The sequence below is a fragment of the Castor canadensis genome, chromosome 7 (assembly GCF_047511655.1).
Source record: "Castor canadensis chromosome 7, mCasCan1.hap1v2, whole genome shotgun sequence".
NCBI classification, from domain to species: domain Eukaryota; kingdom Metazoa; phylum Chordata; class Mammalia; order Rodentia; family Castoridae; genus Castor; species Castor canadensis.
In genome coordinates this window covers 135,352,889-135,641,246 of record NC_133392.1, presented here as the reverse complement: position 1 = coordinate 135,641,246, position 288,358 = coordinate 135,352,889, and the positions used below count along the sequence as shown (strand labels likewise).

Below are 288,358 nucleotides of genomic sequence, written 5' to 3'. Positions count from 1 at the left end.
ATTATTTTTTTGGAGAGGGTCTGGTGTTTTTTGTCTGGGGCCAGCCTCAGATTGAGAACTTCCTATCTATGACTCCCTTGTAGCTGGGATTACAGATGTGAGTGACCATGCCCAGTTTGTTGGTTGAAATAGGGATCTCATTAACTCTTTGGGCTGGCCTTGAACTGAGATCCTCCCAATTTCTGCCTCCTGAGTTGGGATTAGAGGTATGTAGTACCACTGTGCCCAGCCTCCAATGTGCTTTAGAGCAAGAGTCTGCTAGGCAGAGGGAACAGCAGATGAAAGGGCCTAAGGTGGAATGGTAGGAGTATTGATGTGTGTGTAGGGGGGTGGGCTGGGGGGCAGTGAGCTCAGAACATTCAAGTTGGAGAGCAAAAGCCTGACTGGAGGAGAGTGGGTGTTGGGAACATGGCATAGGACAGAACAGCAAGGCAGACCCAGGCTACTTCTTCCAGGGTCTGACCAGCACAGGGAGCTTGGGGTTTATCCTAACTAGTGGACATTTGACTGAGGATGGAAGTGGAAGAGAGGCAACCTCTGCTTTATGTTTTGAAATAATCACTTTGGTTTCATGAGTGTAACAGATGCCACCAGCAAAATCCAAACTTGCTGGAGTTTTCCAGCTGCCCTCACACACAGACTGTCTGGAATACCCAATGCCTACTGTCTGTCCTGGTGCCATGCTGGTCAGATAGAATGCATTATGTCCAAGGTAGTTTTAGATACACATGGTTTCAAAGTAATGTCATTATACACACACACGTGCCTCCTGAGCATTCCTTTATGAGACAAGTGGCCAAGAGCCAATCTTATCCAAGGGATACAGGAGCCTCAGTAAAATTGGCACTGTTACAGACCATTCTGAGTCCATCAGTTGCAAAACCTGCTCCTAATAAATTGAGTACGGAGGGAAGTTAAATGCAGGCGCCTTGGAAGCAAGTGCCCATTGGCGCAAAGGGATATTAACAGATTGGCATTTGAGTGTTGATACTTCCCAAGGTTTGGGCAGCATCCTAATTCAACACATGGTTTGGTGTGACAACATTAAGTGTGATATGTTGCAACGGAGATGAGTGTGTCATTTGTAAAAGAGAGTAGAAGAGCTGGCTAGAGTTCAGAAAGGAAGAGGGGAATAAAAATTTAGAGACACGTATTAGAACGATAGGAAAGAGCTTAGAAACCTTGAAGTTACATCAGAAAGAAGAGCATGAATTTGAAACTCTAACATTCTGCATCCTCCCTGAGATAACCCAGGTAGCCTCTGGGCCTGTGCATCTGGCCCAGGGGTCATGACGTAAACAAGCAGTCCCACTGACCATGGATTAGTCCTTTTAATCACTTTGCACAAGGAAGCAGGTGCTCCCTGAGGGACAAGCTGCACTGGATCTTGGCATGGAGATGTCTTGGTGTTGGAAGGCAATGATGTTTTCAAAGATGGCTGCAGGAAGTTGGAATGTGTACACAGAGGCCAGCCCAGAGAGACCCCCTGCCCTTCCCCCGTGCGAATGACCAGGCAGGGACATATGAGCACAAAAATCAGTAATCGTGAGCAAGTGGCACCAACTAAGTCTGTAAGGAGCTTGAGTCCAAAAGGCTACTGATGAGTGGAAGAGGTATGCTAGGGAAGCTGGAAATGATGCCAGCTGTTTTCACTATGGTTTAATGTGGAATATTGCTCAAGTCACACGAACAGAGGAGGCACACACCTAAATGGTGGACAGCCATCCTGTTCTCATATCCAAGGTTTTATTGACTTGCTATGACTGCCTGCTTAGAGGATGAAATGCATGCAGAATGGAATTACTCCTTAGGACGTTTGCTGGGTTGTGCCCAGTGATCCAGTGAGCTGCAAGACTCCTTAGCACACATTCAGATCCCCAAAACCCAGAGACTGTTGTTACAAACTTTTGGATGACAGGTTCACATGGGCCTTTGCCCAGATAGGCCTTTGCCACCCAGGAAAGGATTCTGTCACACCCAAGAGCAATCACGACATTTTGAGAAAAGGGGAAGCATGGGGTGGTATTGTTCTGGGGACAAAACAACCCAACATCCCAGGGCCACATTTAACTGACAGATCCTGTGTTTGTGTATATTTACAGGGTTTTTTTTAAAAACTGTGCATATGTATATTGACAGGTATTTTTTTTTTAAAAAAGTAAATTATTGCAAAATTTAAAATTAGAGAGATTTTAACATTTAATCCTGATTTTTAGCTTCTTTTGAGAAAATGAGAAACTCTTTACAGGAGGCAGGAGTTGCCGGTTCATAGACAGCCTGCCACTCCAGTTAACCCCAATCCCCACTACTCCCAGTTGTCCCATTTAAAGGATCTTTACAGAGCTCTTGAGCTCTGTAGGCATTTGAATTTTTTTTTCCGGTACTGGGGCTTGAACGCAGGGCCTCATGCTTGCTAGGCAGGCACTCTACCACTTGAGCCAGCTCCGCCTCTTTATTTTGTGTTGGGTTTTTTGAGATAGGGTCTCATGAACTATTTGCCCAGGTTGGCTTTGAACCACAATCCTCCTGATCTCTGCCTCCTGAGTAGCTAGGATTACAGATGTGAGCCACGAGTGCCTGGCTGCATTTGAATTTTTGACTCCTTCTGATGATACCAACTGAAGACAGAAGTGTAAAGAACTCCTATCATCCTTGTACAACTTAGAAAACAGGGGCCCAGAGGGCTCAACTAAATGGCCTGAGGTCACAGGCTTTGAGAGGAATGCTAGTTGATCATCCTACCATCCATTCTCCTTCCTTATAACGACCAGACCTTATTTTGTTTGGTCTGCCAACCTGCCCACATAAGAGTTCATTTCCCAGCCTCTTTGCAGTGGCCAAGTGATCAAGTTCTTGCTAATGATATGCAGGCAACAGTGTTACAAGGACCACTTTAAAAAGTATCCTTAAAAATGAAGGGGCAAGTCCTTTTGACTTCTTTTCCTCATTCTTTATGCCTGGAATGCATAAAGTCTGGAGCTCCTTCAGCCATATTGGACCATGAAGAGACCTTGAAGATAGAAGCCATGCATGTCAGAAGTAAAAGACAGGAAGTGGATCTTCTGATGAATGAGTAAATCCATAATACCAGTCTTGACTCACAGTCTACTAGACTACTCTTATGATAGTTAAGGACTGTAAGTGTTTAAGTCAGCTCTTAATTTCTGTAATGGATATAGTCTTGAGGCCAGAATTCGCACTCAGTCTGCCTATGTCCACCAGGGCCTAGGCTCCTACTTATTCCTCTGCCTGGCTTCCTATTCAGTACGGCAATAGCAGCTAATCCCACATTTCTCTGTTGCCAGAAGCTGGTGCAACACCTCCCCTCCTTACCTACTGGCATTGCAGGAATAAGTGGACCATGTGTGCACTGACTAATGAGCAAGTGGCAGTCTTCCAGTTCTATACAAATGACAAAATCAACCCAAACATGGACAATTTGGGAGTTCCTTGGTAAGGGGACTGCAGTTACATATGCCACCTAACTATAAAAACAGCTGGGCTCAGTGGCTCACATCTATAATCCCAGCTACTCAGGAAATGGAGATCAGGTTTGAGGCCAGGCTGGGGGGGCAGGTAGTGTCACAGACTTAACCAGTAAAATCTGGGAGTGGTGATGTGTGCCTGTCATCCTGGCTGTGTAGGAAGTGTAAATAATAGAGGATCCTGGTCCAGGACAACCCAGGCATAAAAGCAAGATCCTATTTGAAAAATAAAAGCAAAAAGGACTAGGGGTGTGGCTCAGGTGGTAGAGCACCACCTAGGGAGCACAATGCGCTGAGTTAAAACCTCAATACTGCTTCTCCCCACCCCCAAAAGAGTACAGTAGCCTCTGAGATTCCTTCCTGGGCTGTACTCCAAATGACAGAAACAATGACTGCAACAATGACCAAAGGAAAAGGGTCTTCAGGCAGACCCCAACAGTCTGCTAAGGCTATCGCCAGCTGCTACCCTATTTCAGCTCATGTTCCTGTAGTGACAAGTACCCTTTTAGTTCAAAGTAATGGTTCTTTCTTATTTAAGTGGTTGGGATTATTAATTTTGTTTTTTGGCACAAGAAAAACCCACATGGGCAGATATTGAGATATCTCAGGGGGCAATGAGTAGATGCAGCCTTCTGGCTAGAAAATTCTCAGGGTTTGTGCTCAACTGTCTCCAATCTTAAAAAACAATGATGATGATCAAATTTCTTTCTTTTGCTTCCTCTTCTTCCAAGTGTGATGTAAGCTCCTTCTCCCATTGGCCACCACTCTTATAGCTCATCCCAGTGCTCTGCTCCATCTTCACTACTCCCTGGGCACTGCCCTGGTTAAAGTCATCAGCCTCATCTGTCCCCCCTCTCTTCCTCTTGCCTTGTCTTCCTTTCTTCTCTCACTGTGCACTGTCCCCAGGCCTTCTCCAGGTCCCTGGATTTATCTAACACTTAATGGTAATGGCTGTTTTAGGGCAATTTTCTCCAAAACAGACACTAAGATGGAGATGTGTTGACAGGAAGACTACTGGGGTAGGGGAGGCTTCGTGGGATCAATACTCAAAGGGGATAAAGAGCCAGGGTTGTTGTGGGGAGGAGTTCACTCAATGCAAGACCACAGAGGCTGCAGCCGATCCCATGGGGCCCTGGGGACCTGGAATAATTCTTCAGAGTGGATGCCTGGGCCCCTGCAGCACAAGTCACTGGGTGGCTCTGCCCCTGGGGAGCCAGCGCCACATTGGGTGAGGGAGGCAATTTTTAAGAATGGTCCAGCACTCCACATTCCCTGCAGCTGGGGAAATGAGTGCTTTGCTTCTGATGGGAGATGTGGGAAGTCCCATAGCATCCAAACGCAATTCCAAGTCTTCATGTATAGTCCTGACCGTTTTCTGAGCAAGTACCATGCTTATGTGTCCAACCACTGCCTCCGGTCCTCACCAGTATGGCTACAGTTCTCTAACACAGTCTGCTGTTTGCACCATGGCTCTGTGACCCTGCTATGCCTAGAATGTGCCCCCAGTGTCTGTACTCGCCAATGCCACCCTGTTTCCTGAGGGTGTACTCTGTGCCGGACACTGTGCTAGGACTTGGGCTGCTTGCCAGGGCTTTCTGGAAGCCAGCTCTTGGATGTGGAATCGACTTGTTGGGTTCAGGGACGCTCATCTGGCAGCCCCAAGACAGAGGGCAGGTTGGGCAACACAGAGTCCACCAGGACTCACTCATCCACTCTGAAAGTTCTAAGCAGTCACCAAGCAGTCGTATGAGGGGAGGAGCTAGACCCAGGGGGATGGTGGGGGATGAGGGCCTGGGGAACAGGGGTGGGGGTACATATTTCAGACCAGTTGTGTGTAGGACTTGGGGAAAGTAGAACAGGTTTTCTTACCCCAGGCAACCCCTGTGGGCTCCTCCCTTCTCCTGCTGCAGGAAAGGACCTCCACCACCCCCCCCCCACCGATGGATCAGGTGAGCTGGAATCACACACAGACCCTGTGATAACCCATGTTCAGAACCTCTGACTCCCCAGCAGCATGTGTGACACCACATCTGGACTCCCCACATATTCACATATAACGGACATCCACACAGCTTAATACATCTCCATGGCCTTGTGTCCACAGGCATGACTCCCACCTGCCCGTGCCCACACAGGCGGGTGCCCACTCCCTCTGCCCCATACACGTGCAAGGACACTCACGAGCATCCTCGTGCCTGGGCACCTGTGCATCCCCATTTGGAAAGCTTGAGTGACAGCTGTTAAAATGCATCATTGTAGCATCCACTGAATTGGTCACTGCTTCAGGGCAGGAAGAATTGTGGCTGGGCTTTTGTCAGTCTCTGGAGGGGAGAGGTGAGCCTTTAGGCTCTTCTCTTTTTGGGGCCAGCTTCCTGAAGTGCTGTGAAAAACTACTCCTTCCCTTCCTTCTCCAGGGACCAAGCTGCTCTCTAAATACCAACGCAGGCAAGTGGAGATTTAAAAAGGTCATTACCAAGTCTCCAGAGGGTGGTATTTAGTTGGGGAAGTGGCTCCTGGAGGAGAAGCCTCAGATCTCAGCAGGAAGCCTTTGTTTCCAGCCACATTTGCCACCTGGATCCCTGTGGCTGAAGAAGGGGAGGTGGGGAGGAACAGCAAGCAGGAGGCTCCATCCTTCAAGGCACAGTTGCCCTTGACAGAGCTGGGCAGCATGCATCCCCAGGCCAGGAGTGGGGCTCTTTGGGATCCAGCTGGCTCTGAATGGGAAGGAGCAGCAGCCCTATAGCTGGCAGTCTTGTGGGGAAAGCGGCTCAAGGGAGCTCCCTAACTTTTTCTGGGGAACAGGTGGGAGGAGTCAGATCTTCAGTTGCCTAGCAGGGGCTTCTGGGACAGGACAGCAATTTCTTCCTTAGGGGACACTCCTTCCCTCTTTCAGTCATTTGCAACTAAGGCTAAAAAACAAACAAATAAAAAACAGAAAAAGAAGAAATGATTACTTAACAGCTTGACATTCCGATTCCTCTTGGGGTCTTTGCTTAGGGAAATGCATTGCTAAGCTGCCTGGGCAGCAAGGAGCATCCTGGGCTCAAGATGCTGGCAGGAGCCCAGGCAGTGAGCACAACAAATTGGCTAAACTGTTCTGCATGAGAAAATGGGAGGAATTAGTTCTTCTCCTGAAAGGAGGGGAGAGAAGCAGAGGGCAAGAGGGGGATGGGTGTGCTGGGTCTTTTCATCTGTCCTTCCAGTCCAGACCCCTCCCTTGGCCACAGTCCTGGGCCTCATGATTGACCTCCACAAACATCCCAGGCCTCAAGGGGCTCCTCTGCCTCCGACTTCTGGCCACTGGGCACACAGACTAGGAAATAGGAGGGCAGAAGGAGAAAGAAGGGTTGGGAACGTCCCCTTGGCTCCCTCTCTGCTTGGCCATATAGGTCCTAGGTCCTGTTTGGAGGCTGGGGTGCTGGGATGGCTTTACTAGAGAAGAGGTGAACCCTGGGGTACCATCTACTTCTAGCCTGGGATTGCTATAAAGAGAGGAGAAGGACTGGATGGGTGCATGATGAGGGAGGCATGTTTGGGCATGTGCTGGGGGAAGGGCCACATACAAGAGGCTCATCACCCTGAAGTGGGACCTTCTATGTAAGGTCCCACTGCCTGTGACTAGCTGCTCCTTCTTACTGTTTAGGACAAGTGGCTTTCGTTCTTGGCCTACCTTCACCTGCCAGGAGAGAGGAGATGGGGACAGTGTGGGGGAGAAGGAGGCCTATAGGAACTGTGACTTACTTTTCTGGCTCCTGTAAGACAGTGAATGAGAGGTGCCTTTTAGGATCCATCTCTCCCTGCCCTCCCCCCAACTCATGACACATAATGCAATCAGATGACATTTAAGTATTCATGTCATAAGACAGCATGCAGATGCAAGTGTGAGACTGGTGGGCTGGGGGATTGGTGGGGGTAGATCCACATGCTGCATTTTATGGAGTCACAGGATCTCAGAGTGAGAAAGTTCTTTTGAGATCACTTAGTTGGACCCTTAACTGTGGCAGGACTTTCTGACATCCTTGAGGCTCTTTGGGGTCCAGCTGGCTCTGAATGGGAAGGAGCAATAGCCCTACAGTTGGCAATCTTGTGGGGAAAGCAATCCTTGGGGATCCTTTCTTACACAAAGCTAACATTTCTATCACTCCTCCTGTGGTCCTAGCTTTGAACCCTGGGACCACTGAGGACTAGGCCTCTCCAGATGACCCTTGACAGTCATCAGAGAGCCCCAGCAAGTGACTGTGTCTTCCTAGCTCCAGGCTAAGAACCCCACACTCCCCCTGCCCTTGCTCAGACTTTTCTTAAGGTGCTGTCAAAGCAAACTCAAAAGGGAGGTGGTAGAGAACTTGAACCTGCAAGTTAGTGCTGGTCTTGGGGGACTGAGCTCCCTGAACTGCCACCACACTAGGCAGTGGGGAAAATCTGGCTTTCTGAGGAAGCAGGGAGGGAGCCAGGTGGGAGGGAGATAACATTAGTTTGGGAATCAGGAGGTGTATCCAGGCTCTGATACAGCCTGGATACATCTGGCTGTGTGATTGGGAGGAAGTCACTTCACTTCTCTGACCCGCAGTTTCTTCATCAGTAATGCAGGGACAGACACCTCCTGTACAGGACTTCATGAGGATTAATGAGCTGGGAGGTCATGTACCTTGGCTAGAAGGGACACAAAGTTGGCTCATGGGTTCTCTGGGCCACCTTTTGGGGTAGAGGGAGGAAAGGGCTGGGGCTTGGAACCTTGCAGGTTCCGGATGGCAGATAGGCTCAGTGGCTGGTGTGAAGGACAGCAGAGGATGGCTTCACTACCAGTGATGGGACCGAAGCACTGCTATACCTGCTCATGGTGGGGCAGTGCTTCCTGAGTGGGTGCAGCAGACCAAACTGTGTGGAGTGGAATGGATGGAGCAAAACCCTGAGCTAGGGGGTGCCATTTTGCAACTCTAGTAGCTTTGTAACTTTGGGCAAAAGTCCTAACTTAGTTTCCTCATCTGAAAGTTACAGGGGGTAAAAGGTAGCCAGATCCTTCTGGGAGGCATTCTGAAGATCAGGGAGGGATTAGCTGAGTTTAGCAGGAATGGACCTGAATAGGTGGGCCTCTCAGAATACCAGGATGCGTGGAGTCATAGGCACTCCCGAGGGCCATGTGAGGCTGTTGGGGCTGAGGAGGGTGTCAGCAGGGCACTGGCCTGTCGGATCAAGCATTATCCCTCCCAACCTCAGGGCAGCAGAAGGAGAGGAGCCTGACTCATGCTTTTAGACTCAGGGAAGGGCAGGACAATGAGGTCATAGTTCATAGCCCGTCATAGTTCCCACTCCAGATCCCAACTGAGGCTCTTGGTCTAGACTCCTTGACTAATGGGGAGCTCACCACCCCGCAAAGCAGTCCATGACTGTCTAGAGGCTCTGATGGGGATTCTCCCTCAAGTTAGAGTGAGTTCTCCTTTCTCCATGGTTCCATTGGCTTTCTTGGCCAAGGCTTGAGAAGGTTTAAGAAGCTTCTACCTTTGGGATTGCAGAAAGCAGTCACACAACAGTAGCAAACAAACTGAATGAGGGAAGAACTTTTGCCTAGCTCAAGCTGCCTTTCTGTCCCTGCTCAGTCATCTTCCTTGTACTCAGTGATGACTGCAAACCTTCACTACTGCCTAAGCTCCCTTCCTGTCTCAGTCTTTTGAGGCGGAGGCCCGGCCTCTTCCTCCCTCTTCTTGGGACTGAGGCTCCCTCAGCTACCTAGGCTACCACACTTATCCATGCCTGTCCCCATTCTCCCATCCTCCCTCCCCCTTCAGACAAGCAGCTGTTCCTCTTCCTGTTTGGTCACTCTCTCTGGGATCCTTGACCCTCTTTCATGAGACCCTTCTCTATGAAGACTGCCTCACTCGTATATCACAGCCTCTACCTCCACTGCTGTTCCTCTTTAGCCAAGACACATACTGAAAATGCTTTCATTGTTAAAAAAAAAAAAGCCAACAAACAAGTAAACAATACCATCCCCCCAGACCCACCATCTCCTTTGGCTGTGAAGCTGAGTGTCTTGAACAATAGTCATTGTCCACACCCCTCATCTCCCACACCTGTGTAGTTGATCTTCTGCTCCCACTAGACCTTTCCAAGATCATTGGTGACATCCCTGATGCCAGGCCCAATGGACAACCATAGTCCTCTTGCCTGACTTTCTGCAGCCTTTAGATTGGTGATCACACCCACCATTTTGAACATACCTTTGACTTTGAAGGTACTACTGTCTCCTGGATTTCTGCCCAACTCCTGGCCCCAGCTTCTGATCCTCTCTTTCTCAAAGAAAAGGCTCCTCAGCATTGTTGCACTTGGTCTTCTTTTTCAATGGGCTAGGCCATCCATTGAGTGGTCTTCATTGCCATTTATATGCTGAGGACTCTTGAATCTGTCTCTCTGGCCTGGGCCTCTCCCCTGAGCACCAGACCCATGTGCCCAATTGTCCACTGGACATCTCTACTTAGCTGCCTCTCAATTTCACCATGACCATGAAGCGCATCTTCCCCTGCAGTTCTCTGTGTCAGGGAATGTTATTTCCAATAATTATCACCCAGTCCAAAGATCCGTAACTCCCTTTTTGACACCTTCATCTCTCTTGCCCTGTCCTCCTATGCAGTTGGTGGGTCTCTCCTACACGCTCAAATCTGCCCTTCCCTTCTGCTGTGAGTGCCAGTGCTCTGGTTTATGGCTGTGCTTTCTCTTACCTATACCACTGACACAGCTTCTACTGGTATCCCGGCCTCTATCCAGTCTTCTGATCCAACTAGGCCAGAAGTGCTTGGTACCAGGAATTTAGGTGAACTCTTTGCAGAGGTCATTAGGACAGGCCTCTGGTCCACCCACCCTAGGATCCGGGCTGCACCTGGGACAGATCTGGACTTCTGGTTCCTTGCGAATGGAGGCCTGGCCTTGGAATAAGCAGTACATGCATGCATGTGTGTGTGCACTGTATGGTATCGTGTTGTGCATATGCATGTGTGTGTGTGTTTGCACGTCTCGGAGACAAGGCGATGATCAAGGAGAGGCTCCTATCCCCATCATCCCCAGAGATGTTTCCCAAGAGCCTGTCTCCTGCGGTTGCCCACCCACGTGGGAGAACAAAGCTTTCCAGCTGACTGCTGCCTGTGTTAGCTGAGACAAGGGTTGTACATCTCAATTTTTACCACATGAAAATGAAATCAAGAATGTGAGAATAGACCCCGAAGAGACAACTGTGAGGAGATGAATACTTCTTTGGTGTAGAGACCCCCTCATCCCCTCTGCACCTCCCAGAAGCGTCATCTCTGTGGAGATATCAGCACTCTCTCTTTTGGGGCCTTCAAAGAGGATGGCACTTACGTTCTAAAATACAGGGAGAGTTAAACGCAGGACAGCAACAGTGGCAAGAAAAGCAGCTCGGAAATGGGAAATGCGTGGTGTGCTGCCAGCTCTTGGCCCCGCCTGCACAGTCCTGCCTTGACTGGACTGAAGATATTTCCCTCTCAATTAGGAAAGAGCCGCAGCTTCACGCCTGCATGGGAGGTGGCAGCGCTGGAATTAGCACCAGGGAGGGGAGGTGACAGAGGCAACAAATATCTCAGTCTCTGCCTGGCCCAAAGGAACATTCTGATTTCCCTTTGGGTCTTGCCCTCCCACCCTCTCTTCCACTTATTTATTCAATAAACTTGAACTTGAGCTGCTTCCTACTCAGTGCCAGGCTCTGTGGAAAATCTGAGGTCACAGAGGGATAAAGCAAAGTCCCAGCCCTGAGGAGCTGAGCCACTAGTCAGAGATGGATGAGAAAATAGATAAACTTAGAAGCCAGCTAGGCATTTTCTGCCTCCGAAGATCCAGGTCAAGTTGATTGACACCCCCACTTAACTGACTGTGCCAGAAGGTCTCCCAAGATTCCTGCAAGGTCCTGAAGGGCCTCCCACATATCTGGGATAGGAGCATCTTGGAGTTTGACTACCTGGGTTCAAATCCCAGCTCGTCCCCTGTCTTAGAGCCATCACAGCACTCGCCTACTGGGTGCCTGCATTTCCACATCCTTCGCAGGTAGATAACAATAGTCCCTGCTTTGCGGGGTTGTGAGAGTGAAATGAGCTTGTTCCTGTGTAGTGTTTAGAGCAGGGCCTGCACATGATACGCTGTGAAAGATTAGTCCTTGTTCTCATTGTCATTTGGAGCTCTGAGCTCCTGCCTGCATTGAATTAATTCCATTTATGCATCTTCTTACCCCCTGCTGGTGTTGCCAGTTTCACCTGGAGTCAGCCCAGATATGGACCTCAATCCTTTCCTTTATGCTCCATTAAAAAACATCAGCCTCACCCCTAAAACAAAGCATGGCTAGGCACACAAAGTCTCTGCAGGTAGCAGACATTTCCAAAGGATGGGAGAAGAAGGGATTTATAGATTGCAAAACACCAGCAGTGTAAAAGCCCATCTTTGATATATATCTATTCCTAAAAGCCCCTCAACCATTCCCACCACCTGAGCTTCTTCCTCCTGTTACATTGTTTTATTCTTTTTCTCCTTTGCTCCCTCCCTCTCTCCTCCTACCTCCTAATTTCCACTTGTTTCTCGTGCAAGCAGTTTAGCAATTCCTTTTGCTTCCTTGTCTCTTGTCAAATCGTATCCTCCGGATGTACCTCCCCCCAGAGCCTTATCAAGGTGTTTTCCTATACAAAGACACTTGCTTCCTTAAGAGGAATTTGAATGTCAGACGTTGTATCGGTCAGGATCCAGCCAGGAAAAGAGAAGGCTCTCTAAACCTTCAGGACAGAAGGGACTTCATGCAGGGGATCGGGCGCAGATGGTAGAAGGGTGGAGAAGCCGAACATTAGGACTATCCAGAGAATGATGTATTGAAATACGTTCATGCTGGTGAGGAGCTGCTGTCCCAGGCCCCCAAGTGCTTCCTTCATCCCTCCTTTCTCCCCATCTCCACGATCTGGTAACCGAAAGGCCTGTCATAGCACGGAGCCTCCAGCATCTGCCTCAGGGTCTTTCTCTCTGCTAAATACTTGGACTGTCACCCCAGTCTGGATGGAAGGGCACAGTACTGGAAGCATAAAGGTAGCAGAACCAGATGGGGTAGCCTGCGAGAACAGATGGGATGCAGTAAGTGTAGGGGCAGGGAGGTCCTTAGAAGGCACTGTGGCCACCTTTCCATGAAACAATGTGATCCTTTGTCCTGCTTTGCTTCTGGGCAGGTGGTACTCACTCCCCACCCAGGATGAAATCTGGGTGGACGTTGGATCTGTCTTTTTACAGATGGAGAAAGTGGGGCCAATGAGACAGAGGTTTGCCTGCTCACGGTCACAGAACGACTGAGGATTAGAGCTGGTAGGAGAGGTGTGCAGAGCCTAGTGGAGGAAGGCAGCAGAAACTAATGAGTTCTCCACAGGACACAACAAAGCTGGAGGAGGCCTTGGAGCACAACAAAGGGAAGCCACAACTGAGCAGTCAAGGACATAGCAGCCCGCTTCTGTGGCAGAGGGGGTTAGAGGTAATTAACGGTGGTGAGCAGCATTGGCAGGGCGGCAGTGGGGAAGGAGCCACCCCTCAAGCAAAACAACTCTTAAGGAGGGCCAGGCTCCTAGCCTGTTGACCTCAGCTAATTTGCTAAATGTGCAGCACGCTACAAGGAAAGGATGTCACACAGATGAAACAGCCAGCCCTTCTTGAGTCAGTCCTGGTCCATCTGGTTCTTGTCAAAAAGTAACAGAAATGAACACCAGGTAGCATAAGCAAAAAGGCATTGATCAGAAGTCTTTGAGGTTGCCCCACACTCTGGAGGAGACATCAGGACAGATCTTGGGCACAGGCAAGAGCTGAGATGGTGGTGGTGGTGGTGGGAGGGGGGGCAGGTGAGCACAATATGGTCTCCAGGTTGGCACAGTTTGGGCAGCTGCTACCAAGATCGACCTCCCACCAGGCCCTCTGCCATGGATCCCCTCCAAGAGTCCCATGGTAGGGGAGCTGAGGTCTTAATGCTCCTTCTCTAGCTGTGTTGGGCTCAGGTGAGTCACCTGGAATTTCCTCTCTGCTAGACAATAGTTGGAAGCAGAGCAACCTCTCACCTTCGCCCCCCAAATCAGGGTGATATTTTTGAAATGGATCTTAGGGAATTGGTCCCTGATGAATACTTATGGACTGGGGGCTTTGGGTTCCTTGGATCCTCTCCTCCATCCCACACTCCTGTCCTGGTCCCTGAGTACTCTCCTTGTTCCCTCGGGCTCTTCCAGAGACAGTTTTTCATTTAAGCTGCTGTGATGTCTGCTCAATCATCTCTCTCCACTTTCCTTTGGCAGCTTGTTGCTTTCACTCTGAAGGCAGGACATATTTAAAAGGAAAACTTTAAATTAAGTTTGGACGAGTCAAAATGAAAGAAAACAAACCCTCACCATTATTGCAGGTAAGAAGAAGGCTCTGGCTGCAGGGAGGAAGGTCAGAAAAAACTTCCTTCCTGCCTGATTTCCCAACCACCCACCACCCATGTCTCCAGCTCCCTGGGGACAAGATAGGTCCTCACATAGGTTCAGAAGGCTGGTTTATAGGCTCTGTAGGGTGAAGGGAGTGCAGTTCCCTGTTTAAGGGTGATAAATTCTCTAGCAGGTATCCTAAGCCTCTCTTTTCAGGGAGGGGCAGTGGGCAGTGGGAAGGAAGGGATGCAGAAGGGAGGGAGGGAAGAAAGAGGAAAAGAGGGAGGAAGGAGGAAAAGAGAGAGGAAGGATGGATGGAGGGAAGTTAGCCAGCTCAGCTCACACCTGTAAACTGCTAACCTGGAGGTCCTGGGAGGAGAGTGGCTCTCCTGAGTTGGCCTCAGCACTAGACTGAAGGTCTCCTGGGTGAGGGAGTCTCTCTTGAGGCCCTCACGTGTGCTCGGCCCTGTCCTTGGTGCTGCTGAAATAAGACCCAGGTTGTGTGGCTCCCTCCATTGCTTCTTCTGCTCTCCACCTCTTCCCAGGGTGGTCTCGGCTGGACACTTACCCGTCACTGTGCTGGGATAGGGAGCCTCACCTTGCAGAGATAGAGCTTCAAGTCTTCTTTCTCTTTTTCCCTCCCTACCTCTAGTTTCAGACTCTTGGGAATGCAGAGCTCTTGTGCTCATATCTGCTGAGTGTCTCTGAGCATCTTATGAGGCAGGGCAGGTTGGACTGCCCCTCCCGCAGGTGGTCTTCTTCCTCAGGACAACGAGAGGTAGATGGGTAAGCTGGTTCTGCCTCAGGTGTTGGAGCAATTGTTCCTTCCCTTTTTTCCCCTTGCCTGTGGTGAGATTTAGGGGGCACAGATTCAGAATGCAGATGTGGAGGAAGGTGCCAAAGAAGCTGTTGGCTTCTTTGCTCTTAGTCTAAGGTCTGCTCAGGGTGTGGGCTGGGCCTCCTGAGCCCTTCATGGTCCTGCTCAGGCTCTCAGACAGCATCTGGAGCCTGGGGCTGAAGCCTCATGCTTGGGGGAGCCTGTCTGTGTCCCCTCTTGTCCAGCCTGGCTCCTGAGGATTCAGAGGTTCTGTCACTTGTCTGAAACATGAGATCCTGCTGCACTTACTGGGAGTCAGGTTCAATACTGTAAGTGCCACTGACAGTATCTCTCTTATTTTTTATTGTAGTAAAATATACATAATACAAAGTTTACCATTTAGCCATTTTTAAGTGTAGCACTTAAATTCAGTAGCAATAAGCACATTCACACAATTGTATAACCATCGTTACTATTGAGTTCCACAAGATTTTATCACTTCATCCCTTAAGTAGGTACTTCCTATTTCCTCTTCCCTCCCACCACAGTCATCACTGGCATGCTGTCTGTGTCAATGGATTTGCCCATTATGGATTTTTTTACAGGAAAGGAATCAGGCAATATGTGACATTTTGTGCCTGACTTCTTTTATTTAGCTTAATGAGGGTCATCCAGGGGGTAGAATATAGCATTGCTTCACTCCTTTTTAATGCCTGAATGATATTCTGTTGCATGGATACAACACATTTTGTTTATCTGTTAACCAGTTGTGGGCATTCGGGTTGTTTATACCTTTGGGCTATTGTGAATAGTGCTACTATGAACATTAGGTACAAGATTTTGTTTGAACACTTGCATTCCATTCTTTTGGGTTTGGGGGTAGAATTGTTTGGTTATATGGTGACTCTATGTATCACTTTTTGAGGGGCTGTTTAATATCCACACCATTTTACATTCCCACCAGCATTGTTTGATGGCTCAGATTTCTCCATATTCTTGTTTTTTGTTGTTTTGCTGTTTTGAGATGGGGTTTTACTAAGTAATGCAGGCTGGCCTCAAACACATGATCCTCCGACCTCAACCTTTCAGGTGAGTGCTAGGATTATAGATATGTGCCACCAAACTCTAATCAGCCATTATTTTCAGTTTAAAAAATTGTTAGTGCCATCTTAGTGGGTATGAAGTACCTTGTAGCTATTCCCCCCCCCCTGCAATAACCGCATGAACTAAGCACTTTTATTACTCCCATTTTACAGGTGATATAATGGAGATGAGAAGATTGGACAAGATACAATACATGGAAGAAGGTACAAACTATAGCATTTTCACCTCCAGAAGCACTGCTAGTTTTCTGTATATTCTTGAGACAGAAGTGGAGCACAGCTCTTTTGTGCAGGTACGTGAGGCTTCCTCTAAGTAATGCAAATATAAGGCCAGCAGGCAAACTTCCTAAGAGGCAGCAAGTGTGTGTTTATTCATGCAGGCACAATGCAAGAGCTGGTACCCTGAATGCTCAGGGGGTGTTGGCAGGGTTCCTACCTGTTGCATGGATGGAGAGGTTCCCACTGGGCAGACTGGACTGGGCTTTAACAGGCAGAACCAATCTTTTGATAATGCAGAAAGGATGAGGGTTGAGACCTCAAGATGGAGTCACTCACCACTCCTATTAAGATGGTGGGCACTTAAATAATTGGAAACATACTAACAGGTGTGTCTGCATTTGTACTTGCTGAGCTGGGACATACTTACAGGCATGTTAAGTACTTACAGTGCTTGGCACACAGAAGATATGAAACCAGACGAAGCTAGTTAGAAGACCTACGGGACCGATGGGAAAGGTAAGGCAGAGCATGTCTTGGGATTGTAACTCAGATTTTCCCCTATTGCAGGCCTATGGATTCTTGTAATTTGAATAAAAAAACTTGGGGATATTGAGAGCACTTCTTTGACATCTCCCCACCCCAAGAGAGGCATACAAGCTGCCAACCTGGTCCTGTTTCCTTCTTCTGGGGGAGTAGGGGGCTTCTTTCTCTCCTGTTGCACCTCTGTGGCTCAAATGGGAACTGCCAATCACAATATTCACCTTTCTGCTCACTAAGAAGGCACATGACCAGGTCCAGCCAATCAGGAGCTTTCTCTGAGATTATTAAATTGGGAATAAGGGGGAAGGGTCAATCCTTCTCTGAATCCCACGTTTTAGGGGAAGCAGAGATGAATAAAAGAGTGGGGGAGGGTTTAGGGAACATTCAGGCTCCTGGCTCTGAGCACTTCTGCAGTCCAGGTACTTCCCACGCTATTTCAAGTTGTGATTCTAGAACTTGGAAGTCCTGACTAAGCCCTGCTACTAGGTGATTCCAGATTGGTTGACCATGGGTTTGGCTGGATGTGGTAGAGGTGTGTGTGTGTGTGTGTGTGTGTGTGTGTGTATTGGGGGATGATGGTTCTTGCTGAGGGGGACGGGGCCCAGCATGAGAGGGATGGCAGAGACATCAGGAGAAATGGCAGTGGTGGGGAAGAACAGCAGCACCTGGCAGAAGAAGCAGAGATCTGGGCATGGGTGAGAGGACTCATGCCACCAGCTTGAGCAGACTTTTTGAGAAATCTATCATACAATAATCAAGGCATCCTAGCATTCTTTTTATTTCCACCTGACTTTTAATATTTTAGGCACTTTCCCTTAAAATTACATACGATTTGAGAATGTGATTTTTAAATGACCATATGTTAAATTCCAGCACAGGAAATTTAACATAATCTATTTAACAAACCCCCTACTCTTGAGTATTGTAAATATTCTTTTCTTGCTTTATCATTATTTTTGTTTTATTACATATCATGCTGCTAGGAACCTCCTTGGAAATAAATCTCCATGTACATCTCTAATTGTCTCCATAGGAGAAATTGTTGTAAATGGAATTGTCTCATCAAACGGTATGGATATTTTCAAGCTTTTGATCCATCTAAATAAACTGTCTTATAGAATGGTTGTGACAAGTTACACTCCCACCACAGAACATAAGAGTTGTTTTTCCTCTCTGAACCTTTGGCAGCCCTAAGTACTACAGCTTTTTAAAAAGCTTATCTAAAATGACAGTTGAAATATATGTCTTGCTGTTTTAATTTTAATTTTTTTATTATTAGGGATGCTGAAATTTTTTATATGTTTATTGCCTATATGTGGTTTTCTGTCATAATTTTTTTACTTACATCTTTTGCTAATTTTTGTAATGGATTTCAGATTTTCTTACTGATTTTTTAGTTATTCATCTTGCCTGCCATATAGGTTACAAACACTATTTCCTAGTTTGCTGTTTGATTTTTAATTTTGTTCATGATATTTTTATCTATATAATGGTTAAATTTTTATGTCTTTAGACTTGTCATGTTTTTTTCTTTGTGCTTTCTCTATTATAAAAAATAAATAAGTAAAACCAGGCATGGAAATACCTCCCTCACTCCAAAGGCAGAGAAATAATCAACCATATTTTCTCCCAGTTCTGCTATAATGTAGTAGTCTGAACTCCCCTATGTATCCTGAATTTCCTCACCTCATGTTGATGAAGGAGAGGTAAGGATCTAACTCCCCTCCTCCAAATGGTCAATTGTTTGCCCCAACACGGTGTGTTAAATAATCCATTCTCTTACTACTCATTGGAAAGGGTACCACTCATTTGAAAGTTTATCTTGTCACCTGCTAAATTGGGTGTTTTTTTTTTTTTTTTAACAGTACTGGGGCTTGAACTCAGGGCCTACACCATCAGCCCTTTTTTGTAATGGGGTTTTTCTATATAGAGTCTGGGGAACTTTTTGCCCGGGTTGGCTTTGAATCACTATCCTCCTGATCTCTGCCTCCTGAGTAGCTAGGATTGTAAGTGTGAGCCACCGGCGCCTGGTTTGTTTTCATTTTTAATGGTGCTGACAACTGAACCCAGAGATTTTTACATGCTAGGCAAGTGCTGTACCATGGAGCTACACCCCTAGTCTCTCACTGGACTGTTTTAAGACTGGGATCTGTATCTGGGCTTTCAGATAGGTTCCTCTGGTCTCCAGTCATCCCTTTGTATTCATAGACTTTGCATTGTGGATTCAAGAAACCGTGGATTGAAAATATTTGAAAAAACAATTACATCTGTACTGAAACACGTACAGAATTTTTCTTGTTACTAATCCCTAAGCAATACAGTGTAACGACTGCTTATGTAGCATTACTATTGCATTAAGAATTATACAAGATCTGGAAATGATTCAGAGTATATGAGAGGATGTGCCTAGCTTATATGGAACTACTGTGCCATTTAATAATATAATGGACTTAAGCATCTGGATATTTTGGGGTCTTGGAGCCAATCCCCCTGCACATACTGAAAAACAACTGCATTACTATGTTGGAAGAGAACATGAGTTGTGTATTTTTTAGCCTAAGCCAAGGGTCTTTGGTTTTCAGTAGGGCAATTTATTTAATCCAGGGCTGTTTGTCGCAAAATTGATCATGTAGTTTTGCATTCTTATCCATTTTCATGCTTTTTTCTTTTCCATGCTTCCTTTTGTCTGTCTTACTCACTGCTGTATCTGCATTATCCGGAGCCTGGCAAAGAGTAGCCTGGCAATAAATGCTTATGACAAAGGTATATGTGAACTTAGAACAAGATAAAGGTGGCTACTTAAATAAGCAAAGAAAGGATAAATAACATTGAGTCAACTGGGTAGCCATTCCAAAAATAAACAAACTTAGATTCTTACCTCCTGTTACACACTAATCCAAATTTCAGATGCATTAAAAACTCAATCAATGAAAGAAAAAATAGAAAGATATCACAGCAAGATGACAAGATTCTCTTATCTAAAGATACCAAATGCAAAAGTCATGAAAGAAAATATTAATTAGTCTGTCTATATCCAAATTTAATTTTTTTGGGGGGTGGTGGTACGGATACTGGAGTTTGAACTCAAGGCTTCATGCTTGCTAGGCAGGTGCTCTACCACTTGAGCCACTCTACCAGCCCCCAATTTAAAAATTTTTGTAAGGACAAAAGATGTCATAAACCAAGCCAAATAAAACAATAGACAAAAATACTTGCTATATATAATAGACAATAATCAGAACAAGTAAGGTCCCAGAAATCTAAAAGAATATTAAAACAAGGTCAGTGTAAAACAGGGCGAAATGTCTGAATTGGCAAGTCACAGAGGGGAAAATGGTCAAAAATACATGAAACGTTTTGATAATCAGGGTCATAAAAACTAAAGTGACAATGAGATCATTGTCATTCATTTGTTCAGAAACTACCAAGTGGTGGGATGGCTAGGATAGGAAAAGAGTCCTCTCACACACATTAGAGGACACTATTGAAGGCACTTGGACAGAATCCATTAAAATAAAATAAGAAAATACGCATGCTGCCTTCTGACCCAGCAATTGCATTCCTTGGTATTTACCCTCCAAAAAAAAAAAAAAGAAAAAAAAAAAGGCAGCTGTAAAGATCAAATAATTGAAAAGAACTTTATTACTGATCTGTAGAGGATTGATGAAATAAACCACAGACTAACCACAACAAGGGTTCTTAGTGTATTTGTGCCACAAACTTAACTGGCAGCCTGGTGAAGCTCTGGATTCCTTCACAGAATAATATTTTTAGTGCATAAAGTAAGACAGAGGACTATAAAAAGAGCTAATTAACACAATTATCAAATATTTTAAAAATATGATATAATGATATGTGTAGTTTTATTAACACATTTAACTTAAAGATCTAGTGGCAGGTCTATTAAAACTGAGAATTTGAAGTTGAGTGGGAGCAATATTTTGGGATACCTGTAATAACTAACTTGGTATGAAAGTATCTATGATTTCTGCTGATGACAAGGTGCAAATTCTACTCTTGTTTGATGCCTACTGTATTAGTTTCCTACTGCTGCTGTAACAAATTACCCAGACTTAGTTTTTGGAGGCTAGAAGTCCAAAATCAGTTCCAATGGGCTAAACACCAAGGTGATGGGAGACTGCTCCTTTTGGAGGTTCTAGGAAGATAATATATTTCCTTGTTTCCCATGGCCCCATATCACTTTGAGTCTCTGCCTGCCTGTCTACATCTTCTTCACCGACTCTGACTCTCTTGCCTCCTTCTATAAGGACCCGGCGATTACACTGGGCCCACAAGGATGATCCAGGATAATTTCTCCATTAAGACTCTTGATTTGCCGGCCACTGGTGAGTCACGCCTGTAATCCTAGCTACTCAGGAGACAGAGATCAGGAAGATCACATTTCAAAGCAAGCCTTGGCAAATAGTTTGTGAGACTCTATCTGGAAAAAGCCCATCACAAAAACAGGGCTGGTGGAGTGGCTCAAGGTACAGGCTGTCTTTGGAGGCCATTTCCCTGCCAACTTACTCCTATATTCATAAATAAAGGAAAGGCTAAGTTTCAGTTTGAGTTCAAAACTCTAAAGATTCAGAACTTTCCCCCTCAATTTCGTAGATTTTCTATGAACTCCACCTATGAACCCTGGACCTACGGTATTGATTTGTATAAAAATTGCCATCCAGAAAGGTATGACCAATTTATATTCTTTTCAATGGATATAAAAGTGTCAATTTCCCTCTGGTTGTTACCTATACCAGGTTTTATTGCTTTTTTAAAAAATGAAAGTTATAAAGAAGGAAGGAAGGAAGGAAGGAAGAAAAGAAATAAATCTCTTAGGCAATTTGAAAGGGGGAAAACATATAATTAAGAATTTGACTATCGAGACGTTATAAGAACTTTTGATCTCAAAATTTGCTTGAAATTTGCATATGATTTTTCTATCTTTATGACTCTGAGCAGAGGTCGGCAAACTTTTTATAAATGACCAGATGATAGATATTGTATGCTTTTCAGGCTGTTTGGTCTCTGTTGCAGCTACTGAATTTTGCCATCATAGTGTGAGAGAGCCATAAACAATGTTTGCTCACACAAATGAGTGGGGCTGTGTCCCAATAGAACTTTATTTACAAAAGCATGTGGTGAGTCTGATCTGGTCTACAAGTCATTGTTTGTCAACCCCCATTGCAGAGCAGTGCTATGTATTAAACATACAATGCAAAGCACATATGTAATTTAAAATTTCCTAGACCCACATTAAAAAAGTAAAACAAAACAGATGAAAGAAATATATTTGGTTGGATTCGACATAGCCAGAATATTGTCATTTGAACATGTAATCAACGTAAAGATCACTGAGATACTTGGCTGTGCTCCTACGGTGGCCTATAGCCACATCTGGCACTCAGCTGGATTGACTGTGGCGTTCTGTGTTCAGTGTTCTTCAGTTCATACAGCTGCATCGCACGCGCTCGTTAGCCCTGTCAGGACAGTGGCTGCCGAGTAGGACAGTTCCTTTGCAGGAAACAATTTTGTTTTTCTGTTAAAAAATTAACTTTAGGGCGCGGAGTATACTCAATGGTTAGAGCACTTGCTTGGCACGGGTAAAGTCCTGGGTTCAATTTCCAGCACCTTCTCCTCCCCCGAAGATTAAACTAGGATATTTTTAGGCCTTAATGCTTTTCAATATTTTTGTCTACTATTTAGCAATTCCTTTTAAAGTGTTATATTTTTTCTATTATATCTTTGATTATTGCTTTTGTTCTATTCTTGCATGTGTTTGTAGTCTCAGTTATCTCTTCCTTACCCCTCTTTCTTTCATTATGGTATGTGTGGTACTGGGGATTAAACCCAGGGCCTTGCACAGGCTAGGCAAGTGCTCTACCATTTGAGTTATGCTCCCAGCCCTTTTGTCTGTATTTTGTTGTAAGGAAGAGTCTTGGCACTACCTTTGCCCTGGCTGGCCTCCAACTCTTGGTTCTCCTGCCTCCACTTCCTGAGTTGCTGGGATTATAGATGTTTGCCATCATCTACAGTTTTTTCATTGTCTTTCTACTTTGCATTCTGAGGCAACTTCGTTTTTTGGCAGTGCTGGAATTTGAACTCAGAATCTTATGCTTGGCAGGCAGGTGCTGTAGCCCTTGAGCCACTCTGCCAGCCCTTTCTGCATTAGTTATTTTTGAGGTAGGGTCTTGCCTTATAACTGGGCTGGCCTCGGCTGTGATCCTTCCATTTGTGCTTCTTTGTATAGCTGGGATAATAGGCATGTACCACCATGCCCAGCCATTGGTTAAGATGGGGTCTTGCTGGCCTTAAACCCTTTATCCTCCTGATCTCTCCCAAGTAGCTAGGATTATAGTCTTGAGTCACTTGCGCCTGGCCCTGAGACAACTTTTAAAGTTTATCCTGTACATTACTAATTCTATTTTTCTGCACTATGTCTTTTTTAGTCTTTACAGGCTAGTAATGAGTATTATGGATATTTCCTTCTTGAGTCCTCTTCTTTATCATCACCTACCTCTCAGCCCGTAAGTTCCTTTACGTGTAAACCATTTTTCTTTTTTGGCAGTACTGGGGCTTGAATTCATGGTCTCATGCTTGCTAAACAGGCACTCTACCCCCAGAGCCACTCCACCAGCACTAAAACTTTTGTTTTATCACTTACTTTCTTTCCATTTAAAATTCAATTTGTTGAACATAAAAATAAGCTTATTTCCTTAACCCTCTTTTAAAACCTTAAAATATGATTTTTATTTTATTTTATTTATTTATTTTTTGGCGGTACAGGATTTGAACTCAGGGCTTCATGCTTGCTAGGCAGGCACTCTACCACTTGAGCCACTGCATCAGCCAAAATATGATCTTTACATTGTGTAGAGTATTAGTCAGTTACTGTCACAATAATGCTGTGTAACAAACCACCCAAAACAACAATAAATTCTATTCTCATTGTTACAAGACCATGTCTCATTCTGGTGGTCACCTGGGACATGCCGTTCTTATGGCAGAAGTCAAAGCTCCCTGACAGACAAGAAGAAACATTCCATGATACTGAAGGCTGAGGCTCAAAATTCATAGGCCGCTTCCGCCTGAATACCATTGGCCAGAGCCAGTCATGTGACCAAACTCAAAATCAATTGGGTGGAGTTTTATCTCTTTGTCCTGAATCATTTATTTTAAAGAGACGATTTATAAAACCATTGTGATATATTACTGCATACTACTAAGAATTCGACAATATAAAACCACATGCTGGTGAGGATTCAGAGAGAGTGGAACTCTCATACAATGCTGGTAAGAATGCAAACTGGTACAGCCTCTTGGATTAATAGTGCAGCAGACTTTTGTAAAATTAAATTACATCTACATTATGACCCAGCAATTCTACCCCCTTCCAAGAGAAGTGAAAAGTTATCCTAAGTGAAAGAAACCAGATTCAAAAATCCACATATTGTTTTACTCTATTTATATGACATTCTAGAAAAGGAATGACTGGGACACAGAACGAGTGAGTCAATTAAAAACTGATACAAAACAAAAGGTAGGGCCTTTCTAAGAATACCTTTTGTTTCCTGTAGTAAATTGTTTTTGTAGAAGGCTCTTCTCCTTAGTATATGACCATTGATTTATATTACAGTATATTTCACAGGCTGTGTGGTTACATTTTTCTCACTCCAGTTTTGATTGAAAAGAATTTCTATGTAAACTTGGTGTTTAACCATAATTAAAGAGGGTGACTTCTCCTTGGTCCTACTTGGATCTACCTAGTTACTGTTTTTCTATCTGATTTCAGACAAGAAAATGAGTGATCCATATTGTCCTTCATGGTTAGGCCTGGGCATCTCACCTCTAACAGGCTATACTGGTGCCAGGATGAATGCCCAGGGGGAATCATGTGAAATGTCAGGGGAGCAGGTCTGAACCTCAGGGAATGCAGTTGAAGAAAGGAAGTATGGTGTCTTTCATGAGCCTGAAGAAGGAACTCTACTCTGGAAAAAGTGGGCCCAGGACAAAGACCTCCAGGGGCTGAGCTCCAGACACTGAGCTTGGTAACCACTGAGCCTGAGGAAGTTGCAGGGACTGAAGAGACAGGACTGAAGGGACAATTCCATCCCAAAGAAGCTAGGAGTGTGGTAAAGGCGGGAGGGTGGGCTGCTATCTGGCTTGCCAGCCCCAGGGGCCCCATTCTGCCAACTTCTTCTCTAATTAAAACCCTCCTTGTCCTCCCCCAACAGCCCCAGCTCAGGTCCCCAGGAGGCAGAGTGCACGTGAATAATTAGCAGATTTATGGCCGAGAAGCCTGCATACTTCTGCAGAGATGAGCTCCCCAAAGGAAGCTGATGGGTTTGGCTTGTGCCCTTGGCTTCCTCCCCTTGTTTCTGAAATTATCTCTGGGCAATCAGTGACTTCCTTCCACCCCACAGTCTATTCTGGGCAGGCAGGCAGCCTGCTGGTTACCTTGGGCCAACCTTTGGGGAGGGTGCCATAGGGCCGTGGCAGCACCAAGGCGTGGTCAGGGCTACAGCAGGGCAGGTGCAGCCTGCTTGCCTTCCCTTGCATTCCATGTACTCTCCTTGGATCAAGCTTCTGGCTTGGTCTGGCTGGTGTGTGATCTTGGGGAAAGGCCCTTCTCCCAGGCCTCAGTTTTCCGTCCTTACTTGTCGTGGGAAGTCACTAGTCCTGGGACAGAAATAAGGACTAGGGTGGTAGATGCTGAGTCCTGGACTAAGGGAGAGGGAGTCAACTTCTTCCTCTGGCCTGGGTTAGTGGGACCTGAACTGGGCTGAGCTGGTCTGTGCTTTGTGGAGCAGACAGAAGGCAGGCTGGACAATGTCCACGAAGGAACATGTTCATACGTGTGCTGTAGGTCAGAGAGGCTACACCTGGGGTGCTTGGTGGTTACCCTTTTGAGCTTCCCGTCTGCTTCTCTCCAGCCTTCGATAATTTTGCTAAACATCAGGGCCTGGTCTTAGGTGTGCTGGGGAGACTTAATGAAATCACCTCCTCTCTCTTTGGGATGGAGGGGTAAAGGGAAGGACGGGTCTTGTTTTTCTGAAGCTCTCTTGGTGGTCTCCATGGCCTGGAGGGACCCTGCACATCTTCCCCTCCACAGCAGAGAGGGAGATGAGGTGTGTGGCCATTCAGGGAGGGGTCAGGAGGACTGTGGTGATATATTTGTGGCAAACGACAGACAGTACACTCAGGCATTTTGAGCTGGTCTGGGTTCTTGTGAGGGAAGATGGTAGTAGGCAGTCCAATTTACTGTAATTAAAAAATTCCTGGAAATGTGGCCTCCTTTTGCAGTACCCATGGAGAAGGAGGGACATTTTGGTGACAGAGATTAGGGGAAAGTCCATGAGAAAGGTGCCGTGAAGTGCTGAGGAAGGAGTACCCTGGAAGGAGTGCTCTTTCTCTCTGGGGGAAGAAAGGCTTCTAGAGTGGTTTGAGTGGCTTTCAGAGGGCACGCCATCTTTGTGCACAGACCTTTGTCTGCTTCTCAGCTATTTCTTTAGGACAAATTTGTAGAAGGAAATTTCTGTGCCAGAGGAACAGGCAGCTGTTAACATCCTTTTGGCTGTAGTGATACAAACCCCTCAAATTGGCTTAGCAAAGCTAGACAAGTGAGAGTGGACTTTGATGGCTCTCCTACAGTGGGAAAGTCCAGGAGCTGGGTCACCTCTGTCATGGTGGGCTCCAGGACTCAACCAATGTCATTGGGGTCACCCTCTCTGCTTTGTCTCTCCACTCGGCTTTCCTTGGGTGAGTCAATTTCCAGGCAGGCTCTCCCTGCTTGAGCCCTTGGGAGCTCCAGGTTTATGTCCTGCCTGGCTTAGCCCAAAATGGGAATCTCTAGGGCTAGGGGTGCGGCTCAAGTGGCCTAGCATGTATGAGGCCCTGGGTTCCATCCCCAGTACTGGGATGGGGTAGGGGCTGGGGTGGGCGGGGAAACTTGCTTTTTCTGATGCAGACTGTTTAAGTCCTGGGCTGAGTTTTGTTGGAGCAGCTTGGGCCCTGACTCAGACACCAAGGCTGGGACATGCAGCGCCCCTCTTACTTCCTCCTGGAATGTAAAGAACGGGTCCTCCCAACCCTACAGACTGAGTGAGAAAAGGGGACTTCCCAAGGACAAGTCAGGATCCTGCTACCAAAAGATGATGCTCAGCAAATCCCACAGAGGTCCACTGTGAGCAGGGCCGTTTTTAACCTTCAGGATACGTAACCACTGTGTGTGTGTGCGTGTGTGTGTGTTGTGTATGTGGTGGGGGAGGTGCCTCACACATGCTGGGCAAGCACTCGGTCACTTGAACTATACCTCCAGCCTTTTGTAGTTTGCTATTTTTTGCTTGTATTTTGTTTTCAAGACAGGGACTAACCACTAACTTTCCTAGGGCTGTCCTCACACTCAAGAGCGTCCTGTCTTCACCACCCACCACATTTTATCCTCAGCAGTCACTCAATGGCTGTGGAGAAAGCCGGAAAGAATCATGTATCTGTGTAGACAGATAGTGCCAGGAGCTGCTAGGAGCCTGGGATGCAGAGTGAGCTCGCAGGTCAGGCCTCAGCCAGGCCCAGGGGATGAGACTGAGCTCCACGGTGATTGCGATTGCATCAGAAAGCTTCTGTTCTGCATGGGGGAATGCATGTGCAGACAGAGCAGACCACCAGTCAGCAGGTCACAGTAAAGAGGACCAGTGCTTAGGTGGGCGGGGGAGGTGAGTCTTGCAGGGAAGACTGCCTAGAAAGGAGGTGGGGCTTTCAGTCAGGAAGGGTGCTGGCACAGCCAGGAGGAGCCTGGAGGTGGGTGTTCTAGACAGGAGACAGCCCCAGGGAGAGGAAAATTGTTAGTAACTCCCAAAGGATGAATGTACAGCTGCAGGGTCTCCATGGGAATGGGTAGTAGGGTGGGATGGAGGGGTTGTTTAGGGATAGTAATGGGGAGAGAGTGCCCTGCTGAGGGGCTTAGGCTTGATCTGGGGCCATGGGAAGCCAGCAGATGCTCTGAGTAAGAGCGTGGCCCACTCAGGTGTTGTGGTCAGGTAGCTGGGGCAGTTCAGGTAAAAGCCTGCACCTAGGTAGACCAGGTGACCTGTGGAAGGTGAGAGGTGATCCAGGGCCACACCCCCCTGCCTTTCTGCCCCTACTTCCCCTCCTTCCTCAGTCTGTCTTTCCTTTCCCTCTCTCCCTATCTTCCTCCCCTCGATTCCCTCTTCCCTTTGTCTCCTTGGAGGATGGGAGCTGCCTTCCCAGAAATAGAAGTTTATGGGGAAGTTTATCCTTGGCACAAGAGACATCCGCCTCACTCCAGAAAACCCAGGGTAAAATAAATCTAATTAAATCTGTTACTGTTCACAGAGACTAGTTTTGTGGGCAATTGACCTGTTTTATTTATTATGTAAACCATCATGAAAACCAAGCTCCATATTATTTATGCTAATGGAGGGAATAGGTAATAAATCCCACAAGAGGATGTGGGCAGACCAGATGGTACTGGTGGCACTTTGATGGCTAGTGCTGGAGAAGCCTCATGCCAGACATCACTCCCAACCCCAGGAGAAGGGCTAGGAGGTGCTGGGCGGGGGTGGGGTGGAGTCTAGGGGGCAGCCTCACTCTCAGCAAATTGCAAAATGCTAATAAGAAGAGGGGAGCTTTCTGGGTCATCTCCATCTTCTTCTCAGAGGAAGCTCCAATCTGTGTTATGTCCCTTGGAGTGATGGGAATGAAATTGGTGTGCCTCCCATGTGCCACGTCCAGGCAGCACTGCCATCTACATGATGACATTGGATTTCCATGACAACCATGAGAAGTAGATCTGCTCTGCCCCCAGTTTACAGATGAGAAAAAGAAGCAATGTCAGTTCTGGGGTTTGAACTTGGGTGTGTAAGCCTCAGGTCCTTTCAGGGTGCCAGAGCCTGAGATAAGACAGATCTGGGAAGGAAGGAAGGGCATGGACCAGGAGGGGAGAGAGGAAGAGAGAAGGAGGATAGAGCAAGAGCAAGGTGCAGCAGTGAGGGGTGAATGGAGATTGGAAGGGAGAAAGGGAGAGAGTAGAAAGAAAGAGGAGAGAATGGGAGGGAAAAGAAGGGAGGAGGAGAGGGTGGGATGGCACCTTCCCTGCCTTCCAGCAGCTAGATCTTCAGGGGAAATGAGAGTTAGGCAAGAGCAGAGACCATCACGTGCAGGTGGTAGCTGCTTCTAGCTATAACAACAGCTGCCTCTTAAGAGAAACTGAAAAACAGGGAGTTTATTTACTGATGAAGGCTGAGTGCATCATCTTCCATTTAAAAAAGGAGGAATGAAACACAATTCAGGAGGCCACATAGAAGAATCTGAGTTTGCAGTAGCATTGCAAGTAAACAGAGTTGGCTACCAGCCTGCAACTGCCTTCCCCAGCCTGTTCTGCCTCCTGCCGGCAGCACCATGCAGAAACTGCTGTGTGCTTAGGTGTGCCAGGTGCAAACTCTTGTTTGTCATAGGCTGAGGGGACCAAAGAGGAATTTGATCCCAAAGTGGTTTGATATATTTTCCAAACAGATCAGGCACAGTTAGAGAAATGTGTAGAGGAGAAAATTAGATAGAGGAAGCATTTGGAACTACAGATGTGGCCATGGAAAGGGTCCTGACTTGCTCAAGTGTTCTCAGGGACAGCCCTACCCCCTCCAGTGTTGTTGATGAGGACAGAATAGGGCAGGGCATGTGCCAGCATGGTGCCTGGCATAGAGGAGGTGTCGACTTAGGTCAGGCTCCCAGGGAGGCACATTTTGTGACAGGGATCCCAGAAAGCTAATTGCAGGGAGTACAGGGAGGGGAGGGAGAGAATAAGTAGGTCTTGGGAGAGAAAGAAGTTCAATGGTGATGTGGTTGCAACAAAAGCCTTAGCCTACAGGAATACTGGATTTGGGATGCACCTGCAGTAGGGTGACCAAGTGACTCATTTGCCCAGTCCCAGGGGATCTCTGGGATGCAGGACTTCTGGTGCCAAGACTGGAAAGGTCCCAGACAAACTGAGATGGATTGGTCATCCTACTCTGCAGAGTCAACCTGCCTGGGGCAAAGGGACTGGATCTTTATATCTCACCAGGTGTGAGAAGCCTGAAGGAGGGGGCTTAGCCTTGTGCAAGATGACTTTCTTTGACTGAGGGCAATTCCTGGAGAGGGACTCATCTGTGAGCTAGCTGTCAGTTGCCAATACTCCTGGCAGCTGGGGGAAGGAGTGTCTTGTCTGAAGTTGGGACCAGGGCAGCACAACACAGTGTCTACTCCAGTTGCTTGGTAATGTGAGTTCTTTCCCCATTGCTGTGATGCAGCCTGGGATGTAATAGAGAGATTCCCAAAGGTGTCACAGCTAGCATTTGCTGCACCATTTTTGTTTTTGTAGTTCTGGGTATCAGACCTGGGGCCTTGCATATGCTAGGTAAGTTCTCTACCACTGAGCCAGACCCAGCCCAGCTGCACCACCTTTTCAAAGCATAGGGAAATCTCCCTCAGACCCTCATCTCGTCTTGTTCAAAGAGTGACATCTTGTACCTCTTCCTCAACAGAGAGCCATGGGGTCTGTCCCCCAGGGTACCAGGGGGTCCCCATTACAGGCACAGCCTAGAGGAAACACCATCTTGAGTCAGTGGGACTCAAGAGTTTTCAGCAGATCTTTTTTTTTTTTTTTTTCCTTTAGTCTGGAAATCCCAGATTATCCTCACTCCTGGCAATTAAAAGTTATAACACATAACACAAATAATAACAGCTGAAATAATATGCAGAGCTCTTGCTAAGAGCTTTACATGGAATCAGTCACTCTGACCTTCTAGCTGTCCTATGGTATGGGTCTAGGTATCCCTATTTTACCAGTGAAGAAACTGAAGGCCAGTGTAGGAGGGCAGAACCTGTGCTCTTGCTCATTGTACAAATGACACCACCAGATGGAGGCTGCCAGGACAATCCAAACTTATAGTTGGTTCTGCTGGTCATTTCGTCCTTAATTCTCTCATAATGATAACAGTATTGGGAATAGTATGTACAAGTTATCAGGTTCCAACTCTGTGCTAGACATTGTGCTGACCGCTGCAACTTCACCACTTTCATTATCATCATTGTGTAAATGATCCTCACTTACCCTATGTCTCAAAACTGCTGGGTTGTTATACATCAGACAAAGGACTGATAACCAGAATATACAGGGAACTTAAAAAACTAAATTCTCCCAAAACTAATGAACCAATAAAGAAATGGGAATGTGAACTAAACAGAACTTTCTCAAAAGAAGAAATTCAAATGGCCAGAAAACAGATGAAAAAATGCTCACCATCTCTAGCAATAAAGGAAATGCAAATTAAAACCACACTAAGATTCCACCTCACCCCTGTTAGAATAGCCATCATCAGCAACACCACCAACAGGTGTTGGTGAGGATGCGGGGAAAAAGGAACCCTCTTACACTGTTGGTGGGAATGTAGACTAGTACAACCACTCTGGAAAAAAATTTGGAAGCTACTTAAAAAGCTAGACATCGATCTACCATTTGATCCAGTAATACCACTCTTGGGGATATACCCAAAAGACTGTGACTCCAGAGGCACCTGCACACCCATGTTTATTGCAGCACTATTCACAATAGCCAAGTTATGGAAACAGCCAAGATGCCCCGCCACTGATGAATGGATTAAGAAAATGTGGTATCTATACACAATGGAATTCTATGCAGCCATGAAGAACGAAATGTTATCATTCGCTGGTAAATGGATGGAATTGGAGAACATCATTTTGAGTGAGGTTAGCCTGGTCCAAAAGACCAAAAATTGTATGTTCTCCCTCATATGTGGACATTAGATCAAGGGTAAACACAACAAGGGGATTGGACTATGAGCACATGATAAAAGCGAGAGCACACAAGGAAGGGGTGAGGATAGGTAAGAAACCTAAAAAATTAGCTAGCATTTGTTGCCTTCAACACAGAGAAACTAAAGCAGATACCTTAAAAGCAACTGAGGCCAATAGGAAAAGGGGACCAGGAACTAGAGAAAAGGTTAGATCAAAAAGAATTAACCTAGAAGGTAACACACACACACAGGAAATCAATGTGAGTCAATGCCCTGTATAGCTATCCTTATCTCAACCAGCAAAAACCCTTGTTCCTTCCTATTATTGCTTATACTCTCTCTATAACAAAATTAGAAATAAGGGCAAAATAGTTTCTGCTCGGTATTGAGGTGGGGAGAAGGAGGGGGCGGAGTGGGTGGTAAGGGAGGGGGTGGGGGCAGGGGGGAGAAATGACCCAAGCCTTGTATGCACATATGAATAAAAAAAGAAAAAGGAAAAAAAAAACTGCTGGGTTGTACTGGATACTTACTGTTGGGTAACAAACTCTCACAAACTTAGTGACTTAAAACAACCATCCCCCCTTTTTAAAAGTCATGTATCACTATTCTGTGAGTGAGGAATCCAGGCAGGGTAATTCTTCTTCTCCAATAACATTGGCTGGGGTTCTTCAGTGAGATTCAGCTGATGTCTGAAGTGATCTGAAGGGTTCAAGGGGAGGATGGAGGGCAGCGAGGTCCCTCTTCTTCTTTTTGTAGTCTCAAGGCATCCGAGTCAGGCAGTTGGACCTCTCCTGTGCAACTCAAGTCTCTTAAGAGCAAGATTCCAGGGAGCAGTAAGTAAGAGCTGCCAGTCTCTTAAGGCCTGAGTGGAGACAGGGAGACAGGTACAGAATCACTTCTATTGTGTTCTATTGGTCAGAGGCGTCACACAGAACATGCCAATTCAAGGGGGAAGAACACAGACTCTACCTCCTAATGGGAGTCGAAGAGTTCACCTCCATCTTAAATCAACCACAGGACCAAGTCCATGTATCCTGAAAGCCCTGTGTTTAACTGGCTGCCTGCATGCCTCTCTCCCTTCCTCTTAGAGCTTTCTTCTTTTCCATGTGATTCCCTTTCATTTCAGAGGATCCACAACCAACAGAAATTCCTCCACCTAGTCTTAGACCCCCGAGAGTGGTTGGCAGGGCAGAAGCATCTGGCTACCTGAGCCTATCTCCCTAACAGCTTCCACTCTTCTCCCCTCCTCTCTTGTCTTCCATGCATGGATTCTGGGCCTCCAGCCTGCGTGGCAGCTCTGACCCATCATGTGGGCCCTGGCAGACCCAGGGCCAGCACCATGGGTCAGAAGAGAAACCTGTAAGTGAGTGCTAGTACTGGACAGGTGGTAGACAGAGTCAGCCTGGGCAGGTAGATGAACACAAACATCCACTCAGACATAGACAGGCAGACATACATGGACACGAACACCACAGAAATACACAGATACACACAGGTACACAGACCTGCAGACACAATTCACACTGGCCCATCAATACCCAAGGACACACAGACACAGGTATAGAGAAACAGACACACAGATGCAAACAACACAGACACACAACACAGGAATGCAGTTTAAATCAGCACACAGTCATAAACAGCACAGACACATAGACAGACACTCAGACTCACAGACCCAGATAGACATAAATACACAGACACATACACCTGGACACAAATAGATACCCAAAGAAACAGACACAGATGTAGACAATGCACTCACAAAACACACAGAGACACCTAAGCACTAGGGGCCACAGTGAAATTGGAAACAGGGCAGATGAGTGCCCAGGAAGGGCCAAGGACTCCTCGAGGCTTGTATGTGAGCAGGAACTGGAATAGAATGGTGGACGGTGTCATAGTGGCATGGGAGTTCCACAGGGAGAGAGCCAGTAGGGAGAGCATCAAATATAGGACAGGACTGAGGGCTGAGGGGTAAGGCTGGGGTGGTGGGAGCTGGGGTTCCAGGTGCAGAGATGCAGGATAGCCTGGCCTTTTGGGACACAATAAGGACTTGGAAATGATTGGATTTTTGCAGTGAGAAGCCATTGAGGGCATCTAAGCAGGGGGTGGCATGATCTGGGTCACATTTCTTCAGGCGCCCCCTGGCTGCCATTTGGAGAATGGGTTGTTGGTGGGGAAGAGCTTGGAAGCAGGGAAGCATGCCAGCAGTCCAGAATAGTGTTTGGGGCAAGGACACCTCCGCAGTAGGGGGTGTGGGGGTGGGGAGGCTGATTCTGGCTATTGTTTCCAGGTAGAGCCAGCAGAGTTTGCCAAGGAATTCGATGTGGGAGGAGACAGGAAGCAGGTAATGGTTTTGGCTGAGCAGCTGGGTGATGCTTAGTGAGACATGGAGGACTTGAGGAGATGGGTTTGGGAGGAAGCCCAAGAGTTTCACACAGGTAGCATAAAATTTGGGATGCCTCTCAGTCAATGGGAATGTCCAGTAGGCAGATGCACAGTCGAGTTGCAGATTCAGAGATGGAACTGGTCTGGTTACACGCATCCTTCGTTCATAGGAGGCACTTAACACCATGTCCTTGGATGGGATGACCAAGGACAGAACATGGAAAGAGCAGAGGGGAAGTCCCAGGCCACACCCTAGAGATCGTCTCCACTTGCTTCTGGGACATCAGTCACTCTCACTGTTTCCTCAGCTGTTTTAAAGGTTAGGAGTGGAGGGCTGGGTTAGTTTTCTAGAGGTGTGGTAACAAAACACTACAAGCAAGTGGCTAAAACAGCAGAAGCTTACCCTCTTACAGTTCTAGAGACACCCAAAGTTAAGGTGCCTGCAGAGCCTCATGCCTTCAAGAAGGTGCAGGGGAGACTCAGTGCTTGCCCGGTTAGCTTCTGGGACTCCAGGACAGGAGTACATCATGGAATCAGGAGGGTGTAAAAAGAAAGCCTGCAGAGAGGGTTGCTGATCAGGCTGGACTGGGTGGGTAAAGGACCAGGTGAAGCTGGGGGCTCCCTCTTTCTGTAAGAAAATGCACCTCAAATCCTTCCCTAACACGTGAGAGTGCTACCCACCTTCACTAGCCAAGGTGCCAAATGCTAACCCTGGTCTGGGCACTGATAAGCTGCTGTTTAAATAGTCAGAGATTAGTTTTCAAATTGACAAATAAAGCCCATCTGGAGTGCTTGGAGCCGTCTCCTCCAGGGCCTGGCTGAGCAAACCCAGTTTAATTAGCCCTGGTGCTCAGCCCATAGGGTGGAGGACCGGGGGAGGGGATGGCCTTCTTCCAACTCAGCTGCTGGCCTCTCCAATGCAAGTGGGATGGCCCCTGTCTGTCTGTCCATCTGCCTCAGCTCTTGCTCCCAAGGCTTAAAGGACAGGAGTGGGGGTCTCGCTCTGCCTCCTCTCCAAGAAGGATAGCTCTGAGCCCTGTCTTCCACTGCTTTTCTGTGCTGCAAAGAAGTTCCTTCACAGCCTCACATTACCACTGGTGTGGGCACATGGCACTCCATCCATCCATCCATCCATCCATCCATCCATCCATCCATGCCTCCGTCAAGTAAGTGTTGAGCACTACTCTTGGCTGGGTACTAGTCCGGCACAAAGGAAGCAAAGGTCCCTCCAGAGCTTTTGGTCTGGGGTAAGCAACAGATATTGGTGAAATAATCATACAAGTGGATATTTGACCACAGACTGTGGGATGTGCTCAGAAAAATGTGCAGTGTGGGGCGAGTGGGGAGGCTTGATACGGTTGGCAGATGTAGGAGCACAAGTAGTCAGAGGAGGCTCCCAAGAAACTGACATTTGAGCTGAGATTTTAAGGTGGATGGGGAGTCAGTCAGGTGAGTTTGAGCATACTTGTGCATTTGTGTGTGTATACGAGTGTGCAGGTGTGATAGTCCAAGCAGAGGAAACACATTGTGTAGCCTGGAGGTGAGGGAAAACAGCACCTGTGCACTCAGAGGGAGGCCAGCATATCAAACTGGGCATTGTGTGAGGCTGTGCCAGGGCTGGAGGGAGATGGAGCCTTTTTGGCTTCTAGTCCAGCTCAGTTTGAGTCCTGAAAGCAATGGAAGCCCTGAGGGCTTGGGCAGAGCTTGGGTATCAGATTTCCATTTTTAAAAGATCAGACTGCTGCAGTGTGGAGAGGAGACTTTTGTCTGACAGGAATGCCGCTCCCCAACCGCTCCCAGGAGCACTTCCGTCCTCAGGGCTCCTGCCTTTCCCACGTCAGGGGATTCCATGGGACTGGTCTCTATCTTCCCAGCACCCATTATTGTTCTGATTAAATGTGTATTGGATGAATGACTGAGTGAATGAATGAATAGCATCTTGGTTCATAGGATATCTCCATGATGAGTAAAGACAGTTCTGACCCAGCTGGGGCCTCAGATTTACCTGCTTCTTCCTCCCTACCCTCACGGACCCTGCGCAGCCATCTGTTATCTACCCAGCCCCTGGAGCCAGTGATGTGCTGGTAAGCACTTAACAGACAGCTCTCCAGAAGGGGAAATGCCTGCTTTGTGGTATTTGCTGATTTGGTAAAACTGCTCACGTGGCCCATTTGAAACTACATCCAAGAACACAGTTGGGCGAGAATATGCATAGTCATTGCTTGAGAGCTGTATGAGCCATTTCTAGCCTTCCACTACGCCCAAATGCTCTACCATAACCAGAACCAGAACTGGGGCTCATAGGGCAGTCAGGACCATGCTTGGCCTTGGGCTGCTGCTGGCTGAGAGAAGCAGCACAGTGTCATGACCAGAACCCAGACTTCGGAGCTGGCCATATGGGTTTGAGGCCTGGCTCCACTACTTAATAGCTGAGACTCTGGCAGGTCACCTGACTTCCCTGTGCCTCAGGGTCCTCACCTGTGCAGTAGGGATAGAAATGGTGGTAACTCCCTGCTGGCGGGGCAGGAAGGTGGCATCAGTTTCTGCTTATAAAGCAATGAAAGGTGTGTAGCACACGTAGTGGTTAAGTGTCTCATAAGCTTTGGTACTGCTTTCAATATGGAGCCCTCCTCTCTATCCACCCTTCCTGGCCAGGCAGCCCCCAAATGGCCTTTGGACATCTGTCACCAAGCCCAGTTCCCTTCCCACCCCTGAGCCCAGGCAGCAATTCTGGGGCCTTTCCTTTGGTGTTTAGAAGGGACCCTCTTGAACTCTTAGGCACCCTCCTGTCTGTGGGGTACATACTGACAGTGGCTGGAGCAATCCCTCCTTGCTGTGCCCAGATCTGGATCCCATGACTAGACCTTTATAGGGAGAGTCTCGGGAACCCCAAAAGCTGCCAAAATTCTAATAACTCAAATTCTGTTAGGAGACCAGGGGTGCGCACCAAGGTATAATTCAGGAATATTAAGCCAGAGTGACTTAAAAATGCTTGATTTCATGAGATGGAAGTCCTTAAAAAACACTGGGAAATCCCAGCCATGCCCTAGGGCACAAACAAGAAAGCAATCCCAAGGAAATGTCTTCATGTGTTTCATATTCTGAGTAATCACAGGGAGAAAAGGACTGGGATGTTAAAAAAAAATTCAAAGGGAGAAAATTCAAAAATGGGGCAATTGTATCTATTAATTTTCTTTTTCTTCTCTAGATTTGGAAAAGGCAGACTATGGGAAGGTCTTGGCAAGGAACAGATGGCCTACTCTGGCATTTGTAAAGGCATGGACCAGGTGTAGGAGAGGCATAGAGGTGTTGGGGTGGTAGCGCTGCAGCCACCCCTAGGCTCCAATAGGTAGTTTCCAGGATGTGGGCAGTTGCCTAACTTACCAAAGTGCACACACACTGTGGCCAGAGTCTCCCTCGATATCCTGAACTGGAACATAGGACAATGCTTGACAGGACTGGGGGCCAGGGCACCTTTTGGGTTGCCTTGCCCTTGAAACCCTGCCTGTTCCCCAATGTTTTCTGTAAGTCCCAGTGCTCAAGTCCCAGGAAGGTGGCTGGGGCTCATGGGAAGGATGTCTCAAGTGCGAATCTCTGCAAAGTCTCCCAGGTTCCAGCCTAACCTGGATGCACAAGACCCATGGGACAGCCACTCTGCCAGCCTTCCGGACACAGATGAGATTTGGCACATGGACTGAGAAGGTGGCAGTTGGCATAACAGTCACTGCAGGCTGGGTGGGGGCCAAGGCTCCCTGACGGGTTTGCTTTCTGCCTGGTGATTACCCATTACCTCCCGTCAGTGCTTGATAAACTGTTATCATGGAATTATCCACTGCAGGCTCTGCATCAGTATGAAATCCATTACTGTCCGTCAAGCCCTGTGGCTAATGGGAAAAACCCAGCAGCTGCCCGGTCTGCCAGGCGGGGCTCGGACAGATCCGCTATCTGTCTATTACTTCAGCAATCACACCTCGTAATGGAATCTTGGATGGGAAATGACAAGAAGACCTAGGACATGTCATTGTGATGGGCAGCCAGTGGGCGGGGCTGCCTGTCTGGCTCTGGAGTGTGGAGTGGAGCAGGGAGGTGGCCCAAGGTGACCCCAATGCTAGCCCCATCAGTTACATGGAAGACCCTCGGTTGTGGGCTATGAGCAGATGCCCAGGACAGAGCCAGACAAACATGTTAGTGAATGGAAGGATGGATGGATATATGGACAGACAGACAAATGGATGGATGGATGAATGGATGGATGAGTGGATGGATGGATGGACACATGGACAGACAGAAGGGAGGTGGGCACATAGGTGGATGAATGGATAGATGGAGCCCTTGGCCATATCCCAACATGGGGGCTGAGCCCCACTCTGTTCTTAGTGGCCCTTTCCTGGCTGAGGCCTCCCGTATCCACATGCAGGGATCAGCTATCTTGGCAGGCTGGTGCAAGTTGGAGTCAGGCAGAGCTGCATTTGAAGCCCAGCTCTCTAGCAACCGGAACTTATGTGACTCTCAGCCTCTGGAAAAAGGGGCAATACCAGAATAGTAGCACTTGGCTGAATATTCTGATGTGCTGGGCAGCCAGGAAGGCATTCCTCATCTTGACCCTTCTTGTTCAGAGCATACAGTAGCATGTATTTATCAAATGCATTGGTTTGGGAACCAGTCTGGGTTAAGTCCTGACCATAGGGCATGTTGAAACCTGACCATGGGCTAAGAGCTTCTTTCCAGTACTCTTCCCAAGCTTCATCTGTGAAATGGACTAATAGTAAGTACCTTGTAGTATAGGAGGAGGGATTCTATGAGGTACCTTTACTTCTCTGACTTCATTTCCAATCCTCTTCCCTGCTCACTCTGCTCTAGCCACACTGAGCTCCTCACTGTTCCCTAAACATGCCCCCTCAGGGTCTTTGCACTTACTTTTCTCTTTACCTGCACTGACCTTCCCCAGATGTTCACATATTTGACTCCTTCAGCTGATACAGATCTTTGTTACAGGTCACTATCTCTGCAAGCCCTTCCCAGTCACCTTCCCTTACACCTTCCATCCTGCCTCCCTGTTGTACCCCACTGAGCACTTACCACCTATATGTTTACCTGCCCTTCCCTCTAGAATGGAAGCTTCCTGAGGGCAGGGAGTTTTGCCACTTTGGTTTGCTGTTGTTTCCCCAGCAATCTCTCTTTCAAAGTATGTGCTCACTAAATATAAACATGGATGGGTGGATGACTGAATGGTACGTGTACATACACACAGTCCACAGGGAGGTATTAGAACTGCTGCCTTCTTGGTGGCCCTTCTTTTATCATGTGTCTTCCTAATTTGATATTACCTTCTTGCACATCCTTGACCCTAGTCCCAGCCACTAGCCTCCCCCCTGGTTTGAACAGAGCAGCCCAGTGCCACCTTTGCTTCCTCTTCCTGCCCTTGTGGTATATCAGCAGCAGCACAGCAGAGTAGATTTCCTTCCTTCCTTCCTTCCTTCCTTCTATCCTTCCTTCCTTCCTTCCATCCTTGCCCAGGATGGCCCAGAATTGAGATCCTCCCAATCGCAGGCTCCCAAGTATGTAGGGATATAGGTGTGAACCACTGGCGCCCAACTCAGAGTGAATTTCTTAAAGGGTGAATCGAGACCTATTTTCCTTCCCGGATTAGAAACCTCTGGCTGGTTCCCATTGCAACTTCCAGCCCTGTCAGGTCCTTTGAGCGTCAGCATGGAACCTTTGCAAGCTTTCTCCTCCCATGTCCTTGTTGCTCCTCTACCCTGCCAGCTGCCTCCTGCTCAGGTCTGCTTTCCCCCTGTGCTCTCTGTCTAGAATGCTCTCCCCCAGATCCCTACATGCCTGGCTCCTTCCCATCAGTGGGGCTTCTGAGCAGGAGAACCTTCCCTGGGTACTCAGTGCTAGCTTTCTCTCCCAGGTAAGTTGATTTTCTTTTCTTCATGGACTTAGCACTAACCGGAATGGTTTTGTCTGCTTTTTGAATTGTCTCTCCCCCACAAGACACAAGTTCTTCAGGGAGGGGAGCTGATTTCATCTGGTTGAGTGCTAGAACCTAGTGCCTAATAAAATTCTGATTTATGGAAAGAGAGAATCAGTAAAAGGAATGGAGGAAGGAAGAAAGAGGGAAGGAAGAATGGAGGGAGGGAGAAAAGGGAGGAAGGAAAGAAGGGAGAGAGGAAGAAAGAAGGAGGAAGAGAGGAGGGAGGGAATAAAGAGGAAGGAAGATTTCAGGTCAGGATGACTTTGGCTCACCCTACATTCCGTCACCATTCTGGGGGTCTCAGTGGCCATGTGCCTAGCCTGCCCAGAACCCCGCCAAGCCTCTCAGTCCCCGAACGTCTCCATGTTGGCCTCCCGTGCCTCACCTTGGGCCTTCTCATCATTCAGACATGTTAAGTGTAGTAAGCCAGGTTCGGAAACACAAAGGCTATATGTTTTCTCTTATATGTGGAAGAAAGATTAACATATACACAAAACAAACATGATCTTATACAAACTCAGATGCAGATCATGTTTGTAACAGTGGAACTACTCCATGGAACTCGGGGGAGGAGGGAAAGGAAACGAGAATGCTAGAGCATCAACAATATCGAAATGCATTACATCTGTATAGGTTGAGGACATAACAATATGTATTGAAAAATATTGAATAATGAGGGGTGGGAGGGAAGGGGGAAGGGAGAGGAACGGAAGGTGTTGAACTGACCAAAGTAAAGTATACTCACAGTGGGGATATGTCAAGAACCCCCTTTGAACTTTGACTTAGGAATTGGTAATGAAAGACAGGACTGTAAAATAGGTACAGTGTGTGTGTGTGGGGGGGGTACTTGTGGGAGGGAGAGGATGAGTGGAGGAGATGAAGGTGAGGGAAGGTGGTTGATGGACTTCATATACTTACACAAAATAGAACGATGAAACCTCTTGCAATTGCTTTAAGTGGGGCAGAGAGGGGGTCAAGAGAGATGGTGGAGACGATGTAACCAATGTACAATGTAAGCCAATTTGGAATTGCTGCAATGAACTCTCCTCTACACTGAATATATCCTAAGAAAAATGAAGAAAAAAACCCTGAGGCAGGTTTGCAATCTTAGCTGCCCACCCACCTCTGTCTGCACCGCCCATCCTTTTAAGCGTCCTTTTTTCCATGTCTCAGTGAAAGTACTTAGCTGTATGATTCTGGGAGGGTCACCTAATCACTTTGAACCCCATTTCCTTACCCTATAATGGGTCAGATGATACCAGCCTTGCAGGGTGGCTTTGGGACTGTGTGTGTTAATGTGCACAGAGAGCTTCACCTGGTGCTTGGCGCTCAGTAAGTGATCCTAGGTAGTGGCTCTCCATTGTCTTTCCTCACCCCCTCCCACTGCCTCTCCTTTTCCACTCAGCCTGTAGCCCTGGAGCTTATCACCTGATCACCCGTTCCCCTGTACACTTTCCTCCTTGCTAGGGTCTCACCTGCCCATGGATCCCAGCCCTGTGTGGATTCCTTCAAGTCCTCTACCCCTTTCCCGCAGTGGGGAAATCCCAGCCCTATGTGGAGTCCTCCTAGTCCTCCACCCCTTTCCCCCAGTGGCTCCACTGCCTGGGCAAGACCACCCATCACACTTGCAGCACCCTCCATGTGTGGTCCTGGGCCTCAGTGGGGCCACAGGAGTAAGCACTAAGCCCTGTGCACAGTTAGTTCAATTCCAGGTCCCCTCACTGTGCTCCGTGGTCCCTATCCCAGGCCTGCCTTTCTGTCTCCTGACTAGGTTACTGTGAGCATAGGAAGCCACCTTTTATGTGGTCTTCCCCTTCTGTGACTTCTCTGTGGTGACAAGCTTCTCCTGAGTCCCTTTCAATAATACCCTGTCTTTAGCTGCCCAGCTTGCCCCTACATTTCATCCTGTGATTTTAGGTAGCCCCCAGAACTGTTGCCCTATCTCATCTGTCTTCAGTCCCAGCAAAGCCAAAATGTTAGGACAGTTTTTACATAGTGAGCCTCCTCCACCAGACCTCCACTTCTGCCTTCCCACACTTGCCTCACCCTTACTTGCCCCACCTGTCCCTTCCTGGGCCTCATGCTCAGCCTAGGCTCATCTCCTGGCAGTGGGACTGCTCCTCTCACTTGCTGTCCAGCTTCCTGTCCTAGGCCACCCTGTGCAGTCCATACTGAGTGGTTGTCTGCTTTCTAGTCTGTGTCTGCCACTAAGTTGACCCCCTCAAAAAACATATTCCCACCTCCCTCGACATTCTGTGTGCCTGTGGCCCCCATACCATATTTTCACACACACACACACACACACACACACACACACACACACCTGAGTATATGAGATGTTAATGGAACATTCTTGAGCATGGGTACATGGGGACACTCTCCCCTTCCCATGTGATGAGCAGAAAGAGTTGAGTTAGGCCTGGTAGCTCAGGGGCTGAGTGAGCTGTGTCCTATGGGAGAAAGAGGCCTGACTTGGCCCAGGGGCTGGGAAGCACAAAGCTGCCAAGCTGGGTTGGTTGGCTGAGGAACCAGCCAAATGCAGGACATCTCCACAGTGGCAGGACCTGACCTACTTTGGGAAGGCGGGGAGGGTGTGGCTTATCTGGGATAGCTGTTGGGACTTGGGAGCAGGATCCAGCCACGTAGGTGTAAGGAGTATAGTTGGGCAGGAGGGCACAGGCCTGAGGAGGAGCACACAAGTGCATTCTTGCTAGGAAACTGAGGCTGGGGCAGGACCAGGCCACAGGGCAGAAGCAGGAGCTCGTGCCTACTGAGCACTTTACATGGATGACCTCAGTGGGTCCTCAGTTGTGAGGCTTGGCTGTTATCATCTCCATTTCACAAATAAGGAAATGGAGACCAAAGAAGGGTAAGTGGAGTGAAGAACAGAGGAGGTCAGGTAGGAGACCTGGCTCCAGAACCTGAGCACCTGCCTGCATCCACTCCTGCAGCACACACACACACACACACACACACACACACACACACACACACACACACCCCTAAACTCATACCCTCGCAAGCCTGCCCAGCCATGAGCCTCTGGACTCTAACCCTATCTTCCTGTGCATTCCCTGGAATGCCAAGGTGGGTTAGTCATGGAAGGGGAGAGGAGAACCAGTGGTGGGTGGGGAAGGGCTGGGTAGAAGCTAAGCAGTCTATTGGCTTGGCCAGGCCCTGAGGAGACTCCCAAACCCAATTAGCAGTTTTATCAAAGACAATTGGATTAGAGGCATCTGCTGTGAATGTTGACTTGGCTCTAGCCGGGGGAGTTGATTCCTTCTTCAAATATGTGCTCGCGCCCCTCTCTGCCAGCCCACCCTTAGAAGCACACCATTGCTGGCTCTTTCCTCCCACCTCACTGAACAACTCCTCTACTGCCCAAACAACCCCTTGCCTCCCCGCCCCCGGAACAGCACCTTGACTCCTGGCTCCTACCCAGGAGATGGGGCTCTCAGTAGATCCCTGGCTGAACCAACCAGTGTGGCAAGGCTGGCTTCCCTCTCTTCACTGTGCCAACCCCACCTCCCCGCCCTGTCCACTATCCTATGGAGACTTCACAGCCTCCTGCTCCCTGCAGGGAAGGTACTGGACACAGTCTGTGAACTGATCTCCTCTGGGCTTTGCATTTTCTGTTCCTTCTGCCTGGCATGCTTTCCCTGTTCTTGGCCTGGCTGGCACCTTCTTACCCTCCTGGTCTATGCTCAAATGTCCACCTTTTCAGAGACACTTTCCCAGACCATCTAGCCCAAGGGGCCTTCCCAAGATGACTCACCCTGTGTGTGTCTTATCTCAGTGAAATTACCTTGCTTAGCACCATTGGATAAGTAAATGAGCCCCTTAGCAACACTTTAATATTGCTGTCATATTGTTCCCATTTTACTAACTGGGAAACAGAGACACAGAGAGGTGAAGCAACTTTCCACGATCACACAGCAGGTTGTTGTGATTAGCTGGTCATGAACTGAAGGCTAATTAATGGAAATCTCCTGCTCTTTCCTTATCAACCTAGAGCCTCTTCTTAATGAACATAGGGTCCTGGGGAGACTGGGATCCACAGCCCCTGTATACACAATCTTGTTTACACACAGCATATACTTCACTGTCCCAGGAGTGGCTCAGCCTCTGTACCTACACAGCTGAGTCAGTCTACTGGCCCAGGAACAGGCTGTGTGTCCTCTGATCTCCAGCCTGGGGGCCAGGAGGCTTCCCTGCATCCAGCAACAGTATATTCCCACCTGCTGCAGATATTAATTTGGGGGTTTATAGAAAAATCCATATGGTGTGAGTTATCCAGAGCGGCGGTCACAGGGAGAGGCGCAAAATCAATAATGAGAGATGGTACTGTTTCACCGCTTCTGTAAACGGGGCTACTGGGCCAAGCAGGGTAGGTGCTGGCAGTGAACGTCAGTAGGCTTTCCTGCTCTGCACTGCTAGGGCCTCGCTACAAGCCCTGGGGAGGCTGTTCCAGCACCTGCTGGGGCTGATTTGTATTCTCCGTGGGCACTGTCAAAGGGCTTGGTAAATATTTATTAACACTTCTCTGCAGGCGAGGATGCCTTCTTGGCTGTGACTCCTCGGGCATCAGAGTGGAGTGGAGCTGCTGCTCACGCCTGCAGCTTGCCTTTGCTGGGTAGTCAGGGGCTCAGCTGCCCAAGAATGAGGTGCCCGTCAGAGTGGCACAGACTTCAACATCAGGGAGGCATGCAAGGGTTTGTAAGGGACAGAAGACTGTGGCTGGACAGATGCCTGTGTGAAGTTCCCGCCCCACCCTGTGGTTTCCTCCCCTCTCACAGCTGGGCCACTGAACTTCATTTGGAGCTCAAGGCCACACCCATCTTGGCCAGGTCAAGGCACTGGAGCAAGGCTGTCCCCATAGAAATAGGGTGTGAACCACAAAAGCAAGCCACAAATGTCATTTAAAAATTTTTCCAGTGGTCCCATTGAAAAAGGTGAAATCAAATTTAATAACATCTTTTACATCATTTCAAAATTGCTCTAGTCACCTTTTTTTTCACTACAACTAATACCTGCAATAGTCCACTTATAAAGCGAGAAGGTTTATTTTGGCTCGTAGGTTTGAAGGTTTTGGTCCATGGTCTGATGATCCTGTTGGCTGTAGGCCTGTGGCGAGATAGCATGGCATACGGAGGAGTATGTGGAGGAGCAAAACTGCTCACCTTACAGCCAGGAAGTGAAAGAGAGAGGAAGAGAGCAGAGTCTCACAATCCCATTTGAGGGCACATCCTCAGTGACCCAAAGACCTCCCATGAGGCCCCACCTCTTAAAGGTTCTGCCACCTCCCAAAAGCATCATGCTGGGGACCATGCATGACACATGCTCTGGGGGCCGTTTAAGACTTCAAACTAAGCAAATATGTCATAGAAATGAACTTATTGAGTCATTTCACATTCTTTTTCTTTGCCAAATCTTTGGGACTGGGTGTGTATTTCAAGTGCGTGGCAGTCACCTGTGGTCGTGTTGGATAGCAGGGACTGGCTGGTGGCATGGCAGTGTTAACCACCCTGGATTTCCTGTTCTCCTGGGCACAGGGCAGCATTGTGCTTGCCCAGGGCCTGAATGCAGGGACAATCACAGGACTTGCTCTGGCTAGTGAAGTAGCAGGGGAGGTGACACATGAAGCTTTAGGAGCCAGTGTGTGACTCACTCTACTGTCATTTCCTCTGTCTTGGTGACCAGCAGAGATCCAGACAGGGGCTGCTCAGTCAGCCATAGCTGACTTCTCAGAGGGAGAAGCTGGGGACCTATGGAGAGGCTGTAGCATGAGGAAAAAAGCAGGTGTTTGGTGTTCCAGGCTGCTGAGGCCTTTGGGCTGTTTGCCATTGCTTGCTGGTGTAGAGGGCTGGCTGAATAGAAGACCATCTGCCTGTCATTCAGCAATCTGAATGGTGCCTCCTAGAGGCAGGCCCTGGGGATCCCTAGGAGAAACAGCTGGATAGGGACCCTGCCCACATGTTCCTTCCGTTCTAGTGGGGTCACAGACATCAGGCATGTGTCTGGTCAGAATCGTGATGAGTCATCTGAAGGAGCATGTGAGGGCTCTTTGGAGTCCACACTGAGGACAGTGATGATCAGGTGGGTGGAGTGTTGAGCGAAGGACACCAGTGCTGTGGGAACAGTGGGTGAGGTCCCTGAAGTGGAAGCGTATCAGGAGAACTCTAGTCCCCTGACTTCATGTTCCTAGGCAGAAGGGTCCACTCCAGGGAGAGAAGCCTTGTCCCTTCTGTCCCCCTGTACTCTCACCCCTTCCTGTGGGGTTAGGAGAAACTCACCTGTTTGGGCGAGTCACGTATTTAGAAGACTGAACTTAATCAGTTCAGCCCCTTTCCCTCTCACCCAGGAGCCTGGGTTTGAGCACAGATAGCAGAAGAGGCTGTTGTGTAGCCTTTCCCCAAGCCTCCATGGCTGTGGTGAAGACTGTGGCCGGCCCAGTGTCAGGGGTAGTGGAGATGAGGATGGGTAGCAAGGTTCAGATTATGTGGGTGAGGGGTTTTAAAGCATGATAGATTGGTAGTTTTAGACATCCTTCTGGAAGGAGGGTGGGCTGGAGTCAGGGGTGGAATCAGAACAGCTAGGAGGATGTGGCTGGCAGGGTCCTGGTGATAGGGGTGGCCTGGATGGGGAAGGCTGGGGGATGGATAGGGGAGGCAGAGTCTGAGAGTGGTTAGGAGGACTTGGTAGAGGACTAGGTGTGGGGTAAGGCACCTCTTTCCTCTCTAGATGTCCAGAAAACCCAGGGCCTTTTTATATGCCTTACCCTGGGCCTGGGCACCCTTCTGAGGACCTGGGCTGGCCTTGTTCTTTGGGAAGCCTCAGCACCCTCCTAACACAGCTGCCAGGCAGCCACTCTGATGGAGTACAAGTGGCAAAGGGACCAGCTCTTTGCCACTCTGGAGCTGGGTCAAGTATCATGTGTGCAGCATGAGTGTCAGGATATCCTGGACATCTGTCTCTACCATCTGGTAGAGTGTCTGCTTGGCAAGCCTAAGGTCCTGTGTTCAAACCCCAGTACTACCAAAATAATAATAATAATAAAAGGAAATGGATCATTTTTTTAAAGTCAAGGCTTTTTGCAAAATTCTTGGCTTCGGACCCAGTGTCCAATGGGCACTGCCTGTGACTTTGTCACCCAGGACACCCCACACTGAACACGGAGGACAACTGGATCATATCACACATGTGTAGGCAAAATGAAAAAGTGCTTGAATCTGGAAGTGGCCAGGTAGCGAGGTTAAACATACCCCTCTGTCAATCAGGCACCAGTCTTCCATTCACTGCCATGTAACCTTGAACCAGGCACCTAAACAAGTGTGGGGTAAGGGCTTGGGAGTCACACAGACCTGGGGCTGGGGTCTGACTTCCCCATTTACTGTGTGATTTTAGGAAAATCATTTAATTTCCCCTCTTGATAGTAAGAGTAACGAGTTCTTTCTCCAGGAACCTCAGCATACATCTTTTGGTGCTGGGTATGCTACATGATGGGTGGTGACCTTTCCCTGCCGGTGTCACATGGATCAGGTGGACTGAGGTTACCCAGTGGCACAGGGTGAGGATAACTCTAGGAGCCCTGGGAATGATTGTCTTCCCTTCCCCCATCCTTTTTCTTCATCCCCCTGTTTGTTTCTTTCACAAACCCACCCCACCACCCACCACTGAGTCCCAAATGTATTCCCTGGACCACGTTCAACACCCTGTTCAGTGTTTTGGGCAGATTTCATGCCAACACAACTTAGCATTTTGACACCACCAGATCGTGCCTCTTTATTTCGCTGCTGCATTGTGGGGTTTTCTCATAGAGTGTTTACTGGGTATGTAAAATATAATCACAGCTTTATGAATATGAACTAGATTATTTTAATGATTGCAGGTAATTTAAAACTTAAGGGCAATCACATTTCCAAGCCATCTCATGGTGATTTAGAAACACGAGTGAGCGCTTCTGAACAGCCGTGGTCTCTCACGCCTGCCCCCAGCAGCATCCCTGCTCCAGCCCGTGTTACACAGATCTGATTATTGTAATTGATGACATTAGGAATAAGGAATCCGCACTGAATAATACAGGCGCCTGTCATGCCACAGCGGTTTTATTCATTGTCAGAGAAGTTCATAAAGTTGAAAGGAAGCATCTTATGTGGACTGCAACAGCACAAAGCAGCTTTCAGTCCTTTTATAATTTGTAAATAAAATGATTGATTCCAGGGGCCCACTTTAACTGACAATTGAAATCAGCCCTGTGCACTCCTTCCCTGCCCTGGTAGTTACACTTTGTCATCCATCCTTGGGCAGGAAACCCCTGCCCTGCTCTCTACAGCATCCAGAGGGTCCTGCGTGTCTTTTGTCCCTGGCCACAGCCTTCTACTCCACTCTTCTTCCATGGGGTTCTCTCTCCTTGGGAGACCCTCTCCTCAGTCTGGCTCAGAGCCAATGCCTTTGGCTATGATTGCCGATAACAGATCCCAGGGGCTTGCATTCTTCTTTCTTGAAACCCAGGTCCTCTTTTTAGGGGGCAACTGTGATCTCTGTAGGTTTTTACTTTGTATTTTATAACTGAACATCATAACCATCACTTATTGAATGTTGCAGTGGACAGATGTGGCATTTACCTGCCCATGGATTACCTAATAAAATGCCTTGCAGCAACTCCTGGTGTGGATTTCAGCATTCCCATTTTGCAGACAAGACACTAAGGCTCAGACAGGATAAACTACTTGCTAGGAAAGCACATTTTACTTAGTGGTAAGGTCAAGATTCAGACCCAGATTTGTGTGGCTCAAAATGTCTACAGAGTCACTTTTCTGCTAAGAAGCATGGAAGACTAGAATGAGGTGTGCATTCAGGAACATGGGGTGGAGGGGTGTAGACTGGGAATTTGGAGGCCTTCCTGGATAATGGTTTTTGTCTGAGTGTGGGGAGGTAGGTTTTAGATAGTGGATTGGAGATTTGTGCAGAGATTGGAATTCTGAAACATGGAGGGTGAGCGGAGGGGGGGCTGCCCAACAGGAGCATTAGAGGGAATCCAGGTGAGGGGTACCTAGGAGTGAGGACGGATTCCTGGCCACAGGGAGTGTGATGTCCTTCAGCCTCTCTTGGTGGCCACAAAGGGAGAGAGGTGGGGAGGAGGTGTTCGGCCGCCTCATGGTCCTTCCCCTGAGAGGGACAGAGAATAAGTAATGCAGGGACAGCCCACTGACTTTAGGGGGCCACACCCAGGCTTCCCTACACCCCCATCTCTCACTTCTGGGTCCATCCAGAGTGCTCCTGGAGGGCAACTGCAGATCCCCAGCTCAGGGACACAGTTAAGGTAGGATGATTTTCCTCTCATTCCTGCTAATTTGCTGCTTCTGTTTAAGCTCATAAAAAGTTTCCGAGCAAAACCATTCCGGCCTGAGTTCCTGCTGGAACCCGGCTGAGCTGCTGTAATTAAGTTTTGATTAGCCGGCTATAAATTCCCTTTTGGAAGCTAGCTTTGCCCTTGGAGGGCCTTGGCAGAGTGTTTGGGCACATGGGTCCCCAAATGTGGGTGGAGTTTCCCAGCCTCAGTGTTCCATGAATATCATCAGGGATGCAGCTGGGGTCCATTCTGCTCATTCTGCTGAGATGGGACCAGCAGGGAAAAGACCCAGGCCGTCTCTCCCGTCTCCCAGGTGTGGGCCAATGACGGGCACCGGTTCTGGGCTTGGAGGAAGCCCCTCTGGAGAGCCCTTCCTGGCCTCTGTTTATGACTCCAAACAATAGGCCTTGGCCAAATATATTTTTCTACCATCACAAGCTTGTTGCAAAGTCGGTTTTATAGATGCACTAAACCTGCCTTTTAAATTATCGTCAAGTGTAATAAAACAGCAGAAAATCGTCAATTTTCCTGAGAATGTGAGTAAAGTGAAAGTTACTTACATGTCGGCGTGGGAGCCATGGTCCAGCTGTGTCTATAATCGGAATTAAGCCCTGTAAGCTTTGGGGGTGGGTGGGGACGGGAACAGCTGTTTTCTGGTGGAGCAGCAAGACTTGGATTTTATTTGCAGGAAGTAAGGCCAGAACCATGGGCAAGTGGTCCCTGCCTGGGAGATGGAGAACAGAGGGCCTGTGTGTCTGTGGACCACCCAGGGACTAACAGGAGGGAATGAGGGCTCAGAGTGCTCCCACCAAAGTCCCTCCTCCCACTCCCTCCCCCAACCTTACAATTTTTAGTCTAAGATGGCCTGGTTCTATGTAGTGGGAACAGGTGGTAGTGTTTTGTAAATGTTTAGTAACTGGCTCTCAGAAAAAAAAAAAAGGCTGCTGTGTTGCCAGGTTCTATGGCGTAAATACTTGGAATTTCAAAGCACCAATGTTGACATCACTGAGCACAGAATTGGAAGGGACACAGAACCACACCTGTTATATGGTTATTTCCACTTTCCACATTCCATAGACATACATAACCCCAAGAGCACGGATGATCGTAAAATATAGCAAAATAATTAAGACATGATGGCTTTTGAGCTTTTATTACCTTTGTTTCTAATATAATTTATTTAACTGTAAGTTAATATAATTTAATTTTTAATCATGGCTGTGTTCAACGGCTGCTTGAAAATTCTTGGAAAATTGAACAATCAATTCTCATGGATTGCTCTGAGCCCACTCCTGAGACCCCTGGGGTGGGTCTGAGAATGCGTGCTAGACGGTAAGTCTCCGAAGGCAGAACCTTGTCCTTGGGGCTCAGTGTGGGGTCATTCCCACCCAATTCAATGCTCGGCACTCTGTAAATGTGTCTGGAATTTATGAGTAATGGGCAGGGAATGTCCCTTGCAATCTGTATTCCAGTGGCAAGACTGATTCAATGCCAGCAGCTCTGCCCTCCTGTGTCCTGGTGCTGCCAGGGACCCTACCAAGTCATTCTGGACAAGGGAAGGGAAGGGAAAGGAGGGAGGAGAGGAGAAGGACAGAGGGACAGAAATAGATGTGGAATGACTAACACCTTGATTTTAGTCCTATGAAGCTGATTTTGAACTTCTGCCTTCCAGAATTGTTTAGAGGAACACCTCCCAAGTCATTAAAATTTGGGTTGTTTGTAATTCACTCCATTTGTGGTACTGTGTCACACAGCAATAGGAAGCTAATATACCTCCTGAGACACACCCAGCCCCTCCTACCCTCTTACCTGGGCTCTGACCTGCCAGGGCCCACCTCTAGTACCTGACCTCCAGGGGTCCCATCCAGATCCTCACTTCCAACTCTACCTCCAAGCCTGACTTGGTTCCCCTGAAACTCACTTTCTGCCTCTCATCTCCCGAAGTTCACTTCCAAACCCTGACCTGCCACTGATGACCTCCAACTTCTTCCCCTCAGCATCAGGTCATCAGAGGCTAACCTCCAGCCTCTTATTCCTTGAGCATACCTGGGACCTCACTCCCTTAGGCCTTCCACAGGCATCTGAGGTCCAGGATGGGCAGAACCTTGTGTATGATGGGCTCATTGTCCCTTCTCTGAGGATGCAGAGAGGGGGCAGGCAACTTTGGGGTGGCCTGATGTTCTGGGGTTTCCTATAGTGCAGTATCTATACCACACTATATCAGAGCAAGTGGTTGGTGAGGGAACATTTGCTATTAACATGAACCAGGAGGAAAGAATTGACTTTTTGACTATATCCTTCAATGAATCCCACCAAGTGGTAATAAATATTGGACTGAATTGACCTGAGTAACCCACTACTAACCAAAGCTGTGTATATTGACACCTTATGGGTCTGACACTCGAGTAACATTTTTTCATCCAATTCTCATAGCTTCCTCTTGTGTTTCAGGAGGGGAAACTGAGGTTCCGAGAGGCCATGGGTGATGATAGAGCCATGATTTGAACCAAATACTATGGTTCTATGCCTATTCTGTGTTGTTGTTTTGTTCTGAGACAGGGTCTCACACTACCTTCACCTGGACTGGTCTGGAACTTGAGATTCTCCTGCCTCAGTCTCCCTAGTGCTGGGATTGCAGGCAGGTACCATCACACCCAGCCTCACTCTTTCTTGATCACTTTCTCAACTATTCCTACTACTCAAGCCACAGTTTCCCCAGCTGTGGAACTGGGTAATGGCAGCACCAACCTAAAAGACTGGTACAGGACTACCTACAGAATTTCTCTGATGCTCTGGAAGTGCCAGTGGCTTAGAGGCCCCAGCCAGGTGCCTCTGGGTCCTCAGGGACTCTGTGACTCTGGCCTGGAATGAGCTCCTCCCAGATAGCAACCAGTTTTCATCTATCACCTCCTCCAGTTTCCTTTAAAGGACTGCTCTGTGGTTGGACACTACTTCTCACACGATACCATTTGTCTGGGAGCTTGTGGAGCAGGGCCACTTGCAGAAGGAGAAATGGTCCACGTGTCTCGCCCTGACAGCTCCCTGGGCATTCTTGCTGCCTCTGCACATCTAATAAATGTTTTTTAAGTGACAGATGCATCTTATGTCTCTCCTATGCCAACAGGGTGGTGGGACACCTCACTGCTAACACTCATGACCTCCCTCTGACCATAGGTCAACACTCATGGCCACATGAGTCCTGGGAAATGCAAAGGATCTTGTGATGGGGACGAGCGAGGAGGCCCTGCTGACAGATGGCATCTGTGGATATGAAAAGATACTACTTTGCCAAAACTTCCCCTGTCCTCATCCCAATAGAGGCTTTGCATTGCTTATACTCCTCACATTGTATCCTTAGGGTGCTTAGCTCCAGAAGGCCCTTATTAGAATGCAAATACATTATGAGACATCAGCAGGACTGGCTCCTTAGGATCTTTCTGGACTAGGAACCTCAGAGTCCCCCAGAAGGAGGAGCTGAAATAGGGGTCAGAGCACGGGATGGTCAGGTCGGCCACTGACCTCCTATCAGTTGGGTGACCTTTGGCTAGGGTCTTAATACCTGCCATGCCCAAGATGGAGCTACTGATGGGATCCACTGAAAAAGAGTGTTGAGAGGACATGGTCACCACAGTGCTTGCCTCCTGGTAGGGACCACAGACAGGGAGTTCTCTGAGCCCCTGAGGCCCCTGGAGAGATCTGGCTGCTTGTGGTCCAGGGCACCCATGCTCTCTCAAGCCTGCCAGAATTCCTTCAGCCCAGGACAGGATGAACTCTATGTTCCTGCTCATTTCCTTGGCTCTAACCTCAGCTCAGACCAACAGTTCCCAAGGGCACACCAGCCACCCATTTTTCCAGTCATCTTCTGAACTGGCAGGCTATATCCTCATCCTCTTGCCTAGATCATTCTGGCCTCTGCTTTGCTTGTCCCCAGTTCAGCTCAAGCCTGCCCCTACCTCCTTGCCCGTCTTGCTCATCAGTCCCTGACTTGCTGCAGGGCATTGGCATTTCCTAGTGCCTATACCTCCCACCTGGGCCCCAGGGATGAGGAACTCCCGTTCTACTACCTGATGCTCGGAGTTACTGGCTGCTGACTTTCTTAGATGAGATTTTGAGCATCAAAGCTAGAAAGAGCTCCAGGGACCTTCAGGCTCAGCCCTGTCACTGGTCAGAGGCCTCTGAGGAAGGATTTCCTATAGTCCTGCAAAGTGCAGGCCACTGAGCCTGGTTTCCTTGCTTCCTCTGGTTACAGAGCAGAAGATACTGTTCCGGGTTGACAGGGAGGACACATGAGGGGAACATATAACCCCAGGAGGAATTCCCATTGAATCAGGGGACCCTGACTCTTCAAGAACTATGTTTTCAGCAACCTGCTTTCTTGGTGGTCCAAGGAAGAGGTTCTGCCTTCATTATCCAGCTCGCCTCCAAGGAAATAAAATATTGCACTCCTTCGACATGGCTCTTGTGCTATTTTGCTTTTACAATCGTTCCCTTTTAAATGCATTTAGTTTTAAGCTCTTCAAATCCTGTTTAAGTACATGGGGATAAGCCTTCCATGAATAAAGCAATAAATAGAGAAATGGGAAGAGTTGCATGCTTCTTCCCAGCTCTGCCCCTCTCTCTCCCTGAAGCTAGCACCAAACGACACCACAGCCTCACAGCAGCTCAGGGCCAGTCCTCCCACCCCCCACAGTCAGAGCTCACCACCAGGGCACATGGCTCAGTGTCTGCCCATGAAACCTGTCTGCTGGGTCAGCCCAAGGTCATGGATAGATTCCAAGTGCCCCTAACCCAGACCTTAGTCTCCATTTCTTGGAGCCTCATTTGGTTACTGTTCTTGGTTTTCTAGAAACAGAACCTGTGATGGGGCTTGGGTGCCAGAAGTGAATTGAAGGAATGCTCTCAGGAGAAGAGAGTGGGTGAGAGACGTAAGGTAGGGTCAGAGCTAAGCAAGGGTGAGGTTTCAGTAGGATTTTATCTTCAGCTGACCCCATTATTGGGCTCTGGAGCACAGAAAGACCACATAGATGGTCTCATCTTAAGGAAAGGGGGCGGCCTATAACCATGTCATAGGCCACGGGCTAAGCCTCCCATAGGGAGGTGGACAAAGTTGCCTGAGGTAGGGGGCAGCTGGGAGCCATGACCAACCAACACTTGAAACACTTGCAACCTACTTGGCTCACTATAGTAGCTTGACACTTCCTAAAGGTGCCTCTGTGTCATTCTTCCCAGGCTTACCCACTTGGGCCAAACAAAATAGCTGCACATTTCATACATGCTTCACTGCCTTGTCACAAGGCAAAGGTTCTATACTGAGGAGACTCAGAGAGGGTGAACAACTGGTCCAAAGTTGCACAGCTCTCAGGTGGTAGAAGTAGGATTCAAGTCTAATTTCTAAAGCCTGTAAGGATACTGTTCTGGTGCCTGTGCTTGTTAGCCCTGCCCGACTCCATTTTCAGGAGCCCTCACGGTCTCCTGCCCAACTTTTCTGTTCTACACTTTCACCTATGGGCTGCTGGCTCGAGCATACACACCATTCTCAGCCACAGAGCTTCCCCTTTCTGGTTCTGCCCGGTACACCATGCAGCTCTGCATATTTGCCAGGGGTTGCAAATACCTGACTTGTCCACAGATGACATCTTGCTGGGGAGAGGTCTTTGCTAATACCACCCCTCCCCAATGCCTATCCTCCTGCAGACATCAGATATTTGTCCCTGACACCCAGCAGCTGCACTGCAATAGGATGCTGGAGGCTGGAATGCTGGAATGTCACCAAATTGATGACAGCTTTTTAGTCAGAGGAAAGGGACCAGACAGGGGGCTTCAGAAATAGCTCCTCCTCTGCACAGAGCCATTGCCCCTGCTGTAGCATGGGCTACAGCTGGGGACAGTGGTGGCTTGCATTTCCTCTGTGTGCTTTGGGGGGGACACAGGCAGAGATGAAGGGGGGAACATGGAAACCTCCAGCAGGATGTGAGCTGGCTCTTGGTCTCAAGAAACATAGTGAGTATAGTGCCAAAAAGAGCCAAGGCCACTGGTGCTCAATAGCCAGCCTCTTCTCCCTCCTGGGTATATGGGGATACACTCTTATTCCCGCCTACAGTCAGCTCTGGCCTCTGAGGTGTAAGTGGAAGGAAGGACTGTCACCTCTAGGTTGAGGCATGAAGAAACACATGATTCCTTAGTCCATTTATCTCTCAACCTAGGTGATTACAGAGAAGGCCTTCCCTTGAGATGGTAGAGTCACAAGATCAACTCTGTCTTCAAAGTCAGCCTCCATTGCTGGTTTTCGCCATGAAGGACAAAGGATGAACTGTGCATGAGAAATATCGCTGGGTTAAGCCACTGAAATGCTGGGGTCAGCATAGCCTACCCTATCCCGACTAAGTCAGCTGCTGTTTGCTGACCACCTATTACATGCCAGGTACAGTTGACTCTCCACCTCACTGGTTTATCCACCAACGATGGACTGAAGATATTAGAAAAAAGTAGTATTTGTACCGAACACATAAACCATTTTTCTTTTTCATTGTTCTCTAGACATTAAAGTATAGCAACTATTTACATATTGTCTTAGGTATTTCAAGTAATCTTGAGATGGCTTAAAGTGTGTGAGATGAGGGCATTGGTCTGTGCAATGCTGTACCACTTTACAGAAGGACTTGAATATCTACCTGCAGATTTCAGTGTCTTTGGGAAGTCTTGGAAGGCATGACTCACAGAGCTGAGGGATGGCTGCATTGTGCTTAAATACTTCCATGTATCATCTCATTAAATTCTTGCAACAACCCTTCCAGGCTGGACCTATTATTAACTGTGTTTTACAGATGAGGAGACTGAGGCTTAGAGGGATAAAGTACCTTCCACAAGTTGTCATACACCTAGCAGGTGGTGGAGCTGGAATACAAGGCCAAGTCTGTCTGATTTTAGAGCCGTTGTTCTTAACACATGAATTCCAAAGAAGTCCCTTGGTTTTTCTGCTCTGTTTGGGCATCAGGCACCCAGGCTTGGCAGGTTGCAGAGGAGCAGGGGAAAGCTTCCCCTGGAGTGTCCCAGACATTCATAGAGTCCCTGAGCTGTGATTCAGCCAATGAGTGGGCATCAGTCGAGGGCCACAGGCACATCGGTCTCTGCTCTGTGGAGTTCCCGGCCTGGTCTGGTAGAGGGACAGAATGAACAAAGGTGTGGAGGTTGGACTGAGAGGTGTGTGTGTGTGTGTGTGTGTGTGCATACGTGCATTTGTGAATGAGGGAAGGATGGAGTGGAACTTCAAGAAGGCCAGCCTGGCTGGAGGGGACAGAGGGTGATGAGGAGGGAAGAATGTATTTATGAAACAAAGAGATCAAATATGACCCCCTGCTGCTTCTAAGGAGAAGTGAGCGTGTTGGGCTCAGTGGGGGCGATGGTCTCCCCTCACCTATCCAAAAGCCTCCCCCCCAAAACACTGATCAGCACCATCCTTCCCAGAAGGCCCCCACCCCTGGCCTTCCATTTATGAGCTAGAAGTCTGCATCAGGGTCCTGAAATCTCTCCCTGTTTCCGAGCTAAAGACGGGGCTATCCGTGCAGATCTTGGACACAGAGCGATGAGTTCCCCTGTGGACTGAGGTCCTCGCCACGTGACAGGGCCTAACTGCCTGCCTAGAAGACAATGAGCCTTTTGGCTTTTGCAAAGCCGAGTCCTGAGCTGGGCAAAAGACAGCATGTAGGCTTGAAAGAGGCAGAGAGATACGAGTTCAAATCCAGCTTTTATCACTTCTCCAGAGTGACCTTGAGCAAGTCTCAATTATCATTTCTTCATCTGATAAATAAAAACAATCACATTTCCCTCAAAAGCCATGTGTGAGGACTGCCTGGCCCATGGTAAGTTCTTCTCCCTCCCTTCCCACCCTTTTGTGAATGTTCCTTCAACATCCCCTGGGTGACAGAGGGTAGCCTCCGGTCCTCTGGGGCTGGGAAACTCTCCTTGGCCCCTTCTCTGGAGCCAAGGAAGGAGGCTTGCTTAAAAGGGACACCAGGACCAGCTATGGGTGGCCCTGCCTTCATCCGGAAAAGAAGGAACCACTTGAACATAAAGCTCCCCCAGCCTCTCCCAGCATCACATCCCTGGAGGGAGTTTGCAGGCCGAGTAATGTATGGCTCCATTTTTAGATGTTGCCGAATTCCATTTGCCGGAGATCTGTGTTTTATTGCCGTATCAGTGTTTCTAAATTGCACTATATTTTCTTAGCTTGATGGGAATTTACAGCACCCAGATTGGAGCAAAATTGGGCTCTCCCTGAGGCTCGGAAATCACTGGGGTCGATTGCTATGGCTTCTGCCTCCCTCTCTGAGTGTTTCTGCTAATTATTCATATTAAGAAGGAACCTGAGTCTGAGAAGGGAGGTTTGGGAGGCCCACTTGGGGAGACATCCATCAGAGCTGGGAGTCTGGTTACGCCCCACAGGGATTTAGGCCACCAAGGAGGAGGTGGGAGGGCCGGTTTGTGGGGTGCTCAGACAGAGACGGATTCCAGGTTGGAGAGCATGGGGAGGCCCAGTCAGCAGCCAGCCTTGTGCCTGGCATTTCCCAGGGAATACTAGACGTTAGGTTGCCAACCCCAGTAAGGGGAGCAGTAATGCTGCTCATTTAGTGCTTCAAGTGCATCCATGTCTTCCTGACTCCCCTGTGAGGAAACAAAGCCAGAGAGTACCAACCCCATTTTACAGAGGAGGAAACTGAAGATCTAGGGGAATTAAGTCACATGGTAGAGCTGAGATTACAACTGGAACTGTCTGACTCCAAGCTGAAGCTTGCTTTCTTCACACACGTGGTGGATGACAATCTCCTGGGTTTCCACGCTGGAGACTGGGAAGGGCTGCTCTCATTTAAAAAGCATTATATGAAAGGGGCCAGGCATCCTGGCACTGAACCCTCCTAGAGGTGGGCATTAGCCCATTTTCTAGGACAGTGTCAGGACGCTACATTGTTTTCACAAGGTTGGATAGTAACTCCTGAGTGGCAAAGCTGAGATTTAGCCCGAGGAATATCTGATTTCAAAACCTGACCTGAGCTACCATACTCCAATGTTGCTGGTCACACCAGCTCATCCAATTTCTGCTGATGTAGGAACAAGTTGCCCAGCTATGGGTGGAGGTCCAGCGCATTCTGGAAGTCAGATGGAACCATCTGGGACTGACATCCAGCAGGCTGCAGGTTTGCACAGGGAAGGCTGGGTGCTTGGGCAGCACCTTCATTGAAATGTCACCATTTCCCTGGTTTCAGCCTTCCAAGATGACACAGTACCATCCAAGGCATTGGACAGAGAGATGAGAGGGTCCTGAGGACCCAGATGAGGACTACAAGAAGTTCTGGCCCATCCCTCTGGCAGGTCCAGACAGTTTATCTCACTTGGCAGTCCTCCTCTGTCTAAAAGCACATTCGACGTTTTGTGCAATAAAGTTAATGGACTTCTCCATCTTAGAGCAGCTGAATTCTCTTGGAGCAGATGCTGAGGGTTATGGATGTTCTAATTAGGAAGCTGCCTTTGGCACTGAGGGAGGGAGAGGAGGCTTGTGATGCGTTCTGTATGCCCTGCAAAGACCCCCTGCCAAACCTCTGTCCCTGAGTTTGCCAGGGCAGATAGGCTGCAGCTGAGCAAGGAGGAGGCGTTTCCTTCTTTACCCATCTTCCACTTCCTTTCCATCCCCAATGGTCTTCCTCATTCAGCTGGAAGTGACCAGGAAAACCAGGTGGGATGGTCATAACCTCCTAAGTCTGAGAAACCACATATGGGGTTTAGTATTGTGATCAAATAAAACTTACAACCAAATTAATCGGACACATTTATTGATGTACATAATTGTTATTTGACTGCACTGCAATTAGGCATAAATGGTAGGTCGTTCTTGTGAGTGACTGTAATTAGTAATTCTCGTTTTTTGGCCCAATCAAATTTGGATTTTTTTCCCCCTATCAGCATAGAAGTCCCCTCTGGTATCTTTAAACAGCAATTGCTATTGACTGTTTTCTGATCCATTCCTTTTTTCATTCATTTTCTCATTACCAACTCTATGAAACAGAGGCCTCAGGCTGGAAGTCTCATTCTGCTGCTGACTGGGCGTTTGTGAGTGAGCCTCAGTTTCTACATCTGCAACATGGCAATGACATCCCCTAGCTCATAGGGTTATGGTGAGAATCTTGAGAGCTGAGGAAGCAGGGAGCTAGGTGCAGTGCCAGGCCTGGAGTTGTTACTAAACTAGCAAGAGCCCAGCACTAAACACTCTGAAGCTTTCAGATAGGAGGGTGATTCTGAGTGCAGAATCACTGCAGAGGGGACTTGTCCCTTCGTCCCTTGCAGGGGCTGGATGTTGGGCTCATGCAACAGGGCGCAGAGCCAATGACCTCGTCCTTACTCACAGGTGAGTGGGACAGGGAAACTTTGCACATCTTTAGTCTCACCACCAGTCAACTCCTAGGAAATGGGGATTTGGATCTGACCTCCTGGCAGAGGAAAGCATCACTCCCCTGCCACCAAGTCACTGTGCTTAGAAGGCTGTCATGAGATACTTGGCTCTGCTCCCATCAAAAAGGAAGTGCTCTTAGAGTTTAGAGAATTCTCAGTTAGCTGAGGCTGAGTTAGGGAGAGGTGGGTGCTATGGTTTAGAAGTGGTTGAAGTTGCCCCCAAAGGTTCCTATGGTGGGAGCTTGGTTTTCAGTGGTGACGTTGGGAGGCAGGTCCTAGACGGAGATCCTCAGGTCGGTTGGGGACACTCCGCTGGGAAGGCATTAAGAGAGTTCTTGAGAGAGGATTGTTGTAAAAGCTTGGGCCCTCCCAGCTGTCTGCTTCCTGGTTCCACATGTGATGACTTGCTCCCACCCTCACTCCTGACCATGTCATCTGCCATGATGCGATGTGCCCTTGCCAGAACTGAGTGGATATAGCCACCATACTGCTGGATCTCCAGAAAGTGAGCTTAATAAACTTCTTTTCTTATAACGTCACCCTGGCTTGGGCATTCTGTAATGGTAATGAAAAGCTGACTAATACAGAGGGGAAGCTTTTCTTCACAGCAAACTTAAATAAGGACTTCAGCTCTTGCGTATATGCTTTGTTGACATACCTTGCACTAGGGGAAAATGGCCCAAGAGCCAATCTCTGCTCTTCTGGCAGAGATTATGGGGACTGTCCGTGAAACCAGAGCTCCAGAAAGGCTGGGCAGGGGACCTGGAGCCTAAGCTGTGATGAGGTCCAGAAAGTGGTGAGACATTTTTGGCTTCTTGAGCTGGAGAGGCCGAGAATGCTGGGTTGTGCTCTTCCCTGAACCTATTCTGTAAGTTATTTGGTATCTCTGAGTCTCAGTTTCTTCATCTGTAAAATGGGTCACAGGAGATACTATCAGTGTTTTGCACACATCTCTTGCCCCTACCACTTCCATGCAAGTCACCCACCCAACCTCCCACTGCCTGAAGTTTTGTCCTGGTCCAGAGCCCGCCTCACCCACTTGTAGCATGCCACAAATACTCAGGATTGACCACCTTTGGGGATCAGCCTTAAACCAAAGATTGCCAGGACTTGGTGTATACATACCCAGCTCACTCACTCCCTGGATGGGAACTCTTGAGTTGCAAGGTCTATGCTGGCTCCCAGAGTTCCCTATAAGGCAAGGCTCACAGTTGTCCTCACAGATAGCTGGCTTGGGCTGCAACCTTTACTGGCTGCCTTCCCTTTGGCATCTTACATCCCTACTCCCTCCTTCACCTTGTATTCAAGTCCTTGTTTCAGGGGACTCTTCTTGGGGGAGGATATAAGAATATAATATGGGAACTTTCTCCTAGCATAATGGGGCCTGATGTAGATTAAATATATAATACATTTTGTTTCCCTTATGTCCTGTTGGGTAGTGGCAGCTCAGCCTTAAAGGGGCTCCAGCTATTGGGGAATTGGGGACAGAGACCTGAGCCACACTGGGCCTTTGAAGGAAGGGCCAGAACACTCCTGGGACAGAGGCAGGAGCTCCTGACTTGTCCGGAGGAAAGCCAAATGTCCCAGGCTGGGGCTACTGCTCCGGAAGTCATCTCCATGGGGCCTCCCCATCCTGGATTCTGTCTGGAGTCCCAGGCATGCAATAAATCCCTTCGGTGGAGCTGGTCCCAGCATGGGCCACCCTGCAGAAAGGCTTCATCAGCAGCTTCATTTGCATAAGATAATGAAATAGCAGTAAAAATAGTAAAAGAAAAAATGGCCTGGCAACTTTGTTTCCATAATGACAGATGCTTCTTAAATACTCAGCTTCTGTTTCCCAAGGAAGTGCCATCAAGGTCCCAGGGGAGTCATCGACCCTGGCCCCGACAGGTTCTCAGCATAGCAGCCTGCAGCCCCTGAGTCACCCTGCCCTGCCCTCCTCTCCTTGGCTTGCTCTGGGCAGGAAGCAGCAGATAGAAGGAAGAAAGGGAGCTTGATTGCGGAGCCAAAAAGAGCCCTCAAATAAGAAGCCTAATGCCTCACACTTAATGTGCTTTCACAGGAACCTTTTGTAGTTCTCACGTGAGGGCGCTGAGGCAGCCAATGGGCATCCCCATGGCACAGTGAGGAAACTAAAGCTTGTGAGTTGTCTAGCTCGCCTGCTTAAATCCAAGTAGTGGAGGGGCCCTGAAATGCGTTTCCTATTCGGAATCCCTGTTTTCTTTCCTGGTTACCACTGCGATGGTTGGAGAGAGGGCAGGTTCGTGGCCTAGAAGGTGGTGGTGGCAGGAGTCAGCTCAGTGGTTCTCATATCTCTGTGTTGTGAGTGGGGTAAGATGACCAAGAGCAAAGGAAAAAGGGTTCCTCTGGGATGTGACTTCCCTGGACCTAGAGGCCACAAAAGAACAAACCAGAATTTGCTTCAGGCCTGTTGTGTTCAATCACCTCCAAGCCACCAGGGCTCTGCAGTGACCATCTTGGATAAAGAGAATGATGACGTTGATGGATAAAAACCTTGGTTAGGTTGGGACAGAGGTGGGGGTAGGGTGGCTTGCCCTGTTCTTCCAACCTTCTCTCTCAGTATTCTGGATGGAGCCTTAACTTCCTGATTCATTGAGGGAGGCCTTGGCCATGACTTCAAAGGGTCTTTGCTTGGGCAAACTGTGGTCAGCCTTCTGAATCTTCTATAAGACCTACCACTGTGCCTCCTTGTAACCTCAGTTTTATCAAAGAGCCCTGCTAAGTCAGTTTAGCAGGAACCCCTACCCTTGATATCTGATCATCTTTGAGATCTCATTCTCTACCACTCCCCAGGGGCTGTCCCATCACCCTGGCCTGTCTTTAGTCAGCTTAGCCAGAATCCCCTTCACCCCTGATGTGTCCCTTTAGTCATTGTCCATCATTGACTCCTCTCCCTCCCCACTCCTTAGGGACAAGTTCCCACTTTCCTCTGCTGTATTCAGAGTTGAACCTCATTGCAAGATCCCATTGCAGTGGTCCCTCCATCTGTTGGTTGCAGTGGTCCTGTATAAGGCCTTTCTTACTGTGCTTTAACAAGTGTTATTGAATGAATAATTTAAAAAACGAAACAGCTACACAGTGGGGAAAATGGGAACTGAGCCGAGGCTCAGGGTACAGGTTGGTCTTTGCTCATGCAAGATAACCAAGAGGAGTTACCCACTGCCAAGGACTGTGTCCATAGAAGGCACCAAGCAGGATACCTGTGAGGCACATCTCCCAGGCTCCATGCTGGATCCACTCCTGGGGCTCCCTGGAGCTGGGACTGAGAACATGTGTGTTCAGGCAGAACCTGCGAACCCTCCAGAGTGACTCCACCTGTGTCTTTTTCTTCCTACCTGTGGAATCGTCGGTCTAATTTGGGAGGTAGTGCAGGTTGAACTTCCAGAAATTTTGGGATTTATGTGGGACCCAGACCTTTGAACCAAAAAGCCTGCTATTTGGCTCTCTTTGGTTTCTGATTAATTCCGAGTCTGGGCTAGTCCAACCCTTGGCATATTGGGAGGAACCCAATGATTCTTTACTTTCCTTCCATAGTCATAGCTAACATTGGCCAAGCTGGACTACATGCCAGCATGTACAATGTCATTCAGTCCCTGTGACGGTCCTCTGAGATGGGTTTTTGTCTCTCCATTCTGAAGCTTGATGAAGACACAGAGCAACAGGCAGAGCTAGAAAGTGACTTGGTCTCTTACTTACTTACTTAAGTAAGTTAAGTCCCTTAACTTACTGCTGAAGGAAGATGTGCATCAGCCCTAGCAGAGGCCCTGGGTGGTCTTGAATCCTGAGGGATCTGGGGTGTCTCCTCCAGCATAGATACCTGGGGCTGGGGGAGACAGAAGAAGAACAGTATGGAGAAGGAGACCCAATTTATAAGTATTTCAGAAGGTTAAAGGTGGGGGGTCCAGGTTTGTGCTGCTTCTGAATGGGATGGGTGGGGCCTGTGACTTATGAGCTGGAAGCAGGAGGGTCTCCTGAAGCCCAGGCTACATTAACTGCCCCGGTTCTACAGCCTGGTTGTTGGACCAGCAGCCCTAGTGGGTTTGTGGGAAGTGTAGACTCTCAGGCCCATCCTAGACTGACCCAAACCTTCATTTGACCCACATCTTCAGGGCTTTGTTCGGTTCTGAAGTTTCAGGTGTGTGGTCTGGAGTCACTGGCAGATACAATGCCTTCTGTGAGAACCTCTCCACCAGTTCTCTGACAAATGGTGGGTAGACATTTTGGAATTGGGAGATTTTCACTGTAGGTGGTTGCTGTTGAACCCTGGAGCTGGGAGAACTTGAACCAAGATGGGGATGACCATTTCTTATTACGAGGGGGTGGGGGTAGGAGAAAGAGAAGAGAAGAGAGAGAGAGAAAGAGAGAGAGAGAGAGAGAGAGAGAGAGAGAGAGAGAGAGCGCTTCACTGCTGTGTCAGACCCCTTACAGTGAAGTCCAGTTTTCTCCAGTGAGCTTGAGCAGGTCTCTGTCCCTTGCCATAGCAATTGTTGACTGTGGAGCATTCTTGAATGTTTTGTTCATAGAAGCCCCTCTGCAGCAGAACTAGAAGCCAAGGTGTGTCTGGTTCCTGAAGACAGGAGGAGCACACAGGGCATTGGCCAGGGAGAGATGGAGATAGGTGGCTGTGCTCACAATAGCTGAGCAGGGTCAACCACAATACTGACTACCCCTGTGCAGCCAGTGGGCAGTGGGGGTTGCTGGATCTGAATGCTTGTAGTATGAGCTGCATGTCCTTCCCTGGGAAAGAAGCACAGAGAGTCCCCTCGTAGAAGGGAGCAGCTCTTAGGTAGGGGTAAGGGAGAGGCCAGACCTGACATCCCAGACAGAGAACTCTGTTCTGGGAGTGCCAGCTAGGTGCAGAGGAATTCTGAGAAGCAGAAATAGAGGTTTCTCAGACAGGCTTGGGGACCGTGTAGGTTCTGTTTTCTCCCAGCCCAATCCAGAGGCCAGCAGGGTAAGGTCAGTATCCTAGAGAGGGCTGAATATCACAGATGGGCTTTTGAGGCAGGCTGTGAGTTTCCATGGCAGGGGGTGGGGTGGGGAGAGTCACCATTTTAACCTCAGAGCGAACTCAGCACTCAGTAGGTCCTACTTCCCTCTTCTCTTCTTCCTTCCTTCTCCTCTTCCTCCTCTGTCTTCTTCTCTCTCCCCTTCCTTATCCCTCTCAACCTCCCTTGCTTCCTTCCCATGCCCCCAGCCCTTTTTTGCTTTAGTTATTTTTGGAATAGGGTCTCAGGTTTAAGCTAGGATTCGTACACAAAATATTTAATTAAGTATGTCAACAATGAATAAATGAGTCAATAGATGGATGGAAGGATGCTCTATCTATACCCTCACTCCACCATGGCCTCATTTCTACTGGGTCTCTGCCTTATTTCTTGTTCATCTTATCCTACTCCCTGTTGGACTTGAACTCTACCTTGAATCCCAGTGTGCTTGCCATCAGGACCTCTGCCTCCCCAGAGGCCTTTCCCTGCTTCCTACCTGGCTTGGACCCAAAGCCTCTTCCTGGGCCATGGCTCTGTGCCCGTGTAGACCCCTGGGTCTTGGCCTTCTTGCCATTCTGCAGAGATCGCTGGAACCTTGGCTTGTTTTACCTGGCCCTTGTCAAATGACAGAATAGAAGACACATATTTTAGGAGGCCTGCTAATACACTCAGTATTCTTTGGAATTCTCCAGCTTTCTCAACCCACGTAAAGGGTCCTGCAGACCACAGCTGACCCAAACTGCTGTAATCATAGCCACTCTCCTGGGAGTCAGAACTGGGGCACAGGGCCTTTGCCAATGAAGAGTTTGAGTGTGGGTTGGGTGGGGATCTGAAGAGAGAATGTGTTCAAAGAGTTTAGCACAAAGCCTGCCATGTGGAAGTGCTTAATAAATAGTAGTCTTGGGTGGTTTTTTTGTTTTGGCAGTACTGGGGGTTTGAACTCAGGGCCTCACACTTACTGGGTGGGTGTTCTACTACTTGTGCCACTCTACCAGCCCTTTTAGCATTGGCTTTTTTTGAAATAGGATCTTTCTTTAAGCCTGAGCTGGCTTGGACTTCAATCCTCCTATTTATGCTTCCCCTTGTAGGAACAAGGGGAACCCTAACAGGTATGTGCCAGCATGCCCAGACATTGGTTGAGATGGGGTTTTGTGAACATTTTGCCAAGGCTGAGTTAGAATGGTGATCTTCCTGATCTCTGTTTCCCAAGTAGCTGGGATTACAGAGGTTTGAGCCACCATACCTTGTCTTAGAAGCTATTTTTTGATGGTGTTGCAGAGCAGCATGGAGGCTTCTGGGTGGAAATTAGTCTCTACTGAGTGAACCTGTTTGTGTGAGACTGGGAGGCAGAGGTGTTGCTGAGGTTACCTTCCTGCTCCCTTTGGGGCTGCTTCTATCATGGGAGCATAAGTTTTTCTGGCAGCATCTCTCCACTAACCACCTCCAACTTCCTGAGTGATGAGAAGCAATTATGATGGGGGGGTTGGTGCTGGTGGTGATGGCTGTGGCTTCTTAATCTAGACCTATGGAAGCCTGGGTTGCAACTCTGGGGTGTATTTGTCCCTCACAGCTCTTGGGCAAGGCTTAGAGAGGAGGTTTTTCCCTGGTGGGTCAGTTCTGTATGGTCCTGAAAGCCATTCCTGGAAGCTCATGCTGGCCTTACTCTCATCTCTTCCACTGGTGGTGTAAACCCCTGTATTCAATTCTTCCTGCTTAAAACACCCTGCCTTGAACTCTGATCAATATGTAGTTTCCAAAAGGTAAGCAACTCAGAGCATTCTTGTTTCCAGTTTGAAAAGCTCAGATAAGATCTGACCAGCTAAGCTAGAATGAGCTCTACTAATCGCACCAACTGTGACCAAAGGAACAGGGTCATTTAAGGTCACAGCAGCTCCCAAGGGATCTGTGAGGATGAAGATGAGCTGGGAAGGGATGTGCCCAAGAGAGGGGAAGACAGAGGTCAGACAGTTTCAAGGTCAGACACTATAGCTTCAGTGTCTGAAATGGAACCAGGAGTCTGGGCTGAGGCCATCTACCTGCCCGTGACACTGTCATCCTGGGGGAAACTAGCCAAAGTGAAATGCCTAGCCTCTGGTTCTATGGCAGATGAGAAACAGAAAATACATCTCACAGGGAGCCTGTTTTATAGAAACATTTCTTTATTTAAAATTTAAAACCATATTACTTCATACAGCAAACTGTGCACTTTGATATATCACAGTGTCTTAAAAAGGAAAATAATCAGATTTGTTTGGAAATTTATTTACATCAGCCTAGAATGATTGGCAAGTAACACAGTTACTATGAAACCCAAATTGTTACAAAATGTTTACAAAAAACTATATTCATAGAAATTCTGCATGTCCACAAAGGGCATCCCCTGAATGGCCCAGAGACCAGTGTATGGGAACCATGTTGAATGGGAGTGTGTGTGTGGGGGTGTCCAGGCACTCTGGTCTGGGTGGTGAGACAGCCCAGGGCTCTTGGAGGCCCATAGTACTGTCTGGGGGCTCAGCCCAGGGGCTGGAAACTGAGGTCCCCTATCATGGAGACCCAGCCAGGAAATCAGCCCAAGCAGAGGTGGGCTGGGGTTTCGGAGCACAGTGGCATGAGGGTTCCTGGAGCCCTTGGTCCCTGTGGAGCCAGGACAGGACCCTCTTCAGGGGCTGGATTCAGATGCTCTTGGTCAGGGTCCCAGAGGCAGACCCAGAGTTAAGTGCAGATGGCCTGATGCCTGGAGCTGAAGCAGAAGGCAGGCTGTGGAACACACGGAAGCAATGCTTAGTCCAGATTTCTTTCCTGCACGCTTCAGAGATGCTCCGACTCATGAAAGGGCTAAATGACTAGAACTGCAGGGAACAGACAGAGCCAGGAGAGGAAGAGACACAGGTCTGAGGTCTACTGGGGGCTCTCTGCCATGCTAGAGGATACAGCAGGGAAGAAGGACAGACAGATGGCATCTGGCTGAGCCAGGACAGGAACTGCTTTCTTGCCTCTCATCTTTCACCTCTCTGGCTCCTTGGTGGCTCCCTGACACCCAGATCAAATGGAGCTGGGAAGGGTATCTGAGGTGGGGCAAACTCTTGGCTGGCATTTTACTGACTCTATAACTGCTTTCTCTTGAGGCCTCAGAGTTTCAATCTGTAAAACAGACAAACTGTGGGGTGAGTTAAAACCTTCTTTTCTAGAAGGCAGGGGAGTGAGAGCAGGATGCATAACTAGGGCCCTAGGATGTTGTATGGGTATCTGGCAATGCCCTCCAGCCATTCTCTTCAGAAAGCATTTCACCCAGCTATGTGCTGTGAGTGCCTTTGAGTGGAATGAGAATCTGAGGCCTTTGCCATCTAGAATCCCTGCCTTCTAGGACATTACAGGTGGAGCCTGACCCCTGCCTGGGGACTGGTCAGGCAGTGATGAAAGCAGGCTGGGGATGACCCACTCTTCTCAGAAATTTGTTCCCTACTAATTGCCTTGGGATTAGACAGTGATGTTGGCACAGGGCCAAGTACTTTCCAGAGAGGCCCACCTGTCTTGCCTCAGACTGGCTTCCAGATGGAGATGAGGTCTCTGCCCCCACCCCTAGGCCCACTTACCAGCCCCACATGGTTTTGTGTTCTCTGTCAGAGCATTGATGGATGCAGGCCCTGCCCCATCCCCAGGGCTCTGCAACCTCCATCCTGGATCTTGCTGTGGCAGCCCCCATCTCTTACCAGGTCTCCACCCATACTGGCTGGGTTCTGTACACTCTGTGTGCAGACGTGCAGGGAAAGGGTGTATACACAGGGGCTATGGGTCATATATACACTGTGCATATATATATATATATACAGAATATATATATATTTTACATTCATATATATATTGTACAGAACATTAACCTTCTACCTAAAGCAGTTCTGTGACTTTGTGTACCACCTCGGCTCTGAAATGTTAACTCTAGGGCAAATCCAGGATTGAAGTGAGAGCTTGATCCAAACCAGCCTGGGGACAGGGGTAGGGTTCTCCCACAGTGGCAAGAAGCTGGGCCTGTTCCAGATGTGTGCCCCCCGCCCCCAACCTGGGACTCCCACATATGTCTACTTCAGAGACCTGTCCACAGAGTTGGGCCTGTTTCTTGCATCTGTCCACAGGGCTGGGCCAGTCCCAGATGTTGAATCCATATAGCTGTCCACACCACTGGGCTCTTTCCAGATAGTTATCTATGCATTGCAGATGTGGACCAGCCTGTTTTCAGATGCTCATGCAGACAGCAGGGAATGGCTTAGGAAGGAGTCAACTTCATGCTGAGTGATGAAGCATTAGCGGCACCCTGCCCCAGCCCTCCCTGGAACGAAGGCAGGAGGGGCTTCTGGTCCTTCAGTGAATGTGTGCCTGGGTTTGATTTCTGTGTTCACATTCCTAGAGTTTCAGGAGGATGGTATAGTGTCTAACCTGCTTGGATCCCTACCCCATCCTGGGTCAGGGTTGGCACTTCCTGTGCTAGGCCGTAGGGCTGGAGCCCGGATGTGTTCTTCCAGCTGGGAGAGTCTTTGCCCGGGGGCTGATGACCCTCCTATGCCTTCAAGATTCAGAGTTCAGCTCATTGGCCAAGTGGTCATTTTTCCTCTGTGAGACACTGGCAGAGTGGGGTCATCTGAACACTGATGGAGCTCTCAGGGATTTTTATCTGGCCACAGCAGAGAAACCAGCAGCAGGTCAAAGGAGAGAGAGGAGGCTCACTGTCCAAAAACCCCAGGGACTTGGAAAGTGTGGTCTCTTTACTGCTGTCCCTCAGTTTGGCCAGTGTGAACAGGTGGAGGGCAGGACCTGGCATTTTGAGGGGTGGGCATTCTTCCGTTTGTGTGAGAGCTGAGGGGGACAGCCAGGCACTTGCTCGGGCATGTTCCATTTTCTGCTTCATCCAAACCAGCATTTATGCTTCCCATTGCTCCTCAGTGTCTCTGCGCACATGCACACACACACATGGGTGCACACCCATGCCCCATCCCAGCCCAGCAGCACCCCTCCATGGGCAGACCTCCACTTTAATGACATATGATCTGTGTCACGGGGAACACCTCCCACCCAGTCCCCTCCCTCCTGCCTCACTGGTGGAGTATCACCTTACAAGCACTCTGGGAGAGACACAACTCAGATAGGCAGGGTGGGCTCCACTGTGCTTGGCATTGGCTGGTCTCTAAGACAAACACAGGACATTGGCCAGAGGGTGAACATTAGCCTCACCTCTGAACATAAGGCTGGAGCGGGAGGGATCAAGCAGCATGCCATCCCTATTCCCCTGCAAAAGCCTAAGCACCATTCCAGTATTTTCCTAGTTGAATAGTACCTCCATTTATCCACTGTTTTTCATTCTTTTTATAAAAATTTTCCTAACCCACGCTACTTCTTTTTCCTCCTCCCATCACATTCTGCATATGTGCATAGACTCAGAAGAACATGACACATTCACAGTGTCATGCACAAAAGCACACGTGTGTGTGACATGAACGTGATGTGGGCGTGTGCTATGATAGTACTGGACGATGTAAGACAGTGGTTAATGACTGTGGTTGGTGAGAGCAAACTGGCAAACACTTTCATTAGAATCCCGTTATTAGGGATAAAAAAAAATCCCATAAAATTCCCTCCAAACAGAACATTCTGCATCCAGGGAAGGAGTTACCAGCCATGAGCCCCAGAAGGGCTTAAACACCGTCCCCCACCCCCTGGCTATCTCCCTCTGCACTGGCCCAATACAACTTCAGGAAATCTATGACAAATGATCCCTCTCACAAGAGTGTGGACAGACTTGATGCCCTGCCTTCTTGATTGTCTGTCTCTACTCCCGCTGTGATTTGGAACACGTGTGCATCTGAACACACGTGGGCATGAGCACACACACATACACTCACAAACTCCAACTCCATACAGCTCCTCTTACACAACATGCATTGGCCTGTGCAACACTACAGTCTGGTTCTATCCTCCCTTGCTCTCTGTTGGCACACAAGCCTACACCCATGTGCACACACATTCACACGTGGACCCCTTGATGACATGGCTTCTCCTTTTACATGTATTTGGCTATGCTACAGGTTTTAGCCTGCCCTCTATCCTCTGCCACACACACTTGTGCACGCATGCATACACATATGTGTACTCACCAGAGCCCCGTCACATGGCTTCTCCTGTTTTTACATAGACGGGGCTCTGTTGCTGGTCCAGATATGCCTCCCTTGTCCCCAGTTCACTCACATGTACACACACACACACACACACACACACACACACACATCAGGTCCCAAAAGAGTTCCTTATTATTGCATGTCCTGGACCATGTCCATATCTGTCCTGTACTCCCAGCTCTCCAAACTCACACAAACAGACAAGTACACACCCGCACACCCCCCATCTTCTGACAGCATGGCTTGTCCTATCATTCTCTGTATTGGGCTCTGTGGTACGTCTAGTCCTCTTCTCCCTCCTCCAGTATAGACAGCCAGTCAGAACTGCTGTGATTGCCGGAAGCAGTGACTTGGGTCCTGCAGCTCACGGTGTGAAGGAGGGACTGGATTTAGCACATGTGCACAACGGGTCTCCTGCTTTGCTAGAGGGGATCCATCACTCCTGTTGAGAAGGCCCTTGAGATCAAAAGGTAGCTCTTTCTGAGCCAGGCTCCCCAGCAGCACCAGGAGAGAAGGGGAGGGAATGGCTGGTGTCCCCTTGTTCTCTGTCCAGAATTTCCAGCCCTGCCCCCTGGTCAGAGACTAGCCTCCACCCTTGGCTGCAGGAGGCCTGCTGGCTCCATCACGCTCTTTAAGGACACTTTGTGCCTAACCCTTCATGTCTCATTCTTTTCTAAGAGTTTCAAAGTCCCAGACCTCCCAAAGTCCCATCCATCAAAGCAAGATGGAACCCATGGTCATCTGGTCCACCCCCCTCATTGGTCCCCTACTGGATGCTTCTCCTCTTCCTCAAGCCTCATAAGGCTGCAGCTGCTCTGGACAAGAGACAAGGGGGCCATGTGGCATTGTGTCTCTGTGTTGGGTCTTTGGTTAATTTTCCAGGAGACAGCTTCTCCCTTCCTACTCTTGGGACCTCTGCAACTATGAAATTCTGCCCCTAAAAGCTTTCTTTTTCTTGGGAGCATCTTTAGGGTTGATGAGTCCAGGAGTTCTTTGGGTCCTCTCTGGATTTTCCCACCTATCCCAATGTTAACCTGTGCAGTAAGACAATGGTCCCTCTTAAGGAGGGGTGACTTTCACTTCAATCAAGGCTATTCTTCTCTTTCCAGGATGACAGGGAGGCCCAGTTCAACTGGGCAAGAATGGGGAGTTGCTGATGAGTAGATAGCAAAGAGTTCAGGCTCCCACATGCTAACAGGGTTCAGAAAACAGCTTGTTAACCAGCAAAGTAAGGTCCATTGGCTCAAGGACCTGTGAGATTTTCTGGGAATCCATTGTTCCTCTGCTGGACATCCAATATCAGCTGAATCTTTGGGCATCCTTTGTGAGAGGTTTAGTGGATTTTTCTCTCCTCTGGCCAGAAAGTGGAGAAGAGTTTTCTGTGGTCACTACCCCACTTATATTCCTGGAGACTTTCTAGAGGAGTGGTAGCCAAGGGACATTGTCCATAAGAATCCAAAATGGCAGCTTCTATCTGTATGTGCTCTTCTTTCTCATAACCAAGCTCCTCTTTCCTGCTTTGCCTTCAGCTTTGCCAAGGGGTGGTTATGGGTGGAGCCAAGTCCAGAAGACCAGGACCATGTGAACAGCCCCTGGGGACTGAAGTCTTCCTTTCACTCAGGCGTATGGGTTGGCTATTCCTTGGCTCACACTGATGTTCACACTATAACATCTTTAAGGCGCCCAAGGTTTGTGTCTCCAGTTTAATGGTTAAGTCCTAGGAGGCCTTGGCTCTTGGGGAAGGAGTGGCAATATAAAAGTTGCCTCTCATTTTCTGTGGCCTCTGCAGGGCCGTGGCAGAAACAACTGACTGTGGAGGAGAGAGGAGTGGGGGTGAGTTTGGCCTGAGAGAGGCATGTGCTTCCTTTGGCCTTGGCTGTCTTGGCTGGCAGCTTTAGAAACCCATAGAAGAGACAAGAAGAGAATGACGCCCAAGCAGCTGGCCTGGGGGCCTGCTGGTTTTCTGGTAGGTAAGGGCAGAGGGTTTCTGGGTCAACATGCAGACAGCAGCTCTGTTCCCAAACCCAGTGTGGGTTGGGGATATTCCTTCTGATCTCCTTTACATTCCTCTGCCTTGTGCCAGGCCTACAGTCCCCACCCTACCTGTGCCTAGGGGAACACAGGGGCTAGCGATGTGCTGCAGGTCATGCTGTCCTTGCCTGGAAGCCGGCGGTCATTGAATGTGTGCATGTTGATGACGGCATCAGTCTTGACCATCATGGGAGGCTGTGGCTTGTGCTTAACCCGACGCTGGCAGGTGAGAGAGAAACGGATCTCGTCGGCCACGGTGCTGCAGAAGGAACGCTGGGACAGAAGAAGAGGCACACGCGTGAAGCCTGTTTCTACAGCTCTGGCTGGTTCCTCCTCTTCCTCCAGAGCCCATGGTATGACCGCCCATCCTTCTTACACCCTCAACCCACCTGTCCCTCTGCCTCCTGAAAGATGATCCAAAGCATTCTCATTTGGAGACTAAAGTAGTTGAGGCAGGTAGTATCAGCTTATCCCCTTAAAGTCTGAGGCACTCTGGTTCACCTCCCCTAGCCTTTAAGGGCAAGAACCAGCTGCGTTCACTCCCACAAGCTCAACCCCCAACACTAGGCCTGGCCCAGAAGCACGTGATGAATGTATGGGTAGGTTTTGTTCTGAAAGGGGCAGAATCACTTCCTCTCACTCAGGAAAGACCAGCACATGTTTGTATAGGTGGGCAATTGGGAGGTAGGTGCCTGCAGAGTTGGTGGCATGGCTGCTTTCTGGCCTGGGTCCCTGCAGGTAGCCCAAGAGGCACGGCAAGAGTACAGGTTGTCCCAAGTATCTGATGGTGGTGGCTTCTAGGAGGCCAACCACCAGAGGTTGCCCTGCACTTATATGGAGTGCATTAGGGGATACTGATGCCCCAACTTGCCCAGGGAGGCCAGGACATTAGCACCAGGGCTAGCTGTGGGGGCATAGGAGAACGGAGCCTAGCTTTGAATTCTGGCTCTGCCTCTTGCCAGCTGTGACCTCTCCCAGTCTCCTCTTCCTTTTCTACTACATACAGACTGTCACCCATCTTCAACCTGCCTTTCTTCATTCTGAAAATATCTACCGAGATTCTACTGTGTGCCAGGTACTTTTCTAGGTGTGAGACATCTCGCATGAAGACAGATATGGTCTCAGCCTGAAGGGAACTCTGATCTAACAATGGGATAGAAACAGATTAACAAACATGTGAACAAATAAACAATTCAGATAGTGGTAACTATTATTAATAAGGCAGTGAAATGGGATAGAGAAGGGCTAGGATTGGGGACGAGTAGGGAAGGCTACTTGAAGAGGTGGCATGTGAGCTGAAACATGAATGATCTGATGGTGCAAGGAATATGGGACAGGACATGCAATGTCCCTGAAGAAGACACATGCATGGTTATGGACTAAGAAGGCCAGTGTGTGTGGAGCAGAGGAAGGAAGGGGAGGACGGAAAGGAGGAGATCCAAGAGGTGGGCCAGGACCGAGTCCTGTAGGCTTTTGGGTGGAATTGGAGCTGAATCTAATCTTAATGGGAATTCCTAAAGAATTTGGTTGTTCATTGGGTTATTAGTCATATTTTAGCAACTATTTGACTAAACTTAATCACAATGCCTCCTACAGCATTACTGTTTTTATACATCCACTTGTCTGCACCCAGTTTTTCTAATCCTATCTTCTGCATCTTACATGAATTTTATAGCCATGTCTGGCCCCCACTTTTTGTTATCTGTATCTGCATATTTATTTGTCATATTGCTACAAAGGCTGTCTTCTAAACTACAACAACAATAAAAAGAATTTGGTTGTTACTGTTTTTTGTTTTGTGGCATTGAGGATTGCATTCAGGCCCTCACACATTCTAGGCAAGCATTCTTACCACTTGAGCCATACCCCTAGCTCTTTTTGTTTGTATTTTTTGCTTTTTAGATACTTTTGTTAACTTTGCCTGGACTAGCCTAGAACCTGCAATCCTCCAGTCTCTACCTTCTGAGTAGCTGGGATTACAGTTGTGCACTTCCAGGCCCAGCTTGTTATTCTTTTTTGATGCACCATAATTTTGGAATCATCCCTTATTACTGGACATTTAGGTGTGTCCCCATTTTTTCATGCTATAATTAACACTTCAACAAACATCCTTGTACATAAAACTATACATATCCTTCACCACTGCCATTGGGTGCATTTCTAGAAATAGAAATTGGTCAGTCTTAAAGACTGAACATCCGTGTAGTTGCTTTCCAGAAATGTACCTGTTCAGCCTCCTCTCAGCTATAGGGGAAGGGGTCTCCTCACACCCATGTGAACTTCAACACCCAGTATTATCTCCCCCCACCTCTTTGCTGACTTTGCTCTTCATAAACGATTCCATTTCATTTGTGATAGATATATCATCTGCCTGTTGTAATGAACCCTGCACATGTGGTCTTCCTGCAGTCTCCTGCCACAATGGACCTGAATCCCTTTGAACTGTTCCGGGATTGGCGATTCCCTAGCCTAGAGGCTGTCAGCTCAGGTGCGTGTTTAAATCACCTCATAGGTTTTCTAAAAATGCCAGTGCCAGGCTTTACCACGGGCCAATTAAAACAGAGTGTCTGGGAGTGAGGCCAGGGCATTAGCACTTAAAACTCTCTCCCTGTGGTTCTAATTCGCTTCAGGGACCCAGAACTACTGCCCAACCATGCTTGAATTAATCAGGCTGGTAGAGCCTAGTTCTACTGTCGGCATGCTTAGGCCAGCCCTTGTAACTTTTCTTTTCTAAACTTTTGATTATGGAAATTTCCAAGTAATATGCAAAAGTAGAGAGAACAGTGTAATGAACTCCTATGCCACCATCACCCAGCTCTAACATTTACCCTGGGGGATTTTATGAAAGGAATGGATATGGTTTGAATTAAGTTTATAACAGGACACTGGCTGCTATATGCCTTGTGGTTGGCAGTAAGGAAGTGTGGAGGCTGGGAGGCCTGTTTGGAGGCTGTAGCATAGTCCAGGCCAGAGGCAATGGCACTTTGGCATAGCCAAGTGGTGGGGAAACCTGTTCAATCAGGACAGAGGTACAGACAGCTGGACTTCCTGGAGGACTGGATGCAGGGTGGCTGCTGTGAAGTGCGGTGACACACACAGGAGGATAAAACCAGCACCAATCCTGTCTCCTCTCCTCCCCTTCCTGCAGCCCAGCTGGGGGCTCACCTGCTCTCGCTCTGCTGTCTTCCGGAGCTTGTATACAAACTCGCCCATGGCTACCAGCACAGACAGGACCAGGCCAGCCGCCAGGACGATAAAGATGCCACCGATCTTCTGGATGCCCAGTGCGCTGGCCTCCTTGTTTTCCTCCTCGGGACACCCGCTGCCCCGCCACCACTTCTCCTTCATGATGTGCAGCTTGTCCTCCTCCTGCAGCTGCAAGATGGCTATGGTAATCTTGTCCCGATATGGGGAGCCTGGTGAGGGGAGAGGGGACCCCTGACTGTTAGTGGCATCAGAGCCAGACCACTGCTGTCTCTCTTAGTCAGCTCATAAGAAGGAGGGCCTCCCTTCTGAGGCTCCTCTTTAGACCTATGTAGGTATCTGGATGGGAGGTCTCACTCACTGAGTCCTGCTCCCTATGGGCCCTGGAAGACCCTGTGAATGTGGGCTGCATCAGCAGGGGTAGGTGAGGGAAGGGAACTGACACCCCCATGTTGTTTATCCCAGCTCTCACTCCTAGATCAGCCAGGGCTGACCTCATCAGGTACGTGGCTCCATCCCTCTGCTCTGGGCTGAGGAAATGTCACCTATGTAGGTTCAGTACAATGAGCCAGGGGACCTTGTGCATGAATGTGTGGGTTTCTCCATTTCCCATCCACACCCACTGCCCTCCCACCTGTGCCCTCACTCACCCATGGGTGTGCCAATGCCATAGCCCTTGGAGTCGATGAGGCCCCCAATCTGGGTGAGGTTGCAGTTCCTTTGGGTGACATACTCAATGGTGGTGGACTCCATGAGCAGTGCGTAGTCCGCCGTCAGTGTCCGCTGGATACCCTCCTCGTTGTTCTTCACCAGCGCCGAGGGCTTGCTGCTCATGAAGGCCCACATCTTCTCAAACGTGGAGATCTTGGATTTCTGGGGCAGCGAGGGAGAGGGTGAGGCACACGCAGTTACTGAGCTCCCTGGGGACCTGGCTGTGCACCCCTGCTCCACAGGACTTGTCTTACTGAACTCTGCTGATACTCTTCAGGGTAAGGGAGTGCTACTCATGGCTCAGATGTGGAAACTGAGGCTCTGGGAGGAAAGGTGCCAAAGCTCTCAGCTGGGGACTTATAAAGCTGAAATTCAGACTCTAGCCCACTTTCTGGAAACCCTGGTCCTTTGCCATGGCCCAAGTGGTCTTCAGACTGATTTTTTAAAAGTCAAATTTTCTGTAACATTTATTAGACAATTAGCACATAGAGGCCTTGTTCTAAGTGCCTCACCTCACTAACCCATTGATTCTTCACAGAATTGATCAACAAGATGCAGGTCACAGTATTAACCCCATTTTACAGATGGAGAAGTTGAGACACAGTTAAGTAACCTGACTAAGGTTACTCAGATTTGAAATGGCAGAACCCTCAGAAGCCCAAGTCCATGCTCCTAAACACTCTGCAGCACTGCCTCCCAGGAACCAGTGTGTGTGTGGGAGTGCTGATGAGCACAAAGCTTAGTGCACGTGGGCCCCCTTCTTCTATGTCAAACAAAGCAGCATCCCTTTGTTCTATGTGTCAGGGGAAGACTGAAGCATGGGTTCTCCTTCAGCACTGAGAGAGAGGCAGAGGGGGGGAAGTGTTAGGGTGTTCAGAGCAGGTGATCTTCGAATTCCTGAGGCTGCTACAGAGCCTGGATGCTTTGCACAGTAGAGCCACATCCCTAAGACCAGGCCTGGTGGGCGGGCAACTGTACCCACCCTGGTGAGACTCAGAGAGGACACTGGGGTCGAGAGAGAGGAAGGCCAGGGCTAAGCGTCCTTACCACTGGGTAACACTGGTGCAAAGCATTCATGAAATGTCTTGGGAACTTAGTGCGTGCCAGCTACCTGCTGTCAGCAGGGGACACCCTGCCCCAGTTGGTCCCATGGGAGCAGGTAGCTCTGTAGCCCCCGTTGTATTGGCTGTTTCCAAGTCTGGCTGTGACTTTCTGTGATGTCAGCCTGTCTGACTGGCACCCAGCCCAGCTCTGGTGCATGTGACAGCATGGGTGTGTTCCCACAGGCTGGCACAAACCTGGGGGATGGGCAAGGGATGGGGAAGAAGCCAGACCTGCCAAGAGGGGGCAGGGAGCCTGTAAAGAATGCAGACTTTCTTCTCTTCAGGTGCTTCCTGGCTCTGACAAGAGATGAGTCCTCTGAAACTGGTTCTTGGAGACCTTAGCACTGCTGGGGGAGGAAGCCATGAGGACAGGAGGGAGCCTTAAAGCAGCAGATAGAACCCTTTGGAGTTCCATCTAAGATGGGATCAGCTGAGCACCAGTGATACCTCTTTTGGGTACAGGGCATGGGACAGTCACTCACCTGCCTGGAAATTCACTTGTTCCAAAGTCGAAGGCATGATGGGCTTAGATGCCTGGAGGCCTTCCTAGTCCTCAGCCTCTCCTGCTCGCAGCTACTCCTGCTCCACAGTGCATCTTCCTCTGCACCCACCTCCCAGCCTTTTGTGCTGTGCCACCAACTACTCTTCTGCCTCAGCTCTTCCCCAAGAACTCGGCCACCAGTTCCTCTTTCTTAAACGATCTTCCTTGTTTCCAGCTTTTCTGATGGCCCAGATGTTTCTTATCTTCCAGATAATTTCTGATAAGCAGAGTCTTTGGCCCCTTCTGTTCCTTTCTCTGCATACTTACTCTCCAGTTTCTAATGATGAGCTCCATTTCCTGGTAGTCATGCCCCACGTAGTCCTCTCCTGAGTGTGGGCTGAACCTACTCACTTGCTTTTAACTGCCCCCAGAAGTGATGGAACGTCACTTCTAAGATAAGTTACAAGAGACTGTGACTTCATCTTGCTTGTGCTCCCTCTGGCTCTTTTCTCCCGAATGAAGCACTGCCATGTTGTGAATTGTCCCTGTGGCAAGGAATGGAGGGCAGTGCCTGGCCACTAGTCAGTAAAGAACTAAATCCCTAAACCTGGGAGGAGCGGAGTCCTGCCCCCAGTCCTGTGAGTTAGAACCCATGCCTTGAAATGCCTGCAGTACTAACCAACAGCCTGCTTGTAGCCTTAGGACTCAGCTAAGTTCTGCTGCATTCCAGACCCACAAACTATGAGATAACAAGTGCTGTTTTAAGACACTAAGGTTTGGGTAATTTGCTGTACAGCAGTAGGTAACTAATACACTCTCTCACCTACATACTCTCATGAGCTATTTTTTGTTCCCGCTTTTTTCAGATAATTTTAATTCCAACTATTCCTATAATCAAATTATCCAGGTCCAACTAACTCTACTCTGCCAGATACACATGCTCGCCAGATTCCCTAACACTCTGGTTATTGTGACATAAATGCTGTTCCCCCTTCAATGACTCCAGCTCCTTAGCTGCTTTCCATTTCTGTCTCTTCTGCTTTCCAAATTCCCCTCTTCTACCAGATATGGGAACCAGGGGTTCCCACATGAGGCCATCAGGACTCTCCTTACATCTCTTAATGAATTCACCCATTAATCCATACCTCCCTCCCTCCCCTCATTCATCTGGTCATGTTCCACCCACATACTAGCTACACATTAGTTCATTCAACTGACTATCTGACTACTCATCTTGTCTCTTTATCCATCCATACTTCCTCATCTATCCATCACCCACCCATCTACTCTTTCTCCTTCTCACCTACCTTACCCACTCTCCTATGTAACCAGCCAGCCATAACTATTAAGTCTTGGCAAAAGTAACCAAGGAACCACTCAGGGAGCCTGCCTGCCACATGCCCCACTCCTGCCTCAGAAAGGGATTAGAATATCTCCTCTTTCTCCACTACGCCGCCCCCTCATTCCTCCTACACAGGCCTGTTTGACACCAGCAGAAACACACACTATCAGGAGGAGGCTGGAATTTCAGTTGTGGTTAAAGGTGGTGTTGAGGCAGATGGTCTTTGAGGACAGACACATGGAAGCCACCAGTAGGTAAATGAACTGAATGAGGAAGATGGGAAAGGACACCAGAAAGTATGGGCCATTTAAGACGGGAGGTGACACCAGGCAGAAGATGGCTGTGACACAGGTTTCAAGGATTCCACTTTCTCACTCCGGTCCCCCAAATTCACTGCCTCCATGGCCTTTTGGCAGAAGGGTTTGCAACCTGCTTTCTTAGCGTGGCCTTGCACTGTCTTTGTCCTAGATCTCGGGCTCAGTTATCTACTCATGGTTTATGCTCCACAGTAGGTCCTCTGCTTGAGCAGTTTCATGGGGCACAACCGTGAAAAGCCCCCTCTGTGGTGGAGAGAAATAAAGCCAGGGTCCCAACCCCATCTGGGTGGGCCTGGGTATGTCACTGACCTGAGCTGCAGTCACCTCCCCAGGGAACAGAGTCCCACATACCTATGGCTCCTGTGTCATCCTGCATATCCCAGCTCTTATGGGAACCTTAATAAGGATTACTGTGGGGCCAGTCAACCAAATCAATTAATGGAATCATTTGGAGCAGCCAATACAGGGCGATCTGCCAGGATGGAGATGCTTTTTTTATCAGGAAAATTGGCAAGAAAGTAAGTTCAGGCTCACGACTTTCCATTCCAGCCTCCTCAAAGAAGTAAATTGATTTTCCCCAACTGAAGATGCTTAATCTTGAGAATTTAACATTTCTGTACAAAAGAATGTGTCCATATATATATATATATATATGTATTTCAAAGGGAACTGAATCACAGCTGCGATGTGATTCCATGTGAGACCTTGGGTAGTTTCCATACTGGAAAGGCGGCCTTTCCCCAAATTAATTAGCTTGCTTATCCCTGAATGTGGAGTCTTTGGGCTTATCAGATCCATGTCCTCTAGTCATTAATCATTTCTCTTGGGCTATTTCCATGGGGACCAGGAGGCTTCTCTGTGTCCTCTGTCTCTGACCACTGTTATAGCTTCAGGAGCAATACCCACATGTGCCCCTGAGGCTTGCCTGTGAGGGGCTGCAGCTGACCCCTGCACGGGTCTGGAGGTGAGGACTGCAAGTGGTGGGGAGGAGTGGAGGTAGTGGAGGGGTTATGTCCACTGCGTGGACTCTGGTGTAACACTAACCTGGGTTCAAATGCCAGCTCCTTCTGTGTCCACAGACAAATGATATCACATCTCAAATGGAGGTATTAAGAATGCCTTGCACATAGGGTTATTGTGAGCTTTCAGTGAGGAAAAACTTGGGGAGTGTTTATGAACACCAGGGTCTGATCCCTGAGGCTTCATATGTGGCTGGTGTCATTACTTCTCTTTTAAGACTCCTTAATTTTCCTTAAAGCTCAATTTCCCCCATCTAGAAAAGGGGGGTAATAATCTTCATAGTGCAGAGAGATTACGGAGAGTAAATTATGCAATACTTAGGGGTAGAAATGGATATGGTGACAGGACCAGGCTGAGGATGGGAAACGGCTAAGGAAGGCTAGGTGGGATTCTGCAAGCTGGAGCCAGAACGTCGCCTCAGAGTTGCTTTGCAGGAGCGCTAGCTCAGTGGTGCCAGATCATTTTTAAGAAGCTGGATATGTGAATTTTTTAAATGAACAAAAGCCTCCAAATTTCAAAATGTTGACAACCAATTTTAAAAAATATCTCTACATAAAAAAGCAATGGGTGGTCCCCCAGAATCATGTCTATGGGGTGGACAGGCCTGTGTATCACCAGTTTCCAAAAATAAACAATAAAGATGGTTAACGCTGATTGCATGTGTACTTTGTGCCAGGGCCTGGTCTAAGCTGTATGCATGAATTCCCCACTTAGTCATCTCAGTAACTCCATAAGGTTGAGGACTATTTTTACACCCAGCTCACAGATGAGAAAACTAAGGCACAGGAAGGTCCTCAGTGACTTCGTAGATTTCAATAACTTCCTCATCCTCACTGGCCCTTGCCCTGAACCTGCAGCTGCTCTATTGCCTGCTTCCTCTGGATCTCTTCCATTTTTAGGACCCCCAAGCTTTAGCTCTGTGCAGAGGCAGGACCTGATAACAGGAAGAACCAATGTCCCCACAGAGCCAAGTAGATCTATTCCAGAGGTACCCAGAAGGAGATGAAGTCTCCAGGTGCTGCTTCGGGGCCCCTCTCTGATGTGCTCTGTTAACTCATCTGCCTTTGGAGGGAATTCTGAGGCAGGAGAAGCCCTGGTACTAGGACAGCCACTGTAATGTACAGCAGCTCATTGAGTCCTCTTGAGAATTGTATGGTGGGAATCTGTCCAAGTTGAGGCTACGAGAAGTGAAGTGTCTTGGCCAAGGTCACCCAGCAGAGACATCACCCAAGACTCAAATCCTGGTCCATTTGACTGTAACACCACTGCTATTTGACTGCACCAGTCTGCAGCCCTGTTGCCTGGTCCCTGCATGCTGGTCCTCCTACTTTGCCTCGCTGCAAGGCAGAGCTAAGAGCATGGGGGAGGTCAGCAGACTGGTCTGGATAACCTGGCAGGTGAAAGAGGGGAGCAGCCACCTGAGCCCCCAGCTCAGGGAAAAGTCTGCTGTGCATCTGGGGGGCAGGAGGCTGGCAGGACGGCCTCTCCAAGTTGTGCAAGGTGGAGGTCTGGGGAGCCTGGAATTCAAGGCCCCCAGCTCCCACTCCTTTCCCCAGCTGCCCCTCTGTGCTGAGCTCCCCAGCCCCACCACCCAAAGAGGGCAGAACTCCTACAGAAGTTGTCTTTCACATTCTCTCCCTTCAAAGCTGTCCAGCCTCCTACAAAGAGCTTACTTTCCCCCATATTCTTCTTTACATACTGCCTACATATTTTTACAGCCAAACAGTGCCTTTCAAAGGCCTTCTTTTTCATCTCCTAATTAATTTTTATCTTCTAAGACGGAGGGAGGACAACATAGGAGATGCTGTTTGTGATGTCTGCTGCTCTCTGACAACTTTCCAAACTAAATGTCTTTTGGAGTGATGAGGCTGCCTCTATCCACACATTTCCCTGCAGGCTGCAGGCTGGGGCCAAGGACCTGGAGGCTCTGACAGCCTGATATCTTGCTTCCTGATGTTGTCATCTTTGGACAGAAATGGGTTTGCTACCTTGTGTTCCAGTCTCATTCAAGTGCGGGTGGTGTTTTATGACTGTTCACAACCTAGCTAGGACTATGCTAACCACAGAAATGAACTTTACCTGTCTTGCACTTTGGGACATTCATGGGATGCCGCCTGCTTGGTCTGGATCCTCAACATTACTTTTTACATTTGTTCGTCTTGTTTCCTGCCATCTCTTAATGCCATCCTTTAAGTCAACAGCAGCGGGTATTAATTATTTGAGTGACCGCAATGTGCTAGGACTGTGCTGGGGCTCAGCTGACTGGCTTCACTCTTCCCCAAGTGGGACTTCTGAGGACTATGATGGGGTCCTTAGAGAAGCAACATGGCCTTAGTGATAAAGAGCATAGAATGCCTGAGTTCAAATCTCAGTTCTGCACCTCACTACCTGAGTGTTGTTAGGCAAGTCAGCCAGCCTCTCTGAGCCATGCTTTATCACGGAGATGATAATAATTTACCTCCTAGGGCTGCTCTGAGGATGATATGAGTGGATACAGGTAAAGTGCCTAGAGAGATGCCCGGTACATAGCAAATGCTCAGAAAGTATTGCTATTATCATTGACTATGCCAATGACTCCCAGAGCTTTGGGCTACTTCTTGAGCTGAATCCTTACCATATAAGTGCCAGCCTTACCGTATATACTCAGGGCAGGGGAGAGGACCATCCCTCCAGGAGAAGACCCAGAGAGCATGTGGGAGAAGGCACTGTGTGTGCAGACAGAATACCTGACCTCATGCCTGACTCCACCACTGATTTACTACGGGATTGTTAACAAAGCATCCAGTTTCTCTGGGTCTCCTTTTCTCTAGGTTAAACTCTAGGTCTCCTTCCAGCCCTAACTTGCAGATGTTCTGTGATGACAAGGAGACTGCAACCTGGCTCTGGAGACACATGACTAGGAAGTCCAATCTAGAAGGGATGGAGCCAGGGGAGGAGGTAGGTTTGTGTAGACACCAGGTGGGCACTGTGCTTCTAGCTCAGCCTCTCAGCATGAGTTGCTGTGTCCATGATCGGGATCCTCCCCACCTACACAACAGTCCCACCCCTTCTGCTGCCAGTGACAGGAAGGCTGGGTAAGGGAGCTTCGCAAGGGTTGAGGGGGAGACAATGTGGCCAGTCACGGAGAGGATTAATTGGCCATCCGGAAAGCACAACAGTGGAGCTGGTTATGCAGCAGGAGGTGCAGTTACTGTTTTTCCCAACGGGTTCTTGAGCCCCAGAGTCCCAGCTGGGTGTCAGCATCTGTGCCCCTCCTCTGTCCTCCTCACTGTGCTGTTTGCAGGGAAGGTGGGCTAGGGTGGAGTGGGCTGTGGGAGGTGCTGCTTGATGCTGAAGACAGAGGCTCAGTGGGGAGCTGGGCCTGGGCTCTGGGAAGCCAATCTGAGCATCTCAGCGCAGAGGGAGGTGAGGGCATCCAATCAGCCACAATGAGCCTGCATTGGGCTTATTTATGCTGCTTCCCTTTGATCGGGAGCCCTGCTTAGAGACGGGCTCATGTGTAATGCATGAGAGAGGCTCTGGCACAGTCAAAGGGCTGGGCCACAACCCGGGGATAGGCAAAGAGCAGGCACACATGCACACACTCAGAGGCACACATGCATGCATAGGATCACACATACATACATACACACACATACATGCACAGGCCATCACATACAGATAAGCACACATACACAAAGGTCACTGCATACACACATCCCCCTTCACACTTATTTCAGTGCACCCATGGAGACAGTCAAGCAGACAGACACACATATGTTCTCTGCAACTATATACACGTAGACATTTTGGCACACACCTCAGTATATTCATAGCATATACATATCCACATGCCCAGATCAGACATACATCACACATATACTCACCAGTACACACACACATAGATGCACACTCATGTCCAAGCAGATGTATATATACGCCTACAGGCAGACTAGGCTCTTGTGCATAGGTACATGTGTGCATACACATATACGCAATGCACATTTACATGTATCATCTACTGCTGTGTATACACATGCAGCCATGCATGTGCACACATACTGTCATACTTGCTTATACTCATGAACACACAGAGTCCTAATATGTCTTTGACCATGCTTTTATCCTTCCCTCGCTCTGAACACACACCTGCGACCTCTTAGGTAGGTGGCATTTGCAGCTCGCTGGTGGCAGGAGCCACACCCACATGGGAGCCTCTTTCCTCCTTTCTCTTCTAACCTGCTTCCAATCTCAAGGAGGGACATAGGGGCTGTGTGGGGAGAGTGCTAGGGGCTGCCCACTGAGTGGAAGGATTTCCCACCCAACCTCTTGTCTCCACTCAGGCCTCACTGGAGCTCAATCCATTTCTCAGAGTCTTGGCATGGAAGGAAGCAAGGGCTGGGGAATAGGGACCCAGGGCTCAGAGAAAAGGGAAAGACTCAGGTTTCCAGACTTACTGAGAGCAGTTGATTAATACATGAATGAACAGACCTGCAGCTGCAGAAATCCCAGTCCTGATCACTTCTGAGATGTAATTAGAGCATTGGTTCTCAAAGTATGTTCCTGACCTCGCAGCACCAGCTTTCCCTGGGAACTTGTTAGAAATGCTCATTCTTGTCCCCATTCCAGATCTCCTGAGGGTGGGGTCAGTACTTTATGAATGCATACTCAAGACCTAGCACTGCTGGCTTAGATCACAGGCTTTGGGGAATGGCAGACTTGGGTCAGGGTCTTGCTCCTCCAGTTGTGAATCCCTAGATGAGCTGCTTAACTGCTCTGAGCCTCAGTTTCCACACATGTAAAATGGAAATAATTATAGTACCAACCTTACAAGACTAGTCATGATGGTTAAATGAAGCCAAGCATTGAGCACAGAGCCTTGCCCACTGTTGAGTGCTCAGTACTGGCAGCTATTGTTAGTATTACTGTAATTTCTGTACAAGTACCATCGCTAACTGATTGAGCCACCAGAGCTCATATTACTGTAATTTCTGGAAGCACAGTGATACCTACCAGTTCTTAGGTCAGCCAGAATGTCCTTGGCCCTCAGTAGAAGATGAAAACCACTGAGAGACTGACCTTGCTTTGCAGGACACCCATTGGAACAGTCACATGGGGAGGTGATAGGGATTCTATCCGAAGACATATCATTCCGAGAGTATGACATGTTGAACGACACTCGAGGAAGGAAAGTTCTTTCCCATCTTCAGGGATATGTCTCCTGTTGCCTTCTCAGTGGTGGAGAGCTCCTCCAACCTAGGCCAGCCTCTGAGAGACGGCCCTAGGATCCCAAGCCAAGATCAGAGGCTTGTCCGTGTCAAGGCCACTCTTCTTCTCTCTCTCCTTCTTCCACTCCCTTTTTCTGTCTGTCTTCTAATGATGTACAGTGCTTGTCCCAGGTAGAGAAACGTCTGGGATTTGAGACCAACCTCCATGGCTCATATCACCACAGCTCCCCAAAGTCAGCTGATCTCCAAACAGGTAGGGGCTGAGTCCTGGGGTTTCTGGCCTACGGGCTCTGAGCAGTGAAGGAAGATGGACATTCCCTTTTCCCTCTTTCCTCTTCTGCTCAGTAAAGGGTCAGGGGAGGGTCAGTTTGGAGTGCTGCAATGCGAAAGAGAGAGCCTTACCTTGAAGAAGGTCATGGTAGCCCCATCCTTGACAGCCCCATACTCAATTTTGGTTTGCTTGGCCAGGTCGTCAGCAGAGTCAATGGGTGATTCCATGCGCTCCACGGTCAGAAAGGCAGCCAGATTGGCCGTGTAGGAGGAGATGATGATGAGCGTGAAAAACCACCAGATACCACCAATGATGCGAGTGGACAGAGCTTTGGGCATGAGTTCAGATCCTGGGAAGAGGGAAGAGATAGGCGGTGCCTTACAATGTGCCAACCAGGGCTGCTCCAGTCCCCTGGGCCATGGATGCCACCGCCACTCATAAAAGCTGAGATGCTTTCCCTAGACCAGCAGTTCTCAGAAGTGTGGTCCAGCAGCATCACCTGGAAACTTGTTACATAGGCGAATTCTTGTGCTGCACTCCAGGACCTGCTGAATCAGTAATTTGCGTGTGGTGGGGGGAGGGGGGAGGGAGATAGGACCAGGAATCCGTGTTTAATCAGCCCTCCACGTGATTCTGATCCACACTGAAATTTAAGAATTACTGTTCTGAAACAACACATACATATGCACAACGTTTCACAAGGTCATCAGCCCCTCAGATGCCTAACCATGGTCACCATGTGGGAGTTGAACCCCTGAGTTCTTGAGTGCATCCTGCTCCCAATTCTCTGTGTGATCATATGCCAGATCCTTCCCCTCTCTGGGACTCTTCCAAGCATGGAGAACTGTCCTTCCTCTGTCCCAGCCTTGCAGAAATGCTGCAATGCCACAATGGTATAATTTCAGGAGAAATTGGTTGGAAATAGGAGTAGTATACAAATATAAGATTGCTAAGCGGTGCTTGGCAGGAGGAGAAAAATCAACATTTTTGGAAGCTCTTTGCTGAAATATATCACTTTTCCTCCCCAACCTTGGGTGTGGAGCACAATTCAGATGAAACCTTCTGACTGAAGTAATTAACTAGGCAGCTTTCAAGAGATTTAAATAGCAAGTGACTCCTGAACTTTCCAGAATATTTGGACCTGAAATCTGAAAAGCGTCTGCTTTTGATATGGATGATTTTTTTTTCTCAAAGAAATCACTCAAGGGAGAGTTTTTCAAATACATAACTATTTTTTCCTCCTAATCAAAACCATACAGGGAATGCACTGGGCTTTGAATAGCAGCAGGCAGCAAAAAAAGGAGTTATTACTGCAATGAGGGGCTTCCAGGTCTTTCTCAACTGTCACTGAACAAAGATGATGGGCAAAGAAGCAAGGTGAGGCTTCGGGACACTTGTTAATAGCGAGGACAGATGGAGGCACTTCCCTTGAAAGCCTCCTATCACTTCCCAGCTGCTGGAGCCCAGGAGGCTGCTCAGCTCTCACTCCCAGTCTTCCCAGGTTGCTGCACACTAAGGCTCTCAGCTGCCTCCCCAAAGGGAGAGTGGCTTCTTCCAGTTGTTTGCTTGGGGAGCAGTGCCAGGTGGCTTGGACTCCTACCCAGGTTCAAGCCCTGGTCCTGTCTCTGCATAGCTGAGAGGTCTCTTGGGTATGGGACAGATCTACTTCTTCCTCTTCTGCCTCATTTAAGTGCCCAGCACAGGGTGTGGCATGTGGTGAGTACTCAAGAAAATAGTCATTCATTCATCTGGCATTTGCTGATAGGTGTCTCCTGGGGACCAAGGTTTGTGCTGGGTCTTGAGAACACACAGAAGGGTGAAGGACAAGGAAATTTTCTTTGTCCCCTGAAGCCCTTCCTCCCCTGCCTCCTAGTTGGGTCCCTCATTGGGACTCTAACACAGGCAGAGACTTGGCTGTCTCTCGTTCCCTGGGACAAGAAGCTCTGGACCTGGGACTCCACAGGCAGAGATGTGAGCCCAGGGCTCCTGGCCAGTGGGCTAAGTGAGGGGCTGTTCTCCCGGGGGGTCTTCCCACACAGCCCTCCCCTTGTGACTGTTCTCTAGCCCCTTGGAGAGCCTGCATCTCAGGCTTTGTGGTCAGGGCAGTTGCTCTGCTTCCTAGATACTCAAGCAGCTGCAGATGCGGTGAATGGGTCAGCCTCACGGGCAGGGTCAGGGACAGCACGTGGTCCCTCCTTCCAGGGCGTCAGAGAATTGTGTCCTGTGAATCCCATCTCTGATGCACTTGGGTGGAAGGCCTCAGCAGGCCCCTCCTACTCCCAGGCAGTCACAGAGTCCTGACTATGCTTAGTCCTCCTATGCCCTCCACCCTCACGGCCATGGTCCTGGTTCAAGTTCATCATCTCCTTCCTACACAAACTCTCACCCAGTCTCCCTGGTTCTAGTGTCCCCCGCCCATAGCCTGACTTTGCTCAGCTCCATTTTACAGTGGAGAGGCCACTGGGGTCAGCCTAGCCAGCAGGGTGTTCTATGTCTACCTCTGTTGTAGTGGAGGTGCTGGGGGAGTGTCCTATTTGCCACAGGTCAAGGTGGCTTATCTGCTTCAGATCATGAGCTGGTTCCAGTCAGAGCAGTGGTACATGGTGGGGACCTGGGGTGAGGATACACTGGGGTATCCTGATGGGTTAGCAGAATCGGAGGCCTCCCCCCACGGTAGGCTGGATCTGCTGATCCAGAGAGAAGATGCCCTCCCCAGCAGAGGAGGTGGACAGGGAGGGCACACACCTTGCTGCATCAGGGAGCCCATTCCGAACCAGAAGCTGTTGAGTAGAGTGAAGTTGTTCTCCACCACCTCGGAGCCAGGGTTACAGGGATGAGCATCATACCATTCGTAAGGGCTGAACCTGCCGGGCAGAAAGAGGCAGTAAGACCAAGCTGTGGGGTTAGCGAGCTCCATGTGGAGTGCTGACCACTCTAGCATCCTCGTCGTTCTGCTGGGGAGGCAGGCAAGGGTCAGTCAGGGCCATTTTTCGTCTTGTTCTTTACTATTTCTGCCTTTTTAAGAGGTCCAAAGTACCTCTTAAAATTAAAAGTATGCATGTCCTTCCCCTAGCAATTCCATAACTCATTATCTGTCCTAGAAAAACATTTATACACCAGTGTAGAGTGAAGTATATGAGGGTGTTTATCAAATCGGTGTTTGCCATAGCAAAAACCTGGAAACAACCTGAATGTCCTTCAATAAAGACACAGTTAAATAAACCATGCAGCAACTGTACTTTGAAATATCACGAGACTGTTAAAAGAGACCAGGATACTTTTAGATGTTACTGATGGGTAAAGGTCTCCAACACATGATATCTGGTTAAAAGAAAGGGATAAAAAATAAGAACAATACGAAATATATATATAAATACATACATTATATATATAATATATACATATATATATTATGTATTTAATGGGTTCTAGAAGACATAACTGTATGACTCTTCATGGATATTTGTAGGTGAATGTGTACTCAAGGGTCTGGAAGTTTCCATATATAAGAAATATCAGTGTTTTACCTCTGAAGAGGGAGGAAGAATGACAGAGGGAACTTTAGGGAAGCCCGTTGCTTTATTTGCATTACGGGAATTTTAAAAAATGAGAACATGCTTTCAAATTTCTTGTATAATTGAAAAGCCAAATGGAAAAAAATATTAAAAGATACTCTTTATGAAATATTCAAACAGTGCAGAAGGAACAAATGAGAGAATACGAGCAGCCTCACATCCTAACCCTTGGAGAGAACAATGTGGGATGTAATTTTCCAGATTTTTTTCTTTGAATATACAAATACATATATGACAGGGAAAAGTTGTTATTTAAAGTCCCCACCCCCACCCCTGCCTTCTAAGGAAGAGGACTCCTGACTGCTGGAGGGAGTCTTGGATGACTGTGTAAGTTCCGGGTGAAGAGATGGAAGTTTGAAGATGCTGCAGCTGGGAGGAGAGTGATGTGAGGATGACAGGATGGAAAGAGACAAGTCAGAGAATTTTATTCTGGTTTTTAGTGTGGTGCTCTTTAAGTGTGATGTTGTGACATCCTGTTTCCATCTCTCTTTGAAAAGAGTGAGTACATTATATACTGATCACCAGTGTTCTTGGGAGAATTTGTTCTCACAAAGCAGGAAGACACCTCAGTCAGGAGATTCCAAAGAGAGGCTTCAAACCAAGTTTAAGATTTTCAGAAACAGCCATGAACTTAGAGACTCTAAAATTCACAAGGAAGAGATGGAGGATCAGGAGAGCAGGAATGAGAGGCTGTTCTGAGAGCAGGTTTTGGAAAAAGACTTTGGAGAGCTTGGTCCCCACAGTCAAGAGCTACCTGCTGACAGGGTGCTGGTGTGGGGCTCTATAACTGAACATATGCACCTGGGGAGTCTGGAGGGTGGGGACAGGAGGGTAGGGGCTGGGCAGGTATGTTTGCAAGATGGACAGTTCTGTGCCATGCTTGAGCTGCCTCAGGGTGGGCCTGGGGATCTGCCCACCCTTTGCAGACTCCACCTCTTGGGGATGTGGGCAGCTGTGTCCAGGTCTCCAGCAGCAGCACAGAGAGGTCCAAAGGGCACAGACCAGGGGAGGGGGGCAGAGGACTGCATCTATACTGCAGATGTGCTGTGGTGGATCCTGATAGTATTATCAAAAATTGATTACTGGCCACACAGAAAAAAACAGATGTCACATAAAAATCTGGGTTTCACTCTAAAAATCCTGAGCATTGTGACAGGCTCTGCAACTCTGCCCAGAGCAGTCTGCTGGTACTGAGCAGTGGCCGTCCCCTTTAGCCAACTGGGTGCTCTCCAGTTTGCTTCCATCCCCACCACTCCTGCTGCCCATCAGTCAGTCTGCTTCTTTCCCTAATACCACTTGTGTGGCCCTAGCCTTTGGTTTAAAATGGGACAGGTCTGGCTCAACTCTGCCAAGCGAAGGCTTTTGGATTCTGAGCAATGGCCTAACCTCTCTGAGCCTCAGTTTCTGCTTCTGTAAAGTGGGGATAGTTAAACAGTCTCTCTAACCTCTCTGAGCCTCAGTTTCTGCTTCTGTAAAGTGGGGATAGTTAAACAGGACTGTTGCAAGGATTTGACAAGTGTGAGTCATGTTGTGTGGGTGGTGTTCCACAAGGTGACAACCATACTATGATGTTCTTCTTGGCTCTGCAGGTGTCCCATGTCATTCCAGCTAACTTAGAAACCACCCCTCTTCCTGAAAGTCTCCCCAAACTAGCTGTGGGAAGAGGGCTCCTGCTTTCCTAGCCAGGAGGGACAGAATGGAACATAGGCCTGGCTGCAGCTGATGGAAGGCCACATATGCAAGGGGGAAAGGATGGCTATGCATCAAACAGACAGAACTAAAGCTGCAAATGCTCACGTCTCCAAGGGGCAGGCCACTGAGAGGCCAGATGGAGCTGCTAAAATTATGGTGAAAGTGCTGGAGAGTGCCTCCTGGCTTTCAAAGGCTTGTTAGACCATTAGAGACAAGAGGCATAATGAAGGCCTCTCTGTGGCAGGCTCAGCTGCCGGCAGGGCTGGCTGGGCAGGGTGGCCGGGCCTCTGCAGCACGTGGACTGCTGGCAGCAAAGGATTGGGAAGCAGGGTAATTTTGTCTCTCACATCCTTTCCTTTGGTCTCTCTCTGTGTGGGAGGAGGGAGTGAATAGAGCAGAATTGTGGGGAAGGCTTTCAAAGACGGCTCTGGAGAAAAAAAAGGCCGAAACACCAAGCCCTTGGATCTCAAATTGCCTCTCCAGAGAAGTCTCTCTTTGCACCTTGTTAGGATTTAGAGAGAAAAAGAACCGGGGCAGGGGCTACGCTGGGACCTGGAGGGAGGGGGCAGAGGGCCAGCTGGGAGAGGTAGGGGAGCTTGGCCATGTAGCCAATGGCTTGGGGCAGGGGCAGAGCAGTGCCCAGAGGTGTGGATAGGAGATAAAACACTTGGTGACCTAAGTTCAAGTGCCAATTATGTCACTTACTGCTTTTATGACCTTTTTGAGCCTTGGGTGTCCCCCTTTCAGGGAGACTGTGAGAATTAAATAAGGTAACGTCTGTAGGGTGCAGATCACAGGACTCAGCAAACACCAGCAGCTCACTAGGGCTAAATCTGTCCCTTAGTGACCTCCTCCCACTACCCACTAGCAAGAATGCACTGTCAATTTCATGTGAACAACCAAATGTGTAAACATGTGACAGACAGTTGGGTATGTGTCCAGGTTTCTGCATGTGGCCTGTGTGTGAGTTTGAAGGCCATGGTTCCCTGTGCTGTTGTGCATTGTCTAGGTGCAACCTGTTTTTCCAGGCTTTGGAATGTATCTGGGTCTGCTGTACCTGGTGCCTGGCCTGGTAGCTGGTGCTACAGTTTTGGGCAATGATAACCTCTTCCAGCCTGTTCCCGAAACATGCAAATGCCACGTCTCAAAGTCGTGAGCACAGACCAGAGGGAGGACCAGGTGATTCAAGCCTGTGCCTGGGTAACTGAGCCCCAGAGAGGGAGAAGGTAGCAGGCACAGTAGTGGCCTGAGCCTTGGTCCTGCTGCATCATCAAGGGCTGAGGATGTGAGGCTTGTCTGGCTCCCTAAACCTTTAGGTTTGGGTTCGAGCTCTGGTCAAAGTGTTGCCTTTACCTGGCAATGACGAAGAGAACACAGCTGACCCCCAGGTAGGCGAGGAGTACGTACATCCAGATGTCTGGGGACAGGGGGTTGAGAAAGGAGAAGACGCTAGGGTTGGTGCCATTGGGCTTGCGGTAGAGGATGCTCACGCCAAGTGTCATGAAGGGCTTGGAGAAGTCGATGGCCTTCTCACGGACATGGGTGATGGTCAGGGGAGCCACAGCCAGATCTGCCTTCTGCAATGAGAGAAGACAGGTAGGCAATGAGCAGAGCCTCAGTTGAGCGCCCTTCTTGGAGGAGTGCAGAAGAGCAAGTGAGGCGCCTTTACTTGCCTGAACCCAAGATCACTTAACCACTCTTCAGTTTCAACACTTACCAACCATTTTCTAGGCTGGGTCATGCCCAGGGTGCAGGGAGACAAGAATGAATTGAACTTGACCTTTGTTCTCCAAGAGCTCATGGCCTTGAGCAACCCATGTGGTCGCTTCTCAAGATGGTGCTATATCAAATGAAGACAGTTCAGCAACCTACAGACACTTAAAAATGTCGTGATGAAGATACAGGATCCACAATCACCTTTATTTAAATCTGCTTTCCTCTTGTCCATTTCTCACCTGCTTCACCCCATCTGTTTAGTCTATATGTCCTAAAACCCACCCAACAGTGACTTAGACAAAGACCGTACCTTCCTCGAAGTGTATGACACTGAACAGGCAGGTTCATAGCCTTATCAGCAGGGGATAATGCAGGGGCAAGTAAGACTAAGGATGCTTTGTGTTAGCAAAGTTTACTCCATTACTCCATCATAGTTTTTTCTTTTTTTTTGGTACTGAGGTTTGAATATAAGGCCAGCACTGAGCCACACCCCAGTCGTTTTTGCTTTGTTATTTTTCATATAAGGTCTTTGCTTTTTTGCCTGGGTCAGCCTGGGACCGCAATCTTCCTACTATTCCTCTCGAGTAGCTGTGATGACAGGTGTGTACCACCACACTCAGGATGATTGCTGAGATGGGGGTCTCCCTAACTTTTTGCCCAGGCTGACCTCGAATTGAGATCCTCCTGATTTCTACCTCCTGAGTAGCCAGGTGTGAGCCACTGTACCCAGACTCCATCATAGTTTTAATGAAGAGAACAATTAAAGTTCTATTTCTTTTGTCTGAGTTTATCCTGATTTAAAATCAAAACTCCTCTTTCCCATCCTGTCTTCCCACTGCTGTTCTCCTACCTGAGGCCCCATTAAGTCACTTCCTGTTTCCCATATCCCCTTCTTCACCTCCATGCTTGGCCCACCATTTCCTGTTTAGAATGCCCTCTCCAGTTGTCTAATGCTTACCACTTCCCATATTACTTTGCATATGCTGCCTCTTCTAGAAATCCTCCCTGACAACCTCCTGTTCTAAACTCCTATTCTAAAGGTCCTGTGGGAAGACGCACACCTGCTTGATGCGTGTGGCAGTATGTACTCCCAAATACACATACTGCCTGTATCTCATCTGCTTATTTGCCTGTGGATTCCTCAGCACGGATGGGGCTGGAGCTGGTCCACTGCTTCCTGTTCATTCTCAAGCCCCCTTTCAGCCTCTGGAATATTTGTCAATAGTGCTTCCTTCAGAGAGGCTACCCCTCTGGCTCCTGTGGGTATTTATATCTCAAAGTATGAGCCAAGTTATTGCTTCCCTTCATTAAAAGAGGCAGGAAAGATGGGAGGGAAGGGTCTTAAAGACAGCAATAAAGACACTTTGCCAAGAGAGGGGCTTCCTCTTAACCTCCCTTCCAAGGCAATGTTTCTAGGCCACCATCCACTGGGCAGGCAAAACCCCATCCATCTATCCATCCATCCATCCACTGTTTTATGAGATCCACCAGGCACCAGGGATACAGAGATGACTCTAACAGATACGGTTTCTGTGGCACTTACAGTACAGTAGGGGAAGGGGAGATGGACATTAATTGAATTGTTTAGCAAATGGTAACTGTTTATGCTAGCTCTGACTCCTCTTATCTCAGATCAGGAACTAGCATTCCAGTAGAGATCAAACTTCAAGGAAGGAAGGGCTGGTATGGGTTGAACCGCAGCTTCTAGACAGCTCTGTGGGCACCCCAGGCTGGAAGCACTTCCAATGTTGCTCACCCCAGTGCTTCTCCTAATGGCAGCCTCCAGACCCCATCACGGATACTCAGAGCCCAAGGATTTGGTGAACTTCAGAACCCTGGAAAAATAGGGAGGAGGAGCCCATGACAAAGGATCATTATATGGACCTTCCTTTTAGAAATTTCTGAGTATGTGAATTGGAATTTGCCTGACTTTGAAGGCAGAGGAAGGAGAAACAGGGCAGCTGCTGTAGCCCCAGATCCTGAGGCTCTCTCAGTTCAGAGTATGGAAAAGGAAAGTCTAAGGGAGACAGAACATCAGGAAAGGTGCAGAGTGGCTAATGTGCATTTATTCAAGATCTACTGAGCACAGACCCTGGTCTGGGCTGAGATACAGCAGTGAGCAAGAGACATGGAGTTCCTGGGGAAGGCAGGAGCTGAGGCAAGTAACCTGAAAGGTCTCTTTTAGTCCTGATGTTCTAGGACACGCTATAACATTGACACAACAGGGATGTAGTGAGACTTTGATTCTAGAACCTGGCTTTCCCTAGCTCTGTCTCTTCAAAGTACATTGTGTTGGGAGGCTCTGTTCTGACTCTAAAGTCATTATCATCATTCAGAATGCACTTGGAACTGGAAGTGGTTTGTTGGGCAGAACCTCCAAGTCAGTGGCAGAGAATCTTCCTTGGACTTTTGATAGCAAGTTGGATGATATCAAGGTGATGCTATTCCACTAGAATGTTCCAGGGGCTGGTGAGAAAGCCAGATGCAGGGCGCTGGGGCTTCTGTTCCCCCAGACCTTCTCAAGGCCTTCAGAATCTCCCGGTCATTCTTCCTGCTTTCTAGCTCTAATAGGGTTGAGAGACAGAGGTGTCCACGATGTTCTGTGCCTATGGCAGCAAGATAATTGGCCGGTGTGACCTTCACTAGGAGTGTGGATGTGTTTTCTCCTCTGGGCTTCAGGAAAGCTGGCATTCTCCACTTCATTTTCTAGTTTAGGCTGAAAATACTATATTTCACCATTGGTAACAACTTCCCTGAAAAAGGCATTATTTTGCCCAACTTCCCTTGAAAGATGGGAACAGATGTCAAGTCTTGCTGTTTCAGTTCATTACTCAGAATGAAAAGCCCAGTCTTGGCGGCTCTTCCTACTCACACAAGTTTCTTCCAGGGTGATTTGTGAAATCACAGGCTGTCAGAGCTGAGCGAAAGACCTTTGGGAACATCTATTCCAACCTCACATTTTTTTTTTATGGAGGGAAACTGAGGTTTGGGGGAGCTTCTTGGTCTTCACACTCACATTTAAAGAAATCATGTCCTTGAACAAAACCAACCCTCTGACCTGTCCCATACTTTCATTGGTCTTATAGGTGATTTCTTGGCCTCTCCTTTTCTGCCAAGGACCTTTCATCTTCTATGCCTCTGGACCAGACAGAATGCCTTCCCAAGACATTATTTCACCCCCATAAGCAGCTTTCCACTTACCAAGAATCTGCTGGGATGTACCTGACTCCAGCCCCTCTCACTCTCCTCCATCCTTGCGTGGAGCCATTGGCCTCATCTGCTGTGCCATAGCCCAGATTCCATCAAGAATTACTTTCTCAAGGTCTGGGAGTATAGTTCAATGGTGAAGCACTTGTCTAGCATGCATGAAGTCCTGGGTTCAATCCCCAGTATGACAAAAAACATTATAAAGGGAATTACTTACCTAGCTCTAGCTCTGTATTTTAGCTCTTAGTATCCAGTTACCTTGGCTACTGGTTGGACCCTGGTTTATACCCCAGAATGAAATGTGGGCTACCTCTTACTGGGTTATAAGAATGGATAGAAAATGTGGTATCTATACACAATGGAATTTTATGCAGCCATGAAGAAGAACGAAATGTTATCATTCGCTGGTAAATGGATGGAACTGGAGAACATCATTCTGAGTGAGGTTAGCCTGGCCCAAAAGACCAAAAATCGTATGTTCTCCCTCATATGTGGACATTAGATCAAGGGCAAACACAACAAGGGGATTGGACTATGAGCACATGATAAAAGCGAGAGCACACAAGGGAGGGGTGAGGATAGGTAAGACACCTAAAAAACTAGCTAGCATTTGTTGCCCTTAATGCAGAGAAACTAAAGCAGATACCTTAAAGCAACTGAGGCCAATAGGAAAAGGGGAACAGGTACTAGAGAAAAGGTTAGATAAAAAAGAATTAACCTAGAAGGTAACACCCACGCACAGGAAATCAATGTGAGTCAATGCCCTGTATAGCTATCCTTATCTCAACCAGCAAAAACCCTTGTTCCTTCCTATTATTGCTTATACTCTCTCTACAACAAAATTAGAGATAAGGGCAAAATAGTTTCTGCTGGGTATTGAGGGGGGGGGAGCGGGAGGGGGTGGAGTGGTTGGTAAGGGAGGGGGTGGGGGCAGGGGGGAGAAATGAACCAAGCCTTGTATGCACATATGAATAATAAAAGAAAAATGAAAAAAAAAAAAGAATGGATGGGGATCATGGTCTTCATTACGGCAACTTGTCACTGATCAGCCTTCTTTTGGGACAAGGTATCCTCTTTAAAGGCTAACATCTACACCCTGAACTCTAGCTTATCGGTGTCCTATTGACAGTTGCCTTTTCTATTATCAATGATCTCCACAGATGCCTCATCTCTACATTCTGCCTCTTGGTTGGAGTCCTCCAGGATGTCTGCCTGCCCAGACTGGGACCTGTTATAGTTCAAATGTAAGAACTGCTATCACTAAAAACTGCTATTACTAATGGATGCTTCCTATATGTCAAGCATCAAGAAACGTGTTCCATATTGGAGGGTTGCCTCATGCAGTCCTGCCCAGAGTCCCATGAAGCTATAAACATCATCACCACATTCCAGGATATAGTGGCTCAGTCAGGCCAGGAGGGTTTCTCGAGCTGGTGAAAGGTCAAGCCAATACTTGGACTCAATTCACTGTGACCTCAAAACCCAACATTTAATCCTTGTGTAATGGGCTGAATTATGTCTGGCCCCAATTATATTAAAATCCTAGCTGCTGGTACCGGTGAATGTGACCTTATTTGGAATAGGGTTTTGTAGATGTTGTCAAGTTAAGATGAAGTCGGAATGAATTAGGGTGGGCTCCCAATCCAACAGCTACTTGTAAGAAGAAAGGATAGACAGATACGCACAGATGATGATGCAGGCAGAGACTAGAATTATGCAGATACAAGCCAAGGACCACCAAGGACTGCTGGCCACACCAGAAGCAGAGTGAGAGGCAGGGAGCATATCCTCCTCCAGAGGCTCCACAAGGAACTAACCCTGCTGTCGCCTTGATTTCTTATCTCCAGAACTGTAAGAATAAATTTCTGCTGTTTTAAGATATCAGATTATTTGTTACGACAACCCTAGGAAATAAATACACTTGCCACTTAGATCCTGTGCTCCTGCACAAGGTTTGCCCAGTCCTATTCTGAGTCCAAGGCTGCCTTCCCAGAGACTTGAATGTCACTCTGGTTCCTGACTGAAGCTTCCACTGGGGGCTCCCCAGCATACCCTTCACATTGCTTAATGGGACCTGGGAGTCCTATGGCCTTCCAGATCCCTCTGCTGACTCCAAAGTGCCCCTCTAACCCAGCTTCACTCCTGCCAGCCAGAAAAGGTTTGTCCTAGATCCCTGGGATCTATCCTCTGGCTCCCAGTCCACATCTTTGGGATAGTGTGTTAGAGTTTAGCTATGAAGCATCCCCCAAAAGGCTTGCATGGTGATGACTTGGTCCCCAGTTGGCGGATTCAATCATTGAGAGGTGATTGAGCCATGAGGGATCTATCTTTATCAATGAATTAATCTATTGATGGATTCATAATGTTTTTCTTTTTAACATATATTAATTGTACAAAATAATGGGCTTTGTTATGCTATTTTCATGCAATATTGTGTTAAGTCTATGAGAACTTGACATAAGCATAGTTGTGCTCAATGATCTACAGGCTGAGTTTGGCATGGCCCCAGCGGCAGAAGAGGGGAAAGGCAAAATGCAGCACAGCTGCTTTTCCTAAATTGTTTACATTCAGAGAAAGAAGTAGGAAGGCAGGTTTCTCTTACTACAGTGTCAGGAGCCTCCCTGAGAACTGTTGCTCCACCCCCTTGTTTATAAAAGACTGAAGAAGGATAGGGGAATTGATTGATGGGGATTTTGATTGGCTGGCTGAGGGCTACTTGTGAGGCTGCCCCTGCTGCTGCTGCTGCTGGCTGATGTGTGTCTCCACCAGAGCAACTTTCTGCACCGAAAACTTTATACATAGGCTTTAGAAAAGCTACGCTAAAGAAAAGCTAAAGAGAACATGGGACAGTGCAAGTCTGAGGGTCAAGACTTTAAGAGAGATTAAAGAAAACATGGGACAGTGAGAGTCTAAGGAAAGAGACTTTAAAGAATAAAAAAGAAGCAAGGTTTTAAAGAATAGTAAAGAAGTAAGGCCTTAAAGAACAGAGAAGGAAAGAAGAGAAGTAAAAGAAGAGTTAATAGAGAAAAGAAGTAACGAGGCTGTTGTGCATCTCCATCCAAGTGCCCAACACACCTGACCCAAACTTTGTGCATGTCTGTCTTCCCTTCTGCATCTCCAGTTGCCCCCAGTTACGTTGGGAGACCAAGAGCTTGTGAGAAAGCTCTCGAGACAATATATATAATGTAATTTGATCATAAGCACCTCCCTTTCTTGTCCCTCCTCCTCTTCCTCTTCCCAAATAGTCCCCTTTCTACTTTCATGTCTTTTTTAAAATCCAGATTCTGCACACGAGAGAACAGATTCTATTAAGAATTACTGGCATTATTGGGAGGTGTGGCCTGGTTGGTGGAAGTAGGCCAATGGAGGAATGCCTTTGAAGGGTATTTTGTCCTTGGCCTCTTACTGTCTCTCTGCTTTCCAGCTGCTAGAAAACAAGCAGTCTCCTCTGCCACAGACTCTTGCCTCCATGATGTTCTTTCTGCCTCACCACAGGCCTACAGCAATGGAACCATTGCTGGACTGAAATCTCTGAAACCACGAGCCAAATGAAATCTTTCCTCCTTTAAACTGTTTCTTTTAGGTGTCACAGTGACAAAACACTTGGTTAACACGTGGGGCATTTGTGGAATTCACCTTCTACTCTTTTCTGCAAGTGGTATTTCTCCAGCTCAACTCTTTCCCTCTGCACTTAAGGAAACATTGTGCCTCTTTGAAGGGCTCTGGAGAAACCATCATTCTGAGCCACCCACACATCAGAACCGAGGGGAAACAGGTGTGAGTAAATTTCTAAGTGTCAACTGACAGGTCAGCTTCTAACGGCCTGTGATTCACCTGTCAGTTTCCTGAGCTGATGGCAGTCTCCCTGGCTGACAGAGCAATGATGTATGTGTCGTTCCCAGACCAGGGGAACAGCCCTATTTCTGAGTCCCAGCAGGCTCCATCCAATGCCTCTGACTGTCAGGAAGGATGGCAGATCTCCCCTGCTTCATAGCCACTGGGGACCTGGGATGGATGTACCATGGGTTCCATCTCCCATTCTACAAGGTCTGTCCCCTAACTCTATAGGTCCCTGGCAGTGACATCAGCTCAGACAGGGCAGGATCTGCCCTTATAGATCCTAAGGGGGTGGGGCAGTGAGCATCTTCCCCATATTGGGTTAGGTCTCAGTTATATATTCCCACAGCCCCTGCACTGCTTCTTGAATTTTTATTTCCAAGTCATTGTTTAATATCTGCCAGTTCCTCTGCCAGTACATAAACTCCAGAACGGCAGCGTTTAAGTTTGTTTCCCTTACTGATGTACTTCTTGGGATCAGCACAAAATCTGACATCAAGTGGAGGCACAATAAGGTTTTATTGGGAAAATGAACATCTGAATGTCCCCCAGGGTGCTGCTCTGGTCTTCTCCCAGCCTAATGGACTAAGCTCTGGTCTCAGTTTTCCTGCCCATTCTCCCGGAAGCCACACTGACCCTGACATGCCCTGAGTCTTCCTCCGCCTGTGCCCTAGACCTGATGGGCCAACCCAGTCTTTGCTACCCTCTTCCTTCTGACCTACCAATGGATCTGCAGCATTGACAACCCTCACCTACTCCTGGTGACCCTCCTCAGCTCCACAGGTCTCCCCAGTCACTGTCCTGGGCAGTCTGACTGTCAGTCTTTGTAGTCTTATCTGTTTTCCCTGCCTCCAGCTTGCCCTGCTTCAGGATTCTGTCCTATCCCTCAGTGACCACCTAGCCTAGGCCTAGGGTTGGGGGAGAATGTTTGGATAGATCTTCCTTGGCTTTGCAAACATGGCTTGGAACAAATGCATGCAGACCAGATCCAATGTCTGGTCCCTGGTTGGGAGGAAGATGGGACACAGTGGAACAACAGGGGTATGTCTTTGACACTGTTCTTCCCATCACATCTAGAGGTTAGGAGATCAGAGTCCACAGCCCCACAGACATGAGTGATGTGGGATGGAACTTACCAAGTTCATGCCCTCCTTATCCAACCCAAATTACCATCTTCTGCCACCTGTCAGGGAAACAGAAATGACCTGATGCCCTCCCTGGATCTCTCTGACAGCTGCTGGCCAAGGAGACAGGATATAACCATTCCCTGCTTCTCCCAAGTCCCTAAGACCTTCCTCCAGGGTGTCCTGGAATGGATCACTGAAACTCCCCAGTGCTGTCTGATCCACAGGACCTGCTAGGAGCCAGGGAAGCTCTTCTACCTAGTCACAATCCTCATTTGCTACACTTACCTTGGCTGAATATTCATACTCACTCATATGCTCATAGATTATTGCCTGTTTCCTCTGCTAGAAGCAAGAGGAGGCTTGGGGAGGGATTTGCCTGCTTTATTCACCCCTGTATCCACAGCACCCAGTGTGGGGCCTGGCTTAGTAGATTTATTGACTACATTGACCAATGTGAACACTGAAGGTTTCAAAGAGGTCACCCAGCAAGCCCTGCAGGAAAGACACACTGAAGGTTTCAGGGGTACACTGAGTTATAAGTGGTATTTACTGGTAACTCCTCAGTCAGCTGCAAATCTTGACAATGAGCATTGTAGCCACTGATAACCTCAGAACAGTCCACATACATCTGAACTGACGGGGGAACTGGTATTGGAAGGTGCCTTAGTGTTAACTGGTAGTCCTATACCAGTGGTGCATGTGCAGACCTCCTGAGCTGATAATGGATGCCCAACAGTGAGAAAGGACAGGTGTGCTTCTCCCAGGCCTGGAGGGCTACACTGCGCCTGTCTTTAGGATGTCTCTGTGGGTTTTCTCTGCTTTGAGACATATTAGAAGGGATGCACCATAGCACTGCCATTCCTAAAAAGAATCCTTTTTCCTACTCCTTGCGTGTCTACAGGGTGGTATCTGCCTAAGGTTGCCCAGCACAATGTAGCTACTGTCACAAGCCTCTATGCATCCAGCTGCGGCCTTGGCCAGGCCCCAACCAAGGAGTGATGTCAGCAACCTTGGTGCTGAGACCTTACACATGCCAGGCGGGCACCCTATACATACCGGATGCCTCTTCCTCATCCTTCAAGTCACAGTTTAAGAGTCACTTCCTCAGGCAAGCCTGAGTCACTGTCCTCTGTTTTAGTTCCCCAAACCCTTTATCCTTCCCTTCACAGCACCAGCCAGTGTCGTAATGAAATTTCACTTGTCTGAGTCACTGTTTGTTTCTGAAGGGCAAGGACCATGTTTGCGTCGGTTATACTACATCCATAGCCTCTGGGTTGGGCACACTGTGGGTTGGTATTGGGCTCAGACCCATCTCACGTCCCAGTTCAGACCACCCTCTGGTCCTGGCCACTCTCATGCAGGTACAATCTGATAGCATCCTGCCTACTGTCCATCTAGGCACTGAGATCTCACCTCCAACCCCAATGTACACTGCTGCAGGGTCCACCAAGCCCAAGCCAGGAAGCATGGGAGTTGAGGGCAGTGAATAAACATGCCCCCCGTCTCCTCTTTCCCCATGAGATGGTCTTAACATACCTTGTAAGGTTTCCTTGGACACAGAGTCACAGATTGAGCCATTGGTCATGCTCCCGAATTGGCTTCCCTTGCTCCACCCTTCCTGGCGTTTCCCTCCCTGGTAAGTCTTGTCCTCGACCTCTCTCTTCCCCTTCTCCTCCATCCCCGACCACCAATGTGCCAATGTCAACCCTGCCTTCCTGTCTTCTTACTTCCCTCCTTTTCCACTGCAACACTCCAAGTTAAACCACCACACTCCCCCCACCCAGGTCTGAGGCATGCCTCTAGACAGGCTTCTGTTTGGCCTAACAGCACAGTGTTCCTCAAGTGCTAAGCCGATGTCACCCCCTAACTCCATATCTTTCAGTTGTGTCCCATAGCTCTAAGGATTAAAATCAAATAACTCAATTTAGCACACAATACTCTCAAGGCTTGTTTCTTTTCCCCGTCTCCAGCAGCAGCCCTCCTCTTGGCTGCAGCTTCTCCACCCTTGCAGCTCTGCCTCCATACTCTTCAAGCAGGCTTCTGGGTATTTGGTGCCACGACACAGAAGCTCTGGTGGCAGGTAGGAGATACCAGTGTCAGAAAAGGCCAATGTCTCAAGTAAAGGACAGGGTGGTACTTTGGTGTGTGCTCCAGTTCCTTTTTGATCAACGAGAGTTAAGGTTCAGCCAGGGAAGGTCTAGGTCCTGGACCCCTAAATCTTCACATCTGCCCTGGTCTAGCAGAATGACTATGGCTAAATGCGCCATCTCTGCCACTGCTACCATGTTCAAGCATGGACACACTTTATGCAGGGGGCTGCCCTTAGAGCAAACTGTGCTGGGTAGGACAGCTCTCGTGTAGGAGCACTTACTGAGCTCCAGGTGCTCTGCTGAGGATTTTCCAGTCTTATGTCCTTAGATCTTCCCATGGACCTGGGCCACTGGCTCTTTTATTAGCCCCATTTTGCAGATGTGGGAAAGGAAGCCAGAGAGGTTGGATACCTTTGCCACTGCCAGTTGAAATGTGCCAGACCTAGAACTTGAGTCCCTCCATTCTATTGGATTCCAGAGTCATCAGAAGACCTGGGTGTAATTCAAGGCAGGAAGATGAGTAGAAGTCATCTGAGTGGGGAAACCAGAGGAGGCAGGCAGCAGCAATGGAGAGAGGAGAGATGAGGGGATGGATGTGGTAATCACTGTTCTGTCTAATCACTTTTATTACTTCCAAGGTTCCAGGTAACTAGGGGAAGGTGCATTTGTCAACAGGAAGGAGATGCATCCTCCAGGTGTCTGTCTCTTTGCACAACCCTGGCTCCTTGGAAGGACTTGTACCATGGACAGTGACCAGCAGAGCATCAGGGAAGGACGTTTTAAGTCCTGCTGGGCATAGGCTCCACCCAGGGGCTCCAAACGGGCCTCAGGGGGCAGATGCTTACAAAGGTGGGCATTCATCATTTTGACGCTTACGTTCAGATCCCTAATAAGGAAGTAATATTGCCAAGTCTTTACCATGTTCTCTGTGAGTTAGTGAGAAGACTAATTATCTGACGACACTAATAAATGGTTCTGATATTATTAAAAACGGCACCAAGCTAGGATTAATAGGCTCATCAATTGTAGGGAATCAGATTTAACAAGGTCCCCTGCATGTCCCATCAGGGTTCATGGCCTTGATGGATACTGGGCCTCCCAAAGTGCAGCCTAGTTGTATGGAGGCTGTGGACAAGGCTCCCCTGCTTCTCCAGCTGAGGGGCGGCTCATGAGGGTCTGCTGCCTGGCTTTCTCATCATATCCCTTTAAAAATGGCTCTTCAAAGCTCCCAGGCCACTGGAGATGCTGTGGGTGGCAGGACCAGGTCTGCCTGCTCACTTCTGCATGTGGACTGTGCTCTCCATGTGATCTCCCTTCCTCCCCAGCCCTGCTCACCTCTGCAAATGCCAGGATCGGAATGCACCCAGAGCCCCAGATGCCAAGCCCCACTCACAGGTGCAGGGAAGCGGGTAAGATGAGGTGCCGCTGGGGCCTGCTGGCTCATTTCCATAATAATTATGGTTATTACTAATAATGGGTGACAACACCACTCCCTTTCATTTATACTGAGCTCTACAACCCAGAAGCCCCTTCTCCACCTGGTGTCTCCTCTGAGTCTCACAGCAGGCAGGGAAGAGTGCAGCAGGTTACCATCATTCTCACAGCTGAGGCAAGAAACTGACTCTGGAGGCAAAGGAACTTCTTGCCCCCCACCCCTCCAACCCTGCCTCTACTGAATAATTGGATGGATAAAAATAAAAATAATTGTAGCAAGTACTGAGGCTGTGCTGAGTAGAAAATGCACATATGTTAACTTAGCCTTCACAGTAATCTTGTGAGGTAGGTCCCATTCATCTGATTCCCCTTTCACAGGTGAGGAAACTGAGGCACAGAAAGGTTAAGATACTGTCCAGGGACACACAGTAACTCTGGCAGAGTAGACAACTAACCCTGCCCAAGTTCAGGCTCTTTAGCATTGGCCTCTCCTACTAGGGGTTGCAAAGACTGTTGCATGAGCCAGCTCTGCCCTGGCTCCTGGGGTAGGGTGTACTCTCTGGAGAATAGCCCAGGGCTCACTGAGGCAACAGAGCTTCCAAAGAATCTACCGATTTACATACAGCCCCACACTCACAAGCTGGAGCCTTACTCTCTCTCTCTCTCTGCATCTGTACAATGGGCATTACTGACAGCCCCTTGCTGCAGTGAGCTGTTCTCAAGATGAGAGAGAAGAGGACTCTACAAGGTTCAGCATGGATCAGATCCCTGCTTTCCTTTACTTCAGACAGAATTTCTTTTGGATGGACATTTCTTCTGTCCCACTGAGAACACGAAGCTGTAAGGCAGGTATTGTTAATTCCATGAGCCTGAACAATGGCCCCTTGTTTTATTAGTAAACCTATCTTAGAGGCTGTAGTCGTTGCTAATTACTCCTCTGGTGGAAATGTAGCTCAGGGAGGCTGATGAACTTACAAACTAACTGAGTCACACATTTATTAGGTGGGAAAGCCAGCACTGCACCCCAAGTCTATTGAGCCACAGCTAGGCTTCCAAGAGCTAAGATGTTCATTGATAGCACCTCACAAGCCACCTAGTTACTGGGCTGGCTCTGGCCCTGCACCCTGCACCCCTGTTATAGCACTCCTGAGGGAAGGGGGATTAGCATGCCCATTTCGCAAGGGAAGGAGCTGCTCACAGAGGTTGGGTGATTGCCCCTGCCTCTGTAGCTAATAAAGAATTATTCTCCAACTCAGAGCTCCCATTCCTCCCCTGCTATGGTGGCCTAGCCTGTGGCTTCTGTTTGTCTTCTTTCCAATGTCCCACAAGCCCCAGACTCCTCCCACTGGTCTGCTCTCTCTCCCCTAGAGGGCTTTGGACCCTGTTCCCCAAGTTCTCTCCCCATGTCAGGTGGAGTGAGAGGCTTCTCTCAGGCCTCAGCCCATTCCATGGACCATGTCTCCCTCACTGACCCCAAAGCTACAAGGCAATGTTGGGTCTGTGTCTGTGCCTCGGAGTTGGTGGATATTTTGTCTTGGCACTTTGCCCACATGGATGGGATATTCTTCCATAGCTCTTAAAGCATCAGAGGACCTGAGAAGTTTCAGGAATCCTCCAGAATGAGATCACCAAAGACGCTGTGGGCCTGGCTCCATATCAGAAGGGCCATTTATGCATATCTGCATGGAGGGGGTGTCTGGGAGGTGGAGAGCCTGAGCAGGGCCCAGGAGAAGTGGGGTACACTTCTTCATATAGATCCTCACAGGTCCCCAGCTCCTATGGCCCTCACCTGCTGGAATGCCCAGCCGTGATTTGCAAAGGGACCTCACTTGGCTTCCCTGGGTCCTCCCCCTTCCCCCCATCACTTGCTCCAGTTGCAGCTTACGTGGTCAATGAGTTCCTTGACCATGCCGTTCCACTGGCCCTTGTCGTCCTGTGCCCCGTACTTGCCGTCCTCCACCAGCCGGATCTCATAGGAGAAGCCCAGGATGTGTGAAAGTTCCTTGAGCAGGTCGACGCAGTAGCCTTCAAAGCGATCATTCCCATACAGAGTCCTGTCAGACTTCCGGAACATGACAAAGGGCTCCTCCTGCAGGGACACATGGGAAAGGGGAGATAGGCTGAGTGGGTGGGGTAGAGGGAGGTGTGGACTAAAACCTCTGCTTTTGTTTTTGTAAAAAAAACACTTGGGGTGGCTCAGATGAATGGCCTTTAAGTTAGGAGAAGGAAAGTGCATTTCTTGGGAGCCAATTTGGTGGCCCTACAGATGAAAATCTCCTGGCAGCCTTTGGTACAAGATGGGGCTCAGTAGGTAGTTATGGACCTAGTTGCCCAGTGTCACAGAGATAACAAGTGGTGGGATAGGGATTTGAACTCAAGACTACCTGATTCCAAAGCACAGGTTCTCTCTGTGGCACCCATGACTTGGGCCAGGATCCTTAGAGTGTGGTCTTCGGACCAGCTACACCAGCATCACCTGAGAACTTGCTCAAAATGCACATTCTTAGGGTTCATCTCAGACCTAATAAACCAGGGAGTCTGAGTAGGGCCCAGAAATCTGTGTTCATGTAGCTCTTCTGAGAATCCCAATGTCTGCTTGAGGTGGAAGATGCTGCTATAGAAATTCCTTCTCAGGTGTCTCCCTCAGCTTTTCCTCAACACCTGGTTAACAGGTTAGAGCTACACACTACTGATTCCATTCTCTTCCAAGGGCTCCCTCAGTCCCCTGCCTAGGATCTTCTAGGTAAATGCTGGCTGGTAACAGTGATGGCTTCTTTTGTAAGGGGCTTGCTCCCAGGGGAGAGGAAGTCCTCAGGAATGTGGCTTGTGGAGTGAGAGACCCTGACACATACCATGCCCCTCCAGATGATGGACAGCCACTGAAGGCCTTGCAGTAGGCTCAACTCTGTCTGACTTCTCATGTGGAAACACACCCCTGGCAGCCCAGAAAAAAACAACTGGGAGAAGAGGTAGAAAGCGGTGGGAAGAACTGGCTTGAGATACACAGAGGGAGGGACTGTGGGCTCTGATGTGGCCAGATCCAGACCCACAGCATAGCCCCAGATCCCCATCAACAGGCAAAGTCCATCCACCCAGAGTCACTTACAAATCCCCATGCTGAGGTCAATGGAGGAATTGCTGAATTTTCCAGAAAACATTTGTTCAGTTCCTCCTGTACACCAGGCACCAGTTTAGACTCTTGTCGTGGGTTGTTTGATTTAAGTCTTACTAGCTTGCAAGATAGGTGACATCATCCCCATTGGATGGATAAGGAAACTGAGACACAGAGAGGTCCGTACGTTGCCCAACATCACACAGGAGTTGACTACAGTTTGATGGGGTCTAGTTCCCATCCTGCCCAATCAGTCAGTTTCCTGGCCCTGTTTTCTTTTCTATTCCCTTGGTCACACATTCCTGACTTCAACTGTTTTTCTAGGTTCCAGAGCTGCCATCCCCGTCCCTGCTTCTGGTACCTCTAGACCTCCTCTGATTCACCTGGGCCTCCTTCCTCAGCCCCTTAGCCCATTCCTGCCTGGAGCTCCTCTGCCCCTTTATGCCACTTCCCAGAGCATTCCCAAACCCACCATGGTACCCACATGTGTTAGACACCTGGAGCCTCTAACTGAGAGGTGGCTGCCAATCTGACATAATGCATGTACTGGGAGGCTTGTGTCCACAGGCTCACAGTAAGGCATGCACCTACTTATGGAGATGTCTCATCCTCTCCACTGGTGAGGCCCTTCTCTTGACCTCCAGGGCCCTTGGGGTGGGGTGGCCTGTGATAACCCTCATCAGTAGTGAGGTGTCCCAACAGCAGTGTCCCAACAGCAGCCTCTAGCCAGGCTTCTGCTGGGACAGGTGGGGTCAGTCCTCTGGCCCTGGTTCCACTGCAATGCTACCTCTCAACATCCCACCCCATCTATGGCTGATCCACTCTAGCTTTCAGGAGTCCTTTGAGGTGCTCCCGAGCAGCAGTCAGAGAGTATCTGAGAAAACCACTTCTCAGTCAAATTGGGTAGGAGGCTGGACCAGTTGGTTAGTCACCATGCTAGATAGGTCTCAGTGTCTCTCATGCCCAGCCGCCAACCAAGTAAGCAGATCAACAAGGTGCAAACGAGTCCAGGTGGAAACTGGGGCAGGGGCTAAGATGGCCTGGAAGAAGGGGAACTTGACCTTGTCCATGCACACCTTCATGCAATTCAGTCTCTGGGCAGATGCTGCCCTGCACCCTGGCCAGGGCCTGGAGATCAAGGCCGGGCTGGCATTTTAGTCCAGACTCATGCTGTAGGTTGATGCTCTTATGCAGCGAGCAAGCTGAGCCACTGGATGTTGGCCCTGACGTTATTTAGCAAAAGGAAAAATTAGAGAGAAGATATTCTCTTTCCCAAGGGAACCACCAACACACATAGATCGACTCCCACCTCCTTCTGTAAAGTGTGGTTAACAAGATAATATGTTATGCGTAATAACCTAAGGGTTATTGTGAGGATAAAGTGAATCAACCTACGGAAAACACTTAGTGCCTGGCAAATGCTAGCTGCCAATATTATTATTATTATTTGTTATTATCATTATTAATATCATTATTGCCATCTTCTCCTTCTTGTGCTGATTGACCTGTTACTGCTGTGATCTTTCCTGCCTAGAGACCACGCCCAATGTCACCAAAGGGTAAAAAAGCATGGTTGGCAGCAGAAAACCATTTTGGAAAGTTCCCTGAGATAGCTCACTTCCTGACCTCCCTCTCCACGCCCCTCCCTGGCCTTATCCTCTAAAATTAGCACTTAATTTGTGAAGCCACCTCAGCCCCAGAATCTATACATCTCCATATAAATACGGTGCCTTCGGAGCAGCTGGAAAATGCCATTAATTTCGGGAAGTGCTTTGCGGATGGCATACATATTTAACAGCCAAAGCCCAGAGCGTTAAAATGGTGCTCGCCTTAGTAATGTGTTTCCAGACCTGCAACATTTCCTAGGGGGTAATTCTGAACTCCGCCAACTACTTATTCATGGACTATTTCACAATTTATTACTGGAAATGTCCAGACAGCCAATTCACAAGCTCTCTCGGCTGCTAATCGATTGCTCAGTGAAGGTGCCCTCAATTTCATAACTTCACGCTCTCCTATTGCTCTGGGAGAACAGCCGTAGGACCAGGGGTAATATTTCTCTTCAACAAGTCACAGAAAACAGGGGTCCAGAAAAATAACCTTTTCCGACTTTCTGTCACCAGGGCTCTTGGTCTGGTTTCTCTATCATCACTTAGAGCAATGTGAAAGCCAGGCATAGTGCTAAGCTTCTTCCAGCAACAGAACCATGGAGCCACTCCCAAGACCAGCCACCTGACAGCTGCATCTCCAGTTGACTTGGGCAACGTCAGCCCATATCCACACACGCACATACGCCTGTGTACACACAGTGCCACTGACACAAATGGCCCACGTGTTCAGATGCTCTGTCTGCATGGCCCTGCCCAAACACACAGGCCAAGGACCCTGGACCTCAGGCCTTGGCTTCTGCCTGGTAGAACAGAACACAGCATTAGGAGTTCTGCTATCCCTGTGGGAGGGGCTCAGAATGGTCTCTGGCCTGGGAGGTCTCCCAGCCCACATTCTGGCCTTGGCTTTTCCCCTCTCCTGCTGCTGAATGCTGGGGTCCCGACTCCCTGGCAGTTGAGTCTATGTGGGTCACGATGTGCATTCGGTACAAATGCACCATTGGTGCGTATGCATACGCCATGCGTAGCTGATCCCCCACCCACACGCGTACCGACTGCTGCTCACATCTGCAGCCAAAAGAACCTTGAACCTTCAAAAGCAGGGCCCCAGGAGCAAGACGGGTGTGCTTTCTCGGTGTGTGAGCTGAGGTTTGGCAGATGAATTTTTCATGAGCTTGTGGAAGAGCAGAACCAGAACAGAGGCTGGGCTGGCAGGGAGGGTGGGGAGGGCAGGCTTCCAGGCTTCTGCCGAGGTTTAAGCTCAGGAATGAGGAAGGCTGTCTTGTACTGAGGTCAGAGAGGGTGGGGTCAGGCCCCTGTCTGTCTATCTGTCTAGGGCAAGATACCCTTAGCTCCTTACCCTAGGGTTCCAGACAGAGTAGAATAGGAGGCAGGTTTGGGGCAGCCCACACAGACCTGCAGCTGTCTGCCATGTCCAGATCCCAAGGAAAAGAAAGAGGGGGAAACCCCCCTCTCACTAGGGTCTTGCCTCCAAGCCCTGTTCCCTGAGGGCAGAACAGTTTGATGTTCTTGTTCTATACCTTGCTACCTGCCTGTCACTCAAAGTACTGTTGCCCTGACAACGCACTTGCAGCCAGGCAGGGCCTGTGCTCTCAGCAGGAGGTGCTGGCCCTGTATTCAGGCTGCCAAGCATGGGGCTGGGTTTTCAGCCAGGGCATTTGGACAGGGGCCAGGCTGGGCAACTACCTAGGACCTGCCCAGCTGTCCCAAATAGCCTATCCCTGAGAGCGTGCCCCAGGGCTTTAGACGTGCAGCCCATGCCAAGCCTGTTGGGCTTCTTCCACAAGAACATCCAGAGCAAATCTCGGTTTGGAGGCTGTAGGTTTGTCCCTGATGGGAATGGGCGTCTTGCTCCTGGGAGATCGCAAAGACATTTTCGGCTGGACAAAGCATATAAAGGCTGTGTGTCCATCATCCAGAGGCGAAACTGCCCCTCCACTCCCCTGCCTCCAGGAAAGACTGGGTTTTTCTCACTGCCCCTGCATGGAGAAGTAGAGCTGATCCTGGTGATTGCTGGGCAGTGGGGATGGAGAGAGCTGAATCATAATTCTCCCAGCCCCCCACCGATGACTCTCTGATACTCATGATAGGTTACAGTGGTCTGTGTTCCCATCTGTGGGCAGGACGACATCCCCTTCAAGTGAGTCAGCAGCCATATTAGAGGTCAAGGCAATGGACCCAGGGATGGGAAATCACTGTGATGTCATGGCCAGGGGCTCAGTGTGGCCGAGGAAGGGGATAAAGTAGTGGCTCATCTGGAGTTTTATGACTCAGGAGGAGACTAGAGCTAGGAGAGGCTCCTAAGGGGAGGCAGAAAACCCTAATGCCTTCAGAGGCCAGCTCTATGGGTGCTGTGGGATGGCAGGGTGAGCAAAGAAGCAATCAAATATATTAGGGAATGGTGGGGTCTGGAGTAGGGCAGGGAATGCTCACTGGACCTGAAAGATATTCGAATGCAAAGTCAAAGTTAATAACAAAATGCACCTTGTGCTAGGGATCATCACTGTGACCACGGTCACTTCTTGGTGAAGTTCACAGACGCAGAGGTTTTCTCCAGAACTCTGTGTGTTGTGTTCAACCTGAGCTCACCAGGGATAGCCACAAATAACAGTAACAGCTATCATTTGCACTCACTCTGTGCCATTTACACTTATTAATCATTCATCCTCTCAACTCTTGAAGAAGTAGACACAATTATTACCAATCTCCACTTTTCAGAGAAGCCATGGGCACAGAGCAGGTAAGCAGTGTCTCAGGGTCACACAGTAAGCCAATGGTGAAGCCAGGACAGACGTCTGTGTTCTTAGCCATTGCTTAGTGCCGCTGTATCCCAGCCACCCTGCAGGTCCCAGAGCTTCTGGGTCCTGTCTGCCCCAGTGCCTTGAGGCTGAGGGGCAGTGGGACAGATGGAGCCATGTCCAGGCTATGAGCCAAGAGGGGCTTCTCTCCCTCCCCTTCCCCTGGGGTACTTGGGAGCTAGCCAACACTGGGGGTGGGCTCTCCAGCGATGGAGTGAACCCAGTGGGTCTGGGACCTTTGCAAGAAGCTGTGAGTATTGGTGAAGAAACTGCAAAGACTGGCGGGTCAAAAGCATGAGGTGTCTGCCCGACTCTGTCTCTGCTCATCTAGAAAAAAATCTTTGTGCTTTGGCAGAGGGTTTACGCCCTTGAAATCGGGCTGCTTCCATATCAATAAAATTTACCCCTGTAGACTTTCAAGGTGGCTGCATTTTGCATCCTTTTGGTGTATTATCCTTAGCTTACCTCTTCCTATTTAGTATATTGTTTTGTGGCCGAATCACCTTTGCTCATTTAATCATCTCTCCTCCTAATCTCTTAAATCATACTAGTTTTACCTTTTTTTAATCTTGCCTTGCAAAAAAGTGTTTTATTTATATCTCTCATTTTATGCAGCTCTGCTTTTAATCTTTTACCACCTTTTTATTATTTTATTTTTACCCTTTTATATTTTAGCTTTGTCACACTTTTATCCTTTTTCTTTTTGACATTTTGGTTTAACATTTTTTGCCTTGACTAGTCAGAGCTGTAAATTATTTAATTTTTCATCTTTCTTAATATCTTTCCTTTTTATCTCATTCCTTACCTTCATTGTCTGTTCATTATTTTCTCTTAACCTTTCTATTTTGCTCTCCTTTTATCTTTTCTATTTTTATCCACATCCATATTCCTGTAATTGCTCCTCAGGATCACTCACGTCCCTTTGCTGTTTTTATTTGTTTATTTTTATCTCGCACATTTTTACATTACGAGTTTTCTCCTGTTCCTGTTGCAATCTCTTGACTTACTTACTGATTTCAGCAGCTTGATTTTTATGTTTGTCTAGTTAACAAAAAGTGGATCCACAAAGGCCAGCAAGGACGTGTAGCTTTCAGAAGGTTCCAGTTGGGGGTTTTGCCCTAAAGAGAGTGGCTGGTGTCTCCTCAGATCCATCCATCAATCCCATTTGTCTGTCCAGAATCACCATCAGATTTCTGTCACCTTTAGTGGAGCTCTCTCAGTGGTCACACCCAGGGAACTGGGGTTGAGACCTATGGACTGGAACTCTCCCCAGAAATGGACAGTGCCCGATGTCTAATGTTTCCCGGGATTTTTGGAAGAATCGGGTGTTTTCCAATTACTTTCCTACCTGTTCTGTGGTGCCCAGTAACCAGCCACATACAGAGTGAGTTAAACTAGAAGAGAGGACACAGGACCATCCAGTAGGGCCTGGCCATGCTGCCTCTGCTGGGAAGCAAGTGGGAGCTACCCTTGTCTGTGCACCATGGAAGGAGCCCTGCTGGGCTGACCAACCTCTGACCATAATAGCCTTCCCTAATCCCATACCACCTGAGCTCTCTTTTGTGTAAAGGAACAAGTTCTGCATGTGGCCTTACAAACTGATTTTCTGTATTTTAAGGAGAAGTTGACTAGGACCAGAATTGTCCTCAAAGGGTCTTAGGTGAAGTTCTATTGAGCTGTGACTGGGCTGCTTCTCTCCAAGATAGCCTGGCCTGGGCCCCCAGAGTCTGTGACTCTGAGACAGTCTGTCTTGAGCCTTTGTGTATCCCCGTGATGCTCCAAGAGGCACTGACTCATGAGGAAAATGACAGTAGGAGGAGGTCAGCAGCCTGTACTCCTGCCCACTCCTGAGCTGCAATGGGTCAGGAGAAAGAGGTCCTGAAGAAGGAAGAGGAGGAGGGAGGAGTGAGAAAGGCAAACAAGGAAAGAGATAGGATTCTACTCTACTCAGGCCAAGTGGTGGTATCCACTGGCTCTGGGGACACAGCCCTACAGGGTGGCATGTGTTAGGCTTCTAGCTCTCTGGGGGCTCTCATATGTGGCCACAGTGCCTACCATAGCTGTGATTTGAGGTAAGGGCCTTTGCCCTGGGAGCTGAGGTGGGAGAGGAGCCCCTAGTCCTGTTGCAATGGGCAATCAAGCACCTACCTTCCTACAACTTCCATTGTGGTCCTACTCAGACATCAGGGGCTCAAGGAGTGGGTGGGGTGAGAGGCATGAATACGGGTCTTCTCCTGCCGCATGAGCAGAGGTACTGGGTTCCAGCTGCCCTCGAAGAGCTTTCCCAGTCACCCTAGAAGTTACCACCTACCTGTAGTCCCTTTGATGCCATCTCCTTGTCTCCCAGGAGTCTCTTTAAAGGCTCTTAGGATGTGACAGGTGCAGGGATGGAGGGGTCTCTCCAACTCAGATGGCCAGCCCACCCCAGATCAGAGAGCCCTTCCTGCAGGGGCTGCAGGCTCTTACCAGCACTGTGGTAACGATGAGTGACCTGTTTGTCAGAGAGTCTGTCACATTAGGGCCTCGGCCTTTGGCAACCTCGGTGATGTTGAGCCCATCGCCAGGGCTCCACACCCCAACCTGGATGAACAGACAGACAGAAGACAGACACTGAGTCCTCAGTCTACTCTTCCTTTCTCCATATTAACAAAGCCATTTCCTTCCAGTCATCACTGACATTGTCATTGCCTCCTTATTTTGAGTGAACTGTTCTGATTATAACCCTGCTGCCCCCGACCTCCTTCAGGGAGGCTCCCAAGGTGCTGACTCTCCTGAATTCTGCCCCCTTCCCTTACTGGCAACCTCATCTTAGCTGAAGAGGTAGATAAGAAATGCAGAGGCAGCTCTGGCGAACACCAGGGAAAGCAGCTGGGGGCAGAGCTGATACCTAGTAGGGGTTGGGGGTAGATCAGGGGTCCTGATCCAGGGCCAAGTTCTGCCTGGGGACACCTCCTAGGAAGACCCTGGGCACCCAGCTTCTCACTTATTGGATCTTGGCACCAGGGCCAACACCAGGAGCAGATGCCTCCCAAGGCCCAGGAGAGCCTAGAAAAAGGGAGCTGTGCCCCCCGACCTGTGTGGATTGAGTAAAAGAGGAGCTGTGTGCATGGAGGCTGGGCAGGAGGCTGGTCTTTGAAGCTGTTTTTTTTTTGGGGGGGGTGGTATCATAAAGAGGGTGAACTAAACTCTCCTTGGATGCTGCTGGGCTTGAAAATAGTTTGCTTTGTGGTTTTACTTCTAAAGTTGGCAGATACCCTGGCCACAGAGGCAAAATCTCTCCCTGCAGCGTCCTTATTGACATCAGGTCTAAGGCTGGAGGAAAGGAAAGGTCAAGTTTACAAATCATCCTAAAGCCCCAGGCTTCTTGAAGGTCCATTTTGACCCAGCTCTGCCCTGCTGTTCCCCATCTCGGTCCCTCTCAAGGGAAGGTTTCAGCATGCCCACTCTGTCCTTGGCCCATTTGAGGGGTACTCAGGAAACTTAATCAATTAAACAGAGAGGCTGAAGGCAAACATCCCATTCAGAGGGCTGTGCAAAGCAGATAGCAGAGAGATATGTAATTATGCTTGGGTAATTCTGCCTTAATCCTCCCAAAGCCACTGGCTGGTGCTAGCTGGATTAGCTATGACCCAGCTTAGCAAACAGAGGTAATGATATGACAGGCAGAGTGGCTGGAGCTCAGCATGCTCTCAAGGCAAGATCTCTGCCTACTCAGACCACCAGAGTCACACAGAGAAGTTACAGGAGACAGTATCAAAGAGGCTCTTTCCTTAAGTGGGCCAAGCTCAGTGCTAAAGTGTTGAGTTGAGTGCTGGGTTCAGGAGGTACTCAGTAAACATTTGTCCAGAGGTGCATGACCTCTCACCTCAGCAAGCTCTACTGAGCTCCAACTGCATGTCCTGCTGGACACCAGGTGCTACAGGCATGAAAGAATAATTAGCACCAAGGAGGTTCTTTGCTCATAATCATTGGGTATTGTGACCAGGAGCCTCTGGTGGGCACTCTGCAGGCTAACTTAGGTCCAAGGATAATAGTTTTTCTTGAATATTTCCTATGGTCAAGTTGTACCAGTGCCTGGAGGGCTGTTGGGCCCAGATGGAAAGAATGCTCTGGTGATCAATTAGTGATGCCTGCCACAGACACAGGAGTGGAGAGTTGTGACATGTGTTCCATCTAACTGCCATCCCTAGAATTTTGGCTATCCCCAGAGATGGGGAGCTCAGAGAACAAAATTTAGACAGCTACTAGAGTTAATTCTGTATCCACTGTTGTGCTGTGGAGAAAAAAGGCGATTCACCACCACTGTGGGAGGAGAAGTGGAACCTGGAGGGTTGCTTGATGAGAACTCATGGAGTTTGGATCAGCTATCCTTGAGGATCTCAGAAATGGAGCACAGTCCCATACTTAGGGGACTGATGTGACATGTGGCATAGAATGGTGAGGATTCCCTGACCATGTGTCCCTTACACTGTGACCCCTGTGAGTCAGAAAGCTCAGGTGTGAATGGAGGAACCATGCCACAGTCTCACTAAGGCCAGTGCTGTGAGCCAAGCAGGGCAAGGTTCATGCCTAATGGACAGAGGTCACATTCTACAGCTAGGGCACAGCATGGGCATGGAGAGGTGCAGGAAGGTGGGAGTGTGACTGGCTTATGGGGTGTTTCAGGAGCAGCAGAGACTGGACCAAGGAGGCCAGCAGAGGAATTTCTCAAAGAGTCTTAAACACCCAAGTGAGGGGCTGAAGCTTAGTGTCTGACATGGGGAGCCATGAGCAGTTTGGGAGTCGAGCAAGGCTGTGCTTGGGGAAGCCCCATTTATTTGCACATTCGGGATGGCTGAAAGGCTCAAGAGTGAGATGGGGAAGTCAGGACAGGGTGTTAAAATAATCCACAGCAGAAGCTGAGCCAGGGCATGCAGACAGCAGAGAAAAGGAGTTGACAGTGATGCCCAGTGGCATTGGAGGAGCTCCCTTTAGTCGCCTGGCCTCTGCTCTCTGCATCTCATATGCGCTATCTCTCGGGGCTGAGGAGGTGCTCAGGTGGCTCCCAGGGACCAAATGCTGTGGGACAGGTGTGGCTTAGTCCCTGGCTCCCAGGTCCCAGGGGACACTAGAATGGGGCCCTTGTTAAAATTCTCCTTCTAGGCCCAGCAGCCTGACTTTAACAGAACATGCTGAAGGTTCCCGGTGGGTAGAATGGGCCTTAGTAAAAACATTTCTGTGTTCACTAGATGGAAGGCCCCAGCTCCAGGCAGACTTGCTTTCCTTGTCCAAACTCAGAGGCCTAAGAAGCAGGAGTGGAGGAGCTCAGATTCCACATTTTCAACCTTTCTCCAAGGGTGAGAATAATTTCCTGTTCCCAGACAAGAAATGGGAGTCTAGACAAGCAATCTTTCTATTTGCTTAAATGCCTCCAGTGACAGTGAGCTCACTACTCCCTCTGGGGGTTAGAAAGTTTCTCTTACCCAAGGACATATCTGTCCCTCTGCCCCATGTCAGCCCTGTAGGGACTGAGAGACAGACTGTCTGCCCCATGAGCCTCTCACTACGTTTTGTGGTTTAAGTATCCCTGATGGGCCTTGCTCACAAAGTGATGATTTAGGTATCTGCTGTGGCCAGACCACTGGACTTGGCAGCCCTCAGTGTGACCAGGACCTCTGGGTCACTGCTGGGCCCATAGATCTGCAAAGGCCACATTGAGTCATGTTGCCTTCTTCCTCTGATCTTCTGCTCAGGGCCCTTATGACGCCCCTGCCTGGCTGCCTGGTCTCCCTCTGCGCTCACACACCTTTTCCAGGCCATCCTCCTTCAGGCTGATGATGTCCAGGTCAAAATCCGTCCGCAAGCCACTGGTTTTGTTGAAAACAATCCGTCCAGTTAATCCTTCCCACTGAGCCTGCAAAGGGGAGAGGGCAGAGTGGCAGCTCCTCGGGCTCATAAATCATCATTCGGTACAACTGTACAATGCTTCATTTTAATTACTCCTTGCACTGATACTGTTCCCCCAAGACCATGATTAATTAATGATCACCTCCATCATTGCTCGGGCTGCGGCGCGAGCCAGCGATTTCCATAAATTCTATTATGCTCTTTAGCCAGCTTTACATTTGCACCTTCTCATGTACAACATCGATCTTGGATGCACTCAAATGAGCCCCTGCCTCGAAGCCATGGGAAGGGGGAGCCTGTGTCAGATCCCCGGAGAGGGGCAGGGAGGCAGGCTGGTAAAGCTGGGGCAGGCAAGAGCTTCAGAAAAGCAGGAATGCCAAAAGGACTAGGTGGCTCTGGATTTAAAACTAGGTACTTGGAGCACTCTTCAGAGAGGCAGGGAGATAGGGAAGGTCCTTTCCACCCTGTAAGTCCGGGATGGAGAAGTTCAGAACTTCAGCCACAATTAGCTGTGACCTTGGGTATTCCATTTTACCTCTCTGCCTCAGTTTCCTCAACTATAAAAGGGAACAAATAGTAGTACCCATCTTACCCAAATGCTGTGAGGGAGCAATAAGGCATGGAAAATACTGACAACACTGTCTGCACAACACGAGTCTTGGATAAATGGCAGCTTCTGTTATTTTTTTTTTTATTGTCATTAGCATCATTAACATAGAGAGAGGCAAGTGGAACTCTGGGCAGACCAAACAGAGGAAGTGCCATGTTTGAGGCCAGGGTGGGCCAAACTGGCCGCTGCTCATGTTTGTAAATGGATGATTAGTGCACAGCCTGCTCACATGTTTACATGTTTACGGACTGTCTTGATATCCACCCCTTTACAGAAGGTTTGTCAACTTCATCTAGACTGTATCTTCCCTGTGTGTCCAGAGTTTTTACTATACAAGACACATTCTCGTTGTTCATGTCACATGATCTACTCAGCGGCCCCGGGAGGTGGCCAGGTAAGGATCATGATTCCCATTTTACAGACTCCGAAGCAGGCCTGGGAGCTGAGGTGTTGGAAGCCATCCAAGCTCACACAGTGCTCAAGAGGCAAAGCCAAGCTAGAACTTTGGTCCCAGGGCCCCACCCCTCTGTCTGGATCCTTGTTCTTCCTTTTCTTCCTCCAGAGACTTAGGATGGTGGCTGATTAATAGTTAAACACCCAAACTTCTGAGGCTGGGAGAAGAACAAACCTCACATGTTCTGGAGTCCTGGGGAGCAAAGGTGGGCCTGGGAGCAAAAGGAGAGAGCCAACCTGAGGGCCCACGCAGGTGGGCTGGGTGAATGGGTAGAGGAGGAGGGAGGCATCCAGAGAAGATGTGTGGGGCAGCAAAGATCTGAATGTTGAAAAGCTGAGACACTGAGTTTCTGTTCACATTGGGGTCAGGTTCCCTACAGATCCTGGTGGGATGTGCCCCAGCACCCATGCACACACAAGTTCACAGATTCCTGGAGGCTTATCTACAGATCCCATCTCAAGCTCTTGGGCAGCCCCGAGGCCCTGTAAAACCTTCCAGATAAAAGGGTAGATGGATAAATGGGTACCTTAACTCAGGCTGAGGAGCAACACCTTGGAGGGGGCCGGGGGCTATAAAACAAAAGGAGAATGGGTGCTTTGCATAAGTCAGCTCAGCTCTCTGCATTGCTGGAACAAGTTACCACTCCACAGGTGCTGAGTGGGGGCTCAGCACAATGTCTGTGTGTGCAATATCAGGACTAAGTGGTGTGGGTTGTCATTTCTCCTTTGTGGCTTCCACCCGTGGCTCCCTGAGATTAGGACTTGACTTTGGATAGAAGGGAGGAGGAAGCTGACCCAGAAGCTCTTATTCTCCCCATATGAGCCCACTGATTTCCCATTGTGATCCTGCCAGGTGATCACAATGGCCCCATTTCACCCATCTGGATACTGAGGCTCAAAGAGAGACTGCACACTGCAGGTCCCAAGTATCAATGGGGCACAGCAGATTCTCTCAGTGCAGTAGCACAGCTGGATGGCTTGGGGCCACCAGCCACCTAGGGAGGGAACTAGAGCCAAGACCTGAACTGCTCCCTCACAAGGACTAGGAGGTGGCAACTGCCAGGAGAGGGGACTGACACCAGGGAAGTCCAGTAACTGGGAAAGTCCACAGCAAGTCCAAGAAGTTAAGAGCCAAGTAGACAGAGATTAAATGATGCCATCAGAGAAGGTGAAAGCCTTTGTTTATGACTTCACAGGGAGGCTCAGCTTCCCTCAGGCTGGCTCCCCAATCCTCTGCCTTCCCTCTCTCTGCAGAACCCCCCCCCACCACCTCAGGCTATCTGCTGGCCCCAGGGGGAATCACAGCAGGCGCCTTGGAACCTGTGCTCCCTCCTCCAGAGAAGGCCTTCCTCCCTGTCAGCTACAGAGGAATGAAATGCCAGCAGGTATGGCCTGTCTGTGGGCGGGTGGGCAGGGGCAGGGCAGGGAGCCACTGGCAGCTCCTCCCCATGACATTTCCCAGCCTGCCCGCCCCCTCCAGCCGCAGCTCAGGACTTGCTAAATGAAAGATGCTTCACGCGCTCTGAACTCCGGCCTGGTATTTTCCAGCTCCTCTCGGAAATGCCAAGTCTTTAAAATGATTTACTGTCACGCAGTCAGATGGGGAGATGGGGGAACTTGGAAATGGACCGAGGGAAGACTGTGTGCTAGGCTCCACAGAGCACCTGGGTTCTGGTCACAGCCAACTGTGGACTGCGGGCAAGGCATATGGTTGCTCCAGGCCTCGGTCCCCCTGGTCCTAATGAAGACACTGGCAGGCAGTGACGAATTTGCTCCTCTTGGGGAGTCATGGCTGAGCGTCTCACATTCCAAGGGGTAAAGGGTGTATAGGGTGGGAGTCCCTGAAGCAATGTGACATGAAGACCCTCCAGCTGAAACCCACTGCCAAACAGGAAGCCAGAGTGACAGCAGTGCCAATGATGGAAAAGCAGGAAGGGCTGCCAAGCTGTTCAACACCTGCTGTGCCCACTGCTGTCCTGCCTGCACCCTAGATCCCACATCTTCCTTAACTCTCATGCAACCCTGTGAGATGCATGCCAGGATCTCCACTGTAGAGGGAGACTCTGAGGCACAGAGAGGTTCAGTAGCTTGGACAAGGACACAAAGCTAGAAAGTGGCTAAGCATCCAAGCCACTATTGTCCGGCTCCTAAGGCCCCCAAATTTCCCTGTGGGGTCAGAGGAGGGTTAGGGAAGGGCTGTGGCTGGGTCACAGAGACCCTCTGCCGGAGGCCTGCCAAGGATGGAGGGGCAGGGATCTGGAAATTGGGTCTCAGCATTTCACAAGAGCAAGTGATGGTCACCAGTCAGCCCTGCTGAGGCCACTGGATGATGGGCTTTGGACACTGGGCTTCCTTGGCATCTGTGATGGGCTGGGTGAGAAGGGACTGTCATAATCCTCTTACACCACAGCATCTGTTGATGCTGGAGCCCCTTCCAGAGGACAGAACTAGAGCCAAGGCTTGAACTGCTCCCACAGGGACTAGAAGGTGACATCTGCTAGATTAGGTATCTGACACCAGGGACATCCAGTAACTTCTCTGCAGCCACACAGCTGGGGAAAGGGAGACATGTTCCAAAGACCTGATCTAATACTGCTCTGCTTTGTGGGTGGAGTTGCTGTCAGTCTTGTCTCAAAGCAGTAACTGTGAACGTGGGACCTCAGGAAAGCTGCCTGTCCCGAGTTGAGACACTTTCCTTTGCAATACCTGGTTACATCTACAATGCACTGATTCCACGGGTGCCATCTCCCTCCCTCTCAGGCTGTGAGCTCTGCATGTGGGGCTGGTCTAGCATCCCACAGCCAATAGCTGCTGGGTGCTCGAAAGAACTCCCAAGGCAGACTCTTCCCTTCTGGTTCCTGTGCTGTCATCTATCCAGAGTGGGCATCTATCCAGAGTCCTCCTGGAGGCTTCCCCTAACTGCCTGTGGTATTGCTCTGGACAGGGCTCCCTCTGGTTCAGGGTAACTCTGATTAGATCCCTTCCTCTATGGCTTTCTCTCAACTGCTGTTTGTTGGAATTTGACTCTGGCCAGGCCCTGGGCCACATAGTTTTTCACTCTGTCTTCCCAACAATCCTTTGAGGCAGGTGCTATTACAATCCTAAACTGAGGACCACAGAGTTTGTCACCTCACCCATGTCACACAGCCAGCTGTGATGGTGACAGGCCTTAGCTTCCCCTATCTGTGAAATGGGAACATTGAATGCTGCCATCAGCCCAAAGATTACAAGGATGGTGATGGATAGAGAATCCTTTGAAGTGAAAAGAGAAACTGTGTTCCGAGGCCATCCTTTGGGAGCAGGACAGACTATGCTGCCTGCTTCCTCTGAAGTTAGCTCTGTGGTGGGACCTCCCAGTTGCCAGGGAAGCTGACTGATGGGCCCAAGATGCCAGCATAAGTTTGTGGGGTTGACTGATTTACTGAGCCTCCTCCCTGCGCTAAGCACTTTCCATGCAGTGCCTTATTTGGTCTGTAGAGTATCCCCATGAGGTGGACATGCTCCAGATGCTCATTTTCCAGATGAGGTGCCTGAGGCTTAGCAAGGTTCTCTGGTTTTCTCCAGGTCACACAGCCAGCAAGCAGAGACTCTCATCTGTTGTACTTTGAGGCCCACCCTATAGCCTGCCCACAATACTGACCACTCCGGGAGCACTTGCCATGAGCCAAGGACTCAGGCCACTCAATCAACTATAAGATTGATCCCCTCAAGCCCATTTCACTGGAGGAAACTGAGGCCCAGAGATGTGAGCAAAATGCCCAAGTTCATGTGGAATAGAAATCAGTACGGCTGATTCCAAAGCCTGAACCTCCCATGGTGCCCATCTAATGTCTAAGGCTTGACCCAGTGCCATGAGAGCATCTGCAGCTCTGGGGAGCTCTGGTGGGACAGGAGGACTCACTCACCTCCTTGATGAAGTTCATGAAGCGTCCGCCAAAGCGCCAGGCCTTGTGCCGATGGCACTGCAGGGAGTTCACGGTCATCTGGGGCGCCCTCTGGTAGCACACGGACACGATGTGGACAGCATCATACAGCAGGGCTGCGTCAGTCTGCAGGGAGGGCCCAGGGCCTGTCTGAGAGCAGCCCCTGAGTTCTCAGCATACCTTGTCCTGTCTCCCTCCAACTCCCACTACAAGTTCAAGGTATCTCAGTGAGGGGAAAGGCCCTGAGGCCCAGGGCAACCCTGTCCCAGACCTGGGGACTCTGTTGGTGTGCAGGCACCTCCAGTGCCACCCTCTGCAGCTCAGGCCTTTTCCTGTCCCACCCATTACCTAGCCCAACCACACTTTCTTCTTTCCTGGCCTTCATACCTGCAGTTACAGCCTAAGTCCCCAAGGTCAAGGACCTCTGATCCTTATCCCAGAACTCTGTGACCAGTTGTTTCCAGCCTGTACCCCCGCCAGATGGGGTCCTTGTGTGTGAGACTACGTCTGATTCACCTTTCCCCTCTAGCCTGGGGTCTTGGACATAAGGGATTTCTGCTAGACTTAAGAAGAAAAGTAGGGAGGGGAGGAAATGGAAGAAAGGAAAGGAGGTTGAAGGAAAGATGAAGGGAGAAAGAAGGGAAGGAAGAAGGGAGGGAGGGTGGAAGGAACAAAGGGGGAGCCCCTAGGATCCTGCTGTCCTGCTGCCCACTGTACCATCATCACTCCGTCCAATAGGCCAGACTCTGCCCGAGGAGCTGCCTGTAACCTCTCCATGGACCACTTCTCCACAATGGCCGAGACGTGGGGGTTGTCCACATTGAGGATGCGGAACCCGGTCAGGTTCACCCCCGAGTAGCGGTAGGGCTCGAGGTCTAGTGCGTAGAGATCCTGGAGAGAGAGAGGACTGTGTAAATTAAGGGGTGGCCACTGCTGTGAGCTCCCCCTTCCCCACCTCCCCAATCAGGCCACCTCAGGGCCTGAGCTGCAGCTCCCTGCAGAGGCGCTAGGAGGTGACTTGAACACAACAGCAGCAATGTATTGGACTTGGAATCCCTTTGGAACTAAGGTCTGTTAGGTACTGATCCCACATCCCACCTGGGGCCTCAGCCTGTTTCCTCATCTGCAAAATGGAGATCACTTCTCTTTACAGGCTCCTGTGGAACAGTTCACATGAGATGCCAGCCTCATGCATCAAACAATGGGGAGGATCCTTTCCTCTCACTTTGGGAGACAAAGGGCAATGGTTCTGAGCATATCCAAGTTATCTGAAGTGAGGCTGAAGGGACAGAGTATTTTCTTCCCTAAAGAGGGGATAAAGAGGGGACTCAAGAAGTATACCACTGCTCTGTTCCCTCCCTTCCCCCTCTACTTCACAGCCTTCTAGGAGCAGCAGGCCAGTGAATGGTCAGCTGTCTGTCTGTGTCCAGGTCATGTCCAGCCTGGTCAGTGGGCAGTCCCTAGCTGATGATCCAGAACAGGGTGTTAAGACAAACCAGGCTTAGCCTATTCTGTAGCTCCAGCTCAGGGGATGGGGGATTGGTGAGGGAAGAAGCCCAAGAGAAAGGGCATCAGAGAAACCAGTTTTCCCTGAGCTGAGAAGAGATGGTGGTGGAGAAGGGGTGGGCAGTAGAAGAGCAAAGCAGAGCTCTGCTGGTTAAAAATGCCCCCAAGGCTAGAAACAGGCAAAATGGGAGCAGCATGATCTTTCTATAGGACAAGCTTGCCCAGGGTTCCTACTTCCCCAGAATGCACCTGGGTTAGACTCTCAATCAGCCACTCCATAAAGGCCCTCCTGTAGATTTGTGTCCCACAGAAAAGAAATCCCCAATGCTGTGATTTTATTGCTTTACAGATTAATCCATTTCATAGCTAACCTAGAAGTCTTATTATACAGTCCCCCCTCCTCACCTGAAATAGCTCCACCATGGGACTGGTTCCTCCCATCTTTGAGAGATGCTCAATCTACATTTGCATGAGACTTGTTTTGTTTCTTTGTTTTTGTTTTTTGAGACAGAGTTTGGCTATGTAGCCCAGGCTGGCCTAGAACTCACAAATCTGCCTAAGCCTCCCAAGACTCATGTTTTTGACTTTCTGAAATATATACTTTGATAATCTAGACTGACCCCAAGCCACAAGTGGGGAAACTGAGTCTGAAGTTCATTGATCCCTCATCCACTGTCTGTACTTTCCCACTCTTCCCTCACTGAGCTGCTTTACATCCTGGCCCCAGATCCCCTACTCAGTTACTCCATCTTGTGTTTGGAAGATGACTGGAGACCTGTTGGGCCATACTTATGCCTCATGGCTACTACCATGGTGACAGCCAGCCCCACCACAGTGCCAGTCTGGGATGAATCAAAAATGGCTCCTGCAAAGATGGTGCTACAGGCCGGAGTCTATCGAGCAGACCTTCCACACTACTGGCTTCCCGCAGTCTTTGAGATGCTCCTACTCCGTGCTAAATTCTGCATGCACCCCCTCCCCCAAAGGGCCCCCTCCTGGAAGGCACTGTGTTGATTTTTTTTCTTTGAAGGTTTGCAGAGTAGCAGAGAGGCTTAGAGTGAACTAAAGCCCAGGCAAGAAAGCCTAGTCCTAACCTTGCCCAAACAAATATAGCTTTCCAAATCCATGGGCTCTGCATCTGTGGATTCAACCAATCACGGCTCAAAAATTAAAAAAAATCACATCTATAGTGACCATGCAGACATTCTTCCCTTCTCTCTATTCCATAAACAATATAGTATAACAACTATTTACACAGCACATACATAGCACTGGTATTACAAGTAATCTAGAAATGACTTAAAGGACATGGAGGATGTAGTTTAAATGCAAATACTATCCACTTTTATACAAGGGACTTGAGCATCTGCAAATTTTGGTACCCAAGGAGGTCCTAAAACCAACCACCCCCCCCCCCGACACCCCTGGATTCCCAGGGATGACCGCGCAGCCCTGATTCTAGGCCAGGGTTTGGGAAGGGGATAAGGCTGCATGAGAACAGGAAGAGGCAAGGTCTTCAGCAGGGGGGGAGGGAGGGGACGTCTCCACTGAGATGCCCAGAGGGTTTCTAAACTGCCCCAGTCTCGGTGGAGTGTGGAGGTGGGCCCTGTGCTCAGTCCTGCACACAGACATACGGCTTAACGACTTCACAGCTCCCTGCGAAGTAGGTGTTCATAGTATTCTCTTTTTAAAGGTAAAGGAAAAGGGCCAGAGTGGGAGGTGATTTGCATAAGAGATAATTAGAAGACTGCCCCAACCTCTTCTCTGGCAAACAGTTAATGAGATCCCCATTTCGACTATAAAAAGCTGGGTTTAGCGGTGTCAGCCAGGAGACGTAAGTAGGGGGACTCACTGTCTGAGGCCAGCCCCAGGCAAAAAGCAAGACCCTATCTGAAAGCTAACCTAAAGCACAAAAGGCTAGGGGCGTGGCTCAAGTAGAGGAGTGCCTGCCTAGCAAGCCCAAGGCCCTGAGTTCAAACCCCAGTCCTGCCCTCAGAAATGGATTGCAGTGGAGGTGAGTAAGTTATGGAGGCAACAGTCGGAACAGTTCCTGAGGAAATGCATGAGCTCAGATTTCCTGTCTTGCCCAAGCTTGCTTGCTCTCCACCATGATGCACGAAGGCCCTCACCAGATGCCGGCACCATGTTCTCTGACTTCCCAGCCTCCAAAACTGTGAGCCAATAAACTCCATTGTTTTAAATTTACCCAATCTACAATATTCTGTTATCACAGCAGAATATGGACTGAGACACACCCTGGGGAGGCCTCTCTTCCCTCAGCTCCTCTTTGAGGACAGTTCTCTGAGGCAGCCCTAGACGTTGACCATGAGGCCAGACTGCCTGGGTTCAAGGTTCATTGGCAATCCAGCGCTCACCTGCCTCAATTGCAAAGTAAGGATAATAGTACCTGCCACATAGGCTGGGGTAACTGATGTACCGAGGACACTCCCGGTACGTAGACAGGTTCTGTATGTGTCTGTTCTATTTACCTCACCTGGTGGCAGGTGTGACAGCTCAGTATGCAGCCTCTGGGGACATTACTGGGTTACTGGGGGAGAGGCGCAGACTCAGGTTGGATTCCCCTGGCAATATAGACACCGTCAGAGTGAGTTAACGCTGACTGAGCACCTGTCCACCTGACACCATTAGGCCCTGTTCTGAGTTCATTAATAGTGGCTCTTAGTTCATATCCCCACTTTAAAAGGAATGTGTGGCAATCACCCTATTTCAGAGAAAGAACTGAGTCACAGGGAGATTGGGGCTTTTGCTCAAGGTGACATAGCTGGTGAGTGATGGCATCACCCCAGCCCTCCCCATGCCCCATGAGGACATGTTCCTCCCATTCACAGGTTCTGACCACCCACTCCCAACTCATGTCCACCAGACACTGCTGTCCTCAGAGGAACCTTTCTTTGGTATAAATCCAGTCCTGTTATTCCCCAGCTTATTGTATTTCATTGGTACCTTATAGCCTGCTCAGAAAAAAATGCAGAAGAATTCAGAGACTCTCCACCCTACAGTCTTGCTTTCCTGCCCCATCCCAATTTTCACTCCAGGAAAGTCAAATTACTTTAGTCCCCGTCCCTTCCTTGCTGTTTTCTTATCCCATCAGGTGCCTATCCTCTGGGCAAAACGCCCGTCTCCCCAACCCTTTTGGTAGGCTGTTCTCTAGAGTCAGTGCAAGTGTCACTTCTTCCAGGAAGCCTCCCCTGACTAGCAGGGTGAGTCAAGGGTGCTTCAGCTTTTATCATGGGACCACTGGGATTTTGCCCCACTGCTAACACACTGAGTCTGGGTATGTTTTCCCTCTGAGCTGCTGAGCACTCCTGGCCCCAGTGTGAAAAGGAGCGCCAGTCAGGCCAGGGGCACTTAAACGTTTGCCTCCCCTCTGGCAGGGTTGGGGGTGCTTTATGGAGCTGGAAGTGGCAGTAGTCCAGTAAACTGCCTGGGGTGGAGGATGAGACCTTTAATGGGTCTGCTTCAGCATCCAGGACCAAGAGATCTTCCTCAAAACAACTGTAAAGGAGGCTCTGGGGAGCTGGCAGTTTGTCTTGCATGGTGTATGCAAGTCTGAGGCGGAGCTGAACTGCTGAAACCCAGGAAGAGAGGCCAAGCTCTGCCCCCAGGGGCACCCTCCTCACCTTCTCAGCATGGGGCTCAACCTCTTCTTGGACTCACTGCTGACCTAATGTCTAGGGCTTGACAGAGGCCTCGGGCCTCTGTGACTCAGTTTACCCTCCTCTAGGCCTAGAGACCAACCTGAGTTTAAAGGGCAGCATCTCTAGCTTTGAGAGGCGCCCACGTGCTGGTGAAGCCAGCTGTTCTAGTCTCCAGTTGCAGCATTTGGCCTGGGAGGACTTGATGGAGAAAAAGAGCTACAACCTCTAGCCTGGGCTTAGCTACAAAGTGAGGGCTTGTGACTCAGAGTGCCTCTATCCCTGTGACATAAGGGCAGTGACAATGGAAGCTGGTGAAGAGCCTCTTTGTCCAGCTCCAATTTTTTTTTTTTGTCCAAACTACTCTGGACCAAGAACCTAAGTGCTGTACACGGTGAACTGTGGGCAACTTGGCTGCTTGGCAAAAAGTTGCATTCCCGATGCCAAATGTTGACACACTGAATTCAGTATTGACTAGGGACCTTTTAGAAACATTCAGCATAACATAATAGACTAATTCATTAGCACCCCATGGGTCTGAATGGGTAGAAGCTGGAGCTCGGAAAACATCGCCTTAAGGAATGACAGATGAAAATATCTTTCCCATGATATAACTGTTATTGCCGGGAAGTGGCATTAATTGTGATTGCTTATCTATTAATTTATTATAATTCTTTTCTCACCTCCAGGCTTTTACCTACACATGACATGTACCAGGGGCTCAGCTGGGGCTGATTAACGTGGGGTTATCTGGGAATGGCTCAAAGCTGGCTGGAACAGATAATGGCAGCTGAGGTAATTAAAATGTCTTCTGCGTGGGAGAAGCAAGTTTGGAGAATTTTTTTTTGAGGCAAAGAGTTGGTGACATGGGCTTCCTGAGAGGAAGGAAATAAATGCCAAATGCCACTGCCCTCCCCAATACAGCCACAATTGACCAATGACTCTGAGAGGAAGACTCACAAGGTGAAGTTCCAAGCCAGTGGGGCTGGAATAAGGATCCTAAAGTTGGAAGTGGGGTGTGGCTGGGGAAGAGGACCCGGGGACACAGCAGATGCCTTAGCACGTGGAGGGCTGCTCGGACCAGCCTGGGAGACTCCATTGTCTCACAGAGGCTGTGCCTCCCTGGAAGGGCCCACTTTCCAGACCCTCAGAGAAATGGGAGGAGGAAGGGCAGTCGGCTAGAACAGTCATAGGCAAGATCCAGAGTCAGGAGCCAAGGCCTCCACCACTGATCTACTGTGAGACTCTGGGCAAGACACACACTCTCCTGATGCCAGTTCTCCCATCAGTTAATGGGCAGCACAAACTGTCCTGCTGGCCTTGAAGGGATGAAGAAGAGAATAGTGGACTCAAGAGAGCTTGGAAATCAGCAAAGTACAGGCGCTGCTGGGATTTGCCAAGGTTCTCGTCCCCCATTAGTGTTAATCACCATGCCAGGCACCATGAGGAATCTGCCAGCCAGAAGAGGCCAGGGATCACTGTATGCAAACTTCCGGCATGACAGGTATTAGCAGAGGGCTTTGGAACTGGACAGCTCCTAGCTGGGAAAAATCCATCCTTATGTTGGGCTTCTTTCTTGCTGAGTCACCTCTCTGAGCCTCAGTTTCTACTTGTCTAGAAAACTAGGAGAGTTATAGCTCCCTTGGAGAGTTGTTTTGAGTTTTGGATGGGATGGGATATGGCAAACACACAGTACACATAAGCAGGAGTTATTTAATTACTTTATTTAACACATATACAGTACCAACTGCCAAGTATTATTGTAAGCACCTTCCCAATATCAATACATTAAATACTCATCCTAACAAGCCTAAATATTACTGCTTTCATCACCATTTTATAGATGGAGAAATGAGACCCAGAGAGGGTCAGTAACTCATCCTCCATCTTTATCAGGCAGCCTGGCACCAGAGTCTGTGGCCTTAACTGCCTGCTGCTCTGAATATGTGTTGATAACTTCATGGGTTACATTCTACTTTGTATTGCAGTCATTCATTCATTCATCCATCACTCAGGCATTAATGAGCTATGTGCCAAGCACTACTCAAGATAGACATCATTGTACACGTGAAGAAAGCATACACGCTGTGAGCTCTGTGTTGGATTCGTCTTTGTTCACCCTCCCAACCAAGCGCCCAGCTCAGAGCTCAAGGCCTTAGAGAGCATTTGTATATGACTCTTGGGTAAATGAATAAATGGACGATTGGATTAAGGGAATGAAAAGTAAGAGAGATGGACACTGCTTGTGGCTAGAGGAGGGCTTTGGAATGCTAGTATCCTGTCACTTGTCCCCCAGTGGACAATGACATTGATGTGGAAGGTGCTGGGATAACTGGGATGCTGCTTTCTCCAGACCCTTGCCCTAGAAGCATGTCAGGGACCTGGCAGTCTCATCCCAACCCTCTGATAATGTCTCAGGATATAGCATGGCAGAGAGAAGCCAGCAAGGTGGGCAGAGAACCAGAAGGGACTTGGGGAGAAGGTGCCTGGTCTTAGCCCCTATTTTCCAGGATTCCCTTCTCCCCACGTGGTTCCCAGAAGGTCACCAAGTCTGAGTCCTGGACTAGCAGAATGGGCACAGAACTTCTGAGCTTTGCATAGGCAGGAGTGAAAGGTGACTAGCAGTGGTGTGATGTAAATGCTGTCTGGGTAGGGGGAGGGAGCCCTCACTTGTATTATCTGCTCATTTCTGTGGTAAAAGTGCTCCCACCATGGCTGACTTCAAGCTACACCCATGATGTGGAGATGGGAAGAGCTGAACACAATCTGCTCTCACACTGCAGAGCTAACCTGCCTCTGGGCCTTTGCTTATGCTGTTCCTTCTGTGCAGAAGGAACCCTTCCTCTCTCCTTTGGTGAACTCCAATGATTCCTTCAAAGCCCAGTTCAAGCATCTGCTTTTCTGGAAAACTCACCTCAAACTTCCCACATTCTACCAGTCCCTCAGCTCCTAGGTCTCTTTCTGCTATGACGCATGGCTGTCTGTCCAGGCAGCAAAGGCACAAGCCTGCTGCATCAGAGCCAGACTTAGAGATGAAGGCAGGTAGGAAGGCTTCAGTCCTAAGTCATCTAGAAACACTCAGCTTCACCCAGGTGATGGCTGAGGAGTACTAAGTGGGTGCTGATAAATGAGGGTGGAGGTGGGGTGACCAAGACTGGAAGTTGTGTTTCAGTAAGAAGATGGTTGGCAGTGCTGTCAACTGCCCTGGACCTGCACGAGTGGAACAATTCCCCAGGACCTGAGAAGGTCTGAGGGTGTCTGGCTCCAAGGCCAGGTGGGTGGTGATGGAGCCCCTTTGGCAAAGGAATGCCTTTATTCTACTGATCTCAAGCCACAGCTAATTATCCTAATGGGCTTAAATGGCCCTAAATGTTCTTGAAGTTTGGACAGGACCCATCTGGAGCCTGCAGGTGGGCTGGCCTGGCTGACAGCTAGGGGAGCTGACTTCAGTGAGGATGGTGCAGGATTCAAAGTGGTAATTCCAGTGGTTGCATGAGGCCTGAAGCAGGTGTGGGGTAGCCAGGGCTGGGGTCCGAGGGTCAGAGAGGAATACCAGCTGCTACTTCTACAGCTCATCACTAACCAGGCCTTGCTTTCAGCACTGTACCGATCCACTCACTAGGCCTCATGTCAGCCCCAGGAGGTAGAAGCCCATTTGCAGAGGAAGAAACGGAGGCATGGAGGCTAGGCTAGATGACTTACCCAAGGTCCCATGACCACTAAGCTGAGGAGCTGGTATTTACACTGGCCCCAGAGTCTGCGCCTTTGACCTTAACATACATGATTTTTCAAAAGTAGACAGATCACATTGATATCTTTGTGGCCTTATCTGGAGCCACTCTAGCTGCAGCAATTGTCCCCAGCAGACTGACCCAGTCAGGTCACAATACCCTTGATCCAAGGGAGCCCCACCCCTGCTCGCACAGGGCCTCGGAGGTACGTTACCAGAGTTGTGAAGATGAAGTGGTAGTACTCAGTCACCATGCCCATGCCCATGGCCTGTGGGAAAGCAGAGTGTTAGCACCCAGCGGAAAACACCCACAGGCCCCTCCCTTCACCTGTGGCGACAGACGGGGGCAAGCTGGGCGGGGCTGTGGGCTTGGTAAGCTGGCTGCTTGGAATAGGTTGTGCTTTGAGGCCTCTGAGTAGTGACAGGGACTGGCTGGCAGACAGTGGCAGATTTCTCATGGGAGGGTGCAGCAAAATCATCTGGGACGGTCTAAGCTGCAGGGTTTAGGCCCACACTCTCTAAAGATCTCAGTTCTGCAGGCCTGTGTGGGTCCAGCTGTCCAGGTTTTCGGTCAGCATCTCTGGGTCCGCCATACTAAGGGAGGCATTAACAGACTAGCTTGAGGCCCCAACTCCATCACTGTCCTGGCTCCAGTGACAGTTGGTCTCCCCAGTTCCAGCAGTGCTGAGACCTCCCTGTTTCCCAGTCCTACTGAACCATGCAGCAGGCCACACACCTGCAGTGAGGTTATTATTATACACCATTGTGAAGTCTACATTGTATAAATTTTATGTGTTTTATCAGAAGCATGTAATCTATAACACTGACTGTAATGCATTTTCTAGAGTTGCTCAGAATGCAGGGCCCACGAAGTAAGTGCTCTGGGGGAAATGCCAGTGGGTCAAACACAAGTTCACGAGCAAGAACATGCACCTTGCTCTGCCACCCTGGGAGCTCACAACCCCCACCTACACCATGGAGCTCAGGGATGCCTGGCAGCAAGCAGTGTCCTTAACCTCCTTTAACCCTGTGTTTAGCTGAGCACAGAATTCTCATTTTTAATTCTAGAAGTTTTCAAGTTAGACCTGTGGATAAATTCCAACTTCCTAGCTGGCTGATCTTGGTCCATTACTTTCCCTTTGAGCCATCTCCTCACCTGTCAACTGGATGTGATAATGGCCCCCTTTCTCAGGGTCAGTGAGGAGCAACAGGTACCAGGAAGAGTAGCTCCTCAGTAAGCCAAAGCTGCGATTGCCATTATCATTGCGTCACATGCTGGGAAGAGAGGGAAAGCACCAGCATGGCTGGCCAGGAGAATGTGGATTACGGGACTTCCAGCAAGCGTGTTTCCTTGACCTTGATGTGAAAGATGCTCCAGGCCCACTGCTGATTATGTGCTGGGCACTGGGATAAATTCTTTGATTCCCTGTCTCATGAACACCCGCAGAGCTGTGAGGCAGGAATTATTAACCCCACATGCAGAGGAAGGGATGACTGGGGTGTGAAACAAAGAAGGGCAGAAGCAGGACAGGAACTCTGGAACCAGCCTTTTAACCACCCTGTGATGCAGTTTCCTTTGGGGTTAGAGATAGAGGCTGACACTTGTTTGGATACCCCTTGCAAGGCCCACTGGAGGCTGGGACTGGAACCCCTCAAGGCTTTTCATTTGCCCCGTCTCTGCTCAGCACCCTCTCCCTGCATCCCCTGTTGTCCCCAACTTGCTACCAGTACCTCACTGGGTCATGTGTCAAAGCCTCACAGAATGCCTCCTCCAGTCCCCAGGGTCACTTTCCAGGGCAACATAACTGACTTTTACACAAAAACACAGGCTCTGATCAGTGTTTTTGTTTTCAGGGCAGCACCCCGGGAGGAGATGGCAGGCGATTTCACTGTTATTTTCCTGGGTGGCTGGCAGAGCTTGGCTCTCTTTCCACAATGCCATGCCGAGCTGTGTTTGGGAACAGGTGCCCATTCAGGACTGAGACCCATTCTCCTCCCCCACTGGTGTTGCAGAGCTGAGCAGATGGTGCAAAGAACCTCGATAAACCTCCCAGTAATAGGATAGGAGAGTGACCCCAAGTCTCTCAGGCTATGGGGAATTAGTACTGGGAGAGGCAGTCAGGTGTTCTGGGGACAATTCTGACAATTCAGGACCTCTCCCTATTTTTTGAAGTGCATGGCTCCAGCATGGTTTTGGGCACCTCTAAGCAACCTGCCTGCCACCTGCACAGAGGTGGAAGGGAAGGTAGCATTTACTCAGCACTCTGTGTCAGGCCTGGATGGGGCAAATCATTCACCTTGACACCAAGTTGGAGTGTAAAGACCACCGTGTCCATTTTGCTGCTGGTGAAACTCAGCTCACAGAAACATAGCAATCCCCAAGGTCACACAGCCAGACAGAGACAGCTAAGAGCCCAGCTGAGATCTGGCCGACATTCTGCCAGCCCTCGGGAAAGGGAAGGTGGGAGAAGTGGCAGGTTGGCCAGTGCTCACACACCTGCTTGAGGATTTGGGCCGCCATGATGTGGCTGCAGTCGAAGATAATGCGGAACTCCCGGCCTCGCTTCATCTCCTTGAGCAGGGGCCTTGAGTCATCGGAGTCAATGGGCAGTTGACGGATCTTCAGGCGGATGTTATACCTCGATGGTGCCATGATGAGCTCCTGCAGCCGGATAAGCCCTGAAGGGCACAGGGCACAAAAAGACACACATGTGCACGCATGCATACACCGTTGCAGACATCCACTCAGACAGGCATGCACACTCATGCCTGTAGCAACAGGTCAGCTGATACACTTGGACACAGATATGTGGCCCACAGAGCTATGTGTGTGTGCATGGACACAGTCATAAGTGTCTAGCACCAGGCATGAGCACACACCCAAGCAGACATGCACACACCTGGACATGCTGGCACACATACATGGATTTAAGAGGATGTGTGTGCACACATAGCACATGCATGTTGATATGGATAGACACACACTTAGGCTTATGCACACATGTGTAGATGTAGACAAAGGCCTGGGCACACACAGATACACGTACACATATATGTAGATTCAAAAATAGGCACAGACCGCAGATTCCCACCAACCACACCTGCTCTTTGCTAATCAGAATGGGTGGAAAGGCAGAGTCTCGTGAAAGGTGCAGCCTCATTTGCAATCTCTACCACACCTGCCTCTACTATGCAGGGGCAAGAGGCAGCTCCAGCCTCCATTGTACCAACCTGTATCAGCACTGGACTAGTGAAGGCCAGATGGAATTTATGCATTTTCCCCCAACCCCAGGCAGTAAATCTTACCCAATTGTCCAGTTTTAATGTAACTACCTCCTCCATGAGGCCTTCCTTTATTGCTCTGTTCAGAAAAGACTGTCCCACATGCACATCAGCTCAGTGGCCTTCTCCCTCAGCCTCCTCTGGCCTCACTTCAGTCCCCTACTTCTGATATTTGGTCTGGGTCCCCATAGCCACTGGCACAGGCTTGGCACTGAGGCAGTACTCAACAAAAATTTCTATATTTGGAATGACTTATTGTTTTTCTCTCCCCACCCTGAAAAAAATCTATCCTCCACCTTGGCATTTTGTAAAACCACTTAATCTGGGGACTTCTAGGGAAAACTGAATGCCACTTCCTGGAGACAAATGGCTTGCTTAGGTTTAATTAAGTTCATTTCCGACACTATTTCAAGCTCCATTCTTGCTGACTCCTCTGCAAAGCCTGGGAAGGAGGCTGCTTGCCCCAGCCACTGAAGGAGGGGCTGAGCCAGCAGGCTGTCCTTGCCCCTTGCCTGGCCCCCTGCCATACTCAGGCTCAGTGTCTGGTCCTGGCTCATTGTTCACACAGCTATGGTCCATTCCCCCACTATGAGCACTCTGATTTTCCTTTGAGGAACAACTACTCCCAGTTTATGTGACTCTGGAGGGATCCAGCCCCAGCCTAGGGACAAAACATGTGGCTGCAGCCTAGTCAATCACCACATCTGCTAGGAACAGGGACTGAGAGAAAGATATGGCTCTATCAAGGTGATGGCTGGAATCTGTGCTAGAGCAATGAGTAAGAAATACCATGTTCTTCTACTTCAAATAGGGAGGATGTTAAGTCTGGGAACACCACACAGAACTTGAGAAAGAGTTCAATGGGGCAGAGGTCAGAGAGGGCAAATCAGAGAGGAAGTTAGTCCTGATGATACACATCACTGTTTGAACCTCTGGATCAAACAGTACCTGAAGCTAAAATTACTCCTGAATGTTCCAGCAAAGGCTGCTAAGAAGCTTACCACCCATTTCTTTCTTAAGCTAATTTGCACTGGATTAAAGTTGGCAATCATCTGTTACAGTGTCCCTTATCTACACAGGGTCCCACTGCTCAGAAAGCCCACTTCAGAAGCCCTCCAAAGAACCCCAACTTCCAAAACAATCCCAGGTTCTCAGCCCAAGTCTGTTCAGCTCTCCTCCCATTCCTGAGGGCTGGATGTCAGGAAAGCAGCCTGATTGCTATCCATCATTCCATTCTGCTAGGGAGGCCAAGGATGCATTCCTGTAACCTCTGCTTCCTAAAGAGCTCCCAAACAAGCTTTGCCAAGGCCACGGGTGTCAAGAACACCCAGCCCACTCAAAGTCCGGGTCCCAGATGCACAGGTTGGGAGAGGGTTCTGGAGTCCTGGAGTGGCCTGGAGCAAACAGGCTCCAGAGCTTCCTGACACCAGACTTAAGTGTGTGTGTGTGTGTGTGTAGGGGGATCAGTTGTCCTCAGCAAAGGAGGGGCCATAAGTTACCCAAGCATACAGATGGCCTACCCCTCCCAATTTATCCAGAAATTTTTGGCTTGGCTGAAGGATACTGACCTTTCCCACCTGTTCACTCAAGAGACACACAGTGCACAGTTTGCTATCCACTTGGATTTCAGACTCATGCTTAGCATCAACAGGCACGTGGGCTTTGGGGACCCAGAACGTGGGACAGGGACAGGCTGGAAACTAGAGCAAAGGCCACCAGGGTCTTTTTGTCAGCCAAGCACATCGCCCCATGTAATGCATGGTGACCCACATTCTCAGGCAGCAGCAAATGTCAGCCCTCCTTCCCATCAGTGTATTCCCAGAAGAGACTGCAGGCTCCTCTCTGCCCACCCAACAGAGGGCGAGTATGTCTTTGTTTGCCTGAGATGAGCTTTCCTTCCTAGCTGCTTCCCTAATCAATCCCTCTCAAAATATCCGCAGTGAATCATGGTTGTTGGAATCACACTTTTCACTTACGAAGCACTTCTGCATTCATTACCCTGTTTAGCCATCTCCCAATCCTAGAAGGCATAGAGAATGGGGATTTTCATCCTGATGTTACAGAGGTTAAAGGACCCTCCCACAATTCTGTAGCATGCTAGGAATGGGATCACAATTTGAGACCCAATCTTTTGGTTCCTAGACTGGGACCCTTTTCTCCACCCTAGAGCTTTTCTGACTCCCTTCATTTCACCCTGTATATAAAGCATTTGTCTTTGTATATAGATTAGGTTAGGAAGGTGGACATCTCAAAGGGTAAACACTGGTTGCCTCCTCAACAGTCACTTCTAAGATAGATTGCAATGACCCCAGTTCTTCACGCTCCCTTATCCCCTGCTCTTTGCCATGCAGCCTTGCAGGACTCTCCAACCAGGCTCAACTCTGTGACTTGTTTTGGCCAATGGGATATTAGCAGGCCTGATATAGGTAGACCCCTGATATAGAATTGCACTGGGTTTGTTTTCTTGTCCCTCCGACACTATCATGGCAACATGTCTGGGCAAGCCCAAAAGAGTCAGACACCTGTCACCCCAGCCATGCCCAGCCAATAGCAGTAACAGGCAGGTGAGATCAGAGCACCACCTAGCCAGGCTCAGTAAGTTGCTGGCCCTGTGGGCTTAGGAACTAAACAGATGCTTATTGGGGGCTGATTTGCTACACAGCTTATTAACAGATGCACACTCTGCTGGCATGCAAAAGAAGTGAGCTTTTGTTTGGTGGCAATGTGCAAGTCCCAAGGGTGACCCTTGATTGTCAGTAGCCAATTGATGCCAATCCCATTCCCATCTGATCGTTTCTATAATAGTAGGCATGGATCCAGTGAGCTATGCAAGACTGTCTTTTACTTTTCTTTTTTTTGCAGTACTGGGTTTGAACTCAGGGCCTTGTGCTTGCTAGGTGGGCAGTCTACCACTTGAGCCACACCTTCAGTCCCAAGACTATCTTCTAGGGGATATTTCTGGGGAAATATTTTCCTCCTTGATAAGAGGCATAAGTCATACTAAGACAAATCCCTTTGACTCCTACCTTCTTCCTTTCTGCTTGGGTATCTTCATGTGAGGAAGTAATGGTTGGAATTACAACTGTATTGTGACAATGAGGAAAGCCAAGAGGGCCATGGCAAAAGTAACCTAGCACCCTGATTTTGTTAAGCTGCTAAACCAACTTCCTGTCAGTGAGATAATAAGCAGGTATTGCTGGAGTCAGTTTGGGTTGGTTGTTACTTGGAGCCAAATCTTTGGGTGGATGCAACCCCAAAAGCAGACATAGTCAGAGCCTGCTACAATGTATTTCCTACTCCAGGGTTCTCCATCCCTTGAACTATCCTGATTCTGGGAGCCACGATTCATTGTCAAAGTTATATTAATGTTCTAATCCAACCCCAAATCCCTAGTATCAAGTGTCTTCTTGACCACAGCCCCTTATCATTGACTCCCCATTTTTTTTTTTTTTTTTTGCAGTACTGGGCCTTCACCTTGAGCCATTCCACCAGCCCAGTTTTTTTATGGTAGGATGTTTTGAGATAGGGTCTTGTGAACTATTTGCCCTGGCTTGCTTTGAACCACAATCTTCCTGATCTCTGCCTCCTGAGTAGGTAGGATTATAGGTGTGAGCCACCAATGCTCGGCTCCCCAAATGTTTTTTAAATATTTTTGAGTCAAATTGAAAATAAAAAAATTGAATTAAACTCTAATTAAATATTATAGGAAAGAATGTTTTGGGTTTTGATAAAGTGAAGAAACGAAGATAATATCCAATCTGCTTTTTTTCTTTCTTTCTTTTTTGAGTACTTAATCATGTTATAGAAGAACAATGCCCAGCTAGGGGTCACTGGCAATTCCAGGCCATCAGAGGTGAGAAGTGGGTGACATACACATGCAGTTAGAGCTAGAGACCTGGGGACAGGAAGTCCAGACCTTGGCATCACTCTGACCAGTTCCACTAGCACGGTGTCCCTCATTGTGGCACAACTCCTTTTCCTCTGCAAAGACTTGCCCTCCATCTGGCCTAGCCTGGAGGCCCAGCACTACTAGGTGTGGTTCATTGCCAGTGTCTGCTCCGCCCACTCTACTTGTAACACTCCAGTTACAGATTTTCAACTTCCTGTCTATTTTTTCTCTTGCACTCTGACCCCAAGTTCTCTTCCAAGCAGCCCCTCAAATTCAGGCCTCCTTTGTCCCTCTCCTGACTGCTAGAGCCACCTCTGCTTTAGTCTCCTTACTGCAGGTTCTTCCTCCAGGTCTCCCTGTGCGTTGCTCTCAGGGGGGTGGGGTCCAGCATCAGGCTTGCAGCTCACAGCCACCTGCTAAAACCTGTTTTCATTATTTGTCTCAATGGTCCTTGGCTACACTCTTTATCTGACTTTTCTCTCCCACACTCCATACTCAAATCCTTTCCCCAAGTCAGGTTGTGTCTCCCTAAGATGACCACACATAGTCTACCTCCTCACTTCTGCTCAGGCTGTTCTCTCTGCTGTAATGCCCTTGCCACTTCACTCAAGGGCCAGCCTCAAATATCTTCCTCTCCTGGTAAGTCAGTGCAGTCTAATCAAGGCCGCAGAGCTTTCTCTCCCCACGGCGCTGATTGCATGTCCAGGTCACTTGATTCTTAGCTGATGGCCTGGAATTACTAGGAATTTCTAGAAGGGCACCCACTCTCTTATAATACGATTAACTACTCAAAAAAAAAAAATTAAAAAGCCGAATAACAACATCTTCATTTCTTCGCCTTTACATTCTTTCCTTCAATATTTAATTAGAGTTTAATTCGACTTGATTTTCAATCCAATCCAATCCAATTCAGTTCGACCAACACTTAAAAACATCTACATTGTACCAGGCCTTCTGCTAAATCCCTGAGGCACAGGAGAATGTGAGGTCTGAAAGCTGAAAGAGCCTGACAGACGGACATAATTCATAGCGGTCTGTGAGGACAGATACCAACACCACACTGCAGAAACACTGGAGGGACTTGGAGCTGCTGGAGCGCCCCTCAGTGGCAGAGCCTTTGTGCTGGGAGCACTAAGTAGCACGAAGGGACTGCTTTCAAGGATACTCTGTCTGGCGCTTTGGGTAGAGCAGGAACTCAAAAGATGTTTGTGGAATCCTGAGATAAACAACTTTTTGATTGTCTTTTCTGAGGGCTTCTCTTGCTACCATTCCCACTCCCCATTAGGAAGTAATCAAGAGCTGACAGTAAATAGCAGGCAGCTGAGAGCTGGAGGGTTCTTTTGAGGCTGGATGCTGTCGCTCTTGATGCAAGGCCAGATGGGTTAAGTGACTCACCAAGGTCACTCTCTCTTAAGAGGCTGGGCTAAGAAATGTCTTGGGACTTGAGTCTTTGGAAACATAGAGGAGAGGAAGAACCAGCATCACAATGGCTAACAGCATGGGCTTTGGACTCAGAGAGGCCTGAAGGCCCATGCCGACTCTGACACCTGCTAGCTAGGCAACAGTGGGCAGGGCATGTCACCTCCTCAATCCTCAGTTTCCTTATTTTTAATTTGCCACTCCATAGAGTCACTGTGAGGCTGAAATTAAATGAGACCGCACCTGCAGCGATTGGCTCATGGTGGACATGTGGTCATCTTTTCAATGCTCTAGCTCAGAACTTTGGTCTTCTGTCACTGGAGGACACTCCAGGTTGGGCCTGTAGGTCCATGTGAGGATGACCAAGGATAAAGACAGGATCTGGCGATGGCTCTGCTTTCCCCTTCTTCCTCCTGCTTGCCCAGGACCTTCTGTGATTTAGCTCTCTGTGTATAATTTCATAGACACGCTATCTTCTCTGTGCTCCCCCATCACGCAGACCTTGTCAAGACTGAGGCTGATCTTTTATTCATACAGGCATCCCCAGCTCCCATCAATGGGTGAGATCCAAAGAAAAGTCCAGAATGTGTTTGCTGGATTTACTAGTGGATACCTGCTCTGTAACTACACTTGAGAGACAAAGGGTAACAGAGTACGGTAAGAATTTTCTGGAAGATACGTCCCATGCTAGATTTGGAAGATTAGGCAGGCCTGGGCCAAGCAGGTCCTACACAGAAGAATGCTGGGCAGAGTTGTCAGGACAGATGCCTCCACTCCAGGTGGGGGTCCAGTGTCAGACCTGCAGCTCACAGCCATAAGCCACAGCGCCCCTTTCCTTCCTCTGTCCTGGGAGAATGAGACCCGAGCCCAGTGCTCACTTCTGCAGGCCTCACCTTGGCAGGGCTCAGCGGTCATATGAGTAGGTTGGGGGCTGGTGTCTGTGTGATTGTAGCTGAGCTTATACAGGCGTCTTAGCACCTCAGTGTAGGTAGAGAGGAGTGTGTGGGCTGGGTGCTGGCGTGAGGCACATCTAAAGAGCTAACCTTTGGTGAGTACTCATGGTGCATCTGGTACTCGCACACATTATGCTTTTTAACCCCCACAGCTTGCAGAAGACTGAGGCACAAAGTGGCTACACAGCCAGCAGGTGGGGGAGCTGGGATTCTCACCCAGGTGGTTTGGCTTCAGCACACACACACTTCATCCCAGGCCACACCATGGGTAAGCTGCACGTGAGCGTGCAAGGGAGCGTGTGGGCCTGTTTGCTGCAGGTGGGCATGTGCGGGTGCAAGGGTGTAAGCAGGTGTGGGGGTAGCCATGAAGGTGTGAGTACAGATACGCATGCCTGTGTTGGGTGGGTGCCAAGTGGAGATCTGAGCACTCATGCTCTAGGGTGGAGGTGGGAGTGTGGGAAAATGGTGAGGCAGGTGTGAGTTAGGCTGGGGGGAGGGAGGTGTGTAGGTGTGTCCAGGGTGAGTGTTGCTGTGACCAGGCGATGCTGCAGTGTGGAGGTAAGACATGGCCTTTTCCCCAGGGGCAGTTGTGCAAGGCAAGAAGACCAGCCTGATTCTGTGGCTCTGCCTTCCTTGCCCCTTTCCAATCTAGCCAGGCCCAGTCACCCACCTGTGCTGTCGTCATAGACCACGGTGGCCGACCGCCACTTGAGGTACTGGACCAGGTCAAGGATGGCATGGCTGAGGGAGGCGTAGTCAGGGTAGAGGTTCACGTAGAAGGTGTCTTTGTTGTCCAATGGGTGGTGCTTCCAGCGCAGCTGGATGTGGGGCACCTCCAGGGCATTGCAGATGGACTGGACTGCATTGGTGCAGGAGCCCTGTGATGGCCCAAAGATGGCCACCACGCCCAGTGCCAGCTGGTCACAGGCTGTAACAGAGGGGAAGGCAGATGGCATCAGTGAGGGAGCAATGATTTTGACGAGTCCACAAATACAAGGGAAAAAAAAAAAAACCCAGCAAGTGGAACCCTCAGAGGACGGACAACAGATGAGCTCTCTGAATCTGTTTCCTCATCTGAAAAATGTGGGTTCAATGTGTGCCAGGTGGGAGTAGTGCCTGGCCCTGAGGGAGCACTCACAACATAGATGCCATGGCACCTGTGATGGAATCTCCATTGTGCCAAGTCCTGTGCGGGGTGCACCTGACAAACTAAGGACTCTCGAACTTCAACTGCCAGCCTTGACTGTTCCCTGGACATCTCACCTCTCCCTCAGCATCACCATTTGGACATCTAAGAGGCATCTCAGGCCTACCCGTTGAAAATGTAACCCCCACCCTCCTCTCCTCCTAGCTCCCTAGCTCAGTAAAGGGCCTCTGCCTTGTTCTAGGCCCCTCCTGTCTAAAGCCCTGGTTTTACAGTCCCGTCAGCCAGCAGCTTCTGCTTCACTTTCTACAGGTATCACAAGCTGACCATTTCTCAACACTCCCACCTGGTCCAAGTCACCATTGTCATTCGTTTGGATTATCACAGAAGTTCAGCCATTGACCCCACTGTCGATTTCTCATTCAGCAGCCAGAGTTAGCCCGTCCTTGTTGGGTAGGTGTTATCACTCCTTTGCTCCATGGCTCCTATCTCAGTGTAAAAACTGAAGTTCTTACAGTTGCCCTAGAGGACTTCTTTGCCATCACTGTGCCTACCACCACTGCCACTTTTCTGACTTTGTCTCTCATCCTTGCCCCTCCCCCTTATAGTACTCGGGATCCACTGGCTCCCATCAGGTTCCCCAAACACACTAAGCATAAACCCCACCTCAGGGCCTGTGCCATCCCTTCTGACTGAAATACTCTTCCCTTAGATATCCATATGACTCTCTCTCTTCCTTCCCTTAAGTCTCTGTGGTCTTGTTAGGAAGGCCATCATTGCCCAGTCTGTAATCTCACCATCCTCCCTAAACCCCAGACCTTGCTTTCTTTTCTTCTTTCTTTACTAAGTGGCAACCAGAAGGCTTGTTGAGTTGCTGACTTTCTCCTCCTACTTGAAGGTAAGCCTCAAAGAGGAATGGCCTTGATTTCTGTTATTTACTGTTATTTTATCTTTTGTTATTTAACCAACATCTGATGGGTGAATGAGTGCTGAATTGCTGCCTTCAAATAATTCAAGTTCTTGGGGGAGGCCCAGGGCTCAGGCAGGCCTGGCATCCAAGATCAGGATGATCTTGGGATAATCCAAGATCAGTGGGCCCAGCTGAATATCAAATGAGCAGACCCAGGGCAGCTGGGTCTCAAAGCAGGAACTCTGCCTAAAGGATCCATAAAGAGGAACCTCTCAGGCACATTCAGGAGAAGGGCTCCCCAGGAGTAATACCCCTTTCTTCCACCAACTGTCTCTGATTTTCTTTGTCTTTACCCCATTTCCACTATCTACCCTTATACCTGGGCCAACCACTCCCTGACCTACCCTGGTTCACAGGCAGACATTGGTTAAGGATGGTCATGTGGCTAGTAGGAGCCAATGGGAAGGCATGAGACTTCACCCCTGAGAAAGGGGCACTTTCTCTCTAACTGATCCAGGGAGGAAGGAAGATCTGGAGGTGTAGTAGGTCCTGGTGGTGATTGTCTGTGGACAGTCAGTGTGGAGGTGAACAGAGCCGAGGGAGGGAAAGAAATAGGAGTCCCGATATGTGAAAGCCTGGACTTTGGTTACAGAAACCAGTGCAATCTCTTTTTGCTTAAGCCATGTAGGCTGCCTCTTGCCACCATCAGTGGTGTATTGATACAGCATGAGCAACTTAGCAGCCTGTGGTCATGGGAACGCTACTACATGCACAGTATGAATCTGTGGCGAACATGGCAGGAAAAAAGACAAGAGTGCCAAATCTGTGGATTCAGACATGGCCTGACTACTCCAAAGGCCTCTGAGAGTGACTTCTTGGGCACAGAACCACCCCTAAGATTTTTATGGCCCAGAGCCAGAGTACAAAAGAGCATCCACATGTGGTAAGGCTTCATATCTAAGTGTGAGTCAAGCTAACAAATTGTCAAACAAAACATGTCTTTTCCTCCTGCCTTGATAAACACACCTTCATTATGGCCTGAAAAGTTAGGTGAGAATGGAGACCTCTCTCACACAATGACATGGGCAGAGGTGGCCCCAGCTCCCAGTCTGCCCCTTCTCTTTCACCACCAGCTCAATTCTGAACCTCAAGGGCCTTGCATCTTCCATGTGACACCCCAGCCATTCTATCCAAGCACTCTCCACGCCACTGCAAACAGCTGCCACTTGACCACTGTTAGAAGGCCTTGGAGCATACAACCTGGAAGCATGGCTCTTCCTTCAGAGGACAGACTCAGGAGAGTCGTGCAGACCCTAAAAGTGGGATCAGGGCCAACTGGATAGGAAATTCAGGGTTCTAGATACTTAGAGAAAAGTCTAGAAGTCTCTTTGTGGGTGATTCCCCTTGGTTCCACTGACCCCTGTCCAGGGAGAAGAGGCTGACCAGAGGAGGCAGTTGGTGGTTACCAACTGATCCTGAATACAGAAGAGAATAGAACTCATCAGACCAGGTGGTCTTTGAGTATTCTTCCTCTTGGCTAAGATCCAATACCCCCACTGCCTCCTGGAAGTGAGAGATAAAATTTAGAGTAGTTATTTTTTCCTGAAATTTGCACTTCTCCCAAGAAAACCAAAGAATGTTGTTTATGGCCTAGTAAAAGATAAAGCCACCTAGACATTATTAGGAATTTGCTAGAAACACATGGACGTGGGGCAGGACAGCAGTTGAGCCAGCATGGAGGGCATCTCCTGGGTGACCAAGGCTCCTTGTGGCCAATGCCAGGTGCAGGAGAGGACACACAGTAGAGCAATGGTATCTCCCCTGTACCCCTCCAGATCTGGCACTGGAGGCCAAGTCAGGGAAGCACCATTTTGTCCCTGCTCTTGTCACCTTAGGACCAAGCCTTGGATAGTCCCCTGTGCAAGAGAGCATGCGTGAGACAATCTCCACTGATAGTAAATGCTTCAAAAATAGGAACTCTGGGTTTGCTGGTTAATCGTCAAATTTAGGGATAGTTCTTGGTGTCCTCCCCCAGGGGGCCACGCGGGACTTGTACTCTCATAGCCTGGTTATTCTTCTGCTGTCTGGTGTGTTCAGAATCTTCTCTGACCACTCTGTCACCTTAACAGTAGGAGCTCCACGAGGGAAGTGACCATGTGTGTGTCATTCTGCAGCTGTGGAGACCGGACACTGCCATGGAAGAGACAGTGAGAGGGAGTAAGTCCCTCTTATCTAAGCCTGAGGCCATGAAGACTTTCTCAAATCTGTAGGTTTCTCTCTACCTCTTACTTCTGTTCAAACTTTTGAGCTTTCCCCATGACATTCCTGGTTTCTGTCTCACCATGTCCTATCTCTATTCTCTCCTTTCCCCCTAGGATGTTCAGATGGAAGATTTGGTTGAATGACTTATAATTCTCACTTCCCCCTTCCACTGCTCCTGGGGGTCTGCCTCTTGAATTTCTTAACGGCCCCCTTTGCTCTAGGCCTTGAAGTGAGAAGGAAAAGTCTGCCCTACCTCTCCCACTTTTATTCAGCCCACTCTCTCAGGTCATGCACCCAATCCCAGGCCAAGGGCTGGGCATCCTGGGGACAGTAGACCAAGCACAGAGTGTGATGATGCAGAAGATTCAAAAAGTGATCTTGGAGGAAGGGATTGATTTTGACAAGGACTGTTAGGATAAGGGGAAATGTAACTGTGGTAGAGGTTGCTATGGTGAAGACCATATTGCAAGGCTGTAGAGGATAATGATAACCATGTTGATGAGGGAGCGATTGATGATGATATTGGAACAGTAACAGTGGCATAGTGATAATGATGACATTGCTGATGATAGAGATGTCAATGCCATCACAATTATAGGGATGAGGCCAGTAAGGATGACAACCATGGGGAAAGTGCTGATGAGAGGTGAGGTGACAACGATGGTGCTGGTGATGGACATGGTATCAGTGGGACAGTGGTGCTGATGTTGGTGTGGAGAAGACTGGTGATGAGGTAGATGTCATGGAAGTGATGGTGATGAAGACAGTAGGTAAGGCTGGCATTGATATGAATGGAGGTGATGAAAACTTTGCTGGTATGGATGAGACTAGTGATGATGAAGATGTTAGAGTCATGATAGTTACAGTGATGATGATTTTGATGTTGGCATTGATGGGACTGGTAATGACAAAGATGTTGCTGTCATAACAGGATGAAGATGATGATAGCAAGTGGTGATGGTGGTGTGGATATTGTTGAGAGCAGAGGAGATACCATTGTGTATGGGGGTGACAGAAATTAGGGTGACATATTGGTGTTGATAGTATTGGCAGTGGTGGTGATCTATGATGACAATGACCATGTTAGGCTCTATTCAGCCAGACATGCAGTGACTAGACCTCACTGCAGGGTGGCAAGAGACTCCAGTCATGACCTCCACCTATTTCTTCTCCTTGGCTTATCGCCACATCCCTTTTTTTCTCCCTGCATATTACTCCACCCTCTGAGGATCATCCAGCCTGGAAGAACAGTGCTAACCCTGAGGCCCAGGCTGGGGGTTGTCAAAGCAGCAGTGGTAGTAGCAGCATTGCTTCCAGATGTTTCCAGGGCAGCAGCCAACCCTTGTTCTGGCAGCCCTGTGCACACTGCAGTAATTACATTATTTGTGGCTTCAATTTTGAATCCATTTTCTAGTCATTTTACAGTAACTCAATGGTTCACAGTCATTGCAGGAGTCCCCAGCCTGAATGCATCCCCCACCCCTTTCCATGGCAATTGTAGTTATAGCAGAAATTATCCCAATCAATTTGTGTCTTAAAAAGAATTGAGCAGCCCAGAAAATAAGTGAAGGCCGAGGAGCCTGGGGAGTACTGGGTCGATTCCAGGCCCACTCTGGCCAGACTTGGAAGAAAACACAGACGCTCTGGGTTGCTGGCTCAGGCACTGCCTGGCAGTCACTCATCTTTTAATTTTCCACAAAACATCTCAAAATAAATACAATAAGTGAAAGTCCCTTTTAATGGGGAAAGGCTTCCTGGGCCTCAAACCAAGGGAAGGACTAATTCAACCAGAGCTAGTCAGATAGGCAGTGCCAGGCTCTGAGCTTCTGCATCCCACAGATGGCCGCCCCATGTGGCCCTTGGTAGATGGATCCAGTGGGAGTTAGGGGGAGGTAATGGGCACATCCATCTAGAGAAAATTAATTATCACTGGATTAATCAGAATTAGGCCCAAGTACACCCCCTTGGAAGACTACTAACAATGCTTTGGAGGAATTCAGCTTAAAAACCAAAAATCAAAAGAGAAAATAAAGAGCATGGGAACATGGGGCTACCCAAGGGATGGAAGGGGCCCAGTGGGGAGCATGATCCTACAGAAGAAATGCCTCTGCGACAAGAGAACATCACTTCCATTCACAGCAGAGGGATGTCACCTGCCACTTTAAAAAAAAATTCAGATACAATCCAATAAATAAAAGTGTATTAATCAGAAGCTCATAACTTATATGAATTTTAGAGGTAGCTACACTCCTATATCACATCCTCATGGTTCCTGTACTACCGAGATGGAAACATAGCATGTTTCCGGTACTAAGAAGGCCCCCCTCGCCCTTCCCAGTCAGTATCTACCACACAATACGCCTTCCCCGCAAAGCACCCACCTGCCTTTCACCCAACATTATGTCTGTGAGGTTCACTCCGATGTGTGTGGCAGGAGTTTGTTCTGTTTTATTGCTGATTCAAATTCTCTTGTATAACTATCCTCCAATCTATCCATTCTCCTGAAGACGGCCCTTAATTTGTTTCCAGCTTTTGTAATTAGCGTTAAAATGGCTAGGAATATCTTTATGGGCAAAAGCTTTGGTAGATACTACTAAAGTGTTCTATGGAGAAGGTGAAGGTTTCATTTCTACCAGCATTATATAGGGAAAACAAGCCTCAACTCTCACCTCCCACCATCACAGAAAACCAATTTGAGCTAGATCACAGAGCTAACTATGAAGGACAAAACAATAGAACCTCTAGAGGAAAACAGGAAAGCATGTCTTCATGAACTTGGGATAGACAAAGTCTTCTCAAACAGAACACAAAGACATTAACCACAGAGGAAAATATCAATAAACTAGACTTCTTTTTTCTGGGCAGTACTGGGGTTTGAACTCAGGACCTCATGCTTGCTAGGCAGGCACTCTAGCACTTGAGCCATTCCACTGGCCCTTTTTTTTCTCCAGGATAGAGTCTCAGGAACTATTTGCACAGGCTGGCTTCAAACTGTGATCTTCCTGATTTCTGCTTCCTGAATAGCTAGGATATAGGCCCACCAGTGCTGGGCTAAACTGGACTTATTAAATTAAGAAATTTGCTCCTCAAAAGATCCTACTAAGAGAGCATAAAGGCAACCCACATGCAATGGATATACTGCATAAATATCTCTTCAGCAAAGGAGTCTTATCCAGAATATATAAAGGACTCCTACAAATCAATAAGAAAATTTTAAAAAGAGGTAGAAAGATAAAAAAGCCCTCCAAGAAAGAGAATGTGCAAATGACCTGTTAGCATAAGGAAGTATATTCAACCTCTCTAATCATCAAAGAAATACAAAGTAAAACTATAATGAGATAATGCTACATAAACCTCCAGAACAGACAAAAATTTAAAAATAAAACGGACTTAACCAAGTGTTAGTGAAGATGTAAGCAACAGCACGCCGCAGACACTCCCAGAGGGAGAGCGAATTGGTAAAATGACATTGGAAGACTGGCTGAACTTGTGTGTATTCCATGACCCCACCCCTCCACTCCTGAGCCCGCACCCAACAAAATGCACACCAAAAGACATGAGCAAGGTCGTTCATAGCTACAGGGCACAGAATAACCCCAAGTGGGAAAAACTCAAAGGTGCAACAAAAGTAAAATGGGCTTTTGGATTTGGCACCATTAAAGAGAACGTGACAGACCAACCCTGCACTCAATCACCCAGAGGTCTCTTGCAGATCTTTCATGGATCCTAAGGAGCAAGGCTTAATAAAGTAACTAGTGGGTGTTTCTAATCTACTTGAAGGTCAAATCCACGCCAAACCAGTGTGCAGCACCCACTGTGGAACAGTGGTGGCACTGAGTGGGTAACGGGATGGAGGGACATGAAGGGGTTGGCGTGGTCTACAGCCTGATCTGCATGGTGGCTGCATTTTCTTGAGCTGGCTGAAGTAGGTGTCTGTTTCTTGCAAGCTTTGCTTCCTGACCAAGCAAGGCTCCAGCCTCCCTTTCCTGCACTTTCTCCAGCAGCTCCCAGTCCTGCACCGAAGCTTCAGTGACACTAGATATAAGTTCCACTGTGGCAGCAACTCTGCCTTGTACACCTCAGGATCTCCAACACCTGGCACACAATGTGTGATCAACAAGGATTTCTCAAGTACCTAAATACCCTCCTTCAAATCCATGCTACATTCTGTCTTGCCTCTCACATCATTCTTCTCCACGTTTCTTCAAAGCACAACTCAAACCGCTCCTCTTCCAGGAAGCCCTCCTGCTTATGCCACCATTCTAGTGTGATCATTTTCTGGCTGATCTAGATAGTGATCCTATGGCCCAGCTTCCTACCCTCTTGGGCATGACCTGTCGTTGAGAGAGTCTCATTTCCTGTGATCATAAGGAACGACTTTTGTTAAGTGGGTTTGACACAATGGGAAATCATTCATTCCTTCTCTCATTGGTATATTACACCACACCATCAGTATTGATTTTGTGACTCCTGTGTGCAGGCCCATGCTACATTCTACAGGAGAGCAGTGGAAAAATAGTAAGGCCTGCAGTTTGGTGGACGAGATACACAACAATCACATAATCCTTCTGTCTGTCACACACACACACACACACACACACACACAGACAGAGAGAGAGAGAGAGAGAGAGAGAGAGAGAGCTGGCATTGTGAAATAAACATTCAGGGTTCTAAAGATGGAGGCAGGGAGGCTTGACCTCATCTGGGAAGCTTATGGAGAGAAGAATGAGTGGCTAGGCAAGGGCAAGGCAAGGAGTAGGGGATGGTGGAGAGATGGTGTGAAGGAACTACATGCAGAGGGAATAGCATGTGCAAAAGCCCTGAAGTGGGAGGTATGACTGGAACCCAAACCCCAGAGATTAAGAGACTGAGTCACTCGGTTGTGGGTGGAAGGCCAGGATGGGGCCAGACTGGACAGGGATCTGATGATGGGGTACATCTGATGATCTGGGGATGGGACATGCTGTCCAGGATTTACACAAGCAAGTCATGTGATTTGGTGTAGGGTTGGAGGGGCCATGGCTGGACTTCCAGGAGCTGAGGGTTTCTGTTTCAGGCCTACTGTGGGCAACCTGGTAGCTCCATGTAGGGAGGGACCAGAAGTTCCTGGAGGAGGTGTCTTTGGGAAGGCTCTGAAGCTGCCCTGGGTTCTCCACCTGGTGGGGTAAGGTTCCCATGCTGAGTTGCAGGTACATCCCTAGGGAAGCATATATTATTTCAGTGACTTTTAGAAAAACTGTACTGAATCCCCAGCCTGGCTCTTTGTGTTGGTTGTATCCACGTGGGTGTCTGTGTTCTGACTCCAGGCTCTCGTCGTGTGTCCTGACCTTTCAATTGAGCAGTTTTGGTTGAGTTTAGTTATTTTCTAGCTGGATGCGGTTGGGCAGAGATTGTCAGCATGGACTCTCAGCATGGTGGTTCTTCACTGTGCAATGCTGGCCGCAAGGCATGCTAGGAAGAGAGTGGGAGGACATGGGCAGGGAGGAGGGCACACCAGTGCAGGGAGAGGGCTGATGGGTAAAGGACCACTCTTCAGGGCTATCCCAGGGTGGGGTGAGATTTGAAAATGTCAGCAGTAACTGCTCCATGTGAGGGAGTTCTGACCTTTCCCACACCGGACAAGGAGGAGCAGCTGGGCAGGACAGAGGTCGGCGTCTGTAGATCCTGACTTGGTGGCCCAGTATGTGGGACAAGGGTAATAAAAGCAAAGTCTTGCTGATTACTAAGCACTTTTCAGAGGTGCATGATTTCATGGGTGAGGAAACTGAGGCTCATGGTATTTTGTATAAGGTCACACAACTGATATCACAGTTGCTAGGATGCAAGTCCATGAATTCTAGCTCTATGGCATGCTCTGCTGCTATTCTTGGCTGAGATGCTCACCCACAGTGGGGCTTGGGAAAACAGTCAGCTGTGGGCAGCACCCTGGCAGGTCTACACCTAGGAACCCAGAAGGTCAAGGGTCCTGGTCTGGCAGAAAACTGTTTTGACCATAAACCAGGAACCCCTTAGAAAGCCAAGGATCTCCTGTGGATGGGTCTCAGTTGGTCCAAGATGCAAGGTGACCCTGTCCTCTAAGCTCAGATGACAGAAGCACTGGACAATGATGCTCAGGCTCCCATACCCCAAACTCACATCCTTCACTGATTCATCCAACAATCATTTCACTGAGTAATTACTATCCACCCATCTTCTGGGTGTCAAGGGAGTATATCAATGATCAAAAGAGAGTCTTCCTTTCAGTCATATTAAGGAGAACAGGAAGATTAAATACACAATTATTTAACTAAAAACCTTGATATGGGCTTTGAAGGAGAAATGCAAAAGGCTATGATAACATATTACAGGAAGGATGACCTCGTTTCGGGAATGAGATTCCTTACGCTTGCAATTTTTCAACCAAGTTACATGGAAATCTAGGGTTCTGTGGAAGCTATTTTCAGAGTTATCTATGCCTTTAAGTTGAATTTGAATTAAATATACATGTAAAAGTATAGTTCAGATATGCAGTCTCCCTCAGGGTCTACAGGGAATTGGTTTCAGGACTCCCTGCAGATGCTCAAGTCCCTCACACAACACAGTGTGGTATTGGCGTCAATCTCACACACATCCTCCCGTGTACTTTCAATCATCTCTAGACTACTTATAACAGCTGATGCAAATGCTATGTAAATAGGTATTCTGCTTATTGTTTACAAAAAGTGACAAGAAAAGTGTCTGCATATGTTCAGTGCAGATGCAAGTCACTTTTTTCTGAATATTTTTGATCTGTGGTTAGTTGAATCCACAGCCATGGAGACTACCAACACAAAGAGCTGACTCCGTGTGTGTGTGTGTGTGTGTGTGTGTGTGTGTGTGAATTTAAAAAAATAACAAAAAAAAAAAAAAAAAAAAGAAAGCATGAATACTCAGGTGTGCCGTGTGCCACACTGGAACCCACTAGCTCATTTGGGTATTGGTGAGTCACCATTTTTGCATGTTGGGGGACCTGGAGTCACTGGAGTTCTACTTTGTTTTCAATCTGTCTACTAATTAGGAAGGAAGGAGTACAATGTTTAGTTGTATTTTAATTTTTAAAAATTCAGGTAAGGGGAAGGATTTCCTATAAATGATTTTTATGAATTATTATTTTCTTGTTATCATGCACCTGAAGCAAAATACAGAAATGTATATTGAATACTGAGGCGAATGCCATACTTCAGGGATCATCCATGGCCTTTGGGGTGAAATTGTTGTAGGCACTGCAGCGGCTTCAGTGTTTCATTATTAAGTCTTTGGGTAGCAAGTAGATGGTGAATATTTGAACTCAGACCTTGTCTGTTTCATATGTATTCTACAGATCAATAATTTGGGTAAGATTCCAATGAAAGATGAAACAAGGTTAGTTAATAACAACATATATATATTTTGAAATAGCTAAAAGAGGATTTTAAATGTTTTCACCAGAAAGAAATGATAAATACTTGAAGTGATAGGTGCTACTTGCTCTGATTTGATCCTTCCACAATGCATACATGTATCAAAATACCATATTGTACCCCATAAATAGCTATAATTATTATTTGTCAATTAAAAATGAAATAAGCAAATATAAAAGAAAAAAGAAGCTTGAAAATATCCATTTTGAGTCAGGTGTTAGAAACGTGGGCTGGCATTTGTTGCCCTTAACGCAGAGAAACTAAAGCAGATACCTTAAATGCAACTGAGGCCAATAGGAAAAGGGGACCAGGTACTAGAGAAAAGGTTAGATCAAAAAGAATTAACCTAGAAGGTAACACCCACGCACAGGAAATCAATGTGAGTCAATGCCCTGTATAGCTATCCTTATCTCAACCAGCAAAAACCCTTGTCCCTTCCTGTTATTGCTTATACTCTCTCTACAACAAAATTAGAGATAAGGGCAAAATAGTTTCTGCCGGGTATTGAGGGGGTGGGGGGGAGAGGGAGTGGGGGGAGTGGGTGGTAAGGGAGGGGGTGGGGGCAGGGAGGAGAAATGACCCAAGCCTTGTATGCACATATGAATAATAAAAGAAGAAAAAAAAAACAAGTTCATAGTTCTTGATTAATAGAAATATTGATATACACTGTGTATTGTACAAGTTAATAAAAAAAGTAACAAGTTTCCTCTTAAAAAAAAAAAAAAAAAAAGAAACGTGGGCTGGCCTCTCACTGCTACCCCTCAGCCATCTCAGACACCTCCCACCTCCCTCCCTTCCATCCCCCTCCAATCACCTTCCATGGCGTCTCCTTCCCTCCAGTCCCTGAGGGTGGCCTGAGAATTCTTGACAGTTGCCGCTCTCTCATCCTTGCTCGTGCCCCTAGGGGCTGGCACAGCCTGGGCTGCATGGGGAATGAGGCAGGGCCCCAGGCCAAGTGGAAAAGGCTCCAAGCCCCAGACCTGCTCAGAACTCTGGCCCACTACTCCCAGGGCCTTGGTCAGCAAACACAGCCCTACTTCTCCCCAGGCCTGCAGAGAGCAGTCGGGAGCAGCACACTCACCCTTCTTGGTGGCCTCGAAGCTGTCATGGAAGTGAATCCTCTGGATGTCATAAGTCAAGGTTGTGTTAGGCAGAAGAGTCCTGTTCCTGTTGATGATGTTGGCAGAAAATCGAAAGGCATGCTCCTCGGCGTTCATGACCTGGGCGTTGGGGCCGTCTGCATACTCGAAGATTCCTCCTGTGAGAGATGGGCGGAATTGTGTAGGGGGAGGAGGGGGAACACAAGCACAGACGCTTGGCTCAGGAGATTTTATGGACAACGCCCCCCCCCCCACCTGCCCCAGGGTTCAATAGCATCCTAGATAATTGCCGTATATAGACATTGTGCTGGAGCATAAGAAATATGAAACTCCTCCTGGTTCATTTCACCCAATTAGCAAATTCCTGATAACAGAGCCTGGCAGGGCCAAAATAAGATTACCAACTTATTAATACTGCTATGGAAATTCTCCATAGAGTTCTGGCAGGGACAGGCCACCAGAATACTGGCAAGGATAACATACCATGACCAAATAGAGTTTTATTCCAGAATGTAAGACTGGTTCAATATAAAGAAATCCATGAATATCATTCCACCACATCAATAGTTCAAAGGAGAAAAAAAAATTTGGTCAACTGACAAAATGAAGAAGACATTTGATAAAATCCAATATCTACTGCGATTAAGAATGCTTAATAAAAAAGCACCAGAAAAAAACACTTCCTCGAAGCACCTTTAGCTCACATTGGCCTTTAATGTCACACTAATATCTTGTGAAACACTGGAGGCGTTCTTGTTAAGTGGGGAAAAAAACAAAGCAGGGAAAGATTCACACTGCACCTCTAAGCAGCGAAACAAGACAGAAGATGAATGTAGAAGCACAGCTTTCACAAAAGAATAAATTCTTCTTTGCAAATGATATAAATGTCCCCCTGACATTTGTAATACTATAGGAAAAATACAAAAAATAATCTCAAACCGTGACAATAAGAGCTGGAAGGAGAGTTAAGTTACATGACCAGCACAGATTATTAGTGCTCTGTATCAGGGAGAACCAGTAAGAAAACTTAACAGCAAGTGATCTTTCTTTATAGTATCAGCAAAAATGTTAAATAGCAAATAATAAGACAAATAAGAAGTCTACATTTCCAGTATTTTTTTAAATTGCCAAAAACAAAAACATCTTAAGTGAGAGATATAAACATAGCATTACAAGAGAGGGGATTTTGTGTTCCTGGATAGTAAGCTTCAAGGTATCAATTTTCTCCAAAGTAATTTTTTGTTTGTTTGTTTTAGGAACAGATCTTTCTATTTAGATCAGGCTGTCCTTGAACTTGTGATCCTCCTGCCTCCACTTCCCAGGTGCTGGGATTACCCAAATGCACCACCACGCCCAACTCCAAAACAATTTTTCAGTTTCATTCAGTTCCAATTAGAACCATGGAAGGATTTTTCTTTTATTTGACAAAGTGAACCCAGAAAACTAAACACAAGATAATGACCAAAAAAAAAAAAAAGTCTCAGAAGAAATGATGAAAGATGACTTGTATTACCAGATTTTAACATATATCATTAAACCAAAATAATTAAAATCATATTGTAATAACACATGAAAACACAAGATAGATCAATGGAACAAGATAAAAAGCCCCTGGAAAGAGACTCAAGTAGAGATAAGTAAGTATACCGCGATAAAGGTGGCCGCTTCCCATCAGTGAGCAGAGGATGAATAATTCATTAATTGCGTTCTGACAATTACTCAATTATTTGTGAGAAACTTAAGTGTGACTCTAATCTTGATCCATGCATCAAAATAAATTCCAATAGATTGAAGATTAAATAGCAAGAAAATAAGAGATGGAGGTGGGGGTGGGAAAGAACACTGTAAAATTACCCAGAAGAGAAAATAGAGGTAAGTATTATAGAATACTGGGGCATAAGAGGCCTTCCTAAGCATTTCAGTAAAGTCAGAAACTGGATGAGACAGATTGATAACTTCATAGAAATAACATAAAATTTCTATACACCAAAACTATTACAAACAACATTAAATGGCAAGCAACAAACTGGAGAAAAATATTTGTAGCATATATGGCAGCCTAAAGGTTGATGTTATTTTATAAAAGCACTTAAACTCAATGAGAAGACAAATACTTGAGCATAAAAATGGGCAAAGGACAGGTATGGATGTTTCACAAAATAAAAAATTACAAAAAAGCTATGAATGAATGAAAATATGTGCAGCCTCACTAATAATTAAATAATTCAATTTAAATCAACGTGAGACACCATGTTTGGCTCATCTAATTGTCAAAGACATAAGATAAACTCTCTGAGCTCTGCTGAGGACATTTGGAAATGGGTACCTGCTTAGCTCCTGTGGGAGGGGAAGCTGGTGTAAGCTGCCTTTCCTTATAAGCCATTAGAAATTTATCAAAAGAAATGTTCGTGCCTTTGACTCAATATTTTGGTTTTTAGAAATTCACTGTAAAAAATGGGTATACAGCTCACATACGGAGAAGATCTAATAAACATCCATCTAGAGAAATAATAAATTGTAATATATCCACATAATAGCAAAAATTTAGTCGGATGTGGTGATACACGCTTATATCATCCAAATACTTGGGAGGTGGAGATTGGGAAGATCATAGTTTGAGGCCAGTCTGGGCAAAAAGTTAGTGAGAACCCCTCCTCCCCATCTCAACGAACAGCCTGGTCATGTTGGGGCACGCCTATCTGTAATCCAGATAGGCTATGCTGGAGACAGAAGAAAGAGGATCACAGTCTGAGACCAGATCCAAAAAAAAAAAAAAAAAAAAGTGAGACCCTATCCAAAACATAACTAAAGCAAAAAGGACTAGGGGCATGGCTCAAGTGGTAAAGTGCCTGCCTGCTAGCAAGTGCAAAGCCCTGAGTTCAAACACTAATACCCCTGAAAAATAAAATTTAGTGATATGGGAAATATCCACAATACATTTTTAAATGAACAGGAAAATGCTGCAGGAAATGCAGCAAAACTCTACTTTAGAAAAGAAAGAAGGAGAGGGAGATGAGAAGGAGGAATTTGTCATTGACACAAGAATAGAAGGAGACACTGATTATTTTGTTTTAATGCTTTTCTATTTTTACAAACAAACCTTTATTCTTTTTTAGAAATCAATTTTACTGAGGTTTTACTTCCATTCTGCAAAATTCACCTGTTTTAAGTATATAGTGACTTTTAGTACACTATCGTATCACGTAAGCATCACTGCAATCCAGTTTTAGAATGCTTCCATCATCCAATAAGATCCCTGTGATGACTGCCAGTCAATCATCTTCACCCTCAGCCCCAGGTCTGTCTCGAGGTTTGTCTTTTCCGAACGGTTCATATAAATGGAAGTGGGCGGTATGTGCTCTGCATCTAGCTTCTTGCACTTAGGATGCTTGAGGTTCTTCGATGTGGAACATGTATCTGTATCTCATTCTTTTTTATTGCTGATAGTATTACCTTATATATATGTACCACATTTTATTTAGCCATCCTCCAGGTGATGGGTACCTGGATTGTTTTGATTTTGAAAAATTTAAAAAAAAATGTGGTTTCCAGCTTCTGGTGTAAGAAGCTTGGAAGTTGCCACTACATCCTAAGAAGTGAAAAACCTGAATGATATGAAAAAACAACCACTCTTTTTGAATCTGTGAGAGAAGTGAGGCTGCAGGGCAAGCTATACCCCCCAAATTGGAGCAATTCACGGGTGAATGGAGAGAGCTGCAATTTATCAGAGTAGAGGCCTGAGCAGAATTCTCCATGGGAACCAGTAGGAAAATCCAAACTGGCAAGTTTGGATTTGGAGAGACAAAACTCCAGGGGGACCCACTTGCTAGGCCCCCACACTTCTGAGTTTTGCTCTGGAGCGCTACTAGTTTCTCACAGTGAAAACTGGTGGGAAAGGCCTATGAGTGTTTAGCAGTGGGAGGGGAAAAGGAACCATTTCAAACTATGCCAGAGAATTCTGTTGCTACCAGGGTCCGCCCTTATGTGAAAGTTAGCCAGAGCCTGCTGGCATTTTATCAGAGTCTAACAGACCTAAGGGAAGGGAAATATCCAACTCCAGCTAATTCCAGCCATCGTGCCCCACCTAAGAGACCAGATAGAGAAAGTGAGAAACGTGAAGTACAGTCCAGTGACACAGGCTCACTAAAAGACTGAATCCTAACCACAGATTGTAGAACCCCTACACCTTACCACCACACCACTGAAGTGCTATTACAACAGCTGCTTTTGCCCACTACATCATGGCTAGCTATCAAGAAACATTACCGGGCACACTAAATTGCAAAAAAATACAGTTTGAAGAGACCAAGCAAACATTGCAACCAGACACATATGGCAGGGATGTTGGTATTGTTATCAGACTAGGAAATAAAACAAAAATTATTAATGTGAGGACTCTAATGGAGGAAGGAAGGAGATGGTATACAAAAACAGATGAGCAATGGAAGCAAAGATATGGAAATTCTAAGAAAAAGAAAGAAATGCTAGAGATAAAAAAACCATTGTGACAGAAATAAAGGATACCTCTGTTGGGCTCATTAGTTGACTGGACATGGCTGAACAGGATTTCCTCAGTAGAAAACTCCAAAATTGAAAAGGTAAGAAAAAAGACTGGAGAGAACCAGAGACTGGATATCTGAGAACTGGGGATAACTACAAAAGTTGCAGCAAATATGTAATGGGAATATCAGGAGGAGAAGACAGACACAAACAGAATAAATATTTGAAAGTAATTACTGAGGATTTCCCCCAAATTAGCACCAGACACTAAGTTATAGATAAAGATGCTTATAGAACATCATGTATGATAAATGCCAAAAAAACTACATCTAGAAATATCATTTTCAAATGACAGCAAATCAGAAGATTTAACAAGTCTTGACAGGAGCCAGAGGAAAAGTACACCTCACCTATAGAGGGGAAAAGATAAGAATTGTACCTGACTTCTCAGAAATGCAACAAGAGAAGAGTAGAGTGAAATATTGACAGTGTGGAGGGAAAAATTCCACTAACCTAGAATTCTGTATCTTGAGAAATTATCCTTCAAAGAACAGGAGAAATAAAGACTTTCTTGGACAAACAAAAATTGAGGGAGTCTAATGCCAGTAGACCTGCCTGGCAGGAAATGTTAGAAGAAATTCTTTAGATGTAGGTCAGAAACAGAAATCACAAAAAGAAAAGAAATAACAGTGGTGAGAGCATAAATGAAAATAAAAAATGTAAATAATTTTTCTCATTCTTAATTGATCTAACATACAACAATTTCTTTAAAATTATTAATAGTAACAATGTATTCATGTATAAACACTATGTATAAGCCACATGAATGACAGTACCAATACAAAGATAGAAGGAAGGAATTGTCATTATTAGGTACTTGCATTATTAGTGATACAAGGTAAATTGAGAGAGGGTTTACATCGGTGGTAAATGTACCTTCGAACTCTAAAGAGCAGCCACTGAAAAGAAAAGTACAATTGATATGCTAAAAGAGTGGAGGAAATGGAATCATAAAATATGCTCAATTAAACCATGTGAAGCAGAGGAAGAGTAGGAGGTCAAAGAGGGAACAAAGGGCAAGGACAACAAATTTAAAAAGTAGCAAATAAGTAGATATTAATCCAACTCCACCAATTTTCACTTTAAACACTAATGTTCTAAATGCATCAATTGAAAGACAGACATTGTGAGAGTGGGTAAAAAAAGAAAGAAACACAAGACCCAAAAATATATTGTCTGTAAGAGACCTACTTTAAATACAAAGACACATATGGGTTAAAAGTAAAGGATGATCAAGTGGGATTTATTCCTGGAATGCAAGAATGGTTCAAAATGCCAAAGTTGGTTAAGGTAATATACCCTATAGGTAGAATAAAGGGAAAAAAAACCCACATAATGATCTCAGTGAATGCAAAGAAAAATTAGATATCCTTTTATGATTAAAAAATACTTCACAAAAAATTAGGAATAGAAGGAAATTACCTCAATGTTATGAAAAACCACAGCAAACATATTCACTAGTGAAAGATTGAAAGCTTTTTCTAAAGGATCAGAAAGAAAAGGAGGCCCATTTTTGCAACTTGTGTTCAGCATGGTATTGGCAGCCCTAACCAGAGAAATTAGGCAAGAAAAAATAAATAAAAGCATCTAAATTGGAAAGAAAGGAGCAAAATTATCTCTATTTGCAAATTTTATGATTTTATATGTAGAGTCCTCAATATGTCACAAAAACTCTTAGAACTAATAAATTCAGTAAATTAGCAGAATACAAATTCAATACACAAAATCATTTGCATTTCTATACACTAGCAATGAACAATAAGAAAAGAAATTATTAAAAAATCCCATTTATAATAACATCAAAAAGGTTAAAATATTTATGAAGGAGAAAATATTAACCAAGGAGATAAAACTACACACATTGCTGAAAGAAATTAAAGGAGACATAAATAAATGGAAACACAACCCATGGTCATGGATTATAAGAATTAATACTGTTAAGAAGTCAGTACTATTCAAAGTGATCTATAGTTTCAACACAACCCCTATTAAAATTCCAATTTTTTTTCAGAAATTGAAAAATCTATCCTAAAATCAATATGGAATCTCAAGAGACCCTGAGATTTAGCCAAAACAATCTTGAAAAAGAACAAGGTTAGAAGACTCACATTTCCTAATTTCAAACTTACCAGTTGCTAAATGTAAGACCTAAAGCTATAATGCTCTTAGAAGAAAACACGGCAAAAGCAAAAAGCTTTGTGACATTGGATTTGGCATTGATTTTCTTGGTTATAACACTAATGGCAAAAGGTTAGAAAAACCAGACTTAATGAAAATAATTTTAACCACACAACAAGACACTATTAACAGTAAAAAGGCAATCTATGAATGAAAGCATTCCCAAATCATATATCTGATAAGAAATTAAGATCCAACTATATAGAGAACTTCTAAACCCAACAACAAAACAAACAACCCAATTCAAAAGTTATGATTTGAATATGAAATGTCCCCCCACAGGCTCATGTGCGAAAGCCTACATACCTGGCCAGTGGCGCCATTTTGGGAGGTGCTGGAAACTAGGAAGTGAAGCCTAGCTGGTCACTGGGGTTGTGTCTTGAAGGCTAACCCTGTATCTCTTGCTCTGCTTTCTGTCTGCCATGAAGTGAGCTGGTTTTCCTTACCATGTGTGCCCCACTATGATGTTCAGGCTTCCACAGGCACACAGCAATCATGGACTGAAACCTCTGAAGCTGTAAGCTAAAATAAATCCTTCTTCCCTTAAGCTGTTTTTCTCAGGTGTTTGTCATAGCTACAGAAAGTCTGACTAACTTCAATAGGCATTTTTTTCAAAGAAGATTCACAAATGGCTGATAAGCACATAAAGAGATGCTCAATATCACTAGTTATTGGGGAAACATAAATCAAAACAACAATAAGATACTGCCTCACACCCATTAAGATAGTTACTATTAAAATAAGAAAAACAGAACACAAGGCAAGGTGTGGTGGCTCATTGCTGTAATCCCAGCTGCTCAGGAGGTAGAGAAAGGAGGATCAAAGTTCAAGGTCACCTGGGTATGATGGTACATGCCTGTAATCCCAGCATCCTGAGAGAATGACAGTATACAGGTGACATAGGTATGAGGATCAAGATCCAAGGCCAGCAAAAACCATGATGCCCACCTGAAAATACTCCAGAGGCACCTGCACATCCATGTTTATTGCGGCACTATTCACAATAGCCAAGTTATGGAAACAGCCAAGATGCCCCAGCACTGACGAATGGATTAAGAAAATGTGGTATCTATACACAATGGAATTTTATGCAGCCATGAAGAAGAACGAAATGTTATCATTCGCTGGTAAATGGATGGAATTGGAGAACATCATTCTGAGTGAGGTTAGCCTGGCTCAAAAAACCAAAAATCGTATGTTCTCCCTCATATGTGGACATTAGATCTAGGGCAAACACAACAAGGGGATTGGACTATGAGCACATGATAAAAGCGAGAGCACACAAGGGAGGGGTGAGGATAGGTAAGACACCTAAAAAACTAGCTAGCATTTGTTGCCCTTAATGCAGAGAAACTAAAGCAGATACCACGAAAAGGGGACCAGGTACTAGAGAAAAGGTTAGATCAAAAAGAATTAACCTAGAAGGTAACACCCACGCACAGGAAATCAATGTGAGTCAATGCCCTGTATAGCTATCTTTATCTCAACCAGCAAAACCCCTTGTTCCTTCCTATTATTGCTTATACTCTCTCTACAACAAAATTAGAGATAAGGGCAAAATAGTTTCTGCTGGGTATTGAGGGGGGGAGCGGGAGGGGGTGGAGTGGATGGTAAGGGAGGGGGTGGGGGCAGGGGGGAGAAATAAACCAAGCCTTGTATGCACATATGAATAATAAAAGAAAAATGAAAAAAAAAAAAGAATTAATAACAAAAAAGAATTAATAACAAAAAAAAAAAAAAAAAGAAAATCTGGAGGCGTAGCCCAAATGGTAGAGCACTTTACTAGCAAGCTCAAGTCCCTGAGTTCAAACCCCAGCACCACAAAAAAAGAAATGTTGTTAAAGATATGGAAAAATTGGGATCCTTCTGCACTATTGGTGGAAATATAAAATGGTACAGTTGCTACGGAAAACAATATAGCTGTTCTTCAAAAATAAATAAAAGTAGAATTCCTATATGACACCAAAATTCCACTCCTGGAAATATACCCAAAGAACTGAAAGCAGGGACTTAAACAGATATTTGTATCCTCGTGTTAACCACAGCCTTATCCACAACGGTGAAAACACGGAAAAGGTCCGAGTCCATCAGAGGATGAATGGATAAGCAAACTGTGACATATACATACAATGGAATATTATTCAGTTATAAAAGGACATTCAGACAAATGCTACAACACGGATGAACTCTGAATACATTATGCTAAGTGAAATAAACCAGACCCCAAAAGACAAACACCATATGATTCCACTTATTCCAGGTACTTAGAGTAGTCAAGATCAGAGAAACAGAAAGTAGAATGGTGGTAGCAGGGTACAGTGGGGTAGAAATGGGAGTTACTGTTTATGGAAGTTCTAGCTAATGGATTAAGTCAAGAAAAAGAAATAAAAGATATGCAGATTGGGAAGAAAGAAATAAAATTGTCTTTGCTTATAGATGACATAAAAAAAATCCAAAAGAATTGATGAAAACAAAACAAAGCTGTAACAAAACTCCTGAGACTAATACATGATTATAGTAAGGTGGCAGGATATGAAGCTAATATACAAAATTCATCTGCTTTCCTATATACCAACGATGAACAAGTGGAATTTGATATAAAACACACAACAGTACTTATTTTAGCATTCAAAGAAAAGAAATGCTTAGTTATAAATCTAGCAAAATATATACAGAATCTACTTGAAGAAAACTATAAAATTCGGATAAAATAAATCAAAGAAAAACTAAATAAATGGAGAGACATCCAATGTTCGTGGATAGAAAGAGTCAGTATTGTCATGATGTCAGTTCTTCCCCATTTGGTCTACAGATTCAACAGAATCCTAATCAAAATTCCCCAGCAAGTTATTTTGTGGCTATTGATAAAGTGATTCTGAAAGTGTACACGGAGGGACAAAAGACAGTTAACTATGGCTACTGCCTGTCGTAGCCCATGTCATAAAGCCAACATGATACTGAAGGAGAATAACAGTGTATGGCTGACACTACGATGCCATCTCAAGACTTATTAATAGAGCTACAGTCGTTGAGATAGCATGGTATTGGCCTAAGGATGGGTAAAGGGATCACTGGAACAGAATGAAGAGCCTGGAAATAGACTTGCAGAAGTGTAGTCAGTAGAACTTCCGTAGAAGCAAAAGCAATGGAGAAAACGGGCATTTCAAACAACTGGTCTGGGACAACCGGATGTCCCCGTGCAAAAGGAAAGTAGACTGTAGACACAGACTTTACACCTTTCACAAAAATAAGCTCAAAGTGGATCACAGAAAAATGCAAAACTATGGAACTCCTAGAAGATAACATAGAAGACGGTCTAAACCTTGAGTTCGGAAATGACTTTATAAAGAGATCAAAGGTATGTTCCACAAAATAAAGAATCAATGAGCTGGACTTCATCAAAATTAAAATTTTCTGCTCTGCAAAAGACACAAGAATGAAAAGACAAGCCACATACTGGCACATATCCAGTAAAGGACTATTATCCAAAATACAAAAAGAACTCTTAAAACTTAGCAATAAGAAAACAAACAATCCGATTAGAAAATGGGCAAAGAAAAGATACAGATGGAAAATAAAGATACTCCACATCCTATGTCATCAGGATAATACAAATTAAAACAATGAGATACCCTACACACCTATTGGAGTGGCCAAAGTCCAGAACACTGACAATACCACATGCTGGTGAGGATATGGAGCAACAGGAACTGTCGGTCAGTGCTGGTGGGAATGCAAAATAGTACAGTGCCTGTGGAAGTTTTTAGTTTCTTATAAAACTAAACACACTCTTACCATACAATCCAGCAGCTGTGCTCTTTGGAATTTACCCAAAGGAGTTGCAAACTGAGTCCTACACAAAAACCTGCACGTAGATGTTCTTGGCAGCTCTCTTCATAATTGTCCAACTTTGGAAGCAACCAAGATACTCTTCATTTGGTGACCGGACAAACATTCTGGTACATCCTCACAATGAAGTATTAGTCCACACTTAAATGAGCCAGTAAACCATGGAAAGACATGGAGAAAACTTAAATGTGTATTACTAAGTGAAAGAAGCTAATCTGTAAAGGCCACAAACTGTATATTCCAACTACACGTAAGGCTACACTATGGAGACAGTAAAATGATCAGTGGGTGCCAGGGTTTGGGGGGGGAGAGATGACCAAATGCAAGTGCGGAGGAATTTTATGGCAGTGAAACTACTCTGATGACACTGTAACAGTGAGGACGTGTCAGTATACATTTGTCAAAGCCCATAGCGCATAAAACAGCAAGAGTGAACCTTAATGTAAATTACAGCCTGGGAGATAATGATGTGTCAATGTAAGTTCATCAATTGTAACAAATTCTCACTCTGGTGGGGGATATTGGCTGAGGGGGAGACTACGCATGTATGGGGGGCAAGGGATTGTGGGAAATTCTGTAGCTTCTGAAGTTTTTCTGTGAGCCTAAAACTGTTGCAAGTCTACTAAGAAGCAAAAGAGAGAAATAAAGGCATGGCTCAAGCAGTGGAGCACCTTAGCAAGAATGAAGCCCTGAATTCAAACTCCCAGTACCACCAAGAAAAGTCACTATTCAATTGTGCTATGTGTTTAATGGGAAATGAATTATCCAAATACCACATGACCCAGTAATTCCATTTCTGAATACATTTACCTATATTTCAAAATATAATATTGAAAAATAGAATTAATTCAATGCCCAAACCAAGAGATTACTCAATATACTGAAAGCTACCCCTATGGCAGAACGAATGGCAGACGTTAACAGTCAAAGCACAGGATGACATGATAGGGTGGCTGGAGCTTGCTCCAAAATAGGGGAGGAGTTGAGTGAGGGTGTGGGGAGGAGGAGGAGGAGGCTGTGGGTCGGCAGAGGCAGGGGCCAGGTGATGAGTATGGGGACCCATCAAACTATTCTCTCTCTGAGTGAGCGGCAGACATAATTCTTCATGATAAAATATCTCTTACAGTCATGATATGAATATGACATAAAGAACAAATTATGTTGTTGCTATCAGAAAAGACACAGAATTAACATTACTTGTAAGTGCTTATTAAGGTTCCCTTAAAACCTCAAGAGAATCAGATGAAAATGGTAGAAACTAAACCAGGGGCTCAGCCAAGGGCCAGCATACAAATAAAGAAAAACATATAGTCTTCCTACATATCCGCCATAAACAGTGAAGAATTACAAGGAATAAAAGAGACCCTACTCAAAAAAGCAACAGCAAAAAAACAAAAAATGCTTTACAATAAATGTGCAATTCCTCTATCAAGCAACGTACAAAACTTTACTGGGGGACATAAAAGAAGACTTGAATAAATGGAGAGGCATAACTTACTGCTAGAAGGGATGGCTCAGAACTGTAAAGATGTCAGTTCTCCTCAAATTAATTTATAAATTTAATGCAATTCCAATTAAAATAAAAAAAGGACATACCAGAAGGACATACACGGAAATGTTAACAGAGGTACTTTCTAGAAAGTAAGAAGATAATGGATTGTGTGCTTTTTTGTTTTCTAAGTCCTCTTGTTGAGAAAAGGCTTTGGTAATAAGAAAAAAAAAAGCTTCAAAGATGCTCTTAAAGAATACTTAGTAACACAGAAAATGTTCATCCTCCCCCTCCCCACCCAAAGTTACAAAATAATATTATTGTGTGATTTCTATTTATCAAACAAAAAGCAGGTATTTATATTTATGAAAGAGAGAGAGAGAGACTGGAAGGACTTGTACCAAAATGTTACCCATGAGTATGTCTGAGTAGAAGGGATTAATGGATAGTTTTTATCTTACTCAGTATTTTCTTGAGTTTTCCAAATTATTAATAACAAATGTGTCCTGTTACTTTAAAATGTTCAAAAAATACAAATAAAAAGCAAAGAGAGCCTAGGGAGACATTTAGTTGTTCAGGCTCTGAAGAAAATTACCCCTGCCCATTCTAAATGTGGGTCAAAGGTCATGGGGCAAAATCATTTTCGTAGGGCTTCACACAGTTCAGTCTTAGCTTTCATGATTCAGTTCCATAAAAGTCCACTGGTGTCTGCCCTGTGTCAACCTGTCTGTCACTGGGCCCTACTCAGCCCTGGGCTCCTGCTCTCAGGTAGCTCTCAGCCCAGAAGGGCAACTAACCATAACCAGACAGCAGCTGGCCCCCACTCTCAGATGCAACAGTGGAAAGGTTCCCCATTCAGGCCTTAGCAACAGTCATGCCTCAGTTGAAACCATACTCCATCCATAGGAGGAAATTACTAAATCTCTTTGAGACTCAGTTTTGCCATCTGCAAAAGGAGGTATCAAAAGATTGACTGTTGTGAGGAAGAACTAAAACAGTATAGCTAAAAGCATGGCATGTGGAAGGGACTTAAGTAGTAGCTATTAGAGAAGAGAAGCCATGCCAGTTAGAAAAACAAAACGAACTTGTGCTTTCACATCCTGGGGCAAGATCCTGGACTGACAAACTTTTTCTGTACAAGTTCAGAGAGTAAATATTTTTGGCTTAGTAGCCAGACGGTCATTGTCCCAGTGACTCAATTCTGTCATTGTAGCCCAAAGGCAGCCACTGACAACATGTAAACCAATGGGTGCAACTATGTTTCAATAAAACTTGATTAACAAAAGTAGGTGGTAGGCCAGACTCACCATTGGGCTGTGGTTTGTACCCTGTTCTAGGGGAAGGGCAGCCTTTATCTTGGAGGTGAATGATTCTTTCCTTACAAAAAGCACCACGGGCGCTGCATGGAGAAGCTAAGATGACAGCTAAGTTGTTGTGTTAAAGAAAAATGGCTGGGATGCTGAGGTTTGGGGAGAGGGTATGAGAGAGAGGAAGGAGGCCTAAGAGAAGTGAATAGATGTGAAGTGGACCCAAAAATAGAGTAGGAAGAGGAGAAAATAATCCAGGCCCATGGTGGCTAAAGCTTGTCAGAGATTCCCCATGGAGGAAGGGGCCCAGTGTGAGGCCTGAATGCTTAGTTTTTTTCACCCCCTTGCAGCGCTGGGGGTGAATTCAGGGCTGGTGCTCTATGACTGAGCTACACCCCCAGTCTCTGATGCTTAATTTTAAGTTGAGCCTATAGTCTTCTTTCCTGCCAGGAATCCTCGTATTAGAAAAGTCAGCCATTAGAAAATGGACACCCATTTGTGCTCTTTGGGATAAAGCAAAGAAAGGTGACAGTATCCATCACAGTTAAACCAGGAAAAAAGGAGGACTAGAGAGGCAGGAGCAGGTATGAAAGAAGACAGAAAACCAGAGAGAAGAAGCTGGAGCAAGAGTGACCAGGAGAAATCGGAAGCTCTGGAGCATCCGAGAGACATTGTAGGTCATGACTGTCTCCCATTCCCCAAACAGTGCAAGGATGAAGGCTGTCCTATGTAAGGGCAAGGTGACCCCAAAAGTTTCATGCCTCCAGGGCCCAGAGACAGAGGTGACACTACTGGGGAAAGGGATGTCAACCACACTTTCCTTTAGTACGCTGAGGGAAGGAGACCCCCTCATCTATTGATAAACACCAAGGGCTCCCATTCTTGATCTTCCTACCCCTTCTCCCTTTTGTGCAGGCAGAGTTCACAGCCTTGGAAGCCCAGGTGTCTGATGGGCCTGGTTCTGATCCAAGCTCTGCCCCATGTAACATAGGCTGCTTTGGGTCTTGGCTTCTGGAGAGACTTCGCTCCCACCCCACTTGGAAGCGGTTACCCCTTCCCACTGGCTCCTCTCCCTTCCCTCCCTTCCCATACATTTCTCACGATCAGTATTTAAGGAGGCTAATAAGTAGGTTGGCACCGTTGATTAATGCATAATCTTAATCATGATTGCATAGTGTAATTGGCATTAATTTGAAGAGCCAGTTCATTATGAAAATAATTGTCACTGCTTTCTACTTTAATAAAATGGAGCACTGACACCAGGGCCGCTAAGGAAATGGGATAGGGTGTGTGTGTGTGTGTGTGTACAGCATGTCCCAGAAGATGTGAGCAGGGGTAGGGCAGGGTGTAGCGGGAATACTGTCTTTACAAAACCTTGTCTGGGAGCCGAATGTATTAAAACAATGACAATCACAATAACAACTGATTATATGCCAGGGATGCTACTGAGCTCTTCATTTCATCCTCACAAGGACCTCTACTGTCCCATTAGACAGAAACTATTATTGCCCATCTTCTACAAGAGAAAACGGACACTCAGAGACTTTAAGGATATTTTTTAAATGACTAAGTAGCAAATTTTTTTTCTGCAACAGAAGCCAGGAGTGTGCTGGAGCTGGGGCTTGTACCAACGTTTGAAAGCCAAGAGTTAAATTTTCAGGTACTTTGAAAACCATCGCATATATGGCTGGCAGACTGAAATCAGCCACAGTGAGAGAACTCACACCACAGAAATAGGCAGATACTACCAATCAGGGCTTGTTTTCTGTACAGTAGTTTATCAGCACACCACTGCCCAAACCCATTTCCATCACCTGAGCTCAGAAAGTCTGGATGGCACAGCTTCTGAGGATCTCTTCAGCCCCCAGGGCTCCACCAAGCAGGACATGAAAACCACTGTTCACATAGCCCCTGATGGTAGGGAAGAGGGAGAGAACTGAGTCCCTGGAACTGATAAAGGAGTTGGGAAACCTGATAGCTGAGAATGATGGCTTCGGTGTTGAATGGAATCACATCCTGAACTGTGGACATTAACCGTGGCATATGGCAGGGTCTTGCTGATCTGAAGCCCCCACAGCCTGTGGAAGATGATAGCCCCAGCCTGACCATCCAAGGCAAGAACTCCCCCACCTGACACATGGGAGGGGTGAATGACGCATAACCCAGTCTCCGAAAGTTAATGACCCATAACTTGATTTTCCAGGACTGACCATCATGTCCACCGAACCCAGTAAAAGCCTGAGGTCTAGAAACCCAGTGACCCAAATCTGGTAACAGAACCCCCTTCTTTCTGGCTCCTTCTACTGTGATATATTAATGTATGCGTTGAGAAACACTCTGAACCCCTAAACATCAATGCCTAGATTTTTAAGACTGCCTTTTTAAAATCTGCATCAGTGGGGAGCAAACCCAGGGCTTCCTGCATGCTAAGCAAACACTCAACCACTAAACTACATCCCCAGCCCCTAAGGACTGCTTTTCATACCTTTAGAAATATGCCCTTATGGTAATATCTCTGCCTCCCAGGTGAGGGTGCTATAGAGGCCTAGGTCAAGCTGTGATCTCAAATGCCAGGAGGGAGGATTGTCACTAGTCCTGTTATACCTCATTATCAAGGATAAGGGTCCCAGAGGCTGTCCTGCTCACTCCCCTTCAATCCTCATGGTCAAGATGGTCCCAGAGAGTCCCTAAGGCAGGTAGGAGCAAAGGCTGCGTGTCTTGCCAAAGCTGCTGACCTCATGATTGTCTAGGGACTCTCTGGAGTCTTTTGAGATTTCCCTTCTCTTCAACAACTTTGTACTCTTGAATTTGGCCCTTGCAGAAGCAGCTGAGCCAGCTGGGTCCTGAGTACAGTGAGGCTGGGAGACTCAGGCAGGGCCTGAAGCATGCTGCCACTACCTGCCAGGCAGCCAAATCCCAGGAGAGGCACTTGTGTTTCCAGCACCAGCTCAGGATCCGTCTGTCCTCAGGCTGCAGTCGCTTTCTTTCTAGTCTGCTTTGTTCTCTTTCTGAAGTTTCCAAGATGTTGTAGAGATTAATTGAGATGCTGATTGGTGAGACTGTTATGAACTGCTCTTCCCAGGCCTCCTCCCTGTCTGTTCTGATCAGGGCTCTCTTCTCTCTGCCAGGGCCCCTGTGGCTCCATGTGTCATGAGGGAGAACCAGGATCTACTCTCATCGCACTTCAGCCAGCTTGCTTGTGCCTCTAAACTTGGTTCTTTGGCTTCTCTGTGCTTTTGTCTCTGCAGGAGGAGTGGATGGGGAGAGGTTGGAGGGACAAAGAGCTGGCTTTCCCTGCTAGATACAGTACAGTTAGCCTTGATTTACCATAGTCCATCTTAATGATTTTTTGAGTTTACCATGGTGTGAAAGCAATACACATTTAGCAGAAACCATCTTGGAATTTTGATCTTTTCCTGGATTAGTGATAAACGGTACAAGATTATGTCATGACACTTGGCGGCACCAGCAAGTGGCAGCTCCCAGCAGACACAGTCGATGCCTGTGTTGATGAGCTTTGGTGTTCAATAGGTTAGGTGTATTCAGTTTCAACTTACACTATTTCCACCTATTATGGGCTTATCAGGATGAGGCCCATCCTAAGTAGAAGGAGGTTGAGCAGTGCCCCAGCAGAGAAAGCCCTGTGATGGGCTTTCTGATGCTCTGGGCAAGGAAGGGGAGACCGGAGTATGTATGTCTCCCCTTTCATTCATTCATTCATTTCACAGACATTTACTGGTATAATTGTGAACAAGGCACTGTGCTAGGCCCTGGGCAAATGAGAGAAATTAGACTACATCCCAGCCCCGCAGGAGCTCACAGCCCAGAACAGGAGATGAGAGAGAGAGTTGCAAATAAAAGCACAGTAAGGGCCACAACTCTCCATGGGATAGGATCAGTCTTCACAGCAGGAATTCAAAAGAGACAATACTATAGATGTAGACACCTGTGGACCAGGAGACTAGTTCTGATTAGCTATTATGGTGACAAGGACTTATGCTCTGGCAGGGCGAGTGGGGAGAAATAGAAGGGGGGACTGGGCGGAGTGGAGATGGGGGTCCAGGGTTTGCTTTCCTATGACTGACCAGTGATAAGCTGAATAGGGAGTGGGTTCTGGGAGGGGAAGGTGGTGTGTTGAAGGTGACCTCCCTTTTTAGTGGTACTGGGAATTGAGTTCAGGGTCTCACACTTGCTAGGCAAGGGCTCGACCACTTGAGTTATGTCCCCAGCCCTTTTCTTTGTATTTTCAGACAGGATCTCACTTGCTTTGCCTGTGCTAGCCTCAAACTTGCCATCCTGCTGCCTCTCCCTCCTGAGTAGCTGGAATTATAAGCATGAACCACTACATCCAGCTGACCCCAAGATTTGAAAAAGGACAAGGCAGTGTTAAGCCTATGGGCTCGGTAGCCAGATTGCCTACATTGACTCTGTCACTTCCAACTGTGTGACCTTGGGCAAGTCCCTTTATAGTCCTGTGTTCTGTTTCCTTGTCTGAAACAGGAATATTAATAGTGTTTACAGCATTGGGATGTTTTGAGGCTTTAATGGCAAAAATCATCTAACACACATTATAAGCCCTGGATAAGAGTAAGAAGTCACTATTATGGGGTGACAGGGAGCTGGGGGTTCTTCAAGTGAGACATGGGTATCTAGAGATGAGACGGTTCTGAGGAGGGGATGTGCACCCCCCAGAGTCCTGGGGGATCTCCCGATTGAGTTCCGGGGCCTGGTGGCAGTTGTTTTAATTGATCTGGTGATATGTGGAGCTTTGTCTCCACAACTCAGGGACATGCAAGTCAAATAGTGCAGAATCGACCGCGTTGGGAGGATGGCTGCAGGCTCCAGAGCTGCCCAGAGACCCTGATGAGGGATGGGCTGTCATCAGGTGGAGAAACAGGAGCTGGGCTTAGAGGAGAGGGCTGTGCAGGGCACTGCAATGAGGCCGGGGAGCGATGAGTGCCCTTGCCGGAGGGCCGCGAGCTTGGAGGACTAGAACCCCAGGACACTTGCAGAGCCATCCCACATACTCCACTGATGGGCAGAGCAAGCCCACACCTGCCAACAGTGGAAAGGCTAAGCCACTTCCCGGCCCAGCCCCACCTCATCCAGCCTCAGCCCTTCCATGCAGGATGTCTTACCCACACTTTCTTATGACTCTCTCTCTGCCTCTGTACTTTACTCATGGTCTTCTGCTACCTGGATGGCCTTCCTGTTTTCTGTTCATCTATGCCCCACTGGCTCCCCAGTTTCTCTTCTGAGCCTGTGTAGACACTGTCCTTTCCCCCTTGCCCCACTCCCAAAGGCACCTGCCAGTGTTGTCTCTGTATGCCCTCAGCTTTCTCTATCTCTGACATTCTCGTAGAGGCAGGTTCACCAGTGTGTGTGACAGGACACAGGGCCAGCGAGTGACCAGCCAGTAGCAGCTTCAAGGGTGGAAGCACAGAGTGATGGACAAACGTCCTGCAGAGGCTCCATGCTGAGCACGTATGTTTTACCCAATTTCTCAAAAGGCCCAGCAGGACTGAGCCCGGGTGCCCACAGTGCAGCCCACCTGCTTACATACCAGGGCTGCCTCTCCTCTCTTCCTGCTCTGGCTTCCCTGCCCCTCAGTGCTTGGTCCTGGAATCCCCTCCAGACAGCCTTAGCACCCTATCCCTTGTCAGCTTGTCTAAGGAGTCCCCAGCCAAGCTAACTTTCCTGAGCTCTGAGAGCATCCTCCTCTGAACCTCACATATGGTGGTGACTCACTGTGTTTTGTCCTACTCCCTCCCTCATTAGACTGTGATCACTTTCAGGGTAGGGACACACCTTTATCACTCTGGCATCTAGTTCTCTCCCCCAGTGCCTCATGTTCTAGCACAGAGAGGCAGTCAGGACGTGTTTGTTAAATAAACACATCTGCACACAACACACACACACACACATACACACACACATATCACATTTGTTTTAAATAGCTAATTCTAGTTCAAGACTTTGATATTTACATGACAAATCAGACAAAATATAAATATCTTCAGACCATCTGCAGTAAATATACTCTGCTCCTGCAGTTCTCCCCATCCCTGCTCAGCGCTGACTGGTTGTTACTAGATGGGGAAACTGAGGCTGAAGCGCCTTCAAAAGACAGCCAGATGGAGAGGATGCCAGTGCCTACTGATGTGGGTAGGTGGTCCCTGGTTGGGGGCATGTCCTACAACTAATCCTAAGTGGTGCACATCTCCCATGCAAACGCTGAACACCTGCTGAACAGAGACCAGCACCAAGAAGACAGTCCTATCCCAGTAGCCCCTACATGTCAGCCTGTCCACCCGCAGATGCACCCTGGTGTAAGCCACTCTGGAAATGGGCAGAGATGAGGGTCTGGGAGCAGAGTAGGGAAAATCAGTGGAGGAGAACAGAGCAGTTCTGCATTATTATTTCCATCCTCGTCGGTTTTAAATATCAATTGCTATGCAGGTTAAATACTTATTCAGATGCCTTTTAGTTTAAAAGCAAGCTAATTGATCTCTGGAGATCCTGAATGAACAGTGAAGAAACTGCACTAATTATAGAATCAACTTCCACTCTGTTTTGTTTTTTTTCTTCTCTGACAATGCTACTGGAGAGACAGAAAGGGGCCTGGGGGAGCAAAAACACATGTTGTTTTTACTACGTGGCAACAACCAACAATCTCCCCCCCACACACATACACACACTACCCCTGACTGTCTGGGAGGAGCCATCCCAGGCTGGCTCCCCTGTAGGCTTCTCTGACAGGAGCCTTCAAAGGCAGGAATTTAAGATGCTGAAAGTATCAGTGTAGTCTACCTCTGGCAGGAAGCCCCCAAAGTTGTCTGCTCTCATTCCACCCACCCTGCAGGAAATACCTTCTTCCCTCATCCCCATCCCTCCAAAGGTTAACACAAATACAGCCAAAGCCACTTCCTGCTCAGTCTCATTTCATTTGGGGTTTCAGCTCCTAGTTTTGCACTGTTCAGCTGAAATTAGAGGAAGAGCCCAGATTTGGCCTTGGCATCCCTCCGGTCCCTGTCCACAGCTCCCTGCTCACCTGGGAAGTCCCATATTGCAGCCTGATGGTGACTGGGTAGGGGTGGGAGCTTCAGTTCTTCATCTGGAAGCATTTCAGATTTCAGATCAGGGATGCTCAAGTGGTAATGCTAATGGAAATATTTCAAAACACAGGCCAATTGTGGTGGTGCATGCCTGTAATCCCAGCTACATGAGGGGCAGAAATAGGGGGATCGCAGTCTAAGGTCTACCTGGGCAAAAGTGAGACTTCCCTGAAAAATACTTAAACCCAAAAGGTCTAGAAGCAGGGCATGACTCAAGTGGTAGAACTCCTGCCTAGCAAGCCTGAGGCCCTGAGTTCAAACTTCAGTACTGCTAAAAATAAAATAAAAATGTTAAGTTCTCTGAAATCTGAAACACTTTTGGTCCCAAGCATTTTGGAAAATGGACACTCAACCTACAGCAGCAGAATGTCCTTTCCTACCAGGGGAGACATCTGTCCTTTGCTTTATCTTCTCAGTCCAGCCCAGGCTCTGAGTTCACCTTCTGAGCCTTCGGGCAGCTCCGGCTTGTGGAAGGGAAAACTGAGTCACTGCTACCTTAGTGGCCCCAGGAAACTGCAGTCAGGATGTGGAGGCCAAAGTCTTCTTTGAGTTTGGAAAACTGGAAGGTGAACAGGGTTGAGCAGACTCCTTGTCTGCAGGACTTCTCTGGGCATTTTGTTCTGCTCATGTGCATGGTAAGCCTCTGAGACATGGGGAGCAACTTCCCAAACTTACTCGACAAGTGCAGAAACCTTTTCTGGCTGAGCATCTCAGCAGAAACACGCTTTGGGAATTACTGTGTTATAGTGATTTGGGCAAAAGTTTTCCTCACTTCTGAGGTGTGAGTTATTTGAGGTCCGGGGCTGGATCCTCCACATTTCAGTCTGCCCCCAACATGGTGCCCAGCTCTGAACCCTAGGGACAGACACACTAGGAAGAGGGAAGAAAGGACAAAAGCTAAAGTATCAGATCTATTTAACCCCAGGGGTCCTGGGTGACAGTTCTCTGTCTTCTTTGAGGCTGATTTCCAGAGCATCAGTAACTGGCTTTAAGCCAGCCTTCTAGCTCTGATTACTCATTCAGCTCTCATTAGTGTGCCTGTGTGTGTGCACACCTGGGCAGGTGTTCGCACACATCTCACCTGGGTGGAGGCACAGAGGGAGGGAAACATAGGGAGCCAATTCATCAGACTGATGCTTTATGCCTCTCTCCCCAGGGCCTTTGGTTGAAATAAGAGATTCTGACTTAATTATGATCATTAGCAAATGAGGCTGCTTGACTCTTCACAAGCTTGCAGTTGTTCAAAGGAATTCTGAGCAACCCTTGTCCTCCACCAACGCCAGTGATAGAGACGGGGCAGCCACTCAGCCCTTCCTTCACTCGATGTGAAGCTAGGTGCTGAGTACCCGGCAGGTAAACAGCGGGAAGACCTTGTTTATTTCCCCAAAGCTCTTAATGCACTCTGGAATAATCTTAAATATCTGTTTGTTACCTAGTTCATGGTTTGCCTCTGTCCCCTCACCCTAGAGTATAAACCCCAAGCCTCTGGCTCTGGTCTGTCTAGAACACAGGGCCTGGCACCTAGGAGGTATTAAATAAACATTTCTCAAATATTAATGAATATGTATGAAACATTTGAATATGTATAAGCAAGCATGAAATGGCTAAACAATAAAGCTGCAGGGAGGTAACACGTGGACAACAGCTTTTAACCAGAGCTGCTGCCTCAGGGTGGCAGAAGGGGACCCACACAAGTAAGAATACAATTCGGGGCTTTTAAGCAGTGGGAAGTAGGGGTAGATTCTTTGTAGCTGCCTCCAGATCAGAAAGCTGAACTCTTTTTGTCAAAAGCCAAAAAGACTGGTAAATCCCCCTAGCTGCAGCCACTCAGAAAGCCCAGGGCAACAGGGAAGACACCAGGTGCATTTGCACAACTGGAGCAAAGCTACCATCTCAAAATTTGCATGGACTGTCAGCAGCAATGGGGAAAAGAAGTAGTATGAATTTTTAAAACAAAGTTTAAAGACACCATCCTCTAAACCCTGCACTTTGAACAAATGCAAAGGCAGAATTTCCTGCAGAACCAGTTCTGGAGCCATAAAACAGCCCTAAGAATCCCTAACAACTACTGAGCCTCTGGTCCAAACCTTTGCACTCATTATCTCAATTATTCCTCCCGATACTCCTGAGGTGGATTCTATGATGGCTCTCCTTTTTCAGAAGAGGAGAGGGAAGCTCAGAGAAACTAATGATTTGTCCAGAATCCCACAGCTTCTGCAGATCAGGCAGCCAGACTCTGGATTCCTCAGGAGCTTCAAGTGGTAAACACCACACTGGATCCCAGAGCCAAGATGGGGGTCTCTTCCCTAAGTCTTATCTGGGAAAGGATCTCACCTGGCAGTTAACACCAGAGTCACAGAGCCCTTAAGTCTGAAGGTTCTTCACCAATGACTGTCCCAAATTTTATATTTAGCTATTTAGTACATGGTATGTGGTTCTCATTCTACAGTATGGATTCAGGCATTTCCTGCTAATTCCTTTACTGTCTGACAAGGTTATAATTAACAACAGAAAAAAAATCTATTTCCAAGTAGAGGGGATTAAGCCAGGAGAATAAAACAGGTGTGATCTTTTTTCCAAAAGGGTAAGTCAAGAAAATGCTCCTTGCAGAATGCGGTCTGTCCATGTCTGGGTGACACCTGTCATCCTTGCTTTACCATACCCTCTCCCAAACAGATGTGGCCTTTGACAGGAGGCTGGTGGCCTCCAGGCTGTGGCCGGGGTACAGGTTCCATCTGGGTCAGGGTCTAACGGCCTATGGTCTATCTTCAAGTCCCCAACGATATCGCCAACCCAGGATTTTTAACATTACATGTGGCATTTTCCTCTCTAAACCTGCTCTTGCCTTGGGCCTTCTACCCCAGGAGAGGACACCAATGCCCTTCAGTGGTCCAGTATGGGGACTGGGTTGTCATCTTCACCTCCCTCATCTCCCTCTTTGCTATCTCCCCCTGATCCAAATGACTCCTGTCCCACCCCTCCAGCTCATGCCCTGCACCCGGCACCAGGCTTTCTATGCTCTCTCTCCCTCTGCCCTTCTTTTCACAGAGGACCAAGGCCCCAGTTTTCGTCCTAATATGTAATGTCACCATAAGTCCAGCCAGCCACCGTTCTTCTTTACTTCTCACTCAACCTCCCCATGCAACGTGCAGTTTAGCCATGTCAGACAATTGCTTAGCCAGCCAAGAGCTGCCACTTCTTCATGCCTGTGCTCTTGACACAATGCTTATCTATGGTAACAAAGTATCTGAGCCCTTCTGATGCATCAGGTGTGGTACCAAATGCTTTATGTGCGTCATCTTGTTTAATATGGACAACACTGCTAAGTATTGATGCTTGCTATAGTATGGGTGAAGAAACTGAAGGTCAGAAAGAATAGCAACTTCTCTGAAGCTCACACCTAGAAGCCAGGTGTGTCTGGGTGTGTTGTGCCCTTTTTCCCCCACCCACAGACTCCATTGACTGGTTGTTTTTGGTTTAGCATTTGCCCAATCACTGTTTCCATGTCTGTCCCCAAATCCAACATACAGCCTTCAGGGGATGTGCTGCTCAGTCCTAGCACAGGGCCTGGAAATGGAGCCAATGGGAATTAAGCCCCCATTTTTGGCCCTGTGTCTCACCTCTCTGAGCAGTTCTTTTCTAATTCATTCATTAATTCAGCAAGATTCACTAAACAATTGTTATAGGTCCCCTGATCCAGGTACTGAGGACATAGCATTGAAGTAAGCAAGCAGACCCCTGCCTTTAAGGTGACAACTTCCTGTGACAAAAAACTAGGAGGGACCTTAGCAGGGTGAGGTGATGGAGAGTGCCACGGGAACCTTGATGCAGCAAACATGACCACAGGGGAGTGAGAAATAAGTACAAGTCCATCCTCACCTTGGGTTGTTCACGGCCTGGCAGAGGAAAGAGTTGAATAAAGTCATTGTTAAAAATACAGGGGTGATGCCTGTTCTACTGTGATATATGCAGGGTCCCGAGGCAAGACAATTGACCAGGAGGATCCAGAAGATGTATCAATGGGGATTTAGATGGGGGCCTTAAAGAGTGAAGAGAAGTGGATGGAGTGAGGAGAGAAAAAGTACCTGGCAGGCAGCAGGAGCACAGTGCACAAGAGACTGATGAACCCCCAAACCGCAGGAGCCCAGTGTGGTCATGCCTGGCTAAGTCATGCCCTGCTGAGTCATGCCCTGTCTGGCTATCTCTTCCCAGATGGCCCCTTTTCTCCCTCTGGCTCTGGAACTGCGATCCTTTCCCCACTGCTGCTGTGCCTGCTGACAGCTCCGTCTCCTGGCAGCGCTGGCTCTGCAGGTGAGCCATGATGAAGGATTGGAGTCTTGTGTGTGTGGTTTCCCAGGTCCTGTCCATGGCTGGTGCCTCTGCTTGTCTTTAGAAAAGCACATGGTACAGGGAAACAGAAGATGACATCCCTCCTGATCTGACAGTAGACCACAGCTGTGGGTAGAGAGGGTGCTGCCCAGCTCCCAGCTCTCAAAAGCAAGGTGTGTCCCATCCCTGAGCTCAATGTGGTGCCTCACACTGACCCCTGAAGTTGGTCTTCCAGGTCCTGTGCCCTGGCTCTGTGAGCTTATCTTGCCCTGCCTGGCTCACCCTTCTAATGCTCATTTTCCCCAGAAGGATCAATGTGCAGTGGAGCTAGGCTGGTGTGGTGCATTTCACATTGCAGCCTTGTCACTGACTAGCTGTTACTCATTGCCTTTGCATGTTTCAGTTTTTACATCTGTGAAATGGGAAATTTCCCTCCCACGGCTGCTGGGCCAGGCAGAAGATGAAGTGCCTAGCACAAAGTAGAGGTGACTTGCCAGCTGCAGGCTCCCCTTTCTTGCCACTCTCTCCCTGAAGCTCCTGAGTTTGCAGGCCTTGGGCTCAACCATCTTCTATCCACATCTGATTGCAGAAGGCACCATCTACCATCAGGGTGAGGTTTTGAGCCTTCAGCCTCTATGTCTGTCTGTCCAGCATGTCCCCTCCCCCATATCAGGTAGATCCTGGCCTCTTCTGTCCACACAGAGTTACCAGAGGTCACATTGACACCACTTGCCCAGGGTACCAGTTCCCTTGGTCCAGCCCCATTTTTCTCTGAGAAGACTGAGCCAGGCTGACCCCCAAGGTCTCTGTGCCCCTCTGAAAGGGAGCCAGGCTGCCCTGATGCCATTCCCCACACCCATGCCTGGGTTTTGCTCCAGCCAACAATCTCACACTGCCTGTCTGGTAATGGTTGGGGAAGTGAGCTGATGGGCAAAAAGAGGCTCCATTGCTCTCTGGGACCAATTTGTGAGTTTTCGGCGGCAGCTCTTGCTCGGCTCTCAGTTTTTACCTCGTCCTTGCCTGCCTGCTGCTTCCCTCACGCATCCCGCATCCCGACTGTTAGGAATTTGAGGAAGGCAAGAGAGGTGGGGATCACCCTCTATCAAACAGCCAGTAGGGAAGGCAAACGCCTGCCCAGAGGTGGGCCAGGGGTGTGATGGGGGAGCTTCCAGAGGACCTGGAGGGCCAGGTGGACACGGATGCAGAATCTACCTCTCCTGCTGCCCTCTGCTCTAGAAAAAAGGCAGCAATACCCAGTGGTTCACAGCACAGAGTGGTGTCAAATGGAGCAGGGTTTGAAGCTCAGCTGTGCCCTGCTAGCTTATAACAGGAAGGTGGAGTGGCCAACCAAGCAGTCCTCTGCCACCTACCAGGTACATGACCTCAGACACACAACTCTGAGTCTCAGTGCCCTTAACTGCAGACTTTGGAGATGATCTTGGGCTCCCCGGTTTTTTGTTTGTTTGTTTTTGTTTTTTTGGCAATACTGGGGTTTGAACTCAAGGCCTTATGCTTGCTGGGCAAGCACTCTTACCACTTGTGCCACTCTGCCAGCCCTGGAGATGATCTTGAATGTACACGATCATACTCAAAAACCACTGGAGTATGATTATGATCGGCTCTGTGACCTCACAGCATGGCTTAACTTCTCTGAACAGTATCACTATTCACAGGATTTCATAAGGATTGAATGAGGTGCTGTATGCACAGCTCTCAGCAGAGAGTGCTTGATAAATGACAGCTAGTGTTATTTTCATTACCATATTCCATTGGTGCCAAATCACACTTTTTTTTTTCTCACATTTTAACATCACCGAAATCGAGATGGGTCTTGCCATAGATGATAAGAAATCACTGTGTCATAGTTTAATTGGTGGCATTTTTTTCCTTAGGGAAGTACATAAAATTATGTAACTTACAGCTGGTGGTGTCTCAGACTCTATAAGACCAAAGCAGACCCAGGCAGGGGTAGGGGCTCCCACTGAAGCCCTGGTCCTGCTGTGACCTGAGCATATGTCACCTGCCCTGATCCTTCTCCAGGACTGTATCATGGTGACCTCAGGAAAACTGGGAACCCTTGCAGAGTCACTTGCTTTGCTTTTATACTGTTCACCAGAGGGGAAGGCCATTTGGCCACAGCACCAGGCTGAAAGCAGTGTACATTGGGATCCAGGCCTCATGGTGCCACTGGGAAGGCACACAGTGGCTTTATTACTCTACAGTAACACCTAGTACTGTGGGATGACAGGACACATAGTTAAATAGAGAGGATGCAGGCTGAGCAGTGGAAGGGCATCCACAAGATTTGGATGGTTTCCAAGGAAGGAGGAGGACAATGAGAACCCCAGGAAAAGAGGCAGGGGAGACTAAACATGGGTCTATCCCTTGGCTGGCACCCTTACTCCCCAAGCCAAATGGCCTCCCTGAGCCTCTGAAGACTCTACTCCTGCTTCAGCTGATTTAACCTCCTCCCAGGGTCTCCCTTCTCTGAACACCCCACATCCCAGCAAACAAACGGTTAATGTCTGGCTATATGGGGTGGGGGTTGGGTGGTTGGAGCAGCTGTGGCCCCTCCCTTCTGAACTGGGTTCATATGTACTGAACATCACTCCTGACTTGCCAAGGTAATTCAGACTTTCAGCCTCGCCAGGATGGGACCCAGTGATGTAGGGCATGAGCTTATTTATCAAGGAAGGAAACCTTCCCACATTAAGCCCTTACTCTAACATCCAAGCCCTGTACTAAACCTCGCCAAGACTTTCTCCATGATTCTCCAGTCACAGCCAAGAGGTAGGTGAAGAAACAGGAAGTGGCAGAGGCTTGCCCAGGGAGCAGCTCCATGGTGCTCAGAGCTCAGATCCATCCTCAGCAGCTGCCTGTTCTCCCAGTTCCCTCCGCTTCCCAAGTATAAGCAGGCCTCCAGGCACTCCACAACCCAGTCACCAACAAAGCGGTGATCAAAGGCAAAGGCAGGAGGTGGCTTTTGTTAGGAGCTGGGGGTACAGGGAGGCCCTGCTGCTGAGCTGCCCATACTGCACCCACCAGCCCTCACCCTTGGTTGACAAAGCCATTAAATATGCAGCATCTCATCTTGTTCCTGGGCAGCCAAGGGTTCTGAGTCACAGGAGGTGACATTGCTTTCCAACAGGTAAGTTGTTCAACAGATGGGCAGTCGAGTGGCAAAGAAATACATTATTAATGTTTCTGGTTAAATTAACTGATTAAAACCACCCCAGGTAAAAATGTACGTATCAGCGCTTTGCCCACAGCAAATGAGGAATTAATGGAATATGGCTGTGTCTTTGTAATGAGACACAGACAGGGGCTGTCTGGAAAGGTTGGCTCTCTTCAGTGTAGCAGCAGGGGGGTGGGGGACAGGAGGTCTGATCTGTCTTTTAAAGGAACCTCCACTGATTGGCTCAGGGCAGGGCAGGAAAGAGACACCCAAGGGCTTCCTCAGGTCTGACACAGATCTGAGAGATCTGAAATCTTTGTCTCCTGGAGGCTGGAAGGGGGCTCAAGGAAGAAGCTGCAGGTCACTGTGGAGGGGATGGGTGAGGTGAAGAGCAATACATAGGTGCTGGCCCAGGCTCTGCCCTTAGAGATTCTACACAAGTCAGCTTCCTCTGGGGCCTCAGTTTCCTTATCTGTAAATTGAGGAGGAGAATAAAATGGTCTTGAACACTCTCCCTAATTCCTGTTTGCCTCACATCATAAGTCTAGGATATGTCCCAGTGTTTTACCCTGTCCTCACCCTCAGCTGATAACATAGTGGAGTGAACCCAAACACCCTCTGCCCTTGCATGGCTTTGGGAAAACCCCAGTGTGACACAGGCACAAAAGAGCATTCATATGCACATCTAGCAGCTGGCTGCACACACATGCATGGACACACACATGCACTAGAAGACCCACAAGAGCACACATCTGCACCCAGACACACACAACTCAGAGCTCCCACACAGGAGTACACACACAGCTGAGTACAAAGGTGAAGTATGGTCATGCAAGGATGGGAGGGTATCGGACACATGCAGGTTGGGGACACTTCAGAGACAGTACTGGAGATGAGGGGCAGATAGGTCACTGGTGGGCTGAGGATCAAAGACCAGTTTTCTCCTCAGTGAAACAGGTTTTATGCCAGGGTTTCAGGAGCTCCCAGAGGCTGTGACCTAATTCAGACAAGAGTGAGGTTTTGCATAAATTAGCCAGGTAATCACATTCTTACCAGGGTTTCCCTAGATCCAGAGACCTGGAGTGGCTGGAGTCCCATAGCCCTGGTAGTCCTGGCTGCACCTGGTCTGAGGCAGGGGCTGGTGCTGAGCTGCTCTAGCAGCCTCTGTCAGTACTGACCCTCTCCCCCTCAAGGATGCTTTGAGAGCTCTCCACGGTGCTGACGGCTTCCAGAAGAGAGGGACTGGCTAAGAGCAATTGGTTTTCTCCTCCACATTTAGTCTGCTGGCTAGCAGAAGAGGAGAAGAGGGAAAAAAGGTTGGATGCTGAGTCCCCTACTCTATCATATACATTCACAGCCCTCTCAATGGCCAGACTGGGGGAGCAAGAGGGAGGTGCCAGCCAGAAGCCTCCGAGGACGGGGTCAGTGCTGCCATTGAAGTATCATTAGCTATTTACTCTGAGAAAGTTCACACTTCTGGAGGCCTTGCTCGAGCTGTCAAAAACACTGTGTGCAGTGCTGGAAGCTCTGCCAACCGTGCTCCCCAGGGCCCAGCAAAGCAAATATTTAGCAGGTGCCCAGCTCTCAAGCGCACGTGCACATACCTACTCCTCACAGGGGGCATTCATGCCAACACATGGCTATAAACATCTGCATAGACTTACTGCCCAAACACACAGAGCCCCAAAGGGGCTCCATACACAAACCGTCCATACATAAATAGATACATACTACACAAACAGATAAACACACAGACATGAACATACAAACACACTCTTGGATAATAAAATAATGTAACATATATCAAGTGCTCACTGTGTGTCAGGCATTGTTTCCAAGTGGTTAATATGCCTTATTTAATCCAACTCCCTTGACAACTCTAAATGCTCCATTTTCCAGATGATAAAAACTGAGGTTTTGGCAAGCAGAATGCAGCTAGAGCTCTTACCATCCACTACACTGGCAGACACACATGTCCATCCAAAGGCATATGCACTCTCAGATAAGCACTCACAGACCTGGACACACTAGTATACAGAGGAAAACTTGGATTCATACACATGCATATTCATAGACACATTCTGTAGTGCAAAATTGCATACACACATACATGCATGTGTACACACTCACATGCCTACATATGTGCACACACATGGCACAATGAAGCCCACAGAAGTACTCCAAGCACTTCCTAGCCCTTCATGCCCCCACACTAGGGCCTGGGCATATTGACCCAGAGATCCAGCAATGCCATCTAAGCCCTTCTATTGCAAGTTGCCCATTCTCTGGTCAGACCACCTGGCTGATGCCGATGATAGCAGTGGGAGCTGCAGAGCAGGAGGCGATCTTGATGGGAATCAGGTCCAGATGGTGGCAGTAAGCCCCAGATGTTGTGTGGAAGCAAACAAGCCTGCTCAAATATAGAACTTGGCTCCAGCCTGTCTGTGGAGTGGCCCTTCCAGAGACTGGGTTCTGCAGCTTAGGGTGCAAGCACTGTGGCATCATCACAAGCCAAGCATGGTCAAGAGCCTGGCAACAGAAAAGGCAGGCTTAGCTCTAGGTTCTGGGCTTTTCAGTGTCCCAGATACTCAACAAAGGCTCTCTGGAGTGCCTGGGCCCTAGCAGCCCTGAGGCAGGTATTCACTGCTGCTGCTAGGTGCCTGGCGATGGAGCCCTGAGCACCACCCAGGAGTACTCATTCACAGGTTCACCAAACCTCTACTTACTGATTTCCAAGGTCACTGTCCCCGGTTCTCAAGGTCACTGAAGGTTGATGTTCTAGGTCCATTCCTGCTAATTTTCAAGCAAACCCAAAGATCATTGGCAGGAGACCCAAAGTTACTCCAAGATGGTTTTGGAAGTCACTTGCTATAGATCCTCAAGATCATTACCTATGACCCCTGAGATCACAGCAATTCCTAGGGCCAGCCCCCAAGCATTTCTGGGGCCTCACTTCTGCTTTAGGAAGGCACAACCCTGCCCTCTGCCCTCACCCTTTGAGCTCCTGACAAGAAGGCAACTCCTCTCCCACCCCTAGCAGTGCACACACAGATAGGGAGGGAGGGAGGATACACATGGAAAAGGAAGTTTGAGAGGACAGGGAGGCTCCAGGTGATCTTGGTAATTTATACACAATGGGCATGCTCCAGGTTCTTCCTTTATTTTCTATCTCTCTGTCTCTGTCTCTGTCTCCCTCCCTCCCTTCCTTTCTCTCTCCCCCCACCCCCCACTCCTTCTTTTTCTCAGCAGGATCTTCCAGGCCTGGAGACAAAAATCACTACTGTCTCTGGGGTGAGCACCAGGGCCTCCATACACCGCGCCCCCTCCCCAGTCTCCAAGGCGCTTATAATCACTCCCACTTTTTTTTTCTTCAAATTTCAACAAAAGATCTGGACCCTCCCTGTGATCAGGTAAGTAAATAAAAGTCTGTAGGTTCTACTGGGAACTTTGCCTGAAAATAGGTAATAAGCCCAGAAATGGCCCTCTAAAAGTAGAATTTCAGACATCATGGAGCTATAGGAAGGAGCTAAGCAGACACATCTCTGTTCCCCAGGTACTGTTTGAATTGCCAAGCAAGGAAAACATATACAAATAGAGTGGCACGTCTTGACATTTGATAATTTAAATACAGCATCGAAGGGCATCTGCTTAATTACACAAGGAGCTGTGTGGGAACACTAAGAGACAGGCTCTAGGGGAGGCAGAGACCCCCGCTTGTGAGCGCTAACAGCCAAGCAGCCCAGGGTGTGCAGACAGAGAGATTTGTCTTTGGAGGTTAAATTAAAGCCCACGTTTCATTTTTGACGTAGCCTAATTCTTCCAGTTTTCTCCATCTACTTCCAAATCTGGGGCCTTAAGTGGAAAAGATGCATTGAATAGCAAATGCAATTCAACAAATATGACATGCTGTTCATCATGAGCCCTAAATATTTAACGGTTTAACTTTATGGGCTTTTCATTTTGTTTTATTTTCATTTTTGCCAGATGCAATGAATTTAGCACTAACAGGCCCCGTGCCGAGGAACTGCCGGTGTCCTACTTTGCAAAATGAACAAAGTGAATTTCGTTCAGGTATTTGTGACCTCTGTTCATTCGGGCACAGTCGTCTTCTCTTGGCTCTGCCCAGCTGGCTTTCCAGAAAAAAATAAAAGTGAGCTTGAAGGAGAGAAAGGGGGAAAGGGAGACAAGAACACAGAGGGTCGTAAAACCTCCGTTGGCCAATTCATTTCTGTTTAATCCGTCTGTGCACTGCAGAAAGCTCCTTTGTGGTGAATGAGACCAAAGGTCGGTAATAGATTTCAACAGGTTCCAAGAGGCTGTTGACTGCTCTGAGCTGCATGGGAGAGTGGGAGGCCCCTGAGAGGCAGGGGGAGAGAGATAATTGGAGACCCTGAGCCCCAGATTGCCCTCTGGGTCCTGATTTCACAGATTCAAGAAAGAACAGAGATTGTCTAGAATTCCACCTCTGGAATTTGCGTGAGAGGGAAAGAGAGCAGAGGTGTCGGGGGCGGTGGGGGGGGGGGGCGGGCACCAGGCCTTGTCTGGCCAACCCTAGAGCTCCTGGCTTGTGGTCTCCCTTGTCTTGCTCAAGGAGAGGAAGCAGAAAGGGAGGTCAGGGGATCTCAGAGCCAGGCCTGCTGGAGGGAAACTGCCCCTGGGGCACTGGGAAGGCCTTGGGGGTCCTCTGTGAAGTTTCAAGGCTGTGCCTTCATGAAGAGGCAGGATGATTTCCCCCCACTTGGGGAGGGTGGAGGAAGGAAGAGCGAGGGGAGGCAAGGGCCAGCAGGCAGATCCTGAATTTTATTTCCTCCCTGATCTCTGCCAGCCCCTTGGAGTGTGCAAGGGAGCCGTAGCCTGAAAGGGACCCCCTGTAGCTGTGAGTTGCTTGCAGCTATCTCCATCCAGTCACCCAGCCTCAAGACCCTGGTGCTCTCTACATTACCAAAGGTGGTGTGAGCGGTGTGCCAAAGGTGTCTAAACAAATGTGGCAGTGTCTCTGGATGGCAGTAGGATCAATGTCCTTGGTTCTGGATTCAGCCCCTGCCAGATGTCTACCACTGCAGGGTTTCAAACCTCATTCTGCTGTGTGTGTGCAGGCATGGCCTTGACGTACATCATTATGAGGGAAGACTAAGCCGGGCCTCGGGATGGGGGCCCAGCTGGCTGCACTCTTGCTTAAAACCTTCATTGACTTCCCAACACCCAGGAATCCAGCCTAGACTTTAGGGAAAAATAAATAAATAAATAAATAAATAAATAAAAATACCTCCAAACTTACCTCTTCAGCTTTTCTCTGATACTCCCTGTCCCAATCATATAACCCTTCATTCTCCCCAATTATGCAGTAGGAAAATGCTCAGAAGAAAGTAGATCAGGCTGTTCTCAGAGAAGGAAAAACTAGAAGGACCTTAGCTTGGGGATGTAGGTTTCAGGGAACACATCCTGAAGGAGTTGGCACCTGGATTGAACCCTGAAGAATGGGTGATAAATGAAAATGGCTCATGCTTATTGAACACTACAATAGTTTGGATCTCAAATGTCCCCAAAGGCCCATATGTTAAAAGGTTGAGCCTGTGGTGCTATTGGGAGGTGGTGGAACCTTCAAGAGGTAGGGCCTATTGGGAGGCAGTTAGATCAGTGGGGTGTGCCTTTAAAGGGGATATTAGAACCCCAGATCCCTTTTTCTCTCTCTGCTTCCTAGCCACCATCAGGTAAGCAGCTTTCTCTGCCATGTGCTCCAACCATGATGTGCTGCCTCACCACAGGCCCCAAAGCAACATGAGCCAATCAACCATGAACTGAAACCTCCAAAACTGGGAGCAAAAATAAATCTTTCCTCCTTATAAGTTGATTACCTCAGATATGTTTGACACAGTGATAGAACATTGACTAACAGACACTCTATGGCTGGCACATAACCAATGCTGTGCATATGTTGTTTCACTCAATCCTAAATATGTTCTCTATGGGACAGGTACAACCATTAATAGTTTCAATTTAGAGATGAGAAAACTGAGTCATAGAGAGGCAAAGAAATTAGTCTGAAGTCACCCAAATTGTAAAGGATTGGGACCTGCCCTTCGGACTCTGGGGTTGTGACATCCAAGGCTATACTGTAATCATTCTGCCAAACACCATGGACTGTGAACTTTTGAGGTCAGGGATTCTATGAGTTCTTTTTGTATCCTTGATGTCAGCAGAGCAGCATCTGTGAATGTTGTTGAATGAATGAATGGATCAACTAATGGATAAATGAATGAATTTAGATGTATTTTCAAATCAAAGAGACCCTGGGAGTACCAAGCATATAATATCATGATACCTTGGTAAAAATCAAACATTCAATTTACCCTAAAACAGTAGTTTACAAACCACATTCCATGGGACATGAATTCTTAGACACGTTAGGTACAAAAGAATGCCCACAGCTGTATAAGTTTGGGAATTCCAGTTTAAATAAAATTAAACAGATTTCTTTAACCCAAGGATTCTTAAGGTTTTTGTTTGTTTGATGAACATCTCCTGGGATCAGAGACCCAGCATATAAAATTTGGGAAGCACCATCTTTGAGTTACTTCCTTTGGAATTTAAGGGATAGTATGTTAGTTATCTGTTGCTATATAATTAATTACCCCAAAACTTGGCGACTTGAAACAATAATATCATAGTTTCTTTATGTAATTCAGGAATTCAGAAGCAACTTAGTTGGATGATTGTATGAGTTGTAGTCAAGATGTCAGCTTAGGCTCCAGGCACTGGAAAGCGTGGGACTAGAGGATCTGCTTCCAAGAAGGTAGACTCACCTAGCTGGCACATTGCTGCTGGTTGCTGGAAGGAGGTCTCAGTTTCTCACCATGTGGGCCTTCCTGGAGTTGCTTAAGTGCTCTCCTCTCATGACTTCCCAAGAGTGAGTGATCCAAGAGAGCAAGGTAAAAGGTCAATGTCTTTTATGACCTGACATCAGGAATCACAGCCTACCAGTCCCACTAGATCTTGGTCACACAGGACAAATCTAATGCAGTATGGGAGAGGAAGACATAATATGATGCAGTATGGGCTCCCCTGGAGGCTGGCTATTCAGAAGGCCTTCTGATTCATGCTTCTGCAACTTGGTGATAGACGTGTAAACCTTCTTCAGACCTAAAGCTATGCACAGACTTATATTTAAACATATCTCAGCCATCATAAGTTCCTCCTATGGCTACTTGGTCTTCACACCTTGTCTTCATCGGCTGTTTCTTCTGACCTCCTGGCTCTCTTGACCTTGTGGAATCATAAATCCTAAGTTTGAGCTGAAAGTCATCCAGTCCAAACTCTTATTTTAAAAATGAGAAAACTGAGGCCAATAAATAAAGGCAAAAGAATTGTCCAGGATCACAAAGAAAGTTAGCGACAAGCCATGACTTGCAGTTTTTGTGTCCCCTCTTCATCACACATGCCTGACAAGAGAGGTGAATGTGAATCCACTGGCCTGAGGCCCTACAGTGAATCACATCCCTTCCCAAAGCCTTGCATCACATACAGACCTGACCACAACGTGCCAAGAGCACAAAGGGCTCCAGGCCAGGCATGGTGTGAGTGGAGCTCTTGTATGGGCAAAATATTATGGAATGGAACCCTTATGGACCACTCAGAATTGTCCCATTTCCTTGAGTGACTCTGCCATCTCCATCAAAGGGAACAAAAGGAATTAGGAACTTCCTCCTTCACAATTTGCACCTTAAGTCCACCTTCTCTCCCTATATGAGCCCAGCCAACTGATCTGGGGTCGGGAAAGCAAGAGTGTGCACACCTGAGAGGCCGGCTCTCTGTCTCTGGTTTATCTCAGATGTACATAGCCCATTTTCAGGCACCATATCTTTCTAGGCCCTGGGCCTGCCTTGCTGGTCATTGTCAAAAGTGGCTGGTGGAGCCAATTTTATCAGGGTCTCCCCTTCACTCAGTCTGTTGGGACTCAAAATATTTATCACATGTTTCTATACCAGCAGGTTCTTTCTCTACAAAGTAAATTTGTCAAACTATAATAGCAGACCTGAGATGACTCTTAATAAATGCAGGATCAACAGGGAAACTCGGTGAGGAGCAAGGTTGCATAGAAATGGAAGCACTGTCTGCCCTTCTGCTGAAGAGCTCCAGTTCGGCCCTGGTGTCCCCTGGAGAGAGGATGAGTAGGTCCTCACCATTCTGTAGCCTCAGCTTAGGTCTCACCCACCTCCCTGGTGGTGTTCTCTACACTTTCCTCATCCTGTTCTTCCTGTGAATTCTACTTGTTTCCCTCCTAATCCTTAACACATTTTGTAATTATACATGTGTTTATTTAATTGTTCATATTCACGTCCTCTAAAGCATTGCAAGTTTCATAAGGATGTGGACAATGTTGTTTGTTTATTTGTTGTGCAATTGGGATCAAACCCAGGGCCTCACACCCACTAGGCAAGCACTTGACCACTGAGTCTACACCCCCAGCCTGACAATGACTGCTTTATTCCCATTTCTGAAAATATACAATGTTGGACTCATTGAATGATTATCCTTGCCTGATGGAAGAACATTTGCCTTTGCCATATTGCCTGAAAGCTGAGAACTTGGAGGAGAGTCCATCTTCCTAATGTAGCACCAGAATGAGACCAGCAGTACTTCTCCACTCCACTCCCATGGAGTGCCACGTATGTCCCCTTCTGTCTGGGCTTCAGCTACTGTGTCTCTGGTAACTGGCTGGCCAGGACTGACTTTCTGACCCTACTCTTGTCAGCCCATTTTTCAGGAGTGGACTATCCATTGCATGCTCTGGTGTGATCTTTTGGAAGCTCCTGCTCTTTGTTACCCCTTCTGCCTGCCCACTCCTCCCTAGCTGCCCAGGACAGGACCCAGGTCTGAACACTATGGTTGCTGTGAGAACCTGGATTTGTTACCCCCCTCCTCCCCTTTCTAGGTGAACTTGTTCTCTGCTTGGGGCTTCCCAGAGGGTTGACATTCCATGGACCTGCTGGCCTCTCAGCTTGCTCCTCCTTTGTTCTCCAAGGCATGGCTGTGATTTCTGATGGTAACAATTTCTGCTGATTGATCTGAACTTCAGTTTGACCTTCTTGGTTCTATATGACTTAATCTAATACTTATTTAATTTTTATTGAGCTATAGAAGTTTTAGGTATAGAAAGCTGGCCCTAGGTTTTGGTTAGTGGCCAATCTCTAGCATCTTGGTGAATGGCACTCCCAAATAAGCAATGCCCACTGTTTGCTTTGTTCCCTGGGGACTTGGATGTGTCCTGGTCCTTTAGCCCACTAAGGTAGAGGATGTAGGAGATAACAGAGTGCTACGAGGTATTGAATTACCCAGGCTTTCCTTCCTTACCTTTTTTTGTACCCTGGTACCAGGGACATTTCATCTTTTCCCTTCTAGGCTCAGAAGTCCATGACACGCAGACAACACCCCCAGGGCTTTTCTGATCCAAGAATGGATCAGCAATCAAGATGGCCCCTTTACAACTATTGGCATATTTTCCCGTAAGAGGTTTCTGGAGATGGACATGGTGGTTTACTCCTGTAATCCTAGCTACTCAGGAGGTGGTAGGTAAGAGGATCTTAGTCTGAGGCAAGCCCCAGGCAAAAACTTGAGCCCTATCTAAAAAATAACTAAAGCAAAAAAGGGCTGGGGCTATGGCTCAAGTGGTAGAGCACCTGCCTAGCAAATGCCAGTGCAAGGCCCTGAGTTCAAACCTGGAACCACCCAAATAAAATAAATATTTCTTGGATGAAAGAAGATTCACATTATTTCTCAAATTGCCACATCACATCTGTCCCTCCCACCTCCTAAGTGAGTGTCATCTTATCCTTTACTCTCAGCATTGAAGAGGGCTGAGAGGCACTTACACCTGGTTATCTATCACAGGTGTATCTACAGTCAGCTTTTGCCTGGAAACACCCTGAGGCCAGACGCTGTGTCTGTTTGCTGGCATACAAATCTTTGAAGGCATTTACTAGGATAATGGTGAGGAAAAGGTCATGAAAAACCCCAAATCACTTCTGTACTAATAACCAAATGTGCCAAAGGACAGCTTTTATGTGCAATGATTCTGTTACGATGGCATCCAATATGCAGAAACACATTTACCATTCATTCTGCAGTCTGTTACACTGTTTCTATCTGAGCTATCTTTTTTTGTGAACAGAGAACAAAGCCTACACTAACATGGTTTGTCACTGAACAAGCTGAACTCTGCTTTCTAAATAGTCTGGGCAGCCCATGTGGGCCAAGGCAACTAAGCCCACAGCTCCAGACCTTCACTCCTGCCTTCCCCTACTTCACTTTGCTCCAGGTGTCAACCCTTGGTCCACACAAGTTACAGCTGAGCTGCTCATGGAGGTGTTTACATCAGCATGCTCAGTGCTCCAAATGCTGCCTGAACTGACTGCTGATGGAGGAGGGACATCATGGGGGACCTAATGGTACCTGTGTAGTTCCAAACAGCACTTCTGAAATAAAGATGTGATCATTGATGAGAGTCAGTGTGATTTCCCCTCATATCTTCCCTCCTTATTGTTATTTGTTTTCCTATGGTTTATCTACAAGTCGATTAATCCACTCATGGACAACTGAGTGACTGTACCTGGGTCAAACATACAATATCTCCAGTAGCTTTGGCTGGCTTGAGGCAGGAGAAGTCACTCATTAGTCTCACATACTTCTTTCCAGCATTCCTTCCAAGTTTGGGGCAGCAGCAGATCTAGCTAAAAGACTGAACATCAGAACTTACTCTCCGATTCCTCAACTGGTTAGATCAAGTGACTCCTGTGTATGCAGAGGGGACATTGCTGCCCTCCCATTGTGTTTCTGGTTCTTGCCAAAGGACCAGAAAAAGGGGTCTTTTCCTTCTAGCACCCCTTGGATGCCCGCCTATAGAATGAGGGCTGCTTGTCTGCCTATTCGAGTCCACTAGGCCATATTTCCTGGAGGGCACAGATACCATGCCTTGGCAGTCAGAACCTCAGCAGTGAAGCCACCCAGGCTACTGCTCTGCTCTCTGTCCCAGTGTCTCTGGGTAGGCAGATGGGGACTGAACACTATGGGGTGGCACAAAGTGGTGGGGAAGCAAGGCTCTTTCATCCTGGACTTCCTGGGCAAGTGTCTATATCCAGACTGTACAGCTGTCCCTGAGCCCCCTCCCTGTGTCTGTCCTAGGTCTGAGGGAACCTTCCTGACCTGGCATACAGCTCAGGCAGATATCTAAGAAGCCTCTCTGCCCATCCCACTCTCCTGCTTGCAGACTCTGTGACATTGCTCTTTTCCTGGTCACTTCTGAACACTTTTCTTGAACACTTCTGAATCTTGCTTTCTTCCTGGTTCTGAACCCACAGTTTCTTTCTGCTCTAGTCACACTGGTCCTTGAAAAAGCTCTTGCCCAACTCAGGGATTCCACAGTGCTGTGCCCTCTGATGGAATGCTCTTCCATTCATTCTTCCCAGCTCTTATCCTTCAGGTCTCAATCCGAATGTCTTGTCTTCAGATCAGCTTTCCTGAAATAAGTGCGATGACCTCCTAGTCCTTGTTCATTTCCTTCATCGCACTTATTACAAATTGCAATTATACACAAAGGCTGCAAAGGTGACATATCTCTCCCAGGGCCTCCTTGAGAAGCACACATCTGCCAGATATGCCTGTTCCCAAAGAAGACAGAGATGGAGCAGGGGGCTGCACACACTGCCCAGCAAAAACACACTAAATATCTCTTCCTGTCCCTCCTTCCCCAGAGTCCCAAGCCCAGAAGCCAGTTCTCTTTTCTCTTCTCACCTCTCTACCCTCTTCCCTGCCCTCCACTGTGTGCCTCTCCCAGTCTCCTTTCTCCTCCATATCTGGTATCTTCCCTTCCAGCCCTGAATTCCCTATCATATTTGGAGTAACTCAGCTCTCTCTTACTCTTTCCAATCCCTTCCTCCCCATTGCCCTTGAACCAAAGGATGGAAAAGGAGCAAGACAGTAACTTGATTTGTGTTCTACTACATATACGTGTACATATATTTAATAACCGTCACCATTACTGTTTGTAAGTTCCATGACACTCACATAGCTTCACAGATATTTTAGTCACTAATGTATATCTTATCACGTAGCATGGTGCCTAGTACATAGAAGGGACTCAATAAATATTGGCAGAAAAGCTCAATGTCATGCTTCTCTAAGGAAACTCATTTTTTATTTCAATTTGAGTGTCTATCATAGCCAATCCTGGGCGCCCATACCCCCAGGCCCAGAAGGTCACAATAGAGGCATCTCCTGGCCTGCTTAATCTCCTGATGCAAGCCTTAGCATCCAGAATTCTCAACCACATTTGGGTTACATTTGTCCCTTTCAGACTGGGGGTCCTCTGAATCTGGGATATTGGAGTCCCTATGTCAGCTCTGTGTCTGGGGAAAACAATCTCCTCTTTCTTCTCCTTGTCTCTCCCCTGCCCTGCCCCCACACCCAGAAAGGATGGGAATGACTGACACAAGCATTAAAGATATGGAAACTTCCCTCCTGAATGATCTCACTAATGGTAAATTGATGGGATTGAATACATCCAAGTCGGAAATGATCCAAATATATGCTAATGAAGCTGAATATGCATTATTTAGACTAAAACAAACTAACAGCGAGTCAGGAAATAAAGTAGGTGAATTATTAGTTTGGCAACTCAAAGAATCGGAAAACTCAAGCACCGTTCTAAAGACAGACAGAGGCAGGCAGGCAAATGTGGTTAATGAATTCTAAACCAATTAACCGCAAATTGATGGTGCGCTGGAAGACTCGCCACCCCGACTCCTTCAGATTGCTTTCTGAAAATTTAAAAAGAAAACGCTGTTGCCATGCACTTTTCTTGTTTTTCCTTCCTAAATGTGCTCTCCTGGAAACCTGAGTCATGGGAAAAAAAGAAAACTACAAACAGATTTCAGAGATGAGAAATGGGACTATTTTGGCCACAGGGGGTGGGAGGGAGGGATAAATAATGCAAAGAGAAACTTCTCAACGCTTCTTTGTCAAAAAGAATCATCCCCAGACTGAGAGACTAAAGCAGGCCTTGATGGGAGAGAATGGAAGCCCAAGATGGTGACAAAACCATAAGAACATGCCTTGTTAGGTCCCAGCTACAACAAGCCCCTTGTCTGGATAGATCCCAACCCAGGACACATAAAGGGGATCATGAGGGAGCCACCACTGGCTCTAGTGAGTTGTCACTAGAAAGGGCTGGAAAACAGGAGATAGGATGGTTTTCCAAAGGTAGAGACAATAAATTCCAAGGTGTTTGATGACAACCAAAGAAAAACCCTGGGGTCGATTCTTGAAAGGTTATAGTTTTCAAGATCTTAAGAAAGTAAGGGGTAATCAGTTAGAGCCAGCCTGGGTCCACTGGGAACTGGACCTTTGCTGAAAGGTCACCTTTGTTGAGGAGCACTGACTGATCTCATTGGAGAAAAGAGCCCTGCCCACCCCACCACCAGCCTTCTCCATCTCACTCCCCAACTTTATTTTTCTTTTTAGGGGCTAACCATCCAATACATGTGTACTTACTTACTTGTTTCTTTTTCAGTCTTCCCACTGGAGTGAATGCTCTATGAGGAGAGAGATGGTATACATTTTGTCCTCTGGTGGAGTGTGTTTGGCACACAGTCAGGGCTCCATAAATACATTGAACGAGTGAGTGAACAAATGGAACATCTGACTTCCACCTCATTTCCTGTTCTGACAGAATCTTGGAATGGGAAGATGAAGGAAATTCTATAAGTTCAGCAGATCTGGATTTCAATGGAAGATTTGCAGTTCCTCATGGTAGTACTGCAGTAAAGACTGAGAATCAGGAGCTGAACACAAAGCAGGTGGCGATATACAACTCAGAATGTGACCACACCCAGGTGGATCAAGGACACATGGGGCAGGGGAAGAAGCCTCCTCTTTGCCACTCTTCTTGCTGAGTTAGTTGAAGATTGAGAGCCAGGTCTCTTCAAACTGGAGCAAGTGATAAAGCCAGAAGAATGGTGCTGTGTGAATCAGGACAGGGACTCTCAATGAGCTGCGACAATGGGCCAACTAAAAACACGATCTGTCCCTGGAGTAGACAGAAGTCCTATCCTTGGAGCATAAGGTAGATGGGAAGATATAGCTGAGTGATATACTGTCAAGTGAACAGGGAGCCTAGTGGGAGTCAGCTGCCTGGATCCCTAAGGATCCCTAAGGATCTAGAAGGAACATGACTTCTTGCTGTGCTCTGCATGTAAGGAAGGAACTACACTAAGTTTTGAGGTGCCAAAATTTGATGCTAGAAGATATGGGTATTATAGATACTGTGAACTATTCCTCATTACACGATGACCATTTCAGACATCACATACCTCAGTCTGAGTTTCCTGTGATCCAGTGGAATGAAAATGCTGACAGAGAAAAATGATCCAGAGTCAAGCCCTGCCCCTCACTTCTCTGTATGATTACAGAGTTGGAGGAGAGGGGCAAAGCAAACACAACTGAGGCCAAGTTCCTGCTCTTGTGGAATGAACCATCCAGTTGAAGAAAAGTCAGACTCAAAGGAAAAAAAAGAAACTAGCTCTTGAGAAACAGCTTTTCCAATTGTGATCACTTCAGGTTTATAATGAATGATCAAATGTCACATCAATTAATAGCAAAGGGACCACTACATCCATGAACTAACTTAGCTGGAGGAAAATGCCCTTCCGTGGTCAGCCTGGAGGGCCTTCAGATAAACACTGGCCAGGCCGCACTGAGTGGTCTCTGTGGGACACTTGGCTCTGCTAACCTGATTGGCTGGCATGCATGCTGAGTGCTGAAACTATTTTCAAGAAGATCCCAGCCCTGTGTCATGTGCTAGGGACAAACCTTCGAACAAGACCTAGCCCATGGCCTTCAGATGCTCATAGAATGATTGCCACAATTTCAGTGCAATCTGCAACTGCAGAAAAGGTGGCAGAGAGAAGGTAGGCAGGGGCTGGGGACAGGCAGGAAGTAGCCTCCCTCAAGTACAAAATGATGGCTCTGCCCCCTGGGTCCACTGTGGCTGGCCCTAACACAGACTAGGCAGCAGGAAAGGATGGGGAGACAGGAGCCATGCTGGCTGGGCAACGGGGTACAGACCTGATTTCTTTTTTTTTTCTTTTATTATTCATATGTGCATACAAGGCTTGGGTCATTTCTCCCCCTTGCCCCCACCCCCTCCCTTACCACCCACTCCGCCCCCTCCCTCTCCCCCCACCCCCTCAATACCCAGCAGAAGCTATTTTGCCCTTATTTCTAATTTTGTTGTAGAGAGAGTATAAGCAATAATAGGAAGGAACAAGGGTTTTTGCTGGTTGAGATAAGGATAGCTATACAGGGCATTGACTCACATTGATTTCCTGTGCGTGTGTGTTACCTTCTAAGTTAATTCTTTTTGATCTAACCTTTTCTCTAGTAACTGGTCCCCTTTTCCTATTGGCCTCAGTTGCTTTTAAGGTATCTGCTTTAGTTTCTCTGCGTTAAGGGCAACAAATGCTAGCTAATTTTTTAGGTGTCTTACCTATCCTCACCCCTCCCTTGTGTGCTCTCGCTTTTATCATGTGCTCAAAGTCCAATCCCATTGTTGTGTTTGCCCTTGATCTAATGTCCACATATGAGGGAGAACATATAATTTTTGGTCTTTTGGGCCAGGCTAACCTCACTCAGAATGATGTTCTCCAATTCCATCCATTTACCAGCGAATGATAACATTTCATTCTTCTTCATGGCTGCATAAAATTCCATTGTGTATAGACACCACATTTTCTTAATCCATTCGTCAGTGGTGGGGCATCTTGGCTCTTTCCATAACTTGGCTATTGTGAATAGTGCCGCAATAAACATGGGTGTGCAGGTGCCTCTGGAGTAACCTGTGTCACAGTCTTTTGGGTATATCCCCAAGAGTGGTATTGCTGGATCAAATGGTAGATCGATGTCCAGCTTTTTAAGTAGCCTCCAAATTTTTTTCCAGAGTGGTTGTACTAGTCTACATTCCCACCAGCAGTGTAAGAGGGTTCCTTTTTCCCTGCATCCTCGCCAACACCTGTTGTTGGTGGTGTTGCTGATGATGGCTATTCTAACAGGGGTGAGGTGGAATCTTAGTGTGGTTTTCATTTGCATTTCCTTTATTGCTAGAGATGGTGAGCATTTTTTCATGTGTTTTTTGGCCATTTGAATTTCTTCTTTTGAGAAAGTTCTGTTTAGTTCACTTGCCCATTTCTTTATTGGTTCATTAGTTTTGGGAGAATTTAGTTTTTTAAGTCCCCTATATATTCTGGTTATCAGTCCTTTGTCTGATGTATAGCTCACAAATATTTTCTCCCACTCTGTGGGTGTTCTCTTCAGTTTAGAGACTATTTCTTTTGATGAACAGAAGCTTTTTAGCTTTATGAGGTCCCATTTATCTATGCTATCTCTTAGTTGCTGTGCTGCTGGGGTTTCGTTGAGAAAGTTCTTACCTAAGAGTATTTCCTACTCTTTCCTGTATCAACTTTAGAGTTTGTGGTCTGATATTAAGATCCTTGATCCATTTTGAGTTAATCTTGGTATAGGGTGACATACATGGATCTAGTTTCAGTTTTTTGCAGACTGCTAACCAGTTTTCCCAGCAGTTTTTGTTGAAGAGGCTGCTATTTCTCCATCGTATATTTTTAGCTCCTTTGCCAAAGACAAGTTGGTTATAGTTGTGTGGCTTCATATCTGGGTCCTCTATTCTGTTCCACTGGTCTTCATGTCTGTTTTTGTGCCAGTACCATGCTGTTTTTATTGTTATTGCTTTGTAATATAGTTTGAAGTCAGGTATTGTGATACCTCCTGCATTGTTCTTTTGACTGAGTATGCCTTGGCTATTCGTGGCCTCTTGTGTTTCCATATAAATTTAACAATAGATTTTTCAATCTCTTTAATGAATGTCATTGGAATTTTGATGGGAATTGCATTAAACATGTAGATTACTTTTGGGAGTGTCGACATTTTACTATGTTGATTCTACCAATCCATGAGCATGGGAGATCTCTCCACTTTCTATAGTCTTCCTCAATCTCTTTCTTCAGAAGTTTATAGTTTTCCTTGTAGAGGTCATTCACATCTTTTGTTAGGTTTCACCTAGGTATTTGATTTTTTTTGAGGCTATTGTAAATGGAATTGTTTTCATACATTCTTTTTCCGTTTGCTCATTGTTAGTGTATAGAAATGCTAATGATTTTTCTATGTTGATTTTATATCCTGCTACTAGACCTGATTTCTTTTCACATAAAGAGCATTAAGGGTGCTTTCTGCTAGATTTAGCACTGCTGAAACCCAGGGTTAAAATCACTGACCATGTAGCAGGGGTCTGCAATGATCAAACAGTAAAATCTTGACCTGCTGCTGCCTGGGAAGGAGCAATGGTGTTAGTTGAGAATTCCCTGGTGCATATCTGTTCATAGAGAAAATACGTTTTCAGCCCAGATTGCCTCTCAACCTATTTTCCTGCTGAAAGGCCAGGAGATAAAATGCCTCCTGTGTCAATCATAATCTCGAAGGGCTTTTCACAGCATACACCATCCCTAGCAGCAGGACCTGTATCACCCCAAGGCCCTACCTCTTTAAGGACACTGGCCCTCCACCCTCCTGCTCTAGACTGTGTTCTGAACAGGAGCTCGTGTCCTCTTACTAAGGCCCAGCCTCTGACCCCAGAGATGGGTTGGGCATCAGCAGCTGACCCAAGCTCCACCAGCTGTGTTCTTTCCTGAGGTTTCCAAACAGGATACAAGAGAGAGAAGACATATGCTCTCAGACATAAAAGTACAACAAATGAAAGCCTGCAGCTCCCACAGGCCATGACTTTGACCTCCTGGAGGAGCCAACTTGAAAGAATAAAGTTGACTCACCGGAAAGATCAGGACCCATGAGCCAGAGGAAGATGGGGGCAGGCAGTGGGGGTGGGGAGGAGAGTTGGTGCTTAAGTTCTTGGTTCTAGCTGTCCCTAAGGCTAAGCCAACCAGGCCCAGACCTTCCGGCAATTGGCTATGTGAGTCAGTACACACCACTGTTGCCATGTGATCTAAAGTTTCTATCACTTGGAATCAAATGTCTGCTGTCCTTCCAACACAGGACACACAGAAGTAGAACACAAACAGCCGACCCTGCTCCCCCTAGAGGGAGCCAAGCAAGAGGCTTTGTCCCCAGGGGTGAGAACAGCCCACAGTTAGAGCAGCAGCCTTGCTCCTGGAAGGAGCAATGAGTACAGGACCAGGAAGCTCTTAAGCAAAACACAGAGAGATCCTGCACTTAGCCTTGCACACCTGCAAGCACAGGACCAACCCCTTCTGCAAACAAAGCATCCAGCAAGGCTGTATCATCCCCACTTAGAACTCTGTGGAAAAGAGCAGAAAGGTGCCTCACAGGAGGGATGATTACGAAGAAGAGTGAAACCGAGGACACCATCCTGTTACCAGCCCCTCAAGCAGAAGTGAGTATTACAAGCCTATCAGGATGAGCTGCGGGCGGCATCCATAATGCTTTTTGAGTTTGCTAGTAGAAAATCGTAGATAGTATTTACTCACCATGAATATTCTGCTGTCATCTTTATAAATTTTTGTGTCTGGGAACCCTTAGCCCCACCTATCCCCAAACCTTAATAATTGCAACTAAGGCTGTGTACCCAGGTCTGAGTGCTGCTCTTCTTACATAATGTGAATCCAAGAGGGAAACCAGGCCTGGTCCTCCAGCCTCCACTGAAACTGTCCCTGGACCCTCATGACACAGTCATCCCTGCCATTCTTAAGTGTCTGTAAATGAGGCCCCTTGGTGATCCCTCAGATTTGCATCCCTTTTATCAAGTGTCTACTTGTTCTAGGCACTGTTCTTGGAGCTGGGCACACAGCCGTGAGTAAGACAGACGAGGCCTCTGTCCTCAGAGACTTAAGTGACAGACAAGGGCACAAGCAATAAGCAACTAAACAAAGGAGCAAGGAAATTAAGGAATGTAATAAATATAGAAGATACTTTCACATCCAACATCTCAGGGAGAAGAAATGGAGGCTCAGAGAGGGTGAGTGATTTGTCTAAGCAGCAGCCCCCAGGGATGGAACCCAGTCCCCAACTGCTATTTTCCAGCTGCTTCTCCACCTCCATTCTGTGGCCCAGGTAGCCCCAGGCATGCCCTGTGGCTCTATGCAGAAATGTCCAAGGCCCTGTTGGCAACTCCTGTAAGGATGTCCTATCTGCCTATGACTGGCATGTGGTTTGGGTAATCATATGCCCTGCTTTGCTAGGAACCTTCATAGTTTACACCTGTTGTCTTAGAGTGACTTATTAACAGAACCCACTTACAGAACCTTCACTTACAGAAGTGCTCATGTTCAGAAGGTAAATTATATGGGGCTCCCATTTATGAGGTCCCCAAGTCTCTGAATCCCTGGAGCATCTCAGTGCCAGAATGAAATGTTGAGTGTCTCCTCTAGATGTTGCACAGCACCAAAAGTCTTGCAGCATTCTGCCCAGGAAAACTGGGGGCCTGCCTCCCTGGCACTGTCCAGCACCTGAAGGCCTCAAAGAGGGTCTGTATCTTTACAGGTGACCATGCAACACCTGCTTCTACCCCAGCTGTGGCTCTGCCCTGCCCTGCCAAGGATTTCTCTGGAAGACAGAGCTCCCACTCTCTACGTTAGAAACTCCTAGAGGAAATCAGTCACACTTTGATATAAGAGGAAAGACAACAGCCTTGGGTGATGTGCATCTCAGAGAGAAGAGAGAAGCCTTGGCTCCCAATTTGACCCAAGTGCACATGCAGTTTAAATACCAATGTCCCCTCCCTAGATCATTCCATGATGGGCACCATGTGTACTGGGTCCCTAACACAAAGCTGCCCTGGCCTCCTGAGTTTCTGCCCCTGTGAGTGTCTGGCTTCTTGAGCCTCAGCCTCCTGGGCTACAGAAACGACAGGTGTGGAGCAGGCGCAGGTCTCCTCCAATGGGATGATCAGTATGGACACCATGGATCTATTCCTGGGGCGAGGACCCAGGAAACCGGGGAAGAAAGCCTGAGCCAGGGAGCAGCCTGTGCCTACCTGTTCACACCCACTGTAAAAGCCAGGCGCCCTCCCCGAAGCCCAGCCAGCACAGCTGGGCAGCAGCAGGAGGCCTCTTCATGCAAATTAAATAAAACAACCTTTTTATCTGTTGGTTGATTCCCTTTTTTGAAGAAATCAGCTACAAATTCACTTTTCAGAAGAAGCAATTATGATGATGGATGAAATGTCAGGGAAAAGAATCAAACAGAAGTCCAGAGGCCCAGGCCGGGATGGGGGATTCCTGGGGCAGGAGCATGGGGACAGTTGGTTTTAGCTCATCAGGCTGGCTCTCTCTACCCTTCCTCCCCTTCTCAGCGTGGGGTGGGGTGCTGTACACCATGTCCAATGGTGGACTTGGGCTTTGTAAAAGGAGGTCAGAAAAGGCACAGAAAGAGGCATAGCTTGACCTCAGTAAATCACACACACAAATTGTGTGCAAAATACAGGCTGTTTTACCCATTTCACGGATGGAGAAACTGAGATGCATTAAGCAACTCTCTCAAGATCATGCAGCTCAATGGGGAACAGAATTAGGATCCAACCTTCATTCTACTGCAAGATGAGTTCTTCCAAGGAAATCGAGGTCTAGCTTAGAGTTCTAGAGACCAGCTAGCCCACCCTTTCCACACCCCACCTGTTTCCAGTTTGCACATGGTAGAAAGAAAGGCAACTCCAGATCACGGGTCTCTGTTAGAAGAATCCATTCATTCATTTGACTGATAGTAACATACAAGGCCAGGCACTGTTGAAGGATGCAATAGTTTCAAGTTCACAGTCAGGGCTTCTGCTGCCTAGCCAAGGGTTAAGAGGTCTGGAGAACAGGAGAATTTCCCCCCCCTCCCCCAGAGGGCAGCTCTCTTGTGCTAGCTCGCAGCTCAGACTCAATTTGCTATTAAGCAGCTCTCTGTTGGACTGGAGGACACTGGAGCTGCCGCCTGGAGGGACTCACAGGAGCTCTGCTGTGCTAGCTCAGGGCCTGGAGCCCCTGGCACTCAGGCAAGGACTGAGCTGGTGGCAATGTTTGCCAGCCTGTCAGTTCTGGGGAAATCCTTCAGAGAGATGGGTCTGGGCTTTAACTTCAAAGTCTCCCACGGTAAAGACCTGCTAATTGTTTGAAACACATTTTCACTGAAGTGTGATTTCTCTCTCTCCAAACCTCCTGTGAATTTCAGGAAAGCAGAGCTGGAAGAGCCAGGGAGAGCCAGGGACACTGCTCCCTTGCCTGCAGCTGGACAGATGGGGAGTCAAGATCCACCTCCTGGTGGCTGTGGGGCACTAGTCACCCTAGGGAGGAAGAGTCCTCACTGGGGAGGCGGGGCTGAACCTTGGAGGCACTCTGACGTGACAGTCTGGGGCTTAGTGCAGGCTGCCCCCACCTCCAGGTGATAATGGACTAGGAGGCTATTAAAACTAACATCTAGCAATTCCACAGAGCTCCCTATGTGGCAGGCACTGGCCTAAGTGTTGTGCACATTCCCCCGAATCCTCACTGCATCCCATGGCATAGACAATTATTGTCCCCCTTTTACAGATGAGGACACTGCCTGGGGAGCTTAAGGAACTTGCCCAAGCTTGCACTCTTCCAAGTAGAAGAGGCAGGATGAGGCCCTGGACACCCTGTGGTCCGTGCTCAGAGCATCAGAGATGGGGTAGAGGGACATAAAACACAAAAGCCAGCAAGTACCTACAGCTAGAGATCAGGCAAATCAGGGAAACTGAGGACTACTCAGTTGAAAGAAGGAAAATACTGAAGTCACAGAGATCTGGAAACAAGCATTCACTGTGCTGGTGATTCTGTTTCCTCCTTCATCCAATGGAAATCACAGCTCCTATGAGGTTGCTCTCAGGAGCTGAGCTAGCCAGGCAGCACAGGACCCTCAGAGTGAGCAGGTCCTTAACCTTTTTAGCCTGAGGTGCAACTTTAGTCTCTCCCTAGTCCTGGCCCTGGAGATAATTACACTTAAGAATCCAGACCAGAAAATTCCTGGCAAGAGTAGAGAATGAATGAGCAAATGAATAAAAGAAAAATGAATGAGTAGTAGCAGAATTAATGATAGTCGGCTATCTTGCATGCATTCACTCATTATCTATTCTTGCCAGACTGTGAGTATAGTAGTCCCTGAAGCTGTAGAGTGTGTCCTGCCCCCTGGTGCTTATATTCTAGGGAGAGGCCAGTGAAGGTAGGCATGCCCATCTCTGCCCTGTGCTACTGGTCCCCAGGCTGATCCTTTCCAGGCATCAGCCCACCCTGTTTTTCCTGGCAATACCTGCCAGGTGTCTGACTGCAGGTGAAGGCTTGTCTCCCAGTCAGAGAGGTTGGCCTGGCCTGATGGGTGCAGTAGTACTTGGCAGACCTGTCCCTGTCTGGAGGTATCTGCTCCTGAGGCTCAGGCCCTCATCTCACACAGAGCAGCTAGGAAACCTGAGAATTTTGCCATGGGGCTTCCACCTGGAATGCACACAGCTGGCCTAAGGGGTGGAGCTCCCCAAAGGGCTGCAGCCACCTTATAAGCCCCCACAGAAGGAGGAGAGGAAATAATAATAATAATAATAAAAGGTGGATAGAGGGGGGGAGAGCAAGAATGATTTACCCAGGGTTTGCTCTGCTAGTAAACAGAACAGCTGGAAAGAACAGTGCATTCTGAGCATTGGAAAATGTTCCCTGGAGACAAAATTAGAGATACAAAGGGTGACTTTTCTAGAAGGCTCTTCAGACTGAAAGGGTTGCAGCCTCCCACTGACTTCTGCAGTCCCCCAGTATTGGAATCGGGGGTGGGGCAGAAATTGAAGGCTGCAGAATGCCCAGACAGGAGGAGGGAAGTAGGGAGGGAGAAAGGTTCTTGCTTCTAGAACTGAATCCAAACAGATTGGAAGGGGCCTGGAGAGTTTGGGTGAGGGCTCCTCTGGCCTCCCATTTCTGACAGGAAGTCTCCTATCCCTTTGTACCTCATTCCTCCAGTGCAGTCCCTCCCCTGTGACATTCCAGGCTATGAAGTGTAGTGGTTAGGAGCACAGGCATTCGACACAGATATGGGTCTACATATTTCCTCATCTACAAAATGGGAGAACCACAGCCTTGACCTCTCAAGGCTTTTTTTCCCCCTCTCTCTCTTATTTTCAGCAAGGTAATGTCTGCAGTCACTCAGCACTGGCCTGGCAGAGGACACAGGAAAAGTCCAGTACACAGTGTCCACTGCTATCTTCATATTAAGGCCATTAGCAGTGACTAAGCTGACCCCAGTGCCCTTTCCAATCAGAAGGGCCAGCTGCCAAGCTGGGGGTGGGCCAGGCGGTACATAGTGAGGCCACCCAGCCGCTTCAGCCTGTGGACAGCAGGTGTGGCCTGATGGCTCCACCCGCTGGCCGCTAGCCACTCTGTTCATTAAGCAAATGGCCCATAGTGGCCAGTGATCAGTGGAGCACAAGGGAGGATGTCTCTTTCAGGCAGGCTTCATCAAAGGCTAGTGTTGAGCAATTTCAAGATCTAAGTGGAACATCTTTTTCCTGATGCAGCAGTTTCAATCGACTTGTATTGTCTCCAAATAAACAGTGGACTCACAACAATTAGTTTTCTGTACAAAAGGCCAATTTGGGGTGGAAGGGACAGTGGAGTGGACAGGGGACAGTGGGGGAGTGGGACAGGGCTGGGCTGCTAGAGAGGCCCGAGACAGTCTTGAGGTCCCAGTCTGGGCCCTCTGCCTGGGTAGAGATGGGTTTTTTAGACTTTTGGGTTCCAGCCAGAGAATGGAAAAATCAAGTGTCAATCGCAGACCTTCAGAACTGGCAGACTTGCGACATCATTTAGAACTGATCCTTCATGCTACAGATAGAAGGACCCTGGAGATTTGGGAGAGAACACAGATGGCTCGAGACTGTCCATCAAGTCAGAGACACGGCATAGAACTTCCAACTCTGGAGTTCATAAGTAACTCATTCCCCAGCACTTGAGCTTCAAAGGTGCCTTGGGGTGTATAACCTTCTTTATCAGCACAGTCCCTGAAAAGATGGACTTACTAGTGTTACTTCCAAGTTCGGAAAACAAGCTCTGAGAGGGTAGATGACTTGTCCAAGGTCATAAAGCTGGTGGACAGTAGCTTTGGATGTTCTGCTCTTCCTACCACCCCAGGCTGAACAAGAATGGGTCTCCCTTTCCCCTATATCCCTGAGGATGGACCAAGCCCTTTTGTACTCCAGGAAGACCTCATGGTGACAAATACCTGGCTCCCAGGAGGTCTTTGTCTGGTGGCAGAAGCAGGATGAATAGCAAGGGGACACATGTGAAAAATGCCTGAGAAGTGACAGGGAGGTACAGAACATTGAAAGGCAGCTGATAGAAGTGCTGCCAGGATGCGGCTGGATCTGTAGTCAATGGGGAGCCCAAATACCAGACCAGAATATCCTCCGTGAAAGCTATGGCTTTTAGCTGAGGGGCAGAAGGAATCTGCACCATGGCCTCTGGGACAAGCCCTGACATTGGGGCTGGAGCAGAAGGTACACCAGGAGGACAGATGGGACACCTGCCCTTGGTCTGGGAGACATAGATGCAAATGCAAACGGGAGTCTTGGCCTTGGGCCCACCCAGGGTATAAGGATCTAGTAGGTGACAGCCTTCCTGCAAGTGCCCACTGAGCTTTTGCAAGCAGATCAAGGGTCTGGTCTTTCCCTGGCTATAGAAATGGTGCCCCGTGGGGCTGCTGGGCAGCTTGTCTACAGTGCAATTTGGGACACTAGGCATGCATGTCAACAGGAGTGATTTGGGCTGACCGGCCTGATCCTGAAGCAGACACGCTCATGGAGGTGGCGCTGGCATCCACAGCCGCACATTTGGTTAGTAAGTAATAATGCCACTAACAACAATAGCAATGGCAATACCACCGCTCACCAAACTGTGGCTTGTTCCAGGCTCTGTGCTTGCCCGTGATTCAGCATCAAATGCCCCACCGGTTGCCAAGCTGCTTTTAAATGGTAGAATTGGGATCCAAATCTGATTTTGTCCAAAATAAAAACGAGGGCACTTTCCTGCTCTGGGCATTATCCCCGCCCACCAGGCTGTCAGATACCCCATGAAGACCTTGAGATCTTGACAGTTTGACTCAGAAGGGGTGAGAAAGGACACAGGAAGAGACAGAGACACGTGCAAGATGAAGGAGAGAAGACTGGATGGATACAGGGATCTGGACTGTGGAGTTTCTGCATTTGCAAGGGGAGGCGCTGTAGGAAGAAAAGGAGGACATGGGGGGCAGGGAGAAAGGAGGCTCAAGGGGAGGAGAAGGAGAAGGAGGAATAAACAACAGGAGGGAGGGACCATCTGCTCCCCACCAGCACATGGGCCTGGTGCTTCTGTTTCTGATCATGGTGCCCAAGTCACCCTTGCATGCTTTTTGGCTTTGTGCTCCTTTTTCAACCTCAAACCAGACAATTCCACCTTCAAACACCTATGACCTCTGCCCTCCTCCTCCCTCTCCCCACCTTTTCTGCATCCAGGCTCCATCTTCTCCCTTGATGACTGCTGGATACACTAGTGACCACGCCACTGCCCCACAACATGTGTCTTTTGCTACAAAACCAGGGATGCCTCCCAGTTATCCTATCAGATCCCCTCACTGTCTACCCACCTGCCTGTGCACTTCGGCTGAAATGAAACTTGACCCACCTCAGTTCCCCCTCCTCCAGGCAGCCCCCTCTTTATACCTTCACCCCTTCCAGATTCGGGATGGCTTGTCTGTAAAGGGCTTGTATTTCATTACTTAGATCCTGGCTCCTTAGTTAGAATAGAGGGTCTATGTCTTACTCTGCTCTGCTACCCCTGCCCCACAGCACTTGGTACCAATCGGAGCAGAGTAGATGCTCAGTAACCAGAGAAGGAATGAAAACTTGACCCAGCAAACATCTGTCTGAAGCTTGCCTATTCCCAACACCATGCTGGGTATCTACTGTGGGTTGGGTGCTATACTGGGAGAGCCCCTGCTATGTATCAGGCTCCACAGAGGAAAACGTACCTACTATGCAACCGCCTGTGTTGACTGAAGCCCTACTGTGTTCTGGCCTTGTCTGAATGAGCTCCTATGATGGGGGGGGGCAACTATGTGCCTGGAGTTGTGCTAAGAGTATGTGCCAAATCCTGCCCAGGCACCATGGCATCAAAACTAGGAATCCTTGCCTTCAGGCACCTCCCAATCAGCGTTGGAACCACAGTAAAAGGGAGAAGGAAAAAAAGGAAAGCACAGGAGAGATTAATAATAACTATTTATTTTGGCAAATTATGAGCGTGCGAAAGGCCATCTGTGCACACAGCTCTGTGCCCGCTCCTCACCAGCAAGGCCCCTCACAGAAACTCAGTTTTCCTCTAGGGAGAGGCCAGGCCCTCCATCAACCTGTCAGGGCCTGGGGGAAGGAGTGCCACCTCCTTGTTTCCAGCCTTCTACCCTACCACCTACCAGGAGGATGGGCCAGAGCTATTCTAAAAATACAGCTGGGTTTGGCATGGGGCTGTACTGCTCCATCCTGCCAGCTCCTTGTGGTTGGCATCCTGGTGGCTCCTTGGGCTGGAAGATGCTTAGAGGTCAGGGCACAGGTATGGTTCCTGGGGACTCCCTGAACATGCATCAATGCACCGCTGAATGTCTCATACTGTGTGAGAAGAAAGGCACCAGGCAGCCTGTGGGGAGGCTGAGATAGGTCCAAGGATGTCTTTGCCCAAGGGGTGAGGGCAAGACCCAGGGAAAGGCTATTTTGGTTGCCTGGCCTGGCAGTGTGGAGCAGGCCCTGAGCCCTGCCTGGCTCCACTGGAAAGCAAGAGATGAGTCTGGGCTTAGCCCCAGACCAGATGTCGTTCTTTCCTCCACTAAGTCTTCACCCTGACCTCATCCTGACTCTTTAACCCATCTGACCTCAGCTATATACTGAGCCCCAAATTTCATGGTGGTCCCAATTTCTTGGCTAAAGCTAGTAAAGGACCATCACTGTCTTCTCCCAGCTCTGAAACAGACAGGCAGAAAGGACCTCTCTGAGGAAGGCAGTCCCTGATCACAGAGGGCTTTGAATCCCAACAGCCTAGGGAAGAAAGCAAAAGAACATATATTCAAAAATAAAACAACAAGAGCAATAACAACTACAGCTAGAGTTTATGGAGCACTTACTGTACACAGACACTGTTTTAAGTACTTTGTATGTTAATCCCTTTATTCATCACAACCTTATTTTGCAGACAAGAAACAGAAGCAAAGACTGTACAAGCAACCTTCCCAAAGTACACAACCAGTAGGTATTGGAGTCAGGATTTAAATCCAGGCCCCAGCTGGCCCTAGAGTGCCTGTGTGTGCCCATTATACTAGACTTGCTCTGACATGTGCCAGCTCTTGCTTCAGTGTATGAATGCACACACATGTGCATGAAGACACACATGTTCTACAAACATCTCATTTTCTTTCTCAAAATAATGCTATGAAATAACTTTTATTACCCCAATCCTAGAGGCACAGAAATTGGAACTCTGAAAGGAGAGCTGGCTTGCCAAAGATAGGTAGCTGAGACATGACCATTCCTCTTTACTAAATACACGTCCACTGAAGAACATAAAGAAAGAAATTAACAACACTTATAATAGCCACATCCAGGAAAACCACCATTAGCATCTTGGTGCAGGTCGTTCCAATCTTTTATCCATTTACGAAGTAATATTCTTCCAACATAATGTGGACACCCTTAATTTACTCGACAAATAAATTTTAACAGATTGGCAGTCAGACCATGGCCAGTGTATAATCCCATCTTGCCATGTTCCCAGATAAATCAGACTTCAGGAGGACAGTGTGGGTATGGGTGCTGGGCAACCTGCTTCAGGACTCTGGCTATGCAGCTGGAGGTCATGCAGCAGAGGGGTGGTGTGACCAGGGCAGTGGCCCCTGGGTAACATCTATCCTGGCCCACTTTGCTTTTGGTAAAAGCAAGGGCCCCAAAGAGGCCTATCTGTGATTGTTCTTAGGGCTGCCTTGATGAAATCCTGGTGACCCCCGATGTAAGGTAGGACCGTCACTTTGGGGGTTACAAGTGGTGGGAGGTGATCTCAAAGGCTTCTGTTCTGCCACCTGCCAATCACACACCCAGAGCTTGGTCCAGCAGCAAATGTCCTCAGACCAAGGGAACACTTCTCAGAGCAGGGCAGAGGAGAGAGGACGGCCTGGAGCAGGTCCCTGAGAGAGAGCAGCCCTGTGGAAGAGCTGCATGGGGTGGGGGCCCAAGCTGCTCCCTGTCACCCAGCACTCCTGTTGCAGGAGTTTAGGACTGTGAGGCTGGCTCCAGGAGTTGACTGAGGGTTATCTGTGTGACAGAGGCTGGCACAGGTGACTTTGAGGTCTGTAGCACCCTCCAAAGGGGAAGAACTGACAACTCTGGACTCAGGATGAGGGAGAAAGGACTATGACCAAGGACTCAGACAAAAAGGGGACAGCAAATGCCCACGGTCCTTGGGCTGCCAGCAGATTCCTGGGGTCTCTTGCTTCTCTTTCCTATCCTTTGTCTTCATCCCCCTGCACACTTGGGGATGGCTGTGTGACTGCTGGGGGCTAAGTGGCCAGAGCTCAGACCCCTCTCGAGCAGTGTGCCCTGTCCTACTTACATCGGCACTGCCAATGCCGGCCTCTTGCAGATTAATGAGGCCACGGCTGAGGCCCTGTGTCAGGGGACTGGCCTTGTTTCTAGGTGACCAGGTACTTGAGCCTAAATTAACTTTGAGTACCCTTTATGTTTTCCCCTAGGGCAGGAGAAAAAAAAGGGGGGATGAGGGAAGAGAAGGGAAGGCAAGGAAGAAGAGAAAGAGGAAAGGAAGGAATGAAAAGGAGGGAGGGAACAAGAGGGGGATATTGAAGAGGACGAGGGTGAGAGAGGAAAGGGGGGAGGGAATAGGGGAGGAGGGGCCAGGAGAGTAGTGTCCTGGGTCTGCTCCAAGCTGTGGGCACTGTCATGCAGCCCCTCTGGGGCCTTTGTAAGGTGGCTTCTCTCCTTTGTGAGGAGGAACGAAGAGAAATGTACATTCCTGCCAATTGGCTGCTTTAGCCTACAGTCAGCCAGAGCAGGACCAACCACCGTCACAAAGAAGAACCAGGCTCAGGAGAGGAAAGTGACTTTCTTTAAATGATAGTAGAGAGTGGGGATGGCTGTCCCCCAGGCCTGACTCCCAGGCCAGTGCTTTCTGCTGTACAATACATACCACACATCCACAAAACTCTGCTCATTCTCCAGAACCCTATTCCAAAGGCCCCTCCTGCAGATGCTTCTCAGGGCTCCCATGACCTCCCTTCCTCTCTCTGCCAGCCCAAGCCGTCCCCTAGGCAGCAACTCTAATTCATCTCTGTTCCAGGGACCCTGCACAGAACAGATGTTGAATGAATGAATGAATGAATGAGATCAGATTTTCTGGTCAGAAAAATCTGGGTATGAATCTCCATTTCACCTCTCATTAGCTTTGTGACCACTGGTGAGTTTCTTAGCCTCTCTGAACCTCAGTTTTCTCATCTTTAAAATGGATCCATTACAGGGTTCATACACACACTAAACCCCTGATGTGTGGCAGCAGGCTCTGCGGTAGGCACCAATAACCAACAGAGAAGAAGCAGAGGTAGTCTTTGTCCCTTGGAGTATAGGGTTTGTGGGATCCACAGACAATGAACGGCACATGAATGAATATCCGAGAGCCAGGATGGGATGATGGAGCCTGGTGGGCGTGCAGCTCTAACACACCTCTAGGGTCCCAGCAGGCTTCTTCAGGATGGAACATTGAAAATCTGGCTGAAGGACAAGCAGAAGCCTGGTGTGACTGTGGAAACTCACTCCAGGAAATGGCAGAAGCCACAAGGCACAAGGCAGGTGATAGGGAGTAGCAGTCACCATCCAGGTGTCCACACTGTGTTCTCCGAAGGGGCTCTGCAGGCTGAGCAGGACTGCTTGGAGTATGAGGAGGAGAAAGAGTCTGCATCTGTTTGCCCTCCATGCATCCTTGGCTCCGCTTACCCGTTCACTCAGTGCACGTTTGTAGAGCTCCAGTCTGTGCACACTCCTTGCCTCACTCACTGTGGCACTGAGCACGTGACATGGGCAACACTGACCCAGTCCCCTTATCCCAACCTTGACCCAGCCCCCTTATCCCACACCTCCTTGCATCACAGCACTTAAGACAGGAGAAGCAGCCAGAAAAACAATGTCCAGTTCAGGTCTCCCTTGGGCTCTGGCATGTGTGAAGGGGTGCCCAGTATGGGCAGAACAGAAGGCAGGAAGGCTTGGCCTGGTGGAAGTCATGGGCAGGGGAGGGAGATCAGAGGAGGCCTCCTGGGGAACATGTTGTTGAGCTGAGGTCTGCAGGATGAAGAGGGGTTCGTGGGCTCACCCAAGGGCTTAGTCTCATCCTAAGAGCACTGGTGAGCTACGGATGACATTAGGCAGGGGAGCACTGGGATCACATTGCCAATTTCATGGGTGGAACAGATTTAGGAGTGGGACCAGGGTGGATGCAAGGAGAATAGCTGAAGTGGAGGTGATCCTGGCCTAAGACAGGCTGGTGGCAGAGCGGGAAGGAAAGAAGGTGTAGCTATAAGAATACAGGGTGATGGAGAGGGAAGCAGGGCAAGAAGAAAGCAGGGGTGATCCTGGGGGTCTCTAGCATGTGAATCATGCCCCCTCTGAAGGGGCCATCACAGGAGGGGGGAGGTTTGAGACATCCCTGTAGAGATGCAGAATAAGTGGTGGGAGACATGTTCTGGTGGCGAGAGGAGGTACTCACAGGAACTTTGTCAGCTTGCCAACAACCAAAGGAGACTGGAAGAGCTCCCTGAAGGGGAGAGACAAAGAAGGGCTTGATAGTTGATGGCTTGAATGAGGAAGACTGCTGGGAAAGACCAGCCAGAGGGGAAAGGACACCAGCACGGCATGGAGGATTCCTGGGAGCCAGTAAGGCCTGTCTCTCCCAGGGTGCTGCAGCCACAGACTACCCTTGGCCTCCCTCCTTTGTGCTGGATGCTGGGCCAAGCCCCAGCCTGGGAAACCTCCAGTCCTGAGAAGGAGCGGGACCCCCCTGCCATAGGAGCAGAGGTTGAGGAGGATGAAATCCATGCTTCAGGCTGAGGAATGGGAAGAGGATTCCAGGAACAGAGGCTGGCAAGGGACTCTCAAGGGCAGGGAGGGCTCTCTTCAGAGGTGGAGATGGGGGAGGCACTTGTGCTGGAAGACTTTGCCCCTTGCTGCCATGGAGCTTACCTGTCTCTGCCTTAGGAAAGAGGACTTGCTCAATAAGAGTCACCAAAGGCCTCTATAATGGAGGAATCCAGGTGCAGACAGAGGCCAGGTAGGTCTTCCAAAGAGGCAGTAGAGAGAAGCCTGGACTGGCCCTGAGCCTTGAAGACCAATAGCAAAGCAATCACATGGCCTTTACCATGTGAACAATGGGGGGCCAATGAAGGGTGTTGAGCAGGAGCAGGTTTGAGTGGTGTGTACTAATCTCCGGGACATCCTGGGGTGGGGAGAGGGCTGAGGCTGGAGGAAAGAAAACATGTAGAAGGACACATATGTGTTCCAAAAGATAGGTGCCCAGGGCTCCACCTGAGGATTATATGAATCCTCATATACACACAAAGACACACACATTCATAGACAAATCATATAAACTCAGGTACAGATGCACAAGTTCACACACAAAGTGCCCTTCAGCACATAGGTTTAGTGTGGAAAGGAAAAGTGCCTGAGGTATGGACAGAGGGACTCCTGATGAGTAACAGACCGGTACATGTGCACACACAAAAGCCCACAGGAGCCCTAAGTAAATGCCTCTTCCTCCAGTACAACCAGGAAGCCCAAGCCAGCTCTGCATCAAACGATGGTGCTTTAGGCAATGTCAGGCTGGGTGGTAGCAGAGGCTTTACACACTTGAGGTAAAGCTGCCCCAAGCAGCCTTACAGCCCCAAACAGCAGAGTGAGAGGTTGCCCCTGAATGGGCCTCCAGCTCACCCATTTGTTGAGATTCAGGGAACACATCAGCCTAACAGCCAGCTGCTTCCCCTCCTAAAATAGCTGCTGTAGTTAAGTGACAGCCCACCTGGCTAATGGCAGGGCTTGGCACCACTGTCATCAACCCTGCCAGCAGGATGCGCAGGAGCAGGTGTGGGTGAGGGGGGCGTGACCTGACTGGACCCTCTGTACTGTACACACATGGATACAATGGATATGTACACAAACATGTGGACAGATGTATGAAGGCTGACAGGCACGAGCACGCGCACAGCAGTAGAAACACAGAGGAGCACAAGTACAGAGTCACCCAACACAGAGCCCAGACACAGCACACACTCCCAAACAGACAGTCACTCCCCAGACCACACGTGTGCACGTACAAGCTGCCAGACCCACACATTCACGGCCAACATACCCAGACAAGCACAGCCATGCACACAGCCACGCCACACTGTGCTCACACATGGGTAGCATGATGGCAGACTGCTCACAAACACCCTGGCACATTCAACATGGACAGATGCCTCACACACTAAAGCATTTAGGACCACAGATGCAGCTCAGACACACACTCGCATACACTTGTGCAAGCATCCAGAGTATCCACCAGCCTCTGGCTCACCCTTCATCCCCACCAGTATCAGTTATGGTCCCCTCAGAGTCTCCTCTTCCCTCCCCTCCTGGGCCACAGGGCTGGGGCTGAGCTCTGGCTAGCTGCCCGAGAGCTGTGTGCCGGGCTGGCAGTCAAGGCTTTCATGACAGAAGCTCAGCATCAGAACGGGTAGGGGAACATGGAACACAAGTCTGAGTGACTCCTCCTCCCTCAGGCCTCCAGGCTCCTTCAGCAGTCAGAGGTGGCAGGCAGCTGGAGGGCCTCAGTGGGTCCAGGTTCTGAGACTCAGAAGGGAGCCACACCCTAGGGACTGGCAGCTCCTGGGCTTTGATTCCAGTGCTTTCTAAAACCAGCTCCAGCCCCAAACTAAAGCAGCAAACGACTGAGGCAGGGAAGCAGAGAAGGAAGAGGCCCTGAAAGAGCGTGCTGGGGTGGGGAGCAGTGGAGATCGGTGGGAAGGAGACAAGGTGCTGCGTAAGCAGAAGCCAGAAAGTTCCTTTGGAAAATTAAATGAGTCAGTGTAGCATCTCCTGCAGCCATTAAGTGACTCAAAGTCCCGACTGTGCAACCGCCACCATTTATGGACAGTGGTACAGTAACAGCATCCTAAACACATGCCTGAGAGGGGGACGGCCTGCTAACGCCTTCCACACTGCTTCCCTGCTCTCAGGAACAGGGCTGCCCAGGGCTAACGCCATGCCACACTGCATCCTTGGCAAAGCCTTCCTTCTGGTGCCCAGATGAATTCTTGCAAGGCTCTGAAAGGCCTCAGGGCCCAACCCTGCCAGCAGTTTTGCAAAAGCCTAGAGCAAAGGCACCCAGACCAGGAAACAGTCCTGGGTGAAAGGGTAAACAAAAGTGGCCAAGAGCCCACAGCTGATGGCACTATGGGGGTTGGGCAGGCAATTCTCAAGTCTCTGCTTTAGTGTATTTCGAAGATTTCTGAAGTAAAGGTTTTTTAAAGCTTTGGACTCTCTCTTTAGAGAAAGCACTCACTCACTTACCTTCATCCAATCCCTCTCTTTCTCCCTGGCCCTACTCACATTGTTGATGTCCTTGTCCTCAGAATGGACACCAGTATCCCATCTGTGTCATTCTGCGAGAGTGAGACCTGTCATTCATGAGGCACAAGAGGCAAGACCTCCTCTGTTGGAGGGGTCAAAGGGCAGGAAACTAGGCAGTCTGGAGGGAAGTGGAGAAAGATGCTGAAGAGTGGAGGGGCTGGGCATCGTCCTACTTAGGGAGAGCAGAATGGGACATGCGATCAGGGAGGAAGCTGTTTTCGAGGCTGGGGGTGCGGAATGCAGGGGGCCGTGTTGGTGAGGGGAGGTTGGCCCTGGGGGTGATTGCTTTCTGGTTCTCCTGTAAGAGCCAGGATGGACAAAGCAGGGCCTTGTCCCGGGAAAAGAATGAGGGTGTGCTGGGGGAAGCTTGCTGGTGGCAGAGGGAAGAGGACAGGGCAACTCTCCCACTGTGAGTGAGGTGTGTGGAGGAGGCCTGGGAGGGCTGAGTTGTGGTCTCCAGGGCCCTAGGATGGCTCTAGGGGCAAGCCCATGCTCCTCTAGGCTTCAGAGACCTCAGAGTCTCTGAGAGCAGGACAGCAGGCAGGGCAGCTCAGAATCCCCTAGCTAGCACCTGTACCCCCCCACATCAACAAATTCCGGGACTCCCATTACTAACTCCGGCTTCTCAGGGACAGCTCCCTTCACCTCTGGCAAGCTGCTGGACACAGAGCTAACCCTCTGGCCTTGACTAGCAGCCTTGGTGCCTGGTACACCAGCATCCCTTTTCCCCCCATGCAGTGATGGCCAACTAAGCCCAGGAAGTGAGAGCTCAAGGCCACTTTTATTCCAGCACCAGGTAGACATCTGGAATGAGGGGGAAGCTGATGTGGTCTTTGCCAGAGAACCCCAATGCCCATGTCACCACCATAGCAGCTTTGGGACAAGTCATCAGTCCTCCCCAGAGCTGGAGCTGGGCACATGGAAAAGATCTGCTCTCAGCATTCTTGTCCCTGAGAGAGCAACTCTCTTGTTATCCCCTCCATGTTATGCTGGTTTCTGCAGACATCCAGGGGTGCAGCAGGTCCCCTGTATAATGCATGTGCCCTATGCAATGCATGTGTCCCTGTGTACACACCCACATCCTCCCTCAGTTGTCTGCCCCCAAGCTCCCACCAATCCTTTCTCAACAGACCCGTGTGGCTCAGGCACTGGCTGGAGGCTAAGGGGCACCCAGAGGAAAGCAGGAAAGGGACCTCGGCCTGAATTCTGAAGTCTGAAATAGCCCACCACAAATTATCTTTGTTCTGACAGGCTGATTAGCATAATTATCCCATCAGAGAGGAAAAAAAAACAACAGGAGAGAGAAAGGACAAGAAAGTGGCAGACAGAGAGAGAGCTGGGGGCAGAGACAAAGACAGCAACACGCACTGAGAGAGGCAGCATCTCCAAGGAGGCAGTAGCCCAAGAGTGAGCAGAGAGGCCCATGAGACCCAGGCAGAGAGAGGAGCCCCCTCCCAAGAACAGCCCCAGAGCAGGCCAGACTCAGTACAGACTCAAACAGGAGACTGGTCAAAGCACTCTCCAAGGTCTTGCAGGCCCAGACAGGAATGCCTACAGACAGCAGAGCCCGATGGTGCTAACCAGAATTATCATGCCCAAGGATGCAGAGACATTTCAGACAAGGTTGTTCTTCTTTAAGTCAGGTCACATCTTGTTCCCCAGTTCCCTTAATAGCGGCCTGGAACTTGTGTGCCCCTCCCTCTGTGCCAAACACTATGCCAGGCCTGGGGACTCAGTGTTCTTGGTGAGGGCACAGAGAAAGCCAGCCAGGTGGCTGTATGTTGTGATAGCTGGTCACAGAAGCAGTCCGGAGTGCTCCAGGAATGCAAGTGAAGGACAGCTGTTTCAGACTCAGTGGGAAGACATGGAGACACTCCAAAGGAAGGGAGACCAGGACAGGAGAAGCTCCTGGTGGTGGGAGCAGGGGATGGCATTGCTGTTGCTCAACAACCACCCAGTGTCTGCCTCTGAATAAGTCCACACACATTAGCTTCTCTACAGTCAGATGACAAGGTCCTGCACACTGGTACACTGCACTTCTCTACCTGCCATGGTCCTGAGCACACAGCAGTATAGCACAGACTCATTGAACAGGAGCTCTGGACATTTTCGGAACAGCCACAGAGGCAGGGGCCTGGCCTCCACCCCCAAAGGCTCCCCCTACCCTTCTTCGTCTCAGGGATTCAAGTCATCCTAACCCTATCCTCACTTTTCAGGAAGAAATGAAAGTGATGCTTCTGGATTCTAGAGAAAGAAGTAGGGCAGGAAAAGTGGACCAAGCAACACAGGCTGGTTTAGAAGACCAGGAGAGGCCTGAGAGGCCCTGGGCAAACCTGCCCTGGAGAGAGAGGTAAGGGGCAGGTGAGCATCAGGGAGTAAGGGAAAGACAAGGAAGACAAGGAAGGGAAGATGAACAGGTCAGAGAGAGAGAGAGAGAGAGAGAGAGAGAGAAAGAGAGAGAGAGACAGAGACAGGGAGAGAAAGAGAGAGACAGAGAGAATTTCAGAGAGGAAGATGAGGAACCAATCCATCTTGGAGATCTTTGTGGAGAGGTAGAAAGTGGGACCACACCAGATGGAGAAAGAACAATACAAAGGGATCCAAAAGGAAGGAAGGAAAGAGAAAAAGAGAAAGGAGACAACTAGCTAAAGGCAGTCTTGGTTGGGTGGAGGTGGGCAGGGATAACAGCAGGGACAGAAAAGACAGGGAGATGAGCCACAGTGTCAGAGAGGAGAATGGACTTGGAAGGGGAGGAGAAGGAAGAAGAGATTCTAGTTTGGGCCAAGCCAACTCCAGGTCAGAGCCCCAGGTGGGAGGCCTGGGGTGAGGGTCGGCTGTGTGCCCAGTGTCCCCTTGCCCATCTGTCTGTCCACAGGAGCTAATCTCAGCCTTCCACTCCATCAGGCTGGCAGGGCTCTCACCCTTGCCTCCTGCCCACATGGCTCCTTCAGTATGGCTGGGGGAGGCAGTGGGAGGCAAGTGACAGTGAAAACAGCTCCTGGAATAAACATCCCCTGCTCATCCTCCTGAGACCAGGACATTCAGGACACCAGGTGGAACATGAAAGTCACACCTGTCATTTCCTGATGGCTTCCTGTGTGTTGGGAAGGACTTGGGAGTTCACACAAATAACCATGAGGCTGAGGAATGCTTTCTGTGTGGCTGGGACTGTGCTGGGCTCTTCCATGTATCATCTTTCTGAGTCCTCACAAAGTTCTCTAAGCTGTGCACCATAATTCATTCCCTTTGAACATCTGAGGCTCAGAGAGGTTTGGTAACTCACCCACAGTCACATAGCTGGGAAGTGGGGAAGCCAGATTTGAACGCCTGCTTTCAACTTCTAACCCTTGTGAGATATAAAGAGGTATGAGGTGGTGCTGTTCTCTCCATGGGAACCTCCCACCTCTGAAGGCCAGTCCCTTAGAAACAGTCCCCAGGGAGATGGCCCAGGCTATCCAGACTGGTATAATCCAGAGACACCTCTATTATTGAAAAGGATCCCCTAAAGCATGCAATGTAACCTGGGGCCCAGGGACCAAGTATTTGCTGGTAAAAGTGAAGGGACAGTGTTTAGAGCCATATACCTTCTCCTCCCAAGGAGCAGCAAAGGGAAGGGAGGCTCTTTATGTCACCCTGGCCATCGAGGACCCAGGGGATAGCAGGTGGAGGCAGGAGGTCCTGAGAATTCATGGGTCTGGCCTGGGCACAAAGGAAGCCACTCATGGGTCTCAGGATACCATGCTGTGTATCCAGCTGGGTGCAGCTGGACAGGTGCACGGCCTGTTGTGTCCTCTGGACAGTATTGGTGGTCCCCCCAGTGATTTCTCCCCTCTGTCATGCCCAGAGGTAACTGAGGGCTTAGGACTTGTGAAAGTTCGGATGATTCCTAGGGAGGGTACCCATGAGCCCTGGCCTAACAGCCACTCCATCTAGTGTGGCTAGTGAGGACCCTAAGGAGAACTAATCAGCTCACAAGACTCCATATGACTGGAGGTGGCCTCCACCTGCTGACTCCTATCTGCCTGCTTCCTCATAAAGTATCCACAGACATGCCCTAACACTTACAACCCAAAGCTGATGTTTCTGCTCTTCTGACACAATCACCCTGGACCAGGGCTCCACACACACCAGGTCTGACCTAAATAACTTCTCATGCATCATCTTTTACAGTCTTCACAGTTTCCCTACAAGGGACAGCTCCTGGTGCTCTCTGATGAATGAGGAAACAGAGGCTTAGCAAGGTGACCTGCCTGAGGACACACATACTGTGAGTCACAGCACAGTCTGGATTCAAGACCACTCATGTCCCCCCACTTCCTTCCCTCACCCCACGTTACACAACCAGTGCTCTCGTGGCCAACAGCATCAAACTCAAGCCTCAAGCAGCACTTTGAAAAGTGGAGTCTCCAAGAGATCTGAGGAGTCCTACGTGGAGCCCACAGGAAGGCACCATAGCTTCCAGGTGCCACCATGTCAGCCCAAGCCCATTAGTTGAGTCCATTTTTCTGGAGAAGGTTTTGAAGTGCTTCCAATTCTCCCAATTATCAGACAAGAGCTTGTTGATCCTGTTAAGGTTTAGCACACAGCAGAGCTGCATGAGTGACAGCTAAATCCAAGGAGGTCCAACATTGTGGCATGGAAAGCATGCAGTATCCAGGAAAGGAGGCTCAGTTGTCCTCTCAGAACTGCCCTCACTCAGAGATTGACCTTGGGCAAGTCACTCCACCATCCCAGACTTCTATTTCCTCCTCTGTCAAATGAAGGAGTTGAATTATATGGTCCCCAAGGTCCCCTGTAGGCTGAACTTTCTAGGAGCCTGTGATTCGTGACTCAATTAAAGTTGAGCAGGCTGCCTATCAGCAAATTTAATGACTCTTCAGTTGACCAAGGCAGGCAAAAAAGAAAGATTATAAATGTAATTTTATCAAAGTGGGAGATGAGAAAAAGCAAGTAAATAACATCTTAACACAAAGGCCACGCTCACCAGCCTATAGTGAGTCACTGTCTTTGCGTGGGGGAAAAGAAGGCATGAAGTTGGATTCTCTGGAGTTCATGTGGGTTTGTCTTCCCAGAGCTTTGGAGAGGACAGGCCATAGCCAGGGGCAAGATGGGCCCCTTGGGGTTAATTCGAAATGGGAGGAGAGAAGAGGGAAGTCCCAGGAGAATGTGATTTAAGCCTACCTAAAAGAGGAATTTATGACAACCACAGTCAATTCTCCATTTGACCCAGAGGCCTCCAGACCCGCTGGGATGTGACTCTGAGAGACTCTGAGATTGAGTCCCAATGGGAATTTCCATCCCAGAGAGGTTAAAGGTCCTCCATATAACCTTTATTCCCTAAGAAACATTGCAAAGAGGGTAATTTAAGCAAAAATACTATTTGTTTCCCAATTTACAAGCAATTTCACATGATTTACTGCCCAACCTGCCTCTTGCACAAGCAGCTTCGTAATTTACAAGACCATAAAGCCGGGGGCTCCCATGCTCCCGCCACCATAAATCTGGCCTGGATGGTGACTCGGGGTGGAAATGATTAATCTGCCTTTCCAAGGATGAGGCTGCATGGTCCTGTATTAGCTGGGGAAGTACCATGCTGAGACAGCAGTTCTCAGCCCCACCTGTGACACCTGTTTTGCACTGGAGAAATATGGCCCTTGATCCCAAGAGACTGGGCTATAGGGCACGCTGGTTAGTGAGGTGTTCCAGTGAGGGCTGCAGGTCCAGCCACTGAGGCATCGATGCGCACCCTGTTTGTTGTCCTGAGACATTACTCTAGCCCCCTTTCCAAAGGCCCAGTTCGACATCAGCAGTGGCAGCTCATGGCAAATTTGTGATGTCTTAAGCAAGAGATGGGACTAGACAGGCTGTCAAGGAAGTGTCAGACACAGAGGCCATAGTTGGGCCTGGATTGAGGTTACAAACTTTGCCAGATCACCAGGGGCCTTGGAAGGTTCAGCAGAGCAGGCTGGCTTGGACTGGGTCAGTGTGGATCAGAGGCTCTGCCAGGACACAGGTGGTGCTGGATGGTCAGCACCAGGGACAGCTCCTCCGAAGCTGAGCTTGGCTAAAACCATGGTGACCATGGTCTTATGACTGTCCAAGTCATAAATTAGCCCAGCCTAAGGTGTGAAGGTGGGAGAGATCCCTGGTTGAAAAGAAAATCTAGGCTGAGAAGGCAGGTCCTATCGTGAAGAGGGTTAGTCTTCATCTACACATGAGCTCTCTCTCCCCCTTCCTTCCTCATGGATACCAGTGAATCCCTTATTCAATCACAGTCATGTCTTAGGTGCCTCATCTTCAGAACCTTCTTCTAGAACACAGTCTGCTCCCTTCTCCTGGCACTATGGCATTCATGGTGTTTCTGACCTTGGATGACCCTCCCTCTTAACTGGTGACAATAATCACAAATATTTGTTGAATTTTAACTAGGTATCAGGTCTTACATTGAGCCCCTCCATAGTGTCTCATTTATTTCTCTAAGAAACCCTATGAAGTAGGTAATATCAACATCCACAGCTTTCAGGAAGAGGAGCTAGGATTTGAACCTGGCTATCCTGAGCCTGAAGACACACAAATGAGTTTTTCTGGGCCTCAATTTTTACCCTCCAGCTCCTGGTCCTCCCTTCTCCATGGAGAACTGAAAGAGCAGGCACTGTGGACTTGGATCTGTGTCCTTTCTCCTTTCTGGGCCCTGAGCAATGCTTCTCTCTCTGCTGCTGTCCTCTGGCCTGGCCTGGATTTCTGCTCCCACCTCCATGCCTGGTAGGGCCTGACTGCCCTCTGCCAATGGTCACTACCAGCTTCAGCTCAGAATCCTGAGAGAGTACCAGAAAGGAAGAGGCAGAAACTTGTGAGTCAGCCATGTTCAGCTGGAAAGACCAACACCAGGATGCAGGGCCCAGCCAACAGTGTAGGAAGGTGGGAAGTGATAAGACAGGAAGGAAAGAGGAAAAAGGGCAGAAATCCAGCTTAACAGACACAGAGTGATTGGGCAAAGGAGGGGTCCTTAAGCAATGCTCCTAGAAGATGAGAGATGAAGGGCAGAAGGGTTAAGAAGATGCATGTGGGTGCCACATGGACCTGCATTAGAAGTCCAACTTTGCCACTAACTAACAGGCCACCTAAACTCTTCAAGGCTGTTTCCTCATCTATACAATGGGGCTGATAAAAATGCCTACTTGTGAGAGTTGAGATAGTGGATCTGTGATCCATAGTGAGCACTCCATAGATAATAAAGGAATAATAATGGATTACACTGTGTCCAGGGAGCCTGTCCTGGAAGACCTGGATCCAGAGGCCAAATTCAGTGCCAGGCTGACTGAGAAGCTCAGCTGAAAAGGTGCTGGGGTCCTGTGATGGAGTACAGTCTTTATCCCAGACTCCCATCCATATCTGTCTCATGCAGGCAGGAGCATCCCTGGAAACATCTATCATGAGCCACGGCAGTTTTACCGGCTCTCTTCCCTTTCCTCCTCCCCTCCTCTCCTCTCCTTTCCTCTCTCCCTCTCTTCCTCCTCTTCCTTCCTTCCTTCCTCTTCCTCTTTCTCTACTCTCTCTCTCCCTCCTTGTTCACATTCTCTTTCTTGCTTTCTTTTTGCCCCCCCATCCTCTTCCTATGTCCCCCATCCCACCATCACCACTGTCCTGCAGGACAGAATATCTGGTGGTCATTGGGGTGGATGCATGTTCCCATAAAGCAGTCAGAAGGCTTTGCTAAGGGGTTGGTTAGGTGTCCTTCTGGGTACTGATCCTCCCTCCCCCAGAAGCAGAAAGCATTTGACTGTTTCCAGCCAAGCTTTGGGCAGATCAAATGAAATCATCACCTGTCCTTTCAAAGGCCTAACTTACAGCTCCTCCTCCTTTCCCACGTACATTCAGACACCCATCAGTCTACCAGCACGGGGACACAATCACAGAAGACACATCCTCCTTGCAGCCTGAATGCACCCCACCCCCTAGCCCCCGCCACAGCTCCAGGTGGGGTCCAATTCAGGCCTCCATGGGGCCCTTGCTGAGAACAATGCGACCCATTTCCCCAGCAGTGGGTGCCCCAGGAACAGATGTGCTGCTACAGCAGCACTGACGCCTCCGCCAGGACGCACTCATCTGTTGTTTGACAGCCGACAATTTGAACAAACAGAATTACTCATCTCAGAGACAAAACCAAGGCAGAGAGTCTTTCCAACCCTCTCCCAAGGTGGGGGGAACTAATTCAGTGGCTTCATCAAAGTGTCCACTGTGGTGCCACCCCCAACACCCTGATCCTTTAAGGAGGTCAGACTAATGGGATTGACTGCAAATGTCACCCTCTCTTCCCTAAGATTATTCTGACTCCTAAGACAGAGGAATCATCCCAGAAAGCATCCTCTGATTCACTCACTCAATCAACCCTGAGGGTCCCTGGCCAAGAGTGGAACAAGTCCCTAACAATGCAGAAACCAGCCAAGGCAGCCACAGCAAGGGGCAGGAATGGACCCAAACAACTCAAGGAGGTCACTGGTTCCTGGGAAACCAGCAGAGGGGGCTGGGTTTAGCCATCCTCACTCCATTACATTCCCTGTGAGACCTGTGGTGGGCTAAGAAGGAGAGGGAGACGAGTTTGCCATGTGGGAACAGAGTTGGAGATTTTAGTTTTAGAACAGAATTTTGATGATGGCACGTTAACCATCCCCATACATACAGTCCTTGACAGAGTCATTCATTGAGCATTTGTTGGCATCAATCATGTAGCAGTCATGTAGCAAAGCCTTGGTAGTGTGGAAATGAAAACCCTAATGACAGATAAGTGCTAGAGTAGAGATGTGTGTAAGGTGCCCTGGGCACCTATAGTGGAGAAAGACTCACTGTTTCCTGAGAATGTCAGGAAGGACTTCATTGAAGCAGGGACACTGGCATAGGCACTAGAAGGATACATGAAATTCACAACAGGAGATATGAGGCTAACAGCATCCAATGGTGTCCTGGATTCTGGCTTCAAGCTGTAATACACGTCTTCTCAAACCCATGTGGGGTGCAGCACACCCAGAAATCACAAACCTCTCTGTGGAACCCCATGAAAATGTGGATGGATAGAGCTCTGCTGTGAGCCAAGAACAATTCAGCTAACACACATTAAAACCAAATCCAAAATAACACTATGGAGCACAGGTGCTAAATCCCATTTTGGCAGGAAGGAAATATATAACTCAAGTTCTCTCCAATGGCAGTGTGAGGGTGAGGTTAACAGGTTGGACTATGAGCTTGATGTCAGGTGTGATATCTGAAAACTGAATGCTAGCTGGTCCTGTCAGCTGCTACTACTTCCCAGGGATCAGTATTAGCGGCCCCCAGAGGTGTGATAAGAATGAACAGGGGTGGAGGAAACTGAGAAATTCTTATCAACCAGAAAAGTTTCTTGGGAAAAGTCTCCTCCCCGTCCCCCCTCCCCCTTCTTCCCCTTCTCCCTCTCTCCTCTCTCTCTCATTGGAGCTGCAGAGAGTCTCTGCTCCTGAGACCCATAGTGTGACCTGAGAGGGCATTGCCATGGCTTCCATGAATGGAGAGTGGTACCACCTCACCACGCCAGGCCTCATTGCCTTAAGAAAAATCCTTAAACACTAAAGTCTGGTATTAAAGTTCCCCATATACTCTTAGCCTTTTTCTCCTGACACATCTAGCTGTGTCATTCCATTCACCATTTAACTCACATGTTCTATGGTCTTGCTCACCATGGTAACTCAATTCCTGGCACATAAGTTGTACTCAATAAATATTTCATAGGATGGATGAAGGGTGGATGGATGGATCCAATGGTGATGTAGGTAAGTGAATTCCTACCAGCATGATGTTTGCTCTGCCTGGCACTCTACCCAAGTCCAGCCCATCTTTGAAAACTGGCTCTTAACATTTCTTCCCCACATGCTTCCCATTCCACTGCACGCTGATCACTCGTTCTCTGAATTCTTGGAAATGGATCTGCCCTGCTCACTGGGAGATGAAACATGCCTTGATGCCAGAGATTGCTTTGCAACAACTCTCACATTTCTTAGTTTTGCAGTTGCCTTTTCATGACTCTATTCCCCCAAATAGTCTGCGATTGCCACAAGAAGAGAGCTTTGTGTCTTTTCCATGACAGTCCTGGACCACTGTGAAAGCCCCAAGAGGAACTCACTAGGGGTAAGATACTTGTAACAAGCCCTCCCTGGGGAGCAATGTAGAGCCAGGAGATGCCACTAGCCTGGCAAAGAATAATTTGTCTAACCCCAGAACTACTGCTATATGACATTGGCTGACCACTCTTTCTAGACCTCCATGTCTGGCTCTTCTAAAGCCTTTCCTTTGGAGGAATCCCTTCCACCACATGACTTGGGTGGGGCTGTCAATCATGGTGTACTTTCTTCAAGCCATAGGGATGGGAAAGTGTCCTAGCTGGTAAATCAGCATGCTTACACTCAAGGCCACAGAAATGGACCCCAGGATGGACCAGGTCTAGGTCAATCTGGAAAGAGTTACACTAGAGCTGGCAGGAGAAACATCTTTCCCACACAAATGGAAGAAAGCCTATGCTACAGAAGAGAATGAGGCCACACCTAGGCCTCACAGAAGCAAAGTCAAGCAATGCCATGGCCTGACCCTCTAGATCTAGCCATGCCTAAAGCCATTCTACGCCTAGACTGTTCAATGACAGAGCCTACTAATTCCTTTTTTTACTTAAGATACTTTGGCTTGGCCATCTAAAATCAAGAGAGTCCTACATGTAAGTCTTCCTTCTGTACCACAAGGTGGTATGGGAGATGAGCAAGTTGCTCTCCTTTCATGGGGGAAGGTTATAGTTGGATGCCAGAAGTTTTGTTGAATGTCTTGGAGGCCCCTAGAACCTTGCCCCAATCCCAGGCAAGCTGTTGGATGGCCTTCAGTGACTTCCAGGTGAGTAGAGCCATAGATCCACCAGCACCAATGTGCCCCACCTGACATCCTCCTTTCCTTCTGCTCTTCTTGCAGCTTCATTTTGCAATTGACTCAATGGTGACAAAGACCCGGAGACCCACTTGGAGGTACTGGGGAACATCTCCAAATTACCTCTCTGCAAACTGTGTCTGCGGTGGAACCACTCCCCAGGGCTGGACCCCATGTGTGGTTAGAAATCCCCTTTGCTAAGGATTAAACTTCTCTGAATGGAAATGAGTCACAGTCAGGCAGGAGGAGAACTGAGGAGGTGCTGGCAATTTACTCAGCAGCAACAATCATCCCAACTGGGCCACACTCAGAGGCTCTAGACCCAACTTTAGCATGGGCTCCACCATGTGCTCAGTGTACAATAAGGCTGTTATTTTAGAAGGAGACTCCACAGGACCTGGGAGTCTGAGAGCCCTAGAAATTGCCTGTCAGAACCTCACTGGAACTGGAGTTCCTGGAGCCCCCAAGGACTCCATTCTCCCTGGATCCACAGAGCCAGCTAAGGCTGGCAGTGAATAGATCCTGTTGGAATGGCCCAGTCCTTCCCAATGTCATCATCTTGGAAGGAAAGTAGCAGCTCCATCCCACCCCAGCCAGCTCCTAGTTGAGGGATGCATGATGTCTAGTGATCTTGTCCCTCAGTACACTGTAGGGGGAGGGAAAGGGAGAACTGGAAGGTGGTGGGGGCCCTAGCCAAATAAGAACCCCACCACCTCCAGGGCTTCCTTCTGCTCTATTATTTCTAGTTCCTCTCAGGCACACTGGCCCAGGTTATGTGTAGGGAGCTAAGCTGAGTGCAGGGTACTGGAAAGGAAATCCGCAGGTCTAGAGCACTTTCTAGGGTTCCAAGCACTTTGCTGTGATGTTGGTAAATTTTTTCTAATGAAATCTGCCTAGTACCATGAAAACCAGACATTCTTATTTTCATTTAACAGACAAAGGAACTGAGACTGAGAGAGGAAGTGATGCCAAAGTCCTTCAGCTACCTGGTAGTAGAGGTAGGGCCCAGCTTCACGTGACCTCTTCTTTTTGCTGTACTGGGGGCCAAATGAGGGAGGTCAAACACATGTGTCTAGGGGAGGATTTGTTGCTACTGAGGGACTTTATGAATGTCTAGCCTGCCCAGCTAGTCTCAGGCCCACCATCATCACTGTGAACTCCGAGCTGGCACTAGGCATCCACTGGACCTGGGAGTGCAAAGACCTGAGGGATTCCCACTGTAGCACTCTGGGAAGAACGCCAGTGACCCTTGCCTATCTGATGTCTGCCCCACGACAACAGAAGAGGTACAAATCTTCAGATGCCCCCCCCATACACCCTTCCCTTTTTTTGACTCTCCAAGGCTTCTAACAGCTCTTAGACTAGCATACAGAGTTCTTACATGGCCTGCCCTCTGCCCAGGAAATGTACTTGCTCAATCTACACTTCAGGTCTTTGTTTAAGTTGATCCTCCCTCTGAGAACACCCTTCCCGCACTGTCTGGCTAGCTCCTGTCTTTAAGCATTGGCTTAGAAACCATATCTTTAAGGGGCAAAGCTCCCAAGCATGGAATAGGGTGTGAGAAATGTTTCTGGATAATGTAGCAGAGATGTTCATGATCTCAAGCTACATCCTCTGAGCTCACCTGACTTCAGCACGGCTGTAATGGACAGCTCCCTGCTCAGGCTCTCTACTTTCCTAGGTGTTGGGAAAACCACTCAGGCCCTTAGGAGTGTGTACATGGGGGTAGGAGTTGCAGAGATGCTGGTTCCCCACCTTCCCACGGGATAACTCTGAGGTATGCTCTACTTAGTTCTTCAGGCCTTATTAAGATTGAGCCCACAATTGCCTACAGCAATAACCAGCTCAGTATGTCACTGGCTTTGGTTTCTTTCCTGCCTCACTGTCTCCACTCCTTCGCTCTTGTTTCCTCCCAAATAAGCCACCCATACTCAAGTCCTTATCTGAACTTCCTCTTTCAGGACAGGTGATCATAGGAAATCATCTTTTCTCCTTTAATTGTTGTGCACTCGTGTTGACATATGGTCAAATATAAATATCACACATAGTAGCCTTCAAAGGTGGAAACAATTCGAATATCCATCCCTGATAAGTGGATAAATGGTGTGGTCCATACATACTGTGGCGTGTCATTCAGCCTGCAAAAGGAATAGCATTCTACATATGCTACAACATCAACTAACCTCCAAGAGACTTCAAGTGAAATAAGTAGAGACACAAAAAGGACTTAGATTGTATTATTCTACCTATCTGAGGAACCTAGACTAGGTTCACAGAAACAAGAAGTACAATACAGGTTACCAGGGGTTGATCTGGGGAAGAGAAGGGCTTGGCAGGTGTAGAGTTTTTCTGTTAGAGATGAGGAAAACATTCTGGAAACAAACAGTGGTGACAGTTGCATGACATTGCAAGTGTCCTTAACGCCACAGAACTGTACGCTTAAAAATGGTAGATTTATGTTATGTATATTTTGCCACAAAGAAAAACTAACACTTTTGAAAATTATAAATAGTATATTAGGACCCATGATTTCACAGATAATATTGCACAGGACAAAACAAAGCAAATCAGTGAGCCAATTCAAAGTTCATTTGAAGAAAACAAGGGAAGTAAGTAATACTGGATGGTATGCTGAGTTGGCAGAAATTGAGAAGGGGGAGTTTAAATGAACAAAGTGGGGAAAATCCTGTCTCAGAAGCAGTGAACTCCCATTGCTGTGTGAGCCCAGGCTTCCCCCCCTCTGCCTTTGATCATACCCACGACACCTGCAAGTGCCCATTTCCCTGACTGATTCCTCACTGGCCTGCAGGTCACATGAGAGCAGTGACCCATCTGCTCATTCCCCTCTGGTCCCAGCATGTAGCATGCGGACCATGCTCTATAAATAAATGCCCAACTGAAGGGAACTGATTGAGCAGTTAGCAGGGGGCGTCTCCTGAAAGGGGGGAACCAAAAGTGAGCAGGGTCTGCTTTGGCAGCAAAGAGGCAGAAAAGCATCCCAGGCATGAAACCAAAGTAGAGAGATTTGTGCTGTGTCCTGGGAGAGTGTTCATCCTGTGTGGCTGAAGCAAGGGACAAGTTATGGGGAGTGGGTAGGGATGGAGTGGCCTCAGAGAGGAGGCCAGGAGTGAGATGAGCCCTGAATGCCAATGTAAGACTTCTGGGTGAATCCTTGTGAAGCAACGGAGGACTCGGTACCTCTTCACTTTTGCCAGGATCTCAGGTACCTTCTCCCCAAGACAGGAGGGCCTACCTGGCCATGGTGTTCAGGCATTTATAACTTCTTGCATTATATACAACTTATTATATGAAAGTGCATTTTTTGAGGGGAAGGGTTCCACAGTTTTCATCAGGTTCTGAAAGCACTTGATGTTCCTCAGAATACGAAGCTCTGGCTGCTGAGGAAAAGTCAGGTGGACAGGGCAAATTGCCCCCACTCCCATGGGCCTGGCAAGGTTGGAGGAGCCCACTCCGCAAGATCAGCCACTTTCCAGACCTCCTGATCACCCAGACTGAGGGCTGGGACTCAGGAAGCATGAAGCCAACTGGATCTCAAAGCACATTGTTGGTTGAGAGGACAGCAGGTGCCCTTCCCTTTGCCATAGTCCTTGGATCTCCCAATTACTTCTTCCTTCCTGGGGTCTGAGTCATCCACTAGGGCTAGCCTGAGTGGCCTTTCACCCTCTTCTGTTCCTTGGCAACCCAGTCCCAAAGCACCAGGACCTCAAATGACCTTCCTTAGGAGCCTCCTTTGGACAACCAGGGTCTGAAGAGTTCAAGTGAGTGTGACTGGCAGCAATCATGGGCTGTCCTCAGTTTGGTCTCTCCCTCGGCTATCAGTCTTATCCTTCTCTTAGGAAGCCAATCCACATCAGCCCCTTAGCTCTGGCATCAAGTAGCTATGGATTCAATTCCCTTCTGGGCCATTTTGCCAGCTCTGTGCAAATTACATCCTCAGGGAAGCCTCCATTTCCATAGCTCTGAAATGGGGTTAATAATCCTGAACTCATTGAGTCCTTACAAAGTAACAAATGGAATCATGTCTCCCTTTCACAATCCAAGCTCCACCATTTTAAAGGTTTGAAACTCTTCACCTCCCTCGTGGAGACACCAAAGAGTCATCATTACACTAAAGGTTCTGAGAAGTTCTGCATGATACAGAGTCAGTGCTGGATCGGGAACCCTCCAATTTGACACTGCTGGTGCACAACTGGCAGAGGCGTTGAGCTGCTGCTTATAAAAATACTTCAATGGCTGGCAGGCAGTAGAGGTTCAATTAACAGGCGCTCTCTTCCCCCAACATTTCCCCTTGAAGAGCCAGATATGCAAAACATGTAGAAAATAGAGGTAATAAAGCCATCCCCCTGTGAAACTTCCTGTGACAGCTCTGATGGCACTTTTAGGGGAGGGAGCTGGAGAGATGAAGGACCCAAGACACAACTTCCTGGGACCAGCTGGCTGATTCTGGGGAGGCTGCCCTGCCCTGCTGAAGGGGGCGGATGAATCCTGCCAGATTTGAATTCTTCCTAATTCTCCTGAGGTTTCTCTGCTGACAGCCAAGACCCTCCCACCCATTAGCAGGACTTGGTGGCCACAGCAGCGAGGAGGGAAAATCAGTGAAAAGGAAACAAGCCAATAAACAGAGTCCACCCACTGCCAGAAGCCCTAGCGCCCCATCTGGAGCCAATTCTGGGGGCGGGAACTTCAGGGCAGGACCTCCCCTGCCTGGCCACAAGACCCAATGGGAATGTTCTTCACAGCTCCCAGGCCCCTCTCCACACCCCTCCCGTCCTCATGTCTGCTGATTATGGCAGTGCTCCCTACTACAGCATAAACGAATGCATTATGTCTTTGTTATGCTAATGTCATAGCACGACGCAATTTAAATAGCACTTCCAGAAAAATTAAGTATGTTCATTGACACAGTGAAATGTTTTCACCCTCGATGTAACCTTCACAGATTCTGTACAAAATCCATCAGTCAGTGAGCTATTCATTTGCGAATGCTTAGCAATTATTATGCTAATGCATCACAATGCATTACAGCAAATTCTCTGTAAATGGCAGGAAGTGCAGCTGCCTGGCACGGGCATGAGCAGCAATCAGATTACAGGGCATCTATCAATATACCAAGTCATCATTGCAACTTCAGTCCAACCATATTTTAAGTCCTGCCTTCAAGGACCTCCCCAGGGTCAGGGACTAAACTAGAAAGCAAGTGTCAACAAATCCTCTGAGGTCTCCCACAGGGAAGTGTATCAGTTAGCTATTGCTGTGTAACAAACCATTCCAAAACTCCAGCTGCTTAAAGTAAAAAACATGAGCTATTGCTCTGGAGTCTATGGATCAGCTAGATGGGTCTATTGACCTAGGCTGGGCTTCCTAGTGCATTTGCAGACTATGGGGGCTAGCAGGTCTAGGATGACCTCATTTAATGACTAACCATAGACTGGCTTTCAAATGGGGAAATAGGGGTGACTTGGCCTCTTTTATTTTGGGGGGAGGGTTGAAACAGAGTCTTGCTATGTAGCCCAGGCTCACCTCAAAGTCACTATGTAGTCCAGGCCAGCCTTGAACTCATAATCCTCCTAACCGAGCCTCTGAAGTGCTGGGATTATAGATGTTTGCTACCATGCAGCTCATGACTTGACCTCGTCTCTCATTCAATAGCCATATCAGGATTCCAAAAGAGAGAAAGCAAGAGCACGCAACAAATCTCAAAGTCTGGGCTACAAACTGGCATAATATCCCTTCTGTCATGTTCTATGGGCCAAAGTAAGTTACATGGCCAATAGCATCAGAGGAGAGGAGAAACAGACTCCACCTCCTGATGTGAGAGATTGTAGCCACATTGTTCAGATCATGGGCACAGGGAGGGATGAAGAAATGAAGCCATCTGCCGTTAGCCTGGAGATGTTTGAACATACATATCTGAAGACCAAGAGAGGCTGGCATTGACTGCTCAGTCATCACCTTATCACATTAGAGCAGTATAGCCTACTAGGGCATGTCAGGGACAGATGAGCTGCTAATGGTTACAGCAACATCTATAAACTAAGTGTGGTACCCAGCTCCACTCAAATGGGTCAGTCACTGAGAAGGACCAGGACTCCAGATAGCCCTGTCTTCACTATCATACACCCTCTGGCTGTGGGGTTGGCCTGTGAGGAACCATTCACACTCCCTTGTTGGAACCAATGGCGTGGCCAGGGAATCCACAGACTAGAGTTAGGACTTACCTGTGGCTGGGGATCCACGTAGAGCTCAAAGGTCTAGAGCAATCGGATTTTCAAGGAAAGCAGAAGTGCTCTAAGTCTGGAATGGGCTGGTAATGTGCCAGCCCCATCTAGTCTTTTTCCAAGGAAGAAAGATGCTCTTTCACAGCCTTTGCCCTTTTGGAGGCCATGTTTGATATCACATGCTCTCTAGCCCAGCTGATAGATGAAGGGCAGAAACTCAATGTAAAGACAATGACCTGTGACATAGCTCATAAAGATGAGTTGATCCAATCAGAGTTTGGGAATCTAAACTAAGAAACAGAAAATATTTGCTGGCTAGTGGTAGCAGAAGCTGCTGTTGAAAGATCACAAGATCTCTGGTCAGGCCAGAGAGGGCCACAAAGTGCCCTGTACAGCATGGAAGTGATGGGTCACAGTGCCACAGGCAAGGCTGGTTCATCAAACCACCATGCCTGAAATCAGGGAAGAAGGGGAGGGAGAGGGAGAGAGAGAGAGAGTGAGAGAGAGCTCTCCAGAGCCCATGGATTCTGAAGGCTTTCCAGTTATAGTAGGATCCACACACATCTTGAGAGCAAGGCCTCTTGAGCGGACACTCAGCAAGGCTGCCGGAGCTCTCCACAAAAATCACAATATAGTGTGACTTCCCTAGTTCCCAGGGCTGCTCCCTTTGAGAGTTTGACTGAATTGTGTCAAAACCGGCAGAACCAAACCATGCATAGCCAACCTGCTCTGCTCACAATAGCCAAGACACTTTAAAAATACAAAGCAGGCCATACACCTGCTCAAAGTCCTTGGATACTCCCCATTGCTCTTAAGACAAACCCTACATTGTCTTGAACCCTGTAGGGCCTTGTGTGCCTGGCCCCGTCCATCCTCCAGCCCCATCTTCTCCACAGCTCCTGCCAACATGCTACTTGTGTGCCGCCCAGGCTCTGGCTGCCCAGTGTGAACCACCAGGCTTCTGCTCACACAAGCAGACTTCTGTGTCTGGACTTTCTCTGCCTGGGGTACTCTCTCTCCTCTGTTTGTTGTGCCATCTGCCTCCCTGGCTACTGCAATTCAGTGTCTGTGGTTTGGGCACTGGACAAGCCTGGACAACCTCACCCTTGAATCCTTCCCACCCAGTCTCAGGGCTCGCCTCACCTTGATTGGCAGGTGCAAGTAAGGGGCACTTGAGTTACTACAGGTCTGGTAGTCGGCACTGTCCACCCCCAAGGCCTGCAAGGTTTGGCTTTCCTCAGTGGGGCTCAGCTCTTCCCTCCCCCACACAGGAGAGAGAACTAGGACACAGAAACAAGTAAGAAGGGCAAGTTCAGGCCCCATACCACAGAGACTCCTTCCTGTTTCTTGATCCTAAGCTGCCTCGGTCAGCTTGGGTTAATTTGGGGCTTCTTCATGGAAGGAAGTGGCTGGTGGAGGGTGGGTGAACAGAGAGTGGCCTTCAGGTGTCCACCTTCCATTGCTGCAGGGCTCAGCTGAGTATCCGGAGGGAGATTGTGTCACGCATCCCCACACTCCCTTAACTGGCTGCCCAGTGACCAGGAACGTAGGTGGTGAAGTAGCCAGCCAAGGTGGGAGGAGAAACAACCATGTGAGTTCCATTCACTTGATGCTTTGGCAATCCTTACACAATAAAGGAGAGAGGATTATGTTCCCATTTCACAGTGGAGAAACTGAGTCTGGGTGAGAACTTGTCCAATATCACACAGCTTGGAAGTGGTCCAACCAGGCAATGCAGTAAGGTGTGTCTGATTGCTTGCCATTGGCCCCATTTTAGAGTCTAGCCTGGCCATTTCTCTGGTAGGGATTAGGGTGGCAAATCATGCCCTTCCTCCTTTTCTTTCTCTCTCCCTCTCTCTGCAGTGATTGAACCCAGGGCTTCACACATGCTAGGCAAGCATTCTACGTGACAATCCTTTCTATTTGTATTTTGTTTTTGAGACAGGATCACACTTAACTTCACCTGGATTAGCCTCTAACTCAGTTCTCCTGCCTCTGCCTCCTGAGTAGCTGTGGTTACACGTGTGCATCCCCATGTCTGGCTTCTTCCTTCTTCCTCTTATTCATGTTTTCCAGGAGAGAAAACAGACTGCCTATGGTGTGCACACACACTCATTAGGCACCAGGCAGTATTCTAGGCACTGAAGACATGACATTAAACAATATCCCACCTGAGGTCTAAAAGTCTAGTTGAGGGAGTAAAATCATGAACCAGTAAATGTAGTAGGGTGTCCCTCAGGCAGCAAATGACACCAGCTGAGCTGTGAGGGTCAGCAAGTTCACAAGGTGACAGAAGTGCATACCACAAGGGCATTCTGGAAGAGGCTCCTTGAGTCTCTCCCACTCTACTTTTTTGTTTTTTTGTAGTGCTGGCAACAAAATAACTCAGGGTCTTATGCTTGCTAGGCTCTACCATTTGAGCCACGCTCCCAGCCCTTTGAATCCCACTCTTGTCACCACCTCTACCAGCCTATCCAGAACAGGTAAAGATGCCCCCAATGGATGTGCTTCCCACAAATGCTAACCCAGTTTGTCTCAGCTGGACTAGGTTGGGCCAGGGTGGGTGGTCAGGGCCCAAGCCAGCTGGACAAGGTCTGCCTCTCATATATGACTCCTGCTCCTACAACTTCCACAGGAAGCCACAGGCCTGGCTCATCATCAAGAGAAGATGGACAGGAGGACACGGAGTCCTTGGGAAAGGGCATTTAGTCCTAAGGCGAAAGCCTTGGGTCCTTGCTACTTGAAGGGTGGCACTGAGAGGCACAGTTTTGTCCTGCCTACAGATGGAGAGCTGCACACACACTGTGGGATCAAGTTGGAGAACTGCCGAGGTCATTTATCGAAGGGAAACATTCCACAGGTCCACAGCGAGGGGACAAGGAGGGGGCAGTGCCCTGCCTCCTGGCCAGACCCAGCCTCTGAGGATCAGTCACCGACCTTCCCAGGCAAGTTGCTGGTCAGGGAAGGTTGGGAATAGCTCAACCTGGCAGTGAGGAAGGGGCAGGAGAGGAGGAATACAGAGCAATATAGCGGGGTAGAGAAGGGTACAGAGGGAAGGAGCAGTAGAGAAGAAGGAGGAAGCAGGCAGTGGGGAGGGCCAGGATGGGGCGGCTGCCAGCCCGTTAAGGCTGTTGGCCAACAAGTAGGGCAAGGAGCTGAAGGGTGCTCTCAGAGGGCCAGTGGAAGCTCCCCAGGGCCTCATCATATCCACGGACAATTAAAACCGCTGTCTCCCAGTAAGTGTCCTCTTGCTGTGAAAGCACCTGCTCCAGCCCTCCTTGTCACACAAGTGCCTGCCCTTTTGCACAGTCACACAATCACACATTCCCTACAATTACTGCATCCGTGTGGGTGTGCACCCATGTAGGTACATGCACACCCAGCAGCATGCACATTCCACTTGCATACACTGAGAGCTGCCTGTGCTCAGGGACTCTGCCTCTCTTGGGCATGGAGTGCGCGTGAGTGTGCACGTGCGTGCACACACACCACACACATTCTTCCCCACAAACATGACATACTCACTATTCCACATATGTGCAAGTTCCTACAGGGATGTATGGACCCACATACTCCAACCCCCATACACGTGCCCACATGGATGCTCTGGTTATACCCACATGTACACATGGCACACTCAACACACATGCACATCCCTCCTGGCACCAGGACCTGGGGACTGATAATTCCGGAGAACATTTATGAGTGCTTCCTGAATGCCAAGCACTACCCTAAGTGATTTCCAGTCTGCACTCCTCCCTGCAATCTGGGAGGCAGGGCCCATCTTCTTTCACAGATCTGGAGTCACTGAGAGGTCAAGGCACTTGCTCAAGGTTACACAACTATTAAGATGCAGAGGGGAGCATCGTACCCAAGCTCTTGACCATTGCTTTATATTGCTTCATCCCTTGATGCGCACAGCAAGGAACCTTCAAGACAGAGGCCCTCCTTGGCACCCCAGTTTAAATTAGGTTCCTCTGATAAGCGATCTCAGAGTGCCTCTGGGCATCTCGATGTTAATTATCACAGTTAATGATTTATTTATGGGATTGTTTCATTTCCAATCTTCATTCTACAAATGCTGATGGGACACCCACTAGGTGCCAGCACTGTTCTGGGTGTGAGGCCTGGTCTCTGTCTCTCCTGGTGCTACCTGCCCATGGGGTGGGGACTCTACATTTGATACGGAGGAGGCACCCCAGGGTAATCTGAAGGGTGATGCACAACCCTGCATGCTGCAATAACCCTCTTGCCTGTGCATACGCATGCATGCAGGTGAGGAGCCTTGGGTTCCAAGCTTTGCACACTTGCAAGGTCGTACTCAGTTTCCTCAGCCATACATCATCCTCACATCATCACAGGTGTCCTGCCACGAGCAAACAGATTCACTCACATGCCCTTGCTCTAACATACCCTGTAATACACCACACATGCTTGCACACCCCAACTTTCCACACACTCCCCCACAACTTTCATACCCATGCACACTCATCCATATGCACACTTGCTCCAATACACACCATTCACACTTGCAGCCCTCATCACCCACATGCATGCTGTTTGACAGTGCATTCACACTCACAGAGGCACACTCACACTGCCACGCAGGCACTCTCTCCCACCACATTCACACCCAGCAATCCCACACAGGGTCAAGCAGGCACTCCAGCAGAGACAGGGAACAGTGTTCTTGGCCCCACCTGGCCTTCTCAGCCATCCAGAAATCGTGGCCCCCAACACCCAAATGGCTGCTCTCTATTTGCCCAGGTTTGAGAACAGAAGAGCTTTGGGAGGCATTTAGACTGGGTCAATTTGGACAGTGAAGGGTTCAGGGGGCAGTAAATGTCTCTGGGCCCACAGGAAGGTTGTGACATCAGGATGGGAGGGCATGGGATGGCCACAAACTTTTGGGGCTTGGTAGCTAGGACAGAGGGGAGAAGTAGTGAATTACTATTGGGGGGTAGCCTGAATCCCTCCCTCCACAGATCTAGCTCCACCCAGATGATTTGTGCCAGAATCATTTGACCATGTGGTTGGGAGATATGGAGCATGGGTCAGGGAGACCACCACGAACCAGCACAGCTGAGGATTAATCACGACCTGCCAAGCCTCGGGGACCTCTCAGGCAGAGTGTAAGGAATGGACAGCTGAGGGGACAGTGGGACCAGGCTGGAATGCAGCTCAAAGCCTGGGCAGGGAGCAGCATGGTGGTCACAGGCTCTGTGAAGCAAAGGCAGGAACAGAAAGAACATCTAGACACTGACACTCAGCACCTGAGAGAAGGTCATCCCATGGTGGGTGTCCAGGATGTAGGGGCTGGGGTGGGGTCAGGCCTGAGGAGCCACAGGGTTGGGTGCTGGGTGACATGGTAGGAACTTTCCCCTCAGGGCTCTCAGGAGGAGACTGAGGCAGAAGCTGCAGGTGAACTGCCCCAAAGCAGAGCCTGTCCCTAGTAAAGATGCCAAAGTACAAGGAGCCTGGTAGGTTCTGCCCTACAGCCGGAGCTCTCTTCCTACCAGCACACAGCCCTCATAGCTGCCCACCTTCCCATTCGGCTATGTTCAGGACATGCCTCGAGCACAGTCTTCAAAGGACGGCCTTACGTCTGGGGTGGGGGCTGCAAAGCATGGTGGAGTTCATGCGTAGAAATGCAAGTCAGACGAGGGCATGCACCTGTGCCTCTGGTCCTTGTCCCTGCTGGCCAAAAGTTGTGAGCAAGTGGACCTTTCTTCATGTGCCCTGGGAGGGGTCTCAGGTGTGACAGCAAGATGAGCTTTCTGCTGCAGCCTTGAGGGACAGGAGAAACGCTTGGGGCCTTTGTGACTCAGAACTGCTGAATGGCAAAAGGCGGCCTTTCAGAAACTGTGTCCTAAGCTCTCAGCTGCTAGCATTAAATTTCAAAAGCCCTTCAGGCTGTTATTGGCCTCTGCCACTTCTCAGGCTTCTTGCTACAAAGCTGGAGCTGTGTGTGACTTGCCCTCCTGACTATGCCATGTCACACTTGGGTCTTCCTCTGTCTGACCTCCCAAAGTAACACCACAATGAAGGAAGGGTATAGATGGCTCCTCCCTGGTGATTTCCCTCCCCCTCCTCAATGTGGGGTCTTTGTGAAGAGTGTGGGGCAGGGATGGTGCAGAAACACACTGGTTCCATGAGAAGGTGGGGGATAGGCCCCCTGGACCACAGCTCGGCCCTCCCCTCCCCAATTACTTCTCACCCAACCCAGGTGGAAGAAACCCTGCCCTTCAGCCTAGAGGAGCACCCCCCCCCATCCCCAGGGACCCAGACTCTGATTCTTCCTCTCTGGGCTTCTAGGGAGAATGCTAAGGAGCCCACTGCCCTAGAAGATAGCCATTGGAGAAGCTGGTGCTCTGAGTCCTGAGGCTTGACTTGAGTAGAGAATGCCATGATTCTACAACATGCAGCCAACAAACTCTCCAGTCATCCATCCACCCACCCCTCACCCTCTAGTCCACCCATCCATCCATCCATCCATCATTTATTCATCCATCTGTCTGTTCATCCATCCATCCATTAATTCAGGTCATGTTCCCTGAATTGGGGCTGTCACAGTCCATAGACTCTAAGAACAAAGAAGATGAATCAAAAACAGTTCCTGCCCTGAGGAGCTCCTGGCCTGGTCAGGAAGGAGACACAGGACAGATAAATGAAAAGAAAATGTGCTAAGTGCAATTGCCAACCTATGAACAAAGAGCTGTGAAAACACTAAGCCAAAGCCTGGAGGGGAACTTGAGAAAGGCCTGGCAGAGGAGGTGACATTTAAGCTGAGTCTTGAAGAATGAGTGGCAGTCTTTCAGCCAGGGATAGAGGAGAACTCATTCCAACATACCTCAGAGGTATCGGTGACAGTTTTAGCTCCACAACTAATAACTTTAGGGTTCAAACTAAATCCTCCACAGACATTAAGTCCAAACCTGATGCAGTGATTTTAGACCTTGAACTAGGAACAGACTCACAGAAACTAGTCACCCAAATGTCCTAAGGAGGACACGGCCTTCTCCTAGAAACACTGGCACATTCACTTACAAGGCTATGCTGCAGTTCTGGGTGGCTGGGCACCCCCTTGCCCCATCACAGAAATTCTGATGAAGGCTTAACTATTAAAAGCAGACCCCAAAGCAGTGAACATGCCATGTCCAAAGTCAAGTCAGTGGGCTGAAGAGGCAGAGTTCAAGGTCCCAACTCCAAGCCCTGTGCTGTCATTCAACTCCATGTCTGCCTGGCAGAGTGTCCTCCTAAAGTTGACTTTGAGATAGGCTTTGAGTTCAAGTAGTTTATCTGGGAGCTGCTCCCGAGAAACACTGGTAAAGGAAGGGGAGGGGAAGCAGGGAAGGGAAAAGAAGCTAAAATGAGCAAGTTGAAGGCAGAGGCAAGAGGATCAAGTTTAAGGCCAGACTGTGCTAGATAGTGAGACCTTGTCTCAAACAAACAAACAAATAAGGGTGTGGCTGAGTAGGTCACTGCCAAGGGCTCAGTCCCACTGGGAAGGGTAGGAGATGTGCAGACCATGCCCTGGGATGATCCCACCAGAAAGCAAGGAGACTGCGGTGTGGATTCTCCCACCCCTGTGCATCAAACCTGTAGCTTCAGCAGCCGGCACCTGTTGCCTGGTGAGGCCATCAGTGAGGTCTCAGGTGCCTGCAGCAAAACCCTACTGAAAAGTGAGTGCCATAGGCTACAGGTACAGCTCCAACGGCATCAGCTACAGTGCCCAGGCCAGGGTCCCCAAAACACAGCCGGGAGGGTTTGGCAGAGAGACCGTGACTATGTTCCTGGGATGAAGGAAGTCTTCCTTTTTGGATACTCAGAAATCTGGGTAATTGGGAAGGCTCAACTCTAAACAATGATCAAGAGACAACATAAGCAGACAGACACCACCCAGATGATGAGTGCCTGCCCTAACAGAACTCAGACAGGACACAAAAAACACCAGGACCTTGGGTCCAAAGGGCTTTAATGCAAATGAAGACCCCAGCCTGGGCCCCATCCTCCTAGAATCCTAGCTCATAGCCCCAGGACATGAGCTAATGGCAAGGCAGGAGCAACGCTGCTGTTGGCAGAGGTGCTGTCCTGACTACAGGGCAGCAGGAAGAAGCTTCAGGAAGCCTTGCTGAGCATCCAGTCCAGCCCAAGGGTGCTGAAGGCAGCGGGCAGATGGGCATGGACCAGGGAAGAGTCACGAGGCAGCCAGAGCTCCTGCAGGGAGAGAAACTTTCCTCCTGAGTGTTGTAAAGTGAAACTCCACAAAGTGCCGAGTCACAGAAAACGCCAAGATTCTTCACACATAGAATAATGAGGCAATAAAACTCAACTATAAAGTTAAATAATTTACCATAAATATCTAAAGCTCTCAAATTATTCTCTACATTAACTGCCTATGTTTAAAATGATCTTTGCATTCACTATGTCACAGATGGCAAAAGCAGACAAGAGAGTCCTTGACAACTCTAACTGCAATTAGCCCATCCCAGCTGCGGAGGTTTAAAGGCCTTTTCAGTTAAGCTGAATGAAACACCCGCGCTTTATAAATAAAGGCTTTACCAGGGCCGACAATGAAGTATTTGAAACGTACAGGCCAGTGGAGAGGGGGAGGGAGGAGGGCTGTCACCACGTCCTAAGACCCAGTCCCTACACACCGCTCAGCCCTACTCCTCCCTGCAGCAGTCACGTGGACTCACTCCCTTTTCTCCCCCGCTGCGAGCAGCAGCCCCATCCCTCAGCACAGCCCATGCCTCCCCCTTCCACCCACACATGAAGTGCCCTCATCCCCTTCACATTCCTTCATAACCACACTCGAGTGCGCACGCACACACACACACACACACACACACACACACACACACACGCGCACACACAGAGGGAGAAAGAGAGAGAATACTCAGGAGGTTGAGCATCTCCAAGAAAGGTGCCCCAGGGCCATGAGCAATTTTCCAACGTGTAAAGGCCAAGTAAGGTCAGCTGTCTCCAGTGGGAGAGCTGCATGCCAGTGTTTGTAGCTGGGCCCAGGGCCCCTATTCCTTCTGCTGGCCCAGGAAGAGGAGGAGTTTTCTGTGCTGGGGCAGAGCTGCCCTTCAACAACACACAAGCACCTTGGAGCTGAGAGTTAGGAGGCATCTGCACAGCACAAAGGAGGTCAAGGTTACCCTGATTGCTGAGGACTGCTCCTCCCTGGGGCCTGGCTGGTTAATTGCTTGGAGTCTGGTGTGGCAGAGGGAGCTGTCAGCATAATGGCCCCTCTGAATCACGTGCTTGGATCTCAGCTTCCCAGACCAATGGGCCCAGGCTGGGTCCCAGTCTGGCTCAGAAAAGTTTGTCTTCCTTGTGCTCACCCAGCTGGGGTCTGTGAGATCTTCTTCCCATGTGATCTGCAGAAGACCAGAGTTTATTCCTCCCAAGATCTCAGCCTGAAGGACTCCTAATTCACACCCTGCCAACCACAAGGCAATCACAACCACATCTTCTTTCACTGAGTAATTTCTTCATCCCTGACATGCCAAGCCCCTTCCAGACATGATCCTTTTTGAGTCTCATTAAGAGCCTGCGAGGCAGACACTGAGGTCCTTATGCTCAGGTTTTAGAGGCGGGAAACAAGCTGGGGGAGATTGAGTCACTTATCCAAGGTGAGGAGGGAGGGATGCTGAGTCAGTCAGCTCATCTGCCCGCCTTAACCACCACCTGCTACCTGCGACACAGTCCTCTGACCTGACTGCAGCTCTCTAGAACCCCAGACCTGCCTGCATAAGCCCTGAGCCCTGGCCCACTCTCCCAGCCACCTCCCTTAGGATCTCATTTCTGCCCATCCTGACGGTCACAACACCCCATACACTTATCCTTATGCCCTGCTGCTGTGTCTGCTGAGTGAGGCTTGCCGTGCATAAACACATCTACTACCCCTTGGCCACCATCTGGGTCCTCCATCATGAGATCCTACCTCCTGTCCCATACTGGGAGAGCTGGCACCCTTGAATCCGGGCTGGTAATGTGCCCAAATCCTAGGGCCAGAACTCCCAGAAGCCAGCTCCAGACCAAGCTCTAGAGCTGACCAGAAGTTCCAGAAGAGCATCTGGACTCCAGGGCTCCACCCCCAAACAAGCTCTCATTAATTTGTTTACAATATTTGAGTTCCAAGTTGCTGCCTGGGCTGGAGCCCAACTTGCAAAGGAGGAAAACAAAACACATTCTGATGGCAAATGAAGGCATTTGGGGATCTGGAGATCTGTGAACGGATGAGAGGCTGCGTACAGATGCAGTCACAAGGACTGGTCCCAGGTCTGGCACAACTGGGCAGCTGCAGCACGGAGTCCAGGGGATGGGATCTCTGGGATCAGATGAGAAGGAAAGGTACTGTGCTATAGACCCAAATCTGGGCCATGCTGGGGCCATGAGCCCCCTTGAAAGAAGCGGTGCTTTACTAAAATCTATGGGGAGATGGACCCTGGCCATAGAGATGACCAGGATGCAATCTTCACCTTTCCCAAGTTTGGGAAGGTAAGGGACACCTACTTCAAAGACAGAGAAGCACCAAATGATAAAAATCATGAGGCAGGATGCATAAGGGAGAAGCCAGGAGTCTAGTGAGGCAGGACCCAGGGACTGGAGGCAGGAAGCAGTTGGAGAAGGAAGTGTGGTCAGGGTGGGACAGGGAACACTGGCCCTTACTCTGAAGGCCACAGTAACATAGAATGATGCTCACAGAAAAGGTCAGGATGCAGTGTTGATGGTACAAAGTCAAACCCTCTTGGCTGAATGGCAGAGGATGAATTGGGTGTGAGGGATGATGGAGGACGTGCCGAGAGCTCCTGCCTGGGACTTTTAAAACTATCAGGAGTAATAATCAAAACAGCTTGTGTTTCTGAAGCACTCGTGAGCCAGGCTCTGGCCTATGTGCTTTATATGAAGTAGCTCTGCTGCAGGGCCTCACAACCATGCTATGACGTAGGTAGACCTGCATCATCCCCATTTAATAGACGAGAAAGCTGAGGCACAGAGGGGAAGTAACTTCAAAAGGCTGTAGCCAGTGAGTGGTGAGCAGTCTAATCCTGGGGTCAGACACTAAATCAGTGCTGGACACAGGGTGTCTTGGGTGTTCCTAGGATATGGAGATGGGCTAACTGGGAGAAAATAGAAGCTCTAGAAACATCAGCTCAGACATGAAAGACATCTGAGATGGGGACTATGGGGGGCAAGGGGAGAGGGACATTTAATGGTTCAGCCACAGAGGGAAGAGCTGGAAGGCTGGCCAAGGTGCAAATCCAGGGTGCCATCTGCCTAGGTGCCCTGGGAGGACTCCGGGATGCAATGTGAGGAGCTGGCTGGTTAGGCCAAGAGTCCCCACTTTGTCTTTCTGGATATGCATCCTTGAGCCCGTCTCTGGGCATCCGCACTCATCTTCCATCAAGTGGAATATTAATAACGCTCAGCCTATGGGGCACTGGGAAGATGAGGTCCAAGCAAACACTCAAAGTCTTTTGTTAACAGTTGCTCCAGGGGCTGTGAACAAGCAAAGGATCCTCACAGAATGGTGATGTGAATGAGCAAAGCACTCTCACAGAACAGTGAGGCATGGGGTCTGGGTGAGGTGTGTGCACATGACAAGGTGGAGACCCAGAGGGTGGGGTGGGCACCATGACACACCTGCAGACCTCTGCCTTCAGCCAGCATGTCTTTGGGGATTGCCTTGGCTAAAGAACAGCACCTCCCCAAAACCATGCTCCTTTCATGGGTGACCTGGACAGAGTGACCAGACAACCATGAGGGGCCACAGCCTGGCCCCCTTGTCCCAGTACAATTCAACTGTGAAGGGCCATGCCAGCTCCAGGGCTCCTTGTGTGCAAGCAGAGACCTTTGTTGCAAGCGAATTGTGGCTTAGTTTCTCTCTGCCAGATTCTGCTTCTCTCCCTCCCTTCCACAGGTCTGGATCCCTAGCACAGTCCTCATAAGCCCCCTGCCAGGTCATCAAGGCCAAGTCACACACCATCAAAGTAGAGACTACACTAGCCGGGGGGCCCAGCCCATTGGTGGAGAATGCTGGCTATTTATGGTCTGGTTGTCCCAACAGATTGCTACTGTGGCCTCTCTAATTCCACACAGAGTCAAACCATGTGGTCAGGATATCACCTTTGCCAGTTGTAGCTCAGTGACCTTGGACAAGTCACTTCGCCTCTCTGAGTCTTGGTCTCCCCTTCTGTCAAATGCTTGTGTTAAGCTTCTAAAAAGCTTTGTGTTCAGCCAGTTGTGTTTCATGGCCTTCAAACCATTTGGCCATTTCCTCATTCCTGATTTCTCAAATAATGTATTTTGAATCCAAGTTTTAAGCTATTTTAAGCAAAGTAACCTTAAGCAAGTTGCTTGACCTCTCTGGTCCTCAGTTTTATTATCGGTGGAATAGCATTGATGTCACAGGTTTGATGTGAGGATGAAGGAGTTGATCCATGGACACACATAGAATAGAGCTTCTCCACAAACATCAGCTAGAACCTTGAGAGTTCCCCTTTCATCAGCTGGGACCAGGCACGTACAGCAGTCCCCTTGGCTCTGGTCAACCCCATGCAGAGTAATGGGGTACTAGCACTTCCCTGTTTCAGATCCTTTATTTGCCCAGAATGTTTAGTGATTCAGCTACCACACTGAACTAAGCATCGTGCATCTATAAAAACTGAAAAACATGGCCTGATTGTGGTGACACACGATGTGGCCCCAGCTACTTGGGAGCTGGAGGCTGGGGGATCAAGTTTCAAGGCCAACCAGACAAAGCTAGCCTGAGACCCTATCTGAAAATCAGACTAAAGGCAAAAGGGCTAGGGGGCGTGGCTCAAATGATAAGAGTGCTTGAATCCAAACTCTCATACTGCCAAAAGAATAAAAAAGAACAAAACAAACCCCTAAACTTTCACACAGATTTCTATGGCAGTCTTTGCCTTCTGACCCATGCTGGATCCTGTGTGCAAGGCATCACCTTCCATTTGCTACTGTTGCCTTGCTCGATTTAGATCAGCCTGGTGAGAGCCCTCCACAGACAGGACAGCAGAGAACTCACAAATGAGAAGAACTGTAGCTGTCAGTAACCTGTGCCGCGTGGAGGGGACCACGAGCAAGCCTGGAAGCCTGGAACTTCTCAGATGCCCACCAGAAAAATGGCATGGTTTTCTGCAAACTTCAGAGCCATCAAGATCGTTATAAACACTGCAACTGTCATCCAGTGAATTGCAATTTCCCCCAATTTCATATCACATGTGACTTTAATAAGCACACACACTAAAAGCCACACCACCAGAAATTCTAATTATTGTTACTATTCACAGGGGTCATGTTGGAGCCACACATTGGTCAAAGGGCAGCCCTTGGGCAGCTTTGCTTTGCCTCTTACCACTCTCCCCACCTCCCTACCCCCAACTTCAAGTGATTGAGGCGGACCAGGGCCTATGACAATGGCTCATGGGAAAAGCAGATGGTCCCATCAGATTCCTTCTTGTAGGAATCTCAACTAGGAAATAAAAAGCATGATGACTTTGACAAAGGAGACAGGAAAACAATGAGGTTCGGTTCTAAGATGGAGAGGCCATGGCAGACCCTGTGCAAGTGATGGACACAGGGGACACTGCCCCTACTACAGGGTACTCGTGCAGCTGAGGACCCCAAGGACAGCTTAAACCCCAAGCCAATGTTTACCTCCCTCTGTCCAAGCCCTGGTTCCTGCACACTTTTACTGGGCCCTATGTGCCCCAGCTATAAACCTTCATCACTCAAGGTAACAAAAAGAAGTGTGCTCCTAGCAACCCGATTTCTATACATGTGAGTCACTGTGCCACTCTAGCAGAAACCCCTTTCCCTGTGAAAGAACCGTCAATGAGCTGACACCCTTGGAATGTAGTTGTGAGACCAGTTACTAATTCATCTCATCATTGTTCTTAGTGTTTGCATTTCTCCATCTTGTGCACAAGGACAGCTCAATAGGTTATCCAAACACCTCACTGAATTCAGGCATTCTCCTGGGCTAAAGTTTAGTAACTCTATCCAAGAAGAAAATTGAGCCTGGTAGAACATGGCCTTGAACCTAACATAGCACATGACACCCGCTAGGTCTTCAATAAAGCTTTGTTTCTGCTTAGGAGAACCCATGCTGGGTCAAAGTGCTCACAAAGCGAGCTCTATGATCTGTTGTTTCTGGAATTCATTCCCTCTTTTGACTCCTGCCCTTCCCTGGGTTTCCAGGAATTCCCTTCCTCTGTTCTTTGAAGTCACTGGCAGTTACTTAACAATCTCAGATGCATGCACTCTCAGTGCCCAGGTTTGGAGGCTCCCACGTGGTCCCCAGGACTGCTTCTCTTCATGAAATTTGGGTTGCCTGTTCTTCCCCTCAAGGGTAAAAGCAAGACAGGAGTGAATGAAGTGTTGCTGGGTCCCCTGTGACCAGCAACATGAAGCCACTTTCTTGTTCTCAATAGAAACTGAAAAGGCTCTGACTCCCGTCTGGCCCTTATTTTGTTGCCTTCCTTTCCACTCCACAGCCCATTCAGAGCCTTCCTCTCAGCACTGTTGTTCCCACGGGGCTATTAACAGAAAGGCAGCTCCTGTGTACTGAGCGCAAGCCACACACCCATCATCATGAATGAACTCACAACTGCCTTTCTAGAAGAGACCAAAGGGCTGGAGGCATGGTAGAGTGTCTGCTTAAGCAAGCTCGAGGCCCTGAGTTCAAGCTCCAGTACTACCAAAAAAAAAATAAAGTAGAAAACAGACCAGTATCTGACCCAGTGTGAAAGGAAGGAAGTAAGGGAGGAAGAGAGGGAGGAGGGAGGAAAGACCGGGCAGTGATGTGAGCTCAGGTCTGAGCTCAACCCTGCCCCACCATGGAGCCCTTGCGTGACTTGGGACAGGTGCTCTCCATTTTCTCATCTGGAGAAATGAGCTGACCAATACTTGCCAGGGGGCTGCTCTGAGCATCACTCAGTCCTCAGCCTGGCACACAGTAAGTGCTCAGTACATAATCACCGGTGCCATTTCTCATGGCTATCTCTCAAAACATAGTCTATGTACCACCTCAAGGTCCCAGCCTTTGAATCTCCTCCCAGGAAATGCTGCATCCCAGGAATGGTGTCACTTCCCGTGTGCTTTCTTGAGCAACCTTTTTTTTTTTTTGGCTGTTCTGGGGTTTGAACTCAAGGCTTTGCACTTACTTGCTAGGCTATACCACTTGAGCCACACCCCCTGCCCTTTCTTTCCTTTAGTTTTCAGGTAGAGCCTCTGGTTTTTGCCCAGGGCCAACCTTGGGCCTTAATCCCCCTACCTATGCCCCCCAAATAGCTGGGATTACAGACATGAACCACCACACTCATCTTATTGGTTGAGATGAGAGTCTCACTAACTTTTTGTCCAGGCTGGCCTCCAACTTGATCCTCTCAATGTCTACCTCTCAAGTAGCCCTCCCTTCTCTTCTTGGAATGCATCTAATCTTTCTGGAGACCTCTCCATGAAATACATCATTTCCTTGGGAATCACCCTAATTCCTCTATTTCCTTGGATCAGTTTTCAACTACAGTTGTCCCTAGGTACCTGTACAGAATTGGTTGCAGGACTCCACCCATGTGGGGACCACAATACAAGGCTGCTCCAGTCCTGGTGTAATATTTGCATATCACCTACCTACATCCTCTGTGTATTTCAAATCACTGCTAGGTGACATGTAATACCTGATGCAAAGTATATGCTATGTAAGTGATTGTTGAATCCATTGTTGCTGCATTGTTCAGGGAATAATACAAGAAAAAAGTCTGTATCTGTTTGGTACAGATGCAATTTTGTTTCAAATGGTTTCAATCACTGCACTCAGAGACGTGGAACCTCAGATATGAGGGCCAGAAACAGGAGCCCATGTCACCTCTTTAAGCACCCCATTTCAGGCCACAGGACCCTGCTCGTGTCCTCGGAGATTCAGTATGTCACTTGCTGAAGTTCAGGCTTCACCCTCCCCAGGCACGGCCATTGCAAGCTGGTAAGGTGACTTCCTCCTAAGTTGCTGTCATGCCCTTCACTCACTGCCTTCCTGTTGGTCTGAATTAGGCCCTAGGCAACTTCTCCAGTCACATTCTCCTTGCTCTGGAAGCTGGACTGTCACCAGGCCAACCAAGTACTGTCCAGAGGCTCTGTGCTGGGCCAAAGATGCCCCCAGTTAACACCTGGAGGTCTGAGCTGACCCATTATGGCCACATGCTGCCTCTGTCAGCCTATGGTGGGCACCAGGAAGATGAGTTCCCTGCCCCCAGCCAAACTCTTCACCCAACAAATGAGGCAAATGACACCTGTCACAGTGGGCCAGGAGCTGAAACGAGATGACACATGTCAGTCACTCTTAGTTCCAGTGGACAAGTCTTCCTCACTGTCCTTGTTTGCTCATGGCCAAGACGCTTCCCAAGACTGGGACTTGAAAGGTCTGGGGCAATGAAGACAGCTGGCCACTCTTCCTCAGTTCCACTCAGAGGACTGGTCTACTCAAAGGTACTTGGCTCCATTCCGTCCTGAGCTGAGGAAGGAGCTGGGAGAAGGGAAGGCGAAGGTGCCAGGCAGAAATGTGCCTGAGGCCTCCAAGTCACCTGCTCTAACCAACTCAGCTTCCCCACCAGTCACTCTCCTGGAGCCCTGGGCAGGAACAGAAGTGTCTGTCTATAGCCTCTATTATGTTAGAACTTGCTGGGGGGAAGGTGGTGGTGAGAATCAGCTTCCAGGGGGTGCCCAGCTGTCCCCTGGCTCTCTAACAGTGAGGGATGACACCTCCCTTTAAGAAGATGAGCTCTAGAGGGTGAATTTTGCCCTCAGGGGACATATGGCAATGTGGAATCATTTTTGATTATCACAGTTGGAGGGGAGGGTGCTCCTGGTATCTTGTCAGTAGAGACAAGATCCTATAATGCACAGGGACGGCAATCCCCACCAAGGAACTACCTGGCTGGAAATGTCACTGGTGCAGAGGCAGAGCCACCTGGCTTCAGAGGGGGCCAAAAGAGGTGGATTCCAGGTGGGGAGTTGGGAACCTAAGAGTTCCAATCCTGGGTCTGTAGATTACTGAGCTCAACCTCCAAGGCCACACCAGGGAGGAAACCGGATGCCGCCACCCCACTAGGTCAAAACTGGAAGTAGAGAAATGTCAGTGGCAGGCCCTGGAAGAAGGTGGCATGGGGTAGGGACAGACACTTTTGGTGCAAGGCTGGCAAGGAGCAAGCTTTATGGCTTGTTCTGTTCAGGGTTTTAATTAAGCGTCTCCAATAAGGATTTAATTGGGCTGTAACGAGCCAGGCTACTGTATGCAAGAGAAACACCTGGGGATTATTAGAAAACATTTTTAAGGCAGTAAAGCTGCAGCGAACATGCGCAGATGTTAAATCAGGAAATAGCACTCCAGAGCTCCATGCCACACACAGGGGTACAGCCCCTCCCCACTCCAGGACCCCAGGCAGGAGGGGCAGTGTGGTCTGGAGGGATGAACCCGGGAATCAGGCTATAGCCCCTTCTGACAGAAGGGGCCCTGGGCTGGGGACTCAAGACAGAAGTCATTGCCAACTCCTGTATCTCAGGCTGCTCTGGGGAAAATGAGAGCAGCCAGGCCCATCCAAGGAGGGTCCAGGGTGACCACATCAGCCTGAGTGGTAACATAGACCTAAGTGGAACCAGGAATGATCAGATCTAATCTTAGCTAAGGATGGCCCAGGTCATTCTAGGTCCTGGAAGGAATCAAGAGTGACCAATCCCAGCATGGAGAGGGAAGAGGTAACCAGGCCAGGTTTATTGGCCATCTCTCCCTCAATCAGGAGATGTTTTGTTCCTGTTATAAATTCAGAACACAGGACAATGCCTTGCACACAGTAGACATAGCTGAACAAATGAATGAATGAATGAATGGAAGGGGGTAGTGGTGTCCATGCCCATCTAGAGGCCAAAGCTGGCCACACTGCTCCCTCTGACTGGAGGACCCAAGGGGACAGTGAAACAGGTGACCACTAGCCTGACCCACATCTAGGAAGGAGGGCCCTGGCCAGGATGCTGAAGCCTCCTCTTGGTCAGGTGGCCTAAACCCCACCATAAGTGGTTCTCTACCAGGTTAAATAAGAGCCTTCCCAACTTTACCCTACCCTGGACACCCCAGTACTCTGCGCATTTCTAACCACAGGACCTCTCCAGTAACACCATGGCCTCCACAAGAACCAGCCCCAGACCTTATTCTGTCTCTAGCATCGGCTCAGGGCCTAGACACAGGAGATGCTTAATGAATGTCTGCTGGAGTGATTGATACATGCTGTTACCCCTCCCAGGACTCTCTGGGGTGGGAAGGCCCCCGTCTCCCAGCCTGGGGGCAGTAGCTTGGATTTTGGCTCAAGGCAATGGGAGGAGCAGGGCAGGTCTGCAGAATGCCCTCCAAGTAGCCCCAGGACTTCTGAGGCCCTCACTATTATCTCAGACACTGATCTGGCTAGGGAGCACTTCCCAGCTGAGCCCTCCAGCCATGCTCCACTCTGCTGGGCTCCAGAAGTAGGCTGTGTGTTGGAGCTGAGTAGGGAGCAGGGATGAGGAATTTGGGAGAGCTGGTGGGAAATGGGAGACAGTGGAAGGCTCGTGTGTTCAAGGTTGGCGGCTCAAGGGTATAAAGTGGGGGGTGAGTTGCCTTGGGACAACTCGGGGACAAGGGAAGGGGTTTGGGAGCAGAGAGGGGGAGGGGGAGGGTCTGAGCTGCACAGTTGGGGGCAAAGGCCCAGATGCTCTGAGGTAGGAGAGGGAGCTGCTGCACGGCAGATGGCCAGGCAGATGCTGCCTTCTCAGAAGAAAGGAAACTGCAGGTCAGGAGCAGGTGTGGGCAGCCAGGTGAGCACCAGCACAGGTGCAGAGCACAGGACTCAGCATCTGACCTAGGATGCTGTCTGAGAAGGGCTTTTCTGGAAAGTACCCTAATTCTGTCTCCTACTTCTCTCCAGAACTCTGGGCAGCTACAAAGGAGCCAAGGAAGGGTCACTTACCCTCCCTGCCCCAGCCCAGGGTTTCAGCCCCTTTCCCTAGGGGCATCAAGCAGCGGCCTGGGGTTGCACACACAGCCACCTTACAGAAGGCACCTGCAGGGCTGGGGCACCCCCCACATGTGTCTGGGGACATATCCCAAATTCACAGGCAGCGCTACTCTGGTCTTTGGTCAAACACTTCTCAGTGATGCCCTGGTGACCCAGTCCCATCTCCCATTCTGTTTTGTTCTTTAGAACTTTACAGCACCCAGCATGTTCTGTTCTTTACTTTACTCCTCATGCTTGCAGCCAGCATCCCCGCTAGAGGGCCCTCTCTCTGAGGGCCAGGAGTTGCTTTTGCCTGACACCATAGCACTCAAGAAAAGGCTGAGAGTGGGTAACAGGCGACATCATGCCTTATTTGATCTTTCAGCCCTCCCATGGTCAAGCTGACGTGACAGGTGTTATCTTCATCCCCTTTAACCACATACATGAGGGGATAATAACCACAGCAATAGCAGCTAACTTTTATTAAGCACGTACTATATGCCAGGTCCTGAGATAAAGGTTTTGCACAGTTAGTCTAATTAGCTGAATTACCCTCTGAGTAAGTGCTATTAACTTGATTTGACAGATGGGAGAATGAAGTTCGGAGAGGTAAACATGCCCAAACTCACATAGCTAGCTTTATGTGGATTATATCATTGAGTACTTGCAACTATTTTACAAGGCAATAATTCTATTTCACAGAAAATGAAACTAGGGTTCAGAGAGCTGCAATGACTGTTAAAAGATACACAGCAAGCAAGGTGCAAAGCCAGGATTCCACTCAACATCCATCTATCTGATCCAAATTCTGCCTCCTCTTCCCTGTGCTCACCCTGGCTGTGAGCTCCCCATCAAAAAGGGCCTTCAGGGGTCTTAAGATCACAGTGGGAGAGAAATTGAGCCTTGCAACCTGTGGCCCAAATTCAAATTCCTTTCTTGGGTCAAAAAGCTTGTGGGTGTCTTCCAACTCTGAAATCCACACCTGAGGGACATCCACCAGCCTATGCCAGAGCACTGCAGTGGGCACCTGATTTCATTTACCTGGTGGTGGAGGTAAGGAGGTGACACGCAGAAGACTCCAGCAGTTCCTGCATCAGCTCCTGCCAGTGACTACCCCAGCACACTCCTGGGATTGCAAAGCAGCAGTTCTCATGCCTAACCTAAAAACTACATCTCTCAGACGCTACGAATGTATGTTCTGTACCGCCCCCCTCAACACACACAACACTCTGAAAGATGAGCTCCTATGGGTCAATCACTCCATTTTATTGTCACAACCCAGGAATGCCCATGACAGAAAAGTGGCCCTTCATCTGCCTATTGTCAGAAAGAACTGCCTGGGATCAATTGTTCTAAAGCAAAAATCAATTGCATTTGGTGGTTGTCCTCACAAATTTAATGAGTTTATATTCAATGACTCCATTCAGCAGGGAGTGTAACTTAATTATCTGGGGGACATTCTAAACCCAGCTCCCAGGTAGGAAACATACGGCCCCAACTGTGTGCTCCTCAGGAGCATTTGTGGGATTTCTGCCTGCTCGCAGCAGGGCCTAGAATGTTTGATAAAGGAACCTTCCAGGCCAGAATCACCACACCTGACACAGAACAGCCCACTTGGTCATTTGTGGGAAAAGAGACAGAGTTCTGTTTAAGAAAAATAAAACTAATCCTCCTTGTGGTAATAAGAAGGCACGTTTCTCCATAAATTCCTTAATTTCCTCAAAGGCCATTTGTCTTCATTTGACTTTCCCGGATGCAGAATCTGAGATAGAGTTGAGTGTATATAGTTGACTTGGGAGGTGACCTCATGTGCACTGGAGGGGAGGAAGAAGTAAGGCAGGTAAAAGAAGGCAGCCAGGAACAGGAACTGCCACTGTGGGTTCCATTCCACCACCACCACTGGGGACCTCCTGGAGCCTGTCTCATAAAGGAGGAAAGTCCTCCTCTGTCATACTGGATGTGGCACTAATGCCACTGCTTCCAGCAGGATGAGCCAGAAAAATAATTCACTTCATGTAAGCAGCTGGAGACTTTGGAGGTATCCAAAGGGAGACGTCTCCAGCCTGAGGATGCAGAAGACACCCTGCTGGGGAAGAGAAAGATAATAGTAATGTCATGTTCTCTTGAATCTTGTTGCTTTTACTTACTTTTGTACAGGATTTATAAGGTACACTGTAGATCAAACTGTACTAGTATATAACTTATAAAGAATAAATTATATTTATCGTGGTGCATACTAAACCCTGTTACTAATGAGGCATGCCATAAAGACCTGGTGATCACTGCTCTAAATTAAATGGGGGCACCCCCAGCAAACCACCATGAGGGTGTCAGGTCTTGCCACAGATGGTCACCTCAACTATCACCTTGCCCAACACGCATTAGAGACATTTGGGAGAACTGTGGAAAGGCAGGCCAACCACCTCCTTCTCCAGACAGTCTGGATTTGTCCCTGGATCAAGATTGAACTGTATGGTGTGGCTCCTTGCATAGTTACACACCCTAAAATAGATTTTGTCATTGTCTTTGGCTAACATGGATACTGCATTTCTGAGTCTTCCACATAGTCTCAGGTGAAAAAGTTTTAAAAAACCTGAGGGGTTAGTGAAAGCTTTATTATGTCCCAGAGATACTAGGACAATTTTTTTTTCATGTAAGAAAAGTAAAATTTATATAGCTAGTAGTATTTCTCTTTTCCCTTTGGCCACCAGGGAACACAGAGTCAAATGTTTTGTCCAATTATAGCAATTGTGCTATCATGACTTAAATACACCATTTTATTTTTCCTCTTAGGAAACATTTTACTTGTAATTTATACTTTTCCTGCTACTGAATTCTTTGAATAAGTTAACTATGTTATGAAATGTAATTCTTGTAAACAACTTCAAATTACTTTTGCAGCAAGAGACAGCGTTGTTACCAATTCACTAGTTAACACTCAAGCCAGCCAACGGTCCCACCTGCACTTTAGAAGCACTACCGATGCCCACCCAGGTCAGTGCCGTGGGATTTCAGCAGCTGCATCTGCTTTGCGTATGAGAAAGGACCTCTGCTCAACCTCCATGGCACCAGCCTCAAAAGGTGAAAGGGTGTGAACTTCAGGCTCTGGAGGCCTGGCCATGGCTCCTAGCGCCTCCTGGGAACGTATCACCACTCACTGTGCTTTCATCTGCTCCCTCATGTCAGCCCTAGTCTTTCTGAGCAACTAGCTATACGCCTGGCTCTCCTTGTAACTGATCCTCAGGGTCTCAAGACAGACCTCCTGGGTCCATGGGTACTAGAGACCTGGGCTGGTTCCCTTCTCTGCTCTCTCCCTATTTACAAACTCTGAGTTTAGCCTCATCAGCTGCCACCCTTCCAGGCCCACGGAACCATTTCCTGTCTCCCCTCCACCCCCCCTCTCCCATGGGCTCCCAGCTCTCTTTCTTCTGCTCCATGCTGCTCGCTGCAGAGGGAGGAACAGAGAAGAGGGAGGGGACTGTGAGTGGTACCTGCCACCTATCAGAACTCCCAAAGCCAACACGAGAGGGGAGAGATGAAAATCAAAGCAGCAGATGGTCCAATATCTGCCTTAGCACTGACCCCTCCAAGACACGCACACCCCCTAGACACGTCAGGGCATCATGGCCAGGGAAGGCTCCCTCCAACACCCACCCCCCCCCGGCATCAGAAAGCAGAGGAAAATACGCCATGCCCTCTGTGGTAATGAGCCTCCACAGCCCACCCCTGAAGGAGGCTCAGACAAGCACCTTCTCTGAGCCTCAATTTCCTTACCTGTAAAGCAGAGTCAATAATCCCAGCCTAGCTCACAGGGCGTGTATCAAAGGGAAACTGGCACAAAGGGCTTTGAAAAGGATAAAAAAAATCACACAAAGAGGGAGAGAATTCTGGAGGGAACTCAGTTGTTCCCTCCAGAGCCCAGTGACCACACAGGAAACTGAGCTTCAGAATTCGGAGGGGATGGGAGTGTGGGGTCTGACCAAGAACCGCTCAGCCCCTCCTTCCTGCCCCTCACCCAGTGGAATGGCTACTAACTGGGCTTCTACTTCTGCCATTTGTGCCCTTGAACCAGAAGGCTTCAGAGGGGTCTCCAGGCCATAGAGATTCTGCTCCCTCCCTGTTCTCCATGTCTACAGCATCTGGTTGTTGTTGTCTGGAGTGTGTGGTCATTGTTGCTGTCATTGTATGTGGACGTGTGTGTCCTCCAATGCCATCCAGTGGAGGAAACTTTAGGCATGGTGGCATTGGGAACAACCATTTTCTGCAGTGGCTGCAGCCGCACTTACAGAACAACCACATGCCATCCCCTGGCCCATGGATTCTCACTTACAGGTCCAGTGGAGGCAGAAGGGATGTGTTCTGCCCAGCACTATGGAGAGCAGGCTAACATTGAGGGCCTATAAGGGCCAGCCGGAGCCCTGACCTTGGTCCATGAGGATGGACAGGGTTCCTGCCTTATTTCCTGGCTCCAGTGCACACCTCAGACTCCTGCCTGGCAGCTGCTTCCCCTAAGGGTGCTTTCTGTAATGAGGGAATCCCCAGTTCTAGTCACTTTGACCGGCTGCCTTGCACCTCTAAATCTGCTCACTCCTAGGGTTCCCCCTGCAGATTCTCCCACATTCTGACCCCAGGCTGTGCTTCCCCAATAGTTCTGCTTGCCTGGGTCCCCACCTGACACCAGCCACCAGCCATTCTACACCCCATAATCTGTCTTGAAAGATCTGGGCCCTCTCTATAGCTGCTTCTCTGACCTCTCCACCCATTTGGGCTAGCTCTGCCCTCCTGGGCAGAGTTCAACGTTGAGCTGAGAAGATGAGATGGCTGTTTTTCAGGGTTTTGGAGTGAGGGTAAGGTGGCAAACAGACACATGAAAGGCAAAAAGGGAGAGAAGGGGATGGATTTCAGACTGTGGGAGTGGCATGGGGACACAGGAAGCCTGAGGCTGGGGTGCCTCCACTCATGGAAGCTGCCTGCATCGTCAGGCTCTGTGCCCCTCCTGTCTCTGAACACACACTTCACAGCACCATGTTTGAATCCCAGAACGTGGAGGGCATTCTGCAGTGCTCACTGAGGCAAATTCTCCCCAGCCTCAAGGATTAGCCCTCCTGCATGAGCACTGACCTTAATAATGCAAGCAGGGAGGGATTCAAAGGCCTGACAAGGCCTAAATATAGCTCGGCCAGCCACGTGCAGGAGCACTCCCCCGCACTCACTTAGCAGCCCAGGCCAGCGGGTTCCACCAGGGACTGCACTGTTTTAAACATCATACCAGCCAGGCTGTACCTGGTGGGCCCTTGGAGCTTTCTTTAAACACAGAAAAAAAAACATGCAGTGATTTTCTGCAAAAGCCTTGGCTTGAGAAGAGAAGGCAGCTAATTGGAGGTTCGAGGAAAAGCCCTTCCTGGTCAGTGCCCTGCAGGACTCAGGTTGAATGGATTCACTCCAAATGCAAATCCCTGCGGACAGAGGGTGGTTGCCATGCAAACCAGGCACATGGGTTAGATGTCGGTGCGGGCGCTCTGGGTCCGTGCAGGGCTGGGGGTGAAGCAGGAGTAGTGGTCTGTACCAGGCCCATGAGGAAACTGAGCAGGTAGGGAGCAAACATGGAAGGGCCACAGCCTTGTGGTGTGAGCACCTTAGGAGGGTCCGCTACTGTCTTCCCTTCACAGATGAAAAATCTGAGGCCTTAGTGGGGTTGAGGAACTTTCCCAAGACCACAGAGTAACACAGTGGTGCCATCGACATTTGAACTCAGGTCTGCCTCCATCAGAGCTGCTTCTTGTGACCAAGACACTGCCCGTGACCACAGCCCACCAGCACAGCAATCCTGCAGGCTTTTTCCACTAAGACATGCAAGGCTGAGGAGGGTCAAAGGGAACAGGCTCACATCTCTGACTCCACAGTCCTTCCTGAGAGAGGAGGAAGGCAGCTGGCAAAGGGTGAAGTCCATGTGAAATAGCAGCCACCTCCCAGAACGTCACATGCTTAGGCCCCAGATCAATGTCCTGCAGATGCCAGCTTACCGAGGCTGCCCAGTGAAGCAGGTGCTGTTATCACACACAATCTGCAGGTAAGGAAACTGAGGCACAGAGCAGACAGGTAACTCACTCAAGGTCTGGCAGTAGGTAACAGCTGGGACCCAAAGCAAACAGCTGGAGCCTGTTAGCAACGTGTGTTGCTAACCTCAAAGTTCAGTGCCAGGGAGATGGGTACAGGTTGTCATTCCTTCCATGGGGACTTGGAAAACCTCCAGAGAAGGTGAGGTCTGGCCTTGACTGGTGTTGGGAAGGGTATTCTAAAAAGAGAACACCAAACACACAAAGGCTTGAAGGCATGGTGGCATTTGGGAGGCAAGGCTGGGATCAAAGTTACAAGCCTCATCAGAAAGTTCCAGATAGGAACACAGGAGCAGCTAGCTCCCATACTGTGTACCAGGCTAGGAGAAGCACTTTTGAGGTGTTCTCCTAGCACTACCAACCACCTGCAGTGGGCTCAACAACGACTTCACAGCTGAAGAATGGTGACCCCGCAAAAGAGGAGCAATGACATGTCCTTGGATGGCTGGACATACTGGGAGCCATAGAAGGCTCAGGAGGGCATGCAAGGGACATTGCCTAGGTCAGGCATTTGCCCTGGAGCAGATCAAGCAGGCAGCAAGGGTAGGAGAGAGTGAGCCTTGGGCAAGGGCCCAGGAGTGCCCCAGCCTGTGCTGAGGCTCACTGCTCTCTGGAGCCCTGGATCCTGCACAGACCAGAAGCCCAGGAATAGAATCACTGCTGAAAATGTCAGTGTGTCCAGCCCAAGGTCACCTAAGAGAAATACCTGCATCTTTCCTTGCTTACCCTCTGACAGCTACACACATCCCCTGCTACACCCATCATCCAGAACAGCCTGGGTGACAAGGGCCTTTGCCTGCCACTGTCCAGTGGACTTAAAAGAGTGTCTTGTGGGAATAACAAGAAGGAATAGTGAGAAGACTAAGGCCTGGGGGTCACAGAGCTCTCAGCGCACCTCTGGCCCTGCCCTTCCTGGGCTGACATCCCCTGAAAAGTTTTTCCATCTGCTTGAGCCTCAGTATCCTCTCCATACAGTGGGAATGAGAACTCTGGTACTGAGGACTCTGGTGACTATATAAAAAAGCCAGGTGCCATAGCACAGAACAGACAGTGGCTGGATAAACACCATGTTGGTACACAGGCATTCAATGTAGGATTCTTTCAACTTTTCTGGATATTTAAATTTTTCTCATAATTAAATGTTGGGGAAAAATAAACACCACATTTTCTTGCCCCTATATGGACTGAGATGGACTGAGACATCTTTCTGGCAGATCCAAAGGAGGAAGCAGAGGCCTGGAGGATGGGTAGGTCACCGTGAGGGCCAGGATCCACTCTTCCTGGGAGCTCTGGGTTCTATCCAAACCACCCCTAGAGCGAGTTGGCCCGGCTTGCCTGGTTCTGCTTGAGCTTCAGCACCTCCAGGACAGTGAGTCCAAGAAATTCTGACCTGCTGATTGTTGAGAAACGTCAGGGAGTTGGATGGTGGTTCACACTTTGCCCCAGTCAAGGGACAATTAAGTCAGTGTCATAGAATTAAACAATGAAGTAGGTCCAGCCCATTATCCCATTCCTTCCTTAGTTAAAAGGAAGAGGGGCTGTATGATAGTTAGGGCCATGGACTCTGAGTACACTGTGTCCACTTGGGCAAACTACTTACCCCTTCTGATCCTCAATCACTTCTGTAAACTGGAAATGTAATAATTAACGATACTGATCTCAAACTGCTGTTGTGAGAATCAACTAGCTAGTGCAGGTAAGATGCCTGACATACGGCAGACACTCAGGAAATACTGGGCTGCTTTATTTGATTTGATTAAGAAAAAGAATCACCAAGTACTTCATGGTGCCTGGATAAAAATGGGCTGAGGACAATGGGATGATGTGGCACTGTGATAACTCCTGACCATTTCATGAAGGGAGGGGTAACTGAGGCTCAGTGACACCCAGAGGGAGACAGGTCTAGATGGGCCAGAGCCTGGTCCCTTGGCCCAGCCCCAGATTCGAGATTCTCCTAGGAGCCCTGCTCTGGCAGCCTCCCCAGGCTCAAGTCCCCCGGGGGCTTGTGAAAGCCAAGTCTGTGCACAAATCATCTCGGAGGGAAAATACTTTTCCATTTAAAAAAAGAACCCATGGAACTGGGGTGAGGTGGCAGTGTGTGTGTGTGGCTGGAGGGGGTGAGTGTGTGTGGGTAAGTGTGTATGTGTTCCATTCGTGCACAGCCTGTAATATCAGAGTTCGGGGAAATGTCAAATTCTTGGAGAAGGAGATTTTAATTAGGTTAGAGTTGCCTCCAAAAAGTACTAAAATTAAATATGAATCCATAATGCATGGCATCATAGCTAATGGTATGCAAATGGGGCCCCAGCCTGGCCGGGCTGAAGAAGGAACTTGGGCAATCGCAGTAATTGGGAAAAATGTCCCTTGGCCAGCAGCCACATCTTGAAAGAGGGAGTGGGGGCAGGGGTGTAGGGCTTGGTGGGGTGGCCAATGGCCTTTTAACGGGAGAAGAGGAAGCAAGCATGGGAACTTGGAGCAGAGGAGGCCACCCCTCACGCAGGTCCCCTAGGAAGGGGGTGGAGCAGGCTGGGCTTCCCTTGAAGCATGGCGCTCTGAACAAGGAGTAACTATAGTGCAGGAGGAAAGGCTCTGACCTACCGATGTGAGTGTGGGTGCCTCTCTCACCAGCCAGTTGTGTGACCTTGGACAAGTCCCCCACACTGGGCTACAAGTAAAGAAACCTGAATGCTACCCAACATCCCAGAGTTACCTGGGGTCAGAGTGAGCAGGAAACATGTTTAGAGCTATAAAAATGGACATTTAGTTCTTAATGAATGAGAGGTGACACCCACTGAGTAGTTTCTACGTACCAGGCATCTTATCCCTCTCAATCCTTATTACAGCCCTAGGGAAACCGAGTGAGTCTGACTCAAGAACCTACTCTCCTCACAGCTACCCCACACAGTTTAAAGATGCTTATGGCTGGGCATGGAAATGCATGAGGAGGAGGAGGAGGAGGAGGAAAAGGAAGAAAAGGAGGAAGAGGAGGAAGAGGAGGAGGAGCAGGAGGCCTTTGCTTGGCCTTGCAGAGTTTTCTCATTTGAAAAATGGGGATACTGTGACAATTACATGAAACAATGATGACATGTGCTCCTAGTCACTGAGCTCTATGTCCCACAGCCTGTTCTAAGCACTTTACGTGTTTGTTCACTCCACCTTCCCCAGATAACACAGCCAATATGGTGCTTCCCACAATTTCTCATTTATCTATTCCAAAACCCTATCCAGAAAACTCTTTTTCAATCTCATTTTACAGCTGGAGAAACTAACGTACAGGGAGGTTAAGAACTTCACCAGGGTCAGGAGACATGATTTGAACCCAGTGTCCGGGTTCATAAACACCATACTCTGTGGCTTCAACCAAATGCAAATATGCTTAGTACAGCACCTGTCTTTTGTAAGCACATGATAAGGGCTGCTGTTATGTCTAAGGGGTAAAAAATTAATCTCAAACACAACTTTTGATTAAAGATTCAGTAAGATTACACATGGAAGGCTCCCAGCGTGGAGTAGGGCCTCAAAAAAGGTAACATAAATGAATGAATGAGTAAATGGATGAATGAGTGAATAAATGAATGAGTTAATTTAAGGGAAGGCCAGGGTCCCATTCTGGCTCCTTTTGGAATAGACTGGCACTGAAACTGGTGGTCATTTCCCCCAGCAGGGCAGCTAGTGATGTGTATCACAGTCCTCAGGAGAACACCAGGCCACAGCAGTGGCAATGCATCCAAGTGTGCCCAGGAAAGCAAAATTATCCTTCAGGGCCTATGCAAATAGAGCAACTCCCCCAATCCACTCCAGTCCCCATGTCCTCCCATGGTCCCAGGAATCTTGGCATCCTGTTTAGGCAGGTGCCAGCTTGGGCAGCAGCCCTTGGGAGTGACAGGCAGAGGAGAAAAATGGGACAAGAAACAGTACTAAGGTTTTTGAGATAGAAAAGTGTAGGCCCTTCCTTTGTGTGGGAATAATGCCAGGGGCCTTTGCCTATTGAGTTTTCATCAAAGTAATTTATTGATCAATACAGTGAACATGGCTAGTTCAGCGATTTTGTAAAAAATAACCATGTGTTGGATGCAGGGAGCACTTTGCTGGATTGTGGCATGTAGGGCCAGGCGGGGGGACTGCCTGTGTTTTATGGCCTTCTGGGAACTGGGCCCTGGCAGTTACATCTCTGTGGCTTTATCTTCATGACACCAAAACATTTGGATGGAGAGGGAAAAAGATGGGACAATCTTCCAGATGTTTTGTCTACCTGGCAGCAAATATCAAGATGTTTCCTGCACAAGGTCACAACAGTGACCAACCTGGAACACCACAAGGCCAGGAAGAGGGGGAGGTGTTAAGAGAGGCCTAGCCCACAGGCCAAAGCCAGGGCAGGAGGGGATTTAACATTTATGAAGCATCTACTGTTTACCAGGCCCCACACTCAGTGCTTTGATGCTTACTGCATTTCTCTGTTTTCAAATGAGAAAAGAGACTGGCTTTGTGTTCCCAACATCCCTGAGCAACTAATGGTGAAGGGATGATTTCCATCCAGATCGGACTGGACAGCTTTCCTGACTATTCCAACTTTTAAACAGTTTGACTTTACCAGGCCTCAGTCTCTTCATGTGCAAACTAGGGACCCTCAGTACTCCCCTGTTTACTGTGCTCACTGTTGAGGGGACAGACGAAGACACACAGGTGAACACACTTGGCAGCCCAAAGAGAATTCTACGACTGCAGACAGGGGTTCCTTTTCTTGGAGGCCCCCAAAGAGCCTTGCCTGGACCCAAGCACGACACATGTCGAATAATCCATTGGTGAGTTGAACCAGATGGGCTGGCATTCCATTCTCCACAGTCTGGATGCATGCTTCCTCCAGATGTGAGCCACCCGCAAGTAAAACCTCTAGCACATGCTTCATGGAAGGGTCAATCAGGATCCATGCTACTCAGGCCCAGGGAAGAATGACAACTTGAAGTTGCTGGGTCCATCCACCTGGAGGCCAGGGTTGGCCAGGAACCATCAACTCCCTGGAAGGGAATGCCTCACCCTGCAGGCCCCTCAGACTGTAGCACTGTCCTCCAGGCCACACCAGCACACATTTGGGACTGGCTTCAGAGAGGACCCCAACTGGGAAGGGACATTGCTCCCCAAAGGCAGCTCCATAATACAGAGAAGGGAGAAGGAGAATAAATCCTGAAGCCTTGCAAGATCCAGAACATCTGCAGTCTGCAGTGTGAGGCTGGCTGGTGCCTCAGACTGGAACCTGGGCCAGCTTGTGGGGGGGGTCTCAAGATGAAGCCAGAACAGGGCTTTGGAAAAACCACATCCCACTTTTTCTGAAGCTACTCCTCACCCAGCTTACACATCAAACCCCAGCCCTGCGGGCCATCTCACCTCCTGGCCTCACACATGCTGTTCCCTCTGACTTGACACTCCTCCCTGCATTCTTCACAAGGCAGATTCCTGCCATTCTTCATGCCTTAGCCTAAACACCACCTAGAAGCTCTCCTAACTCCCAGAAGCCTTCCTACCGTACTTGTTACTTTTCATCCTGAGTAGACAGGGGCCCGTGGACTTGAAGACAGAAATCTTGTCTCTTCAACCATCACTCTATATCTAGTACCTAGCACTGTGCCTGGCACATAGTAGGTTCTCAACCAGCACATACGGAAAGTAAGAGAAATGGGAGAAGAGGAGAGGAGAAAGAGAAGGAGGAAGAGGGGGTGGAAAAAATCTACACTACACAGTAGTGTAGATTCTGAGAGTCCAAGGAGCAGGCATGCCCTATCTACAGTGCTCCTTGCTACTTCTTCCCACCTGAGTGATGAGGCGGCCTCTCTACATGTGTCCCATTCAGATGGATCTGTTTCCTCCAGGAAACCCCACCAGGTTGTCAGGTGTGCCCTACTCTGCCAGGTGCACACAGGCCAGAGCATACTACATAGGGCATTCATCCAACAGAAGGCAAACACACTCAGTGGCTTCTTTGCTGGGAAGGTGGAGATGGACAGGGAGGCCAGAAACACAGGTAGGAGCAAAACAAAACCATACCAGGTGACCAGATGGGCCTCCAGGACGTTTGGGCCAGCACTTTGACCAGCATGTTCTCACCCTGTGTGTGGTGTGTGTATATGGTACTGGGGTGTGAACTCAGAACCTAGTACTTGGAAGTACTTCTTGAGCCACACCCTTTTTTGCTTTAGTTATTTTTCACATAGGGACTTGATTTTGCCTGGGCTAGTCTTGAAACACAATCCTCCCATCTCCACCTCCCAAGTAGCTGGCATTACAGTATGAGCCAGCATGCCTGGCCCCCCATCAGATATTTAAGTGTTTCCCATTTAGCCTCCCTATTCTCTCTCTCTCTCTCTCTCTCTCTCCTTCAATCACTGGTTCTCTTTCTGACCCACTTTTGATCTCTCAGTGCCAATTCATCTACCCAGGGCTAAAACAGAGTGGTCAAAACACTAGCTTGAATACTGCCTCCCCTGTAGCATTGAGAGATGTGGAAACCCATGGTACCCACTCAGATTCTATCAGGACTCTAGGTTCGGAAATCAGGAAAAACTACAACTTAATTTAGATCTTCTCTAATGAATTTAAGATGTCCTAGAGTGACATAGCTGGAGGCCAGGTTTCTGGGTGTGTGTGGGCGGGGCGGAGCCTGGCTTTGTCACCTGCTGGCTGTGTGACCACGGGCAAGTCCTCAGATCTCTCGGGGCCACAATTTCTCCATCTGCACAGTGGGGGAAGCTATACCACTTCACTGGGCTGCTGTGAGAATTAAGGGGATGCATACACCAAACACTGTAATGCTATGTGACAATGATAAGTCCCCATAAATACTGGTTGACTTGCTGCCCTGGTTTCAATCAAGTTCGGTTCTGCCTGTTTAGTTTGGCTTTTAATGCTAGTCTTGGGGCTGGGAAAATGAAGGAAGGTAGTTGTGTCCACTGGGTGGGAGAGAAAGGAGAGGTCACAGCTCTCTGAGTTCCACGTATTACAGCAGAGACCCCAACACCAAGCAGCAATGGGGCCTTGGAGCTCCAGGACAACCCTGTCAGTGGAATCTTCTCTTAGATGCTGGAGAGCAGGGATCTACTATATGTCTTCTGCTGCACTGTGTCACAAAGTTGCTGCAGCTGGGACAGGAAACACTGGGCCAGAGAAGTCTCAGGATCCATGGCCTGTCCTCTACTAATTCTAAGCACCCAGCCAGTGGAGACACCAAATCCCGGGGTGAGCAGATGACCTCAGCATGACCTCCTCAGGGCTGGAAACAATGAAGGCCACTCAGACTTTCCCAGAAGCTGAGCCTCCACTCTGACCTCCACAGCCACTGTTACTTCCCTGAGTGTTGAGACCTCTCAGTTCCCACAGTGGGGTGGGTCTGAGCTCAACCTAGAGACACAGGCCCTGAACAATGCCCCCAGGAAACACTGCCCCACTCTGGGATGGTGTTACAAAAACAGGTCACTCACTCCACATCCCTGCTGTGACATCCAACACCATCAGCCAAGGCCACTCTATCACTGGAGAAAGACCTGTTTCCAGGCCTTTTGAGTCTCAAAATCCCAAGTTTGAATTTGGGGAATAATCTGTATACTCAAGTGTATCCCAACAGGTAGGAAAGCAAGCCAGCCCCAAACGCCAAGAAAGTAAGAGTTCCTGTTTGATCCAGACCTTAATCCACTTGCACAGGGCTAGAGCCCGGTAGAGAAAATGTCTCCCATATTAATCTGAAGCTTCCTGACACCACCTGCTCCAAGGGGCCTGAGGGACAATGAAACCTCAGGACGGGGGCAAGGCAGGATCCACAGACGCTACTTTAGGTGGAGAAAAAGTGCTGTGTTTGTTGATGTGTCTTTTTTCTGCAGCCACTTCCTGACCATGTCCACAGGGCACTCTTGACACCTGACAACCCACGCTCCCATTAAAGGTGCCACAGCCTGTGTCTGCCAGGGGTGTAGGGAGCAGCCTCTGCCTTCTTGCCACAATTCTCCCCCAAGCAGAAGGCTCCAGCTTTGCAAACCTCCCACTCTGCAGTCAAGGAAAGAGTGTGGGGGGTGTGTGTGTGTGTGTGTGTGTGTGTGGTCTATTATCCAGGCCCAATTAGTCTGGGACTGTGTTGGAGTGATGGGCCTGTGGTCACCACGAGGACTGCAAGGAGCGAACAAGGACAGAGGTTGTTAAAACACTCCTGCCGAGCTCCCACGCCTGCGCCATGTCCTCCTGCCTCAAACACATAGTAATGCAACGGGGACTTGCAGCAGATTCTCTACCCGGCATGTGTTCACTTAACTGCAGGAAATGCCTCTCTAGAGATCCCCAACAGCAGCCTGGAGTCAGCCAGACGCCCAGCCAGGGAAGGAAGAACCAGGAGCATCCTAAATGTGTTGCGCCCACCTCGGGGTGCAGGTTCCCCTCTTGGCTCTATCCCAGTTACTCTGGCCTTCAATCTGACCTGTCGGGCACTTGTTAAGCACCTACTGTGGGCCTTGCTGGAATGGCCACCAGGAATACACGGGGACCTGCATTGTGACCGTGTAGACAAGCACGCAAACCAGCACTCAGAACTTGGGAACATCCAGACTAGGCATCTTACTGACTGCATATCTTCAACTACTTACCTGGAAGGTGGGAACAATTGTACTCACCTGAGGGAGACTGTGAGGGTTAACTGAAACTGGAAATGGACCCACTGAATAATAGCTATCATGAGCACAATAACATCATGACCCCTGCCTTTGGGAATCTCCTTGTCCCTATGGAGCATCAGAACCCAGGCCTGCAGGATCCAACAGGAGTCAGACAGCGATGCGGGGCTAATGAGAAAAAAGTGAAATAAATATTCCTTCTGTCTGGTAATAAAAACATAGGTCTTTTGTCAATAAAAATACAGATCCTCCTGGTAATAAAAACATAGGTCCACAAAATACTTTCCCTTTCCCTCTGAACTCTACTGAAAGCCAAGCAGGACACTGAACAGCCTGGCATAGGGAATGACTGTAATGAGGTGTGAGGGCTGTGGTGTTTGAGAACATGAAGAGAAACTGGAAACCCAAAATTGTGTGCAAAATTCTCAACTTTTGAATGTTGGCTAACTGAAAAACTGATTCAACTCGAAAATAAATTGACATGGGGAACAGCTGAGAAATAAAGTTCACAGGAGAGAATTCCTAGAGTTCCAAGCAAAGGGGTTTGTCTGCAAGATGGTTTGTGTTGCTTTGTTTTAATAAAAGCATGTTTTTCAACATCAAAAGAAAAAGTCTGAAGCAAGCACAAAAGGTCCAGAAGCTTCTGATGCTAAGCTCAGGGGCCTTAAGCAAGATGACTGGAGCAGGTGATAACTTCAGCACAGATGAGTGCTCTAAAAACGGGCTCAGTCCTGGAGAGGTTCCAAAGAGGCTGGGCCCCCAATGGGTGTCTCAGAGAGGTTGTCCTGGAGGACAGGCTTCCAATGGGCAGGAAGTTCAGACAGAAGAAATTCAGCAGAAGGCCACAGAAGGGAAGCATTCCCGAGTGGGAAAACATAGAAGCACCAGAGTTGGAAACAGCCATACCGGCGTGGAGCTGCCAGGGTTCCAATGAGGTGGTTTGTGCAGTCCTGGCTGCAGCGTGCCACAGGAGGGAGCTGCCCATGGCTGAGAAGTGGGCAGAGCTGCCTGCAGTGAAAAATCCTGAAGGATCAGGGTCCTGCAACACCTCCACAAAGGATGGTCCATCCCTGCAGCCTTTGCAGCTGCCAGCAAATGGTGCCTAAGGAGGCCAAAGCATCCTGGTGCTTGCCTATGGGGGACAGGCTGAAGCAGAAGCAGAGACTAGGGAAGAGAGGCCTGGGCTAGGGACCACAAACAGAGCTCTCAGAGAGGGAGCAAGCCAGGAAGATCCCTTTCCCAAACTGCACCCAGCTTTCTGCCATGTAAACAGACTCAACAAGTCCTTCTTGAGCACCTACGATATGCAGGCCACTGTGGTGGGTCCTGGCATCCATCCTTTGACATAGCAATAGCAACATGTACCAAAGTATCACTTGGTACCCCATAGATACATAATGTGTACAATTATTGTCATTTCTCTATTAAAATTTAAAAATAAAATTTGAAAAATTACCTCCAAAAACCCCCTCATGCTGCAGCTTCTGACTGCGATGGTGACGGTGGTGGTGGTGGCAGCAACTAGCACTATGAAATTGTTTTCTGTGTGCACCATCCCAGGTCCTCAGTTTCCCCTTCTAAAATGTGGGACAAAATCCTGGCCTCTTAGATTTGCTCTATGCACGGAATGCTGAATGTCTGGAAGATGATCAGCACAGCGTGTGGCACGTGGTTAAGTCGTAAAGGGTTGCTGTTGCTGTTTTTATTAATATAGTGCTATTGTGTTCACAGAGGGAGCTGGCATTTTAAAGAAGGAGGGAAGAGAGCCCAGCTGGCTGGCCAGGTCCAGCCCCACACACCTGCCCTGTGGACTGAGGTCTCCCTCCTCCATCACCTCTGCTGAAAAGAAGCAGGGCAGCTCCACCCTTAGCAGGTGAAGGGAGCTCTGCCTGGCTCCCAGTAAGCTCCCAGCCCCTAGGAGACCTTAAAGGCAAAGCCAGACTTTCTGTTGCTTTCTTTCTCAGGTCTCCCTACTAGGTTGCCAGAGGGATATAGGACTCCCTGCAGGCCCAGCTGGGGAGGAGGCTGTGAAAGGAGCAGCATGTCATCTGAGGACTCCCCACCCCTCAGGCACCAGGAGACAGAACTTGTTTAGGGTTTTCTGGTCAAAGCAGGAAGCTGTGAATGCGGCTATAGGCCCAGCTGCACTTGCAGGCATCAGCGTTACATATGGCATCCAGCATGGCCTCAGACAACAGGCAAGGGCTCACAGAATGGTCAGGCCCTCATACGCTCCGTGGCCTGAACTCCACTGCTCAGGCTTGGGCAGAGGGGAGTTCTGGACAGGGAGACAGGGCATTCAGCCTCTAAGCAACCCTCCATTCTGCCTACATGCACTGCCTGTCCTTTTTCACCTGGACCACTTGAACAGCTTCCAGTCTTACCCCTGCAGTCACATCACACAGCCACCAGGTGACTTTTCAGACATGCACATGAGGTTCCATCACTCTCACAGACTCCTCAGTGGCCCCCCAGAGCCCTTGGGAGAAAGCCTAGCTTCCTTACTGTGGCTTATACAGTCCTCTTGGAAGAACCACTCAGACCATTTGTCCCACACACTGTTGCTCACTCTGTTCATGCTAGACTTCCTTGAGGTTTTAAACATTAGCTTGAAATATATGAAATCGCCGACATTTGACCATGTTTAACCTGCAAAGCTGGTAGTTTCGTACGGTTCAGCTTAATATACCTCCCTCCCCTGAGGCCTGTACATGTTGTTCTCTGTACCTAGAACACTTTCCTCATCCTCCCCATCTCCTTCACCTAATTGGACCTTTCTGCTGCTTCAGGTCTCAGCCAGAAAGTCACCTCCTCTAGGAAGCCTTTCTGGATGCTGCCTGCAGCCTGCACTTCCCTGTGACACTTTGATGTCTATCTTTCTTAATGGATTGGAAGCTCCACAAGGACTAGGATCGTGTCTGCTTTACTCACCGTCATCACCATCAGCACAGGACTGGCACATCAGATGTGCACAGTAAAGGCTCACTGACTTACAACTGCACAGTGAGTGACGCTCCCTCTCTGATCGGCCTACCATCTGATCTTGGACCCTCTGTCTTCTATCAAATGCCAGTTTCTGCATCTGCAAATAGAAGCTGCCTACACCAGGAAGACATGCAAGTTAAATGAGGTCGGGTATGTGGTGCCACTGCCACTACACTGTGCAAAAATGTTGATGGGTCCTGCCTCTGAGCTGGCTGTAGCCACTAGTTTCCTTGCTAACCCATGGTGGCACTGCCACAAATAAGCTGTGTAGGATGTACACAGGGAAGGAAGAGTCGGAGCTAAGAATATTCTCTGCAATCACACTAAGTATGGCCTCCATTGGGTTTGCATAACCCAGAGCAGGCATGACCCTGGCCTTTTCAGGGAACTCAGAAAACCAGCATGTCTACAGCTTGTCCGGCCACACAGCTAGGCATGCCTAGAATTTCAGAGTGAAAAGGATTCAGGGCTCCTCTGAAACATCCCTGGCCAATCTGTGTTTGCATCTCCAGAACAGGATGCCCACCACCCTTCAAGGCATCTTTCTGAATCTTCAAATAGCAGTAGACATGAAATAGCTGGTACTGAATCAGCTCTTCCCTCTTGGACCATTGCCCCACTGGCCCATATTCAGCGTGGACATCTGAGGCCAGGCTTACTCCCTCTTCTATACTGAAGTCCTCAGAGGTTTAGGATAGCCACTCCTGCTTTCCCTGTTCCAGTCTTTGAGCATCCTTTTGGCACTTAGTCTCCAGACCTGTGTAATAGGGATAGCACCTTATTCCTCTCCAGGTGGTGGAGAGTGAGGAGGAGAAAGCACCAGCCTTTTAGCTGGAAGAGGATGGCTGCCAGAGTCCCAGAGCCTCCTCTCTGTGGGCCTCAAATCCAGGCTCTATGAGCAAAACAGCTCACAGAAGAAGCTGCATTTTGCCCGCTGAGTCAGGCTGGAAGATTGTCTGCCCTCCCCAGCCCTGGGGGGAGATTGATGCATGCACTGATGGATCACTCCAATGTATTAGGTAGATAAAGAAATTGATTATTCCATAAATCATGGTCTCCATGAAAAAAAGCCCAATTTTTTAAAAAAGAAAATATTATAAATCTGTCCAAGACCCGTGAGCCAAAGTGTAGCCATTTCTATTTAATTGCCTGACAGCTCCTTTGCTACAGCCCCAGAACAAAAAAAAAGCTCCTAAAGTTAGTGACACCCAAGCTAGAGGTCCCCACCTTCCAGGAAAAGTTGGGTCACGCCATGGAGGAGAGGGATTCACACTGTAACAGGAAGAATCAGAGCTAGCCTAAAAGGAGAACTGTCTCAGCAAAGGAGACAGAATCATATCCCTTGGGGACTTAAAAAATGGAATACTAACCCCTGGCCTTCCTTTCCCCTCCTACTTACATGTGTATCCACATCTTCTAGAAAGTTCAATGCAATTATACTGAGAGACAGGGAACTGGCCCCAGTAAACCCATCAGAGGGCTTGAGGATGAGATATGATAGCTCAGGGGCAAAAAAACAATGTAATTAAATGATTTGGAAGGGGGAAGAGCAGGTGGAGGGCAGGAGTGAAAGGTGCAAGGAGAAAAACCAAGGCTTCCCTGCTGAATCAGTTGTGTGAATTTCAGCTCATCTCTGAGCCTCTGTGGACCTCCTGACTTCTCCCCAGGACATAGGAAAGTGAGGAAGGTCCAAGCACTGGTCCTAAATGTGAAGGGACCATGGTTATCACTGAAGGTCACCTACTCAGACCTACCATAAGGACAACTCAGATACCACCCAGCCCAGGGATGTGGCTCCACCCCAGCCCCAATCCCTGCGATCTCCTGCCCTGCGTGCTCTGCAGTACACAGAGTGGGTGCTCCATAAATGTTTGGTGAATCAATGAGTCAGCCCAGAATCCATGTGAAAAAGACAGGAAATAAACATGAAATTACAAACAGCATAAAAATAGCCACATTTCCAAAGCAGGTTTTTCTGATTCTTAAAGGGAGCAGCAAAAAGCCCCAAATTGCCCTTATATTGTCCAAAATATCTCAAGCCAGGGTCCCTGAAGTGGCCTTAACTCTGTAGATACCATAGCCCACTTCCTCCCTGCCCGTTCTGGGTCTTTCTATCTGCTGTGTGGCTTCAGGGTTCCATCTTACCTCCTAAATCCCTGGGGTCCATTTACCTAAACCTCACTCTGTGTTCAAAGGCAAATACAAATTCCTCAGACTCTCATTCTAGCACTTTGCATTCTCCAGCCCTTTGGCTTCTAGTCCAGATGTTCCCAACTGATTCTCAGTGTCTCAGTGATGGACAAAAACTCCCCTATCCTCTGAGGAGTACAAAGGTCACTCACAGCATGACCTTCCTACCTGGGAAAGGTGTCTGTCCCTCCCACCCCATCACAAGGCTTCTCAGACACCTCCAGGTGGTGGAGCACCTGGAGCCGGGGCTCTTTGGGGGAATGCCACAAAGCTGTGACACATTTATTTCCCACCACCTGAACGAGGAGTAATTTTATTTATTAGCAGAAAATACAGCTCTATTATAGGTATGCAGGGCTCCACGACTCAGGAAATAATAACACAGAAAATACTTTTAAGAAATCACATTTAGCAGGATAAAAATACATTACAGAAGCCTACTTACCAAATGCAATGTGAAAGATGATGCTGACAAGCTGAGCAAAGATGCCTGGTATCAGGTATGATATTTGACAATGGAATGTTCACTCGTTTTGTCATCTGCTACTGCTCTCTAGCAGACAAGCCATACAAGGCACCAAAGATTTAAGAACAATTTATGTGGCAGGTAAAAAAGGAGAAAATTCTATCCATTAACTACATCTTCTTTTACCATGCATTACTTGACTTGAACAACCACAAATAATAGTTCTCACTAGCCTGTTGGGTGCCCACCTAATACCACAGTCCGATTTGTGAATACCAGAGTCCGAGAGGAATAGCATCTGAAAACAGAATGCCTGTTTAGTGAGACCTTACAATAACCACATCACCCCTCCTAAAAGAAGAGTCAGCGAGCAGATGTTGCCAGTCCATACTCCAGGGCCAGGCTGCTCTCCGCGGTGCTGAACGCAGAGGTTAAGGGTGATCCTTAATCTCCCCACTTCTCAAGAAGCCGCATATGGTGAGCCATTATCTATGAGTTTTATAAATACAGATGAACCCAATTTGTTTTCTTTATGTGTGGAAAAATGTTTCATAGGTGTTTTTGCACATTGGAAAAGTCTAGTCTACATAGCTCTCAAGAGCTATGCAAATTTAGCAAGGCATGGTGGCAGGGGCCTGTAGTTCTGCCTACCCAGGAGGCTGAGGCAGGACTGCTAGAGCCCAGGAGTCCAAGTCCAGCTTGGGAAAAACAGTGAGACCCTGTCTCAAAAACAAACAACAACAACAAAAACTCCTGCAATTTTAAGCTTCAAATTAGTGTGCACAGGGTGCAGAGGGAAAATGGGTTCTTCTTAATATACTGGGGGTCGGGAACCCATGTTTTTGTTTGAGTTTTCCCCATGGCTCACCAAGGGACATGGCACAAGTTCTTTTCCTTCTTCTATTCTCACTGTTCTGATCTGTGACAGGTAAGAACGAGAGACGTAATACTCCTGTGGTTCCAACATTTGAGTGCCTCCACCAACATTCTGGTCCTTTCAAGAACTCAGACAGCATGGGACAGAATGTCTGTGCCTGGCCTCCTCCAGCACTGGATTTCCTGGGAAGACACAAAGCTCTGCTTCTTGGGGATTCAATCTCTCCACTCAAGTCTCCCCCAGCCCTCAGTCCCCATGGACCAGTCATAATTCAGCTAAACCTGAGAGTTCACCCATATTTTATGTACTGATTCGATGTTATGAGACAAGTAAAATAGATGGCTGTCACCTCCATTAAACTGGGCAGAAAAAATGGCCATGTAGGCAATAGACTCTTTCTGCTCATGATATGCTGTCTATTTCCACAGGGAAAGAAGGAAGAAAAGAGGAGGTCCTGGCCTCAGGGCAGAGGCTAGTCCTATTGTGTCCAGAAGGGGAAGCTCAGGACTCCACCATAAGCCATCCCACCTTCACTGTGAGCTGTACTGATACAGCAGACAGATAAGCCCAGTCAGTCAGTAATTGGGACCATCACTTAAGTCCTCAGTTTCTCCACTAATCCATAGGTAAGTCACTGTTCTCACTCATTGGGCTTGAAACACGCATTCCCAGGTTAAATGGCTCACAATGACTATCCATATATCCTGAATCTCCAGAAGGACTGTTAACATCTCCACTTCACACCATAGCTGTCATGTAGACCTGTTGTCTACATGTCCTCACAGGACCAGTGATGTGGTGAAGAAGGGAAAAAGGGAACCTGATCTGTCTAGCAGCTGTGCAAGGTGCACAGCAATGGTGCTGCCTGACAGCTGTCCTGAGTGATCAGCCCATTAAGGGTCAAACAGCAGAAGTTCTCTTCACTGGATCAGCTCCCAGAGGGAGCAGCAGAGATCCAGAAGGGCAAGTGGGAAGGAAAAAAACAGGAGGACTGTGGTCTCCTCTTCAGTCTCTTCTGGAAGTAGACAGCTGTGTCTCTCTCAGGGGGAGAATCATGATATGAACCAGACAATGGATATAAAGTTCAATCCCAAAGGGCTCATCCCCCAGATACTCCAGCCCTACCCAGCAGATGAAAAATGTCTTGCCATGCAAGTTGCCAATCTGGTATGTCAGAAGACTACCACATATATCATTAGTACTCTGACTTCCTAGAAGACTGTCTTTTGTGAAATTCTCATTGGCAAAATGGAAAGTGTTGGTTAAGCTGAATGACAAGGCAGTTAGGTGGACTTACATTCCACTTACTGCGTTCATCGCCACATTCATTGACTCAACAAATATTTACAAATCATCTATGATGAGCCAGCACACAATATGCTAGATGCACTGAGTAAAGTGATGAACAGGCACCAGGTTTGCACACTGCTCATCTCTTCAGGTAACTAGGAATACGAATACAGGGAGTGCTGCCACAGGGAAGTACAGGAGGCTGTGGGGGCTCACAGAAATGGTGGAGGTCAAGAAAGACTTCCTGGAGACAAAGACATGTTCACTGAGACCTGAGCATGAGCAGAGTTGGTCAAAAAGAAGCAGAAGTCAGAGTGGGAAGGAAATCACAACACCTAGAGTTCTAAGTGTTGGGTACAGTGGAGCGGAGAGTCTGAGACAAGGAAGGATAGCACCTGAGTCCAGAGATGCAACCACAAAGATCGAAAAGGACTGAAGGCATAAGGAGGCCAATGGTATTTTGAAGCCGACTAAGGTGTAGGGTAATGGCCCTAAGACCACTGATAAATCCAACAGACTGTGGCATCAGTAATGTGTCATGTAATGTGCTCATGACAGACATAGCTGAGGGAAGGGAAGACATGCTTATCCCCAGCTCAGATGACATGAAGCAATCCAGACAAGAGAATGAGGGGCCTGCAAAGCTTTGCTGTTCAGAACACTGATTCCCAACTCCAAGGTATCTCTTCTCCTCTACCACAAACCCCAGACGGAAAGCAAAAGGGAAAGAAGAAAGTACCGCCCATGCCCACCTTCCAAGGATGGAACAGTGTGAACAGGCTTTGGTCATCCAGAAACAATGAACAGGAAGATTCAATGACAGGACTTACTAGTGATAAATGACAGACCCTGCTGTTAGGCTCAAAAGGTCGACTGCCAACAAGAGGATAAGAGAAGTTATAGATCAGCAGTGATGCATGTAGAAAAGACCTTGGATCTCATGAGCCCACCAGTTCAGTATAGAACAATAGAGTGAAATGGCTGCTAAAAAAAAAAAAAGAAAAACCTGATAAAATTGTCTGGGGTTGAGATTCAAGGAGGTGATGATCTTACTGGCTTCAATAAATAGTATTGTGATCAGCTCTCAACACAATGCTAGTGGAACTGGGCATCTTTAGTATAAAAAAAAAAAAGCCTTGATATTTCTGCAGGATGGTGGAATAGGGCAGAAAGCGTATCCAAACCAGAATCAGGAGGACAGGGTAATGATGACAATAGAAGTAATGCACAGCACTTGCTGAATGCCTACCGTGACTGAATTCTAAGCACTCTCTATACATAAACTCAGTTAACCCTTACAAAGACGCCACAGGACAGGTACTGTAATTACTAGTACTATTTTGAGAGATTTCCCAAGACTACACATGTGGGAAACCATGAAGACGGTCTTCAAAGTCAGGCTGTTAGAGTTCAGAACCTTATCACCAACACTAGGATTGCTAAAATGCACTGAGGGCTCCTTTTGTGCCAGGCAGGTGAATTCTTACAATAATCCCATGAGATAAAATCTATTATCCCCATTTCACAGGTGAGGAAATCTAGGCTTAGAGAAATTAAGTGACTTACTCAAATTCACACAGCCAGGAGGGAAGGAGAGCTTAAACCCAGGCAAATGGATTTCAGAACTTACATTCTCCACACTTGATCTTAGCCAAAAGGCCAAGAAGCGATAGAACTTACATTCTCAATGTCTCAGTTATACCTTCTTCTTGGAACTGTAGAGAAACACATTTCAGCTTTTTAGGGGGAAAGTTTGCAACCAAGATTGGAGTGAGCTAAAACATCTGCAATAAAGAATGGGCAGGGTCTAAAAGTGGTGAGCTTCCTGTTACGGGTGGTATTCAATTAGGGACTGATTAACCACCTGTGTGTAGGGAGGCACTCCACTGACCTGACACAGTGGTCTCTCAAAGAGTAATTGTCAGACCAGCATCATCCACTTTATCTGAGAACCTATTAAACAGGCAAATTCTTAGGCCTCACCCCAGACCCACGGTATCCCAAGCTCTGGGGAGGGACCCAGTGTTTGGATGAGCACTCCAGATGACTCTGATGAATGCTAATGTTTGAGAACCAGGGGCCTAGAATGACCTCTGGGTTCTCTTCAGCCTGGATTCTATGATTTTTCACCACAGACAGGAAATGTGATGCTTGGAGCCCTGGGAAGTCCTTGGCTCCCAGCTCTTGCTTTTCCGCCCAATTGGGCAGCTTTTTGGAATAGCATATTTCAGTTCTGCAAAGCAGATGCAGGAAGGCTTTGCAGAGTCTCTCTCATTCCCATATTTAAAGAGCTCATCCCTGCAGTTGTTCTGAGAACTCTATAAACCCCCTTCCATCAGCAGCCTGTCTGCATCAGTCCCTTCAATAGCGTGAGACTTAATTGTCTCCTATGGATTGGAACCCTCTTGACACAAACCAGATTCTTAGCTCCTTCTCGAGTCTTTTTTCCCTCTGCCCTCCTTAACCACAATTCAGCATGGCACCAAAGGATTTAGAGCCGAAGCTTGCCACTCCCCCAGGATCTCACTCCATCTCATTATCTCTGAACTGTATGATCACCATGGGGACTCTCTCTCATCCCTAGCTTTTGCCTGGGGCTTCATTACCTGCTGTCTCCCAGGAGAGTCAGCTGTGTACATCCCCTAGAGCCCAACCTCTGCCCCAGACCTCCTCTGGTCCCCACTGGCCTGCCCAGGAAACAATATTAGACCTTCCATACAGAAAGGGCTGATCAGGATTCCCCAGACCACCCTGAAGAACATCCCATAACCAGGGTCTTCCCAACTCTAAGTACATGCAATATGCATTTCAATTCAAATGCTGCAAATGCAGGGAAGAACTAGCACCCTGGGGCTGCAGGTGTGCAATAAATAACGGTCCAGGAGCATCCTTAGAAGGGCACCTCTCTTGCTTGTATAATTGGCACAGCCGCTGGACTCATCCATTCCACCTCAGGGCATGCTGGTATAGGTGCACGATGGGCAAAGGCTGCATACTGAGCCCCGTGGAGTACCGAGCACCGGCGTTAACACAAAGCAAAGAGCATGAGCATCAGGGCTCAGTCTGATGGCAGAGACATGGCCTCTCCCCTTGGGAAACCCTCTTTTTCCTCCTGGAAGTTATTAAACGTCAGCCACTGTGCAAAGAGCTTTGCATACTTATCGCCTTTAATCCTCAAGATAGCCCTATGAAGACAATACTATAAGGCTCAATCATACGACATTTTTGTAGGTCAAAAGCAGCAGACTATGATTCCACCTAACATTGATACTTCTCACAGATGAGAAAATGGAAACTCAGAGGGCAAGTGACTTGCCCAAGGTCATACAGCAAGTTCATGTTAGACTCACACTCAAATGCAGATCCACTGCATTTCATCAAACCCAAGACACACCACTCTTTTGAGGTGCCAAGAAAAAAAAATCTACAAGCAAACTCAGACCTGACATATGGAAGCTTACGGTTTTCTACGTGAAAACGTGAAGGGGAAAATTAGAATCAATGAAACACATTATCTGACTTCAAAAAATCATTCTACCTCTTGGTAATGATGGGGAGAGATGGTCTTTGGCATCCTTGGGAAGTTGCTTGCCTAAAGCAGGTGGCATACATACATGCGTTAGACAAAGCCCAGATCTACACCGTCTAACCACAGCCAAGGGCAATAATACTAGCAAGCAAGTCATAAAGGTTAAGAGAAGCAAGGAGAGGGATTTGGGAAACTAATCCGTGAGAAGGAGGCAATGTGGACCTTGGAGGTAATAAAACAATGGGAAGGTGTGTGGGGGGCTCTGTGACATGGCTACCGTTGTCCTGGAATCCAGTCCTCTAGCTTTCAATCTCAGCAAGTCACACTCAGGCTGGGATTGTGAAACCAGTACAGTGAAGCAGAAGGAAAGCTGACCTTAGAAGCACCCCAAGGACTGGGACAGGGCCAGGATTTAAGGAGGCGCTCACCCTCATGGTGTTGGGCAACCAAAGGGAACCACCATTGTCCTTAATTTTTGACACCTTGTTAGTTCACCCTAGACAATGCCCTGTTCTGGCCTCAGACTCCAGGAACAAGAAATGCTGATGTCTGGAGCACATTTAAGCTTTTCTGGATCTATGTGATCCTACGAGATAAGCAGAATCATTCCCATTTTACTGACATGGAAATGGAGGCCCTAAAAAATAACATGACCCTCGGAGCATGCCAATCCCAAATCTGTCATGGCTGTAGTGACTCTGAGCAATGCAGCTTCCTCTGCCAGAGAACAGCTCTGTCTTTGGCATGATCCCATTATCCCAGTCTCCCCTTAGCTCCTGGAAGAAGGAACACAGAGGGACAGAGAAGAGTCAGATGGGTTTGCCTTTGCTCCTGTAGAGGTGACACAGGAAAGAGTAGATTGGACAGGCTGTTGCACCTAGGTTCCCAACCCAAGCACAGTGTCTATGAGACAGTCACACAGACTCCAGGGCCCAGCTAATGCATACCACACTGCCCACCAAACTCAATTTCTGACCAGGCAGCCTCTATTCAGAAGGTCAGGATGTAACTCTTGCTTAAAAATAGAGTGACCATAAAACCTATTACTGGAAGGGGTGTTGGAGAATAAAGGGGATGAGTCCAAGTAATAAAAGGAAGGGAAGGGAAGGGAAGGAAAAAAGAACAAAGACAGATTACCACCAGGTCAAGGGGGATGAGGCTGGAGGTGAGGGGGGAAACAAACAAAGGGCCCTGGGGTTTCAAAGCTTTGACAATGCTTTTGAGGAAAGACTGTTGGCTCCCATCAGGGGACTGGAGACCCCAGAGCAGATGGGTTTCTGTGAAGAACTGGTCCCACCCAAGGGAGAATGCAGCCTTTATTTAGGATAGAGTCCAAAAGCAAGACCAGGTGGGGTGTAGAAAATGTTAGTGTGTGCTGCACCATCCACACCTTTTCCCAGTAGGAAAGCAAATCTGCCATGGCTCCTCAGTGAGGTCAGCCTGGTGCTCAGCATTGTCACTGATGAGGTGAAATGTGGCAGAGCCCATACAGTCATCCTAGATAGCAGACCAAACACAGCCCAGCACAGTGGACCTTGCTCAGCAAACAGAACTGTACAATTGGAGGGCACTGCATTCAGTCCCTTTATAAATTGTTGCTTTCTATCTTCAGCCAGCTTTAAGCACCAGATCTGGAGGTAGGCTGACTGCAGTTCTTATCCTGCCTCTACCACTTACTGGCTTGTGACCTTGGGCAAGTGAGTTTCCAAGCTTAGTTTCCTCAATGACTGCAGGGTTGGGAAGGTGCGATCACATGACGAGAAAAACACAGCAGCTGGATTTATTGAGCACGTACTATTTGCCTCCACGCCTGGACACTGTTAGGAAAGCACTTAGTACAGTGCCTGGCAGTTAAGAAGTGCTTCATAAATTGGGGCCATGGTATTGTTGTTTTATTATTTTGATGTTCCTCCAGACCCAGTGGGGCCCCAGGCAGGAGACTCAAGCCATCTGAGCACAAGCACACTGCCCTCTGGTGCTGCTACTGAGCAATCAACACTTGGAAGAAAAGCACTCCAAGAAACAAGTCCAATGCCGAGGTACCAGCCCCATCTGCATCACTTCATTTCTATACCAGGCCCTCTGCACCTCCATCCATCCTGAGCTCCAGCCTCACCACACCAGCCTCAGGAGGACAAGCCAGGGTCTGGTGCTGGCCCCAGAGCAGAGCCCTGCTCCTGGAAGTCAGTCTTCTCTGCTATCAGGCAGGGCCTAGAGAGCTCCACTCCTCTGTGTGCCCCAGAATCAGATCTCAGTTGCCTCTGGAGGGTCCTGGACAAGCAGGCTACAGCTGTAGGAGGGAGAGACCAACAGCTGATTGTAGCAGAAAGGAGGATTCTTGGTCTCAGCAGATTAGAAGAACAGCCCTGGCTCTACAAACAGATCTCCCCCTAAAAGACCACTCCAAGCAGACTTCAACCTCCCCTACATATGTCTTGCACCTCCAGCAAGAGAAGGGGCAGTTCTAACACCCACGAGGGTACCTGCGCCTTCTCCCTGTGTGCGAGGCTCTGTTTCCTAGGTCTAGGAATTCAGGGAGGCCTACAGGTCCACAAAGGATCCTAAAAGCAGCCAAGCAGCCCTGCATCTCTGGAGGGGCGGGGAATAAAGAGCAGCCCCTCACAGCCCTTTCTAAATAACACAGTGGGCTAGACTTCTGACCTCTGCCCATCATGCCCAGCCGCAGGGGGATGCAGGTGACCATGGAAAAGCTTAATCAGGCCTGGTTCACCCTGCATAAACCACCTTTAAAAACTCCAGGTCATCTTGACGTCAAAAGACTAGCGCAATGCGAGGCAGCATCAAAAAGAAATTAAACTCCAGCTGGAGGAGGAGGAAAACCCGACTGACAGCAGCAGCTGGGCTGAAAAGTGAAGGGAGAAATTCCTCAAGTTAATGCTTTCTAAGGCCCCTCGGGCCACTCCCAGGTCTTGTCTGAAGCTATTTACTTCCAGGGGGGAAAACCCTATTGATCTTCATTCAGCGGCTGTCTGCTCCTCCGCTGCCGACATCGCGCATCACCAGTCACTGAGAATTTCTCATTGTTTTACACCCGCAGCGGCTCCCAAACTCAAGATATAAGTGTTTGGGACAATTTGGGTGAAATGATTTGAGGAGTCACAGGTGGGGCTAGGATGGGAATTCTAGGGGAAGGCTCCTCACTCCCCCCAGAAAAAGCTGCTATTGCCTGCAGAGTCCCTGCACATTTAGGAAGCCCAGGATCTTGCAGCTAGTTCTGCCGTATCTGAACATGCTCTGAGAGTTCAGTCAGCCCAGTACGTCCCTCAATCCCTTCACAGCTGCTTCATGCCTCTGCAATCATTTGGTTTTGGATCTCCCCACTGGCTGGCCAGGCTTCCCCAGCTGTTGTCACCACTGCCTTGTTCCTTTCTCCAATTTCAAATTGGCCCTTGATCCTACAGAATGACTGTAGTCTGAGGAAAGATCTAACCATGAAACCTGCAATGACAGTAACAGTTTCTACCAGTCTATGCTAAAAGGAACTTTGAAAACACAAAATGTACCAACCACAAAGGCCAACCAAATTGTTCACAGAGGGGGAAACTGAGGATCAGCATGGGGAGGAGAGTGTGATTTGATCAAAGTAATCTAATAAACTAGCAGAAGACAGAGAAGAAAACTCAGGTCTCCCACTTCCAACCCCATGCCCCCTTCACTTCAACTTCCAGGTCATGGAACGTGGAAATCCAGGTCCCCACAGGAGATCACTGAAGCCCACTTGGCTGAGAGGACACTGCATCGGACTGCTTTCCATAAGTTAAGACTAGGATCCATCCAAACAGTAATAACGATGATAATAGTAATAATAAAACGCTGAACAATATGCCTTGCAAACCTTCAATGAGCAACGCTTGATAATCACACACAGAATACATCTTCCACATATTCATATAAAATAATCAATGATCATTTTTTTCTGCAGACTACAATCCAATTACTCTCTCTCCCTCACTCTCCTTTGTTACTTGCAAACCATCCAAGCAATCAATGCCTTGACCTCTCTCTCTGATAGACACAATTACAAAAAGACAGAGCAATGCAATTCATCTATTCAAGATGGATTGTTTGAACACTCTGTCACACTGCTGAGCTATCTATCTCCTTGTCTAAGAGGGAATTTCAGCACCCAAAAGGGGCACAAAGAGAGGGGACGGGTACAATGCTCCTCAGCCCAGAGAGCCCGCCTTGCACCTGCAGGTAAACCCTCTCTGGGCCCGGTGCTCAGCGAGGACGCCTGGCTGCCGGAGAAAGATTCGGCTCCAAGCTCAGCCAGCTCCAGCACCTCGGGAACCAGAAGCACCCAGCATGCTCTGGAATCCAATTTCCGGGGCCTCAATTCCTGCAACCCCAGCTATAGTCCTCAGATTCCAGGGGTGGGAGAGATGGGAAAAGAGAGACAGCATCAGGTCTATCCAAGGCGGTACGTTTGGGTTTCTTTCTCTCCCTCTCCCTGGTGCACTCTTGTGTTAGTTCCCTCCCACCCCCTACACCCCCCCAACCATATCCACCATAGCTCCCTGGCTTCAGCTGGGGTTCACACGTGGGCTCAGAGGGACAGAGCTCAGCTCCTCCAGGTCCCTCCAGAGAAGCCCAGAGGCCTCAGAGCTTTCCCATCCTCCACTCACACTGGCACAGCTCCAGTGGTCACGTTTGGCATCGGCACAGTACCACAGTCCTCAGGCTGGGAATCAAATGGGGCAGGGCTCTTGGATAGAAACGACCTGGGCCAGCTCTAATTAATCCTGGGACTTAATAGGAAGAAGATTAAAAGAGAACAGGGCTCTGCCACCCCTGGTTGCATTATTACAGGCTGCACCCAAGAAAAGGCAGGCGGACAGGTTTAGGGGTGTGTTCCTCCACCCCGCAGTGAGGAAGCCCCAGCCCAACTCCATTTCACAGTGAAAAGGGGCAGATATTTACACATCCTGCCCCTTTGCACCTCATCCCTCTAGGGCTGGGCCCACCTGCTCCTGTCTCTCTGGACCTCCAAAGACTTCCATCCCTGAGGCTGGCCTGAGAGCACACCCATCCCATGTTGTACAAGAAGGATGAAGGAAGAGGGATGTACAAAGCGTGGGATGGACACATAGCACCCTTAGGGCCCCCCTTTTTTCTCCCAAGGACACCGTACCATTCAGGACCCTCCCCCCAAAAAAAAAAACAGGGAAGGAGAGAAGGAATAAAGGAAGTGCTGGTCCACTAGTAAGGGGCTGCCTGTCCTTGGAATAATGACCAAGCTGGGTGCTGGGGCAGACCAAAGCACAGATAGAAGACATTTTTTGACTAGCTAGGAGCAGCCTGGACCACAAAGGGTTAAGCCTGACTGTAAGGGCTGTCCCCAGAGTCCTCTTCAGTGCCTGGCCTTCTCTGCCCATGGGTGTCTGTCCTGGGCATGGACAGAAAGACCTCAGCATGGGCAGAACAGAGCACTGTACTCTGTCCCCATTCAGATGTCCAGTTCAAGAGGGTCTGGCTCCCACGAGAGAGCCAGGGAAAGGACAGACCCTATGGGGTTTTTGACTGCCTCCCAGGAAAACCTCAAGTATGGAAACCAAGCCCGACATCAGTTTCTTGTACTCCTTCCTCTCAAGCAGCTGGCTGCCCAAAGTTCACGCCTGGAAGAGAGCCACAGAGGAGAAAGGTGGCCTTGGCTGGGCAGAGCTCTGCCTGCCTGTGCCAGAAGCTGGCGGTAGCATCTCGCGAACCCAGGCGGCCCAGATCTCCCGCCTGGCGCGATTGCAGGGCTCGCGGTGACCGTGACTATCGCATAGCTCAGCGGGGCCCAGCCCTGCGGGTCGGTTGGCATGGGACACGCACGGGCTCCCTCACTGCCCAGAGCGCTGCCCACGGAGTGCCTTAGGCGGCCACAACAAAGTTAAAGCCCGGAGTAAGAATCTTCCGGCGAGAAGAAACAAGCGCGGAACGCTGAGAAGCCGGAGCCCCAGAAAGCCGCGCACAGACTCGCCAGCCGCGGCCAGCTGCAGAGGGATTTCGGCTAACTTTAAAAACCGCTCGCATCCGTCGGCTGCCTCGCTGGCGGCACTGGGCGGCCTCCGTCGCTCCCTTCCTCCCACGTCCGTTGCCCCTGGCTGAGAGAGGCCTGCGCCCTGAGGGACCACCTGAAGCAACCAGCAACGGCCTGCCCCTCCTCTGCCCCACGCCTCGAAGCTGAATGAGGACCACCAAGGCCGAGGGCGGTTACCTGGCGAGGAGACTCGCCACCTTCGTCATGCGAATCCGTACTGTGCCCCAGCTGCGGCTGCTCCACTGTGCCCGAGCTGGGAGCGAGGGGCCCGCAGGGAGCTAGGAGGGGAGAGAAGTTGGCGCCTTCCCCAGGGCTCCCACTCAGCGGAGAAGCGGGTCCCAAAACTCGGGACCAGTCGTGCTGCGACCAGTCAGGCTGGCAGTCTCCGCGAAATTCATCGCAGACTCAGGTTGGGGCTGGAACCCTTCGCCACACTCCGCCAGGTCTGACCTCCCGGGAGCGCGCGAAGGGCCCCTCGCCCACCGCGGCCCGGCTGCCTCTTCAATAAGTAAGGCCCATGACCCTGGCTTTGGAACTTTGTCCTCACCACAACGAGGTCCTGGTGGTCAGTCGGCCCCGGCAGCTCGGAGAGAGGTTGGGAAAATCTCTCGGGATCGCAATCAGGGGCTCCCATTCCCGCCCCCGCCCGGGCGACGGAGACCCCCGGCTCCAGGGAGCCCTTACCGATCCGGATGACGTGGGGCATCCCGCGCGAGTCTGGGATCCAGAAGGCGCACACGAGGAGCCCGGCCCAGTATTCCCAAACCAGACTCCGGAGGCGCCGCCAGGGAGCGGTCATCGTTGGGCGCCGCCGAGCGTGCCCGGGGCGCGGCCGTGGCGGGCTCCCTGGGGCGGCAGCTCTAGGCGCGGGCGCGCAGCAGCCCCCGAGGCGCCGCCTGGCCCAGCCGCCCGGCTCCCGAGCGCCGCTGCGAGTGGGGGGTGCCCCGCGGCGCTGCGCACATCTTACTGGGGGGCCGCCCCGCCGGCGCCCGCCCCGCCTGGCTGCCGCCCACGGGCCGCCCGCAAGCAAGGCTCCTGGGCTCCGCCCGGGCTCTGCTCGGACTCGGCTCCGGCTCCGGCTCGCGTCGGCTCGGCTCCCGCGCGAGCTCCCACCTGCCCCGGCTGCCGGGTGCTGGCGGGCGGGCTGCACGCGTCTCCGGCCGCTCCTCCTCCAGCCGCCGCCGATGCTATCGCCCGGCTCGCACAAAGCCCCGGAGTGGAGTTGCACGCGCGCACACACTCCCTCCCAGCCCCCTCCCCCGCGCCCTGCCTCCCGCCTCCCGCCTCCCGCGCCGCCCGCGCTCCCTCCGCGCACTCCCTCGCGCACACACTTCACACTCACACTCGGGGAGGCGCACACTCGCGCGCTCACACCTGCGCAGGGGGCGGGGAAGGGGACCCTGGACCTGGTTTAGGGGGGGACGCCCGGAGGACGAAAACTCTCCTCGCTTCCCAGACGTCCCCATTCGCCCTGCCGCCCCCAGTCCCTTCGACTGCGAGGGCACCGAGCCCAGGAGCCAGGCGTGGAGCGCGAGAGCTGGCACCGCGAGCTGGGAGACGGCGGCAGCCCAGCGGCCCGACCAGCTGGAGGAGATGCGCCCGCCGGGAGCAGCGAGACCCGAAGCCCGCCGTCTGCGGAGTCTCGCCTTTCAGTTCCCACGCGGCCGGCGCTGGCCGGACGGCGACGGCCGGAGACTGACCCGGGAGCCCGTTTCCCTCCCCAGCTCCAGCCCTCGTGGAAGCAGGGTTGGGCCTGGGGGCTGGGGATGATAGAACGCAAAGGGATTCGCCCACGTTGGGCGAGGGGAGCTTCAGGAGCCTAGTAAGGGTGGGAGAGACCGGATCAGCCAGCCCCTCTGCGTGGAAGGCAGGACTTGACCGCGCACCAGCATTAACAGGAGGAAGGCCGCTAAACCCTTCACTTTAGAGGGCGCGGGAGTTGGAGTCCGCTCCTTCTCAGCCCTCATCTCCAACTATGCAGGAAGGACTGGTGCCCCCTCCCTCTTCCTCCTGAGAAACAATAAAGAGAAACTGTAATTTTCCGTGGGAGGGAGCAGGACCCGCAGGGAAGCAGGCTGAAAGGGTTAAAAATAAATGTTGTTTATTACAAATAATATTTTTTTTCAAGTGGCGCTGCGTGTCGAGGGAAGAGAAGGGCTGCGGAGCGAGGCTGGAGCAGGAGGCTGCGAATTACGCAGTTAGGCGAGTTTAATGACCTTTTTGACAGAGACAAAGCGGTGCCCATACAGTAGATAAATAAACGGATCTGTCACCGGGCAGCGGCTAGGCTGTGTGTGAATTTATTTTTCTCATTTAAATAATTTGATCTATTCCGTCATTTCCAATCTCTCCCATTTGCCAGCTGTCTGGTAAGAGCATGGCCCCCAACATCTGAAAAGCAAATCTTTAATATTTTTACAAATATACTACGCGTGGAGCTCTAACCTGCCTGTTAATTTCGCCATCTTTTCTTTCCCTCTCTGGGTGCAGGGGACCGTGGCATTGTGTGATGTGGCCAATCCTGCCAGTTAGAAGGGGTTCCCTCCCACTTGAAGTGGAGGACTATGAGAGGAGAGACTCCTTGGGGTGTCCCCAAGAGAAGAGAGGGATGTAAGCCCTGACTCCAGGGCTTCCTTGAGGATCTGCTGGCAGATGGAGGTTGCCCAGTGTCTGTCTCCCTCACCCTCCATCAGGACTGCTGGTTTCCCAAGCAGCCACTGGAAAATGTTGCCCAGGGACCACAGAGAAGGAAATGCAGACCAGAACCAGAGAAGCCGCAGCTGCCACCTCTGAATAGGAAGTAAAGCAAGAACAGAGAGTAAGGAGTCCTGGGGCCCAGCAAGGAGGCAAACAAGAGAGGGGAGTAGTGGGTTCCCAGGATGCAGCTGGGGAGCCTCTTCATTGGAGATGCATCATAGCCCCATTGCCTGCCTGTCAGCTTTTGAAGCTGGTTTGGTTCTTTGGTTGCCCCAAGGAACCCAAAAAGCCTGACTGTTCTCTAAGAAAGAAAATTCCGTTTCCTGTTGGAAAAGTGGTAAAGGTCCTGAATTCAAGCCAAGAATACAGGGCTAAAAAGGCATGGCCACCAGTGCCCAAGGTTGACTAGGGGATGGGGTGAGAAGGGGAGAGTCTGTTGGGCTAATTCTGACCCTTGACATGAGAGGGGCAGGGTGCAGAGGACGAGAGAGTAAGGTGGAGGTGTGGCCCCTGGGAGGAGCCATTCTGAAGCCAACAGGAGGGGCGGGGTGTTGCTGAAGGATGGGAGCAGGAGGAGGAGGAGCAGGAGGAGGAGGAACAGGCTCCCAACAAGCTAGTATGAGAGAAGTTCTTGAAAAACAAATGGTTGAAGAGGGAATCTGCGGCTCCTCCAAGGGTGAGAGTGTGGCCCTGTCATTTGAGAACCCCCTCACAGCCCCCAGGAAGTAGCATAGCACAGCTAGGTCCCATTGCCACCCAGAGTGGGCAAGAGTTCCCCAGCAAT

The 288,358-nt window shown here is 48.6% G+C and overlaps 1 protein-coding gene and 1 long non-coding RNA gene across 5 annotated transcripts; one reads left to right on the top strand and one right to left on the bottom strand.

The window, feature by feature from the left end:
* Nucleotides 1–66,697: 66,697 nt before the first annotated feature.
* On the bottom strand, nt 66,698–285,733 carry Grik3 (glutamate ionotropic receptor kainate type subunit 3). Of its 4 annotated transcripts, none has more exons than XM_074080551.1 (17): nt 285,562–285,691; nt 242,849–243,070; nt 154,745–154,921; nt 142,600–142,857; nt 134,884–135,065; nt 132,602–132,655; nt 124,212–124,385; nt 123,477–123,620; nt 118,408–118,515; nt 115,089–115,202; nt 106,970–107,173; nt 93,027–93,250; nt 89,152–89,270; nt 86,538–86,755; nt 76,605–76,827; nt 75,916–76,166; nt 66,698–73,023 (listed from the first exon to the last, which is right to left on the bottom strand). In XM_074080551.1, the coding sequence occupies exons 3-17, from the start codon at nt 154,878–154,880 to the stop codon at nt 72,829–72,831; spliced, it is 2,604 nt and encodes an 867-aa protein (XP_073936652.1). In that variant the 5' UTR covers nt 154,881–154,921; nt 242,849–243,070; nt 285,562–285,691; the 3' UTR covers nt 66,698–72,828. The 4 variants fall into 4 exon arrangements, with proteins under 4 accessions (XP_073936652.1, XP_073936651.1, XP_073936650.1 ...); XM_074080550.1 differs by lacking the exon at nt 285,562–285,691 and adding an exon at nt 243,637–243,761; XM_074080549.1 differs by lacking the exon at nt 242,849–243,070 and having other exon boundaries at nt 285,562–285,733.
* Nucleotides 200,878–202,947, top strand: LOC141424687 (uncharacterized). The gene is made up of 2 exons (XR_012449539.1): nt 200,878–201,234; nt 202,341–202,947. It is a non-coding gene; the product is annotated as an uncharacterized lncRNA (long non-coding RNA).
* Nucleotides 285,734–288,358: the final 2,625 nt, after the last annotated feature.

Excerpts from the sequence above, each read along its gene's own strand:
- Grik3 (XM_074080549.1), bottom strand. The coding sequence starts at position 285,676 with ATGACCGCTCCCTGGCGGCGCCTCCGGAGTCTGGTTTGGGAATACTGG. Across the intron at positions 124,386-132,601 it reads ACTTCATCTTCACAACTCTG|GATCTCTACGCACTAGACCT; the intron begins GTAACGTACCTC and ends CTCTCTCTCCAG. Across the intron at positions 123,621-124,211 it reads TATTGGACGGAGTGATGATG|ACTGACGCAGCCCTGCTGTA; the intron begins GTACAGTGGGCA and ends CCCTCCCTGCAG.